At 42.2% G+C, this 288,358-nt stretch overlaps 80 non-coding genes and 2 pseudogenes across 80 annotated transcripts; all 82 read right to left on the minus strand.

Moving 5' to 3' along the window:
* Nucleotides 1-11,280: 11,280 nt before the first annotated feature.
* LOC148348094 (U2 spliceosomal RNA) lies at nt 11,281-11,366 on the minus strand (annotated as a pseudogene).
* Nucleotides 11,367-13,188: 1,822 nt separating this feature from the next.
* Nucleotides 13,189-15,175, minus strand: LOC148348095 (insulin-like growth factor 1 receptor pseudogene; annotated as a pseudogene).
* A 36,225-nt stretch (nt 15,176-51,400) lies between these two features.
* trnad-guc (transfer RNA aspartic acid (anticodon GUC)) lies at nt 51,401-51,473 on the minus strand. Its single transcript has one exon. It is a non-coding gene; the product is annotated as a tRNA-Asp (tRNA).
* Nucleotides 51,474-54,608: 3,135 nt separating this feature from the next.
* On the minus strand, nt 54,609-54,681 carry trnad-guc (transfer RNA aspartic acid (anticodon GUC)). Its single transcript has one exon. It is a non-coding gene; the product is annotated as a tRNA-Asp (tRNA).
* Nucleotides 54,682-57,283: 2,602 nt separating this feature from the next.
* trnad-guc (transfer RNA aspartic acid (anticodon GUC)) lies at nt 57,284-57,356 on the minus strand. Its single transcript has one exon. It is a non-coding gene; the product is annotated as a tRNA-Asp (tRNA).
* A 5,445-nt stretch (nt 57,357-62,801) lies between these two features.
* On the minus strand, nt 62,802-62,874 carry trnad-guc (transfer RNA aspartic acid (anticodon GUC)). The gene has a single exon. It is a non-coding gene; the product is annotated as a tRNA-Asp (tRNA).
* Nucleotides 62,875-64,030: 1,156 nt separating this feature from the next.
* Nucleotides 64,031-64,103, minus strand: trnad-guc (transfer RNA aspartic acid (anticodon GUC)). The gene has a single exon. It is a non-coding gene; the product is annotated as a tRNA-Asp (tRNA).
* Nucleotides 64,104-68,464: 4,361 nt separating this feature from the next.
* trnad-guc (transfer RNA aspartic acid (anticodon GUC)) lies at nt 68,465-68,537 on the minus strand. The gene has a single exon. It is a non-coding gene; the product is annotated as a tRNA-Asp (tRNA).
* A 462-nt stretch (nt 68,538-68,999) lies between these two features.
* On the minus strand, nt 69,000-69,072 carry trnad-guc (transfer RNA aspartic acid (anticodon GUC)). The gene has a single exon. It is a non-coding gene; the product is annotated as a tRNA-Asp (tRNA).
* An 878-nt stretch (nt 69,073-69,950) lies between these two features.
* On the minus strand, nt 69,951-70,023 carry trnad-guc (transfer RNA aspartic acid (anticodon GUC)). Its single transcript has one exon. It is a non-coding gene; the product is annotated as a tRNA-Asp (tRNA).
* Nucleotides 70,024-77,043: 7,020 nt separating this feature from the next.
* Nucleotides 77,044-77,116, minus strand: trnad-guc (transfer RNA aspartic acid (anticodon GUC)). The gene has a single exon. It is a non-coding gene; the product is annotated as a tRNA-Asp (tRNA).
* A 462-nt stretch (nt 77,117-77,578) lies between these two features.
* Nucleotides 77,579-77,651, minus strand: trnad-guc (transfer RNA aspartic acid (anticodon GUC)). Its single transcript has one exon. It is a non-coding gene; the product is annotated as a tRNA-Asp (tRNA).
* Nucleotides 77,652-85,893: 8,242 nt separating this feature from the next.
* trnad-guc (transfer RNA aspartic acid (anticodon GUC)) lies at nt 85,894-85,966 on the minus strand. Its single transcript has one exon. It is a non-coding gene; the product is annotated as a tRNA-Asp (tRNA).
* A 462-nt stretch (nt 85,967-86,428) lies between these two features.
* trnad-guc (transfer RNA aspartic acid (anticodon GUC)) lies at nt 86,429-86,501 on the minus strand. Its single transcript has one exon. It is a non-coding gene; the product is annotated as a tRNA-Asp (tRNA).
* A 2,053-nt stretch (nt 86,502-88,554) lies between these two features.
* On the minus strand, nt 88,555-88,627 carry trnad-guc (transfer RNA aspartic acid (anticodon GUC)). The gene has a single exon. It is a non-coding gene; the product is annotated as a tRNA-Asp (tRNA).
* Nucleotides 88,628-89,624: 997 nt separating this feature from the next.
* Nucleotides 89,625-89,697, minus strand: trnad-guc (transfer RNA aspartic acid (anticodon GUC)). Its single transcript has one exon. It is a non-coding gene; the product is annotated as a tRNA-Asp (tRNA).
* Nucleotides 89,698-90,159: 462 nt separating this feature from the next.
* trnad-guc (transfer RNA aspartic acid (anticodon GUC)) lies at nt 90,160-90,232 on the minus strand. The gene has a single exon. It is a non-coding gene; the product is annotated as a tRNA-Asp (tRNA).
* Nucleotides 90,233-92,297: 2,065 nt separating this feature from the next.
* On the minus strand, nt 92,298-92,370 carry trnad-guc (transfer RNA aspartic acid (anticodon GUC)). Its single transcript has one exon. It is a non-coding gene; the product is annotated as a tRNA-Asp (tRNA).
* A 2,228-nt stretch (nt 92,371-94,598) lies between these two features.
* Nucleotides 94,599-94,671, minus strand: trnad-guc (transfer RNA aspartic acid (anticodon GUC)). Its single transcript has one exon. It is a non-coding gene; the product is annotated as a tRNA-Asp (tRNA).
* Nucleotides 94,672-95,132: 461 nt separating this feature from the next.
* trnad-guc (transfer RNA aspartic acid (anticodon GUC)) lies at nt 95,133-95,205 on the minus strand. The gene has a single exon. It is a non-coding gene; the product is annotated as a tRNA-Asp (tRNA).
* A 3,833-nt stretch (nt 95,206-99,038) lies between these two features.
* trnad-guc (transfer RNA aspartic acid (anticodon GUC)) lies at nt 99,039-99,111 on the minus strand. The gene has a single exon. It is a non-coding gene; the product is annotated as a tRNA-Asp (tRNA).
* A 3,294-nt stretch (nt 99,112-102,405) lies between these two features.
* On the minus strand, nt 102,406-102,478 carry trnad-guc (transfer RNA aspartic acid (anticodon GUC)). Its single transcript has one exon. It is a non-coding gene; the product is annotated as a tRNA-Asp (tRNA).
* A 9,333-nt stretch (nt 102,479-111,811) lies between these two features.
* On the minus strand, nt 111,812-111,884 carry trnad-guc (transfer RNA aspartic acid (anticodon GUC)). The gene has a single exon. It is a non-coding gene; the product is annotated as a tRNA-Asp (tRNA).
* Nucleotides 111,885-112,881: 997 nt separating this feature from the next.
* Nucleotides 112,882-112,954, minus strand: trnad-guc (transfer RNA aspartic acid (anticodon GUC)). The gene has a single exon. It is a non-coding gene; the product is annotated as a tRNA-Asp (tRNA).
* Nucleotides 112,955-113,416: 462 nt separating this feature from the next.
* Nucleotides 113,417-113,489, minus strand: trnad-guc (transfer RNA aspartic acid (anticodon GUC)). The gene has a single exon. It is a non-coding gene; the product is annotated as a tRNA-Asp (tRNA).
* A 996-nt stretch (nt 113,490-114,485) lies between these two features.
* trnad-guc (transfer RNA aspartic acid (anticodon GUC)) lies at nt 114,486-114,558 on the minus strand. Its single transcript has one exon. It is a non-coding gene; the product is annotated as a tRNA-Asp (tRNA).
* Nucleotides 114,559-116,089: 1,531 nt separating this feature from the next.
* Nucleotides 116,090-116,162, minus strand: trnad-guc (transfer RNA aspartic acid (anticodon GUC)). The gene has a single exon. It is a non-coding gene; the product is annotated as a tRNA-Asp (tRNA).
* A 461-nt stretch (nt 116,163-116,623) lies between these two features.
* Nucleotides 116,624-116,696, minus strand: trnad-guc (transfer RNA aspartic acid (anticodon GUC)). The gene has a single exon. It is a non-coding gene; the product is annotated as a tRNA-Asp (tRNA).
* A 1,156-nt stretch (nt 116,697-117,852) lies between these two features.
* trnad-guc (transfer RNA aspartic acid (anticodon GUC)) lies at nt 117,853-117,925 on the minus strand. Its single transcript has one exon. It is a non-coding gene; the product is annotated as a tRNA-Asp (tRNA).
* Nucleotides 117,926-127,644: 9,719 nt separating this feature from the next.
* On the minus strand, nt 127,645-127,717 carry trnad-guc (transfer RNA aspartic acid (anticodon GUC)). The gene has a single exon. It is a non-coding gene; the product is annotated as a tRNA-Asp (tRNA).
* Nucleotides 127,718-129,567: 1,850 nt separating this feature from the next.
* On the minus strand, nt 129,568-129,640 carry trnad-guc (transfer RNA aspartic acid (anticodon GUC)). Its single transcript has one exon. It is a non-coding gene; the product is annotated as a tRNA-Asp (tRNA).
* A 2,053-nt stretch (nt 129,641-131,693) lies between these two features.
* trnad-guc (transfer RNA aspartic acid (anticodon GUC)) lies at nt 131,694-131,766 on the minus strand. Its single transcript has one exon. It is a non-coding gene; the product is annotated as a tRNA-Asp (tRNA).
* A 997-nt stretch (nt 131,767-132,763) lies between these two features.
* On the minus strand, nt 132,764-132,836 carry trnad-guc (transfer RNA aspartic acid (anticodon GUC)). Its single transcript has one exon. It is a non-coding gene; the product is annotated as a tRNA-Asp (tRNA).
* A 2,602-nt stretch (nt 132,837-135,438) lies between these two features.
* Nucleotides 135,439-135,511, minus strand: trnad-guc (transfer RNA aspartic acid (anticodon GUC)). The gene has a single exon. It is a non-coding gene; the product is annotated as a tRNA-Asp (tRNA).
* Nucleotides 135,512-138,272: 2,761 nt separating this feature from the next.
* On the minus strand, nt 138,273-138,345 carry trnad-guc (transfer RNA aspartic acid (anticodon GUC)). Its single transcript has one exon. It is a non-coding gene; the product is annotated as a tRNA-Asp (tRNA).
* A 3,294-nt stretch (nt 138,346-141,639) lies between these two features.
* trnad-guc (transfer RNA aspartic acid (anticodon GUC)) lies at nt 141,640-141,712 on the minus strand. Its single transcript has one exon. It is a non-coding gene; the product is annotated as a tRNA-Asp (tRNA).
* A 3,295-nt stretch (nt 141,713-145,007) lies between these two features.
* Nucleotides 145,008-145,080, minus strand: trnad-guc (transfer RNA aspartic acid (anticodon GUC)). The gene has a single exon. It is a non-coding gene; the product is annotated as a tRNA-Asp (tRNA).
* Nucleotides 145,081-146,077: 997 nt separating this feature from the next.
* On the minus strand, nt 146,078-146,150 carry trnad-guc (transfer RNA aspartic acid (anticodon GUC)). The gene has a single exon. It is a non-coding gene; the product is annotated as a tRNA-Asp (tRNA).
* Nucleotides 146,151-148,751: 2,601 nt separating this feature from the next.
* Nucleotides 148,752-148,824, minus strand: trnad-guc (transfer RNA aspartic acid (anticodon GUC)). The gene has a single exon. It is a non-coding gene; the product is annotated as a tRNA-Asp (tRNA).
* Nucleotides 148,825-149,285: 461 nt separating this feature from the next.
* On the minus strand, nt 149,286-149,358 carry trnad-guc (transfer RNA aspartic acid (anticodon GUC)). Its single transcript has one exon. It is a non-coding gene; the product is annotated as a tRNA-Asp (tRNA).
* A 2,760-nt stretch (nt 149,359-152,118) lies between these two features.
* trnad-guc (transfer RNA aspartic acid (anticodon GUC)) lies at nt 152,119-152,191 on the minus strand. Its single transcript has one exon. It is a non-coding gene; the product is annotated as a tRNA-Asp (tRNA).
* A 2,222-nt stretch (nt 152,192-154,413) lies between these two features.
* On the minus strand, nt 154,414-154,486 carry trnad-guc (transfer RNA aspartic acid (anticodon GUC)). Its single transcript has one exon. It is a non-coding gene; the product is annotated as a tRNA-Asp (tRNA).
* Nucleotides 154,487-156,017: 1,531 nt separating this feature from the next.
* Nucleotides 156,018-156,090, minus strand: trnad-guc (transfer RNA aspartic acid (anticodon GUC)). The gene has a single exon. It is a non-coding gene; the product is annotated as a tRNA-Asp (tRNA).
* Nucleotides 156,091-158,691: 2,601 nt separating this feature from the next.
* On the minus strand, nt 158,692-158,764 carry trnad-guc (transfer RNA aspartic acid (anticodon GUC)). The gene has a single exon. It is a non-coding gene; the product is annotated as a tRNA-Asp (tRNA).
* A 461-nt stretch (nt 158,765-159,225) lies between these two features.
* trnad-guc (transfer RNA aspartic acid (anticodon GUC)) lies at nt 159,226-159,298 on the minus strand. The gene has a single exon. It is a non-coding gene; the product is annotated as a tRNA-Asp (tRNA).
* Nucleotides 159,299-162,058: 2,760 nt separating this feature from the next.
* Nucleotides 162,059-162,131, minus strand: trnad-guc (transfer RNA aspartic acid (anticodon GUC)). The gene has a single exon. It is a non-coding gene; the product is annotated as a tRNA-Asp (tRNA).
* Nucleotides 162,132-164,353: 2,222 nt separating this feature from the next.
* On the minus strand, nt 164,354-164,426 carry trnad-guc (transfer RNA aspartic acid (anticodon GUC)). The gene has a single exon. It is a non-coding gene; the product is annotated as a tRNA-Asp (tRNA).
* A 2,067-nt stretch (nt 164,427-166,493) lies between these two features.
* trnad-guc (transfer RNA aspartic acid (anticodon GUC)) lies at nt 166,494-166,566 on the minus strand. The gene has a single exon. It is a non-coding gene; the product is annotated as a tRNA-Asp (tRNA).
* Nucleotides 166,567-169,328: 2,762 nt separating this feature from the next.
* trnad-guc (transfer RNA aspartic acid (anticodon GUC)) lies at nt 169,329-169,401 on the minus strand. Its single transcript has one exon. It is a non-coding gene; the product is annotated as a tRNA-Asp (tRNA).
* Nucleotides 169,402-172,318: 2,917 nt separating this feature from the next.
* Nucleotides 172,319-172,391, minus strand: trnad-guc (transfer RNA aspartic acid (anticodon GUC)). The gene has a single exon. It is a non-coding gene; the product is annotated as a tRNA-Asp (tRNA).
* Nucleotides 172,392-173,922: 1,531 nt separating this feature from the next.
* On the minus strand, nt 173,923-173,995 carry trnad-guc (transfer RNA aspartic acid (anticodon GUC)). Its single transcript has one exon. It is a non-coding gene; the product is annotated as a tRNA-Asp (tRNA).
* Nucleotides 173,996-176,596: 2,601 nt separating this feature from the next.
* On the minus strand, nt 176,597-176,669 carry trnad-guc (transfer RNA aspartic acid (anticodon GUC)). Its single transcript has one exon. It is a non-coding gene; the product is annotated as a tRNA-Asp (tRNA).
* Nucleotides 176,670-177,130: 461 nt separating this feature from the next.
* On the minus strand, nt 177,131-177,203 carry trnad-guc (transfer RNA aspartic acid (anticodon GUC)). The gene has a single exon. It is a non-coding gene; the product is annotated as a tRNA-Asp (tRNA).
* Nucleotides 177,204-179,963: 2,760 nt separating this feature from the next.
* On the minus strand, nt 179,964-180,036 carry trnad-guc (transfer RNA aspartic acid (anticodon GUC)). The gene has a single exon. It is a non-coding gene; the product is annotated as a tRNA-Asp (tRNA).
* A 2,222-nt stretch (nt 180,037-182,258) lies between these two features.
* On the minus strand, nt 182,259-182,331 carry trnad-guc (transfer RNA aspartic acid (anticodon GUC)). Its single transcript has one exon. It is a non-coding gene; the product is annotated as a tRNA-Asp (tRNA).
* Nucleotides 182,332-189,347: 7,016 nt separating this feature from the next.
* On the minus strand, nt 189,348-189,420 carry trnad-guc (transfer RNA aspartic acid (anticodon GUC)). Its single transcript has one exon. It is a non-coding gene; the product is annotated as a tRNA-Asp (tRNA).
* Nucleotides 189,421-189,882: 462 nt separating this feature from the next.
* Nucleotides 189,883-189,955, minus strand: trnad-guc (transfer RNA aspartic acid (anticodon GUC)). The gene has a single exon. It is a non-coding gene; the product is annotated as a tRNA-Asp (tRNA).
* A 2,053-nt stretch (nt 189,956-192,008) lies between these two features.
* Nucleotides 192,009-192,081, minus strand: trnad-guc (transfer RNA aspartic acid (anticodon GUC)). Its single transcript has one exon. It is a non-coding gene; the product is annotated as a tRNA-Asp (tRNA).
* A 997-nt stretch (nt 192,082-193,078) lies between these two features.
* Nucleotides 193,079-193,151, minus strand: trnad-guc (transfer RNA aspartic acid (anticodon GUC)). Its single transcript has one exon. It is a non-coding gene; the product is annotated as a tRNA-Asp (tRNA).
* A 1,530-nt stretch (nt 193,152-194,681) lies between these two features.
* On the minus strand, nt 194,682-194,754 carry trnad-guc (transfer RNA aspartic acid (anticodon GUC)). Its single transcript has one exon. It is a non-coding gene; the product is annotated as a tRNA-Asp (tRNA).
* Nucleotides 194,755-195,215: 461 nt separating this feature from the next.
* trnad-guc (transfer RNA aspartic acid (anticodon GUC)) lies at nt 195,216-195,288 on the minus strand. Its single transcript has one exon. It is a non-coding gene; the product is annotated as a tRNA-Asp (tRNA).
* Nucleotides 195,289-198,050: 2,762 nt separating this feature from the next.
* Nucleotides 198,051-198,123, minus strand: trnad-guc (transfer RNA aspartic acid (anticodon GUC)). Its single transcript has one exon. It is a non-coding gene; the product is annotated as a tRNA-Asp (tRNA).
* A 1,693-nt stretch (nt 198,124-199,816) lies between these two features.
* Nucleotides 199,817-199,889, minus strand: trnad-guc (transfer RNA aspartic acid (anticodon GUC)). Its single transcript has one exon. It is a non-coding gene; the product is annotated as a tRNA-Asp (tRNA).
* A 2,053-nt stretch (nt 199,890-201,942) lies between these two features.
* trnad-guc (transfer RNA aspartic acid (anticodon GUC)) lies at nt 201,943-202,015 on the minus strand. Its single transcript has one exon. It is a non-coding gene; the product is annotated as a tRNA-Asp (tRNA).
* Nucleotides 202,016-203,547: 1,532 nt separating this feature from the next.
* Nucleotides 203,548-203,620, minus strand: trnad-guc (transfer RNA aspartic acid (anticodon GUC)). Its single transcript has one exon. It is a non-coding gene; the product is annotated as a tRNA-Asp (tRNA).
* A 2,066-nt stretch (nt 203,621-205,686) lies between these two features.
* Nucleotides 205,687-205,759, minus strand: trnad-guc (transfer RNA aspartic acid (anticodon GUC)). Its single transcript has one exon. It is a non-coding gene; the product is annotated as a tRNA-Asp (tRNA).
* Nucleotides 205,760-206,220: 461 nt separating this feature from the next.
* On the minus strand, nt 206,221-206,293 carry trnad-guc (transfer RNA aspartic acid (anticodon GUC)). The gene has a single exon. It is a non-coding gene; the product is annotated as a tRNA-Asp (tRNA).
* Nucleotides 206,294-208,521: 2,228 nt separating this feature from the next.
* On the minus strand, nt 208,522-208,594 carry trnad-guc (transfer RNA aspartic acid (anticodon GUC)). The gene has a single exon. It is a non-coding gene; the product is annotated as a tRNA-Asp (tRNA).
* A 461-nt stretch (nt 208,595-209,055) lies between these two features.
* Nucleotides 209,056-209,128, minus strand: trnad-guc (transfer RNA aspartic acid (anticodon GUC)). Its single transcript has one exon. It is a non-coding gene; the product is annotated as a tRNA-Asp (tRNA).
* Nucleotides 209,129-217,548: 8,420 nt separating this feature from the next.
* On the minus strand, nt 217,549-217,621 carry trnad-guc (transfer RNA aspartic acid (anticodon GUC)). The gene has a single exon. It is a non-coding gene; the product is annotated as a tRNA-Asp (tRNA).
* A 2,760-nt stretch (nt 217,622-220,381) lies between these two features.
* trnad-guc (transfer RNA aspartic acid (anticodon GUC)) lies at nt 220,382-220,454 on the minus strand. The gene has a single exon. It is a non-coding gene; the product is annotated as a tRNA-Asp (tRNA).
* A 4,521-nt stretch (nt 220,455-224,975) lies between these two features.
* trnad-guc (transfer RNA aspartic acid (anticodon GUC)) lies at nt 224,976-225,048 on the minus strand. The gene has a single exon. It is a non-coding gene; the product is annotated as a tRNA-Asp (tRNA).
* A 4,523-nt stretch (nt 225,049-229,571) lies between these two features.
* Nucleotides 229,572-229,644, minus strand: trnad-guc (transfer RNA aspartic acid (anticodon GUC)). Its single transcript has one exon. It is a non-coding gene; the product is annotated as a tRNA-Asp (tRNA).
* Nucleotides 229,645-234,166: 4,522 nt separating this feature from the next.
* On the minus strand, nt 234,167-234,239 carry trnad-guc (transfer RNA aspartic acid (anticodon GUC)). The gene has a single exon. It is a non-coding gene; the product is annotated as a tRNA-Asp (tRNA).
* Nucleotides 234,240-238,762: 4,523 nt separating this feature from the next.
* trnad-guc (transfer RNA aspartic acid (anticodon GUC)) lies at nt 238,763-238,835 on the minus strand. Its single transcript has one exon. It is a non-coding gene; the product is annotated as a tRNA-Asp (tRNA).
* Nucleotides 238,836-242,664: 3,829 nt separating this feature from the next.
* trnad-guc (transfer RNA aspartic acid (anticodon GUC)) lies at nt 242,665-242,737 on the minus strand. The gene has a single exon. It is a non-coding gene; the product is annotated as a tRNA-Asp (tRNA).
* Nucleotides 242,738-243,198: 461 nt separating this feature from the next.
* On the minus strand, nt 243,199-243,271 carry trnad-guc (transfer RNA aspartic acid (anticodon GUC)). The gene has a single exon. It is a non-coding gene; the product is annotated as a tRNA-Asp (tRNA).
* A 2,759-nt stretch (nt 243,272-246,030) lies between these two features.
* On the minus strand, nt 246,031-246,103 carry trnad-guc (transfer RNA aspartic acid (anticodon GUC)). Its single transcript has one exon. It is a non-coding gene; the product is annotated as a tRNA-Asp (tRNA).
* A 4,365-nt stretch (nt 246,104-250,468) lies between these two features.
* trnad-guc (transfer RNA aspartic acid (anticodon GUC)) lies at nt 250,469-250,541 on the minus strand. The gene has a single exon. It is a non-coding gene; the product is annotated as a tRNA-Asp (tRNA).
* A 996-nt stretch (nt 250,542-251,537) lies between these two features.
* On the minus strand, nt 251,538-251,610 carry trnad-guc (transfer RNA aspartic acid (anticodon GUC)). Its single transcript has one exon. It is a non-coding gene; the product is annotated as a tRNA-Asp (tRNA).
* Nucleotides 251,611-253,837: 2,227 nt separating this feature from the next.
* On the minus strand, nt 253,838-253,910 carry trnad-guc (transfer RNA aspartic acid (anticodon GUC)). The gene has a single exon. It is a non-coding gene; the product is annotated as a tRNA-Asp (tRNA).
* A 462-nt stretch (nt 253,911-254,372) lies between these two features.
* Nucleotides 254,373-254,445, minus strand: trnad-guc (transfer RNA aspartic acid (anticodon GUC)). Its single transcript has one exon. It is a non-coding gene; the product is annotated as a tRNA-Asp (tRNA).
* Between the last annotated feature and the right edge of the window lie 33,913 nt (nt 254,446-288,358).

Here is a 288,358-nt window from a genome sequence, read left to right on the forward strand (position 1 = left end):
TACGGCTCGCCTCTTCTTTACACTTTACACCAACCATATTGAATGGATGCACAAGATATTAAACAATAACAATGTCAAAGTTCTTAGAGCACTGGAGATACAGTACAGTACGTTTACAGACAAACTGTGACTGTGACAAGAAGAGGAAGCTGGTGGATGCTGGGTGAGCTCTCACAGCGCCATATGCTGGCAGCTGCGAAAGAAGCACTACAGTACTTGTCATGCACTCTGGGAAAAGGTGACCAATACAAAATCAGCAATGTCTGGATATTTTTCAACATTCCGAGAAAAATGTTCTTATGTACTGTTGTTCTTAACTTGAATGTTCATAAGTTGGGGAGTGTCTGTAGTTTTTCGAATCCTCAAAGTAAAAATTACATTAAAAATTGGATTTTCATGTTTTATTTATTTTATTTTATCAAAGCATTGAAAATTACTTTAATCAATTAATTTTTTTCTTGAAGTTAAACTTGAGGTGACATCCTACAACAGAGTATTCACCGGGAACATCATTCTCCACTGGATCCACCTCATCCAACTTAGTCATATTAATAATGATATCATATAGCTAACATAGCGAATAAAGATACATACATGTTGTATTCGTTATAAGGCATATATTAAAAATTCCTTAACTGTCCAGTTCTTTTTCGATCTTCCTCATCTACCCCCTAGGACTTTGCCCTAGAGAATTATCTTGGCTGTCCCGCTGATCTTGTGACATGATGGAAGATGAAAGTATTGCGTATTGCGATTGCATGAGTCTGGTATTTGATTTTACTGCTTTGTTATTGTCCCTTCAGATGGGTTTAAGTCTGGCAAGAGCAGCTATGGTCTGATCTATACTGGCCATGATTTCTGGTTCTGTCCCTAATTTTGATATGACAGCTCCAAGATATTTAAATATGGTGACAGGTTCAAGCTCTTAGTGGTTGAATGTGATGTTTGTGGTGATACTTTAGGAGTTGTTGGTCGTTAATTTTGTTTTTCTTTGTGCTGATTTCCATCCGATACTGGGTTAATGCTTTGTCAGGGCCAGATCTCTGAGTTTGTGTTATTAATCATCAGCAAAACGGAGGTAAGTGTCATTGTTTTTCCCAAATGTTAACTGTACCTTCGTGTTGGTCTAGACTCTAGAGCGATGTTCATGAATCTCTCGAGGAAGATATTGACTAAAATTGGAGAAACTATATACCAATGGTGCCATAAATCAGTGATGCTCTGATGGCAGTGGCATAAAGCATTTCAATGGTATGTACTGGTTTCTTGCCCGTGTTGTACTTTTGCATGGTGGTGCGTAAGGCGGCTTGCAAACGCCTTCTTAAAATCAAAAAATATGTTGTTGAACCTTCTCGCATATAATGTGTGTGTAAAAATCTCTTCTTTGGTGCTCCTTCACTCTCTGAAACCAGCCTATTCTTCAGCTAGGATGGTTTCAGCCTGCGGTTTCAGTCTGTTCAGTAGGACCTTTAGCATAACTTTACCTGCATAGCTAGTAAGTCTGGTTTTGTAGTTGAAGCATAGTTAGAGGTTTCCTTTCTTTGGTAGTATATAAATGATTTTGTCCATGCAGATGGCCACTGTCCTGTTTGCCAGATCTTTTTGCAAATGGAACAAATAAGGAATTTAGTTTTTTTGCGTCTCCAGACAATTTTTGGGGTTTCTTTTTTGGTCCAATATGCTCTTTCAACATTGTAGGTTGCCGCCCCCGTTGGTGGGGGAGGGGCACAAAATTTGTGACTCAGTTGTTTAGGCGCAAGGTGGCTTTATTTAGAGAAGACAGAGCCATCTGTTCTAGGTGAATCTTTTGTCACGATGTCACAAATGCGCCGATGAATTGTACACTCATTACGCAACTAATGAGGCTAGCATATGTAGCATATGTAGCATATGTCGGCGTAGTGTTGTGAGCGCCTCACCGGCAGCTGGCAAAGGAAAACCTTCCCCCATCACCTTGACACTTTGCCGCCCAGTGCAGGGTTGATTTTGATGTTTGTTATTATTGACAATGTAAACTTTGTACACAATACTAACATAAATGTACAGTATATTTCTTTAATGTTCTTCAACGTCTGATTTATCATCAGATGCACCAAAATGTGTTTCCCTCGTCATGCATTTCTTTTTGCTCCATTCTATAACATTCGCCAATGGTACTGTGAATGAAAATAGTGTGATCATGGAAAAAAATCGCACCTAGACTTTGAGTTATTTTTTAGGTGATAAAAATGCGCTTTACTCACAAATATGGTAAACGTTAATCAAGATAGTAATTTGATCTTCTAATATATAACATTAACACTATTTTATGACCCCCAACTACACACTTCTCCACGGACTTTTTAAAATCTCAATACTATCAATGGCTTCCAGTCTGTGCGTGTTGAGTCCGGAAAGCTTTTGTTTTTGTGGCTCCGTCCCCAGTTGCTTCACCAATCAGAAGGCAGGGGGTGGGTAGAGAGAAGGAGAGGAGGCGAGGAGCGAGTGAGCGCTGCCTGATAATTCGGCTTCAAAGCAAAGCTTTCGCCAGTTGCCTTACCCAGATTTATATATAAACCGGCCGATTTAATTAATAAAAAAGCCGATACCGATATCTGGCAAATTTCCAAATCTCGGTATATGTGTATGTATGTATGTATATTATATATATATATATATATATATATATATATATATATATATATATATATATATATATATATATATATATATATATATATATATATATATATATATATATATATATATATATATATATATATATATATATCATCTCATTAGCTGTACCGCTTATCCTTATTAGGGTCGCGGGGGGGGCTGGAGCCCATCCCAGCGATCTCCGGGCAGTGGGCAGGGGACACCCTGAACTGGTTGCCAGTCAATCGCAGGGCACACGGGGACAGACAACTCACTCGCTCAGTCACACCTAGGGACAATTTGGACCGGCCAATTCACCTGAAATGCATGTCTTTGGAATGTGGGAGGAAACCGGAGTGCCCAGAGGAAACCCACGCAAGCACGGAGAAAATATACAAACTCCGCACAGTAAGGCCGGTAGCTGGATTTGAACCCACGCAGGAGGTTCCCACTGCGCTGCCATATATATATATATATATATATATATGTATATATATATATATATATATATATACACACACACATATATATATATATATATATATATATATATATATATATATATATATATATATATATATATATATATATATATATATATATATATATCGTGTTTAAGGGGTGTACCTGTCCCACCAAAGATCCACATTCACGCCGGACTAGATGATGACGTTTTTATTACAGTTGCTGCAAATGAATGAGTCACAACACGTGGTAAGCTTCTTTGCTGGGTTTGATCTCTATAAGGGGAATTAACATTTTAGCACAATATGCAACGTCCGGCAAAACTAACATAAAAGGCGACAGAAACAAAACAAAAATAAATCCAAACAGCTTGACAACATCAATCACATTACTGTGCATGTTGAGAGATTTGTCAGCTGTGGTTTTAATGATTTAAAATTAACTTTTTTTGAAACACCAAGAAATCGTGTCTTACCGTTGACAGCTCGCTGTTAGACTGCCAACAAACCCCACCTTCTGGTCACATGTCAAAAGCCAAAACAAACCTTACCCCATACCAGCAGGTGGCACTGTTGGACTCATCATTGCAGGACACTCACACAAAAACTATACAACATATTTCAGCAGGTACATATATATATATATATATAATAATTGGTATATATATATATATACACAGTGGAACCTCGGTTTTCGAACGCCTCTCAGTTCAAACAAATTTCCGGAAATTCTTGCTTCGCTGTTCGGTCAAATAATCGGAGTTCGAACGCCGGTACGCTAGGGTGCGATGCTGAGTGGCGTACGGGTGTAGATCGTGTAGATTGCCCCCACCCCTCGTGAAGAAGTGTTATCATGTGCGGACGTGTTTCGTTTTGCTTTTAATATAGGTGTACCAAGTGTTTTAGCCCATAATTATGCCTCTGAAGAAGGTCGGTGCAAGCAGCAAAGTTCTATTCATAAGTCTTTTCTTTACCCTTTGTTTATTTTTACACGTTCATGTTAGCGTAATTTTTCGTGCGGAAGATTACGATAACGCGAACGTACGATTAGCCTGGGTTAGCTTTGTTTAGGTAAAACATTCAGGGTGTTGTAACGGAGCCCCATTTCCAATGAAGCGCTAGCCACTTGTTTTGGAGACCCGGGTGCTAAATGACGTGTAAACAACCAGATTTTTTATTTTTACACGTTCATGTTAGCGTAATCTTTCGTACGGAAGATTACGCTAACGCACGTACGATTAGCCTGGGTTAGCTTCATGTTTACGTTCATAGTAAACATTCAGGGTGTGGGAACAGATCAAAAATTATTTACATTACTTTTAATGGGAAAAACGATTTCGGTGATTGAACAAATCGGTTTTTGAACAGGGTTCTGGAACTGATTATGGTCGAGAACCGAGGTTCCACTCTATATATAAAGAGGGAGAGAGGGAGGGAAAGAAACAGAGAGAGAGTTAATATGGTTAGGACATGGTGCTCTCATTGCCGCAACACAGATTAAATTCCCTTTGCATCCAAATTTTTGTGTTCATAGTCTGTGATATTTTTGATTGATCAATCATTACACAGATTGGGTCACATACTACCATAAAACTTTGTGTGTAACGTGCAGCCAGTATTTTAGTTTCTTTAGGTTAAAAAAATATTGTGTTGTACATTGATAAATACAGTATTTAATCAATTAAAGTGTGAAATAAATCTCTTGTTAATTCATTTTGGTCAATCAAAAGCTCTAAGGGAGGGAAAGTAATCTGGATCGAAACAAGACAGTAAAAAAACAAACAAACAGTAAATCACGACATTCCTCTGTTCTCTTAAAGGGACGGTCTTGTCCCAGATAAGCAATCCCCTCCAAAAGGATTTTTAACAAGTGACATGTGTAAACAGAAAGATCCTTTTTAAGCACTGCCCCTTAAACACGGCTACATAAATGAGAACTTACCCGTCTTGAAGAAGACTTAATTGCGTATCAGAGATAAGTGGCGAAGGATTACAGTGCTGACAGTCCCGACAAGCCGTCAGCGCCATCAAAGGTCATCTTTTCGGCAGATTAGCGTTAGCATTAGCGGCAGAACATTTTATTGCCACGCAAATGCCGTCGTCTTTCTGTTGACGCCAAGCCTACGATAACGTCCAATGAGAAATTTCCGGTAAACCCGTGGCTGGAAAGTACGTTTAGTAGACCCCCAAAATATGAGATGACTGAAATTGCTATATAGAAAGGATCAAAACATATGTTAATCAGCTAATGTGTTCCAAACCCCTGTTCCCTAGATAAAAACATTCAAACATATCTACATTATATACAAATAGTATATAGTGACTGTAATACACGTGTATAGGATGGGAAAACATTTTAAACGAATAGATATGTAAAGGAAAATTGACCTTTTTTTTTTACTTTTGATGTGACGTGACATGAGCCAGTATAGTGGAGTACCGGGTGGATGCAGGTGGGGAGATGGCAGAATAAAAATGAGAACTAATTTTAAAACTTTAAAATGTAAGGATTGGCATGCCTATAAGACTTAATTGCTTGATTTGCTTCTTTTTTGTCTTGATCATTGATTTATTGGTGAGGGTAACAATGCCTATACCTTTTTTGTATTTGTTGAAAATCAGAATTCATTTCCAGTTATTTTGTTATTACTTCTTCCTTTAGCATTACTGCAAGCCATAGAAGAGTAAAAAACTGTGCAAAAAAAAAAACAGTATAGTTTCGCCAACTGGCATAGTCTATACAAAAGACACATGATTGTGAACTGAATGAAGTGAAAAACATTACGGGAGTTTGCTCAACCAATAGTATATCGGCATTTTCATGACTTCGCAAACACAGCATACCACAATCTTATATGACATCGACCTATAGCAGACAGCCATCTTAGATATGTAATTTGTTAAACTTTTGGACAAATGAAATTATTTGTAGTTGGTGTGGTACAGTGGGGGAAATGCTGTAAAGAGGGGAGAGAAAAACGTATAATTCCATACCGTAAAGTGAAAATGTTATAAGTCGGGGTGGCTTTATTAGTGGTTTTATTCTATTTTTTGAAAAAGCATAAGTTATGTTCCAAACAGAAATGTCGTTAAGTGAAAACGTTGTAGTAAAGCAGGGCTCGCTGTGTCTACTGTAATTATTAAAAAGTAAGCTACAGTATTCACAATTTCTTTGGTTTCAGTGATTTGGATTTAAGCTAATAGTGCGGTGAGTTATTTATGCTAGAATTATTTGAATAACTCTTAATATGTCACGTTGTTACTGACGTATATTAACACGTATGTTAGTGTACCATACGAAGTTATTCAGCCCATTGTTTTCTTTTATTTTGAATTTCCTTTCAAGATGACAACTGTAAAGTTTTTCGTGTTTGATTTTATCAAATACATTTCCCACAAAAATGCAACTTATACTCCGAGCGCGACTTATACATGATCTTTCCTTCGTATTTGTGCATTTTTATTGGCTGGTGCAGCTCGTAGCCCGGAAAATACGATACTTGGATGTTAGTCACTGCATAATCACTCATCACAGTGACATACAGCCACTTTGCGCTTTTATATTAGCCGAAGATGCTCGACTTTGCCCGCGACCTTCGTATTTACGGCCGGTATCTTCCGAATGGAAGCCGTTAAGGCTTTATTTTTTTCACCGATAGTGCATTTCAGTCCGGAGCACAAATAGAGGTCAGCCACATCCCAAAGAAGGAGCGCCGGCAGATAAATTTAAGGCCACTTTGTAGCCATATCGATTATTTATTCTCATTCCAGCTCGGAAACAAATAAGAGCAGTTTCATCTTTTGTTCCGGTAATCGGCGGCACAAATTGATGTTTTTGCTCTTCTTCCATCGTCGCCTCGCTAATGGCTTATCGGCGGGGATACGATGACTTAAATGTGGTCGATAAATCATTTTCTTGAGTCCTGCTGTCGCAAATTTATTTTTGAGAAAATGTACTCAGTGTGTCACATTGAAAATTTGAAGACTTAATAACATTTTTTTTTGGTTTGGGGGTGGGGAGTGTCTTGTTTAAGTGAAATTGTGATAGTATAACAAACTAACGGCACAACAACTGTTATGTTTTGGGACCCAAGCGCAGATACATGAGTTTAGTGACAAGAGTTTATTTTGGGATTAGGTGTTTAACAAAAAGGGTTTTACATATGGAAGGAAGACAGATAACAGGAAACGAATTCAGATGAATCTAAAACACATTCCGGGAAAACAGTTAGTCCGTAGGCAATCAAAGAGAGAGATCAAGCATCATGTACAATCAGGAGCATCAAATTAGTAACCCAACAATCTGACAGTCCTTAATTATCCCTTTCTTGACTGGATAATGATCAACAGGTTTGGGGTCCTTCAAACCTGTTGATCATGCTTTTTGGCATCCTCTGGAGGACGGTGGCGTCCTGGATCCTAACATCAACAAATTGTTTAATTCACAGGTAATGAAATCAGTCCCCTTATTTTTTTTATTCGTTTTGACCTTTTTACAGAAGAAATCCATTAAATCCCTTAAAGTCCTATTAATTAATTAATATACATTAATTCATATTGTCGACCATGTTAGAAAACCAATTATCTTTATGATGGATCAACATTTTGCAATTGGAGGCATAATAACCTCCATCCATCAATATTTTTGGGTGTTTTTTTCAAAATCATCGAATATTGGGTAAAAATCCTCACTCTTTTAAATAATATCTGAACTATAATGACGCAGTCAAGTACTTAAATTGTAATCTTTTTTTCACACCTTTTTTAAAATGTAATAACCTAATTTAACAAATTGTCAAAATAACAGGATCAGTATGAAAGCCTCAATAGAATCACAGATAGAGTTCCTGAATCCATGTTTCCTATTCTAGTTTGAGAGTCAATTCTTTTCAAAAACTGGACTTACTTCTGATCCTCATTTTGTTCCGATTACTGTATTTATTCAAGTATAACGCGGACTAGTGTATAACACGTACTACAATTTTTTTTATTCAAAATTGGTATAAAATTCTGTTTCAACTTTCAAACTATACATTGTAAGTTACAAACATTGTTGAATACATGCAGCCATGGTTGAAATGCTGGAATTTGAAAAACTATGAACTATGAACACAATGCCAACATACAATTTGCAATGTATTTAAAGTTCGTTTCATCATCAGATACACCAAAGAGTTGTTTCCCTTGTCTTGCTTTTTTAGGTTTATTTATATCTTTCAGGATGACTTTCTGTTTTCTCCATTCTCTAACATTCTTCTCTGGTTCCATAAGTAAAAACAGTGTTATAATGAGATGAAATCCTGCCTTCTACGTCACTAGTGGCCCAATGCTGTGTTTTTTAACCACTGTATCGCCCGCACTCGATTTAATTATTGCACTCTGCTGTAGGAAATTATCCAATTGTGTGCTTGTGCGGACAAGCAAAAGCTATCTTTAATTTGGATTTACTTTTACCGGAATTCGTAAGTCCAGGTGTTTCCAAAAGTGGTCATTTGGAGACGACCAATTCACAGCCCAAAGAACTTTGCATTCCTGTATCTTACTTTGGCCAATTTTTAGACATTGTGAAAGAGTTGTAAAAGTTTGTCTTCTCTTTCCAGGAGTAAATCAATGATTGTTCACACTTGCACCTAATAATGGTGCATTAAAATTAATCACGATTGGCTTTTCGCACGTTTACATTTAGCTCTGATTTGAATACACACAGTAAATATGTACACATTTACGTTGGAAATTTCATTGGCTAACCAATGTGTCAATCCACATTTGAATCTGTCACTATCGGTTAAATATTTTTGAAGCCAAATTGGTAATTGTTTTAATAAAGGCCCTCATACATTGTCACAGGCTAAGGGCCATGAAAAAAAGCTTGTAATCGGCCAAGAGTGGGTTCAATCAAAAGGTCAGAGGCCAACAGAAGTGTTGAAAATAATCTGACAAGTCTGTTTATTTTTTAAAGGGGGCTAATGGAGCCAAACATACAGATACAACAATTTTCGTCAAACAATGCAGGAAGGCATTAAGGCGGAGGTTTTAATCTATCTGAATTATCGTGTGTTTTGGAGTAAATATTTTACGAGGTTGGATTTACTGGACTCTCGTGAATGTAATATATCATCCTGAGGTCCCAGTGCTTTAGGGTAAGCTATCCGATTTTTATAATTTTGGGATATTTGATTTCAGACTGATTGTCATGTTTCTGTGATACGTATTTTTTGAAATGGTCACGACAATATGGCATGAAGTATTTCAGTGACTGGTGACATTGTACAGACACATATTCATTGATAAATGTTCCCCCGACCAGCCGTCCAAACGTTGAGGGGATAAAGGCTGTTGATGTCAGTCACCGGAGTGGATTCCTATGAACGGCTGTCCAATTGGTGTATCAAGTGTTAATAGGCGCAATTCCATTTGGGCACTCAATGAGATAAATTCTCTTGCATGAATAATGTCACATATGTAAATCAATAATCTTTTTATTGCTAATGGGTTTTAAATAGTTATTATACAGCTGGAGTGTCTGGTCACTTGAATGAATTGCAGGTCTTATGTTGTGTTGGCAGAGTCAGTGGTTGGAAAAGGTTAGGGGGAAATGCTTTGGTAGCAGGGCAGGACTTTACAGTGCTTTGGCTCAAAAAAGGTTGAAAAAACACTGGTCTAATCGTTAGGATTCAGCGCTCTCACCCCCGCGACCCGGGTTTCATTCCTACTGCATCCAATGTTTTGTGATAGTTGTCAGCAATATTATCGTCTGATTAATTATTGCTCAACTACGGTAATTCACTATGGTAAACCTCGTGTATGATGTGCACCCAAACTTTGAGTTCTTTTTTTAAGCTATAAAAAAATCTGCACTATACACGAATAAATACGGTACATTTTTTTGTTTGTTTTCATTTTCTATACTCGAGATGGAACTGGTGAATTTGATAGTGTTGAGATGAATTTTAATCTTACTGCCCAAATTGAGCTTATTTTCCTTGAGATTTTTGGAGCAAATCTTCCCTCGACAATCATAGAATCGTCATTCTTGGTCGGAACTTTCAAGCTTCCTTTTTGATTCTCTGCGGCTAATCCCCAGAGTGTTGTCAGAGGAGGGGATCCAAGGACCCCCACTGTCAGTTCTGCAACGTTTTATCTCCCCTCCTCCCTCTCGTCTGAATTCCCAGAGGAGCTTGACTTCAGCACGGCATCGGCTTGTCGAGATCTCTGTTCCCGTTTCTGCGGCCATCGTGTATTTATTTATTTATCCCTCATATCAAATCCTCTTTTCATCCCTCGCCACTTCTTCTTTTTCTGACTCGTTTTGCTTTATTCATGTGTCACCTGCGCACGGGAATGTATTCCCACTGAGACGATTCCTTGTAAATGCCAATCTTAGTCGCATTAATAAATGATTAAATAAATAAATAACCGATTTTCTTTTGGCTTATCGTTCTTCAGAACGATATGCCATTTTTTTTGTCTCATCCAGACATGCAGTGCCTGGCGAAAGTATTAAGAACTTTTTGTCGAATCGCCAATATTTCAGCCTTCAGATTTATTGATAAAAAAGTTGAAATCTTTTCTAACAATCAACAACTTGTGAGACTGGAAAGAAGATACATTTATTAAAGTTTTTATATTGTGCTAACATATAAAATATTGATAATTAGGCATTGCAAAAATATTGGCCCTTTTTGATCTAATACTTTGCACAACCTCCTTTTGCTGTGATCACAAATCATTTTGATTATATCTTCATAGGATTTGCACATTTTGAAATGGAAATATTTGCCCATTCTTACCTACAAAACAGCTTCCTTACGGTGTTATGGTGATCATTTGTGCACAGCAGTTTTTCAGATCTTTCTATAAAAGCTCTATAGGTCTGGACTTTGGCTTGGCCACCTTTATATTAAGGACTATATAAAGACTGGATTCTCTAAGATTTGGCATATGTTTTCTATTACGTTCCAATACTGAGGAAAATGCCCTCGATGGCGATAGATGTAAGAAAGAAGTTCGGGGTTGGGGTTTTTAAGGGTTATTGTTCTATCTTCTTTGTTCATTATCCATTATCCGTTATCGGTCAGTTCATAATACGCTACAAAGCCTAGGGGTCGGGACACTTACTCTCAGCCAAAAGGCCAAGCTAAGGTCCTAGCCCTAAAGCCTTGCTGCGATCATTGCGAATGCACCGTTCCCGGAGGTACTGCAATACCGGGCCGATGCGTGGAGTGGACAGAGCAAGCTCTTATTCCATCTCCGGATTGCAAAAATCGAGGCTGAACTTGGGGTTTTGATACATTTAGGGGGTTTTGGGGTTTTAAAGGGTTATTGTTCTATTTTCGTTATTCATTATCCATTATCCGTTATCGGTCAGTTCATAATACGCTACAAAGCCTAAGAGCCGGGACACTTACTCTTCTCATGATCAGTTTACCGCAATTTTCGCATTTACAGAGGGCCTTTTTACATTGCGAGCGTGATCCTACTAGCGTGTTGGTACCTTTCAAAGGCACGGTTTTGAATGAAAGTTGTATTATTATTATTAAAGCTTTGAAAACTCGGTGTATCGTCTTTCTTCGTAAATATGTGTAACCATGTATAATATGTATTTGCAACTGTATATTTTTGTAATGTATTTATTTTAGAGATTTATTCTGTTATGTGTTCTACGGACGAATCAAAAATAAGGGGCGGAGAAAACACGGCCTGATGGGAAATGTGGTAAAGCTGAGTTACCGGTAGATCTGTCTGTTGTCGCAGCAGACAATAGTGGATATATATTTTTCCAACCCTTAACTTTGGAAATATACATTTTGTTTCCTTGGATTACTTTCAACAGGACCCCGACTTTAGAAGTCTGCATCATACGTTAATTACAGGTATCATTTGCTATCAGTGATATCAACTGTGGTTCTGAATTTAAATACTATCTATGAAGTTACAGTGTTCCGGCTCCTAGGCGTATTATGAACTGACCGATAATGGATAATGAATAACGAAGATAGAACAATAACCCTTAAAAACCCCAAAACCCCTACAATTGTCTTATTGTCAGATATAACGAAATTGTGAATATGTTTAATTGCTGCTAAAATTATCGCGAAAAATTGTTCAAACCTCACATTGTTTATTTGCTGTTAATAGTGTCAATAAAATTGTTCAAACCAAAAAAAAAACAATTGTGGAACTTACAGTGTGGGCCGGGTTAAACTTGTGACTCTGGGTGTGGCTTGTTGTCATATCACTCAAAAAGTGGTGGGTGTGGCTTACAGACAGATGCGCTCTATAGTCTGGACTTTACGGTATTTATTTCAAACCATTCTGTTGTAGATATTACTTTATGTTTAGGGTTTTGTTGGAAGGTATTCATGCACTCCTTTTCTCAAGCTTATTGTAGACTCCAACAGATTTCCTGGCAGAATTGCATTGTATTTGGTGGTATCCATCTTCCCATCAACTCCAACACCTTCCCAGTCACTGCTGAACAAAAGCAATCCCAAAGCATGATGCTGCCACCACCATCTTTGACAGTGGCGGTGGTGTTTTCAGGCTGATAGGCAGTGTTACTGTCAGGTTTAACCCAACAGATGTACAAAACCTATATACAAAAAAGACAGAGAGAACGTGATATTTGATTTACTTGCAAGGAGTAATATCCATAGTCTACCCTTCGGCAGTCTGCTGGATACTCTGAAATATTCTTATGCTCCTTGTCTATTTATTGTGTTCGGAAGGCCCTAATTTACATAAGGTCTCCTCTGCTAAGGGGAGTAACAAAACAAACAGTTGAGACCTGTTTATACGATAACATGTTATCCATAGCAAACAAAAACTAGGTGTGCCTGCGGTCAGAGAGATCCCTTATCTGGCCGCAAATAAGGTGTTATCCTGTTTCCTCCTTCTTCAAACACAAGCAAGAAAGGCGCATTGTATGCAAAGAAGCTTGTGCAATAGTAGAATAACATCTTTAGAGTTTAAATCCATCATTTCCCTCCTGTTTATTCACTTTGCACTATTTCTCTTTGTCATCCAATAACTTCTCTCGATTTTCAGTTACAGAATCATGTTATAGTACTCATGTTACACTTAGAGGTTAAACTTTGTCGTCTGATTCACCGTAGTCAAAAACTTCTGAAAAAAGATCTGGAAAATGTAAGGAAGTGGCATTTGCCAGGCCAAAAAGGTCCCGGCGACGAAGATCTTGAGGTCTTTGCAAAAAAAAAATGGCGTTGTGGAGGAAGTTCTCAAAGAGCTTGAGAAAGACGCGGTCATCCTTCTCCCGGTCCTTCTCCTCTGGGGTCTTTGGGCAAACGTAGCAAGGACCCTTCTTGGCCCCGGACAATTCTGACTTGGTGGGCTTGCTGATCTCCTCCATGTCGCTAAATCCCGTGGCAGGGATCCGGATCGGGATCTTCAGCTCTTTGGAGTAGTAATTGTGCAGGTATAGCTCTCGGTCTTCTGGCTGCCGCTGCCATCTGACGAGGTAGTAAGTTAGGTTGCCGTTGGGAAAAAAAGGCGGCGACCATTTGACCAGCAGCTTCGTGGATGAATTTGCGTAGGCACGGGGTTCTTTGGGCACGGTCGGCAATGACAGACGAGTTCGAATTCAAATAATGTCACTCTTTGCACCAGGAATGTGCTTGTCCTCCACCCGCAGGGTAATGGCCTTGACAAAAATGGCATACTGGGTCCAGGGTTTGAGGTGGTGAATGGCGACTTTGGGGTCCGTATTATTATCCTTCGGAAGATCCACGTCCACCATGTGCCAGCTGTTGGAACCGCAGCCGTCCTGGTCGTCGAATTCGGTGATGTTCTTGAGAAGGGGCCTCCTTGTAGTAGACCATAAAGCTGATAAGGCCTTTGTAATCCCGTGGATGGTAGCGCTCCCACATCAGGCGGATGGCATAGCTGGACGTGCTGTTGGACAAAATCCTGAGGACGTGGCTCACACAACTGGCTCTTTCGCCGTTATTGCGAAAGTCGCCTTCCTGGGGCTTTTCCGTGACGCTGGTTTTTTCCCACATGGTGTGGATCTCAGACATGCAGAGTTTGATATTGAGGCGGAAGAAGAGGCGTCCCGCACGGATGGTTAGGTTGTGCTGAGTCCAGTCCCAGAGGTTGTGAAGGTGCTGGATGTTGATGTCCAGATTGCCGGCGATGACGGTGCAGTCCTTGAGGGACTGAGCGGCGTTCACCGAGTCGATGACGGAGGTGGAGCAGATTTTGTCGCATAGGCCGTTGCAGGCGCTGCACAGCATCCGATTACTCTCGTTGGTGCGGACCCGGAGGGGCAGTCGGGCATGCACTCGCCCTCGTGGATGACGAAGTGAACGTCGCTGGGCAGGTGAACTTGTGAGCAAAGGTCCATGGTGATGCAGCGCCAGCCCTCGAACTTGAAAGTGCCGGGCGGGCAGTCGGGCACGCAGCGGCCTTCGTGGTAATAATGCAGGCAGGCGGCGCATGCCGTGTCGCTGTTTGCGTGCGTGCAGCTGCCCAGACATTGGCGGTGGCAGCATTCGCCTTTTTCGGTGCAGGCGTGCTTGCAACGGCTGGGACACATTAATCGTTGTCCATTCGCAGCAGCTCCACCAGGATGGAAAGTTCTTTTTCCTACCACACTGCAGCACGGTTGTATGCCGCAAACTTCCAGTGAGAGGTTTTGAAGTGACCCTGCAGCGCCCTCCAGAGTTGCAGGGTTGGAGCTCTCAGCAAGGAGTGTCAAATATGGCTTCACCACTGCCGGGTGGAAAAGCATCTCAGCGCCCGTGGGGTTCTTGGAGAAACCTGGGGAACGCCATCCCAGTTGTCTTCCTGAGAGTTCTTTTACTTTTTCTTCTTCTCTTTTGCACATTAAGGTTTTCTTCAAATAACAATAAAAACGTTGCTATAATTGCTACTATCAATTCGCCTACCGCTACCATTCTACCTGTTAGCATTCTACCTGCAGATCTGCAATTCCTCCTAACACTTCCAGAGTTGTGGACAATCTTCACTGGTTTGAGACGACTGCAAACTATAATTGCAGCCCCCTTTGTAGCCAGACTTCCTCTGAAAGTTTTGTTGAGGAATAACAGCTCTCCATTAGGTACCACAGTGCTATTACAATGACGCCTAAGAACAATCAAAGTGTATGCTAAAATAGAAACATCGAAACAGTTGTTTTACTCATGCTTAATTACTTTCTTACAGTGTGTCAAATGAGCTCATGTGTTTTTCTGCAATCTTTACTGCTTTTTATCAGAACCCAATCACCTGGTTCAACTAATTGGCTTTCCTGTGGAGACATAGAAAGTGTATCATCGTTCTCATTAGGATCTGCTAGTTGCTTCTGGTGCTGCAACATTTTTCTCATGTAATCAACCAGAGTACTTTCATCATCAGTTTCCCACATATTTTTAAAGAATGGTAATTCACCAAATATTACTTCATATGGTGTTAGCACATTTGTACTGATGATGTTAATATACAGTTTTACTAATTCTAGACATTTAGTCCATGGTCTTTTGGTTTCTTCCATACACTTCCTAAGTCTGTTTTTTTATAGTTCCATTCTTTTATTTCCACTAACCCTGCACTTTATGGGTGATAAGCACAGTGATCTTTTAGGTCTATATGAAATGCCTATTTTAGTTAATTTTTTTGATTTACAAAATGTGAACCATTATCACTATAGATCTTTTCTGGAATCCCATAACATGGAATTATGTCTTGGCATAATGTTTTAGCTACTGTTAGCGCATCTGGGTGTTTTGTAGGAAAAAGCTCTATCGATTTTGAGAATGAACCTATTATCAATAAACATAACTTTTTCCCTTCACTATTGTTAAGTTCTATAAAGTCCATAAAAGGTGATTAATTACAGTTCTCTATCTTTGGAAACTGTCCTCTCTTTGGTCTTAGATTACCCTGAGCATTGTGCTTTGCACATATCAAACATGTTCTACAATTTTTTATTTTATTATTATTATTATTTTTTTTAATAGGAGTTAAAACCATAGGTTATCAATATCTGGTTTATCAATCCTACTATCCCTCCTGTTGAGACATGTCTTCCCTTGTCTCAATATTTCAGCCCATTTGTATAGATTTTTTGGTAGGATTGGTTTATCTTCTTGTCATTTACAGATTCCATCTTTTAGGTGTGCTCCTTTTCTTTTCCAGAGTTCTTGCTCTGGTTTAGGCGATTGTTGTTGCATTTCTTGTAGTATTTTGTTTTTTTTAAAGGCATTTTCTGTTAGACTTAGAACTGTTATTTCTCGTTGTGCAGCTTGTTTTGCTATTTTATCTGCAAATGCATTGCCCTTTGAAACTGGGTTTGTTTCTGGTGTGTGGGCCACACATTTACATATAGCTAACTGTTTTGGCAGCTACACTGCTTGTAATAGTTCTGTTAGCAGTTTTGCATGTGTCACTGGTTTTCCTGTTGATGTTATCATACCTCTATTTTTCCAGTGTTGTGCAAACATGTGAGTTGTTGCATAGGCATACTGGCTATCTGTGTATATTGTTCCTATCTTATCTTTCATAAGTTTGCAGGATTCTGAAAGGATCACTAATTCTGCAGCTTGAGCTGAACAATGTTGAGTTAATGCTTCTGCCTTTAATACTTTATCATGTGTTACTATAGCATAGCCTGTCCTCCTTTTTCCTGTTTCATCTTTCTTTCCTACGAAACAATACTTTGTCTGTTATTTTAGCCTCTTTTTCTTTTTGTTCACGTTTTGTTTTCTTTTTTCTTTTAGTTAAATGACCATGTAAACATTATTTTTTATCCATGCAGATATATTTTTAAATTCTCATGATCTGTCTCAAGATAATTAATCTGCTATTTTTAAATTCCTATGATCCTACCTACTCAGGCTCAATCAGTTTCTCGTTATCTTCTGAAAACACTCCTTCCATAGAAATTGTTTCTTTTTAACTATAAGTCAGCATTTGTTACGTATTTATTAATCATTTGTTAATTGTAACATGCTTATACTTAAAAATTAAGCGTGGCTTATTTCACCTTCTCTTGAAGGACTTTTTATCAGTTGTCCTCCTAGGGGATCTTGTCCTTGGCGCTAAACTTATCAAAATTCCAAACCATCACACTGTCTAAACATCAAAAATCTCAAAAATGCCAAATGGAACTCAACGTCAAATCTTTTTTAATTGTCATTTCCTCTCTCTTCAATCATAATCAACTATCTTTTCTCATTGATTCAATATAAAACAACATATACTTGTCACTAATAAATTGCCTTATCAACTCGCATTGTATTATATTATATTATTATCATAATCTTCGGTTTGCAATAGTCTTTTCTCTTTGCAGCCCCTTAATATCCTTAGAGATTAAGAGCTATACAAATAAACATGACCTTATCTGAATTAATACTTAATACTGTGTGTATTTTTTTTCCCTTTTTAAAAACAAAGCACATCTCATTTAGAGATTAAAACAGAAAATTTAATTTCCAATCTCACGATTTCTTTTTCTGTGTTAATAAGTCGTTATTTTCAAACTCATTTCAAAATTTTGATTATTTGAAATGACTCAGATTTCCTGCTCTTTAGTATGCAATATTATTTTTCTTTCCCTGGTTCTACTAATATATCATCTACATAAGTTAATAGTTCGCTCTTATTTAGAGGCTCGAAACTTACTTGAGAGTAAATTCTTGGACTTTCACAATACCCTTGAGGTAATCTGGTGTAGGTATATATTTTCCCTTTAAACGTAAATGCAAACCAAAATTGATTGTCTTTATGCACTGGTACTGAGAAGAATGCGTTGCTTATATCTACCACTGTAAAATATTTGGCCTTTGGGTTCAGAGAGTTCAATAGCGTGTGTGGATCTGCCACACACTGGGACCTCTGGATCACTGCGTTATTTACCGCTATCAAATCCTGAACCATTCTCCACCCTGAAGATGGGGGTGCCTTCTTTACAGGAAATATCGGTGTGTTTACGGGTGACTCAGCGTATTCTACTAGTACTCCCGCCTTCTTTAGATCTTCTATTACTGGTTCTATTCCTTCCATTGCATCTGGTTTTAAAGGATATTGTTTTATTCTGGGCCGATGTTCTGTTTTGGGTCTTATTATTATAGGTTGTGCTCCTTTTACTAGTCCTACATCTGTGGGTCCCTGGGACCATAGTTTATTAGGAATTTGTTTTAATAGCTCCTGCTGTTCCTTAGTAAAGTAAATGTGTCATTCCTTCTTTTTTTTTTCAGATGTACTCCTGAGTTTACTATTATAGTCCAGAATAATGACTTTCTGGATAGTCCAGTAGAATCGCTGAACCATGTGTTAACGCCTGTTGCTACCCAATACCGTACATTTTCTCCTCTGTAATATTATTTGTGTATAAATATTGTGGTATTTCTTTCTTCTTCTTCTAAAGCAAAACAACATATTATGTCCATACTTATTAGCATTTAATTAGATATTCATCCCCTAGCAATAATTTTCTTTTATATTTGTAGCTTTTCTATAAAAGTAATGTTATAAATGGTAAATGGTCTGCATTTATACAGCGCTTTTCAAGTCAACGAAGACCTCCAAAAGCACTCTATAATGTGCTTTTAGTCATCTAGACTTAACACAATTCAATGTTGAAAAAGTAAAGTTATTTGTCCCAATCTATGGTATTACGGTTAGTCTCACTTAATTTTCAACCAATTATCTTTTTTGATATTTAATTAACTTTCCCCTTTATGTTTCTCTTTTTTTTTTTTTGTATGCTCCTTTTCTTAATATTTATTTTTTTTTCCCTTTATACCTTCTTTTACTTACTCTTATCTTTCTGTATTTGTAACTTCCCTACCTGTTCTGCCAACAATCCATTCTCAACATAACATTCCTTCCTTACACGCTCTCTCACAATAGCTTTTTAGCTCTCTAGTTTAATGCGAAAATGACGTTTAATCATCTCACTTAATTTAAATTTTTTCCTTCAAACCAATTAAATCTACTATTTTAGCTTCACTTATTTAATGTGAAAATCACATATATTGATGTGCAACAAGTTATATTACTCATTTGTATTCCACTCAATACATTTTTCCTCCATATTCATTGAAAATAAATTATTTATTAACGCTTTTTCAATACTTTTTGTATAAAAATGCCTTTATCTCAAATTAATTTATTCCAATTCACTCAAATAGATTTTTTCCTAGTCTTCCCAGTCCTTATTTTACCAATTTTTGTACTGAAAACAGGAATATCTTATCTTTTTCTGTATTATTCTGTCATTATCTTGAATTAACGCATCTAAAATAACTCACTCATTTTTTTTTCCTAAATTTCTCAGTTTTTAATTTATCGATTTTCAACTAAAAAATTCGGACCGCAAGAAAAAAAATCTCCAGAACCATCTGTGGCCCCCGGTGCCTGTGTTAAACACCCTTATGGTGAACACCTATTCCTCAAAAAATCTACTTTTTCCAACTCCTTTAATCTGTTCTATCAATTCTTCTTAAATATCACTCTTTAAACAATCTCAGCTCTTTTGAAAACGTACTTTTTTTAGCGTTTAGCTTTCTTTTTGACAAGTAAGACAGACAAACATATAACATAAGACATACACAGGGCCCAAACAATCAAACTTCTAATAAATTTAACAAAATTTGGTGATTTAGGTTTCTTATTTTCTCTTTATAGAGTATGTTTTCTAAGTTTAAAACCTCTTCTTCAAATCTCTCATGGCGAGTTTTGAAAAGATATTCTTCCTCTTCCTCATTTTTATCCTTTAGCTTTATCTCTATCTCAAATTTCATTTCAGGCTTTGGTCCTGGTTCCGGGCCTAGTCATGCACTCTGATGGTCTTGTGGGGAAGGGTTGCTTCTGCAATTTATAGCAATATGCCCTTCCTTCCCACAAGACCAACAGGTTCTAGGTTTATTGCTTGCACGTGATCCAAAACCTCTGCCTCTACCTCTAGATTGTTGAAAGAACACTGTGGTTCCTTCATCTTCTTGGTAGAAAATTGTTGATGGCTTCTTCTCCCCTTTCTTACTTTTGATCACTTTCTCAGCATGGAGGGCATGATTTATGTATTCTGCAAGTGTTCCTCCATTCATGCTTCTATAGTGGCGATTTACCCATCCACTAATCTCTGGTAAGGAGCCTGAGTGCAATGCATTTTTTAATTGTTGTTTGTAGGGGCCCTCGTCAGCTCCATCACCAGGTTCTAACCCACTATGTGCCCTAAACACCTTTTCCATTCTTACTCTGTATTCATCAAATGGCTCATCTGGTTTTTGTTTACATCTCCCTATTTCAGTGTAATTTGCTCTTTTCCTGTATTTAGTTCTGATTCTTTCTAGGAGAGGGGTCACCTGTTGTGTCAATCGTTCAGATTCGGGTGCAAGTATCACGGGAGGGTTAGCGTCATTAGTTGGAGAGTATGCTACTTTTACGTGGAACCAATCTGGCCCTAATTGTGTCATCCAAACTTGCTGTACTTCCATTCCGTTTAGATGATAAGATCGCCTTAGATTTTCTATCTGCGTTATGCATTCCTCTACATCCTCTCTCTCCTGTCTTGCTATTTTTATCCAGACTTGTGTCTGTTCATAACCTTCTTTTCTCATCTTATTATTTTTCTGTTTGCATTTGTTTCTTATTTTTTGTTGCAGTTCTCTAATGCCTGCTGTGGACAACTTCCCATTAAAGTTATATTGTTTTATCCAGTAACATAGGGGTTCTATTGCTGAGGAATCTTCCTTTTCAATAACTTTCCAGTCTTTGCACGAAAAATCTTCTAAAAGCTTCTGTTTTGCTTTACTTTGCCCCTTTCCCATTTTTAGAACTAAATTTGGACTCAGTGGTTTTTAATACCTAGTGTATTCTAACACTGAGTTTCTCTTTCAACAGGATGGTGATAAATAACCTTTTGTGGTAAAACTCACTTCTACCTTTTTCCCAGGTGGAGTTTTCTTGCATACATGCATCCACAAAGGCTCACCATTTATTCCCTGTTGCTTTGGTATAAAATACAATTACCTAGTGGTAATAGTATTTTCTTTCACACTCACTTTCACTCTTTTTGAAGAACAAAGAACTTCCCTTGAGTTCTTTTTAAACAGAGAGGAACCCTTGCCCTTTTACTTAGAGGAACCCTTGCCCTCTTACTTAAAGAACTTCCCTTGAGTTCTTTTTGAAACGGAGAGGAACCCTTTCCCTCTTACTTAAGACTTCACTTATTGAAACATGAATATTTTGTTTGTTTGTTTGTTTGTAAATGATTCAAATTGAATCTTTTCTTCCGGCGCCGTCACGAATGGCAGCCACTCCAGCAGCTCCCGTGTTATTTTCGATTGTTCTCGATTGTTCTCAGCTCAGGGATGCTGCTGGAAATGTGAATTTCCCTTCGGGGATGAACAAAGTATCTATCTATCTATCTATCTATCTATCTATCTATCTATCTATCTATCTGTGTCTTAAGTCTTACTGGCCACGTTTCTCTTTTACCTAATAGTGCCTAGGATTGTTAGGATTTATTTTCTTAACTCTGTTTTGAATTCTTCACACTCATACCCTTTTACTTTAGTCACATGCATTCCTTTTTAAAATAAAAGTTTTACTCACAGTTCTCTGAGTCCTTGGACTTTCCGTCAACCTTCGGATCCCAACTTGTAAGGAAAAGGACCAGTCCCGAAAAGGGTCTTAATGCTGTGGCCACAGACTTGCCTGGATCTTTACTCACACGCTGGGATCGTCAGGTATCTTGGAATCCGGCTCTCGAAGGACCAAATAAATGTCAGGTTTAACCCAACAGATGTACAAAACCTATATACAAAAAAGACAGAGAGAACGTGATATTTGATTTACTTGCAAGGAGTAATATCCATAGTCTACCCTTCGGCAGTCTGCTGGATACTCTGAAATATTCTTATGCTCCTTGTCTATTTATTGTGTTCGGAAGGCCCTAATTTACATAAGGTCTCCTCTGCTAAGGGGAGTAACAAAACAAACAGTTGAGACCTGTTTATACGATAACATGTTATCCATAGCAAACAAAAACTAGGTGTGCCTGCGGTCAGAGAGATCCCTTATCTGGCCGCAAATAAGGTGTTATCCTGTTTCCTCCTTCTTCAAACACAAGCAAGAAAGGCGCATTGTATGCAAAGAAGCTTGTGCAATAGTAGAATAACATCTTTAGAGTTTAAATCCATCAGTTACACAAACCTTCAGGCTGTGGTTCCCAAAGTGGGCGGTGAAAAGATCTGGGGGGGGCAGTGAGGAAGAAGAGGGCAGTAGGAAAGCAGCAGTCCGAAGTCAGAAGTTTGAACGTTTGTTTGACGATTTGTACACAATACGTTAGGGCTGCACGATTAACCAAAATCGAACCGACATCGCGATGTGACGTAGCGCCGTTGTGAAACCGCAAAGCACTGCAGTTTTTCAAGGTTTTTTTGTGAGTGATGGAGTTTTGGCCAACCGCAATTGTTACTGTTCGAGTTTTAAAAGCGCCGACTAATTCAGAGGCAAATTTTAATAATAGCACAAGCCAATAAAGTGTCATGGCGGACTCCAAAAACATAGTCCCAGAGTCAATAAACGAGAAGGAAACGAAGCTTGCACCGAAGAAGGTCAGCACATCACTTGTTTGGACCTATTTTGGTTTTGACGAAGCGCACGCGGAATAGAAGAAAACGCCCGCAGAATTTGCTTTTGCGTAGTCGCTAGGTCCAGAGGAAACACGAGTAATTTGAACCAGCGCCTTAAAAATTATCACATATTCCAATGCACGGCATATCAAAAAGGATTACAAGTAAAAGACGAAGAAGGGTCATCTACAATTAGACTGAAAGGTAAACAAACCTCCATCAAAGCAGCATTTGCGCCCTTTCACACCTAGGAATTCACCAAAAGTATGGGAACCATTGCCTTAACGCTATTAATTCAACCAAAAAGTTACATTTTGGACTCATCTGACCAGAGCACCTTGTTCCACATGTTATTTGTAGCTTTTCTCAAACATCAAACGGGTCTTATTATGGTATTATTTTTAGAAAGCGCCTTTTGCTTTGCACTTTCCCATAAAGAGTAGATTGATGCGGAGTGCAACTAATAGTTGTCTTGTGCACAAATTGTTCCACCTCAGCTGTATATGGCTGCAGGTCATCCAATGTGATCATGGGACTCTTAATTGCTTCTTGTTTGGTCCAAATGTTTAGAGGAACTGCCCGGTGGTAGGTTTGCAGTGGTTTTATGCTATCTCCATTTTGATATTACTGCTCGCCCAGTGTTCTGGGAGATTTGTAAATGTTGTGAAATCATCTTATATCCCATTCCAGCTTTGAACTTTTCTTTAACTTTATCCCGGACTTGCCTAGTGTGTTCTTTGGTTTTCAAAATGTTGTTGTAATGCCTTAAATTGCTATACATTCCGGTGCAATTGAAATGAAACTCTATAAAATGTTTCACAATCAAATAGAAATGACAATAAAGACAATTCAGATTCAAATCCAACTTTTGTTATTGTTATTTATTTAGGTTTACTTTCAATTTGACAATTGTGTCTCACATGTTGTTGATTCTTAGAAAATATTTTAAGTTTTTTATCAGTAAGTTTGATGAAGCCTGAAATATGGTTATGTTTCAAAAGGTTCTTGGGGGGCAATGCTTTTTGAATGCACTGTAAATTCAAAATATAAAAAAGCCACCGAGGACAAAACAAGAGACGTGTTCATCACACGGCCCGGCCCAGATTGACTCGGGCAGAACGGCGCATAAGTGGGCGGGCTGTCGGCTCGCATCACAAGCGACGAGCGTCCCGGGCTGAGATCGCATGTGCTCGCTGCTGTCCCGGGGGGTGCTGCTAGGTTTACCATGACGAGTACCAAATCCAGGTCAAACCGAGATCCCAGAAAGGTCTCCAGGTCCACTGGATCCGGCTGACTCGTTAACCTTATCGAAAGTATTATATAATTTTGTTTTTGGAATATCTGATTTTTATGCTCATTCTGCCCAAAACCCATTTATTACAGAAGCAACCCGAAATTAAAATTGAATATTAGAAATTGATAAACTAGGAACTTAAAATTAAAACGTGGAATGATGACACTCCGAAAAATGAATCAGTTTATGGAATAACTTATGAAATCATTTTATGTTATTTCTAACTTTCAAACGTGTTATGTATTTTATTTAATGAAACTTAATAAAAGTAGTATCTAACCCCCCAAAAATGTTTCCAGTTAAAAATTTGAAACTCACAACTAATGAGGTATTTTATTGTTTTCGGAACAAAAGACCAACCTTACTAATTATTTTGCTAATTTTGACAATTTTATTTGATTTTAAAATTGATTTTCAGTTTCTATATATTTTGTTTCATTCATTCACTTCTTCCAGCTCATCCGACGGGATGCCCAGGCGTTCCCAGGCCAGCCTAGAGACATCTCTCCAGCGTGTCCTGGGTCGTCCCCAGGGTCTCATGCCGGTGGGACATTCCTGGAACACCTCCCGAGGGAGGCGTCCAGGTGGCATCCTTATTAGATGACCAAGCCACCTCAACTGGCTGCTCTCAATGCGTAGGAGCAGTAGCTCTAAACAAAGTCCCTCCCGGATGACTGAGCTTCTCACCTTATGTCTAAGAGAGAGGCCAGCCACCCAGCGGATGAAACTCATTTCAGCCACTTGTATCCGGAATCATGCTCTTTCGCCAATAACCCACAATTCATGACCATAGGTGAGGGTAGGAACGTAGATCAACCGGTAAAATTTGCCTTTCGGCTCAGCTCCCTCTTCACCATGACGGACCGCTACAGCAGGCGCTGCACCGATCCATCTATCGATCTCCATCCTATTCTCACTCGTGAAAAAGACCCCAAGATACTTGAACTCCTCCACTTGGGGCAAGATCTCATCCCCAACCCGGAAGGAGCATGCCACCCTTTTCAATTTGAGTACCATGGTCTCTGCCTTAGAGGTGCTGATCCTCATCCTGGCCGCTTTACACTCGGCTGCTAATCGCTATAGTGAGAGCTGAAGATTACGGGCCGAGGAAGCCAAAAGCACCACATCATTGGCAAAAAGCAGAGATGCAATGCTGAGGCCCCCAAATCGGACCCCTTCCCACCAAGGCTGCGCCTAAACATTCTGTCCATAAAAGTTATGAACAGAATCTGTGACAAAGGGCAGCCCTGGCAGGCTCCAACTCCCACTGGAAACAAATTCGGCTTACTACCCGCAATGCAGATCAGACCCTGGCACCGGCATACAGGGACGGCATGACTCTGCAATACCCCATTCTCCCGAAGCAACCCTCGAGGAACACGGTCACTTGCTTTCTCCAAGTCCACAAAACACATAGTCAAACTCCCATGCCCCCCCAAGAACTGACTCACTGTCCCCCGCCTCTCTCGAGACATGGGCAAAGCTCTGCCGGAGGTGTGAATTGAAACTCTCTGACAGGAGATTCTGCTTGCCATTCTCAACAGACTCTCACAACAAACTTGGGTCTGCTGGGTCGGACCGGCATCTTCTCCCACCATCGGAGCCAACTCACTACCAGGTGGTGATCACTTGAAAGCTCCACCCCTCTCTTCACCCGAGTGTCCAAAATATGCGGCCGCATATCCGATGAACTAAGGTGCCCTGGTGCCAAGTGCACATATGGACACCCTTATGCCTGAACATGGTGTTCGTTATGGACCAACAATGATGGGCAGAGAAGTCCAATAACGATACCCCATTCGGGCTTGGGTCAGGTCTCACTGTCATTGCCCACGTGAGCGTTAAAGTCTCCCAGTATTAGGGGGAGTCCCCAAGGGACCCACTCTCAAGCACACCTTCCAAGGATTCCAACAAGAGTGGCTACTCTAAACAGTCAGGACCCGTCCCTCCACCCGGAGAGAGGCTACCCTCTCGTCTATCGGGGTTAACCCCGATGTACAGGCGCTAAGCCGTGATGCAGCTAATAGTTGCATCACGACCAGACCCTGGCATATTAGCTGCAGTCCCCAAACGCAGACCCTGGCATATTAGCTGCAACATAGTGGAAGAGAGTTCAACCCTTTTCGGAAGGACTGGTACCAAAGCCCAAGCTGTGTGTGGAGGTGAGTCTGACTATATCTAGTCGGAACTTCTCAACGTCACACACCAACTTGGGTTCCTTCCCCGCCATGGAGGTTACTCTCCATGATCTGCTACCTTATCGTGGTGGAGGAGTTTGTGTGTCCCAATGATCCTAGGAGCTATGTTGTCGGGGGCTTTAAGCCCCTGGTAGGGTCACCCATGAAAAACAGGTTCTAGGTGAGGGGCCAGAAAACGCAGATCAAAAGACCCCTTATGACGACACAAAACTTTGGTCCACAATTTCCCTCCCCCAGACAGGGGTCCCCCTCTGGCTAATATTCATCCTCGACGGGACAACGTGGGTCCCTCTTTTCATGGGCTCACCACCTGTGGGAGGGGCCAAAGGAGTCGGGTGGTGAGAGAACTGGGTAGCAGCCAAAGGAAGGGTCCTTGGCGCATCGATCCCCGGCTACAGAAACTTTTTTAATAGAAATTTTGCATTTTAGAATTTTTCCATTTTTTGTTTCTTAATTATTTTCTTAGTTATTTTCAAACAGTAAAAGTAAAGATATTTTAAAATATTTGATCAAAATTTTATAATTAGATTTTCTATGGATTTTTATAATTAAATTTGTCTCCATTGTCCCAAAGGGGCATTTAACTTATTTGTGTTTTATTATATTCATTTTTATTTATTGGTTTTCAATATTTATTTATTTTCAATTATTACATTTTTAATAAAACTGTATAAAAATGTATTTTCCATTGATTTTGTTGGGTTTTTTTTTCAAATTTTTATTTTTTCATTTTTCAGTGTTATTTTTATATGTAATTCTTTTAATGTAATTATACTCATATTGTATTCTTATTTTTCCTTTTAGACTATTTTATTTTTAATTATATTTGTGTTATTTCTTTTCTTTTGAATTTTATTGTTTCAGATTTTTAATTCATTTTTATTCTTGTTATCATTTGTATCATTTTCAAATATTTTTGATTTTTAATATTTTTTATTTTTGTTATCTCTGAATATTTCTTATATATTTGTTTTAATTAATTTAGTATTTTCAATTTTTGTAATTGTTATTTCTTAATTTTTTATTTTAATAGTATTACATATTATTCATATAGTGTTTTTCAATTTTTCTGTTTCATCTTTTACTATTTTGTCTTTTATACTTTGTTTTGCTTAATTTAATTTAATAAGTTTTCTAGTATTTTATAACATTTCACACACATTCGTACCTTTCATATATGTTTCATTAAATAAAGTGCTAAATAATTATGGTTCTGTTCTCCATTATTTCAGTATTATAAGTTGAATTATTATTATTAAGTTTTATTAAAATGTGTTTCTAAAAGAACTGAGGTTATGGGATCAAATCCGGCTACCAGCCTTCTAGTGCGAAGTTTGCATTTTCTCTCCGTGCTTGCGCGTATTTCCTCCGGGCACTCCGGTTTCGTCCCACATTCCAAAAACATGCATGTCAGGTTAATTGGCCAGTCAAAATTGTCTCTAGGTGGGAATGAGCGAGTGAGTTGTCTTTATCTGTTTGCCCTGCGACTGGCTGGCAACCAGTTTAGGGTGTCCCCCGCTCACTGCCTGAAGATAGCTGGAATGGGCTCCAGTACCCCCACGACCCTACTGATGGATGGATGTTTCTAAAAGAAATGTGTTTTGACATTTAGCAAAGCAAAAAACGGATCAATACATTGACGCGTGCACACATGCCCCAATTTCCATTTATCGTTTCGTTGTCATCAGTTTGTTGTCTCAATAATGATAATTTGCATATTCAAATATGCTAATGAGGCTGGCTTCAGATTAGTGGCAACACTCGTTCAAGAAAGTCAACGACTAACATTTGCATCTGAATAAGGTTTCTATTTAGTAATTTTGGGAGAAATCGGAAAAAAATCAGCTTCCAGACATACTAAAGAGCTTATCTTATCTTGTTCCTGTCAGGCTTTTAAAATAATATTAATGCTAATTTTCTTTCTCCATTTACCAACACGCAATAATTGCATCCTACTTCAGACACAGATTTGTGTTGTGTGTCATCAAACCAAACAGTGGTTCCCATCCAAGAAAATCTGCCCTAGATTCCCAGTCCAGCCTACCAAAGGGTCCCACTTCTGTCACTGATTTGGAGTGAAAGGTTAGATCCTGGAATTTCCCAGGACAGTATTTTATGCAACTTCTGACACCAGTCAATATTGCTCTTCTTTATTGCGAGAAGACAACATACAGGAGTGAAGTAAGCAGGCTGGCTCAGTGGTATAAAGACAACAATCTCCACCTTAATTTGAAGAAGACAAAGGAGATTTTAGTCTACTTTAGAAGGGCGCACACCAAACATCTCACTCACGATCAATGCTGCTGCGGTGTATAAGGTGAGCAATACCAAGTTCCTGGATGTGCATATGAGCAAGGACCTGTCCTTGTGCAATAACATCACAACACTGGCCAAAAAAGCCCATAAACGCCTATGTTGTCTCTACAAACTCAGGAGAGCAAGTGTCCATCATGCTCTCATTCTAAAGGGGAAATGGTCATTGGTCTCCCCTTCACAACCCTACTGGTGATCTACAACTCCCGCATTACCCTGCAAAGCCACGAGGATTGCAGATGACAGCCACCCACCCATATCATAGCCTCTTCATCCTGCTGCTGTCATGGAAAAGACTGCAGTCTCTCAGAGCAAGAACCAGCAGGCTTAATGACAGCTTCTTCCATCAGGCAGACAGGACTTTGAACTCTATCTAACCCCTCTCACCTCTATGCTTTTTGACAAATGAATGCAAAACTATTCTAATTAGATTCCGGCTATATTTTGCACATTTGTTTTACTCGAAACTACCGTAAATTCCGGACTATAGAGCGCACCTGATTATAAGCACCCACCACATTTTAAGAAGAAAACCGATTTTGTACTTACACAAGCCGCACCTGTATATAAGCCGCATGCGCCCACATTAAATAATGTAACACCAACACAAAATTAACCCAAACCCGACTTTAAGTCCCGCGATTGAAACTGAATGTGGGGTTTGGGGTTTTTAAGGGTTATTGTTCTATCTTCGTTATTCATTATCCATTATCGGTCAGTTCATAATACGCTACAAAGCCTAGGAGCCGGGACACTTATTCTCAGCCAAAAGGCCAAGCTAAGGTCCTAGCCCTAAAGCCTTGCTGCGATCATTGCGAATGCACCGTTCCCGGAGGTACTGCAATACCGGGACGATGCGTGGAGTGGACAGAGCAAGCTGGCCAAGCTAAGGTCCTATGTGGGGGTTTTTAAGGGTTATTGTTCTATCTTCTTTATTCATTATCCGTTATCGGTCAGTTCATAATACGCTACAAAGCCTAGGGGTCAGGACCCTTACTCTCAGCCAAAAGGCCAAGCTAAGGTCCTAGCCCTAAAGCCTTGCTGCGATCATTGCGAATGCACCGTTCCCGGAGGTACTGCAATACCGGGCCGATGCGTGGAGGAGACAGAGCAAGCTCTTATTCTAAATGTCCTTCATAAAAGTTCACAGTCCAAAAATCACAGTCGGTCTGTCCTTCATTAAAGTACAGAGTCCAAAAATCACAGCCGGCAAAATGAACGGAAAAGGATACCGGTACTTAAGGTTTGATGCAGACCTGCAGAGTCCAGGTCTCGTTGAAAGTAATCCAAGGAAAAAAGTGTATATTTCCAAAAGGTAAGGGTGGGAAAAATATATATCCACTATTGTCTGCTGCGTCCACAAACACGTCTCACCTTTACTCCATTCCCGTCAGCCCCCGTTTGTTCCGCCCCTTCTTTTTGATTCGCCCGTGCAAAACATATCAGAATAAGTCTCTAAAATAAATACATTACAAAAATATACAGTTGCAGATACATGTTATACATGTTTACACATATTTACAAAGAAAGACGGTACACCGAGAGTTTTCAAAGCTTTAATAATAATAATATAACTTTCATCCCAAACGGTGCCTGTGACAGGGCAGTTAACACAGTAAACGGGTCTGTTAAAAAAACATACCGTACTTGTAAAAATCACGGTAAACCGTCCTCATCTTCCTCCTTAGAACTGAAGCCATCAAAGTCGTCCTCCTCAGTGTCGGAAAGAAACTTTGTCAGATAGACGTCGTCCCACGCTCCCGCAGCCGGACTCGCGCTGTCACTGTCGCTTGAACTCTAATCCACTCCTGATTCTGTGCCCTCCTCTCCGTCACGCAGCAGACCGGCTTTTCAGGACCCGTTGGTAATGGTGGATTTTTTTATGTGCCTTTCTTTTTGCATTTTGCATGATGAGGGTATGTTTACGCTAATTTAATTTGTGCACAAGCCAAGAAGTCTCAGTCTTCTTCGGCGCATATATTCCACCGGTCTAAATCTTACCTTTTGTACTCGAGCGCCGCTGGTGGCCGTTAGCAAAATTACACAAATTGGCCGCATCACCGAATAAGCCGCAGGGTTGAACGTTTGGGAAAAAAGTAGCGGCTTATAGTCCGGAATTCACGGTAATAAATTTTTAAATCACATAATTTTTTAAAAAAGCAAAGAAAACTGGCTGCTATTTGTTCCTAAATCTTGCTGCTGATTGTATGTGCTGCTATTGGTTATTTGTATTGTGCCTTATTTTTTGCATGTTTGCATGCGGAGAAGAGGGAGCAATTTCACATGTTCTGTTGAAGTTGAAGTTAAGTTGTTGCAGACCAGACCCTAGCACCGGCATACAGGGACCGCATGACTGTGCAATACCCCATTCTCTCGAAGCAACCCTCGAGGAACACGGTCACATGCCTTCTCCCACCTCTGAAACATTTTTGTCCGAATAGTGGCTGCCAGATAGGGAATTCCGTCCAAGACTCCGAATCCAGTCGACCAAGGGATCCCACTTCTGTCACCATTTTGAGGTAAATATCTTTGGTCATTAAATTAAAAATTCCCAATCCCATTCTCCTGCAATATCTGGTAACAGTTCACACTGCTATTCACTATGATTATTTTGTCACTAGAGATCCCACTTGAGACATGTTTTTTGTTGGAACAGTGATTCCAGATAAGGAATTCTGTCCGATCGGCCAAGAGCCCCACTTCTGCCACCATTTTGGTATGAAGGTCTTTGATTCTGTCTCACAAGCCAATATCCCTGACAGCTCTGACAGCTCTGGCTGTTCTTCCTGAGATCCTGGGTGAGTTGTTTAGTAATTTGGCATCCTACTTCTGACAGTCTGCCTGCCAGGGTTCTTGCAAATCCTTAAACAATCTTAAAACACATTGACTTTAAAATGTAGTATCATTTGTAGTATTTGTGGTATCATTTATCAATTGTCTTTTTTAATAAATCACCCACAAAATCTAATCTCCAATTCCTGCCATCAGCAATCAAAATTCAATTAAGTTCTTGAACAATAACTCCGAGGTAAGGAATTCTTCCCATGACTCCTAATCCATTACACCGAAGGATCTTACTTCTTTCAACATTTTTGGGAGATGATATTTGCAGACAATGTTTTCTCCCAAACCAGTCTCCCGCTTCTGGCATCAATACACAATATTTTTCTGGAGACACCAAAAGAGGCAGCGACTCAAGATTGCTTTCTTGTCTCATGAGATTCCACTTCTATCACCAATGTTGGAGCTGCACTTCATGTCCGTGGGGACGAAATTGAAGACAATGCAGACACAAAGTCTTGTGAAGTCGTCCTAATGAACGGATGCCGCTGGAGAATATTCGTCCCCGTCCATTGAGTTATCTTCGATGGTTTCTTATAGGCTCTTCGACCTTTTCGCCGGGACGAAGACAACGGCCCGAGAGAATAACTACCGGTAAGCGCCTTCTCGTAGCTTTAATTAAAAGAAACTGCCGGAGGACTCGCACTCACCCCTGAGAGTCTTGGGTGCCACTTCGCGCACCTATTTTTGAATGAGCCTTGATTGAGGCCGGCCACAGAGTGCAATGTAGACAATATTCAATTATTGCTGACAAAGACGCTCTTGGCTCATGCAAAAGAGAGCCATAGAGATGATCCTGATTCCCGAGTGGCAGGCTGAATCGTTCTTTTTCCATCCTGCATGTGGAACGCCACTTTGTACACCAATTTTTGCTGTTTGACAAAAAAGAGTTCCCATTGGAGGCAACCCAAGATCCTTACACCTACATTTTTTGGTCTTTAACGTTAATAATTTGTGTCCCACGTCTGTCACCAATGGTTAGGATTGTCCCGGATCCTCCATGTGAGCCTCTAACCTCATTATTGTACTTTAGTGTAATGGATCCTGCTTCTGACCCAATTCCTAGCATTCGAAAGCTTCAAGTAATTCTGTGACATTCCACTTCTGTTACAAACTCTTGCTGTTTAACAAAGAGTTCCCAGGAAAATTGGACTGATTTCTTTGACAGAAGTATTTGGAGTCCTACTTCTGTCACAAACATTTATCATTTGAAAGTTGGCCCATGATCTTGAATAGGAAGCTCATAATCATTGCAATACTGCGCAATGGAGTCTACTTCTGACACAATTCATACCCTTTTAAAGCGTCCATTTTTTTTCTTCTGCTCAACATGTGGTATCTCATGTCTGTCATCAATTCTAGTTGTTTAACACAAAGTTCTCTGCTGAAGCAACCCAAGATCCTCATACCTGCGTTATTTAGGTCTTTAAGTTCAATATTTGGTGTCCCACTTCTGTCATAAACCATTAACATGGTCCAGGAACATGCAAAAGAAGCTCAAAACTCGTTTTTCTAATACGTGGCAATGGATCCCACTTCTGACACAATTATTAGCATTCTAAAGCGTCCAGTTTCCCAGTCTTTTCACCCAACATCTGATACACCACTTTCTGACACAATCCCAAGAATTCCAAATGTAACCCACGGCGGGGTAGTCGGGTCAAGTCAAGTCAACATTTATTTGTATAGCCCTTAATCACAAAAATACTCAAAGGACTGCAGAGGATTACAATTACACCATCGCCTGATCTTAGACCAACATGCGGGCAAGGAAAAACTCAAAATCTCAGCGTGAGGAAAAAAGAAACCTTGAGAAGGGTCCTCACAAGTGGTAATCCTCCTTTCAGGATGACCAGGGTGGAATAGATTTAGCATTTGGTAATAGTACACAAACATATAAACATCAATAAAAGACAACAACAGGTAACATGTTGAACTTTGACCGGAAGGTGCATGCCAGCAACAAAGCCTCAAGCCTGTAACATGGTCCCAAAAGTACATAACAGCAACGACGCAGCTTCCTATCTCTGCCGGCTGGTCGATGCGGGCGTCGGCATGCTTCAGATCTCAAATCGTCTTTCTCCCTCGTATCACCACCAGCCAGGCAGTCGGAAAAACACAGGACAATACAAAATGTAAGGTGGGCATCAATCATAAGCTATTGACTCGAAGTGTGTCCTTAGTCTAGATTTAAAAACTTCCACTGAGGTTGCAGATTTTGTCTGCAGAGGCAGAGCATTGCACAGCACCGGGACCCGGATGGAGAACACTCTTGAGCCTGCAGACTTCTTCTTGGCTCTCGAAGTCACAAGTAGACTGGCATTTTCAGAGCGGAGGCTCCATGCAGGAACATGGGGGGAAACCAAATCTGAGAGATAAGAGGGCGCAAGTCCATGCAAACATTTGTATGTTAGTAAAAGAACCTTAAAGTCACATCTTTAGTGGACTGGGAGCCAGTCCAAGTTAGTCAATACATGAGTAATATGCTCAAACCTTACTTGTCTTAGTCAAGAGTCTTGCTGCCACATTCTGAACCAGCTACAAACTTTTGATGCTAGACATCGGGAGACCAGAAAGCAATACATTAAAGGAATCAAGCTGAGAAGTAATAAACGCATGAATAAGAGCCTCTACTATACACCTCTAGATTCTTCAAAGAGCTTGGAGAAACAAATAACCAAACTAAGAAATTAAATTATAAAACTTCAGTAAAAACCTTTGAACATTTACATCAACACACAAAATTTTTAAAGAATAATGTGTCAATTTAAACAAAGAAAATTGGGGGGGTTCCTTCCTGTATGTCACGAGACCGGACCAGAACGGAGGCAGGAGGCAGGAAGGATGAACTCATTCGCGTTAACGATCAGTTCTTTTATTTAGCAAAATAAAAGTCGTCCAACACTCAGGGACAAAACAAACAAAAACAGGCTTACAGGCAAACTGGAACTAAGACTAGGGATACTCACAAAACAGGCTTTAACTCAGAACGTGCAACGCAGGTTTCCTCCGAATCAAACAAAACAGGACAGAGCAATGCAGAACAGAAAATGCAAAACAGAAAACGCAATGAACCAGCAACCCGCAATACCCAAAACCCCCCTTGAGAAGCAAACACGCAAATTAGGCGATCTGCTTCAGCCGGTGCCCAGGGGGCGGGGCCAGCCGGTCGCCACGGCGACCATGCATGCCATGACACTGTAGAGTTTCTCTAAAAGGGAAACATTCAGTTGGAGTCGAGTCACAGTCAAAGTCAGAGTGAAGGGAATTCCAGAAAGGAAAAAAAGACTACCCCAAGATCACGGGTGGTGATAGGGTTCTATCCTCTAAGTTGGCAACTCGCCATCAATGCTGACTTCAAGGGTTCCAGGGAAGATGACTGGAGCTCCAAGGTCTACCTTGTAGAACTGGGGCTGCTCAGTTTTAGGGGGGTTCAAAAACCTGACAGGTATAAAGAACAGGCTTAAAATAATAAGACAAACCAAAAAAAACACAGTTCTAAGTTCAGGTATCATCCAATTAGCGTAATATTCAACAAAAGTATCTTTTGTTTCCAAAGTGTAAAATAAAATATGTTATAAAAATGAAGTTGTAATTTTCATTTACACACTCTGTCAAAATATAACAATGGCTATATTCAAGATGGCGGCGCGTGCAAACGCGCTTCACGGGCTCCAGTTCGTCTTTTGTTTTTCAGTGTCCCCTTATCCCTCATATTTTCCCTTCGCATATACAATAACATCCACAACATCCCGAGGGATAAACAGAGACCACCGGATCTCCCTGGGTGATCTGCCTGCTGACAACGATGGAGCAAAAGAAAAAGGCTGCCAGTCGGGTTTGGCTAAGAAGGCGACCACACAGACCAGCGCTCCCAAGCATGCTCCTAACCAACGCCAGATCCATCGTCCATAATGAGTGAATTTGAGCTGCAGATCGCCACCAACAACGTCCGGAATTGGGAGTATTTTTGTCATCACGGAGTCTTGGCTTTCCCAACGCCGCATTACAACTAGCAGGACGCACGCTTCACCAGCACAAACGAGACGGAGACTCCGGTAAAAACAGGGGTTGGAGACTACGCGCTACAATAACAGCCGAATCATTGACACACACTGCTCACTCGATATGGAGTTTCTAGCAGTATCGTCTATCTACCGGGAGAGCTAATTATGGTCATTGTGCTTGCTGTTTATGCTAACGTTAGCATAGCGCTAAATCTCCTGCCCGCTGCTATCAATAAACAGCAGCTTGCACACCCCAACGGAGTTTTTATCGTCGCCAGCAACTTTAATCAGGCATGTTTATGGACTGTACTCCCCAAATCCATTCAATACGTGGACTGAGCAATTCAGGAAAATACACTGGACTGTGTGTACTGTAAGATCAAACATCCAGTTCGATCCACCATTTCTGTTTGTCCCTCACACCCCTCATCACCCCCCCTCCGGAGGAAGCAGAGCTTATATACAACAAAGACAGTTAAAACATGTTCTTTGTTCCTTTATCTATTTGTTTCATTATCCTCACTGTAAAATGTGGAACTGGAGTCGTCCAATTTCGTTGTTACAATATATCCCATGTTGTAACAATGACAATAAAGGCATATTCTATTCTATTCTATCAACAAAACACACAACTTTTAAGGCAAATAATACAAGTTTTTTTTTTTTTTACACAATAAAAATGCTTTTTGAACAATAAAAATTTCAAGAATTCAAGTAAAAACGTAAACAATACTTATACAAGCCCACAAGCTTAGCTCTCATCATGAAAATAACTTTTTAGCCTACCTACGGGTCTTTCCTAATTGGAAAGTATGTCATATGACGAAGACATGGTTAATCTTATCTATCCCAGTTGACGTTCAAAGAAACTGTGCGGGTCAGATGTATCGACATTTCGTTCTGTATACACGTGTACACGAATGACAATAAAGTAAATCTGAATCTGAATCTGAATATGGCTTCCAGGGGTTTAGTAGACCTCTAAAAGGACATTTTGAGCATTTACATTCTTAAGACTGTGATATCTCCGTTAGTGTTGTCAAAAGCAAGTGAGTTATCGCAAGCACAATTTCCGATCTCCAAAACAAAACCCCCGTTTTCCAAAGCAAAAAAGAATTTCTTTAAAACGCGAAATACTAATAAAAAAAAAATACAATATGAATAAAATACTTTTGTTATCCCCCTTTTTCCAGGCTTAGAGGATCCCAGTCTTTTTGCCCAACATCTGGTATCTCATTTCTGTCACAGATTGCTGCTGTTTAATAAAGAGGTCCCAGTAAATGTGATCCAAAAACTTGTATCATTAACATATTGTTTTTTTAATCAAAACCTTTGGTGTCCCACTTCTGTCACCTACCCTTCTCAAAATTGTCGGGGATCCTGAATGGAAGGCTTCAACTGTCACGGTTGCCATGGCGCCCAAATGGTCCCAGCCATGTGGCATCAGGTTCTGCCACGATTGCCACGGCGCCCAATTGGCCCCGCCCACGGACACTAGCTGAAACACGTTGACGGATTGCTCCCTGACGACTTAAATGCTGTCTATGAGTCGCCTGGTGTCGGAGCGTCTGCTAAACTTTGTTGTGATACATCAAGCCCTGTGTATTCCCGTTTTGCCTGTTTTTTGCTCTTGCTTTGCCAAGCCCTGTGTATCCCCGTTTTGCCTGTGTTTTGCTCTTGTTTTGCCAAGCCCTGTGAATCTCCGTTTTTGCCTGTGTTTTGCTCCTCTTTTGTTCTCGCCCCGATCTGTTTGATTTTGACCACTTCCTCGTACCGAGCAATCTACTTTCGCGACCATCAATCCCCGGTTTGAGAGTGCGCTCATTTCTCTTCTCCCCAATAAACTGTGAGTAACGTTACGTGATTGGGTTCTGCTTAGACCTAAGATTTATGGCCCGAGCCCGAACCCGAACCCGAGGCAATTTCGGGCCGGGTCGGGCCTGAAATGTCAGTCATACGGTCGGGTCGGGTCGGGTTCGGTCCTGCTTTTTTTTTTTTTTTTAATTAATTAATAATTATAAATATATGTTCATTAAAAATATATACTTAAACTATGTATGGATACTAGACCAAAGAATATAGTAAATCAAATAAATATTATTTGTGTACAATTAGTTGTGATTGCGGAAATCATAGCGTACAGTGACGTTGGTGACTTTTCCATCCGCATTAACAAACGCATTTTGTAAAATACGATCGCGCTTTATTGTTTAAATAAACGCGTTATATAGACTAGAATCTCCCAATTATTATAATTAGCTCGCTTTATTTTGTTTTAAAGCGTATTATATAGAATACGATCGCTTTTGTCGGAAGCGTACATTGACGTTGGTGACATTTTCATCCGCGTTAAAAAACGCAATTTGTAGAATACGATCGCGCTTTATTGTTTAAATAAACCCGTTATATAGACTAGGATCTCCCAATTGTTATAATTAGCTCGCTTTATTGTTTTAATAAGCGTTTTATATAGAATACGATCGCTTTTGTCGGAAGCGTACATTGACGTTGGTGACATTTTCATCCGCGTTAAAAAACGCAATTTGCAGAATAAAATCACGCTTTATTGTTTAAATAAACGCGTTATATAGACTAGGATCTCCCAATTATTATAATTAGCTCGCTTTATTGTTTTAATAAGCGTTTTATATAGAATACGATCAGGGGGGGGGGGGGGGAATTTGCATAGGAGTCGGAAAAGGGCACAACACGTCAACACCCACTCAATGAAAGTGCTGCGCTAAAATCTTAAGGACGTACTACTACTGCTGCTGTGGATTATGGCCCAATGATCAAGTTGTCAAAATGACGGACGCCCTTAAATGTTTTCGCTACCTCAAAAAAAAACCCGTCAATGACAGATTGTCGCTTAATGTAACATCTGCAGTGCAGACACAGAAATATAAAAGATGTAAATGTTTATACAGTTTTATTTAACTTAGGCCTAGATGTTGTAACAAAAGGCAGAGTTTAATTTGTTATCATAAATCACCCCTCCTTATAAATAAAATATGTAATTTCGGGCCCCCTCGGGCCGGGCCAGCAAATCCAGTTAATTAGTCGGGCTCGGTCCGGGTCGGGTTTAATACCCCTCGGGCCTGCGTCGGGCTCGGGTGCTTTTTTTTTGGCCCGATCTTACCTCTAGTTCTGCTTCCTGTTTCCTGTTCTGGTTCGTGACATCAACCTTATCATTTGCGTCTCGTTTTTGCAATGAAACAAAATGGATCCCACTTCTGATACTATATCCTACCATTCCAAAATTTAAAAATGTGTAGTTTTTCCACCCAATATTGTCACAGTTGCCATGGCGCCCAATTGGCTGTGCCCGTGTGGCGCCAGCTGCAGCTTGTTGACAGATTGGCTTCCCCACTATTTAAACCCTGTCCTGTCAATCCCCTAGTGTCGGTCCGTCTGAGAACCTCTGTTTTTCAAGACAAACCTTTTTTCGTCCCCTGATTCCCGCCGGTCTCATTTTTGGTCCCATTTGTCTCCGGCTACGACCCGTTTTGATCCCGACCACGTCTACTCTACCGTTCTGGCTTACGACTTCTTTCCTACCCGACCACGTTTTTGCTTTCCAGTCCCGGCTACCGACCAGTTTTCCCGTCCTTGACACCGCCATCGCTCGCTACGGAAGATCCACTTCCGTGTTTGGATCACAAGCCAAGTACAAGAGCGACCTGCTTCTCGCGTCCAGCGAACATCGGTTCGTGGGCGCAGCCCTACCTCGTTTCTTCAATAAAACTTGCAGTAAACGTTAGTCAAGTGGGTCCTGTTTCTGTTATGGTCCTGACAAATATGTGAGATCCCACTTCTGTCACCAACGAGATGGTTCAAGATTCAAACCTTATAATTTGGGTCTCATTTTTGCAATATATAAAAATATATCCCACTTATGACTCAATTCCTACCTTTACAAAACATAAAAACTCCTTGTATTTCCAAAGAAAAAGAAAAATTTCCACCCAGCATGTGGCAGCCCTCTTCTGTCACCTATACCTGCTGTTTAACTTTAGAGTTACCAGTAAAAGTGATCAAAGATCCTGCATCTTTTACGTCTGGTTCTTTAATACACTCACTGGTGTCCCACTTCTGTCACCATCATCGATGGTCCAGGATTCTGAATGGGAGGCTCAAACCCTATCATATGCATCCCACTTCTCACACTTAGTTCAATGATTGCAAATATTTCAGAGTATAGAATCTGGATCACATGAATTTAAATGACTGCACAGTTCCTATCCTTTCCCACTTTTGTCACCGAGTCGTACCGCTGTCGTAATACATTTGGAGGTCAATCGGATTTCTCACTGTTGTCGGTCATGTTTACCTTTTGTGTACCGACCACAAGGACAATGTATTCAAAATATCCTTCAAGTGTGTATGCTAATTGAGATAAGCATCAAGCTAAAAACATAAAAGGAAACTCTGTTGTGCATGTTTTCCTTTTTGTCTGTGCATTTTTTTTAAGACACGCACGTGAGATCTTGTTTGAAGAGAGTTTATGTTTTATGTTTATATTTAGTCGCGTCAAAACGACGACAAGTCTGCTGTCAGGTTCCAAAGCGAGTCCGCATTTGTGTACTCGTAAGTTCCTTAAAGAGCACGTTGAAGCTGCATTCATCATGTTCATAGCTTTTTATCACATTCCCTTCCTATTTATTATGATGTATGTGCACTCAATACGTTTCTACAATTTTGAGTACATGAGAACCCGCTATAATCTATTTTGCATGTACAAATTATCTTTAAATCCTGTTTGGATCAGAACTACTGTAACTGCAATGCTAATTATGTTAGCCTGATCGACTCATGCTTTTGTTGGAAACAACTCACATTGTCCGCATGCACACATAGACTGACTTTAGAGTAAACAACTTCAATCAACAAAGCTACCGTATCCGTCAGCTCTCCCCTCGCTTGTGACATGTCTTTTCTTAAAGGGACCATGCATGAACACAACCAACGGCAAAAAAAGCAACCAACATTATATATGTTAGCATTAAGACTTGGGCGTAACCAGACTACAATACTAAATATTAAATTTAGTGCATGGAAACAAGGACCTCATATATTATTTTGCTTTCATTCTAAAAAGAAAATACAAAATAAATTCTACAAAAATACTACTTAAGTAATACTAAAATATAAAAATATGACAACAGAAATACTTAACTGGGCAGCAATGGCTCAGGAAGTAAAGTGCTCATCTTGGAATCAAGAGGTCACAGGTTTGATTGCCGGCTCATCCAAGTTATATGTCGAGGTGTCCTTGGGCAAGACACTAAATCCCTAATGCCCCCGATGAGTAAGTAGTTGCCTTGCATGGCTGACGCTCGGTGAGTTAGTATGTAAAACGATAAGTGTGAAGCACATTGTAAAGTGCTTTGGGAGGTCTAAATTGAATTGAAAAGTGCTATATAAATGCGGACCATTCACATTTAGTTCATGCCAGAAGACCCTTCAATAGGGCAGATTTGAAACATTTTGGCAAGGAAGAGTGGGTCAAAATTCCTCACAGCAAAGAGAAAGACTCATTACGAATTACCGTAAACATTTGATTTCTTTTATCACCGAAGTCGGCTCAACTCGCTTTTAGGTTCAGGGGCGATTAGTTTTTCAAATAGGGCCAGAAAGGTTTGGATTTTTTGCTGCCTTCATAAATGGAATCACCAATTCAAAAGTGGAATTTGCATTTTCCTGGGTTGTTCTGTGTGACATTAAAATGTGTTTGATAATGTAAAACCTTGGTAAATGATGAATACTGTATGCAAAAACACAGAAATCAAGAAGCAGGCAAATACTTTTTCATGGCACTGCACGTATGTTTTATTTTGAAACATTTTTTAACAATAGATTTTTCTCCACATTTTAAACTTGCAGGGAATGTTCAAAGTGAGCCAAAATAATTATTTGGTACATAAACACCAATTTTTTAAGACCTTTTTTTTTTGCTAGAATGAAGGGCGAAAACGGTTTCAGCTTTTGACGGACAGCCCGGCGCACTTAATTGCTTCGGGGCCTGCATTAACACCAAAAAACACTTTGATGGCAACCTGGAAATCATTTGATGACTTTCTTTGCCGCTCTGTGGCCCCCCACCTGACGGGGCTCCCCATCTGACGTTTTTTTTTCCTCTTTGATGTGCAGCTCAGGCCTGTTAATGGAACGGAGACTGTCGCTTTTTGCCTTGCGGTACTGATGCGAAAGTCACTGTCGCCATTAATGCCACTTATTTGATGCCCTAGCTGCAAAAAAAGAAAAAGGAAACTTAAAGGGATAGTGTTTATTATTTACTTCCTTCTAGTAGTTCAAAAAAAGTCCATTCATTAAAAAAAAAAACCCAACAATGATTTGATTACTTGGCAAAAACACAAACTGTCAAACCAATGTAACTTATTTTTATTCATAGGTGGAGAAATTTGTATTTCTTTTACATAGTGGAATCCATGCCTAGAAGTTACCGCAATGTTTGTCTGTTATTTTGCTGCTACGCTGTGCTCTTGGGAGTAGATTTCCTACGAATTAGACAATGCAGAGCCATTTAGTGGTAAAATATTACACACGATACATTTAATTCAAGAGTTGCATCAACTGTAAATTAGGGTTAACGCTACAGGGTATCAATAAAAACAGTGTTAATGCTAGAACACAAAATTTAAAACTGTTTTAACGTTAAAGTTGAATTGATGGTTTGAATTGGGCCATGACCTAAAGGTATGCAAAAAATTCTATCCAAGACATAGCTCAGCCATTTTATCTATAACCTAGTCATCAACTACTTTAACAAACACATACCACGAAGAATCACTTTTATGAAAACAGCAGCTGCTTGCATTCCATTGTCCAGGATTAACTATGAACCACATTCTGGACACAAAGAACTCCCAAAGTGACTGCGGTGACTGCTAATGGTGCTTAATATGAGGTGATATTTCAGAGGTTTAAACTCGAATCTTACAAGGAAGGGTTAACGAGGAAGAAAAACCCATTCTCCCAGTTGGGGAATCGAACACCAGTCTTACCCGTGACAAGTAGAGATACTGAGCCACTATACTAACAAGGCCAGATGATATTGCCTGACATACCAGAAAATAGATTAGCAATAACCGACCGCAGAAATCACACAATGGACGCGTAGAACAACACCATTATGGACCAGGAGGGACCAAAGTTTGGACGTGGTGTATCACTGGTGAAGTGAAAACTCTAGTCTAAATTTAGACATGACCTAAAGGTATGCTAAAATATTTTTTCCAAGATATAGGTCTACCAGGTAATGGATGTGGTGTGGCACAGGTATAGTGAAAACTCGTCTAAATTAAGGCATGACATAAAGGTATGGCCTAAACTCAAACATAGCTTGGTAATTTAATCACTCCCCTGGTAAACAACTGCTTTAATAAACACGTAACTGAAATAATCATTTTCTTGAAAGTTTTGAAACTGCAACTACTGGCATTAACCATGATCCACACTCAGGAACCAAAGAACTCCCACAGTACAATGTCTCTCGGCTATGACTGCTAATGGTGCTTAATATGAGGTGATATTTCATAGATTTGAACTCGAATCTGGAAAGGAATGGTTAACGAGGAAGAAAAAAACATTCACCCAATCTGGTGATATTTCAGGGATTTGAACTCGAATCTGGAAAGGAAGTGTTAACGAGGAAGAAAAAATCATTCACCCAATCTGGGAATCAAATCCCGGTCTTCCACGTTACAGGTACTGATCCGCTATACTAACAAGGACTAGAATCATTTATCCGACATACCACAAAATAGATTAGCAATAACCGACCACAGAAATGACACAATGGTGGCGTAGACCAACAGCACTATAGACTAGGAGGGACCAAGGTTTGGACGTGGTGTATCACTGGAAGTAAAAACTCCTATCTCAATTAGGACATGAATAAAAGGTATGCTAGATAAATCTATCCAAGACATAGCTCAGGCAGGTGATGGATGTGGTGTGGCACAGGTATAGTGAGAACTCATCTAAATTAAGACATGACCTAAAAGTATGACCTAAAATCAAACCAAGACATAGATTAGAGATACCTGGTAAACAACTGCTTTAAAAAACACGTACTGGAAAGAATCACTTTCTTGAAAGTTTTGCAACTCCAGCTTCTGGCATTAGTATCCAGGATTAACCATGTTCCACACTCTGGAACAAAATAACTCCCAAAGTACAATGTCTCTCTGCTGTGACTGCTAATGGTGCTTAATATGAGGTGATATTTCAGGAATTTGAACTCCAATCTGGAAAGGAAGTGTTAACGAGGAAGAAAAAAGCATTCTCCCTGTCAGGAAATCAAACCGCGGTCTTCCGCGTGACAGGCGGAGATACTGATCCACTATACTAACGAGGACTGATACATTTTGCTGGACATACCACAAAATAGATAAGCAATAACCAACCACAGAGATGACACGATGGACGCGTATACCAACAGCACTATGGACCAGGAGTGACCAAGGTTTGGACGTGGTGTATCACTGGTGAAGTGAAAATCATCTAAATTTGGACATGACCTAAAGGTATGACCAAAACTGAAACCAAGACATAGAATAGTCATTTAACCACTAACCTGGTAAACAACTGCTTTAAAAAACACGTACTGGAAAGAATCACTTCCTTGAAAGTTTTTCAACTGCAGCTACTGGCATTAGTATCCAGGATTAACCATGAACCACACTCTGGATCCAAAGAACTTCAACAGTACAATGTCTCTCAGCTGTGACTGCTAACGGTGCTTAATATGAGGTGATATTTCAGGGATTTTAACATGAATCTGGAAAGGAAGTGTTAACGAGGAAGAATAAAGCATTCTCCCCGTCGGGGAATCGAACCCCGGTCTTCCGCGTAACAGGCGGAGATACTGATCGACTATACTAACGAAGACTGATACACTTTGCTGTACATACCACAAAATAGATTAGCAATAACCAACCATAGAGATGACACGATGGACGCGTATACCAACAGCACTATGGACCAGGAGTGACCAAGGTTTGGACGTGGTGTATCACTGGTGAAGTGAAAACTCATCTAAATTTGGACATGACCCAAAGATATGCGAAATAAATCTATCCAAGACATAGCTCAGCCAGGTGATGGACGTGGTGTAGCACAGGTAGACCAGAAGAACTATGCACCAGGAGGGACCATGGTTTGGAGGTGGTGTATCACTGGTGAAGTGAAAACTCATCTTAATTAAGACATGACCCAAAGGTATGCGAAATAAATCTATCCAAGACATAGCTCAGCCAGGTGATGGACGTGGTGTAGCACAGGTAGACCAATAGCACTATGGACCAGGAGGGACCAAGGTTTCGACGTGGTGTATCACTGGTGAAGTGAAAACTCATCTAAATTAAGACGTGACCCAAAGATATGCGAAATAAATCTATCCAAGACAAAGCTCAGCCAGGTGATGGACGTGGTGTAGCACAGGTAGGCCAATAGCACTATGGACCAGGAGGGACCAAGGTTTGGATGTGGTGTATCACTGGTGAAGTGAAAACTCATCTAAATTTGGACATGACCTAAAGGTATGACCAAAAATCAAACCAAGACATAGATTAGTCATTTAACCACTATCCTGGTAAAACACTGCTTTAAAAACACGTACTGGAAAGAATCACTTCCTTGAAAGTTTTTCAACTGCAGCTTCTGGCATTAGTATCCAGGATTAACCATGAACCACACTCTGGAACCAAAGAACTTTAACAGTACAATGTCTCTCAGCTGTGACTGCTAATGGTGCTTAATATGAGGTGATATTTCAGGGATTTGAACTCAATTCTGGAAAGGAAGTGTTAACGAGGAAGAAAAAAGCAATCTCCCCGTCGGGGAATCAAAACCTCGGTCTTCCGCGTGACAGGCGGAGATACTGATCCACTATACTAACGAGGACTGATACATTTGACTCTACATACCACAAAATAGATTAGCAATAACCAACCACAGAGATGACACAATGGACGCGTATACCAACAGCACTATGGACCAGGAGTGACCAAGGTTTGGACGTGGTGTATCACTGGTGAAGTGAAAACTCATCTAAATTAAGACATGACCTAAAGGTTTGCGAAATAAATCAATCCGAGACCTAGCTCAGCCAGGTGATGGACGTGGTTTGGCACAGGTAGACCAATAGCACTATGGACCAGGAGGGACCAAGGTTTGGATGTGGTGTATCACTGGTGAAGTGAAAACTCATCTAAATTAGGACATGACCTAAAGGTATGACCAAAACTCAAACCAAGACATAGAATAGTCATTTAACCACTAACCTGGTAAACAACTGCTTTAAAAACACGTCCTGGAAAGAATCACTTTCTTGAAAGTTTTACAACTGCAGCTACTGGCATTAGTATCCAGGATTAACCTTGAACCACACTCTGGAACCAAAGAAATTCAACGATATAATGTCTATCAGCTGTGACTGCTAATAGTGCTTAATATGAGGTTTTATTTCAGGGATTTGAACTCAAATCTGGAAAGAAAGTGTTAACAAGGAAGAAAAAAAAGCAATCTCCCCGTCGGGGAATCGAACCCCGGTCTTCCGCGTGACAGGCGGAGATACTGATCCACTATACTATCGAGGACTGATACACTTAGCTGGACATACCACAAAATAGATTAGCAATCACCAACCACAGATATGGCACGATGGACGTGTATACCAATAGCACTAAGGACCAGTAGTGACCAAGGTTTGGACGTGGCGTATCACTGGTGAAGTGAAAACTCATGTAAATAAGGACATGACCTAAACGTATGACCAAAAATCAAACCAAGACATAGATTAGTCATTTAACCACTAACCTGGTAAACAACTTCTTTAAAAACACGTCCTGGAAAGAATCACTTTCTTGAAAGTTTTGCAACTGCAGTTACTGGCATTAGTATCCAGGATTAACCATGAACCACACTCTGGAACCAAAGAACTTCAACAATATAATGTCTCTCAGCTGTGACTGCTAATGGTGCTTAATATGAGGTGATATTTCAGGGATTTGAACTCAAATCTGGAAAGGAAGTGTTAACGAGGAAGAAAAAAAGCAAGCTCCCCGTCAGGGAATCGAACCCCGGTCTTCCGCAGGACAGGCGGAGATACTAATCCACTATACTAACGAGGACTGATACACTTTGCTGGACATACCACCAATTAGAATAGCAATCACCAACCACAGAGATGGCACGATGGGCGCGTATACCAATAGCACTTTGGACCAGGAGTGACCAAGGTATGGACGTGGCGTATCACTGGTGAAGTGAAAACTCATCTAAATTAGGACATGACCTAAAGGTATGACCAAAAATCAAACAAAGACATAGATTAGTCATTTAACCACTAACCTGGTAAACAACTGCTTTAAAAAACACGTACTGGAAAGAATCACTTCCTTGAAAGTTTTTCAACTGCAGCTACTGGCATCAGTATCCAGGATTAACCATGAACCACACTCTGGAACCAAAGAACTTAAACAGTACAATGTCTCTCAGCTGTGACTGCTAATGGTGCTTAGTATGAGGTGTTATTTCAGGGATTTGAACTCAAATCTGGAAAGAAAGTGTTAACGAGGAAGAAAAAAAGCAATCTCCCAGTCGGGGAATCGAACCCCGGTCTTCCGCGTGACAGGTGGAGATACTGATCCACTATAATAACGAGGACTAATACACATTGCTGGACATACCACCAAATAGATTAGCAATCACCAACCACAGAGATGGCACGATGGACGCGTATACCAATAGCACTATGGACCAGGAGTGACCAAGGTTTGGACGTGGCGTATCACTGGTGAAGTGAAAACTCATCTAAATTAGGACATGACCAGAAAGGTATGACCAAAACTCAAACCAAGACATAGAATAGTCATTTAACCACTAACCTGGTAAACAACTGCTTTAAAAACACGTCCTGGAAAGAATCACTTTCTTGAAAGTTTTGCAACTGCAGTTACTGGCATTAGTATCCAGGATTAACCATGAACCACACCCTGGAACCAAAGAACTTCAACAATATAATGTCTCTCAGCTGTGACTGCTAATGGTGCTTAATATGAGGTGATATTTCAAGGATTTGAACTCGAATCTGGAAAGGAAGTGTTAACAAGGAAGAAAAAAAACATTCTCCCTGTCAAGATCGAACCCCGGTCTCCCGCGTGACAGGCGGAGATACTGATCCACTATACTAACGAGGACTGATACACTTTCCTGGATATACCACAAATTATATAAGCAATCACCAACCACAGAGATGGCACGATGGACGTGTATACCAATAGCACTAAGGACCAGTAGTGACCAAGGTTTGGACGTGGCATATCACTGGTGAAGTGAAAACTCATCTAAATAAGGACATGACCTAAAGGTTTGCGAAATAAATCAATCCGAGACCTAGCTCAGCCAGGTGATGGACGTGGTTTGGCACAGGTAGACCAATAGCACTATGGACCAGGAGGGACCAAGGTTTGGATGTGGTGTATCACTGGTGAAGTGAAAACTCATCTAAATTAGGACATGACCTAAAGGTATGACCAAGACATAGAATAGTCATTTAACCACTAACCTGGTAAACAACTGCTTTAAAAACACGTCCTGGAAAGAATCACTTTCTTGAAAGTTTTACAACTGCAGCTACTGGCATTAGTATCCAGGATTAACCTTGAACCACACTCTGGAACCAAAGAACTTCAACGATATAATGTCTATCAGCTGTGACTGCTAATAGTGCTTAATATGAGGTTTTATTTCAGGGATTTGAACTCAAATCTGGAAAGAAAGTGTTAACGAGGAAGAAAAAAAGCAATCTCCCCGTCGGGGAATCGAACCCCAGTCTTCCGCGTGACAGGTGGAGATACTGATCCACTATACTAACGAGGACTAATACACATTGCTGGACATACCACCAAATAGATTAGCAATCACCAACCACAGAGATGGCACGATGGACGCGTATACCAATAGCACTATGGACCAGGAGTGACCAAGGTTTGGACGTGGCGTATCACTGGTGAAGTGAAAACTCATCTAAATTAGGACATGACCAGAAAGGTATGACCAAAACTCAAACCAAGACATAGAATAGTCATTTAACCACTAACCTGGTAAACAACTGCTTTAAAAACACGTCCTGGAAAGAATCACTTTCTTGAAAGTTTTGCAACTGCAGTTACTGGCATTAGTATCCAGGATTAACCATGAACCACACTCTGGAACCAAAGAACTTCAACAATATAATGTCTCTCAGCTGTGACTGCTAAAGGGGGTGAGTAAGAGGTGTTATTTCAGGGATTTGAACTCAAATCTGGAAAGGAAGTTTTAACGAGGAAGAAAAAAATCAATCTCCCCGTCAGGGAATCAAACCCCGGTCTTCCGCGTGACAGGCGGAGATACTGATCCACTATAATAACGAGGACTGATACACTTTGTTGGACATACCACCAATTAGAATAGCAATCACCAACCACAGAGATGGCACGATGGGCGCGTATACCATTAGCACTATGGACCGGGAGTGACCAAGGTTTGGACGTGGCGTATCACTGGTGAAGTGAAAACTCATCTAAATTAGGACATGACCTAAAGGTATGACCAAAAATCAAACCAAGACATAGATTAGTCATTTAACCACTAACCTGGTAAACAACTGCTTTAAAAAAACACGTACTGGAAAGAATCACTTCCTTGAAAGTTTTTCAACTGCAGCTATTGGCATTAGTATCCAGGATTAACCATGAACCACACTCTGGAACCAAAGAACTTCAACAGTACAATGTCTCTCAGCTATGACTGCTAATGGTGCTTAATATGAGGTGATATTTCAGGGATTTTAACTCAAATCTGGAAAGGAAGTGTTAACAAGGAAGAAAAAAATCAATCTCCCCGTCGGGGAATCAAACCCCGGTCTTCCGCGTGACAGGCAGGGATACTAATCCACTATACTAACGAGGACTGCTACACTTAGCTGGACATACCACCAAATAGATTAGCAATGACCAACCACAGAGATGGCACGATGGGCGCGTATACCAATAGCACTATGGACCAGGAGTGACCAAGGTTTGGACGTGGCGTATCACAGGTGAAGTGAAAACTCATCTAAATTAGGACATGACCAGAAAGGTATGACCAAAACTCAAACCAAGACATAGAATAGTCATTTAACCACTAACCTGGTAAACAACTGCTTTAAAAACACGTCCTGGAAAGAATCACTTTCTTGAAAGTTTTGCAACTGCAGTTACTGGTATTAGTATCCAGGATTAACCATGAACCACACTCTGGAACCAAAGAACTTCAACAATATAATGTCTCTCAGCTGTGACTGCTAATGGTGCTTAATATGAGGTGATATTTCAAGGATTTGAACTCAAATCTGGAAAGGAAGTGTTAACGAGGAAGAAAAAAAGCAATCTCCCCGTCGGGGAATCGAACCCCGGTCTTCCACGTGACAGGCGGAAAGATACTGATCCACTATACTAACGAGGACTGATACACTTTGCTGGACATACCACCAATTAGAATAGCAATCACCAACCACAGAGATGGCACGATGGGCGCGTATACCATTAGCACTATGGACCAGGAGTGACCAAGGTTTGGACGTGGCGTATCACTGGTGAAGTGAAAACTCATCTAAATAAGGACATGACCTAAACGTATGACCAAAAATCAAACCAAGACATAGATTAGTCATTTAACCACTAACCTGGTAAACAACTGCTTTAAAAACACGTCCTGGAAAGAATCACTTTCTTGAAAGTTTTGCAACTGCAGTTACTGGCATTAGTATCCAGGATTAACCATGAACCACACTCTGGAACAAAAGAACTTCAACAATATAATGTCTCTCAGCTGTGACTGCTAATGGTGCTTAATATGAGGTGATATTTCAGGGATTTGAACTAAAATCTGGAAAGGAAGTGTTAACGAGGAAGAAAAAAAGCAACCTCCCCGTCAGGGAATCAAACCCCGGTCTTCCACGTGACAGGCGGAGATACTGATCCACTATACTAACGAGGACTGATACACTTTGCTGGACATACCACCAATTAGAATAGCAATCACCAACCACAGAGATGGCACGATGGGCGCGTATACCATTAGCACTATGGACCAGGAGTGACCAAGGTTTGGACGTGGCGTATCACTGGTGAAGTGAAAACTCATCTAAATTAGGACATGACCTAAAGGTATGACCAAAAATCAAACCAAGACATAGATTAGTCATTTAACCACTAACCTGGTAAACAACTGCTTTAAAAAACACGTACTGGAAAGAATCACTTCCTTGAAAGTTTTTCAACTGCAGCTACTGGCATTAGTATCCAGGATTAACCATTAACCACACTCTGGAACCAAAGAACTTCAACAATATAATGTCTCTCAGCTGTGACTGCTAATGGTGCTTAATATGAGGTGATATTTCAAGGATTTGAACTCGAATCTGGAAAGGAAGTGTTAACAAGGAAGAAAAAAAACAATCTCCCTGTCGGGGAATTGAACCCCAGCCTCCCGCGTGACAGGCAGAGATACTGATCCACTATACTAACGAGGACTGATACACCTTGCTGGACATACCACAAATTAGATTAGCAATCACCAACCACAGAGATGGCACGATGGACGTGTATACCAATAGCACTAAGGACCAGTAGTGACCAAGGTTTGGACATGGCGTATCACTGGTGAAGTGAAAACTCATCTCAATTAGGACATGACCATAAAGGTATGACCAAAACTCAAACCAAGACATAGAATAGTCATTTAACTACTAACCTGGCAAACAACTGCTTTAAAAACACGTCCTGGAAAGAATCACTTTCTTGAAAGTTTTACAACTGCAGCTACTGGCATTAGTATCCAGGATTAACCTTGGACCACACTCTGGAACCAAAGAACTTAAACAATATAATGTCTCTCAGCTGTGACTGCTAATAGTGCTTAATATGAGGTGATATTTCAGGGATTGGAACTCAAATCTGGAAAGGAAGTGTTAACAAGGAAGAAAAAAAGCAATCTCCCCGTCGGGGAATCGAACCCCGGTCTCCCGCGTGACAGGCGGAGATACTGATCCACTATACTAACGAGGACTGATACACTTTACTGGACATACCACAAATTATATTAGCAATCACCAACCACAGAGATGGCACGATGGGCGCGTATACGTTTAGCACTATGGACCAGGAGTGACCAAGGTTTGGACGTGGCGTATCACTGGTGAAGTGAAAACTCATCTAAATTAGGACATGACCTAAAGGTATGACCAAAAATCAAACCAAGACATAGATTAGTCATTTAACAACTAACCTGGTAAACAACTGCTTTAAAAAACACGTACTGGAAAGAATCACTTCCTTGAAAGTTTTTCAACTGCAGCTACTGGCATTAGTATCCAGGATTAACCATGAACCACACTCTGGAACCAAAGAACTTCAACAGTACAATGTCTCTCAGCTGTGACTGCTAAAGGGGGTGAGTAAGAGGTGTTATTTCAGGGATTTGAACTCAAATCTGGAAAGGAAGTTTTAACGAGGAAGAAAAAAATCAATCTCCCCCTCAGGGAATCAAACCCCGGTCTTCCACGTGACAGTCGGGGATACTAATCCACTATACTAACGAGGACTGATACACTTTGCTGGACATACCACCAAATAGATTAGCAATGACCAACCACAGAGATGGCACGATGGGCGCGTATACCAATAGCACTATGGACCAGGAGTGACCAAGGTATGGACGTGGCGTATCACTGGTGAAGTGAAAACTCATCTAAATTAGGACATGACCTAAAGGTATGACCAAAAATCAAACAAAGACATAGATTAGTCATTTAACCACTAACCTGGTAAACAACTGCTTTAAAAAACACGTACTGGAAAGAATCACTTCCTTTAAAGTTTTTCAACTGCAGCTATTGGCATTAGTATCCAGGATTATTCATGAACCACACTCTGGAACCAAAGAACTTCAACAGTACAATGTCTCTCAGCTGTGACTGCTAATGGTACTCAGTATGAGGTGTTATTTCAGGGATTTGAACTCAAATCTGGAAAGGAATTGTTAACGAGGAAGAAAAAAAGCAATCTCCCCATAGGGGTATCGAACCCCGGTGTTCCGCGTGACAGGCGGAGATACTGATCCACTATACTAACGAGGACTGATACACTTTGCTGGACATACCACAAAATAGATTAGCAATCACCAACAACAGAGATGGCATGATGGACGTGTATACCAATAGCACTATGGACCAGTAGTGACCAAGGTTTGGACGTGGCGTATCACTGGTGAAGTGAAAACTCATCTAAATTAGGACATGACCATAAAGGTATGACCAAAACTCAAACCAAGACATAGATTAGTCATTTAACCATTAACCTGGTAAACAACTGCTTTAAAAAACACGTACTGGAAAGAATCACTTCCTTGAAAGTTTTTCAACTGCAGCTACTGGCATTAGTATCCAGGATTAACCATGAACCACACTCTGGAACCAAAGAACTTCAACAGTACAATTTCTCTCAGCTGTGACTGCTAATGGTGCTTAGTATGAGGTGTTATTTCAGGAATTTGAACTCAAATCTGGAAAGGAAGTGTTAACGAGGAAGAAAAAAAGCAACCTCCCCGTCGGAGAATCGAACCCCGGTCTTCCGCGTGACAGGGGGAGATAATGATCCACTATACTAACTAGGACAAATTCACATTGCTGGACATACCACAAAATAGATTAGCAATCACCAACCACAGAGATGGCACGATGGACGCGTATACCAATAGCACTATGGACCAGGAGTGACCAAGGTTTGGACGTGGCGTATCACTGGTGAAGTGAAAACTCATCTAAATTAGGACATGACCATAAAGGTATGACCAAAACTCAAACCAAGAGATAGAATAGTAATTTAACCACTAACCTGGTAAACAACTGCTTTAACAACACGTCCTGGAAAGAATCACTTTCTTGAAAGTTTTGCAACTGCAGTTACTGGCATTAGTATCCAGGATTAATCATGAAACACACTCTGGAACCAAAGAACTTCAACAGTACAATGTCTCTCAGCTATGACTGCTAATGGTGCTTAATATGAGGTGATATTTCAGGGATTTTAACTCAAATCTGGAAAGGAAGTGTTAACAAGGAAGAAAAAAATCAATCTCCCCGTCGGGGAATCAAACCCCGGTCTTCCGCGTGACAGGCGGGGATACTAAACCACTATACTAACGAGGACTGCTACACTTTGCTGGACATACCACCAAATAGATTAGCAATGACCAACCACAGAGATGGCACGATGGGCTCGTATACCAATAGCACTATGGACCAGGAGTGACCAAGGTATGGACGTGGCGTATCACTGGTGAAGTGAAAACTCATCTAAATTAGGACATGACCTAAAGGTATGACCAAAAATCAAACCAAGACATAGATTAGTCATTTAACCACTAACCTGGTAAACAACTGCTTTAAAAACACGTCCTGGAAAGAATCACTTCCTTGAAAGTTTTCAACTGCAGCTACTGGCATTAGTATCCAGGATTAACCATGAACCACACTCTGGAACCAAAGAACTTCAACAGTACAATGTCTCTCAGCTGTGACTGCTAATGGTGCTTAGTATGAGGTGTTATTTCAGGGATTTGAACTCAAATCTGGAAAGGAAGTGTTAACGAGGAAGAAAAAAACAATCTCCCCTTCAGGGAATCGAACCCCGGTCTTCCGCGTGACAGGCGGAGATACTGATCCACTATACTAACGAGGACTGATACACTTTGTTGGACATACCACCAATTAGAATAGCAATCACCAACCACAGAGATGGCACGATGGGCGCGTATACCATTAGCACTATGGACCAGGAGTGACCAAGGTTTGGACGTGGCGTATCACTGGTGAAGTGAAAACTCATCTAAATTAGGACATGACCTAAAAGTATGACCAAAAATCAAACCAAGACATAGATTAGTCATTTAACCACTAACCTGGTAAACAACTGCTTTAAAAAACACGTACTGGAAAGAATCACTTCTTTGAAAGTTTTTCAACTGCAGCTACTGGCATTAGTATACAGGATTAACCATGAACCACACTCTGGAACCAAAGAACTTCAACAATATAATGTCTCTCAGCTGTGACTGCTAATGGTGCTTAATATGAGGTGATAATTCAGGGATTTGAACTCAAATCTGGAAAGGAAGTGTTAACAAGGAAGAAAAAAAGCAATCTCCCCGTCGGGGAATCGAACCCCGGTCTTCCGCGTGACAGGCGGAGATACTTATCAACTATACTAACGAGGACTGATACACTTTGCTGGACATACCACCAATTAGAATAGCAATCACCAACCACAGAGATGGCACGATGGGCGCGTATACCAATAGCACTATGGACCAGGAGTGGCCAAGGTTTGGACGTGGCGTATCACTGGTGAAGTGAAAACTCATCTCAATTAGGACATGACCATAAAGGTATGACCAAAACTCAAACCAAGACATAGAATAGTCATTTAACTACTAACCTGGTAAACAACTGCTTTAAAAACACGTCCTGGAAAGAATCACTTTCTTGAAAGTTTTACAACTGCAGCTACTGGCATTAGTATCCAGGATTAACCTTGAACCACACTCTGGAACCAAAGAACTTCAACAATATAATGTCTCTCAGCTGTGACTGCTAATAGTGCTTAATATGAGGTGATATTTCAGGGATTTGAACTCAAATCTGGAAAGGAAGTGTTAACAAGGAAGAAAAAAAGCCATCTCCCCGTCAGGGAATCGAACCCCGGTCTCCCGCATGACAGGCGGAGATACTGATACACTATACTAACGAGGACTGATACACTTTCCTGGACATACCACAAATTATATAAGCAATCACCAACCACAGAGATGGCACGATGGACGTGTATACCAATAGCACTAAGGACCAGTAGTGACCAAGGTTTGGACGTGGCGTATCACTGGTGAAGTGAAAACTCATCTCAATTAGGACATGACCATAAAGGTATGACCAAAACTCAAACCAAGACATAGAATAGTCATTTAACTACTAACCTGGTAAACAACTGCTTTAAAAACACGTCCTGGAAAGAATCACTTCCTTGAAAATTTTGCAATTGCAGCTACTGGCATTAGTATCCAGGATTAACCATGAACCACACTCTGGAACCAAAGAACTTCAACAGTACAATGTCTCTCAGCTGTGACTGCTAATGGTGCTCAGTATGAGGTGTTATTTCAGGGATTTGAACTCAAATCTGGAAAGGAAGTGTTAACGAGGAAGAAAAAAAGCAATCTCCCCGCCGGGGAACCAAACCCCGGTCTTCCGCGTGACAGGCGGAGATACTGATCCACTATACTAACGAGGACTGATACACTTAACTGGACATACCACAAAATAGACTAGCAATCACCAACCACAGAGATGGCACGATGGACGCGTACACCAATAGCACTATGGACTAGGAGTGACCAAGGTTTGGACGTGGCGTATCACTGGTGAAGTGAAAACTCATCTCAATTAGGACATGACCATAAAGGTATGACCAAAACTCAAACCAAGACATAGAATAGTCATTTAACCACTAACCTGGTAAACAACTGCTTTAAAAAACACGTACTGGAAAGAATCACTTCTTTGAAAGTTTTTCAACTGCAGCTACTGGCATTAGTATCCAGGATTAACCATGAACCACACTCTGGAACCAAAGAACTTCAACAATATAATGTCTCTCAGCTGTGACTGCTAATGGTGCTTAATATGAGGTGATATTTCAGGGATTTGAACTCAAATCTGGAAAGGAAGTGTTAACTAGGAAGAAAAAAAGCAATCTCCCCGTCGGGGAATCGAACTCCGGTCTTTCGCGTGACAGGCGGAGATACTGATCAACTATACTAACGAGGACTGATACACTTTGCTGGACATACCACCAATTAGAATAGCAATCACCAACCACAGAGATGGCACAATGGGCGCGTAGACCATTAGCACTATGGACCAGGAGTGACCAAGGTTTGGACGTGGCGTATCACTGGTGAAGTGAAAACTCATCTAAATTAGGACATGACCTAAAGGTATGACCAAAAATCAAACCAAGACATAGATTAGTCATTTAACCACTAACCTGGTAAACAACTGCTTTAAAAAACACGTACTGGAAAGAATCACTTCCTTGAAAGTTTTTCAACTGCAGCTACTGGCATTAGTATCCAGGATTAACCATGAACCACACTCTGGAACCAAAGAACTTCAACAGTACAATGTCTCTCAGCTGTGACTGCTAATGGTGCTTAGTATGAGGTGTTATTTCAGGGATTTGAACTCAAATCTGGAAAGGAAGTGTTAACGAGGAAGAAAAAAAGCAATCACCCGTCGGGGAATCGAACCCCGGTCTTCCGCGTGACAGGCGGAGATACTGATCCACTATACTAACGAGGACTAATACACATTGCTGGACATACCACCAAATAGATTAGCAATCACCAACCATAGAGATGGCACGATGGACGCGTATACCAATAGCACTATGGACCAGGAGTGACCAAGGTTTGGACGTGGCGTATCACTGGTGAAGTGAAAACTCATCTAAATTAGGACATGACCATAAAGGTATGACCAAAACTCAAACCAAGACATAGAATAGTCATTTAACCACTAACCTGGTAAACAACTGCTTTAAAAACACGTCCTGGAAAGAATCACTTTCTTGAAAGTTTTGCAACTGCAGTTACTGGCATTAGTATCCAGGATTAACCAAGAACCACACTCTGGAACCAAAGAACTTCAACAATATAATGTCTCTCAGCTGTGACTGCTAATGGTGCTTAATATGAGGTGATAATTCAGGGATTTGAACTCAAATCTGGAAAGGAAGTGTTAACAAGGAAGAAAAAAAGCAACCTCCCCGTCGGGGAATCGAACCCCGGTCTTCCGCGTGACAGGCGGAGATACTGATCAACTATACTAACGAGGACTGATACACTTTGCTGGACATACCACCAATTAGAATAGCAATCACCAACCACAGAGATGGCACGATGGGCGCGTATACCAATAGCACTATGGACCAGGAGTGGCCAAGGTTTGGACGTGGCGTATCACTGGTGAAGTGAAAACTCATCTCAATTAGGACATGACCATAAAGGTATGACCAAAACTCAAACCAAGACATAGAATAGTCATTTAACTACTAACCTGGTAAACAACTGCTTTAAAAACACGTCCTGGAAAGAATCACTTTCTTGAAAGTTTTACAACTGCAGCTACTGGCATTAGTATCCAGGATTAACCATGAACCACACTCTGGAACCAAAGAACTTCAACAGTACAATGTCTCTCAGCTGTGACTGCTAATGGTGCTCAGTATGAGGTGTTATTTCAGGGATTTGAACTCAAATCTGGAAAGGAAGTGTTAACGAGGAAGAAAAAAAGCAATCTCCCCGCCGGGGAACCAAACCCCGGTCTTCCGCGTGACAGGCGGAGATACTGATCCACTATACTAACGAGGACTGATACACTTAACTGGACATACCACAAAATAGACTAGCAATCACCAACCACAGAGATGGCACGATGGACGCGTACACCAATAGCACTATGGACTAGGAGTGACCAAGGTTTGGACGTGGCGTATCACTGGTGAAGTGAAAACTCATCTCAATTAGGACATGACCATAAAGGTATGACCAAAACTCAAACCAAGACATAGAATAGTCATTTAACTACTAACCTGGTAAACAACTGCTTTAAAAACACGTCCTGGAAAGAATCACTTTCTTGAAAGTTTTACAACTGCAGCTACTGGCATTAGTATCCAGGATTAACCTTGAACCACACTCTGGAACCAAAGAACTTCAACAATATAATGTCTCTCAGCTGTGACTGCTAATAGTGCTTAATATGAGGTGATATTTCAGGGATTTGAACTCAAATCTGGAAAGGAAGTGTTAACAAGGAAGAAAAAAAGCCATCTCCCCGTCAGGGAATCGAACCCCGGTCTCCCGCATGACAGGCGGAGATACTGATACACTATACTAACGAGGACTGATACACTTTCCTGGACATACCACAAATTATATAAGCAATCACCAACCACAGAGATGGCACGATGGACGTGTATACCAATAGCACTAAGGACCAGTAGTGACCAAGGTTTGGACGTGGCGTATCACTGGTGAAGTGAAAACTCATCTCAATTAGGACATGACCATAAAGGTATGACCAAAACTCAAACCAAGACATAGAATAGTCATTTAACTACTAACCTGGTAAACAACTGCTTTAAAAACACGTCCTGGAAAGAATCACTTCCTTGAAAGTTTTTCAACTGCAGCTACTGGCATTAGTATCCAGGATTAACCATGAACCACACTCTGGAACCAAAGAACTTCAACAGTACAATGTCTCTCAGCTGTGACTGCTAATGGTGCTTAATATGAGGTGACATTTCAGGGATTTTAACTTGAATCTGGAAAGGAAGTGTTAACGAGGAAGAAAAAGCATTGGACATACCACAAAAAAGATTATAATAACCACCCACAGAGATGACACGATGGACGCGTATACCAACAGCACTATGGACCAGGAGTGACCAAGGTATGGACGTGGCATATCACGGGTGAAGTGAAAACTTATCTAAATTAAGACATGACCCAAAGGTATGGGAAAAAAATCTATCCAAGACATAGCTCAGCAAGGTGATGGATGTGGTGTAGCACAGGTAGACCAGCAGCACTATGCACAAGGAGGGACCAAGATTTGGACTTGGTGTATCACTGGTGAAGTGAAAACTCATTTAAATTAGGACATGACCACTAACCTGGTAAACAACTGCTTTAAAAAACACGTACTGGAAAGAATCAATTCCTTGAAAGTTTTGCAACTGCAGTTACTGGCATTAGTATCCAGGATTAACCATGAACCACACTCTGGAACCAAAGAACATCCCAAGTAGAATGTGATATTATAGGGATTTGAACTCGAATTTGGAAAGGAAGTGTTAATGAGGGAGAAAAAAGCATTTTCCCATTTAACCACTAACCTGGTAACCAAGACCTAGCTCAGCCAGGTGATGGACGTGGTTTGGCACAGGTAGACCAATAGCACTATGGACCAGGAGGGACCAAGGTTTGGATGTGGTGTATCACTGGTGAAGTGAAAACTCATCTAAAAAAAAAAAAAGCATTCTCGCCAGCAAGGAATGGAAGCCCGGTGTTCCGCATGACAGGCGGAGATACTGATCCACTATACTGACGAGGACTGATACATTGACCCGAAATACCACAAAATAGATTACCAATAACCAACCACAGAGATGACCCAATGGACGCGTATACCAACAGCACTATGGACCAGGAGTGAGCAAGGTTTGGACGTGGTGTATCACTGGTGAAGTGAAAACTCATCTAAATTAAGACATGACCCAAAGGTATGCGAAATAAATCCATCCAAGACAAAGATCAGCTAGGTGATGGACGTGGTGTAGCACAGGTAGGCCAATAGCACTATGGACCAGGAGGGACCAAGGTTTGGACGTCGTATATCACTGGTGAAGTGAAAACTCATCTAAATTAGGACATGACCTAAAGGTATGACCAAAACTCAAACCAAGATATAGATTAGTCATTTAACCACTAACCTGGTAAACAACTGCTTGAAAAAACGCGTACTGGAAAGAATCACTTCCTTGAAAGTTTTGCAACTGCAGCTACTGGCATTAGTATCCAGGATTAACCATGAACCACACTCTGGAACCAAAGAACATCCAAAGTAGAATGTCTCTCTGCTGTGACTGCTAATGGTGCTTAATATGAGGTGATATTATAGGGATTTGAACTCGAATTTGGAAAGGAAGTGTTAATGAGGGAGAAAAAAGCATTTTCCCATTTAACCACTTATCTGGTAACCAAGACCTAGGTCAGCCAGGTGATGGACGTGGTTTGGCACAGTTAGACCAATAGCACTATGGACCAGGAGGGACCAAGGTTTGGATGTGGTGTATCACTGGTGAAGTGAAAACTCATCTAAAAAAAAAAAAAAAGCATTCTCGCCGTCAAGGAATGGAAGCCCGGTGTTCCGCATGACAGGCGGAGATACTGATCCACTATACTGACGAGGACTGATACATTGACCCGACATACCACAAAATAGATTACCAATAACCAACCACAGAGATGACCCAATGGACGCGTATACCAACAGCACTATGGACCAGGAGTGAGCAAGGTTTGGACGTGGTGTATCACTGGTGAAGTGAAAACTCATCTAAATTAAGACATGACCCAAAGGTATGACCAAAACTCAAACCAAGACATAGATTGTTCATTTAACCACTAACCTGGTAAACAACTGTATTAAAAAACACGTACTGGAAAGAACTTCCTTGAATGTTTTGCAACTGCAGCTACTGGCATTAGTGTATAGGATTAACCATGAACCACACTCTGGAACCAAAGAACTTCAACAGTACAATGTCTCTCAGCTGTGACTGCTAATGGTGCTTAATATGAGGTGATATTTCAGGGGTTTGAACTCTAATCTGGAAAGGAAGTGTTAACGAGAAAGAAAAAAGCAATCTCCCCGTCGAGGAATCGAATCCTAGGCTTCCGTGTGACAGGCGGAGATACTGATCCACTACACTAAAGAGGACTGATACACTTTGCTGGACATACCACAAAATAGATAAGCAATAACCACCCACAGAGATGGCACGATGGACGCGTATACCAATAGCACTATGGACCAGGAGTGACCAAAGTTTGACGTGGCGTATCACTGGTGAAGTGAAAACTCATCTAAATTAAGACATGACCCAAAGGTATGCGGAATAAATCTATCCAAGACATAGCTCAGCCAGGTGATGGACGTGGTGTAGGACAGGTAGACCAGCAGCACTATGCACCAGGAGGGACCAAGGTTTGGACGTGGTGTATCACTGGTGAAGTGAAAAATCATCTAAATTAGGCCATGACCTAAAGGTATGACCAAAACTCAAACCAAGATATAGATTAGTCATTTAACCACTAACCTGGTAAACAACTGCTTGAAAATACGCGAACTGGAAAGAATCACTTCCTTGAAAGTTTTGCAACTGCAGCTACTGGCATTAGTATCCAGGATTAACCATGAACCACACTCTGGAACCAAAGAACATCCAAAGTAGAATGTCTCTCTGCTGTGACTGCTAATGGTGCTTAATATGAGGTGATATTTCAGGGATTTGAACTCGAATTTGGAAAGGAAGTGTTAATGAGGAAGAAGAAGCATTCTCCCATTTAACCACTAACCTGGTAACCAAGACCTAGCTCAGCCAGGTGATGGACGTGGTTCTGCACAGGTAGACCAATAGCACTATGGACCAGGAGGGACCAAGGTTTGGACGTGGTGTATCACTGGTGAAGTGAAAACTCATCTAAATTAAGACATGACCCAAAGGTATGCGAAATAAATCTGTCCAAGACATAGCTCAGCCAGGTGATGGACGTGGTGTAGGACAGGTAGACCAGCAGCACTATGCACCAGGAGGGACCAAGGTTTGGACGTGGTGTATCACTGGTGAAGTGAAAAATCATCTAAATTAGGACATGACCTAAAGGTATGACCAAAACTCAAACCGAGACATAGAATAGTCATTTAACCACTAACCTGGTAAACAACTGCTTTAAAAAACACGTACTGGAAAGAATCACTTCCTTGAAAGTTTTGCAACTGCAGCTACTGGCATTAGTATCCAGGATTAACCATGAACCACACTCTGGAACCAAAGAACTTCAACAGTACAATGTCTCTCAGCTGTGACTGCTAATGGTGCTTAATATGAGGTGATATTTCAGGGATTTGAACTCGAATCTGGGAAGGAAGTGTTAACGAGGAAGAAAAAAGCATTCTCCCCGTCGGGGAATCATACTCCGGTCTTCCGCGTGACAGGCGGAGATACTTATCCACTATACTAACGAGGACTGATACACTTTGCTGGACATACCACCAAAGAGACTAGCAATCACCAACCACAGAGATGGCACGATGGGCGCGTATACCAATAGCACTATGGACCAGGAGTGACCAAGGTTTGGATGTGGCGTATCACTGGTTAAGTGAAAACTCATCTAAATTTGGACATGACCTAAAGGTATGACCAAAACTCAAACCGAGACATAGAATAGTCATTTAACCACTAACCTGGTAAACAACTGCTTTAAAAACACGTCCTTGAAAGAATCACTTTCTTGAAAGTTTTACAACTGCAGCTACTGGCATTAGTATCCAGGATTAACCTTGAACCACACTCTGGAACCAAAGAACTTCAACAATATAATGTCTCTCAGCTGTGACTGCTAATAGTGCTTAATATGAGGTGATATTTCAGGGATTTGAACTCAAATCTGGAAAGAAAGTGTTAACAAGGAAGAAAAAAAGCATTCTCCCCGTCGGGGAATCGAACCCCGGTCTTCCACGTGACAGGCGGAGATACTGATCCACTATACTAACGAGGACTGATACATTTGACTCTACATACCACAAAAGACATTAGCAATAACCAACCACAGAGATGACACAATGGACGCGTATACCAACAGCACTATGGACCAGGAGTGACCAAGGTTTGGACGTGGTGTATCACTGGTGAAGTGAAAACTCATCTAAATTAAGACATGACCTAAAGGTTTGCGAAATAAATCAATCCGAGACCTAGCTCAGCCAGGTGATGGACGTGTTTTGGCACAGGTAGACCAATAGCACTATGGACCAGGAGGGACCAAGGTTTGGATGTGGTGTATCACTGGTGAAGTGAAAACTCATCTAAATTAGGACATGATCTAAAGGTATGACCAAAACTCAAACCAAGACATAGAATAGTCATTTAACCACTAACATGGTAAACAACTGCTTTAAAAACACGTCCTGGAAATAATCACTTCCTTGAAAGTTTTTCAACTGCAGCTACTGGCATTAGTATCCAGGATTAACCATGAACCACACTCTGGAACCAAAGAACTTCAACAGTACAATGTCTCTCAGCTGTGACTGCTAATGCTGCTTAGTATGAGGTGTTATTTCAGGGATTTTAACTCAAATCTGGAAAGGAAGTGTTAACGAGGAAGAAAAAAAGCAATCTCCCCGTCAGGGAATCGGACCCCGGTCTTCCGCGTGACAGGCGGAGATACTGATCCACTATACTAACGAGGACTGATACACTTTGCTGGACATACCACCAAATAGACTAGCAATCACCAACCACAGAGATGGCACGATGGGCGCGTATACCAATAGCACTATGGACCAGGAGTGACCAAGGTTTGGATGTGGCGTATCACTGGTGAAGTGAAAACTCATCTAAATTTGGACATGACCTAAAGGTATGACCAAAACTCAAACCAAGACATAGAATAGTCATATAACCACTAACCTGGTAAACAACTGCTTCAAAAACACGTCCTGGAAAGAATCACTTCCTTGAAAGTTTTTCAACTGCAGCTACTGGCATTAGTATCCAGGATTAACCATGAACCACACTCTGGAACCAAAGAACTTCAACAGTACAATGTCTCTCAGCTGTGACTGCTAATGGTGCTTAGTATGAGGTGTTATTTCAGGGATTTGAACTCAAATCTGGAAAGGAAGTGTTAACGAGGAAGAAAAAAAAGCAATCTCCCCCTCGGGGAATCGAACCCCGGTCTTCCGCGTGACAGGCGGAGATACTGATCCACTATACTAACGAGGACTGATACACTTTGCTGGACATACCACCAAAGAGACTAGCAATCACCAACCACAGAGATGGCACGATGGGCGCGTATACCAATAGCACTATGGACCAGGAGTGACCAAGGTTTGGATGTGGCGTATCACTGGTTAAGTGAAAACTCATCTAAATTACGACATGACCTAAAGGTATGACCAAAACTCAAACCGAGACATAGAATAGTCATTTAACCACTAACCTGGTAAACAACTCCTTTAAAAACACGTCCTGGAAAGAATCACTTTCTTGAAAGTTTTACAACTGCAGCTACTGGCATTAGTATCCAGGATTAACCTTGAACCACACTCTGGAATCAAAGAACTTCAACAATATAATGTCTCTCAGCTGTGACTGCTAATAGTGCTTAATATGAGGTGATATTTCAGGGATTTGAACTCAAATCTGGAAAGAAAGTGTTAACAAGGAAGAAAAAAAGCATTCTCCCCGTCGGGGAATCGAACCCCGGTCTTCCGCGTGACAGGGGGAGATACTGATCCACTATACTAACGAGGACTGATACATTTGACTCTACATACCACAAAAGAGATTAGCAATAACCAACCACAGAGATGACACAATGGACGCGTATACCAACAGCACTATGGACCAGGAATGACCAAGGTTTGGACGTGGTGTATCACTGGTGAAGTGAAAACTCATCTAAATTAAGACATGACCTAAAGGTTTGCGAAATAAATCAATCCGAGACCTAGCTCAGCCAGGTGATGGACGTGTTTTGGCACAGGTAGACCAATAGCACTATGGACCAGGAGGGACCAAGGTTTGGATGTGGTGTATCACTGGTGAAGTGAAAACTCATCTAAATTAGGACATGATCTAAAGGTATGACCAAAACTCAAACCAAGACATAGAATAGTCATTTAACCACTAACATGGTAAACAACTGCTTTAAAAACACGTCCTGGAAAGAATCACTTCCTTGAAAGTTTTTCAACTGCAGCTACTGGCATTAGTATCCAGGATTAACCATGAACCACACTCTGGAACCAAAGAACTTCAACAGTACAATGTCTCTCAGCTGTGACTGCTAATGCTGCTTAGTATGAGGTGTTATTTCAGGGATTTTAACTCAAATCTGGAAAGGAAGTGTTAACGAGGAAGAAAAAAAGCAATCTCCCGTCAGGGAATCGAACCCCGGTCTTCCGTGTGACATGCGGAGATACTGATCCACCATACTAACGAGGACTGATACACTTTGCTGGACATTCCACCAGATAGATTAGCAATCACCAATCACAGAGATGGCACGATGGGCGCGTATACCAATAGCACTATGGACCAGGAGTGACCAAGGTTTGGACGTGGCGTATCACTGGTGAAGTGAAAACTCATCTAAATTAGGACATGACCTAAAGGTATGACCAAAACACAAACCAAGACATAGATTAGTCATTTAACCACTAACCTGGTAAACAACTGCTTTAAAAAACACGTACTGGAAAGAATCACTTCCTTGAAAGTTTTTCAACTGCAGCTACTGGCATTAGTATCCAGGATTAACCATGAACCACACTCTGGAATCAAAGAACTTCAACAGTACAATGTCTCTCAGCTGTGTCTGCTAATGGTGATTAATTTGAGGTGACATTTCAGGGATTTGAACTCAAATCTGGAAAGGAAGAGTTAACGAGGAAGAAAAAAAGCAATCTCCCCGTCGGGGAATCGAACCCCGGTCTTCCGCGTGACAGGCAGAGATACTGATCCACTATACTAACGTGGACTGATACACTTTACCGGACATACCACAAAATAGACTAGCAATCACCAACCACAGAGATGGCACGATGGGCGCGTATACCATTAGCACTATGGACCAGGAGTGACCAAGGTTTGGACGTGGCGTATCACTGGTGAAGTGAAAACTCATCTAAATTAGGACATGACCTAAAGGTATGACCAAAAATCAAACCAAGGCATAGATTAGTCATTTAACCATTAACCTGGTAAACAACTGCTTTAAAAAACACGTACTGGAAAGAATCACTTCCTTGAAAGTTTTTCAACTGCAGCTATTGGCATTAGTATCCAGGATTATTCATGAACCACACTCTGGAACCAAAGAACTTCAACAGTACAATGTCTCTCAGCTGTGACTGCTAATGGTGCTTAATATGAGGTGATATTTCAGGGATTTGAACTCGAATCTGGAAAGGAAGTGTTAACGAGGAAGAAAAAAAGCAATCTCCCCATCAGGGAATCGAAACCCCGGGCTTCCACATGACAGGCGGAGATACTGATCCACTTGGTATCGAGGACTGATACACTTTGCTGGACATACCACCAAATAGACTAGCAATCACCAACCACAGAGATGGCACGATGGGCGCGTATACCAATAGCACTATGGACCAGGAGTGGCCAAGGTTTGGACGTGGCGTATCACTGGTGAAGTGAAAACTCATCTAAATTTGGACATGACCTAAAGGTATGACCAAAACTCAAACGAAGACATTGATTAGTCATTTAACCACTAACCTGGTAAACAACTGCTTTAAAAACACGTCCTGAAATGAATCACTTTCGTGAAAGTTTTACAACTGCAGCTACTGGCATTAGTATCCAGGATTAAGCTTGAACAACACTCTGGAACCAAAGAACTTCAAAAATATAATGTCTCTCAGCTGTGACTGCTAATAGTGCTTAATATGAGGTGATATTTCAGGGATTTGAAATCAAATCTTGAAAGGAAGTGTTAACAAGGAAGAAAAAAAACATTCTCCCTGTCAAGATCGAACCCCGGTCTCCCGCGTGACAGGCGGAGATACTGATCCACTATACTAACGAGGACTGATACACTTTCCTGGATATACCACAAATTATATAAGCAATCACCAACCACAGAGATGGCACGATGGACGTGTATACCAATAGCACTAAGGACCAGTAGTGACCAAGGTTTGGACGTGGCATATCACTGGTGAAGTGAAAACTCATCTAAATAAGGACATGATCTAAAGGTATGACCAAAAATCAAACCAAGACATAGATTAGTCATTTATCCACTAACCTGGTAAACAACTGCTTTAAAAAACACGTACTGGAAAGAATCACTTCCTTGAAAGTTTTTCAACTGCAGCTACTGGCATTAGTATCCAGGATTAACCATGAACCACACTCTGGAACCAAAGAACTTCAACAGTACAATGTCTCTCAGCTGTGACTGCTAATAGTGCTTAATATGAGGTGATATTTCAGGGATTTGAACTCAAATCTGGAAAGGAAGTGTTAACAAGGAAAAAAAAAAGCCATCTCCCCGTCAGGGAATCGAACCCCGGTCTCCCGCATGACAGGCGGAGATACTGATACACTATACTAACGAGGACTGATACACTTTCCTGGATATACCACAAATTATATAAGCAATCACCAACCACAGAGATGGCACGATGGACGTGTATACCAATAGCACTAAGGACCAGTAGTGACCAAGGTTTGGACGTGGCATATCACTGGTGAAGTGAAAACTCATCTAAATAAGGACATGATCTAAAGGTATGACCAAAAATCAAACCAAGACATAGATTAGTCATTTATCCACTAACCTGGTAAACAACTGCTTTAAAAAACACGTACTGGAAAGAATCACTTCCTTGAAAATTTTGCAATTGCAGCTACTGGCATTAGTATCCAGGATTAACCATGAACCACACTCTGGAACCAAAGAACTTCAACAGTACAATGTCTCTCAGCTGTGACTGCTAATAGTGCTTAATATGAGGTGTTATTTCAGGGATTTGAACTCAAATCGGGAAAGGAAGTGTTAACGAGGAAGAAAAAAAGCAATCTCCCCGTCGGGGAACCGAACCCCGGTCTTCCGCGTGACAGGCAGAGATACTGATCCACTATATTAACGAGGACTGATACACTCTACTGGACATACCACAAAATAGACTAGCAATCACCAACCACAGAGAGGGCACGATGGACGCGTACACCAATAGCACTATGGACCAGGAGTGACCAAGGTTTGGACGTGGCGTATCACTGGTGAAGTGAAAACTCATCTCAATTAGGACATGACCATAAAGGTATGACCAAAACTCAAACCAAGACATAGGATAGTCATTTAACTACTAACTTGGTAATCAACTGCTTTAAAAACACGTCCTGGAAAGAATCACTTTCTTGAAAGTTTTACAACTGCAGCTACTGGCATTAGTATCCAGGATTAACCTTGAACCACACTCTGGAACCAAAGAACTTCAACAATATAATGTCTCTCAGCTGTGACTGCTAATAGTGCTTAATATGAGGTGATATTTCAGGGATTTGAACTCAAATCTGGAAAGGAAGTGTTAACAAGGAAGAAAAAAAGCAATCTCCCCGTCGGGGAATCGAACCCCGGTCTTCCGCGTGACAGGCGGAGATACTGATCAACTATACTAACGAGGACTGATACACTTTGCTGGACATACCACCAATTAGAATAGCAATCACCAACCACAGAGATGGCACGATGGGCGCGTATACCATTAGCACTATGGACCAGGAGTGACCAAGGTTTGGACGTGGCGTATCACTGGTGAAGTGAAAACTCATCTAAATTAGGACATGACCTAAAGGTATGACCAAAAATCAAACCAAGACATAGATTAGTCATTTAACCACTAACCTGGTAAACAACTGTTTTAAAAAACACGTACTGGAAATAATCACTTCCTTGAAAGTTTTTCAACTGCAGCTATTGGCATTAGTATCCAGGATTAACCATGAACCACACTCTGGAATCAAAGAACTTCAACAGTACAATGTCTCTCAGCTGTGTCTGCTAATGGTGATTAATTTGAGGTGACATTTCAGGGATTTGAACTCAAATCTGGAAAGGAAGAGTTAACGAGGAAGAAAAAAAGCAATCTCCCCGTCGGGGAATCGAACCCCGGTCTTCCGCGTGACAGGCAGAGATACTGATCCACTATACTAACGAGGACTGATACACTTTACCGGACATACCACAAAATAGACTAGCAATCACCAACCACAGAGATGGCACGATGGGCGCGTATACCATTAGCACTATGGACCAGGAGTGACCAAGGTTTGGACGTGGCGTATCACTGGTGAAGTGAAAACTCATCTAAATTAGGACATGACCTAAAGGTATGACCATTAGTATCCAGGATTATTCATGAACCACACTCTGGAACCAAAGAACTTCAACAGTACAATGTCTCTCAGCTGTGACTGCTAATGGTGCTCAGTATGAGGTGTTATTTCAGGGATTTGAACTCGAATCTGGAAAGGAAGAGTTAACGAGGAAGAAAAAAAGCAATCTCCCCGTCGGGGAATCGAGCCCCGGTCTTCCACGTGACAGGCGGAGATACTGATCCACTATACTAACGAGGATTTATACACTTTACTGGACATACCACAAAATAGACTAGCAATCACCAACCACAGAGATGGCACGATGGACGCGTACACCAATAGCACTATGGACCAGGAGTGACCAAGGTTTGGACGTGGCGTATCACTGGTTAAGTGAAAACTCATCTAAATTAGGACATGACCTAAAGGTATGACCAAAACACAAACCAAGACATAGATTAGTCATTTAACCACTAACCTGGTAAACAACTGCTTTAAAAAACACGTACTGGAAAGAATCACTTCCTTGAAAGTTTTTCAACTGCAGCTACTGGCATTAGTATCCAGGATTAACCATGAACCACACTCTGGAACCAAAGAACTTCAACAGTACAATGTCTCTCAGCTGTGACTGCTAATGGTGATTAATTTGAGGTGACATTTCAGGGATTTGAACTCAAATCTGGAAAGGAAGAGTTAACGAGGAAGAAAAAAAGCAATCTCCCCGTCGGGGAATCGAACCCCGGTCTTCCGCGTGACAGGCGGAGATACTGATCCCCTATACTAACGAGGACTGATACACTTTGCTGGACATACCACAAAATAGATTAGCAATCACCAACCACAGAGATGGCACGATGGACGTGTATACCAATAGCACTAAGGACCAGTAGTGACCAAGGTTTGGACGTGGCGTATCACTGGTGAAGTGAAAACTCATCTAAATAAGGACATGACCTAAAGGTATGACCAAAAATCAAACCAAGACATAGATTAGTCACTTAACCACTAACCTGGTAAACAACTGCTTTTAAAAACACGTACTGGAAAGAATCACTTCCTTGAAAGTTTTGCAACTGCAGCTAGTGGCATTAGTATCCAGGATTAACCATGAACCACACTCTGGAACCAAAGAACTTCAACAGTACAATGTCTCTCAGCTGTGACTGCTAATGGTGCTTAATATGAGGTGATATTTCAGGGATTTGAACTCGAATCTGGAAAGGAAGTGTTAACGAGGAAGAAAAGAAGCATTCTCCCTGTTTTTTTTTTTTTTTTTTTTTTTTTTCTGGAGCATAATCAAATACAGATTTACACAAAATCCACAGAGCAACTGTTAAAAACAAAAGTCACATTTCTCTATCATTCTGTTTTCTAAAAAACAAACAGGCACATTGATTACATCACATCTGGTAAACTTATTCTTACACCCTCCCAAGTTATTTGCACAAAAGGATTAGTAAGAACAAATATTTTGTTAAAAACCTCTAAAATTCCGTTATTATTAAAATAGACATACAGTGCTTCCATTATTCTTTTCAATTTGCTTTCAAACAGTTTGCATATATCCAGTTTCCGTCCTTTATTCTTCAAAACCGTTCTTCTTACCCACACTGTATGCCTAGCCACTGACAAAACTATATTGAGTGCCTGGTTATTTTTTCCTTTTTTACCTTGTATCATCCCAAATAAAAACATCTTCTCCCAATTTTCATCAACATACTGCTCATTCTGTCCAAAACCTTTCGTCATTTCCTTAAGCACTGCGGTCAGTTTTTTCAGTTCTTCACAGTTAAAGAACATATGCTTTAAGCCCTCTTTCTCCTTCTTGCATATTTTGCATGTTTCATCCCTCGCAAGTCCCATCTTAAAAAGTCTCATTTCATTAAAAACACAGTTGTGGGCTAAAAGGAAATCAAAATTTTCTAACGAAGGGCATTTCAAACCGGTTCTGATGTTTCTCCACACATCTTTTGTGTTAAAATCTACAAACATCTTTTCCCAATAAGAATTTGCTCTCGGTTGTATAAAAGCCATTTCTCTAAAAACAGAATAGAAGTCTTTTAAAACAAGAGCACTAAAAGGTGTCCCTGTGTCCTTCATCTCTATTCTCATTGGACCTTCCTCTTGTTTCTTTTCATTTCTTTCTATAATTGTCCACCATTCTTTAGGAACTGCTTTTTTTATTGTCATGTACTCATTCCTGATTTTTTCTTCATTACATTCGTCTACTGTTGCACCAATCTCGTCAATGAAAGCCTGAAATGGCAAGAATCCCGGTCTGACCTCGTACAAAAGATCTCTGATTTTTCGGAATCCTGCGTCAAACCAGTGCTTGTAAAAGTTCCCTCCTCCAATTCGTAAATTCGGATTTAAGAACAAGGGTTGATTTAAAATTTCTTCCTTTCCCTCCGGTTTAAAAACTACATGTCCTATAAAATCACTCCAAGCCCTTAAAACTTCCCTATAAAAGTCTGGGATGCCGTTTGTCATATATTCTTTTGTTTTCATCCACAAGGCTGAAGGCCCCATTTTAAAAGTTTTGTCTAAAAAGTATTCCAGAATTCGTGTCGATTCTTTGTCTCCCTCCCTCATGAAATTTTTAACAGTTTTTATTCTTAAAGCCTTCAGTCTTATGGATGGATCGAGCAATCCCAGACCGCCCTCCTCCACCCTTCCAATCAGAGTCTCATAGGCTATTTTAGCTGGCTTACCATCCCAAATAAAATCAGTCACATACTGCTTCAGAGTTTTAACTGTGGGTAATGGCAAACACACTGATCCAAGGACACTCCATATTTTGGATAAAAACAGTGTATTAACAACTAAAATTTTTCCCTTCAGAGTAAGACTTCTCCTTTTCCAAAATGCCAATCTATTTCTTATTTTCCCGATTGTCTCCTCCCACATCAGTTTCGTAGTTTCTTTTTCATTTGGCCCTATTCTCACCCCCAGAATTTTAAGGTTATCTTTTACTTCTTTAAAAGGCAGTGTCCTTGACAAGGCGGTTTGCTTTCCTAATTTTAAAATCTCAGTTTTGCCAACATTCATCCGAGCTCCTGAACCCCGGTTGTATATTTCTATGGCATCCAACGCTTTAAAAATGCTGTGCTCATCTTTTAAAATTAGGGTTGTGTCATCTGCATATTGATAAATTTTGGTTTCTGTGTTAAAATTCTTAAAACCTTCAATCTTTACCCCTTTTATTCCATTGTCAGCATTGATCGCAAGTCCTAAAGGTTCTGCAACCAAAGAGTAAAGTATTGCTGACAGTGGACAGCCCTGTCTTATTGACCTGGTTAAAGGAATAAAATCTGTTAAAAAACCATTGCATTTGACACAACTCTTGGCATCAGCGTAGAGACATCTCAGACACCGGATTATGTTTTCCCCAAAATCAAATCTTTCTAAAACCGCAAATAGAAAATCGTGCTCTACCCTATCAAACGCTTTTTCTAAGTCTGCATTAATTAAAAAGCCACTGACTCCTGCCTTCTCCATGTACCAGACTTTGTCCCTCACACCATTAACTGTGTCTGAGATGTCTCTGCCTATTACCGCATAAGCCTGGTTAGTTTGGATGACTGTTGGTAAGACCCGCTTCAGTCTGTTTGCCATTATCTTCGCCAAAATCTTGTAGTCACAATTTAAAAGGCTTATGGGTCTAAAATTCTGCAGCTCTTCCCTGTCCCCTTTCTTTTTATATATAATTTTAATTAAACCTCTTGACATCCTTGAGCTGAGAGCCCCTCCCTTCCACACTTCTTCATACATTTGTCTTAAAACAGGAACAAGAGAACCTTTAAAAACCTTGTAAAATTCACATGGTAAGCCATCCAGACCAGGACTCCTGCCGTTTTTCATCTCATCTATGGCTCTCTCTATTTCTTCACTATTGATGTCTCTATTGCACATTGTTTTATCTTCCTTACTTACTTTACTCTTAATATTATTCAATAAAAAATCTTTTGCACCCTCTTCCACACCTTGTTTTGAAAATAAGTTGGTATAGAATCTTTTTATTTCCTTTAAAATATTGTCCTTATCTGTCAATCTCTTTCCTTCTCCATTTTTAATACATTTAATTTCTTCCGTTTTCTGTCTGTTTTTTTCTAGTTCAAAAAAGAACTTTGTGCATCGTTCGCCTTCAATCATATATTTCGCTCTACTTCTTATCATAGCTCCCTGGAATTTCTCTTCTTCTATTTTTTTAAGTTCATCTTCTATCTCCATAATTTTATTCGTGTTTTCATTTTTCCCATCACTTTGTTTTAGTTCCTCTTCTAGTTCTTTTCGTAACTTTTCTTCTCTCCCCCTTTCCTGTCTTCTCAGTTTTTTACAAAACAAAATCGAATGTCTTTTAATATCATACTTTAGATTGTCCCACCATATTCCCAAGTTACTTTCATACTTTGTCATGTTCTTTATGCTGTTCACAATTATATTTTCTATTTCCATTTGATAAAAATTGTCTTTTAAGACTTTTGTATTTAAAATCCATACCCCCGGCCCCTTCTCTATTTTATTCAGATCTATATTAAAAACAATAAAGTCATGATCACTAAAATTACATCTTCTGTAGTAAATACTTTTAAAATTCTCCATAAAACTACTTTTTGCCAAAACAATATCAATTCTGCTTTGCTTAATTTCATCTAAAACAATTTGTCTTCTGCTAAACTTTCTAACTCCTTTATTCCTTTCTCTCCATACATCTATTAAATCGAGTTCTTCCATTACCTGTATTAGTTCCTTTCTTCCCCTTTCTGCTCTAAAAACCATATTATCTGCCACATCTTCTTTCTGTAGTGCTATATTAAAATCCCCAGCAACCACAGTTTCCCCCCAAGCCTCGATTAGAACTTTTAATTTCTTAAAAAATTCAACTTTCTCTTTCTCTTCATTCGGTGCATGTATGTTACAAACATTCATTTTCTCATTACCTTCTCCAACACTTATAGTTAGTATTTTTCCTTTTTTATCATTATATATTTCTGTTACTTCCTCAACCATATTCCTTTTAATTAAAAAAGCCACTCCTCTACCTCTTCCCTCACAATTATTAAATAAAACCTCCCCATCCCATCGTTTTCTAAAATCCTCCGCTATCACACTTGTCCAGTTCGTTTCTTGCAATAAAATAATATCATTTTTCTCAGTCTCTCTGATTAACTTCTGTAATTTTTCGGGATTCGCCCCTCCCCTCATGTTTATTGAAATAAAATTCCACCCCATTAAAATAATAAATGGCAATAAATAATTCAAGCCAACAAAATATTTAAGAAACATAAAACCAACCATTACTATGTACCACCATCATCCTGTAAAACCTCAAATCTCCCTCCAGTTATTTCTATTTGTTTTGCCTTTCTTCTTCTCTCCTGTGCTTGTAATACCTTGTCTATGTTAATACTTGGTTTCAACCTTTTCCTTTTGGTCGTAAAATTGTCCCACTTGTTTGAAATGTCACGGTTAATTTTTCCTTTTCCAACTTCATCCAATGATTCTTCTTTATTTAGTTCCTTGTGTGTCTGGGTCTCCTCCTCCCTCTGCCCCTTCTCCCCCATTGTTCCAGCCCCAATTATTCCAGTTAAAATCCCAATGTCCATGCCTGAGTCCTCGCGCTCTGAGTCTTGTTGTCTGGGGGGCTGAGCACAGGGGGGATCCTCTTCAGGTGCCGGTTCCTGGGAGGGACCCTCATCCCCCGCCTCTGATGCCACCATGTTTATCTCCAACTTGCTTACTTCTCCCTCTCCCTCAGCAGAAGAAACGCATGTACAGTGTATGAATGCACGGCAGCAATCAGGGCATCTGAGAGCGACGCATTCCCGGGCATAGTGACCCTGCTGTAAGCACTCCCTGCACGTAAACTCCGGACACTCCCGCAGCACGTGACCAGGGTTCATGCACAACCGGCAGATCTTCACCTGCCGGTCGTGAATCACCCGGCAGTACCGGGGACCGTTCGGAGTTTCAAATCTAGTGGAATACGGCAGGGAGGCTACATCTTTCGGGAATTTTACTTTAATGAATCTTGTTCCATCTTCAACGGACGTGCCCGGGTAGAAGCGCCGCCTCAATGGGAGGACAGGGTCCACTCTCCACCTCTGTAGCTTTTCCAACACCTCTTCATCTGTTATGAATGGGGGCAGTTGTAGGAAGGAGACCATAACTTCGTTAACTTGTAGTCTTTTAGTCTGAATTAGAACCCCTTTGCATAAGAGACCCCCATCTAAAATTTCACATGCCTCCTCATTTTCCAACGTCGCTTCATATTGTTTATTTTGTGTAGACCGTAGTACCAGTAGCTTCCCCGTACCCACCATCTTCTCGATTTCTTTAATTAAGTCAATTGGTGTTATGTTTTCAATCTCCTCTGTTTCCAAAAGCATTGTCAGTTCTTCCAAGTATTTTCTTTGTCTTAGCCCTTTCACATTCTCCATATCTTTTTTTGTTTCTTGCTTATTTCTCTTTTCTCCATCACGCATGTTATATTCCTTCTTTCTCCTCATGTCCAATCCATTGTTCATTTTATCCGCATCATTATTCTGTCCTTGTACAATCATTTCAGTTGTTTTGTTAATTAATCCATTCATATTATTTCCATCCGCCTCACTTTCTTTCCCTCCATGCCGAGCTACCTTGTTGAAATCATTGTCTATACTCTTTTTCCTTGTATCCAGTCCGGTTTCATTCATAATTAGCAACTTTTTAAATACCTTGTTTGAATCACAGTCCATTGTCGTTGTCGGTTTTCCATTGTCCAGTTTCACTTCACTACATCCATCAGTTCCTGGGGGCAAATCCACAACACGCTTGCCCGCTTCCACTCCAAACTCGATGCCATGCGGTCTGTCCATTGTTTGTTCAAAAAAAGAGAGAACCAAAAAAAGGCTCCCCAGACAGAAACTAAGTCTGCTGGGGACGCAAAAACGAAAATAAATAAATAAATAAATAAATAAATAAATAAATAAAGCACTTAAACTTTTAAATAAACCTTCAAATAAATAAGAAAACCAACAAAGAATGGGGAGAGCCTTCCTCTCCCTACTGCAGCCATCAACTCACAAACACAAACCAGGAAGTGGGCGTGTTCAAGGTAGTATGGCCGTAAGCATTCTCCCTGTTCGGGTATCGAACGCCGGTCTTCCGCGTGTCAGGCGGAGATATTGATCCACTATACTGACGAGGACTGATACACTTTGCTGGACATACCACAAAAGAGATTAGCAATAACCACCCACAGAGCTGACACGATGGACGCGTATATCAACAGCACTATGGACAAGGAGTGACCAAGGTTTGGACGTGGTGTATCACTGGTGAAGTGAAAACTCATCTAAATTAAGACATGACCCAAAGGTATGCGAAATTATCCTATCCAAGACATAGCTCAGGCAGGTAATGGATGTGGTGTAGCACAGGTAGACCAATAGCACTATGGACCAGGAGTGACCAAGGTTTGGACGTGGCGTATCACTGGTGAAGTGAAAACTCATCTAAATTAGGACATGACCTAAAGGTATGACCAAAACTCAAACCAAGACATATATTAGTCATTTAACCACTAATCTGGTAAACAACTGCTTTATAAACACGTCCTGGAAAGAATCACTTTCTTGAAAGTTTTGCAACTGCAGCTACTGGCAATAGTATCCAGGATTAACCATGAACCACACTCTGGAACCAAAGAACTTCAACAGTACAATGTCTCTCAGCTGTGACTGCAAATGGTGCTCAGTATGAGGTGTTATTTCAGGGATTTGAACTCAAATCTGGAAAGGAAGAGTTAACGAGGAAGAAAAAAAGCAATCTCCCCGTCGGGGAATCGAACCCCGGTCTTCCGCGTGACAGGCGGAGATACTGATCCCCTATACTAACGAGGACTGATACACCTTGCTGGACATACCACAAAATAGATTAGCAATCACCAACCACAGAGATGGCACGATGGACGTGTATACCAATAGCACTAAGGACCAGTAGTGACCAAGGTTTGGACGTGGCGTATCACTGGTGAAGTGAAAACTCATCTAAATAAGGACATGACCTAAAGGTATGACCAAAAATCAAACCAAGACATAGATTAGTCACTTAACCACTAACCTGGTAAACAACTGCTTTTAAAAACACGTACTGGAAAGAATCACTTCCTTGAAAATTTTGCAATTGCAGCTACTGGCATTAGTATCCAGGATTAACCATGAACCACACTCTGGAACCAAAGAACTTCAACACTATAATGTCTCTCAGCTGTGACTGCTAATGGTGCTTAATATGAGGTGATATTTCAGGGATTTGAACTAAAATCTGGAAAGGAAGTGTTAACGAGGAAGAAAAAAAGCAATCTCCCCGTCGGGGAATCGAACCCCGGTCTTCCGCGTGACAGGCGGAGATACTGATCCACTATACTAACGAGGACTGATACATTTTACTGGACATACCACAAATTATATTAGCAATCACCAACCACAGAGATGGCATGACGGACGTGTATACCAATAGCACTATGGACCAGTAGTGACCAAGGTTTGGACGTGGCGCATCACTGGTGAAGTGAAAACTCATCTAAATAAGGACATGACCTAAAGGTATGACCAAAAATCAAACCAAGACATAGATTAGTCATTTAACCACTAACCTGGTAAACAACTGCTTTAAACACACGTCCTGGAAAGAATCACTTTCTTCAAAGTTTTACGACTGCAGCTACTGGCATTAGTATCCAGGATTAACCTTGAACCACACTCTGGAACCAAAGAACTTCAACAGTACAATGTCTCTCAGCTGTGATTCCTAATGGTGCTTAATATGAGGTGATATTTCAGGGATTTGAACTCAAATCTGGAAAGGAAGAGTTAACGAGGAAGAAAAAAAGCAATCTCCCCGTCGGGGAATCGAACCCCGGTCTTCCGCGTGACAGGCAGAGATACTGATCCACTATACTAACACACTTTACCGGACATACCACAAAATAGACTAGCAATCACCAACCACAGAGATGGCACGATGGGCGCGTATACCATTAGCACTATGGACCAGGAGTGACCAAGGTTTGGACGTGGCGTATCACTGGTTAAGTGAAAACTCATCTAAATTTGGACATGACCTAAAGGTATGACCAAAACTCAAACCGAGACATAGAATAGTCATTTAACCACTAACCTGGTAAACAACTGCTTTAAAAACACGTCCTGGAAAGAATCACTTTCTTGAAAGTTTTTCAACTGCAGCTACTGGCATTAGTATCCAGGATTAACCATGAACCACACTCTGGAACCAAAGAACTTCAACAGTACAATGTCTCTCAGCTGTGACTGCTAATGCTGCTTAGTATGAGGTGTTATTTCAGGGATTTTAACTCAAATCTGGAAAGGAAGTGTTAACGAGGAAGAAAAAAAAGCAATCTCCCCGTCAGGGAATCGAACCCCGGTCTTCCGCGTGACATGCGGAGATACTGATCCACCATACTAACGAGGACTGATACACTTTGCTGGACATTCCACCAAATAGATTAGCAATCACCAATCACAGAGATGGCACGATGTGCGCGTATACCAATAGCACTATGGACCAGGAGTGACAAAGGTTTGGACGTGGCGTATCACTGGTGAAGTGAAAACTCATCTAAATTAGGACATGACCTAAAGGTATGACCAAAACACAAACCAAGATATAGATTAGTCATTTAACCACTAACCTGGTAAACAACTGCTTTAAAAAACACATACTGGAAAGAATCACTTCCTTGAAAGTTTTTCAACTGCAGCTACTGGCATTAGTATCCAGGATTAACCATGAACCACACTCTGGAACCAAAGAACTTCAACAGTACAATGTCTCTCAGCTGTGACTGCTAATGGTGCTTAATATGAGGTGATATTTCAGGGATTTGAACTCGAATCTGGAAAAGAAGTGTTAACGAGGAGGAAAAGAAGCATTCTCCCTGTTTTTTTTTTTTTTTTTTTTTTTTGACTTTTATTGATAGAGCTTATCCAAAAACAATTTTACAATCCATAATTTACATCATTTTGCTCAGTACATCTTCATAGCTTTCAAAAACAACAAAACGTGGTCATCTAACACTCGTACAACAACATTCGTGCATTAATGTTAAAACAAATTATGTGTAAATTCAGAGCACACTGTGTCGCATAATTCATAAAGTACTTTTTGTGCAGTGACCATAAACAACTTGTAAAAAACATCTTCAAAGATTGTAATAGAGCTAAAACACAAACAGGCACGTCGATTACATCACATCTGGTAAACTTATTCTTACACCCTCCCAAGTTATTTGCACAAAAGGATTAGTAAGAACAAATATTTTGTTAAAAACCTCTAAAATTCCGTTATTATTAAAATAGACATACAGTGCTTCCATTATTCTTTTCAATTTGCTTTCAAACAGTTTGCATATATCCAGTTTCCGTCCTTTATTCTTCAAAACCGTTCTTCTTACCCACACTGTATGCCTAGCCACTGACAAAACTATATTGAGTGCCTGGTTATTTTTTCCTTTTTTACCTTGTATCATCCCAAATAAAAACATCTTCTCCCAATTTTCATCAACATACTGCTCATTCTGTCCAAAACCTTTCGTCATTTCCTTAAGCACTGCGGTCAGTTTTTTCAGTTCTTCACAGTTAAAGAACATATGCTTTAAGCCCTCTTTCTCCTTCTTGCATATTTTGCATGTTTCATCCCTCGCAAGTCCCATCTTAAAAAGTCTCATTTCATTAAAAACACAGTTGTGGGCTAAAAGGAAATCAAAATTTTCTAACGAAGGGCATTTCAAACCGGTTCTGATGTTTCTCCACACATCTTTTGTGTTAAAATCTACAAACATCTTTTCCCAATAAGAATTTGCTCTCGGTTGTATAAAAGCCATTTCTCTAAAAACAGAATAGAAGTCTTTTAAAACAAGAGCACTAAAAGGTGTCCCTGTGTCCTTCATCTCTATTCTCATTGGACCTTCCTCTTGTTTCTTTTCATTTCTTTCTATAATTGTCCACCATTCTTTAGGAACTGCTTTTTTTATTGTCATGTACTCATTCCTGATTTTTTCTTCATTACATTCGTCTACTGTTGCACCAATCTCGTCAATGAAAGCCTGAAATGGCAAGAATCCCGGTCTGACCTCGTACAAAAGATCTCTGATTTTTCGGAATCCTGCGTCAAACCAGTGCTTGTAAAAGTTCCCTCCTCCAATTCGTAAATTCGGATTTAAGAACAAGGGTTGATTTAAAATTTCTTCCTTTCCCTCCGGTTTAAAAACTACATGTCCTATAAAATCACTCCAAGCCCTTAAAACTTCCCTATAAAAGTCTGGGATGCCGTTTGTCATATATTCTTTTGTTTTCATCCACAAGGCTGAAGGCCCCATTTTAAAAGTTTTGTCTAAAAAGTATTCCAGAATTCGTGTCGATTCTTTGTCTCCCTCCCTCATGAAATTTTTAACAGTTTTTATTCTTAAAGCCTTCAGTCTTATGGATGGATCGAGCAATCCCAGACCGCCCTCCTCCACCCTTCCAATCAGAGTCTCATAGGCTATTTTAGCTGGCTTACCATCCCAAATAAAATCAGTCACATACTGCTTCAGAGTTTTAACTGTGGGTAATGGCAAACACACTGATCCAAGGACACTCCATATTTTGGATAAAAACAGTGTATTAACAACTAAAATTTTTCCCTTCAGAGTAAGACTTCTCCTTTTCCAAAATGCCAATCTATTTCTTATTTTCCCGATTGTCTCCTCCCACATCAGTTTCGTAGTTTCTTTTTCATTTGGCCCTATTCTCACCCCCAGAATTTTAAGGTTATCTTTTACTTCTTTAAAAGGCAGTGTCCTTGACAAGGCGGTTTGCTTTCCTAATTTTAAAATCTCAGTTTTGCCAACATTCATCCGAGCTCCTGAACCCCGGTTGTATATTTCTATGGCATCCAACGCTTTAAAAATGCTGTGCTCATCTTTTAAAATTAGGGTTGTGTCATCTGCATATTGATAAATTTTGGTTTCTGTGTTAAAATTCTTAAAACCTTCAATCTTTACCCCTTTTATTCCATTGTCAGCATTGATCGCAAGTCCTAAAGGTTCTGCAACCAAAGAGTAAAGTATTGCTGACAGTGGACAGCCCTGTCTTATTGACCTGGTTAAAGGAATAAAATCTGTTAAAAAACCATTGCATTTGACACAACTCTTGGCATCAGCGTAGAGACATCTCAGACACCGGATTATGTTTTCCCCAAAATCAAATCTTTCTAAAACCGCAAATAGAAAATCGTGCTCTACCCTATCAAACGCTTTTTCTAAGTCTGCATTAATTAAAAAGCCACTGACTCCTGCCTTCTCCATGTACCAGACTTTGTCCCTCACACCATTAACTGTGTCTGAGATGTCTCTGCCTATTACCGCATAAGCCTGGTTAGTTTGGATGACTGTTGGTAAGACCCGCTTCAGTCTGTTTGCCATTATCTTCGCCAAAATCTTGTAGTCACAATTTAAAAGGCTTATGGGTCTAAAATTCTGCAGCTCTTCCCTGTCCCCTTTCTTTTTATATATAATTTTAATTAAACCTCTTGACATCCTTGAGCTGAGAGCCCCTCCCTTCCACACTTCTTCATACATTTGTCTTAAAACAGGAACAAGAGAACCTTTAAAAACCTTGTAAAATTCACATGGTAAGCCATCCAGACCAGGACTCCTGCCGTTTTTCATCTCATCTATGGCTCTCTCTATTTCTTCACTATTGATGTCTCTATTGCACATTGTTTTATCTTCCTTACTTACTTTACTCTTAATATTATTCAATAAAAAATCTTTTGCACCCTCTTCCACACCTTGTTTTGAAAATAAGTTGGTATAGAATCTTTTTATTTCCTTTAAAATATTGTCCTTATCTGTCAATCTCTTTCCTTCTCCATTTTTAATACATTTAATTTCTTCCGTTTTCTGTCTGTTTCTTTCTAGTTCAAAAAAGAACTTTGTGCATCGTTCGCCTTCAATCATATATTTCGCTCTACTTCTTATCATAGCTCCCTGGAATTTCTCTTCTTCTATTTTTTTAAGTTCATCTTCTATCTCCATAATTTTATTCGTGTTTTCATTTTTCCCATCACTTTGTTTTAGTTCCTCTTCTAGTTCTTTTCGTAACTTTTCTTCTCTCCCCCTTTCCTGTCTTCTCAGTTTTTTACAAAACAAAATCGAATGTCTTTTAATATCATACTTTAGATTGTCCCACCATATTCCCAAGTTACTTTCATACTTTGTCATGTTCTTTATGCTGTTCACAATTATATTTTCTATTTCCATTTGATAAAAATTGTCTTTTAAGACTTTTGTATTTAAAATCCATACCCCCGGCCCCTTCTCTATTTTATTCAGATCTATATTAAAAACAATAAAGTCATGATCACTAAAATTACATCTTCTGTAGTAAATACTTTTAAAATTCTCCATAAAACTACTTTTTGCCAAAACAATATCAATTCTGCTTTGCTTAATTTCATCTAAAACAATTTGTCTTCTGCTAAACTTTCTAACTCCTTTATTCCTTTCTCTCCATACATCTATTAAATCGAGTTCTTCCATTACCTGTATTAGTTCCTTTCTTCCCCTTTCTGCTCTAAAAACCATATTATCTGCCACATCTTCTTTCTGTAGTGCTATATTAAAATCCCCAGCAACCACAGTTTCCCCCCAAGCCTCGATTAGAACTTTTAATTTCTTAAAAAATTCAACTTTCTCTTTCTCTTCATTCGGTGCATGTATGTTACAAACATTCATTTTCTCATTACCTTCTCCAACACTTATAGTTAGTATTTTTCCTTTTTTATCATTATATATTTCTGTTACTTCCTCAACCATATTCCTTTTAATTAAAAAAGCCACTCCTCTACCTCTTCCCTCACAATTATTAAATAAAACCTCCCCATCCCATCGTTTTCTAAAATCCTCCGCTATCACACTTGTCCAGTTCGTTTCTTGCAATAAAATAATATCATTTTTCTCAGTCTCTCTGATTAACTTCTGTAATTTTTCGGGATTCGCCCCTCCCCTCATGTTTATTGAAATAAAATTCCACCCCATTAAAATAATAAATGGCAATAAATAATTCAAGCCAACAAAATATTTAAGAAACATAAAACCAACCATTACTATGTACCACCATCATCCTGTAAAACCTCAAATCTCCCTCCAGTTATTTCTATTTGTTTTGCCTTTCTTCTTCTCTCCTGTGCTTGTAATACCTTGTCTATGTTAATACTTGGTTTCAACCTTTTCCTTTTGGTCGTAAAATTGTCCCACTTGTTTGAAATGTCACGGTTAATTTTTCCTTTTCCAACTTCATCCAATGATTCTTCTTTATTTAGTTCCTTGTGTGTCTGGGTCTCCTCCTCCCTCTGCCCCTTCTCCCCCATTGTTCCAGCCCCAATTATTCCAGTTAAAATCCCAATGTCCATGCCTGAGTCCTCGCGCTCTGAGTCTTGTTGTCTGGGGGGCTGAGCACAGGGGGGATCCTCTTCAGGTGCCGGTTCCTGGGAGGGACCCTCATCCCCCGCCTCTGATGCCACCATGTTTATCTCCAACTTGCTTACTTCTCCCTCTCCCTCAGCAGAAGAAACGCATGTACAGTGTATGAATGCACGGCAGCAATCAGGGCATCTGAGAGCGACGCATTCCCGGGCATAGTGACCCTGCTGTAAGCACTCCCTGCACGTAAACTCCGGACACTCCCGCAGCACGTGACCAGGGTTCATGCACAACCGGCAGATCTTCACCTGCCGGTCGTGAATCACCCGGCAGTACCGGGGACCGTTCGGAGTTTCAAATCTAGTGGAATACGGCAGGGAGGCTACATCTTTCGGGAATTTTACTTTAATGAATCTTGTTCCATCTTCAACGGACGTGCCCGGGTAGAAGCGCCGCCTCAATGGGAGGACAGGGTCCACTCTCCACCTCTGTAGCTTTTCCAACACCTCTTCATCTGTTATGAATGGGGGCAGTTGTAGGAAGGAGACCATAACTTCGTTAACTTGTAGTCTTTTAGTCTGAATTAGAACCCCTTTGCATAAGAGACCCCCATCTAAAATTTCACATGCCTCCTCATTTTCCAACGTCGCTTCATATTGTTTATTTTGTGTAGACCGTAGTACCAGTAGCTTCCCCGTACCCACCATCTTCTCGATTTCTTTAATTAAGTCAATTGGTGTTATGTTTTCAATCTCCTCTGTTTCCAAAAGCATTGTCAGTTCTTCCAAGTATTTTCTTTGTCTTAGCCCTTTCACATTCTCCATATCTTTTTTTGTTTCTTGCTTATTTCTCTTTTCTCCATCACGCATGTTATATTCCTTCTTTCTCCTCATGTCCAATCCATTGTTCATTTTATCCGCATCATTATTCTGTCCTTGTACAATCATTTCAGTTGTTTTGTTAATTAATCCATTCATATTATTTCCATCCGCCTCACTTTCTTTCCCTCCATGCCGAGCTACCTTGTTGAAATCATTGTCTATACTCTTTTTCCTTGTATCCAGTCCGGTTTCATTCATAATTAGCAACTTTTTAAATACCTTGTTTGAATCACAGTCCATTGTCGTTGTCGGTTTTCCATTGTCCAGTTTCACTTCACTACATCCATCAGTTCCTGGGGGCAAATCCACAACACGCTTGCCCGCTTCCACTCCAAACTCGATGCCATGCGGTCTGTCCATTGTTTGTTCAAAAAAAGAGAGAACCAAAAAAAGGCTCCCCAGACAGAAACTAAGTCTGCTGGGGACGCAAAAACGAAAATAAATAAATAAATAAATAAATAAATAAATAAAGCACTTAAACTTTTAAATAAACCTTCAAATAAATAAGAAAACCAACAAAGAATGGGGAGAGCCTTCCTCTCCCTACTGCAGCCATCAACTCACAAACACAAACCAGGAAGTGGGCGTGTTCAGGGTAGTATGGCCGTAAGCATTCTCCCTGTTCGGGTATCGAACGCCGGTCTTCCGCGTGTCAGGCGGAGATATTGATCCACTATACTGACGAGGACTGATACACTTTGCTGGACATACCACAAAAGAGATTAGCAATAACCACCCACAGAGCTGACACGATGGACGCGTATATCAACAGCACTATGGACAAGGAGTGACCAAGGTTTGGACGTGGTGTATCACTGGTGAAGTGAAAACTCATCTAAATTAAGACATGACCCAAAGGTATGCGAAATTATCCTATCCAAGACATAGCTCAGGCAGGTAATGGATGTGGTGTAGCACAGGTAGACCAATAGCACTATGGACCAGGAGTGACCAAGGTTTGGACGTGGCGTATCACTGGTGAAGTGAAAACTCATCTAAATTAGGACATGACCTAAAGGTATGACCAAAACTCAAACCAAGACATATATTAGTCATTTAACCACTAATCTGGTAAACAACTGCTTTATAAACACGTCCTGGAAAGAATCACTTTCTTGAAAGTTTTGCAACTGCAGCTACTGGCAATAGTATCCAGGATTAACCATGAACCACACTCTGGAACCAAAGAACTTCAACAGTACAATGTCTCTCAGCTGTGACTGCAAATGGTGCTCAGTATGAGGTGTTATTTCAGGGATTTGAACTCAAATCTGGAAAGGAAGAGTTAACGAGGAAGAAAAAAAGCAATCTCCCCGTCGGGGAATCGAACCCCGGTCTTCCGCGTGACAGGCGGAGATACTGATCCCCTATACTAACGAGGACTGATACACCTTGCTGGACATACCACAAAATAGATTAGCAATCACCAACCACAGAGATGGCACGATGGACGTGTATACCAATAGCACTAAGGACCAGTAGTGACCAAGGTTTGGACGTGGCGTATCACTGGTGAAGTGAAAACTCATCTAAATAAGGACATGACCTAAAGGTATGACCAAAAATCAAACCAAGACATAGATTAGTCACTTAACCACTAACCTGGTAAACAACTGCTTTTAAAAACACGTACTGGAAAGAATCACTTCCTTGAAAATTTTGCAATTGCAGCTACTGGCATTAGTATCCAGGATTAACCATGAACCACACTCTGGAACCAAAGAACTTCAACACTATAATGTCTCTCAGCTGTGACTGCTAATGGTGCTTAATATGAGGTGATATTTCAGGGATTTGAACTAAAATCTGGAAAGGAAGTGTTAACGAGGAAGAAAAAAAGCAATCTCCCCGTCGGGGAATCGAACCCCGGTCTTCCGCGTGACAGGCGGAGATACTGATCCACTATACTAACGAGGACTGATACATTTTACTGGACATACCACAAATTATATTAGCAATCACCAACCACAGAGATGGCATGACGGACGTGTATACCAATAGCACTATGGACCAGTAGTGACCAAGGTTTGGACGTGGCGCATCACTGGTGAAGTGAAAACTCATCTAAATAAGGACATGACCTAAAGGTATGACCAAAAATCAAACCAAGACATAGATTAGTCATTTAACCACTAACCTGGTAAACAACTGCTTTAAACACACGTCCTGGAAAGAATCACTTTCTTCAAAGTTTTACGACTGCAGCTACTGGCATTAGTATCCAGGATTAACCTTGAACCACACTCTGGAACCAAAGAACTTCAACAGTACAATGTCTCTCAGCTGTGATTCCTAATGGTGCTTAATATGAGGTGATATTTCAGGGATTTGAACTCAAATCTGGAAAGGAAGAGTTAACGAGGAAGAAAAAAAGCAATCTCCCCGTCGGGGAATCGAACCCCGGTCTTCCGCGTGACAGGCAGAGATACTGATCCACTATACTAACACACTTTACCGGACATACCACAAAATAGACTAGCAATCACCAACCACAGAGATGGCACGATGGGCGCGTATACCATTAGCACTATGGACCAGGAGTGACCAAGGTTTGGACGTGGCGTATCACTGGTTAAGTGAAAACTCATCTAAATTTGGACATGACCTAAAGGTATGACCAAAACTCAAACCGAGACATAGAATAGTCATTTAACCACTAACCTGGTAAACAACTGCTTTAAAAACACGTCCTGGAAAGAATCACTTTCTTGAAAGTTTTACAACTGCAGCTACTGGCATTAGTATCCAGGATTAACCTTGAACCACACTCTGGAACCAAAGAACTTCAACAGTACAATGTCTCTCAGCTGTGACTGCTAATGGTGCTTAATATGAGGTGATATTTCAGGAATTTGAACTCGAATCTGGAAAGGAAGTGTTAACGAGAAAGAAAAGAAGCATTCTCCCTGTTCGGGTATCGAACGCCGGTCTTCCGCGTGACAGGTGGAGATATTGATCCACTATACTGACGAGGACTGATACACTTTGCTGGACATACCACAAAAGAGATTAGCAATAACCACCCACAGAGCTGACACGATGGACGCGTATATCAACAGCACTATGGACAAGGAGTGACCAAGGTTTGGACGTGGTGTATCACTGGTGAAGTGAAAACTCATCTAAATTAGGACATGACCTAAAGGTATGACCAAAACTCAAACCAAGACATATATTAGTCATTTAACCACTAATCTGGTAAACAACTGCTTTAAAAACACGTCCTGGAAAGAATCACTTTCTTGAAAGTTTTGCAACTGCAGCTACTGGCAATAGTATCCAGGATTAACCATGAACCACACTCTGGAACCAAAGAACTTCAACAATATAATGTGTCTCAGCTGTGACTGCTAATGGTGCTTAATATGAGGTGATATTTCAGGGATTTGAACTCGATCTGGAAAGGAAGTGTTAACGAGGAAGAAAAAAAGCAATCTCCCCGCCGGGGAATCGAACCCCGGTCTTCCGCATGATAGACAAAGATACTGCTCCACTATACTAATGAGGACTGATACACTTTGCTGGACATACCACCAAATAGATTAGCAATCACCAACCACAGAGATGGCACGATGGACGTGTATACCAATAGCACTAGGGACCAGTAGTGACCAAGGTTTGGACGTGGCGTATCACTGGTGAAGTGAAAACTCATCTAAATAAGGACATGATCTAAAGGTATGACCAAAAATCAAACCAAGACATAGATTAGTCATTTATCCACTAACCTGGTAAACAACTGCTTTAAAAAACACTTAATGGAAAGAATCACTTCCTTGAAAATTTTGCAATTGCAGCTACTGGCATTAGTATCCAGGATTAACCATGAACCACACTCTGGAACCAAAGAACTTCAACAGTACAATGTCTCTCAGCTGTGACTGCTAATGGTGCTCAGTATGAGGTGTTATTTCAGGGATTTGAACTCAAATCTGGAAAGGAAGTGTTAACGAGGAAGAAAAAAAGCAATCTCCCCGTCGGGGAATCGAACCCCGGTCTTCCGCGTGACAGGCGGAGATACTGATCCACTATACTAACGAGGACTGATACACTTTACTGGACATACCACAAAATAGACTAGCAATCACCAACCACAGAGATGGCACGATGGACGCGTACACCAATAGCACTATGGACCAGCAGTGACCAAGGTTTGGACGTGGCGTATCACTGGTGAAGTGAAAACTCATCTCAATTAGGACATGACCATAAAGGTATGACCAAAACTCAAATCAAGACATAGAATAGTCATTTAACTACTAACCTGGTAAACAACTGCTTTAAAAACACATCCTGGAAAGAATCACTTTCTTGAAAGTTTTACAACTGCAGCTACTGGCATTAGTATCCAGGATTAACCTTGAACCACACTCTGGAACCAAAGAACTTCAACAATATAATGTCTCTCAGCTATGATTGCTAATAGTGCTTAATATGAGGTGATATTTCAGGGATTTGAACTCAAATCTGGAAAGGAAGTGTTAACAAGGAAGAAAAAAAAAAATCTCCCCGTCGGGGAATCGAACCCCGGTCTCCCGCATGACGGGCGGAGATAATAATCCACTATACTAACGAGGACTGAAACATTTTACTGGACATACCACAAATTAGATTAGCAATCACCAACCACAGAGATGGCACGATGGACGTGTATACCAATAGCACTAAGGACCAGTAGTGACCAAGGTTTGGACGTGGCGTATCACTGGTGAAGTGAAAACTCATCTAAATTAGGACATGACCTAAAGGTATGACCAAAAATCAAACCAAGACATAGATTAGTCATTTATCCACTAACCTGGTAAACAACTGCTTTAAAAAACACGTACTGGAAAGAATCACTTCCTTGAAAATTTTGCAATTGCAGCTACTGGCATTAGTATCCAGGATTAATCATGAACCACACTCTGGAACCAAAGAACTTCAACAGTACAATGTCTCTCAGCTGTGACTGCTAATGGTGCTCAGTATGAGGTGTTATTTCAGGGATTTGAACTCAAATCTGGAAAGGAAGTGTTAACGAGGAAGAAAAAAAGAAATCTCCCCGTCGGGGAGTCGAACCCCGGTCTTCCGCGCGACAGGCGGAGATACTGATCCACTATACTAACGAGGACTGATACACTTTACTGGACATACCACAAAATAGACTAGCAATCACCAACCACAGAGATGGCACGATGGGCGCGTATACCATTAGCACTATGGACCAGGAGTGACCAAGGTTTGGACGTGGCGTATCACTGGTGAAGTGAAAACTCATCTAAATTAGGACATGACCTAAAGGTATGACCAAAAATCAAACCAAGACATAGATTAGTCAATTAACCACTAACCTGGTAAACAACTGCTTTAAAAAACACGTACTGGAAAGAATCACTTCCTTGAAAGTTTTTCAACTGCAGCTACTGGCATTAGTATCCAGGATTATTCATGAACCACACTCTGGAACCAAAGAACTTCAACAGTACAATGTCTCTCAGCTGTGACTGCTAATGGTGCTCAGTATGAGGTGTTATTTCAGGGATTTGAACTCAAATCTAGAAAGGAAGTGTTAACGAGGAAGAAAAAAAGAAATCTCCCCGTCGGGGAGTCGAACCCCGGTCTTCCGCGTGACAGGCGGAGATACTGATCCACTATACTAACGAGGACTGATACACTTTACTGGACATACCACAAAATAGACTAGCAATCACCAACCACAGAGATGGCACAATGGACGTGTATACCAATAGCACTAAGGACCAGTAGTGACCAAGGTTTGGACGTGACGTATCACTGGTGAAGTGAAAACTCATCTAAATAAGGACATGATCTAAAGGTATGACCAAAAATCAAACCAAGACATAGATTAGTCATTTGTCCACTAACCTGGTAAACAACTGCTTTAAAAAACACGTACTGGAAAGAATCACTTCCTTGAAAATTTTGCAATTGCAGCTACTGGCATTAGTATCCAGGATTAACCATGAACCACACTCTAGAACCAAAGAACTTCAACAGTACAATGTCTCTCAGCTGTGACTGCTAATGGTGCTTAATATGAGGTCATATTTCAGGGATTTTAACTCAAATCTGGAAAGGAAGTGTTAACAAGGAAGAAAAAAATCAATCTCCCCGTCGGGGAATCGAACCCCGGTCTACCGCGTGACAGGGGGAGATACTAATCCACTACACTAACGAGGACTGATACACTTTGCCGGACATACCACAAATTAGATTAGCAGTCACCAACCACAGAGATGGCACGATGGACGCGTATACCAATAGCACTATGGACCAGGAGTGACCAAGGTTTGGACGTGGCGTATCACTGGTGAAGTGAAAACCCATCTAAATTAGGACATGACCATAAAGGTATGACCAAAACTCAAACCAAGACATAGAATAGTCATTTAACCACTAACCTGGTAAACAACTGCTTTAAAAACACGTCCTGGAAAGAATCACTTTCTTGAAAGTTTTGCAACTGCAGTTACTGGCATTAGTATCCAGGATTAACCATGAACCACACTCTGGAACCAAAGAACTTCAACACTATAATGTCTCTCAGCTGTGACTGCTAATGGTGCTTAATATGAGGTGATATTTCAGGGATTTGAACTAAAATCTGGAAAGGAAGTGTTAACGAGGAAGAAAAAAAGCAATCTCCCCGTCGGGGAATCGAACCCTGGACTTCCGCGTGACAGGCGGAGATACTGATCCACTATACTAACGAGGACTGATACACTTTACTGGACATACCACAAATTATATTAGCAATCACCAACCACAGAGAGTGCATGATGGACGTGTATACCAATAGCACTATGGACCAGTAGTGACCAAGGTTTGGACGTGGCGTATCACTGGTGAAGTGAAAACTCATCTAAATAAGGACATGACCTAAAGGTATGACCAAAAATCAAACCAAGACATAGATTAGTCATTTAACCACTAACCTGGTAAACAACTGCTTTAAAAACACGTCCTGGAAAGAATCACTTTCTTGAAAGTTTTGCAACTGCAGTTACTGGCATTAGTATCCAGGATTAACCTTGAACCACACTCTGGAACCAAAGAACTTCAACAGTACAATGTCTCTCAGCTGTGACTGCTAATAGTGCTTAATATGAGGTGATATTTCAGGGATTTTAACTCAAATCTGGAAAGGAAGTGTTAACGAGGAAGAAAAAAAGCAATCTCCCCGTCAGGGAATCGGACCCCAGTCTTCCGCGTGACAGGCGGAGGTACTGATCCACTATACTAACGAGGACTGATACACTTTGCTGGACATACCACCAAAGAGACTAGCAATCGCCAACCACAGAGATGGCACGATGGGCGCGTATACCAATAGCACTATGGACCAGGAGTGACCAAGGTTTGGATGTGGCGTATCACTGGTTAAGTGAAAACTCATCTAAATTTGGACATGACCTAAAGGTATGACCAAAACTCAAACCGAGACATAGAATAGTCATTTAACCACTAACCTGGTAAACAACTGCTTTAAAAACACGTCCTGGAAAGAATCACTTTCTTGAAAGTTTTACAACTGCAGCTACTGGCATTAGTATCCAGGATTAACCTTGAACCACACTCCGGAACCAAAGAACTTCAACAATATAATGTCTCTCAGCTGTGACTGCTAATAGTGCTTAATATGAGGTGATATTTCAGGGATTTGAACTCAAATCTGGAAAGAAAGTGTTAACAAGGAAGAAAAAAAGCATTCTCCCCGTCGGGGAATCGAACCCCGGTCTTCCGCGTGACAGGCGGAGATACTGATCCACTATACTAACGAGGACTGATACATTTGACTCTACATACCACAAAAGATATTAGCAATAACCAACCACAGAGATGACACAATGGACGCGTATACCAACAGCACTATGGACCAGGAGTGACCAAGGTTTGGACGTGGTGTATCACTGGTGAAGTGAAAACTCATCTAAATTAAGACATGACCTAAAGGTTTGCGAAATAAATCAATCCGAGACCTAGCTCAGCCAGGTGATGGACGTGTTTTGGCACAGGTAGACCAATAGCACTATGGACCAGGAGGGACCAAGGTTTGGATGTGGTGTATCACTGGTGAAGTGAAAACTCATCTAAATTAGGACATGATCTAAAGGTATGACCAAAACTCAAACCAAGACATAGAATAGTCATTTAACCACTAACATGGTAAACAACTGCTTTAAAAACACGTCCTGGAAAAAATCACTTCCTTGAAAGTTTTTCAACTGCAGCTACTGGCATTAGTATCCAGGATTAACCATGAACCACACTCTGGAACCAAAGAACTTCAACAGTACAATGTCTCTCAGCTGTGACTGCTAATGCTGCTTAGTATGAGGTGTTATTTCAGAAATTTTAACTCAAATCTGGAAAGGAAGTGTTAACGAGGAAGAAAAAAAGCAATCTCCCCGTCAGGGGATCGAACCCCGGTCTTCCGCGTGACATGCGGAGATACTGATCCACCATACTAACGAGGACTGATACACTTTGCTGGACATTCCACCAAATAGATTAGCAATCACCAATCACAGAGATGGCACGATGGGCGCGTATACCAATAGCACTATGGACCAGGAGTGACCAAGGTTTGGACGTGGCGTATCACTGGTGAAGTGAAAACTCATCTAAATTAGGACATGACCTAAAGGTATGACCAAAATACAAACCAAGACATAGATTTGTCATTTAACCACTAACCTGGTAAACAACTGCTTTAAAAAACACGTACTGGAAAGAATCACTTCCTTGAAAGTTTTTCAACTGCAGCTACTGGCATTAGTATCCAGGATTAACCATGAACCACACTCTGGAACCAAAGAACTTCAAAAGTACAATGCCTCTCAGCTGTGACTGCTAATGGTGATTAATTTGAGGTGACATTTCAGGGATTTGAACTCAAATCTGGAAAGGAAGAGTTAACGAGGAAGAAAAAAAGCAATCTCCCCGTCGGGGAATCGAACCCCGGTCTTCCACGTGACAGGCGGAAAGATACTGATCCACTATACTAACGAGAACTGATACACTTTGCTGGACATACCACCAATTAGAATAGCAATCACCAACCACAGAGATGGCACGATGGGCGCGTATACCATTAGCACTATGGACCAGGAGTGACCAAGGTTTGGACGTGGCGTATCACTGGTGAAGTGAAAACTCATCTAAATTAGGACATGACCTGAAGGTATGACCAAAAATCAAACCAAGACATAGATTAGTCATTCAACCACTAACCTGGTAAACAACTGCTTTAAAAACACGTCCTGGAATGAATCACTTTCGTGAAAGTTTTACAACTGCAGCTACTGGCATTAGTATCCAGGATTAACCTTGAACCACACTCTGGAACCAAAGAACTTCAAAAATATAATGTCTCTCAGCTGCGACTGCTAATAGTGCTTAATATGAGTTGATATTTCAGAGATTTTAACTCAAATCTGGAAAGGAAGTGTTAACAAGGAAGAAAAAAAAGCAATCTCCCCATCAGGGAATCGAACCCCAGTCTTCCGCGTGACAGGCGGAGATACTGATCCACTATACTAACGAGGACTGATACATTTGACTCTACATACCACAAAATAGATTAGCAATAACCAACCACAGAGATGACACAATGGACGCGTATACCAACAGCACTATGGACCAGTAGTGACCAAGGTTTGGACGTGGCGTATCACTGGTGAAGTGAAAACTCATCTAAATAAGGACATGACCTAAACGTTTGACCAAAAATCAAACCAAGACATAGATTAGTCATTTAACCACTAACCTGGTAAACAACTGCTTTAAAAACACGTCCTGGAAAGAATCACTTTCTTGAAAGTTTTGCAACTGCAGTTACTGGCATTAGTATCCAGGATTAACCATGAACCACACTCTGGAACCAAAGAACTTCAACAATATAATGTCTCTCAGCTGTGACTGCTAATGGTGCTTAATATGAGGTGATATTTCAGGGATTTGAACTCAAATCTGGAAAGGAAGTGTTAACGAGGAAGAAAAAAAAGCAATCTCCCCGTCGGGGAATCGAACCCCGGTCTTCCGCGTGACAGGCGGAGATACTGATCCACTATACTAACGAGGACTGATACACTTTGCTGGACATACCACCAAAGAGACTAGCAATCGCCAACCACAGAGATGGCACGATGGGCGCGTATACCAATAGCACTATGGACCAGGAGTGACCAAGGTTTGGATGTGGCGTATCACTGGTTAAGTGAAAACTCATCTAAATTTGGACATGACCTAAAGGTATGACCAAAACTCAAACCGAGACATAGAATAGTCATTTAACCACTAACCTGGTAAACAACTGCTTTAAAAACACGTCCTGGAAAGAATCACTTTCTTGAAAGTTTTACAACTGCAGCTACTGGCATTAGTATCCAGGATTAACCTTGAACCACACTCCGGAACCAAAGAACTTCAACAATATAATGTCTCTCAGCTGTGACTGCTAATAGTGCTTAATATGAGGTGATATTTCAGGGATTTGAACTCAAATCTGGAAAGAAAGTGTTAACAAGGAAGAAAAAAAGCATTCTCCCCGTCGGGGAATCGAACCCCGGTCTTCCGCGTGACAGGCGGAGATACTGATCCACTATACTAACGAGGACTGATACATTTGACTCTACATACCACAAAAGAGATTAGCAATAACCAACCACAGAGATGACACAATGGACGCGTATACCAACAGCACTATGGACCAGGAGTGACCAAGGTTTGGACGTGGTGTATCACTGGTGAAGTGAAAACTCATCTAAATTAAGACATGACCTAAAGGTTTGCGAAATAAATCAATCCGAGACCTAGCTCAGCCAGGTGATGGACGTGTTTTGGCACAGGTAGACCAATAGCACTATGGACCAGGAGGGACCAAGGTTTGGATGTGGTGTATCACTGGTGAAGTGAAAACTCATCTAAATTAGGACATGATCTAAAGGTATGACCAAAACTCAAACCAAGACATAGAATAGTCATTTAACCACTAACATGGTAAACAACTGCTTTAAAAACACGTCCTGGAAAAAATCACTTCCTTGAAAGTTTTTCAACTGCAGCTACTGGCATTAGTATCCAGGATTAACCATGAACCACACTCTGGAACCAAAGAACTTCAACAGTACAATGTCTCTCAGCTGTGACTGCTAATGCTGCTTAGTATGAGGTGTTATTTCAGAAATTTTAACTCAAATCTGGAAAGGAAGTGTTAACGAGGAAGAAAAAAAGCAATCTCCCCGTCAGGGGATCGAACCCCGGTCTTCCGCGTGACATGCGGAGATACTGATCCACCATACTAACGAGGACTGATACACTTTGCTGGACATTCCACCAAATAGATTAGCAATCACCAATCACAGAGATGGCACGATGGGCGCGTATACCAATAGCACTATGGACCAGGAGTGACCAAGGTTTGGACGTGGCGTATCACTGGTGAAGTGAAAACTCATCTAAATTAGGACATGACCTAAAGGTATGACCAAAATACAAACCAAGACATAGATTTGTCATTTAACCACTAACCTGGTAAACAACTGCTTTAAAAAACACGTACTGGAAAGAATCACTTCCTTGAAAGTTTTTCAACTGCAGCTACTGGCATTAGTATCCAGGATTAACCATGAACCACACTCTGGAACCAAAGAACTTCAAAAGTACAATGCCTCTCAGCTGTGACTGCTAATGGTGATTAATTTGAGGTGACATTTCAGGGATTTTAACTCAAATCTGGAAAGGAAGAGTTAACGAGGAAGAAAAAAAGCAATCTCCCCGTCGGGGAATCGAACCCCGGTCTTCCAGGTGACAGGCGGAAAGATACTGATCCACTATACTAACGAGAACTGATACACTTTGCTGGACATACCACCAATTAGAATAGCAATCACCAACCACAGAGATGGCACGATGGGCGCGTATACCATTAGCACTATGGACCAGGAGTGACCAAGGTTTGGACGTGGCGTATCACTGGTGAAGTGAAAACTCATCTAAATTAGGACATGACCTGAAGGTATGACCAAAAATCAAACCAAGACATAGATTAGTCATTCAACCACTAACCTGGTAAACAACTGCTTTAAAAACACGTCCTGGAATGAATCACTTTCGTGAAAGTTTTACAACTGCAGCTACTGGCATTAGTATCCAGGATTAACCTTGAACCACACTCTGGAACCAAAGAACTTCAACAATATAATGTCTCTCAGCTGCGACTGCTAATAGTGCTTAATATGAGTTGATATTTCAGGGATTTTAACTCAAATCTGGAAAGGAAGTGTTAACAAGGAAGAAAAAAAAGCAATCTCCCCATCAGGGAATCGAACCCCAGTCTTCCGCGTGACAGGCGGAGATACTGATCCACTATACTAACGAGGACTGATACATTTGACTCTACATACCACAAAATAGATTAGCAATAACCAACCACAGAGATGACACAATGGACGCGTATACCAACAGCACTATGGACCAGTAGTGACCAAGGTTTGGACGTGGCGTATCACTGGTGAAGTGAAAACTCATCTAAATAAGGACATGACCTAAACGTTTGACCAAAAATCAAACCAAGACATAGATTAGTCATTTAACCACTAATCTGGTAAACAACTGCTTTAAAAACACGTCCTGGAAAGAATCACTTTCTTGAAAGTTTTGCAACTGCAGCTACTGGCATTAGTATCCAGGATTAACCATGAACCACACTCTGGAACCAAAGAACTTCAACAGTACAATGTCTCTCAGCTGTGACTGCTAATGCTGCTTAGTATGAGGTGTTATTTCAGAAATTTTAACTCAAATCTGGAAAGGAAGTGTTAACGAGGAAGAAAAAAAGCAATCTCCCCGTCAGGGGATCGAACCCCGGTCTTCCGCGTGACATGCGGAGATACTGATCCACCATACTAACGAGGACTGATACACTTTGCTGGACATTCCACCAAATAGATTAGCAATCACCAATCACAGAGATGGCACGATGGGCGCGTATACCAATAGCACTATGGACCAGGAGTGACCAAGGTTTGGACGTGGCGTATCACTGGTGAAGTGAAAACTCATCTAAATTAGGACATGACCTAAAGGTATGACCAAAATACAAACCAAGACATAGATTTGTCATTTAACCACTAACCTGGTAAACAACTGCTTTAAAAAACACGTACTGGAAAGAATCACTTCCTTGAAAGTTTTTCAACTGCAGCTACTGGCATTAGTATCCAGGATTAACCATGAACCACACTCTGGAACCAAAGAACTTCAAAAGTACAATGCCTCTCAGCTGTGACTGCTAATGGTGATTAATTTGAGGTGACATTTCAGGGATTTGAACTCAAATCTGGAAAGGAAGAGTTAACGAGGAAGAAAAAAAGCAATCTCCCCGTCGGGGAATCGAACCCCGGTCTTCCACGTGACAGGCGGAAAGATACTGATCCACTATACTAACGAGAACTGATACACTTTGCTGGACATACCACCAATTAGAATAGCAATCACCAACCACAGAGATGGCACGATGGGCGCGTATACCATTAGCACTATGGACCAGGAGTGACCAAGGTTTGGACGTGGCGTATCACTGGTGAAGTGAAAACTCATCTAAATTAGGACATGACCTGAAGGTATGACCAAAAATCAAACCAAGACATAGATTAGTCATTCAACCACTAACCTGGTAAACAACTGCTTTAAAAACATGTCCTGGAATGAATCACTTTCGTGAAAGTTTTACAACTGCAGCTACTGGCATTAGTATCCAGGATTAACCTTGAACCACACTCTGGAACCAAAGAACTTCAACAATATAATGTCTCTCAGCTGCGACTGCTAATAGTGCTTAATATGAGTTGATATTTCAGGGATTTTAACTCAAATCTGGAAAGGAAGTGTTAACAAGGAAGAAAAAAAAGCAATCTCCCCATCAGGGAATCGAACCCCAGTCTTCCGCGTGACAGGCGGAGATACTGATCCACTATACTAACGAGGACTGATACATTTGACTCTACATACCACAAAATAGATTAGCAATAACCAACCACAGAGATGACACAATGGACGCGTATACCAACAGCACTATGGACCAGTAGTGACCAAGGTTTGGACGTGGCGTATCACTGGTGAAGTGAAAACTCATCTAAATAAGGACATGACCTAAACGTTTGACCAAAAATCAAACCAAGACATAGATTAGTCATTTAACCACTAACCTGGTAAACAACTGCTTTAAAAACACGTCCTGGAAAGAATCACTTTCTTGAAAGTTTTGCAACTGCAGTTACTGGCATTAGTATCCAGGATTAACCATGAACCACACTCTGGAACCAAAGAACTTCAACAATATAATGTCTCTCAGCTGTGACTGCTAATGGTGCTTAATATGAGGTGATATTTCAGGGATTTGAACTAAAATCTGGAAAGGAAGTGTTAACGAGGAAGAAAAAAAGCAACCTCCCCGTCAGGGAATCGAACCCCGGTCTTCCGCGTGACAGGCGGAGATACTGATCCACTATACTAACGAGGACTGATACACTTTGCTGGACATACCACCAATTAGAATAGCAATCACCAACCACAGAGATGGCACGATGGGCGCGTATACCATTAGCACGATGGACCAGGAGTGACCAAGGTTTGGACGTGGCGTATCACTGGTGAAGTGAAAACTCATCTAAATTAGGACATGACCTAAAGGTATGACCAAAAATCAAACCAAGACATAGATTAGTCATTTAACCACTAACCTGGTAAACAACTGCTTTAAAAAACACGTACTGGAAAGAATCACTTCCTTGAAAGTTTTTCAACTGCAGCTACTGGCATTAGTATCCAGTATTAACCATGAACCACACTCTGGAACCAAAGAACTTCAACAATATAATGTCTCTCAGCTGTGACTGCTAATGGTGCTTAATATGAGGTGATATTTCAAGGATTTGAACTCGAATCTGGAAAGGAAGTGTTAACAAGGAAGAAAAAAAAAAAACTCCCTGTCGGGGAATCGAACCCCGGTCTCCCGCGTGACAGGCAGAGATACTGATCCACTATACTAACGAGGACTGATACACCTTGCTGGACATACCACAAATTAGATTAGCAATCACCAACCACAGAGATGGCACGATGGACGTGTATACCAATAGCACTAAGGACCAGTAGTGACCAAGGTTTGGACATGGCGTATCACTGGTGAAGTGAAAACTCATCTAAATAAGGACATGATCTAAAGGTATGACCAAAAATCAAACCAAGACATAGATTAGTCATTTATCCACTAACCTGGTAAACAACTGCTTTAAAAAACACGTACTGGAAAGAATCACTTCCTTGAAAGTTTTTCAACTGCAGCTACTGGCATTAGTATCCAGGATTAACCATGAACCACGCTCTGGAACCAAAGAACTTCAACAGTACAATGTCTCTCAGCTGTGACTGGTAATGGTGCTTAATATGAGGTGATATTTCAGGGATTTGAACTCAAATCTGGAAAGGAAGTATTAACGAGGAAGAAAAAAAGCAATCTCCACGTCGGGGAATCAAAACCTCGGTCTTCCGCGTGACAGGCGGCGATACTGATCCACTATACTAACGAGGACTGATACATTTGACTCTACATACCACAAAATAGATTAGCAATAACCAACCACAGAGATGACACAATGGACGCGTATACCAACAGCACTATGGACCAGGAGTGACCAAGGTTTGGACGTGGTGTATCACTGGTGAAGTGAAAACTCATCTAAATTAAGACATGACCTAAAGGTTTGCGAAATAAATCAATCCGAGACCTAGCTCAGCCAGGTGATGGACGTGGTTTGGCACAGGTAGACCAATAGCACTATGGACCAGGAGGGACCAAGGTTTGGATGTGGTGTATCACTGGTGAAGTGAAAACTCATCTAAATTAGGACATGACCTAAAGGTATGACCAAAACTCAAACCAAGACATAGAATAGTCATTTAACCACTAACCTGGTAAACAACTGCTTTAAAAACACGTCCTGGAAAGAATCACTTTCTTGAAAGTTTTACAACTGCAGCTACTGGCATTAGTATCCAGGATTAACCTTGAACCACACTCTGGAACCAAAGAACTTCAACGATATAATGTCTATCAGCTGTGACTGCTAATAGTGCTTAATATGAGGTTTTATATCAGGGATTTGAACTCAAATCTGGAAAGAAAGTGTTAACAAGGAAGAAAAAAAAGCAATCTCCCCGTCGGGGAATCGAACCCCGGTCTTCCGCGTGACAGGCGGAGATACTGATCCACTATACTATCGAGGACTGATTCTTAGCTGGACATACCACAAAATAGATTAGCAATCACCAACCACAGATATGGCACGATGGACGTGTATACCAATAGCACGAAGGACCAGTAGTGACCAAGGTTTGTACGTGGCGTATCACTGGTGAAGTGAAAACTCATGTAAATAAGGACATGACCTAAACGTATGACCAAAAATCAAACCAAGACTTAGATTAGTCATTTAACCACTAACCTGGTAAACAACTTCTTTAAAAACACGTCCTGGAAAGAATCACTTTCTTGAAAGTTTTGCAACTGCAGTTACTGGCATTAGTATCCAGGATTAACCATGAACCACACTCTGGAACCAAAGAACTTCAACAACATAATGTCTCTCAGCTGTGACTGCTAATGGTGCTTAATATGAGGTGATATTTCAGGGATTTGAACTCAAATCTGGAAAGGAAGTGTTAACGAGGAAGAAAAAAAGCAATCTCCCCGTCAGGGAATCGACCCCCGGTCTTCCGCGTGACAGGCGGAGATACTGATCCACTATACTAACGAGGACTGATACACTTTGCTGGACATACCACAAAATAGATTAGCAATCACCAACCACAGATATGGCACGATGGACGTGTATACCAATAGCACTAAGGACCAGTAGTGACCAAGGTTTGGACGTGGCGTACCACTGGTGAAGTGAAAACTCATGTAAATAAGGACATGACCTAAACGTATGACCAAAAATCAAACCAAGACATAGATTAGTCATTTAACCACTAACCTGGTAAACAACTTCTTTAAAAACACGTCCTGGAAAGAATCACTTTCTTGAAAGTTTTGCAACTGCAGTTACTGGCATTAGTATCCAGGATTAACCATGAACCACACTCTGGAACCAAAGAACTTCAACAATATAATGTCTCTCAGCTGCGACTGCTAATAGTGCTTAATATGAGTTGATATTTCAGGGATTTTAACTCAAATCTGGAAAGGAAGTGTTAACAAGGAAGAAAAAAAAGCAATCTCCCCATCAGGGAATCGAACCCCAGTCTTCCGCGTGACAGGCGGAGATACTGATCCACTATACTAACGAGGACTGATACATTTGACTCTACATACCACAAAATAGATTAGCAATAACCAACCACAGAGATGACACAATGGACGCGTATACCAACAGCACTATGGACCAGTAGTGACCAAGGTTTGGACGTGGCGTATCACTGGTGAAGTGAAAACTCATGTAAATAAGGACATGACCTAAACGTTTGACCAAAAATCAAACCAAGACATAGATTAGTCATTTAACCACTAACCTGGTAAACAACTGCTTTAAAAACACGTCCTGGAAAGAATCACTTTCTTGAAAGTTTTGCAACTGCAGTTACTGGCATTAGTATCCAGGATTAACCATGAACCACACTCTGGAACCAAAGAACTTCAACAATATAATGTCTCTCAGCTGTGACTGCTAATGGTGCTTAATATGAGGTGATATTTCAGGGATTTGAACTAAAATCTGGAAAGGAAGTGTTAACGAGGAAGAAAAAAAGCAACCTCCCCGTCAGGGAATCGAACCCCGGTCTTCCGCGTGACAGGCGGAGATACTGATCCACTATACTAACGAGGACTGATACACTTTGCTGGACATACCACCAATTAGAATAGCAATCACCAACCACAGAGATGGCACGATGGGCGCGTATACCATTAGCACGATGGACCAGGAGTGACCAAGGTTTGGACGTGGCGTATCACTGGTGAAGTGAAAACTCATCTAAATTAGGACATGACCTAAAGGTATGACCAAAAATCAAACCAAGACATAGATTAGTCATTTAACCACTAACCTGGTAAACAACTGCTTTAAAAAACACGTACTGGAAAGAATCACTTCCTTGAAAGTTTTTCAACTGCAGCTACTGGCATTAGTATCCAGTATTAACCATGAACCACACTCTGGAACCAAAGAACTTCAACAATATAATGTCTCTCAGCTGTGACTGCTAATGGTGCTTAATATGAGGTGATATTTCAAGGATTTGAACTCGAATCTGGAAAGGAAGTGTTAACAAGGAAGAAAAAAAACAATCTCCCTGTCGGGGAATCGAACCCCGGTCTCCCGCGTGACAGGCAGAGATACTGATCCACTATACTAACGAGGACTGATACATCTTGCTGGACATACCACAAATTAGATTAGCAATCACCAACCACAGAGATGGCACGATGGACGTGTATACCAATAGCACTAAGGACCAGTAGTGACCAAGGTTTGGACATGGCGTATCACTGGTGAAGTGAAAACTCATCTAAATAAGGACATGATCTAAAGGTATGACCAAAAATCAAACCAAGACATAGATTAGTCATTTATCCACTAACCTGGTAAACAACTGCTTTAAAAAACACGTACTGGAAAGAATCACTTCCTTGAAAGTTTTTCAACTGCAGCTACTGGCATTAGTATCCAGGATTAACCATGAACCACGCTCTGGAACCAAAGAACTTCAACAGTACAATGTCTCTCAGCTGTGACTGCTAATGGTGCTTAATATGAGGTGATATTTCAGGGATTTGAACTCAAATCTGGAAAGGAAGTATTAACGAGGAAGAAAAAAAGCAATCTCCACGTCGGGGAATCAAAAACTCGGTCTTCCGCGTGACAGGCGGCGATACTGATCCACTATACTAACGAGGACTGATACATTTGACTCTACATACCACAAAATAGATTAGCAATAACCAACCACAGAGATGACACAATGGACGCGTATACCAACAGCACTATGGACCAGGAGTGACCAAGGTTTGGACGTGGTGTATCACTGGTGAAGTGAAAACTCATCTAAATTAAGACATGACCTAAAGGTTTGCGAAATAAATCAATCCGAGACCTAGCTCAGCCAGGTGATGGACGTGGTTTGGCACAGGTAGACCAATAGCACTATGGACCAGGAGGGACCAAGGTTTGGATGTGGTGTATCACTGGTGAAGTGAAAACTCATCTAAATTAGGACATGACCTAAAGGTATGACCAAAACTCAAACCAAGACATAGAATAGTCATTTAACCACTAACCTGGTAAACAACTGCTTTAAAAACACGTCCTGGAAAGAATCACTTTCTTGAAAGTTTTACAACTGCAGCTACTGGCATTAGTATCCAGGATTAACCTTGAACCACACTCTGGAACCAAAGAACTTCAACGATATAATGTCTATCAGCTGTGACTGCTAATAGTGCTTAATATGAGGTTTTATTTCAGGGATTTGAACTCAAATCTGGAAAGAAAGTGTTAACAAGGAAGAAAAAAAAGCAATCTCCCCGTCGGGGAATCGAACCCCGGTCTTCCGCGTGACAGGCGGAGATACTGATCCACTATACTATCGAGGACTGATTCTTAGCTGGACATACCACAAAATAGATTAGCAATCACCAACCACAGATATGGCACGATGGACGTGTATACCAATAGCACGAAGGACCAGTAGTGACCAAGGTTTGTACGTGGCGTATCACTGGTGAAGTGAAAACTCATGTAAATAAGGACATGACCTAAACGTATGACCAAAAATCAAACCAAGACATAGATTAGTCATTTAACCACTAACCTGGTAAACAACTTCTTTAAAAACACGTCCTGGAAAGAATCACTTTCTTGAAAGTTTTGCAACTGCAGTTACTGGCATTAGTATCCAGGATTAACCATGAACCACACTCTGGAACCAAAGAACTTCAACAACATAATGTCTCTCAGCTGTGACTGCTAATGGTGCTTAATATGAGGTGATATTTCAGGGATTTGAACTCAAATCTGGAAAGGAAGTGTTAACGAGGAAGAAAAAAAGCAATCTCCCCGTCAGGGAATCGACCCCCGGTCTTCCGCGTGACAGGCGGAGATACTGATCCACTATACTAACGAGGACTGATACACTTTGCTGGACATACCACAAAATAGATTAGCAATCACCAACCACAGAGATGGCACGATGGGCGCGTATACCATTAGCACGATGGACCAGGAGTGACCAAGGTTTGGACGTGGCGTATCACTGGTGAAGTGAAAACTCATCTAAATTAGGACATGACCTAAAGGTATGACCAAAAATCAAACCAAGACATAGATTAGTCATTTAACCACTAACCTGGTAAACAACTGCTTTAAAAAACACGTACTGGAAAGAATCACTTCCTTGAAAGTTTTTCAACTGCAGCTACTGGCATTAGTATCCAGTATTAACCATGAACCACACTCTGGAACCAAAGAACTTCAACAATATAATGTCTCTCAGCTGTGACTGCTAATGGTGCTTAATATGAGGTGATATTTCAAGTATTTGAACTCGAATCTGGAAAGGAAGTGTTAACAAGGAAGAAAAAAAACAATCTCCCTGTCGGGGAATCGAACCCCGGTCTCCCGCGTGACAGGCAGAGATACTGATCCACTATACTAACGAGGACTGATACATCTTGCTGGACATACCACAAATTAGATTAGCAATCACCAACCACAGAGATGGCACGATGGACGTGTATACCAATAGCACTAAGGACCAGTAGTGACCAAGGTTTGGACATGGCGTATCACTGGTGAAGTGAAAACTCATCTAAATAAGGACATGATCTAAAGGTATGACCAAAAATCAAACCAAGACATAGATTAGTCATTTATCCACTAACCTGGTAAACAACTGCTTTAAAAAACACGTACTGGAAAGAATCACTTCCTTGAAAGTTTTTCAACTGCAGCTACTGGCATTAGTATCCAGGATTAACCATGAACCACGCTCTGGAACCAAAGAACTTCAACAGTACAATGTCTCTCAGCTGTGACTGCTAATGGTGCTTAATATGAGGTGATATTTCAGGGATTTGAACTCAAATCTGGAAAGGAAGTATTAACGAGGAAGAAAAAAAGCAATCTCCACGTCGGGGAATCAAAAACTCGGTCTTCCGCGTGACAGGCGGCGATACTGATCCACTATACTAACGAGGACTGATACATTTGACTCTACATACCACAAAATAGATTAGCAATAACCAACCACAGAGATGACACAATGGACGCGTATACCAACAGCACTATGGACCAGGAGTGACCAAGGTTTGGACGTGGTGTATCACTGGTGAAGTGAAAACTCATCTAAATTAAGACATGACCTAAAGGTTTGCGAAATAAATCAATCCGAGACCTAGCTCAGCCAGGTGATGGACGTGGTTTGGCACAGGTAGACCAATAGCACTATGGACCAGGAGGGACCAAGGTTTGGATGTGGTGTATCACTGGTGAAGTGAAAACTCATCTAAATTAGGACATGACCTAAAGGTATGACCAAAACTCAAACCAAGACATAGAATAGTCATTTAACCACTAACCTGGTAAACAACTGCTTTAAAAACACGTCCTGGAAAGAATCACTTTCTTGAAAGTTTTACAACTGCAGCTACTGGCATTAGTATCCAGGATTAACCTTGAACCACACTCTGGAACCAAAGAACTTCAACGATATAATGTCTATCAGCTGTGACTGCTAATAGTGCTTAATATGAGGTTTTATTTCAGGGATTTGAACTCAAATCTGGAAAGAAAGTGTTAACAAGGAAGAAAAAAAAGCAATCTCCCCGTCGGGGAATCGAACCCCGGTCTTCCGCGTGACAGGCGGAGATACTGATCCACTATACTATCGAGGACTGATTCTTAGCTGGACATACCACAAAATAGATTAGCAATCACCAACCACAGATATGGCACGATGGACGTGTATACCAATAGCACGAAGGACCAGTAGTGACCAAGGTTTGTACGTGGCGTATCACTGGTGAAGTGAAAACTCATGTAAATAAGGACATGACCTAAACGTATGACCAAAAATCAAACCAAGACATAGATTAGTCATTTAACCACTAACCTGGTAAACAACTTCTTTAAAAACACGTCCTGGAAAGAATCACTTTCTTGAAAGTTTTGCAACTGCAGTTACTGGCATTAGTATCCAGGATTAACCATGAACCACACTCTGGAACCAAAGAACTTCAACAACATAATGTCTCTCAGCTGTGACTGCTAATGGTGCTTAATATGAGGTGATATTTCAGGGATTTGAACTCAAATCTGGAAAGGAAGTGTTAACGAGGAAGAAAAAAAGCAATCTCCCCGTCAGGGAATCGACCCCCGGTCTTCCGCGTGACAGGCGGAGAAACTGATCCACTATACTAACGAGGACTGATACACTTTGCTGGACATACCACAAAATAGATTAGCAATCACCAACCACAGATATGGCACGATGGACGTGTATACCAATAGCACTAAGGACCAGTAGTGACCAAGGTTTGGACGTGGCGTACCACTGTTGAAGTGAAAACTCATGTAAATAAGGACATGACCTAAACGTATGACCAAAAATCAAACCAAGACATAGATTAGTCATTTAACCACTAACCTGGTAAACAACTTCTTTAAAAACACGTCCTGGAAAGAATCACTTTCTTGAAAGTTTTGCAACTGCAGTTACTGGCATTAGTATCCAGGATTAACCATGAACCACACTCTGGAACCAAAGAACTTCAACAATATAATGTCTCTCAGCTGCGACTGCTAATAGTGCTTAATATGAGTTGATATTTCAGGGATTTTAACTCAAATCTGGAAAGGAAGTGTTAACAAGGAAGAAAAAAAAGCAATCTCCCCATCAGGGAATCGAACCCCAGTCTTCCGCGTGACAGGCGGAGATACTGATCCACTATACTAACGAGGACTGATACATTTGACTCTACATACCACAAAATAGATTAGCAATAACCAACCACAGAGATGACACAATGGACGCGTATACCAACAGCACTATGGACCAGTAGTGACCAAGGTTTGGACGTGGCGTATCACTGGTGAAGTGAAAACTCATCTAAATAAGGACATGACCTAAACGTTTGACCAAAAATCAAACCAAGACATAGATTAGTCATTTAACCACTAACCTGGTAAACAACTGCTTTAAAAACACGTCCTGGAAAGAATCACTTCCTTGAAAGTTTTTCAACTGCAGCTACTGGCATTAGTATCCAGGATTATTCATGAACCACACTCTGGAACCAAAGAACTTCAACAGTACAATGTCTCTCAGCTGTGACTGCTAATGGTGCTCAGTATGAGGTGTTATTTCAGGGATTTGAACTCAAATCTGGAAAGGAAGTGTTAACGAGGAAGAAAAAAAGAAATCTCCCCGTCGGGGAGTCGAACCCCGGTCTTCCGCGTGACAGGCGGAGATACTGATCCACTATACTAACTAGGACTGATACACTTTACTGGACATACCACAAAATAGACTAGCAATCACCAACCACAGAGATGGCACAATGGACGTGTATACCAATAGCACTAAGAACCAGTAGTGACCAAGGTTTGGACGTGACGTATCACTGGTGAAGTGAAAACTCATCTAAATAAGGACATGATCTAAAGGTATGACCAAAAATCAAACCAAGACATAGATTAGTCATTTGTCCACTAACCTGGTAAACAACTGATTTAAAAAACACGTACTGGAAAGAATCACTTCCTTGAAAATTTTGCAATTGCAGCTACTGGCATTAGTATCCAGGATTAACCATGAACCACACTCTGGAACCAAAGAACTTCAACAGTACAATGTCTCTCAGCTGTGACTGCTAATGGTGCTTAATATGAGGTGATATTTCAGGGATTTTAACTCAAATCTGGAAAGAAGGTGTTAACAAGAAAGAAAAAAATCAATCTCCCCGTCGGGGAATCGAACCCCAGTATTCCGCGTGACAGGGGGAGATACTAATCGACTACACTAACGAGGACTGATACACTTTGCTGGACATACCACAAATTAGATTAGCAATCACCAACCACAGAGATGGCACGATGGACGCGTATACCAATAGCACTATGGACCAGGAGTGACCAAGGTTTGGACGTGGCGTATCACTGGTGAAGTGAAAACCCATCTAAATTAGGACATGACCATAAAGGTATGACCAAAACTCAAACCAAGACATAGAATAGTCATTTAACCACTAACCTGGTAAACAACTGCTTTAAAAACACGTCCTGGAAAGAATCACTTTCTTGAAAGTTTTGCAACTGCAGTTACTGGCATTAGTATCCAGGATTAACCATGAACCACACTCTGGAACCAAAGAACTTCAACACTATAATGTCTCTCAGCTGTGACTGCTAATGGTGCTTAATATGAGGTGATATTTCAGGGATTTGAACTAAAATCAGGAAAGGAAGTGTTAACGAGGAAGAAAAAAAGCAATCTCCCCGTCGGGGAATCGAACCTGGTCTTCCGCGTGACAGGCGGAGATACTGATCCACTATACTAACGAGGACTGATACACTTTACTGGACATACCACAAATTATATCAGCAATCACCAACCACAGAGATGGCATGACGGACGTGTATACCAATAGCACTATGGACCAGTAGTGACCAAGGTTTGGACGTGGCGCATCACTGGTGAAGTGAAAACTCATCTAAATAAGGACATGACCTAAAGGTATGACCAAAAATCAAACCAATACATAGATTAGTCATTTAACCACTAACCTGGTAAACAACTGCTTTAAAAACACGTCCTGGAAAGAATCACTTTCTTCAAAGTTTTACGACTGCAGCTACTGGCATTAGTATCCAGGATTAACCTTGAACCACACTCTGGAACCAAAGAACTTCAACAGTACAATGTCTCTCAGCTGTGATTCCTAATGGTGCTTAATATGAGGTGATATTTCAGGGATTTTAACTCAAATCTGGAAAGGAAGTGTTAACGAGGAAGAAAAAAAGCAATCTCCCCGTCAGGGAATCGGACCCCAGTCTTCCGCGTGACAGGCGGAAAGATACTGATCCACTATTTTAACGAGGACTGATACACTTTCCTGGACATACCACAAATTATATAAGCAATCACCAACCACAGAGATGGCACGATGGACGTGTATACCAATAGCACTAAGGACCAGTAGTGACCAAGGTTTGGACGTGGCGTATCACTGGTGAAGTGAAAACTCATCTAAATAAGGACATGATCTAAAGGTATGACCAAAAATCAAACCAAGACATAGATTAGTCATTTATCCACTAACCTGGTAAACAACTGCTTTAAAAAACACGTACTGGAAAGAATCACTTCCTTGAAAATTTTGCAATTGCAGCTACTGGCATTAGTATCCAGGATTAACCATGAACCACACTCTGGAACCAAAGAACTTCAACAGTACAATGTCTCTCAGCTGTGACTGCTAATGGTGCTCAGTATGAGGTGTTATTTCAGGGATTTGAACTCAAATCTGGAAAGGAAGTGTTAACGAGGAAGAAAAAAAGCAATCGCCCGGTCGGGGAATCGAACCCCGGTCTTCCGTGTGACAGGCGGAGATACTGATCCACTATACCAATGTGGACTGATACACTTAGCTGGACATACCACAAAATAGATTAGCAATCACCAACCACAGAGATGGCACGATGGACGCGTATACCAATAGCACTATGGACCAGGAGTGACCAAGGTTTGGACGTGGCGTATCACTGGTGAAGTGAAAACTCATCTAAATTAGGACATGACCATAAAGGTATGACCAAAACTCAAACCAAGACATAGAATAGTCATTTAACTTCTAACCTGGTAAACAACTGCTTTAAAAACACGTCCTGATAAGAATCACTTTCTTGAAAGTTTTGCAACTGCAGTTACTGGCATTAGTATCCAGGATTAACCATGAACCACACTCTGGAACCAAAGAACTTCAACAATATAATGTCTCTCAGCTGTTACTGCTAATGGTGCTTAATATGAGGTGATATTTCAGGGATTTGAACCCGAATCTGGAAAGGAAGTGTTAACGAGGAAGAAAAAAAGCAATCTCCCCATCAGGGAATCGAAACCCCGGGCTTCCACATGACAGGCGGAGATACTGATCCACTTGGTATCGAGGACTGATACACTTTGCTGGACATACCACCAAATAGACTAGCAATCACCAACCACAGAGATGGCACGATGGGCGCGTATACCAATAGCACTATGGACCAGGAGTGGCCAAGGTTTGGACGTGGCGTATCACTGGTGAAGTGAAAACTCATCTAAATTTGGACATGACCTAAAGGTATGACCAAAACTCAAACGAAGACATTGATTAGTCATTTAACCACTAACCTGGTAAACAACTGCTTTAAAAACACGTCCTGAAATGAATCACTTTCGTGAAAGTTTTACAACTGCAGCTACTGGCATTAGTATCCAGGATTAAGCTTGAACAACACTCTGGAACCAAAGAACTTCAAAAATATAATGTCTCTCAGCTGTGACTGCTAATAGTGCTTAATATGAGGTGATATTTCAGGGATTTGAAATCAAATCTTGAAAGGAAGTGTTAACAAGGAAGAAAAAAAACATTCTCCCTGTCAAGATCGAACCCCGGTCTCCCGCGTGACAGGCGGAGATACTGATCCACTATACTAACGAGGACTGATACACTTTGCTGGACATACCACCAATTAGAATAGCAATCACCAACCACAGAGATGGCACGATGGGCGCGTATACCATTAGCACTATGGACCAGGAGTGACCAAGGTTTGGACGTGGCGTATCACTGGTGAAGTGAAAACTCATCTAAATTAGGACATGACCTAAAGGTATGACCAAAAATCAAACCAAGACATAGATTAGTCATTTAACCACTAACCTGGTAAACAACTGTTTTAAAAAACACGTACTGGAAATAATCACTTCCTTGAAAGTTTTTCAACTGCAGCTATTGGCATTAGTATCCAGGATTATTCATGAACCACACTCTGGAACCAAAGAACTTCAACAGTACAATGTCTCTCAGCTGTGACTGCTAATGGTGCTTAATATGAGGTGATATTTCAGGGATTTTAACTCAAATCTGAAAAGGAAATGTTAACAAGGAAGAAAAAAATCAACTCCCCGTCGGGGAATCGAACCCCGGTCTTCCGCATGACAGGCGAAGATACTGATCAACTATACTAACGAGGACTGATACACTTTGCTGGACATACCACCAATTAGAATAGCAATCACCAACCACAGAGGTGGCACGATGGGCGCGTATACCATTAGCACTATGGACCAGGAGTGACCAAGGTTTGGACGTGGCGTATCACTGGTGAAGTGAAAACTCATCTAAATTAGGACATGACCTAAAGGTATGACCAAAAATCAAACAAAGACATAGATTAGTCATTTAACCACTAACCTGGTAAACAACTGCTTTAAAAAACACGTACTGGAAAGAATCACTTCCTTGAAAGTTTTTCAACTGCAGCTATTGGCATTAGTATCCAGGATTATTCATGAACCACACTCTGGAACCAAAGAACTTCAACAGTACAATGTCTCTCAGCTGTGACTGCTAATGGTGCTCAGTATGAGGTGTTATTTCAGGGATTTGAACTCGAATCTGGAAAGGAAGAGTTAACGAGGAAGAAAAAAAGCAATCTCCCCGTCGGGGAATCGAGCCCCGGTCTTCCACGTGACAGGCGGAGATACTGATCCACTATACTAACGAGGATTTATACACTTTACTGGACATACCACAAAATAGACTAGCAATCACCAACCACAGAGATGGCACGATGGACGCGTACACCAATAGCACTATGGACCAGGAGTGACCAAGGTTTGGACGTGGCGTATCACTGGTTAAGTGAAAACTCATCTAAATTAGGACATGACCTAAAGGTATGACCAAAACACAAACCAAGACATAGATTAGTCATTTAACCACTAACCTGGTAAACAACTGCTTTAAAAAACACGTACTGGAAAGAATCACTTCCTTGAAAGTTTTTCAACTGCAGCTACTGGCATTAGTATCCAGGATTAACCATGAACCACACTCTGGAACCAAAGAACTTCAACAGTACAATGTCTCTCAGCTGTGACTGCTAATGGTGATTAATTTGAGGTGACATTTCAGGGATTTGAACTCAAATCTGGAAAGGAAGAGTTAACGAGGAAGAAAAAAAGCAATCTCCCCGTCGGGGAATCGAACCCCGGTCTTCCGCGTGACAGGCGGAGATACTGATCCCCTATACTAACGAGGACTGATACACTTTGCTGGACATACCACAAAATAGATTAGCAATCACCAACCACAGAGATGGCACGATGGGCGCGTATACCATTAGCACTATGGACCAGGAGTGACCAAGGTTTGGACGTGGCGTATCACTGGTGAAGTGAAAACTCATCTAAATTAGGACATGACCTAAAGGTATGACCAAAAATCAAACCAAGACATAGATTAGTCATTTAACCACTAACCTGGTAAACAACTGCTTTAAAAAACACGTACTGGAAAGAATCACTTCCTTGAAAGTTTTTCAACTGCAGCTACTGGCATTAGTATCCAGGATTATTCATGAACCACACTCTGGAACCAAAGAACTTCAACAGTACAATGTCTCTCAGCTGTGACTGCAAATGGTGCTCAGTATGAGGTGTTATTTCAGGGATTTGAACTCGAATCTGGAAAGGAAGAGTTAACGAGGAAGAAAAAAAGCAATCTCCCCGTCGGGGAATCGAACCCCGGTCTTCCGCGTGACAGGCGGAGATACTGATCCCCTATACTAACGAGGACTGATACACCTTGCTGGACATACCACAAAATAGATTATTAATCACCAACCACAGAGATGGCACGATGGACGTGTATACCAATAGCACTAAGGACCAGTAGTGACCAAGGTTTGGACGTGGCGTATCACTGGTGAAGTGAAAACTCATCTAAATAAGGACATGACCTAAAGGTATGACCAAAAATCAAACCAAGACATAGATTAGTCACTTAACCACTAACCTGGTAAACAACTGCTTTTAAAAACACGTACTGGAAAGAATCACTTCCTTGAAAATTTTGCAATTGCAGCTACTGGCATTAGTATCCAGGATTAACCATGAACCACACTCTGGAACCAAAGAAATTTAACAGTACAATGTCTCTCAGCTGTGACTGCTAATGGTGCTTAATATGAGGTGATATTTCAGGAATTTTAACTCAAATCTGGAAAGGAAGTGTTAACAAGGAAGAAAAAAATCAATCTCCCCGTCGGGGAATCGAACCCCAGTCTTCCGCGTGACAGGGGGAGATACTAATCCACTACACTAACGAGGACTGATACACTTTGCTGGACATACCACAAATTAGATTAGCAATCACCAACCACAGAGATGGCACAATGGACGCGTATACCAATTGCACTATGGACCATGAGTGACCAAGGTTTGGACGTGGCGTATCACTGGTGAAGTGAAAACCCATCTAAATTAGGACATGACCATAAAGGTATGACCAAAACTCAAACCAAGACATAGAATAGTCATTTAACCACTAACCTGGTAAACAACTGCTTTAAAAACACGTCCTGGAAAGAATCACTTTCTTGAAAGTTTTGCAACTGCAGTTACTGGCATAGTATCCAGGATTAACCATGAACCACACTCTGGAACCAAAGAACTTCAACACTATAATGTCTCTCAGCTGTGACTGCTAATGGTGCTTAATATGAGGTGATATTTCAGGGATTTGAACTAAAATCTGGAAAGGAAGTGTTAACGAGGAAGAAAAAAAGCAATCTCCCCGTCGGGGAATCGAACCCCGGTCTTCCGCGTGACAGGCGGAGATACTGATCCACTATACTAACGAGGACTGATACATTTTACTGGACATACCACAAATTATATTAGCAATCACCAACCACAGAGATGGCATGACGGACGTGTATCCCAATAGCACTATGGACCAGTAGTGACCAAGGTTTGGACGTGGCGCATCACTGGTGAAGTGAAAACTCATCTAAATAAGGACATGACCTAAAGGTATGACCAAAAATCAAACCAAGACATAGATTAGTCATTTAACCACTAACCTGGTAAACAACTGCTTTAAACACACGTCCTGGAAAGAATCACTTTCTTCAAAGTTTTACGACTGCAGCTACTGGCATTAGTATCCAGGATTAACCTTGAACCACACTCTGGAACCAAAGAACTTCAACAGTACAATGTCTTTCAGCTGTGATTCCTAATGGTGCTTAATATGAGGTGATATTTCAGGGATTTTAACTCAAATCTGGAAAGGAAGTGTTAACGAGGAAGAAAAAAAGCAATCTCCCCGTCAGGGAATCGGACCCCAGTCTTCCGCGTGACAGGCGGAGATACTGATCCACTATACTAACGAGGACTGAGACACTTTACTGGACATACCACCAAATAGACTAGCAATCACCAACCACAGAGATAGCACGATGGACGTGTATACCAATAGCACTATGGACCAGGAGTGACCAAGGTTTTGGCCGTGGCGTATCACTGGTGAAGTGAATACTCATCTCAATTTGGACATGACCTAAAGGTATGACCAAAACTCAAACCAAGACATAGATTAGTCATTTAACCACTAACCTGGTAAACAACTGCTTTAAAAACACGTCCTGGAAAGAATCACTTTCTTGAAAGTTTTACAACTGTGGCTACTGGCATTAGTATCCAGGATTAACCTTGAACCACACTCTGGAACCAAAGAACTTCAACAATATAATGTCTCTCAGCTGTGACTGCTAATGGTGCTTAATATGAGGTGATATTTCAGGGATTTGAACTCAAATCTGGAAAGGAAGTGTTAACGAGGAAGAAAAAAAGCAATCTCCCCGTCAGGGAATCGGACCCCGGTCTTCCGCGTGACAGGCGGAGATACTGATCCACTATACTAACGAGGACTGATACACTTAGCTGGACATACCACCAAATAGACTAGCAATCACCAACCACAGAGATGGCACGATGGGCGCATATACCAATAGCACTATGGACCAGGAGTGACCAAGGTTTGGATGTGGCGTATCACTGGTGAAGTGAAAACTCATCTAAATTTGGACATGACCTAAAGGTATGACCAAAACTCAAACCAAGACATAGAATAGTCATATAACCACTAACCTGGTAAACAACTGCTTCAAAAACACGTCCTGGAAAGAATCACTTCCTTGAAAGTTTTTCAACTGCAGCTACTGGCATTAGTATCCAGGATTAACCATGAACCACACTCTGGAACCAAAGAACTTCAACAGTACAATGTCTCTCAGCTGTGACTGCTAATGGTGCTTAGTATGAGGTGTTATTTCAGGGATTTGAACTCAAATCTGGAAAGGAAGTGTTAACGAGGAAGAAAAAAAAGCAATCTCCCCGTCGGGGAATCGAACCCCGGTCTTCCGCGTGACAGGCGGAGATACTGATCCACTATACTAACGAGGACTGATACACTTTGCTGGACATACCACCAAAGAGACTAGCAATCACCAACCACAGAGATGGCACGATGGGCGCGTATACCAATAGCACTATGGACCAGGAGTGACCAAGGTTTGGATGTGGCGTATCACTGGTTAAGTGAAAACTCATCTCAATTTGGACATGACCTAAAGGTATGACCAAAACTCAAACCGAGACATAGAATAGTCATTTAACCACTAACCTGGTAAACAACTGCTTTAAAAACACGTCTTTGAAAGAATCACTTTCTTGAAAGTTTTACAACTGCAGCTACTGGCATTAGTATCCAGGATTAACCTTGAACCACACTCTGGAACCAAAGAACTTCAACAATATAATGTCTCTCAGCTGTGACTGCTAATAGTGCTTAATATGAGGTGATATTTCAGGGATTTGAACTCAAATCTGGAAAGAAAGTGTTAACAAGGAAGAAAAAAAGCATTCTCCCCGTCGGGGAATCGAACCCCGGTCTTCCGCGTGACAGGCGGAGATACTGATCCACTATACTAACAAGGACTGATACATTTGCCTCTACATACCACAAAAGAGATTAGCAATAACCAACCACAGAGATGACACAATGGACGCGTATACCAACAGCACTATGGACCAGGAGTGACCAAGGTTTGGACGTGGTGTATCACTGGTGAAGTGAAAACTCATCTAAATTAAGACATGACCTAAAGGTTTGCGAAATAAATCAATCCGAGACCTAGCTCAGCCAGGTGATGGACGTGTTTTGGCACAGGTAGACCAATAGCACTATGGACCAGGAGGGACCAAGGTTTGGATGTGGTGTATCACTGGTGAAGTGAAAACTCATCTAAATTAGGACATGATCTAAAGGTATGACCAAAACTCAAACCAAGACATAGAATAGTCATTTAACCACTAACATGGTAAACAACTGCTTTAAAAACACGTCCTGGAAAGAATAACTTCCTTGAAAGTTTTTCAACTGCAGCTACTGGCATTAGTATCCAGGATTAACCATGAACCACACTCTGGAACCAAAGAACTTCAACAGTACAATGTCTCTCAGCTGTGACTGCTAATGCTGCTTAGTACGAGGTGTTATTTCAGGGATTTTAACTCAAATCTGGAAAGGAAGTGTTAACGAGGAAGAAAAAAAGCAATCTCCCCGTCAGGGAATCGAACCCCGGTCTTCCGCGTGACTTGCGGAGATACTGATCCACCATACTAACGAGGACTGATACACTTTGCTGGACATTCCACCAAATAGATTAGCAATCACCAATCACAGAGATTGCACGATGTGCGCGTATACCAATAGCACTATGGACCAGGAGTGACCAAGGTTTGGACGTGGCGTATCACTGGTGAAGTGAAAACTCATCTAAATTAGGACATGACCTAAAGGTATGACCAAAACACAAACCAAGACATAGATTAGTCATTTAACCACTAACCTGGTAAACAACTGCTTTAAAAAACACGTACTGGAAAGAATCACTTCCTTGAAAGTTTTTCAACTGCAGCTACTGGCATTAGTATCCAGGATTAACCATGAACCACACTCTGGAACCAAAGAACTTCAACAGTACAATGTCTCTCAGCTGTGACTGCTAATGGTGATTAATTTGAGGTGACATTTCAGGGATTTGAACTCAAATCTGGAAAGGAAGAGTTAACGAGGAAGAAAAAAAGCAATCTCCCCGTCGGGGAATCGAACCCCGGTCTTCCGCGTGACAGGCGGAGATACTGATCCCCTATACTAACGAGGACTGATACACTTTGCTGGACATACCACAAAATAGATTAACAATCACCAACCACAGAGATGGCACGATGGACGTGTATACCAATAGCACTATGGACCAGTAGTGACCAAGGTTTGGACGTGGCGTATCACTGGTGAAGTGAAAACTCATCTAAATAAGGACATGACCTAAAGGTATGACCAAAAATCAAACCAAGACATAGATTAGTCACTTAACCACTAACCTGGTAAACAACTGCTTTTAAAAACACGTACTGGAAAGAATCACTTCCTTGAAAGTTTTGCAACTGCAGCTAGTGGCATTAGTATCCAGGATTAACCATGAACCACACTCTGGAACCAAAGAACATCCAAAGTAGAATGTCTCTCTGCTGTGACTGCTAATGGTGCTTAATATGAGGTGATATTTCAGGGATTTGAACTCGAATTTGGAAAGGAAGTGTTAATGAGGAAGAAAAAGCATTCTCCCATTTAACCACTAACCTGGTAACCAAGACCTAGCTCAGCCAGGTGATGGACGTGGTTCTGCACAGGTAGACCAATAGCACTATGGACCAGGAGGGACCAAGGTTTGGACGTGGTGTATCACTGGTGAAGTGAAAACTCATCTAAATTAAGACATGACCCAAAGGTATGCGAAATAAATCTATCCAAGACATAGCTCAGCCAGGTGATGGACGTGGTGTAGGACAGGTAGACCAGCAGCACTATGCACCAGGAGGGACCAAGGTTTGGACGTGGTGTATCACTGGTGAAGTGAAAAATCATCTAAATTAGGACATGACCTAAAGGTATGACCAAAACTCAAACCAAGACATAAATTAGTCATTTAACCACTAACCTGGTAAACAACTGCTTTAAAAAACACGTACTGGAAAGAATCACTTCCTTGAAAGTTTTGCAACTGCAGCTACTGGCATTAGTATCCAGGATTAACCATGAACCACACTCTGGAACCAAAGAACTTTAACAGTACAATGTCTCTCAGCTGTGACTGCTAATGGTGCTTAAAATGAGGTGATATTTCAGGGATTTGAACTCGAATCTGGGAAGGAAGTGTTAACGAGGAAGAAAAAAGCATTCTCCCCGTCGGGGAATCATACTCCGGGCTTCCGCGTGAAAGGCGGAGATACTGATCCACTATACTAAAGAGGACTGATACACTTTGCTGGATATACCACAAAATAGATTAGCAATAACCACCCACAGAGATGAGACGATGGACGCGTATACCAACAGAACTATGGACCAGGAGTGACCAAGGTTTGGACGTGGTGTATCACTGGTGAAGTGTAAACTCATCTAAATTAAGACATGACCCAAAGGTATGCGAAATAAATCTATCCATGACAAAGCACAGCCAGGTGATGGACGTGGTGTAGCACAGGTCGACCAATAGCACTATGGACCAGGAGGGACCAAGGTTCTGACGTGGTGTATCACTGGTGAAGTGAAAACTCATCTAAATTAGGACATGACCTAAAGGTATGACCAAAACTCAAGCCAAGACATAGATTAGTCATTTAACCACTAACCTGGTAAACAACTGCTTTAAAAACACGTCCTGGAAAGAATCACTTTCTTGAAAGTTTTGCAACTGCAGCTACTGGCATTAGTATCCAGGATTAACCATGAACCACACTCTGGAATCAAAGAACTTCAACAATATAATGTCTCTCAGCTGTTACTGCTAATGGTGCTTAATATGAGGTGATATTTCAGGGATTTTAACTCAAATCTGGAAAGGAAGTGTTAACGAGGAAGAAAAAAATCAATCTCCCCGTCGGGAAATCGAACCCTGGTCTTCCGAGTGAGAGGCGGAGATACTGATCCACTATACTAACGAGGACTGATACATTTTGCTGGACATACCACCAAATACCCCCTCGGATGGGTCTGGCCTTGATGCGGCGAGGGGGCTTGCGCGTTCCAGTGACCCTGAAGAGCGATACCGTCGGGAGCTTGATCCTGGTAGGGTCACCCATGGCGGGCCGGTCTCCGGGGTAGGTTACAGACAAACAAAGACCCCAGCGTGTCGGTACGCTGTGAGGTGGCAGCCCCACCAACCGACTGTCCTGCGGCGGGCTAACAACTCACTCAGGAGAAAACCCCCTTTGTTACGAAACTGACCAGAGAAAGAAGCCGGACTGACCAACACGGTAACGGACCCCAGCCTGCCCCCGACCAACGAGTACGGATCGACCTTCGTCGTAAGACCCGTGTCGCCACCTGGAATGTCCAAACACTCCTTCGCCCCGGAGCTGCCACCCTGCTGTCCCGAGAGCTCTGTTGCTATAACATCACCCTGGCTGGGCTCTGTGAAGAACGATGGCAAGGCAATGGTGAAACAACAGCTGGCACCCATTGCTACATCTGGAGTGGCCCCGAGAGTCAGACCGGCCTTTACGGTGTGGCTCTCGCCATTCCAAAAGCCCTCCGGAGGTCCCTCATCAGCTGGACACCAATAAGCGACAGACTACTGTCTGCTCGCTTCCTCCACCATCACGGCAAGATGACAGTGATCGTTGCCTACGCCCCCACGGATGTCGCTGATGAGGATGCGAAGGACGCGTTCTTTGACCAACTCCACCAGGCTGTCAACCAAGCCCCACCACACGACGTCACCATCATCCTCACTGATGCCAACGCCACTCTATCCAGCAATGATCGGTCCCCCGGCTCACCTGTCGGCACCACCTTCGTTGACAGCACAACAAACGACAATGGCAACCGCCTCCTCCTCCTCTGCCACCAAAACAACCTTTGTGTTGCTGACACCTGGTTTCCCCGGAAATGCATCCATCACTGGACGTGGTACAGCCCAGATGGCAGAACCAGGAAGGCATCAACCAGCTCAGTAGCCTAGATGGTAAGGCGCCCGCTTTGAGACTGGGAGGTCGGTGGTTCGCGCCCCGGCCGAGTCATTCCTAAGACTTAAAAAGTGGTCGGCGGCGCCCTCTGTTGGCTGCGGCTGCATCGGCTCGCTACAACGGGTCAGGTGCAATCGACATTTCGTTCTGTGTACATTGTTACACAGAATGACAATACAAGGAAATTATAATTAAATTATTGGACCACATCCTGATATCACGACGCTGGAAGTCGTTTGTAACCAACTGCCAGGTGTTCAGAAGAGCACAGCTTGGCAACACAGACCATCGTCTGCTGTTGGCCCAGCTAAAGCTAAAGCTCCGAGCCAACCAGCACAAGACTCTGCATCGCCCCGACTGCTCCCGACTCAGCGACCCCAACATCGCCAGAGACTTTAGTTGCTCCATCCGCCGCACTCTCGATGCCCTGGCTCCTGACAAGCTGACAGACTGGGCGGCCTTCAAGGAAAGTGTCCTCCAGTCTGCTCACAATGTCCTCGGACGCCCGCGATCCTCCCCGAGAAAGCCCTGGATATCAGAGAGGACACTAAACATCATAGACCAGCGGCGTGAGGCCCGGCTCCGAGGCGACCTCACGGAGTATCGGAGACTGAACCGCCTGCGCCTTGTGGCCATTGCTGAAGATAGGGAGAGGTTTTCGCAGGCAGAAGCCCAACAGCTTGAGTCCGCGGCCAACAACAACAACATGAGCCATGTATTCAGTCTACTACGCCAAGCCCGTAGCGGCCCACACATAGAGACAGCCCTGGTAAAAGACTCAGACGGAAACCTCATCATGACAGAAGCCAACGGTCTCGCACGCTGGAAGGAGCACTTTAGCCTCCTCTTGCAGCACAGCACCATCCCGGCTGATCCCACCCTCCTAGTGGCTGCAAACACAGCACCTCCTAGCGACGCCTGCTGCACAGACCCTGTTACACCCGAGGAAGTGAGAGCTGCTCTGAAGAAGCTGAACACCAAGAAAGCCCCCGGCATCTGTGCCATTACCGGCGAGATTCTCAAGGCCGGCGGTGATGGCATGGTGGAGTGGCTAACCGGCCTATTCAACCAGGTGTGGGAATCGGAGCAGCTGCCTACCGACTGGACCAGAGGAGTCATCATGCCCTTCTGGAAATGCAAGGGTGACAGGCTTGTCTGTGGAAATCACAGAGGTATAACCTTACTCTCCATCCCGGGCAAGGTCTTTACCAGGATCTTGCTCAGCCGTGCCCTTCCAGCAATCAGAAGCTGCCGCCGTCCCCAGCAGGCTGTCTTTATGCCCAACTGCTCCACAACGGACCACATCTCTGCCGTCCGTTTGCTGATAGAGAAGACCCGTTAATTCCGTAAAGATCGCCATTTATATATCGGATTCATTGATCTGAAGGCCGCCTTTGACACCGTCTGCCACTCTTTACTGTGGAACATCCTCCAAGCTCTCGGAGCACCACCCAAGATCATAGCCCTGTTCAAGCTGCTCTACAGCAACGCAGAGAGCTGTGTCCGTATCAACGGCATTGACTCCGACTGGTTCTCCAGCGGCGTTTGTCAAGGCTGCGTTGCTGCTCCCGATCTTTTTAATTGCATCATCGACCACCTGACGTTCAGGGTTAGTGAGCGCATCCCCGGAGTGTCTTTCGGCAACTACCACCTGACTGACCTGGAGTATGCTGACGACACCATCATGCTCAGCACTTCCTACAGCCAGCTGAGAGACGCTCTGGGCATTTACAGCGAAGAGGCAGCGCGGCTTGGCCTCCAAGTGAGTTGGACGAAAACCAAGTTCATGTATGTCGGTGATGGACCAAATCCACCTCCCATCCAAATTGGTAGCGACATCGTAGAGCCTGTCAAGAGCTTTGTGTATCTGGGGTCCATGGTGACACACAATGGGGACCTAAAACCAGAGATTCTCCGCAGAAGAGCCCTAGCAGCATATGCTCTGCAGTCTCTCTGGAAACCACTCTGGCGGCAACAGACCATCGCACGCAAGACGAAGCTCCGCATTTACAACCTCGCCGTACTCTCTATCCTGCTTTATGGCTCAGAAACATGGCCCCTGAACGACACCCTGGCCACAAGAATCGACGGTTTTGATAGCAGGGCTCTCAGAACCATCGAGAACATCAGGTGGCCCCAGCGAGTCTCCAATAAAGAGCTCAGAGCCCGCACGTGCCAGCCCCGAGCATCTTCCTTGGTCGCACAACGCCGCACCCGCTGGTTTGGCCATGTCCTTCGTCTACCACCAGACCATCCGACACGAGCCATTCTCCAGTTTGACCCAAAGGCAGCAGGCTGGAGACGACCACGAAGGAAACCCCGCACTCGATGGCTCGACGTTGTTGCGGGCGACCTCCAACAACACGGAGTTGCTGTAGAGGATGCAGAACAGCTGGCACAAGACCGCCAGCATTGGAAAAACCTGGTTCATCTGGTCGGCTCAACGCACAGGGACGGGACCCCTGACCTTCGCTGGAGCAATAATCAATCAAATCAGTCACCACCAAATAGATTAGCAATCACCAACCACAGAGATGGCACGATGGGCGCGTATACCAATAGCACTATGGACCAGGAGTGACCAAGGTTTGGACGTGGCGTATCACTGGTGAAGTGAAAACTTATCTAAATTAGGACATGACCTAAAGGTATGACCAAAAATCAAACCAAGACATAGATTAGTCATTTAACCACTAACCTGGTAAACAACTGCTTTAAATAACACGTACTGGAAAGAATCACTTCCTTGAAAGTTTTTCAACTGCAGCTACTGGCATTAGTATCCAGGATTAACCATGAACCACACTCTGGAACCAAAGAACTTCAACAGTACAATGTCTCTCAGCTGTGACTGCTAATGGTGCTTAATATGAGGTGACATTTCAGGGATTTTAACTTGAATCTGGAAAGGAAGTGTTAACGAAGAAGAAAAAGCATTGGACATACCACAAAAAAGATTATAATAACCACCCACAGAGATGACACGATGGACGCGTATACCAACAGCACTATGGACCAGGAGTGACCAAGGTATGGACGTGGCATATCACTGGTGAAGTGAAAACTTATCTAAATTAAGACATGACCCAAAGGTATGGGAAAAAAATCTATCCAAGACATAGCTCAGCAAGGTGATGGATGTGGTGTAGCACAGGTAGACCAGCAGCACTATGCACCAGGAGGGACCAAGATTTGGACTTGGTGTATCACTGGTGAAGTGAAAACTCATTTAAATTAGGACATGACCACTAACCTGGTAAACAACTGCTTTAAAAAACACGTACTGGAAAGAATCAATTCCTTGAAAGTTTTGCAACTGCAGTTACTGGCATTAGTATCCAGGATTAACCATGAACCACACTCTGGAACCAAAGAACATCCCAAGTAGAATGTGATATTATAGGGATTTGAACTCGAATTTGGAAAGGAAGTGTTAATGAGGGAGAAAAAAGCATTTTCCCATTTAACCACTAACCTGGTAACCAAGACCTAGCTCAGCCAGGTGATGGACGTGGTTTGGCACAGGTAGACCAATAGCACTATGGACCAGGAGGGACCAAGGTTTGGATGTGGTGTATCACTGGTGAAGTGAAAACTCATCTAAAAAAAAAAAAAGCATTCTCGCCAGCAAGGAATGGAAGCCCGGTGTTCCGCATGACAGGCGGAGATACTGATCCACTATACTGACGAGGACTGATACATTGACCCGAAATACCACAAAATAGATTACCAATAACCAACCACAGAGATGACCCAATGGACGCGTATACCAACAGCACTATGGACCAGGAGTGAGCAAGGTTTGGACGTGGTGTATCACTGGTGAAGTGAAAACTCATCTAAATTAAGACATGACCCAAAGGTATGCGAAATAAATCCATCCAAGACAAAGATCAGCTAGGTGATGGACGTGGTGTAGCACAGGTAGGCCAATAGCACTATGGACCAGGAGGGACCAAGGTTTGGACGTCGTATATCACTGGTGAAGTGAAAACTCATCTAAATTAGGACATGACCTAAAGGTATGACCAAAACTCAAACCAAGATATAGATTAGTCATTTAACCACTAACCTGGTAAACAACTGCTTGAAAAAACGCGTACTGGAAAGAATCACTTCCTTGAAAGTTTTGCAACTGCAGCTACTGGCATTAGTATCCAGGATTAACCATGAACCACACTCTGGAACCAAAGAACATCCAAAGTAGAATGTCTCTCTGCTGTGACTGCTAATGGTGCTTAATATGAGGTGATATTATAGGGATTTGAACTCGAATTTGGAAAGGAAGTGTTAATGAGGGAGAAAAAAGCATTTTCCCATTTAACCACTTATCTGGTAACCAAGACCTAGGTCAGCCAGGTGATGGACGTGGTTTGGCACAGTTAGACCAATAGCACTATGGACCAGGAGGGACCAAGGTTTGGATGTGGTGTATCACTGGTGAAGTGAAAACTCATCTAAAAAAAAAAAAAAAGCATTCTCGCCGTCAAGGAATGGAAGCCCGGTGTTCCGCATGACAGGCGGAGATACTGATCCACTATACTGACGAGGACTGATACATTGACCCGACATACCACAAAATAGATTACCAATAACCAACCACAGAGATGACCCAATGGACGCGTATACCAACAGCACTATGGACCAGGAGTGAGCAAGGTTTGGACGTGGTGTATCACTGGTGAAGTGAAAACTCATCTAAATTAAGACATGACCCAAAGGTATGACCAAAACTCAAACCAAGACATAGATTGTTCATTTAACCACTAACCTGGTAAACAACTGTATTAAAAAACACGTACTGGAAAGAACTTCCTTGAATGTTTTGCAACTGCAGCTACTGGCATTAGTGTATAGGATTAACCATGAACCACACTCTGGAACCAAAGAACTTCAACAGTACAATGTCTCTCAGCTGTGACTGCTAATGGTGCTTAATATGAGGTGATATTTCAGGGGTTTGAACTCTAATCTGGAAAGGAAGTGTTAACGAGAAAGAAAAAAGCAATCTCCCCGTCGAGGAATCGAATCCTAGGCTTCCGTGTGACAGGCGGAGATACTGATCCACTACACTAAAGAGGACTGATACACTTTGCTGGACATACCACAAAATAGATAAGCAATAACCACCCACAGAGATGGCACGATGGACGCGTATACCAATAGCACTATGGACCAGGAGTGACCAAAGTTTGACGTGGCGTATCACTGGTGAAGTGAAAACTCATCTAAATTAAGACATGACCCAAAGGTATGCGGAATAAATCTATCCAAGACATAGCTCAGCCAGGTGATGGACGTGGTGTAGGACAGGTAGACCAGCAGCACTATGCACCAGGAGGGACCAAGGTTTGGACGTGGTGTATCACTGGTGAAGTGAAAAATCATCTAAATTAGGCCATGACCTAAAGGTATGACCAAAACTCAAACCAAGATATAGATTAGTCATTTAACCACTAACCTGGTAAACAACTGCTTGAAAATACGCGTACTGGAAAGAATCACTTCCTTGAAAGTTTTGCAACTGCAGCTACTGGCATTAGTATCCAGGATTAACCATGAACCACACTCTGGAACCAAAGAACATCCAAAGTAGAATGTCTCTCTGCTGTGACTGCTAATGGTGCTTAATATGAGGTGATATTTCAGGGATTTGAACTCGAATTTGGAAAGGAAGTGTTAATGAGGAAGAAGAAGCATTCTCCCATTTAACCACTAACCTGGTAACCAAGACCTAGCTCAGCCAGGTGATGGACGTGGTTCTGCACAGGTAGACCAATAGCACTATGGACCAGGAGGGACCAAGGTTTGGACGTGGTGTATCACTGGTGAAGTGAAAACTCATCTAAATTAAGACATGACCCAAAGGTATGCGAAATAAATCTGTCCAAGACATAGCTCAGCCAGGTGATGGACGTGGTGTAGGACAGGTAGACCAGCAGCACTATGCACCAGGAGGGACCAAGGTTTGGACGTGGTGTATCACTGGTGAAGTGAAAAATCATCTAAATTAGGACATGACCTAAAGGTATGACCAAAACTCAAACCAAGACATAAATTAGTCATTTAACCACTAACCTGGTAAACAACTGCTTTAAAAAACACGTACTGGAAAGAATCACTTCCTTGAAAGTTTTGCAACTGCAGCTACTGGCATTAGTATCCAGGATTAACCATGAACCACACTCTGGAACCAAAGAACTTCAACAGTACAATGTCTCTCAGCTGTGACTGCTAATGGTGCTTAATATGAGGTGATATTTCAGGGATTTGAACTCGAATCTGGGAAGGAAGTGTTAACGAGGAAGAAAAAAGCATTCTCCCCGTCGGGGAATCATACTCCGGTCTTCCGCGTGACAGGCGGAGATACTTATCCACTATACTAACGAGGACTGATACACTTTGCTGGACATACCACCAAAGAGACTAGCAATCACCAACCACAGAGATGGCACGATGGGCGCGTATACCAATAGCACTATGGACCAGGAGTGACCAAGGTTTGGATGTGGCGTATCACTGGTTAAGTGAAAACTCATCTAAATTTGGACATGACCTAAAGGTATGACCAAAACTCAAACCGAGACATAGAATAGTCATTTAACCACTAACCTGGTAAACAACTGCTTTAAAAACACGTCCTTGAAAGAATCACTTTCTTGAAAGTTTTACAACTGCAGCTACTGGCATTAGTATCCAGGATTAACCTTGAACCACACTCTGGAACCAAAGAACTTCAACAATATAATGTCTCTCAGCTGTGACTGCTAATAGTGCTTAATATGAGGTGATATTTCAGGGATTTGAACTCAAATCTGGAAAGAAAGTGTTAACAAGGAAGAAAAAAAGCATTCTCCCCGTCGGGGAATCGAACCCCGGTCTTCCACGTGACAGGCGGAGATACTGATCCACTATACTAACGAGGACTGATACATTTGACTCTACATACCACAAAAGACATTAGCAATAACCAACCACAGAGATGACACAATGGACGCGTATACCAACAGCACTATGGACCAGGAGTGACCAAGGTTTGGACGTGGTGTATCACTGGTGAAGTGAAAACTCATCTAAATTAAGACATGACCTAAAGGTTTGCGAAATAAATCAATCCGAGACCTAGCTCAGCCAGGTGATGGACGTGTTTTGGCACAGGTAGACCAATAGCACTATGGACCAGGAGGGACCAAGGTTTGGATGTGGTGTATCACTGGTGAAGTGAAAACTCATCTAAATTAGGACATGATCTAAAGGTATGACCAAAACTCAAACCAAGACATAGAATAGTCATTTAACCACTAACATGGTAAACAACTGCTTTAAAAACACGTCCTGGAAATAATCACTTCCTTGAAAGTTTTTCAACTGCAGCTACTGGCATTAGTATCCAGGATTAACCATGAACCACACTCTGGAACCAAAGAACTTCAACAGTACAATGTCTCTCAGCTGTGACTGCTAATGCTGCTTAGTATGAGGTGTTATTTCAGGGATTTTAACTCAAATCTGGAAAGGAAGTGTTAACGAGGAAGAAAAAAAGCAATCTCCCCGTCAGGGAATCGGACCCCGGTCTTCCGCGTGACAGGCGGAGATACTGATCCACTATACTAACGAGGACTGATACACTTTGCTGGACATACCACCAAATAGACTAGCAATCACCAACCACAGAGATGGCACGATGGACGCGTATATCAACAGCACTATGGACAAGGAGTGACCAAGGTTTGGACGTGGTGTATCACTGGTGAAGTGAAAACTCATCTAAATTAAGACATGACCCAAAGGTATGCGAAATTATCCTATCCAAGACATAGCTCAGGCAGGTAATGGATGTGGTGTAGCACAGGTAGACCAATAGCACTATGGACCAGGAGTGACCAAGGTTTGGACGTGGCGTATCACTGGTGAAGTGAAAACTCATCTAAATTAGGACATGACCTAAAGGTATGACCAAAACTCAAACCAAGACATATATTAGTCATTTAACCACTAATCTGGTAAACAACTGCTTTATAAACACGTCCTGGAAAGAATCACTTTCTTGAAAGTTTTGCAACTGCAGCTACTGGCAATAGTATCCAGGATTAACCATGAACCACACTCTGGAACCAAAGAACTTCAACAGTACAATGTCTCTCAGCTGTGACTGCAAATGGTGCTCAGTATGAGGTGTTATTTCAGGGATTTGAACTCAAATCTGGAAAGGAAGAGTTAACGAGGAAGAAAAAAAGCAATCTCCCCGTCGGGGAATCGAACCCCGGTCTTCCGCGTGACAGGCGGAGATACTGATCCCCTATACTGACGAGGACTGATACACCTTGCTGGACATACCACAAAATAGATTAGCAATCACCAACCACAGAGATGGCACGATGGACGTGTATACCAATAGCACTAAGGACCAGTAGTGACCAAGGTTTGGACGTGGCGTATCACTGGTGAAGTGAAAACTCATCTAAATAAGGACATGACCTAAAGGTATGACCAAAAATCAAACCAAGACATAGATTAGTCACTTAACCACTAACCTGGTAAACAACTGCTTTTAAAAACACGTACTGGAAAGAATCACTTCCTTGAAAATTTTGCAATTGCAGCTACTGGCATTAGTATCCAGGATTAACCATGAACCACACTCTGGAACCAAAGAACTTCAACACTATAATGTCTCTCAGCTGTGACTGCTAATGGTGCTTAATATGAGGTGATATTTCAGGGATTTGAACTAAAATCTGGAAAGGAAGTGTTAACGAGGAAGAAAAAAAGCAATCTCCCCGTCGGGGAATCGAACCCCGGTCTTCCGCGTGACAGGCGGAGATACTGATCCACTATACTAACGAGGACTGATACATTTTACTGGACATACCACAAATTATATTAGCAATCACCAACCACAGAGATGGCATGACGGACGTGTATACCAATAGCACTATGGACCAGTAGTGACCAAGGTTTGGACGTGGCGCATCACTGGTGAAGTGAAAACTCATCTAAATAAGGACATGACCTAAAGGTATGACCAAAAATCAAACCAAGACATAGATTAGTCATTTAACCACTAACCTGGTAAACAACTGCTTTAAACACACGTCCTGGAAAGAATCACTTTCTTCAAAGTTTTACGACTGCAGCTACTGGCATTAGTATCCAGGATTAACCTTGAACCACACTCTGGAACCAAAGAACTTCAACAGTACAATGTCTCTCAGCTGTGATTCCTAATGGTGCTTAATATGAGGTGATATTTCAGGGATTTGAACTCAAATCTGGAAAGGAAGAGTTAACGAGGAAGAAAAAAAGCAATCTCCCCGTCGGGGAATCGAACCCCGGTCTTCCGCGTGACAGGCAGAGATACTGATCCACTATACTAACACACTTTACCGGACATACCACAAAATAGACTAGCAATCACCAACCACAGAGATGGCACGATGGGCGCGTATACCATTAGCACTATGGACCAGGAGTGACCAAGGTTTGGACGTGGCGTATCACTGGTTAAGTGAAAACTCATCTAAATTTGGACATGACCTAAAGGTATGACCAAAACTCAAACCGAGACATAGAATAGTCATTTAACCACTAACCTGGTAAACAACTGCTTTAAAAACACGTCCTGGAAAGAATCACTTTCTTGAAAGTTTTACAACTGCAGCTACTGGCATTAGTATCCAGGATTAACCTTGAAGCACACTCTGGAACCAAAGAACTTCAACAGTACAATGTCTCTCAGCTGTGACTGCTAATGGTGCTTAATATGAGGTGATATTTCAGGAATTTGAACTCGAATCTGGAAAGGAAGTGTTAACGAGAAAGAAAAGAAGCATTCTCCCTGTTCGGGTATCGAACGCCGGTCTTCCGCGTGACAGGTGGAGATATTGATCCACTATACTGAAGAGGACTGATACACTTTGCTGGACATACCACAAAAGAGATTAGCAATAACCACCCACAGAGCTGACACGATGGACGCGTATATCAACAGCACTATGGACAAGGAGTGACCAAGGTTTGGATGTGGTGTATCACTGGTGAAGTGAAAACTCATCTAAATTAGGACATGACCTAAAGGTATGACCAAAACTCAAACCAAGACATATATTAGTCATTTAACCACTAATCTGGTAAACAACTGCTTTAAAAACACGTCCTGGAAAGAATCACTTTCTTGAAAGTTTTGCAACTGCAGCTACTGGCAATAGTATCCAGGATTAACCATGAACCACACTCTGGAACCAAAGAACTTCAACAATATAATGTGTCTCAGCTGTGACTGCTAATGGTGCTTAATATGAGGTGATATTTCAGGGATTTGAACTCGATCTGGAAAGGAAGTGTTAACGAGGAAGAAAAAAAGCAATCTCCCCGCCGGGGAATCGAACCCCGGTCTTCCGCATGACAGACAAAGATACTGCTCCACTATACTAATGAGGACTGATACACTTTGCTGGACATACCACCAAATAGATTAGCAATCACCAACCACAGAGATGGCACGATGGACGTGTATACCAATAGCACTAGGGACCAGTAGTGACCAAGGTTTGGACGTGGCGTATCACTGGTGAAGTGAAAACTCATCTAAATAAGGACATGATCTAAAGGTATGACCAAAAATCAAACCAAGACATAGATTAGTCATTTATCCACTAACCTGGTAAACAACTGCTTTAAAAAACACTTAATGGAAAGAATCACTTCCTTGAAAATTTTGCAATTGCAGCTACTGGCATTAGTATCCAGGATTAACCATGAACCACACTCTGGAACCAAAGAACTTCAACAGTACAATGTCTCTCAGCTGTGACTGCTAATGGTGCTCAGTATGAGGTGTTATTTCAGGGATTTGAACTCAAATCTGGAAAGGAAGTGTTAACGAGGAAGAAAAAAAGCAATCTCCCCGTCGGGGAATCGAACCCCGGTCTTCCGCGTGACAGGCGGAGATACTGATCCACTATACTAACGAGGACTGATACACTTTACTGGACATACCACAAAATAGACTAGCAATCACCAACCACAGAGATGGCACGATGGACGCGTACACCAATAGCACTATGGACCAGCAGTGACCAAGGTTTGGACGTGGCGTATCACTGGTGAAGTGAAAACTCATCTCAATTAGGACATGACCATAAAGGTATGACCAAAACTCAAATCAAGACATAGAATAGTCATTTAACTACTAACCTGGTAAACAACTGCTTTAAAAACACATCCTGGAAAGAATCACTTTCTTGAAAGTTTTACAACTGCAGCTACTGGCATTAGTATCCAGGATTAACCTTGAACCACACTCTGGAACCAAAGAACTTCAACAATATAATGTCTCTCAGCTATGATTGCTAATAGTGCTTAATATGAGGTGATATTTCAGGGATTTGAACTCAAATCTGGAAAGGAAGTGTTAACAAGGAAGAAAAAAAAAAATCTCCCCGTCGGGGAATCGAACCCCGGTCTCCCGCATGACGGGCGGAGATAATAATCCACTATACTAACGAGGACTGAAACATTTTACTGGACATACCACACATTAGATTAGCAATCACCAACCACAGAGATGGCACGATGGACGTGTATACCAATAGCACTAAGGACCAGTAGTGACCAAGGTTTGGACGTGGCGTATCACTGGTGAAGTGAAAACTCATCTAAATTAGGACATGACCTAAAGGTATGACCAAAAATCAAACCAAGACATAGATTAGTCATTTATCCACTAACCTGGTAAACAACTGCTTTAAAAAACACGTACTGGAAAGAATCACTTCCTTGAAAATTTTGCAATTGCAGCTACTGGCATTAGTATCCAGGATTAATCATGAACCACACTCTGGAACCAAAGAACTTCAACAGTACAATGTCTCTCAGCTGTGACTGCTAATGGTGCTCAGTATGAGGTGTTATTTCAGGGATTTGAACTCAAATCTGGAAAGGAAGTGTTAACGAGGAAGAAAAAAAGAAACCTCCCCGTCGGGGAGTCGAACCCCGGTCTTCCGCGCGACAGGCGGAGATACTGATCCACTATACTAACGAGGACTGATACACTTTACTGGACATACCACAAAATAGACTAGCAATCACCAACCACAGAGATGGCACGATGGGCGCGTATACCATTAGCACTATGGACCAGGAGTGACCAAGGTTTGGACGTGGCGTATCACTGGTGAAGTGAAAACTCATCTAAATTAGGACATGACCTAAAGGTATGACCAAAAATCAAACCAAGACATAGATTAGTCAATTAACCACTAACCTGGTAAACAACTGCTTTAAAAAACACGTACTGGAAAGAATCACTTCCTTGAAAGTTTTTCAACTGCAGCTACTGGCATTAGTATCCAGGATTATTCATGAACCACACTCTGGAACCAAAGAACTTCAACAGTACAATGTCTCTCAGCTGTGACTGCTAATGGTGCTCAGTATGAGGTGTTATTTCAGGGATTTGAACTCAAATCTAGAAAGGAAGTGTTAACGAGGAAGAAAAAAAGAAATCTCCCAGTCGGGGAGTCGAACCCCGGTCTTCCGCGTGACAGGCGGAGATACTGATCCACTATACTAACGAGGACTGATACACTTTACTGGACATACCACAAAATAGACTAGCAATCACCAACCACAGAGATGGCACAATGGACGTGTATACCAATAGCACTAAGGACCAGTAGTGACCAAGGTTTGGACGTGACGTATCACTGGTGAAGTGAAAACTCATCTAAATAAGGACATGATCTAAAGGTATGACCAAAAATCAAACCAAGACATAGATTAGTCATTTGTCCACTAACCTGGTAAACAACTGCTTTAAAAAACACGTACTGGAAAGAATCACTTCCTTGAAAATTTTGCAATTGCAGCTACTGGCATTAGTATCCAGGATTAACCATGAACCACACTCTAGAACCAAAGAACTTCAACAGTACAATGTCTCTCAGCTGTGACTGCTAATGGTGCTTAATATGAGGTCATATTTCAGGGATTTTAACTCAAATCTGGAAAGGAAGTGTTAACAAGGAAGAAAAAAATCAATCTCCCCGTCGGGGAATCGAACCCCGGTCTACCGCGTGACAGGGGGAGATACTAATCCACTACACTAACGAGGACTGATACACTTTGCTGGACATACCACAAATTAGATTAGCAGTCACCAACCACAGAGATGGCACGATGGACGCGTATACCAATAGCACTATGGACCAGGAGTGACCAAGGTTTGGACGTGGCGTATCACTGGTGAAGTGAAAACCCATCTAAATTAGGACATGACCATAAAGGTATGACCAAAACTCAAACCAAGACATAGAATAGTCATTTAACCACTAACCTGGTAAACAACTGCTTTAAAAACACGTCCTGGAAAGAATCACTTTCTTGAAAGTTTTGCAACTGCAGTTACTGGCATTAGTATCCAGGATTAACCATGAACCACACTCTGGAACCAAAGAACTTCAACACTATAATGTCTCTCAGCTGTGACTGCTAATGGTGCTTAATATGAGGTGATATTTCAGGGATTTGAACTAAAATCTGGAAAGGAAGTGTTAACGAGGAAGAAAAAAAGCAATCTCCCCGTCGGGGAATCGAACCCTGGACTTCCGCGTGACAGGCGGAGATACTGATCCACTATACTAACGAGGACTGATACACTTTACTGGACATACCACAAATTATATTAGCAATCACCAACCACAGAGAGTGCATGATGGACGTGTATACCAATAGCACTATGGACCAGTAGTGACCAAGGTTTGGACGTGGCGTATCACTGGTGAAGTGAAAACTCATGTAAATAAGGACATGACCTAAAGGTATGACCAAAAATCAAACCAAGACATAGATTAGTCATTTAACCACTAACCTGGTAAACAACTGCTTTAAAAACACGTCCTGGAAAGAATCACTTTCTTGAAAGTTTTGCAACTGCAGTTACTGGCATTAGTATCCAGGATTAACCTTGAACCACACTCTGGAACCAAAGAACTTCAACAGTACAATGTCTCTCAGCTGTGACTGCTAATAGTGCTTAATATGAGGTGATATTTCAGGGATTTTAACTCAAATCTGGAAAGGAAGTGTTAACGAGGAAGAAAAAAAGCAATCTCCCCGTCAGGGAATCGGACCCCAGTCTTCCGCGTGACAGGCGAAGGTACTGATCCACTATACTAACGAGGACTGATACACTTTAATGGACATACCACCAAATAGACTAGCAATCACCAACCACAGAGATGGCACGATGGGCGCGTATACCAATAGCACTATGGACCAGGAGTGACCAAGGTTTGGACGTGGCGTATCACTGGTGAAGTGAATACTCATCTAAATTTGGACATGACCTAAAGGTATGACCAAAACTCAAACCAAGACATAGATTAGTCATTTAACCACTAACCTGGTAAACAACTGCTTTAAAAACACGTCCTGGAAAGAATCACTTTCTTGAAAGTTTTACAACTGTGGCTACTGGCATTAGTATCCAGGATTAACCTTGAACCACACTCTGGAACCAAAGAACTTCAACAGTACAATGTCTCTCAGCTGTGACTGCTAATGGTTCTTAGTATGAGGTGTTATTTCAGGGATTTGAACTCAAATCTGGAAAGGAAGTGTTAACGAGGAAGAAAAAAAAAGCAATCTCCCCGTCGGGGAATCGAACCCCGGTCTTCCGCGTGACAGGCGGAGATACTGATCCACTATACTAACGAGGACTGATACACTTTGCTGGACATACCACCAAAGAGACTAGCAATCGCCAACCACAGAGATGGCACGATGGGCGCGTATACCAATAGCACTATGGACCAGGAGTGACCAAGGTTTGGATGTGGCGTATCACTGGTTAAGTGAAAACTCATCTAAATTTGGACATGACCCAAAGGTATGACCAAAACTCAAACCGAGACATAGAATAGTCATTTAACCACTAACCTGGTAAACAACTGCTTTAAAAACACGTCCTGGAAAGAATCACTTTCTTGAAAGTTTTACAACTGCAGCTACTGGCATTAGTATCCAGGATTAACCTTGAACCACACTCCGGAACCAAAGAACTTCAACAATATAATGTCTCTCAGCTGTGACTGCTAATAGTGCTTAATATGAGGTGATATTTCAGGGATTTGAACTCAAATCTGGAAAGAAAGTGTTAACAAGGAAGAAAAAAAGCATTCTACCCGTCGGGGAATCGAACCCCGGTCTTCCGCGTGACAGGCGGAGATACTGATCCACTATACTAACGAGGACTGATACATTTGACTCTACATACCACAAAAGAGAATAGCAATAACCAACCACAGAGATGACACAATGGACGCGTATACCAACAGCACTATGGACCAGGAGTGACCAAGGTTTGGACGTGGTGTATCACTGGTGAAGTGAAAACTCATCTAAATTAAGACATGACCTAAAGGTTTGCGAAATAAATCAATCCGAGACCTAGCTCAGCCAGGTGATGGACGTGTTTTGGCACAGGTAGACCAATAGCACTATGGACCAGGAGGGACCAAGGTTTGGATGTGGTGTATCACTGGTGAAGTGAAAACTCATCTAAATTAGGACATGATCTAAAGGTATGACCAAAACTCAAACCAAGACATAGAATAGTCATTTAACCACTAACATGGTAAACAACTGCTTTAAAAACACGTCCTGGAAAAAATCACTTCCTTGAAAGTTTTTCAACTGCAGCTACTGGCATTAGTATCCAGGATTAACCATGAACCACACTCTGGAACCAAAGAACTTCAACAGTACAATGTCTCTCAGCTGTGACTGCTAATGCTGCTTAGTATGAGGTGTTATTTCAGAAATTTTAACTCAAATCTGGAAAGGAAGTGTTAACGAGGAAGAAAAAAAGCAATCTCCCCGTCAGGGGATCGAACCCCGGTCTTCCGCGTGACATGCGGAGATACTGATCCACCATACTAACGAGGACTGATACACTTTGCTGGACATTCCACCAGATAGATTAGCAATCACCAATCACAGAGATGGCACGATGGGCGCGTATACCAATAGCACTATGGACCAGGAGTGACCAAGGTTTGGACGTGGCGTATCACTGGTGAAGTGAAAACTCATCTAAATTAGGACATGACCTAAAGGTATGACCAAAATACAAACCAAGACATAGATTTGTCATTTAACCACTAACCTGGTAAACAACTGCTTTAAAAAACACGTACTGGAAAGAATCACTTCCTTGAAAGTTTTTCAACTGCAGCTACTGGCATTAGTATCCAGGATTAACCATGAACCACACTCTGGAACCAAAGAACTTCAAAAGTACAATGCCTCTCAGCTGTGACTGCTAATGGTGATTAATTTGAGGTGACATTTCAGGGATTTGAACTCAAATCTGGAAAGGAAGAGTTAACGAGGAAGAAAAAAAGCAATCTCCCCGTCGGGGAATCGAACCCCGGTCTTCCACGTGACAGGCGGAAAGATACTGATCCACTATACTAACGAGAACTGATACACTTTGCTGGACATACCACCAATTAGAATAGCAATCACCAACCACAGAGATGGCACGATGGGCGCGTATACCATTAGCACTATGGACCAGGAGTGACCAAGGTTTGGACGTGGCGTATCACTGGTGAAGTGAAAACTCATCTAAATTAGGACATGACCTGAAGGTATGACCAAAAATCAAACCAAGACATAGATTAGTCATTCAACCACTAACCTGGTAAACAACTGCTTTAAAAACACGTCCTGGAATGAATCACTTTCGTGAAAGTTTTACAACTGCAGCTACTGGCATTAGTATCCAGGATTAACCTTGAACCACACTCTGGAACCAAAGAACTTCAACAATATAATGTCTCTCAGCTGCGACTGCTAATAGTGCTTAATATGAGTTGATATTTCAGGGATTTTAACTCAAATCTGGAAAGGAAGTGTTAACAAGGAAGAAAAAAAAGCAATCTCCCCATCAGGGAATCGAACCCCAGTCTTCCGCGTGACAGGCGGAGATACTGATCCACTATACTAACGAGGACTGATACATTTGACTCTACATACCACAAAATAGATTAGCAATAACCAACCACAGAGATGACACAATGGACGCGTATACCAACAGCACTATGGACCAGTAGTGACCAAGGTTTGGACGTGGCGTATCACTGGTGAAGTGAAAACTCATCTAAATAAGGACATGACCTAAACGTTTGACCAAAAATCAAACCAAGACATAGATTAGTCATTTAACCACTAACCTGGTAAACAACTGCTTTAAAAACACGTCCTGGAAAGAATCACTTTCTTGAAAGTTTTGCAACTGCAGTTACTGGCATTAGTATCCAGGATTAACCTTGAACCACACTCTGGAACCAAAGAACTTCAACAATATAATGTCTCTCAGCTGTGACTGCTAATGGTGCTTAATATGAGGTGATATTTCAGGGATTTGAACTAAAATCTGGAAAGGAAGTGTTAACGAGGAAGAAAAAAAGCAACCTCCCCGTCAGGGAATCGAACCCCGGTCTTCCGCGTGACAGGCGGAGATACTGATCCACTATACTAACGAGGACTGATACACTTTGCTGGACATACCACCAATTAGAATAGCAATCACCAACCACAGAGATGGCACGATGGGCGCGTATACCATTAGCACGATGGACCAGGAGTGACCAAGGTTTGGACGTGGCGTATCACTGGTGAAGTGAAAACTCATCTAAATTAGGACATGACCTAAAGGTATGACCAAAAATCAAACCAAGACATAGATTAGTCATTTAACCACTAACCTGGTAAACAACTGCTTTAAAAAACACGTACTGGAAAGAATCACTTCCTTGAAAGTTTTTCAACTGCAGCTACTGGCATTAGTATCCAGTATTAACCATGAACCACACTCTGGAACCAAAGAACTTCAACAATATAATGTCTCTCAGCTGTGACTGCTAATGGTGCTTAATATGAGGTGATATTTCAAGGATTTGAACTCGAATCTGGAAAGGAAGTGTTAACAAGGAAGAAAAAAAACAATCTCCCTGTCGGGGAATCGAACCCCGGTCTCCCGCGTGACAGGCAGAGATACTGATCCACTATACTAACGAGGACTGATACACCTTGCTGGACATACCACAAATTAGATTAGCAATCACCAACCACAGAGATGGCACGATGGACGTGCATACCAATAGCACTAAGGACCAGTAGTGACCAAGGTTTGGACATGGCGTATCACTGGTGAAGTGAAAACTCATCTAAATAAGGACATGATCTAAAGGTATGACCAAAAATCAAACCAAGACATAGATTAGTCATTTATCCACTAACCTGGTAAACAACTGCTTTAAAAAACACGTACTGGAAAGAATCACTTCCTTGAAAGTTTTTTAACTGCAGCTACTGGCATTAGTATCCAGGATTAACCATGAACCACGCTCTGGAACCAAAGAACTTCAACAGTACAATGTCTCTCAGCTGTGACTGGTAATGGTGCTTAATATGAGGTGATATTTCAGGGATTTGAACTCAAATCTGGAAAGGAAGTATTAACGAGGAAGAAAAAAAGCAATCTCCACGTCGGGGAATCAAAACCTCGGTCTTCCGCGTGACAGGCGGCGATACTGATCCACTATACTAACGAGGACTGATACATTTGACTCTACATACCACAAAATAGATTAGCAATAACCAACCACAGAGATGACACAATGGACGCGTATACCAACAGCACTATGGACCAGGAGTGACCAAGGTTTGGACGTGGTGTATCACTGGTGAAGTGAAAACTCATCTAAATTAAGACATGACCTAAAGGTTTGCGAAATAAATCAATCCGAGACCTAGCTCAGCCAGGTGATGGACGTGGTTTGGCACAGGTAGACCAATAGCACTATGGACCAGGAGGGACCAAGGTTTGGATGTGGTGTATCACTGGTGAAGTGAAAACTCATCTAAATTAGGACATGACCTAAAGGTATGACCAAAACTCAAACCAAGACATAGAATAGTCATTTAACCACTAACCTGGTAAACAACTGCTTTAAAAACACGTCCTGGAAAGAATCACTTTCTTGAAAGTTTTACAACTGCAGCTACTGGCATTAGTATCCAGGATTAACCTTGAACCACACTCTGGAACCAAAGAACTTCAACGATATAATGTCTATCAGCTGTGACTGCTAATAGTGCTTAATATGAGGTTTTATATCAGGGATTTGAACTCAAATCTGGAAAGAAAGTGTTAACAAGGAAGAAAAAAAAGCAATCTCCCCGTCGGGGAATCGAACCCCGGTCTTCCGCGTGACAGGCGGAGATACTGATCCACTATACTATCGAGGACTGATTCTTAGCTGGACATACCACAAAATAGATTAGCAATCACCAACCACAGATATGGCACGATGGACGTGTATACCAATAGCACGAAGGACCAGTAGTGACCAAGGTTTGTACGTGGCGTATCACTGGTGAAGTGAAAACTCATGTAAATAAGGACATGACCTAAACGTATGACCAAAAATCAAACCAAGACATAGATTAGTCATTTAACCACTAACCTGGTAAACAACTTCTTTAAAAACACGTCCTGGAAAGAATCACTTTCTTGAAAGTTTTGCAACTGCAGTTACTGGCATTAGTATCCAGGATTAACCATGAACCACACTCTGGAACCAAAGAACTTCAACAACATAATGTCTCTCAGCTGTGACTGCTAATGGTGCTTAATATGAGGTGATATTTCAGGGATTTGAACTCAAATCTGGAAAGGAAGTGTTAACGAGGAAGAAAAAAAGCAATCTCCCCGTCAGGGAATCGACCCCCGGTCTTCCGCGTGACAGGCGGAGATACTGATCCACTATACTAACGAGGACTGATACACTTTGCTGGACATACCACAAAATAGATTAGCAATCACCAACCACAGATATGGCACGATGGACGTGTATACCAATAGCACTAAGGACCAGTAGTGACCAAGGTTTGGACGTGGCGTACCACTGGTGAAGTGAAAACTCATGTAAATAAGGACATGACCTAAACGTATGACCAAAAATCAAACCAAGACATAGATTAGTCATTTAACCACTAACCTGGTAAACAACTTCTTTAAAAACACGTCCTGGAAAGAATCACTTTCTTGAAAGTTTTGCAACTGCAGTTACTGGCATTAGTATCCAGGATTAACCATGAACCACACTCTGGAACCAAAGAACTTCAACAATATAATGTCTCTCAGCTGCGACTGCTAATAGTGCTTAATATGAGTTGATATTTCAGGGATTTTAACTCAAATCTGGAAAGGAAGTGTTAACAAGGAAGAAAAAAAAGCAATCTCCCCATCAGGGAATCGAACCCCAGTCTTCCGCGTGACAGGCGGAGATACTGATCCACTATACTAACGAGGACTGATACATTTGACTCTACATACCACAAAATAGATTAGCAATAACCAACCACAGAGATGACACAATGGACGCGTATACCAACAGCACTATGGACCAGTAGTGACCAAGGTTTGGACGTGGCGTATCACTGGTGAAGTGAAAACTCATCTAAATAAGGACATGACCTAAACGTTTGACCAAAAATCAAACCAAGACATAGATTAGTCATTTAACCACTAACCTGGTAAACAACTGCTTTAAAAACACGTCCTGGAAAGAATCACTTTCTTGAAAGTTTTGCAACTGCAGTTACTGGCATTAGTATCCAGGATTAACCATGAACCACACTCTGGAACCAAAGAACTTCAACAATATAATGTCTCTCAGCTGTGACTGCTAATGGTGCTTAATATGAGGTGATATTTCAGGGATTTGAACTAAAATCTGGAAAGGAAGTGTTAACGAGGAAGAAAAAAAGCAACCTCCCCGTCAGGGAATCGAACCCCGGTCTTCCGCGTGACAGGCGGAGATACTGATCCACTATACTAACGAGGACTGATACACTTTGCTGGACATACCACCAATTAGAATAGCAATCACCAACCACAGAGATGGCACGATGGGCGCGTATACCATTAGCACGATGGACCAGGAGTGACCAAGGTTTGGACGTGGCGTATCACTGGTGAAGTGAAAACTCATCTAAATTAGGACATGACCTAAAGGTATGACCAAAAATCAAACCAAGACATAGATTAGTCATTTAACCACTAACCTGGTAAACAACTGCTTTAAAAAACACGTACTGGAAAGAATCACTTCCTTGAAAGTTTTTCAACTGCAGCTACTGGCATTAGTATCCAGTATTAACCATGAACCACACTCTGGAACCAAAGAACTTCAACAATATAATGTCTCTCAGCTGTGACTGCTAATGGTGCTTAATATGAGGTGATATTTCAAGGATTTGAACTCGAATCTGGAAAGGAAGTGTTAACAAGGAAGAAAAAAAACAATCTCCCTGTCGGGGAATCGAACCCCGGTCTCCCGCGTAACAGGCAGAGATACTGATCCACTATACTAACGAGGACTGATACATCTTGCTGGACATACCACAAATTAGATTAGCAATCACCAACCACAGAGATGGCACGATGAACGTGTATACCAATAGCACTAAGGACCAGTAGTGACCAAGGTTTGGACATGGCGTATCACTGGTGAAGTGAAAACTCATCTAAATAAGGACATGATCTAAAGGTATGACCAAAAATCAAACCAAGACATAGATTAGTCATTTATCCACTAACCTGGTAAACAACTGCTTTAAAAAACACGTACTGGAAAGAATCACTTCCTTGAAAGTTTTTCAACTGCAGCTACTGGCATTAGTATCCAGGATTAACCATGAACCACGCTCTGGAACCAAAGAACTTCAACAGTACAATGTCTCTCAGCTGTGACTGCTAATGGTGCTTAATATGAGGTGATATTTCAGGGATTTGAACTCAAATCTGGAAAGGAAGTATTAACGAGGAAGAAAAAAAGCAATCTCCACGTCGGGGAATCAAAAACTCGGTCTTCCGCGTGACAGGCGGCGATACTGATCCACTATACTAACGAGGACTGATACATTTGACTCTACATACCACAAAATAGATTAGCAATAACCAACCACAGAGATGACACAATGGACGCGTATACCAACAGCACTATGGACCAGGAGTGACCAAGGTTTGGACGTGGTGTATCACTGGTGAAGTGAAAACTCATCTAAATTAAGACATGACCTAAAGGTTTGCGAAATAAATCAATCCGAGACCTAGCTCAGCCAGGTGATGGACGTGGTTTGGCACAGGTAGACCAATAGCACTATGGACCAGGAGGGACCAAGGTTTGGATGTGGTGTATCACTGGTGAAGTGAAAACTCATCTAAATTAGGACATGACCTAAAGGTATGACCAAAACTCAAACCAAGACATAGAATAGTCATTTAACCACTAACCTGGTAAACAACTGCTTTAAAAACACGTCCTGGAAAGAATCACTTTCTTGAAAGTTTTACAACTGCAGCTACTGGCATTAGTATCCAGGATTAACCTTGAACCACACTCTGGAACCAAAGAACTTCAACGATATAATGTCTATCAGCTGTGACTGCTAATAGTGCTTAATATGAGGTTTTATTTCAGGGATTTGAACTCAAATCTGGAAAGAAAGTGTTAACAAGGAAGAAAAAAAAGCAATCTCCCCGTCGGGGAATCGAACCCCGGTCTTCCGCGTGACAGGCGGAGATACTGATCCACTATACTATCGAGGACTGATTCTTAGCTGGACATACCACAAAATAGATTAGCAATCACCAACCACAGATATGGCACGATGGACGTGTATACCAATAGCACGAAGGACCAGTAGTGACCAAGGTTTGTACGTGGCGTATCACTGGTGAAGTGAAAACTCATGTAAATAAGGACATGACCTAAACGTATGACCAAAAATCAAACCAAGACATAGATTAGTCATTTAACCACTAACCTGGTAAACAACTTCTTTAAAAACACGTCCTGGAAAGAATCACTTTCTTGAAAGTTTTGCAACTGCAGTTACTGGCATTAGTATCCAGGATTAACCATGAACCACACTCTGGAACCAAAGAACTTCAACAACATAATGTCTCTCAGCTGTGACTGCTAATGGTGCTTAATATGAGGTGATATTTCAGGGATTTGAACTCAAATCTGGAAAGGAAGTGTTAACGAGGAAGAAAAAAAGCAATCTCCCCGTCAGGGAATCGACCCCCGGTCTTCCGCGTGACAGGCGGAGATACTGATCCACTATACTAACGAGGACTGATACACTTTGCTGGACATACCACAAAATAGATTAGCAATCACCAACCACAGATATGGCACGATGGACGTGTATACCAATAGCACTAAGGACCAGTAGTGACCAAGGTTTGGACGTGGCGTACCACTGGTGAAGTGAAAACTCATGTAAATAAGGACATGACCTAAACGTATGACCAAATATCAAACCAAGACATAGATTAGTCATTTAACCACTAACCTGGTAAACAACTTCTTTAAAAACACGTCCTGGAAAGAATCACTTTCTTGAAAGTTTTGCAACTGCAGTTACTGGCATTAGTATCCAGGATTAACCATGAACCACACTCTGGAACCAAAGAACTTCAACAATATAATGTCTCTCAGCTGCGACTGCTAATAGTGCTTAATATGAGTTGATATTTCAGGGATTTTAACTCAAATCTGGAAAGGAAGTGTTAACAAGGAAGAAAAAAAAGCAATCTCCCCATCAGGGAATCGAACCCCAGTCTTCCGCATGACAGGCGGAGATACTGATCCACTATACTAACGAGGACTGATACACTTTACTGGACATACCACAAAATAGACTAGCAATCACCAACCACAGAGATGGCACGATAGACGCGTACACCAATAGCACTATGGACCAGCAGTGACCAAGGTTTGGACGTGGCGTATCACTGGTGAAGTGAAAACTCATCTCAATTAGGACATGACCATAAAGGTATGACCAAAACTCAAATCAAGACATAGAATAGTCATTTAACTACTAACCTGGTAAACAACTGCTTTAAAAACACATCCTGGAAAGAATCACTTTCTTGAAAGTTTTACAACTGCAGCTACTGGCATTAGTATCCAGGATTAACCTTGAACCACACTCTGGAACCAAAGAACTTCAACAATATAATGTCTCTCAGCTATGATTGCTAATAGTGCTTAATATGAGGTGATATTTCAGGGATTTGAACTCAAATCTGGAAAGGAAGTGTTAACAAGGAAGAAAAAAAAAAATCTCCCCGTCGGGGAATCGAACCCCGGTCTCCCGCGTGACGGGCGGACATAATAATCCACTATACTAACGAGGACTGAAACATTTTACTGGACATACCACAAATTAGATTAGCAATCACCAACCACAGAGATGGCACGATGGACGTGTATACCAATAGCACTAAGGACCAGTAGTGACCAAGGTTTGGACGTGGCGTATCACTGGTGAAGTGAAAACTCATCTAAATTAGGACATGACCTAAAGGTATGACCAAAAATCAAACCAAGACATAGATTAGTCATTTATCCACTAACCTGGTAAACAACTGCTTTAAAAAACACGTACTGGAAAGAATCACTTCCTTGAAAATTTTGCAATTGCAGCTACTGGCATTAGTATCCAGGATTAATCATGAACCACACTCTGGAACCAAAGAACTTCAACAGTACAATGTCTCTCAGCTGTGACTGCTAATGGTGCTCAGTATGAGGTGTTATTTCAGGGATTTGAACTCAAATCTGGAAAGGAAGTGTTAACGAGGAAGAAAAAAAGAAATCTCCCCGTCGGGGAGTCGGACCCCGGTCTTCCGCGCGACAGGCGGAGATACTGATCCACTATACTAACGAGGACTGATACACTTTACTGGACATACCACAAAATAGACTAGCAATCACCAACCACAGAGATGGCACGATGGGCGCGTATACCATTAGCACTATGGACCAGGAGTGACCAAGGTTTGGACGTGGCGTATCACTGGTGAAGTGAAAACTCATCTAAATTAGGACATGACCTAAAGGTATGACCAAAAATCAAACCAAGACATAGATTAGTCAATTAACCACTAACCTGGTAAACAACTGCTTTAAAAAACACGTACTGGAAAGAATCACTTCCTTGAAAGTTTTTCAACTGCAGCTACTGGCATTAGTATCCAGGATTATTCATGAACCACACTCTGGAACCAAAGAACTTCAACAGTACAATGTCTCTCAGCTGTGACTGCTAATGGTGCTCAGTATGAGGTGTTATTTCAGGGATTTGAACTCAAATCTAGAAAGGAAGTGTTAACGAGGAAGAAAAAAAGAAATCTCCCCGTCGGGGAGTCGAACCCCGGTCTTCCGCGTGACAGGCGGAGATACTGATCCACTATACTAACGAGGACTGATACACTTTACTGGACATACCACAAAATAGACTAGCAATCACCAACCACAGAGATGGCACAATGGACGTGTATACCAATAGCACTAAGGACCAGTAGTGACCAAGGTTTGGACGTGACGTATCACTGGTGAAGTGAAAACTCATCTAAATAAGGACATGATCTAAAGGTATGACCAAAAATCAAACCAAGACATAGATTAGTCATTTGTCCACTAACCTGGTAAACAACTGCTTTAAAAAACACGTACTGGAAAGAATCACTTCCTTGAAAATTTTGCAATTGCAGCTACTGGCATTAGTATCCAGGATTAACCATGAACCACACTCTAGAACCAAAGAACTTCAACAGTACAATGTCTCTCAGCTGTGACTGCTAATGGTGCTTAATATGAGGTCATATTTCAGGGATTTTAACTCAAATCTGGAAAGGAAGTGTTAACAAGGAAGAAAAAAATCAATCTCCCCGTCGGGGAATCGAACCCCGGTCTACCGCGTGACAGGGGGAGATACTAATCCACTACACTAACGAGGACTGATACACTTTGCTGGACATACCACAAATTAGATTAGCAATCACCAACCACAGAGATGGCACGATGGACGCGTATACCAATAGCACTATGGACCAGGAGTGACCAAGGTTTGGACGTGGCGTATCACTGGTGAAGTGAAAACCCATCTAAATTAGGACATGACCATAAAGGTATGACCAAAACTCAAACCAAGACATAGAATAGTCATTTAACCACTAACCTGGTAAACAACTGCTTTAAAAACACGTCCTGGAAAGAATCACTTTCTTGAAAGTTTTGCAACTGCAGTTACTGGCATTAGTATCCAGGATTAACCATGAACCACACTCTGGAACCAAAGAACTTCAACACTATAATGTCTCTCAGCTGTGACTGCTAATGGTGCTTAATATGAGGTCATATTTCAGGGATTTTAACTCAAATCTGGAAAGGAAGTGTTAACAAGGAAGAAAAAAATCAATCTCCCCATCGGGGAATCGAACCCCGGTCTACCGCGTGACAGGGGGAGATACTAATCCACTACACTAACGAGGACTGATACACTTTGCTGGACATACCACAAATTAGATTAGCAATCACCAACCACAGAGATGGCACGATGGACGCGTATACCAATAGCACTATGGACCAGGAGTGACCAAGGTTTGGACGTGGCGTATCACTGGTGAAGTGAAAACCCATCTAAATTAGGACATGACCATAAAGGTATGACCAAAACTCAAACCAAGACATAGAATAGTCATTTAACCACTAACCTGGTAAACAACTGCTTTAAAAACACGTCCTGGAAAGAATCACTTTCTTGAAAGTTTTGCAACTGCAGTTACTGGCATTAGTATCCAGGATTAACCATGAACCACACTCTGGAACCAAAGAACTTCAACACTATAATGTCTCTCAGCTGTGACTGCTAATGGTGCTTAATATGAGGTGATATTTCAGGGATTTGAACTAAAATCTGGAAAGGAAGTGTTAACGAGGAAGAAAAAAAGCAATCTCCCCGTCGGGGAATCGAACCCTGGACTTCCGCGTGACAGGCGGAGATACTGATCCACTATACTAACGAGGACTGATACACTTTACTGGACATACCACAAATTATATTAGCAATCACCAACCACAGAGAGTGCATGATGGACGTGTATACCAATAGCACTATGGACCAGTAGTGACCAAGGTTTGGACGTGGCGTATCACTGGTGAAGTGAAAACTCATCTAAATAAGGACATGACCTAAAGGTATGACCAAAAATCAAACCAAGACATAGATTAGTCATTTAACCACTAACCTGGTAAACAACTGCTTTAAAAACACGTCCTGGAAAGAATCACTTTCTTGAAAGTTTTGCAACTGCAGTTACTGGCATTAGTATCCAGGATTAACCTTGAACCACACTCTGGAACCAAAGAACTTCAACAGTACAATGTCTCTCAGCTGTGACTGCTAATAGTGCTTAATATGAGGTGATATTTCAGGGATTTTAACTCAAATCTGGAAAGGAAGTGTTAACGAGGAAGAAAAAAAGCAATCTCCCCGTCAGGGAATCGGACCCCAGTCTTCCGCGTGACAGGCGGAGGTACTGATCCACTATACTAACGAGGACTGATACACTTTAATGGACATACCACCAAATAGACTAGCAATCACCAACCACAGAGATGGCACGATGGGCGCGTATACCAATAGCACTATGGACCAGGAGTGACCAAGGTTTGGACGTGGCGTATCACTGGTGAAGTGAATACTCATCTAAATTTGGACATGACCTAAAGGTATGACCAAAACTCAAACCAAGACATAGATTAGTCATTTAACCACTAACCTGGTAAACAACTGCTTTAAAAACACGTCCTGGAAAGAATCACTTTCTTGAAAGTTTTACAACTGTGGCTACTGGCATTAGTATCCAGGATTAACCTTGAACCACACTCTGGAACCAAAGAACTTCAACAGTACAATGTCTCTCAGCTGTGACTGCTAATGGTTCTTAGTATGAGGTGTTATTTCAGGGATTTGAACTCAAATCTGGAAAGGAAGTGTTAACGAGGAAGAAAAAAAAGCAATCTCCCCGTCGGGGAATCGAACCCCGGTCTTCCGCGTGACAGGCGGAGATACTGATCCACTATACTAACGAGGACTGATACACTTTGCTGGACATACCACCAAAGAGACTAGCAATCGCCAACCACAGAGATGGCACGATGGGCGCGTATACCAATAGCACTATGGACCAGGAGTGACCAAGGTTTGGATGTGGCGTATCACTGGTTAAGTGAAAACTCATCTAAATTTGGACATGACCTAAAGGTATGACCAAAACTCAAACCGAGACATAGAATAGTCATTTAACCACTAACCTGGTAAACAACTGCTTTAAAAACACGTCCTGGAAAGAATCACTTTCTTGAAAGTTTTACAACTGCAGCTACTGGCATTAGTATCCAGGATTAACCTTGAACCACACTCCGGAACCAAAGAACTTCAACAATATAATGTCTCTCAGCTGTGACTGCTAATAGTGCTTAATATGAGGTGATATTTCAGGGATTTGAACTCAAATCTGGAAAGAAAGTGTTAACAAGGAAGAAAAAAAGCATTCTCCCCGTCGGGGAATCGAACCCCGGTCTTCCGCGTGACAGGCGGAGATACTGATCCACTATACTAACGAGGACTGATACATTTGACTCTACATACCACAAAAGAGATTAGCAATAACCAACCACAGAGATGACACAATGGACGCGTATACCAACAGCACTATGGACCAGGAGTGACCAAGGTTTGGACGTGGTGTATCACTGGTGAAGTGAAAACTCATCTAAATTAAGACATGACCTAAAGGTTTGCGAAATAAATCAATCCGAGACCTAGCTCAGCCAGGTGATGGACGTGTTTTGGCACAGGTAGACCAATAGCACTATGGACCAGGAGGGACCAAGGTTTGGATGTGGTGTATCACTGGTGAAGTGAAAACTCATCTAAATTAGGACATGATCTAAAGGTATGACCAAAACTCAAACCAAGACATAGAATAGTCATTTAACCACTAACATGGTAAACAACTGCTTTAAAAACACGTCCTGGAAAAAATCACTTCCTTGAAAGTTTTTCAACTGCAGCTACTGGCATTAGTATCCAGGATTAACCATGAACCACACTCTGGAACCAAAGAACTTCAACAGTACAATGTCTCTCAGCTGTGACTGCTAATGCTGCTTAGTATGAGGTGTTATTTCAGAAATTTTAACTCAAATCTGGAAAGGAAGTGTTAACGAGGAAGAAAAAAAGCAATCTCCCCGTCAGGGGATCGAACCCCGGTCTTCCGCGTGACATGCGGAGATACTGATCCACCATACTAACGAGGACTGATACACTTTGCTGGACATTCCACCAAATAGATTAGCAATCACCAATCACAGAGATGGCACGATGGGCGCGTATACCAATAGCACTATGGACCAGGAGTGACCAAGGTTTGGACGTGGCGTATCACTGGTGAAGTGAAAACTCATCTAAATTAGGACATGACCTAAAGGTATGACCAAAATACAAACCAAGACATAGATTTGTCATTTAACCACTAACCTGGTAAACAACTGCTTTAAAAAACACGTACTGGAAAGAATCACTTCCTTGAAAGTTTTTCAACTGCAGCTACTGGCATTAGTATCCAGGATTAACCATGAACCACACTCTGGAACCAAAGAACTTCAAAAGTACAATGCCTCTCAGCTGTGACTGCTAATGGTGATTAATTTGAGGTGACATTTCAGGGATTTGAACTCAAATCTGGAAAGGAAGAGTTAACAAGGAAGAAAAAAAAGCAATCTCCCCATCAGGGAATCGAACCCCAGTCTTCCACGTGACAGGCGGAGATACTGATCCACTATACTAACGAGGACTGATACATTTGACTCTACATACCACAAAATAGATTAGCAATAACCAACCACAGAGATGACACAATGGACGCGTATACCAACAGCACTATGGACCAGTAGTGACCAAGGTTTGGACGTGGCGTATCACTGGTGAAGTGAAAACTCATCTAAATAAGGACATGACCTAAACGTTTGACCAAAAATCAAACCAAGACATAGATTAGTCATTTAACCACTGACCTGGTAAACAACTGCTTTAAAAACACGCCCTGGAAAGAATCACTTTCTTGAAAGTTTTGCAACTGCAGTTACTGGCATTAGTATCCAGGATTAACCATGAACCACACTCTGGAACCAAAGAACTTCAACACTATAATGTCTCTCAGCTGTGACTGCTAATGGTGCTTAATATGAGGTGATATTTCAGGGATTTGAACTAAAATCTGGAAAGGAAGTGTTAACGAGGAAGAAAAAAAGCAATCTCCCCGTCGGGGAATCGAACCCTGGACTTCCGCGTGACAGGCGGAGATACTGATCCACTATACTAACGAGGACTGATACACTTTACTGGACATACCACAAATTATATTAGCAATCACCAACCACAGAGAGTGCATGATGGACGTGTATACCAATAGCACTATGGACCAGTAGTGACCAAGGTTTGGACGTGGCGTATCACTGGTGAAGTGAAAACTCATCTAAATAAGGACATGACCTAAAGGTATGACCAAAAATCAAACCAAGACATAGATTAGTCATTTAACCACTAACCTGGTAAACAACTGCTTTAAAAACACGTCCTGGAAAGAATCACTTTCTTGAAAGTTTTGCAACTGCAGTTACTGGCATTAGTATCCAGGATTAACCTTGAACCACACTCTGGAACCAAAGAACTTCAACAGTACAATGTCTCTCAGCTGTGACTGCTAATAGTGCTTAATATGAGGTGATATTTCAGGGATTTTAACTCAAATCTGGAAAGGAAGTGTTAACGAGGAAGAAAAAAAGCAATCTCCCCGTCAGGGAATCGGACCCCAGTCTTCCGCGTGACAGGCGGAGGTACTGATCCACTATACTAACGAGGACTGATACACTTTAATGGACATACCACCAAATAGACTAGCAATCACCAACCACAGAGATGGCACGATGGGCGCGTATACCAATAGCACTATGGACCAGGAGTGACCAAGGTTTGGACGTGGCGTATCACTGGTGAAGTGAATACTCATCTAAATTTGGACATGACCTAAAGGTATGACCAAAACTCAAACCAAGACATAGATTAGTCATTTAACCACTAACCTGGTAAACAACTGCTTTAAAAACACGTCCTGGAAAGAATCACTTTCTTGAAAGTTTTACAACTGTGGCTACTGGCATTAGTATCCAGGATTAACCTTGAACCACACTCTGGAACCAAAGAACTTCAACAGTACAATGTCTCTCAGCTGTGACTGCTAATGGTTCTTAGTATGAGGTGTTATTTCAGGGATTTGAACTCAAATCTGGAAAGGAAGTGTTAACGAGGAAGAAAAAAAAGCAATCTCCCCGTCGGGGAATCGAACCCCGGTCTTCCGCGTGACAGGCGGAGATACTGATCCACTATACTAACGAGGACTGATACACTTTGCTGGACATACCACCAAAGAGACTAGCAATCGCCAACCACAGAGATGGCACGATGGGCGCGTATACCAATAGCACTATGGACCAGGAGTGACCAAGGTTTGGATGTGGCGTATCACTGGTTAAGTGAAAACTCATGTAAATTTGGACATGACCTAAAGGTATGACCAAAACTCAAACCGAGACATAGAATAGTCATTTAACCACTAACCTGGTAAACAACTGCTTTAAAAACACGTCCTGGAAAGAATCACTTTCTTGAAAGTTTTACAACTGCAGCTACTGGCATTAGTATCCAGGATTAACCTTGAACCACACTCCGGAACCAAAGAACTTCAACAATATAATGTCTCTCAGCTGTGACTGCTAATAGTGCTTAATATGAGGTGATATTTCAGGGATTTGAACTCAAATCTGGAAAGAAAGTGTTAACAAGGAAGAAAAAAAGCATTCTCCCCGTCGGGGAATCGAACCCCAGTCTTCCGCGTGACAGGCGGAGATACTGATCCACTATACTAACGAGGACTGATACATTTGACTCTACATACCACAAAATAGATTAGCAATAACCAACCACAGAGATGACACAATGGACGCGTATACCAACAGCACTATGGACCAGGAGTGACCAAGGTTTGGACGTGGTGTATCACTGGTGAAGTGAAAACTCATCTAAATTAAGACATGACCTAAAGGTTTGCGAAATAAATCAATCAGAGACCTAGCTCAGCCAGGTGATGGACGTGGTTTGGCACAGGTAGACCAATAGCACTATGGACCAGGAGGGACCAAGGTTTGGATGTGGTGTATCACTGGTGAAGTGAAAACTCATCTAAATTAGGACATGACCTAAAGGTATGACCAAAACTCAAACCAAGACATAGAATAGTCATTTAACCACTAACCTGGTAAACAACTGCTTTAAAAACACGTCCTGGAAAGAATCACTTTCTTGAAAGTTTTACAACTGCAGCTACTGGCATTAGTATCCAGGATTAACCTTGAACCACACTCTGGAACCAAAGAACTTCAACGATATAATGTCTATCAGCTGTGACTGCTAATAGTGCTTAATATGAGGTTTTATTTCAGGGATTTGAACTCAAATCTGGAAAGAAAGTGTTAACAAGGAAGAAAAAAAAGCAATCTCCCCGTCGGGGAATCGAACCCCGGTCTTCCGCGTGACAGGCGGAGATACTGATCCACTATACTATCGAGGACTGATTCTTAGCTGGACATACCACAAAATAGATTAGCAATCACCAACCACAGATATGGCACGATGGACGTGTATACCAATAGCACGAAGGACCAGTAGTGACCAAGGTTTGTACGTGGCGTATCACTGGTGAAGTGAAAACTCATGTAAATAAGGACATGACCTAAACGTATGACCAAAAATCAAACCAAGACATAGATTAGTCATTTAACCACTAACCTGGTAAACAACTTCTTTAAAAACACGTCCTGGAAAGAATCACTTTCTTGAAAGTTTTGCAACTGCAGTTACTGGCATTAGTATCCAGGATTAACCATGAACCACACTCTGGAACCAAAGAACTTCAACAACATAATGTCTCTCAGCTGTGACTGCTAATGGTGCTTAATATGAGGTGATATTTCAGGGATTTGAACTCAAATCTGGAAAGGAAGTGTTAACGAGGAAGAAAAAAAGCAATCTCCCCGTCAGGGAATCGACCCCCGGTCTTCCGCGTGACAGGCGGAGATACTGATCCACTATACTAACGAGGACTGATACACTTTGCTGGACATACCACAAAATAGATTAGCAATCACCAACCACAGATATGGCACGATGGACGTGTATACCAATAGCACTAAGGACCAGTAGTGACCAAGGTTTGGACGTGGCGTACCACTGGTGAAGTGAAAACTCATGTAAATAAGGACATGACCTAAACGTATGACCAAAAATCAAACCAAGACATAGATTAGTCATTTAACCACTAACCTGGTAAACAACTTCTTTAAAAACACGTCCTGGAAAGAATCACTTTCTTGAAAGTTTTGCAACTGCAGTTACTGGCATTAGTATCCAGGATTAACCATGAACCACACTCTGGAACCAAAGAACTTCAACAATATAATGTCTCTCAGCTGTGACTGCTAATGGTGCTTAATATGAGGTGATATTTCAGGGATTTTAACTCAAATCTGGAAAGGAAGTGTTAACGAGGAAGAAAAAAAGCAACCTCCCCGTCAGGGAATCGAACCCCGGTCTTCCGCGTGACAGGCGGAGATACTGATCCACTATACTAACGAGGACTGATACACTTTGCTGGACATACCACCAATTAGAATAGCAATCACCAACCACAGAGATGGCACGATGGGCGCGTATACCAATAGCACTTTGGATCAGGAGTGACCAAGGTATGGACGTGGCGTATCACTGGTGAAGTGAAAACTCATCTAAATTAGGACATGACCTAAAGGTATGACCAAAACTCAAATCAAGACATAGAATAGTCATTTAACTACTAACCTGGTAAACAACTGCTTTAAAAACACATCCTGGAAAGAATCACTTTCTTGAAAGTTTTACAACTGCAGCTACTGGCATTAGTATCCAGGATTAACCTTGAACCACACTCTGGAACCAAAGAACTTCAACAATATAATGTCTCTCAGCTATGATTGCTAATAGTGCTTAATATGAGGTGATATTTCAGGGATTTGAACTCAAATCTGGAAAGGAAGTGTTAACAAGGAAGAAAAAAAAAAATCTCCCCGTCGGGGAATCGAACCCCGGTCTCCCGCGTGACGGGCGGAGATAATAATCCACTATACTAACGAGGACTGAAACATTTTACTGGACATACCACAAATTAGATTAGCAATCACCAACCACAGAGATGGCACGATGGACGTGTATACCAATAGCACTAAGGACCAGTAGTGACCAAGGTTTGGACGTGGCGTATCACTGGTGAAGTGAAAACTCATCTAAATTAGGACATGACCTAAAGGTATGACCAAAAATCAAACCAAGACATAGATTAGTCATTTATCCACTAACCTGGTAAACAACTGCTTTAAAAAACACGTACTGGAAAGAATCACTTCCTTGAAAATTTTGCAATTGCAGCTACTGGCATTAGTATCCAGGATTAATCATGAACCACACTCTGGAACCAAAGAACTTCAACAGTACAATGTCTCTCAGCTGTGACTGCTAATGGTGCTCAGTATGAGGTGTTATTTCAGGGATTTGAACTCAAATCTGGAAAGGAAGTGTTAACGAGGAAGAAAAAAAGAAATCTCCCCGTCGGGGAGTCGGACCCCGGTCTTCCGCGCGACAGGCGGAGATACTGATCCACTATACTAACGAGGACTGATACACTTTACTGGACATACCACAAAATAGACTAGCAATCACCAACCACAGAGATGGCACGATGGGCGCGTATACCATTAGCACTATGGACCAGGAGTGACCAAGGTTTGGACGTGGCGTATCACTGGTGAAGTGAAAACTCATCTAAATTAGGACATGACCTAAAGGTATGACCAAAAATCAAACCAAGACATAGATTAGTCAATTAACCACTAACCTGGTAAACAACTGCTTTAAAAAACACGTACTGGAAAGAATCACTTCCTTGAAAGTTTTTCAACTGCAGCTACTGGCATTAGTATCCAGGATTATTCATGAACCACACTCTGGAACCAAAGAACTTCAACAGTACAATGTCTCTCAGCTGTGACTGCTAATGGTGCTCAGTATGAGGTGTTATTTCAGGGATTTGAACTCAAATCTAGAAAGGAAGTGTTAACGAGGAAGAAAAAAAGAAATCTCCCCGTCGGGGAGTCGAACCCCGGTCTTCCGCGTGACAGGCGGAGATACTGATCCACTATACTAACGAGGACTGATACACTTTACTGGACATACCACAAAATAGACTAGCAATCACCAACCACAGAGATGGCACAATGGACGTGTATACCAATAGCACTAAGGACCAGTAGTGACCAAGGTTTGGACGTGACGTATCACTGGTGAAGTGAAAACTCATCTAAATAAGGACATGATCTAAAGGTATGACCAAAAATCAAACCAAGACATAGATTAGTCATTTGTCCACTAACCTGGTAAACAACTGCTTTAAAAAACACGTACTGGAAAGAATCACTTCCTTGAAAATTTTGCAATTGCAGCTACTGGCATTAGTATCCAGGATTAACCATGAACCACACTCTAGAACCAAAGAACTTCAACAGTACAATGTCTCTCAGCTGTGACTGCTAATGGTGCTTAATATGAGGTCATATTTCAGGGATTTTAACTCAAATCTGGAAAGGAAGTGTTAACAAGGAAGAAAAAAATCAATCTCCCCGTCGGGGAATCGAACCCCGGTCTACCGCGTGACAGGGGGAGATACTAATCCACTACACTAACGAGGACTGATACACTTTGCTGGACATACCACAAATTAGATTAGCAATCACCAACCACAGAGATGGCACGATGGACGCGTATACCAATAGCACTATGGACCAGGAGTGACCAAGGTTTGGACGTGGCGTATCACTGGTGAAGTGAAAACCCATCTAAATTAGGACATGACCATAAAGGTATGACCAAAACTCAAACCAAGACATAGAATAGTCATTTAACCACTAACCTGGTAAACAACTGCTTTAAAAACACGTCCTGGAAAGAATCACTTTCTTGAAAGTTTTGCAACTGCAGTTACTGGCATTAGTATCCAGGATTAACCATGAACCACACTCTGGAACCAAAGAACTTCAACACTATAATGTCTCTCAGCTGTGACTGCTAATGGTGCTTAATATGAGGTCATATTTCAGGGATTTTAACTCAAATCTGGAAAGGAAGTGTTAACAAGGAAGAAAAAAATCAATCTCCCCGTCGGGGAATCGAACCCCGGTCTACCGCGTGACAGGGGGAGATACTAATCCACTACACTAACGAGGACTGATACACTTTGCTGGACATACCACAAATTAGATTAGCAATCACCAACCACAGAGATGGCACGATGGACGCGTATACCAATAGCACTATGGACCAGGAGTGACCAAGGTTTGGACGTGGCGTATCACTGGTGAAGTGAAAACCCATCTAAATTAGGACATGACCATAAAGGTATGACCAAAACTCAAACCAAGACATAGAATAGTCATTTAACCACTAACCTGGTAAACAACTGCTTTAAAAACACGTCCTGGAAAGAATCACTTTCTTGAAAGTTTTGCAACTGCAGTTACTGGCATTAGTATCCAGGATTAACCATGAACCACACTCTGGAACCAAAGAACTTCAACACTATAATGTCTCTCAGCTGTGACTGCTAATGGTGCTTAATATGAGGTGATATTTCAGGGATTTGAACTAAAATCTGGAAAGGAAGTGTTAACGAGGAAGAAAAAAAGCAATCTCCCCGTCGGGGAATCGAACCCTGGACTTCCGCGTGACAGGCGGAGATACTGATCCACTATACTAACGAGGACTGATACACTTTACTGGACATACCACAAATTATATTAGCAATCACCAACCACAGAGAGTGCATGATGGACGTGTATACCAATAGCACTATGGACCAGTAGTGACCAAGGTTTGGACGTGGCGTATCACTGGTGAAGTGAAAACTCATCTAAATAAGGACATGACCTAAAGGTATGACCAAAAATCAAACCAAGACATAGATTAGTCATTTAACCACTAACCTGGTAAACAACTGCTTTAAAAACACGTCCTGGAAAGAATCACTTTCTTGAAAGTTTTGCAACTGCAGTTACTGGCATTAGTATCCAGGATTAACCTTGAACCACACTCTGGAACCAAAGAACTTCAACAGTACAATGTCTCTCAGCTGTGACTGCTAATAGTGCTTAATATGAGGTGATATTTCAGGGATTTTAACTCAAATCTGGAAAGGAAGTGTTAACGAGGAAGAAAAAAAGCAATCTCCCCGTCAGGGAATCGGACCCCAGTCTTCCGCGTGACAGGCGGAGGTACTGATCCACTATACTAACGAGGACTGATACACTTTAATGGACATACCACCAAATAGACTAGCAATCACCAACCACAGAGATGGCACGATGGGCGCGTATACCAATAGCACTATGGACCAGGAGTGACCAAGGTTTGGACGTGGCGTATCACTGGTGAAGTGAATACTCATCTAAATTTGGACATGACCTAAAGGTATGACCAAAACTCAAACCAAGACATAGATTAGTCATTTAACCACTAACCTGGTAAACAACTGCTTTAAAAACACGTCCTGGAAAGAATCACTTTCTTGAAAGTTTTACAACTGTGGCTACTGGCATTAGTATCCAGGATTAACCTTGAACCACACTCTGGAACCAAAGAACTTCAACAGTACAATGTCTCTCAGCTGTGACTGCTAATGGTTCTTAGTATGAGGTGTTATTTCAGGGATTTGAACTCAAATCTGGAAAGGAAGTGTTAACGAGGAAGAAAAAAAAGCAATCTCCCCGTCGGGGAATCGAACCCCGGTCTTCCGCGTGACAGGCGGAGATACTGATCCACTATACTAACGAGGACTGATACACTTTGCTGGACATACCACCAAAGAGACTAGCAATCGCCAACCACAGAGATGGCACGATGGGCGCGTATACCAATAGCACTATGGACCAGGAGTGACCAAGGTTTGGATGTGGCGTATCACTGGTTAAGTGAAAACTCATCTAAATTTGGACATGACCTAAAGGTATGACCAAAACTCAAACCGAGACATAGAATAGTCATTTAACCACTAACCTGGTAAACAACTGCTTTAAAAACACGTCCTGGAAAGAATCACTTTCTTGAAAGTTTTACAACTGCAGCTACTGGCATTAGTATCCAGGATTAACCTTGAACCACACTCCGGAACCAAAGAACTTCAACAATATAATGTCTCTCAGCTGTGACTGCTAATAGTGCTTAATATGAGGTGATATTTCAGGGATTTGAACTCAAATCTGGAAAGAAAGTGTTAACAAGGAAGAAAAAAAGCATTCTCCCCGTCGGGGAATCGAACCCCGGTCTTCCGCGTGACAGGCGGAGATACTGATCCACTATACTAACGAGGACTGATACATTTGACTCTACATACCACAAAAGAGATTAGCAATAACCAACCACAGAGATGACACAATGGACGCGTATACCAACAGCACTATGGACCAGGAGTGACCAAGGTTTGGACGTGGTGTATCACTGGTGAAGTGAAAACTCATCTAAATTAAGACATGACCTAAAGGTTTGCGAAATAAATCAATCCGAGACCTAGCTCAGCCAGGTGATGGACGTGTTTTGGCACAGGTAGACCAATAGCACTATGGACCAGGAGGGACCAAGGTTTGGATGTGGTGTATCACTGGTGAAGTGAAAACTCATCTAAATTAGGACATGATCTAAAGGTATGACCAAAACTCAAACCAAGACATAGAATAGTCATTTAACCACTAACATGGTAAACAACTGCTTTAAAAACACGTCCTGGAAAAAATCACTTCCTTGAAAGTTTTTCAACTGCAGCTACTGGCATTAGTATCCAGGATTAACCATGAACCACACTCTGGAACCAAAGAACTTCAACAGTACAATGTCTCTCAGCTGTGACTGCTAATGCTGCTTAGTATGAGGTGTTATTTCAGAAATTTTAACTCAAATCTGGAAAGGAAGTGTTAACGAGGAAGAAAAAAAGCAATCTCCCCGTCAGGGGATCGAACCCCGGTCTTCCGCGTGACATGCGGAGATACTGATCCACCATACTAACGAGGACTGATACACTTTGCTGGACATTCCACCAAATAGATTAGCAATCACCAATCACAGAGATGGCACGATGGGCGCGTATACCAATAGCACTATGGACCAGGAGTGACCAAGGTTTGGACGTGGCGTATCACTGGTGAAGTGAAAACTCATCTAAATTAGGACATGACCTAAAGGTATGACCAAAATACAAACCAAGACATAGATTTGTCATTTAACCACTAACCTGGTAAACAACTGCTTTAAAAAACACGTACTGGAAAGAATCACTTCCTTGAAAGTTTTTCAACTGCAGCTACTGGCATTAGTATCCAGGATTAACCATGAACCACACTCTGGAACCAAAGAACTTCAAAAGTACAATGCCTCTCAGCTGTGACTGCTAATGGTGATTAATTTGAGGTGACATTTCAGGGATTTGAACTCAAATCTGGAAAGGAAGAGTTAACAAGGAAGAAAAAAAAGCAATCTCCCCATCAGGGAATCGAACCCCAGTCTTCCACGTGACAGGCGGAGATACTGATCCACTATACTAACGAGGACTGATACATTTGACTCTACATACCACAAAATAGATTAGCAATAACCAACCACAGAGATGACACAATGGACGCGTATACCAACAGCACTATGGACCAGTAGTGACCAAGGTTTGGACGTGGCGTATCACTGGTGAAGTGAAAACTCATCTAAATAAGGACATGACCTAAACGTTTGACCAAAAATCAAACCAAGACATAGATTAGTCATTTAACCACTAACCTGGTAAACAACTGCTTTAAAAACACGCCCTGGAAAGAATCACTTTCTTGAAAGTTTTGCAACTGCAGTTACTGGCATTAGTATCCAGGATTAACCATGAACCACACTCTGGAACCAAAGAACTTCAACACTATAATGTCTCTCAGCTGTGACTGCTAATGGTGCTTAATATGAGGTGATATTTCAGGGATTTGAACTAAAATCTGGAAAGGAAGTGTTAACGAGGAAGAAAAAAAGCAATCTCCCCGTCGGGGAATCGAACCCTGGACTTCCGCGTGACAGGCGGAGATACTGATCCACTATACTAACGAGGACTGATACACTTTACTGGACATACCACAAATTATATTAGCAATCACCAACCACAGAGAGTGCATGATGGACGTGTATACCAATAGCACTATGGACCAGTAGTGACCAAGGTTTGGACGTGGCGTATCACTGGTGAAGTGAAAACTCATCTAAATAAGGACATGACCTAAAGGTATGACCAAAAATCAAACCAAGACATAGATTAGTCATTTAACCACTAACCTGGTAAACAACTGCTTTAAAAACACGTCCTGGAAAGAATCACTTTCTTGAAAGTTTTGCAACTGCAGTTACTGGCATTAGTATCCAGGATTAACCTTGAACCACACTCTGGAACCAAAGAACTTCAACAGTACAATGTCTCTCAGCTGTGACTGCTAATAGTGCTTAATATGAGGTGATATTTCAGGGATTTTAACTCAAATCTGGAAAGGAAGTGTTAACGAGGAAGAAAAAAAGCAATCTCCCCGTCAGGGAATCGGACCCCAGTCTTCCGCGTGACAGGCGGAGGTACTGATCCACTATACTAACGAGGACTGATACACTTTAATGGACATACCACCAAATAGACTAGCAATCACCAACCACAGAGATGGCACGATGGGCGCGTATACCAATAGCACTATGGACCAGGAGTGACCAAGGTTTGGACGTGGCGTATCACTGGTGAAGTGAATACTCATCTAAATTTGGACATGACCTAAAGGTATGACCAAAACTCAAACCAAGACATAGATTAGTCATTTAACCACTAACCTGGTAAACAACTGCTTTAAAAACACGTCCTGGAAAGAATCACTTTCTTGAAAGTTTTACAACTGTGGCTACTGGCATTAGTATCCAGGATTAACCTTGAACCACACTCTGGAACCAAAGAACTTCAACAGTACAATGTCTCTCAGCTGTGACTGCTAATGGTTCTTAGTATGAGGTGTTATTTCAGGGATTTGAACTCAAATCTGGAAAGGAAGTGTTAACGAGGAAGAAAAAAAAGCAATCTCCCCGTCGGGGAATCGAACCCCGGTCTTCCGCGTGACAGGCGGAGATACTGATCCACTATACTAACGAGGACTGATACACTTTGCTGGACATACCACCAAAGAGACTAGCAATCGCCAACCACAGAGATGGCACGATGGGCGCGTATACCAATAGCACTATGGACCAGGAGTGACCAAGGTTTGGATGTGGCGTATCACTGGTTAAGTGAAAACTCATGTAAATTTGGACATGACCTAAAGGTATGACCAAAACTCAAACCGAGACATAGAATAGTCATTTAACCACTAACCTGGTAAACAACTGCTTTAAAAACACGTCCTGGAAAGAATCACTTTCTTGAAAGTTTTACAACTGCAGCTACTGGCATTAGTATCCAGGATTAACCTTGAACCACACTCCGGAACCAAAGAACTTCAACAATATAATGTCTCTCAGCTGTGACTGCTAATAGTGCTTAATATGAGGTGATATTTCAGGGATTTGAACTCAAATCTGGAAAGAAAGTGTTAACAAGGAAGAAAAAAAGCATTCTCCCCGTCGGGGAATCGAACCCCAGTCTTCCGCGTGACAGGCGGAGATACTGATCCACTATACTAACGAGGACTGATACATTTGACTCTACATACCACAAAATAGATTAGCAATAACCAACCACAGAGATGACACAATGGACGCGTATACCAACAGCACTATGGACCAGGAGTGACCAAGGTTTGGACGTGGTGTATCACTGGTGAAGTGAAAACTCATCTAAATTAAGACATGACCTAAAGGTTTGCGAAATAAATCAATCAGAGACCTAGCTCAGCCAGGTGATGGACGTGGTTTGGCACAGGTAGACCAATAGCACTATGGACCAGGAGGGACCAAGGTTTGGATGTGGTGTATCACTGGTGAAGTGAAAACTCATCTAAATTAGGACATGACCTAAAGGTATGACCAAAACTCAAACCAAGACATAGAATAGTCATTTAACCACTAACCTGGTAAACAACTGCTTTAAAAACACGTCCTGGAAAGAATCACTTTCTTGAAAGTTTTACAACTGCAGCTACTGGCATTAGTATCCAGGATTAACCTTGAACCACACTCTGGAACCAAAGAACTTCAACGATATAATGTCTATCAGCTGTGACTGCTAATAGTGCTTAATATGAGGTTTTATTTCAGGGATTTGAACTCAAATCTGGAAAGAAAGTGTTAACAAGGAAGAAAAAAAAGCAATCTCCCCGTCGGGGAATCGAACCCCGGTCTTCCGCGTGACAGGCGGAGATACTGATCCACTATACTATCGAGGACTGATTCTTAGCTGGACATACCACAAAATAGATTAGCAATCACCAACCACAGATATGGCACGATGGACGTGTATACCAATAGCACGAAGGACCAGTAGTGACCAAGGTTTGTACGTGGCGTATCACTGGTGAAGTGAAAACTCATGTAAATAAGGACATGACCTAAACGTATGACCAAAAATCAAACCAAGACATAGATTAGTCATTTAACCACTAACCTGGTAAACAACTTCTTTAAAAACACGTCCTGGAAAGAATCACTTTCTTGAAAGTTTTGCAACTGCAGTTACTGGCATTAGTATCCAGGATTAACCATGAACCACACTCTGGAACCAAAGAACTTCAACAACATAATGTCTCTCAGCTGTGACTGCTAATGGTGCTTAATATGAGGTGATATTTCAGGGATTTGAACTCAAATCTGGAAAGGAAGTGTTAACGAGGAAGAAAAAAAGCAATCTCCCCGTCAGGGAATCGACCCCCGGTCTTCCGCGTGACAGGCGGAGATACTGATCCACTATACTAACGAGGACTGATACACTTTGCTGGACATACCACAAAATAGATTAGCAATCACCAACCACAGATATGGCACGATGGACGTGTATACCAATAGCACTAAGGACCAGTAGTGACCAAGGTTTGGACGTGGCGTACCACTGGTGAAGTGAAAACTCATGTAAATAAGGACATGACCTAAACGTATGACCAAAAATCAAACCAAGACATAGATTAGTCATTTAACCACTAACCTGGTAAACAACTTCTTTAAAAACACGTCCTGGAAAGAATCACTTTCTTGAAAGTTTTGCAACTGCAGTTACTGGCATTAGTATCCAGGATTAACCATGAACCACACTCTGGAACCAAAGAACTTCAACAATATAATGTCTCTCAGCTGTGACTGCTAATGGTGCTTAATATGAGGTGATATTTCAGGGATTTTAACTCAAATCTGGAAAGGAAGTGTTAACGAGGAAGAAAAAAAGCAACCTCCCCGTCAGGGAATCGAACCCCGGTCTTCCGCGTGACAGGCGGAGATACTGATCCACTATACTAACGAGGACTGATACACTTTGCTGGACATACCACCAATTAGAATAGCAATCACCAACCACAGAGATGGCACGATGGGCGCGTATACCAATAGCACTTTGGATCAGGAGTGACCAAGGTATGGACGTGGCGTATCACTGGTGAAGTGAAAACTCATCTAAATTAGGACATGACCTAAAGGTATGACCAAAAATCAAACAAAGACATAGATTAGTCATTTAACCACTAACCTGGTAAACAACTGCTTTAAAAAACACGTACTGGAAAGAATCACTTCCTTGAAAGTTTTTCAAATGCAGCTACTGGCATCAGTATCCAGGATTAACCATGAACCACACTCTGGAACCAAAGAACTTAAACAGTACAATGTCTCTCAGCTGTGACTGCTAATGGTGCTTAGTATGAGGTGTTATTTCAGGGATTTGAACTCAAATCTGGAAAGAAAGTGTTAACGAGGAAGAAAAAAAGCAATCTCCCCGTCGGGGAATCGAACCCCGGTCTTCCACGTGACAGGTGGAGATACTGATCCACTATACTAACGAGGACTAATACACATTGCTGGACATACCACCAAATAGATTAGCAATCACCAACCACAGAGATGGCACGATGGACGCGTATACCAATAGCACTATGGACCAGGAGTGACCAAGGTTTGGACGTGGCGTATCACTGGTGAAGTGAAAACTGATCTAAATTAGGACATGACCAGAAAGGTATGACCAAAACTCAAACCAAGACATAGAATAGTCATTTAACCACTAACCTGGTAAACAACTGCTTTAAAAACACGTCCTGGAAAGAATCACTTTCTTGAAAGTTTTGCAACTGCAGTTACTGGCATTAGTATCCAGGATTAACCATGAACCACACTCTGGAACCAAAGAACTTCAACAATATAATGTCTCTCAGCTGTGACTGCTAATGGTGCTTAATATGAGGTGATATTTCAAGGATTTGAACTCAAATCTGGAAAGGAAGTGTTAACGAGGAAGAAAAAAAGCAATCTCCCCATCGGGGAATCGAACCCCGGTCTTCCACGTGACAGGCGGAATGATACTGATCCACTATACTAACAAGGACTGATACACTTTACTGGACATACCACAAATTATATAAGCAATCACCAACCACAGAGATGGCACGATGGACGTGTATACCAATAGCACTAAGGACCAGTAGTGACCAAGGTTTGGACGTGGCGTATCACTGGTGAAGTGAAAACTCATCTAAATAAGGACATGATCTAAAGGTATGACCAAAAATCAAACCAAGACATAGATTAGTCATTTATCCACTAACCTGGTAAACAACTGCTTTAAAAAACACGTACTGGAAAAAATCACTTCCTTGAAAATTTTGCAATTGCAGCTACTGGCATTAGTATCCAGGATTAACCATGAACCACACTCTGGAACCAAAGAACTTCAACAGTACAATGTCTCTCAGCTGTGACTGCTAATGGTGCTCAGTATGAGGTGTTATTTCAGGGATTTGAACTCAAATCTGGAAAGGAAGTGTTAACGAGGAAGAAAAAAAGCAATTTCCCCGTCGGGGAATCGAACCCCGGTCTTCACCGTGACAGGCGGAGATACTGATCCACTATACTAACGAGGACTGATACACTTTACTGGACATACCACAAAATAGACTAGCAATCACCAACCACAGAGATGGCACGATGGACGCGTATACCAATAGCACTATGGACCAGGAGTGACCAAGGTTTGGACGTGGCGTATCACTGGTGAAGTGAAAACTCATCTAAATTAGGACATGACCAGAAAGGTATGACCAAAACTCAAACCAAGACAGAATAGTCATTTAACCACTAACCTGGTAAACAACTGCTTTAAAAACACGTCCTGGAAAGAATCACTTTCTTGAAAGTTTTGCAACTGCAGTTACTGGCATTAGTATCCAGGATTAACCATGAACCACACTCTGGAACCAAAGAACTTCAACAATATAATGTCTCTCAGCTGTGACTGCTAATGGTGCTTAATATGAGGTGATATTTCAGGGATTTGAACTAAAATCTGGAAAGGAAGTGTTAACGAGGAAGAAAAAAAGCAACCTCCCCGTCAGGGAATCGAACCCCGGTCTTCCGCGTGACAGGCGGAGATACTGATCCACTATACTAACGAGGACTGATACACTTTGCTGGACATACCACCAATTAGAATAGCAATCACCAACCACAGAGATGGCACGATGGGCGCGTATACCATTAGCACGATGGACCAGGAGTGACCAAGGTTTGGACGTGGCGTATCACTGGTGAAGTGAAAACTCATCTAAATTAGGACATGACCTAAAGGTATGACCAAAAATCAAACCAAGACATAGATTAGTCATTTAACCACTAACCTGGTAAACAACTGCTTTAAAAAACACGTACTGGAAAGAATCACTTCCTTGAAAGTTTTTCAACTGCAGCTACTGGCATTAGTATCCAGTATTAACCATGAACCACACTCTGGAACCAAAGAACTTCAACAATATAATGTCTCTCAGCTGTGACTGCTAATGGTGCTTAATATGAGGTGATATTTCAAGGATTTGAACTCGAATCTGGAAAGGAAGTGTTAACAAGGAAGAAAAAAAACAATCTCCCTGTCGGGGAATCGAACCCCGGTCTCCCGCGTGACAGGCAGAGATACTGATCCACTATACTAACGAGGACTGATACACCTTGTTGGACATACCACAAATTAGATTAGCAATCACCAACCACAGAGATGGCACGATGGACGTGTATACCAATAGCACTAAGGACCAGTAGTGACCAAGGTTTGGACATGGCGTATCACTGGTGAAGTGAAAACTCATCTAAATTAAGACATGACCTAAAGGTTTGCGAAATAAATCAATCCGAGACCTAGCTCAGCCAGGTGATGGACGTGGTTTGGCACAGGTAGACCAATAGCACTATGGACCAGGAGGGACCAAGGTTTGGATGTGGTGTATCACTGGTGAAGTGAAAACTCATCTCAATTAGGACATGACCATAAAGGTATGACCAAAACTCAAACCAAGACATAGAATAGTCATTTAACTACTAACCTGGTAAACAACTGCTTTAAAAACACGTCCTGGAAAGAATCACTTTCTTGAAAGTTTTACAACTGCAGCTACTGGCATTAGTATCCAGGATTAACCTTGAACCACACTCTGGAACGAAAGAACTTCAACAATATAATGTCTCTCAGCTATGATTGCTAATAGTGCTTAATATGAGGTGATATTTCAGGGATTTGAACTCAAATCTGGAAAGGAAGTGTTAACAAGAAAGAAAAAAAGCAATCGCCCCGTCGGGGAATCGAACCCCGGTCTTCCGCGTGACAGGCAGATATAATAATCCACTATACTAACGAGGACTGAAACACTTTACTGGACATACCACAAATTAGATTAGCAATCACCAACCACAGAGATGGCACGATGGACGTGTATACCAATAGCACTAAGGACCAGTAGTGACCAAGGTTTGGACGTGGCGTATCACTGGTGAAGTGAAAACTCATCTAAATTAGGACATGACCTAAAGGTATGACCAAAAATCAAACCAAGACATAGATTAGTCAATTAACCACTAACCTGGTAAACAACTGCTTTAAAAAACACGTACTGGAAAGAATCACTTCCTTGAAAGTTTTTCAACTGCAGCTACTGGCATTAGTATCCAGGATTATTCATGAACCACACTCTGGAACCAAAGAACTTCAACAGTACAATGTCTCTCAGCTGTGACTGCTAATGGTGCTCAGTATGAGGTGTTATTTCAGGGATTTGAACTCAAATCTGGAAAGGAAGTGTTAACGAGGAAGAAAAAAAGAAATCTCCCCGTCGGGGAGTCGAACCCCAGTCTTCCGCGTGACAGGCGGAGATACTGATCCACTATACTAACGAGGACTAATACACTTTACTGGACATACCACAAAATAGACTAGCAATCACCAACCACAGAGATGGCACAATGGACGTGTATACCAATAGCACTAAGGACCAGTAGTGACCAAGGTTTGGACGTGACGTATCACTGGTGAAGTGAAAACTCATCTAAATAAGGCGTGATCTAAAGGTATGACCAAAAATCAAACCAAGACATAGATTAGTCATTTGTCCACTAACCTGGTAAACAACTGCTTTAAAAAACACGTACTGGAAAGAATCACTTCCTTGAAAATTTTGCAATTGCAGCTACTGGCATTAGTATCCAGGATTAACCATGAACCACACTCTGGAACCAAAGAACTTCAACAGTACAATGTCTCTCAGCTGTGACTGCTAATGGTGCTTAATATGAGGTGATATTTCAGGGATTTTAACTCAAATCTGGAAAGGAAGTGTTAACAAGGAAGAAAAAAATCAATCTCCCCGTCGGGGAATCGAACCCCAGTCTTCCGCGTGACAGGGGGAGATACTAATCCACTACACTAACGAGGACTGATACACTTTGCTGGACATACCACAAATTAGATTAGCAATCACCAACCACAGAGATGGCACGATGGACGCGTATACCAATAGCACTATGGACCAGGAGTGACCAAGGTTTGGACGTGGCGTATCACTGGTGAAGTGAAAACTCATCTAAATTTGGACATGACCTAAAGGTATGACCAAAACTCAAACCAAGACATAGAATAGTCATATAACCACTAACCTGGTAAACAACTGCTTCAAAAACACGTCCTGGAAAGAATCACTTCCTTGAAAGTTTTTCAACTGCAGCTACTGGCATTAGTATCCAGGATTAACCATGAACCACACTCTGGAACCAAAGAACTTCAACAGTACAATGTCACTCAGCTGTGACTGCTAATGGTGCTTAGTATGAGGTGTTATTTCAGGGATTTGAACTCAAATCTGGAAAGGAAGTGTTAACGAGGAAGAAAAAAAAAGCAATCTCCCCGTCGGGGAATCGAACCCCGGTCTTCCGCGTGACAGGCAGAGATACTGATCCACTATACTAACGAGGACTGATACATTTGACTCTACATACCACAAAAGAGATTAGCAATAACCAACCACAGAGATGACACAATGGACGCGTATACCAACAGCACTATGGACCAGGAGTGACCAAGGTTTGGACGTGGTGTATCACTGGTGAAGTGAAAACTCATCTAAATTAAGACATGACCTAAAGGTTTGCGAAATAAATCAATCCGAGACCTAGCTCAGCCAGGTGATGGACGTGTTTTGGCACAGGTAGACCAATAGCACTATGGACCAGGAGGGACCAAGGTTTGGATGTGGTGTATCACTGGTGAAGTGAAAACTCATCTAAATTAGGACATGATCTAAAGGTATGACCAAAACTAAAACCAAGACATAGAATAGTCATTTAACCACTAACATGGTAAACAACTGCTTTAAAAACACGTCCTGGAAAGAATCACTTCCTTGAAAGTTTTTCAACTGCAGCTACTGGCATTAGTATCCAGGATTAACCATGAACCACACTCTGGAACCAAAGAACTTCAACAGTACAATGTCTCTCAGCTGTGACTGCTAATGCTGCTTAGTATGAGGTGTTATTTCAGGGATTTTAACTCAAATCTGGAAAGGAAGTGTTAACGAGGAAGAAAAAAAAGCAATCTCCCCGTCAGGGAATCGAACCCCGGTCTTCCGCGTGACATGCGGAGATACTGATCCACTATACTAACGAGGACTGATACACTTTGCTGGACATACCACCAAAGAGACTAGCAATCGCCAACCACAGAGATGGCACGATGGGCGCGTATACCAATAGCACTATGGACCAGGAGTGACCAAGGTTTGGATGTGGCGTATCACTGGTTAAGTGAAAACTCATGTAAATTTGGACATGACCTAAAGGTATGACCAAAACTCAAACCGAGACATAGAATAGTCATTTAACCACTAACCTGGTAAACAACTGCTTTAAAAACACGTCCTGGAAAGAATCACTTTCTTGAAAGTTTTACAACTGCAGCTACTGGCATTAGTATCCAGGATTAACCTTGAACCACACTCCGGAACCAAAGAACTTCAACAATATAATGTCTCTCAGCTGTGACTGCTAATAGTGCTTAATATGAGGTGATATTTCAGGGATTTGAACTCAAATCTGGAAAGAAAGTGTTAACAAGGAAGAAAAAAAGCATTCTCCCCGTCGGGGAATCGAACCCCAGTCTTCCGCGTGACAGGCGGAGATACTGATCCACTATACTAACGAGGACTGATACATTTGACTCTACATACCACAAAATAGATTAGCAATAACCAACCACAGAGATGACACAATGGACGCGTATACCAACAGCACTATGGACCAGGAGTGACCAAGGTTTGGACGTGGTGTATCACTGGTGAAGTGAAAACTCATCTAAATTAAGACATGACCTAAAGGTTTGCGAAATAAATCAATCAGAGACCTAGCTCAGCCAGGTGATGGACGTGGTTTGGCACAGGTAGACCAATAGCACTATGGACCAGGAGGGACCAAGGTTTGGATGTGGTGTATCACTGGTGAAGTGAAAACTCATCTAAATTAGGACATGACCTAAAGGTATGACCAAAACTCAAACCAAGACATAGAATAGTCATTTAACCACTAACCTGGTAAACAACTGCTTTAAAAACACGTCCTGGAAAGAATCACTTTCTTGAAAGTTTTACAACTGCAGCTACTGGCATTAGTATCCAGGATTAACCTTGAACCACACTCTGGAACCAAAGAACTTCAACGATATAATGTCTATCAGCTGTGACTGCTAATAGTGCTTAATATGAGGTTTTATTTCAGGGATTTGAACTCAAATCTGGAAAGAAAGTGTTAACAAGGAAGAAAAAAAAGCAATCTCCCCGTCGGGGAATCGAACCCCGGTCTTCCGCGTGACAGGCGGAGATACTGATCCACTATACTATCGAGGACTGATTCTTAGCTGGACATACCACAAAATAGATTAGCAATCACCAACCACAGATATGGCACGATGGACGTGTATACCAATAGCACGAAGGACCAGTAGTGACCAAGGTTTGTACGTGGCGTATCACTGGTGAAGTGAAAACTCATGTAAATAAGGACATGACCTAAACGTATGACCAAAAATCAAACCAAGACATAGATTAGTCATTTAACCACTAACCTGGTAAACAACTTCTTTAAAAACACGTCCTGGAAAGAATCACTTTCTTGAAAGTTTTGCAACTGCAGTTACTGGCATTAGTATCCAGGATTAACCATGAACCACACTCTGGAACCAAAGAACTTCAACAACATAATGTCTCTCAGCTGTGACTGCTAATGGTGCTTAATATGAGGTGATATTTCAGGGATTTGAACTCAAATCTGGAAAGGAAGTGTTAACGAGGAAGAAAAAAAGCAATCTCCCCGTCAGGGAATCGACCCCCGGTCTTCCGCGTGACAGGCGGAGATACTGATCCACTATACTAACGAGGACTGATACACTTTGCTGGACATACCACAAAATAGATTAGCAATCACCAACCACAGATATGGCACGATGGACGTGTATACCAATAGCACTAAGGACCAGTAGTGACCAAGGTTTGGACGTGGCGTACCACTGGTGAAGTGAAAACTCATGTAAATAAGGACATGACCTAAACGTATGACCAAAAATCAAACCAAGACATAGATTAGTCATTTAACCACTAACCTGGTAAACAACTTCTTTAAAAACACGTCCTGGAAAGAATCACTTTCTTGAAAGTTTTGCAACTGCAGTTACTGGCATTAGTATCCAGGATTAACCATGAACCACACTCTGGAACCAAAGAACTTCAACAATATAATGTCTCTCAGCTGTGACTGCTAATGGTGCTTAATATGAGGTGATATTTCAGGGATTTTAACTCAAATCTGGAAAGGAAGTGTTAACGAGGAAGAAAAAAAGCAACCTCCCCGTCAGGGAATCGAACCCCGGTCTTCCGCGTGACAGGCGGAGATACTGATCCACTATACTAACGAGGACTGATACACTTTGCTGGACATACCACCAATTAGAATAGCAATCACCAACCACAGAGATGGCACGATGGGCGCGTATACCAATAGCACTTTGGATCAGGAGTGACCAAGGTATGGACGTGGCGTATCACTGGTGAAGTGAAAACTCATCTAAATTAGGACATGACCTAAAGGTATGACCAAAACTCAAATCAAGACATAGAATAGTCATTTAACTACTAACCTGGTAAACAACTGCTTTAAAAACACATCCTGGAAAGAATCACTTTCTTGAAAGTTTTACAACTGCAGCTACTGGCATTAGTATCCAGGATTAACCTTGAACCACACTCTGGAACCAAAGAACTTCAACAATATAATGTCTCTCAGCTATGATTGCTAATAGTGCTTAATATGAGGTGATATTTCAGGGATTTGAACTCAAATCTGGAAAGGAAGTGTTAACAAGGAAGAAAAAAAAAAATCTCCCCGTCGGGGAATCGAACCCCGGTCTCCCGCGTGACGGGCGGAGATAATAATCCACTATACTAACGAGGACTGAAACATTTTACTGGACATACCACAAATTAGATTAGCAATCACCAACCACAGAGATGGCACGATGGACGTGTATACCAATAGCACTAAGGACCAGTAGTGACCAAGGTTTGGACGTGGCGTATCACTGGTGAAGTGAAAACTCATCTAAATTAGGACATGACCTAAAGGTATGACCAAAAATCAAACCAAGACATAGATTAGTCATTTATCCACTAACCTGGTAAACAACTGCTTTAAAAAACACGTACTGGAAAGAATCACTTCCTTGAAAATTTTGCAATTGCAGCTACTGGCATTAGTATCCAGGATTAATCATGAACCACACTCTGGAACCAAAGAACTTCAACAGTACAATGTCTCTCAGCTGTGACTGCTAATGGTGCTCAGTATGAGGTGTTATTTCAGGGATTTGAACTCAAATCTGGAAAGGAAGTGTTAACGAGGAAGAAAAAAAGAAATCTCCCCGTCGGGGAGTCGGACCCCGGTCTTCCGCGCGACAGGCGGAGATACTGATCCACTATACTAACGAGGACTGATACACTTTACTGGACATACCACAAAATAGACTAGCAATCACCAACCACAGAGATGGCACGATGGGCGCGTATACCATTAGCACTATGGACCAGGAGTGACCAAGGTTTGGACGTGGCGTATCACTGGTGAAGTGAAAACTCATCTAAATTAGGACATGACCTAAAGGTATGACCAAAAATCAAACCAAGACATAGATTAGTCAATTAACCACTAACCTGGTAAACAACTGCTTTAAAAAACACGTACTGGAAAGAATCACTTCCTTGAAAGTTTTTCAACTGCAGCTACTGGCATTAGTATCCAGGATTATTCATGAACCACACTCTGGAACCAAAGAACTTCAACAGTACAATGTCTCTCAGCTGTGACTGCTAATGGTGCTCAGTATGAGGTGTTATTTCAGGGATTTGAACTCAAATCTAGAAAGGAAGTGTTAACGAGGAAGAAAAAAAGAAATCTCCCCGTCGGGGAGTCGAACCCCGGTCTTCCGCGTGACAGGCGGAGATACTGATCCACTATACTAACGAGGACTGATACACTTTACTGGACATACCACAAAATAGACTAGCAATCACCAACCACAGAGATGGCACAATGGACGTGTATACCAATAGCACTAAGGACCAGTAGTGACCAAGGTTTGGACGTGACGTATCACTGGTGAAGTGAAAACTCATCTAAATAAGGACATGATCTAAAGGTATGACCAAAAATCAAACCAAGACATAGATTAGTCATTTGTCCACTAACCTGGTAAACAACTGCTTTAAAAAACACGTACTGGAAAGAATCACTTCCTTGAAAATTTTGCAATTGCAGCTACTGGCATTAGTATCCAGGATTAACCATGAACCACACTCTAGAACCAAAGAACTTCAACAGTACAATGTCTCTCAGCTGTGACTGCTAATGGTGCTTAATATGAGGTCATATTTCAGGGATTTTAACTCAAATCTGGAAAGGAAGTGTTAACAAGGAAGAAAAAAATCAATCTCCCCGTCGGGGAATCGAACCCCGGTCTACCGCGTGACAGGGGGAGATACTAATCCACTACACTAACGAGGACTGATACACTTTGCTGGACATACCACAAATTAGATTAGCAATCACCAACCACAGAGATGGCACGATGGACGCGTATACCAATAGCACTATGGACCAGGAGTGACCAAGGTTTGGACGTGGCGTATCACTGGTGAAGTGAAAACCCATCTAAATTAGGACATGACCATAAAGGTATGACCAAAACTCAAACCAAGACATAGAATAGTCATTTAACCACTAACCTGGTAAACAACTGCTTTAAAAACACGTCCTGGAAAGAATCACTTTCTTGAAAGTTTTGCAACTGCAGTTACTGGCATTAGTATCCAGGATTAACCATGAACCACACTCTGGAACCAAAGAACTTCAACACTATAATGTCTCTCAGCTGTGACTGCTAATGGTGCTTAATATGAGGTCATATTTCAGGGATTTTAACTCAAATCTGGAAAGGAAGTGTTAACAAGGAAGAAAAAAATCAATCTCCCCGTCGGGGAATCGAACCCCGGTCTACCGCGTGACAGGGGGAGATACTAATCCACTACACTAACGAGGACTGATACACTTTGCTGGACATACCACAAATTAGATTAGCAATCACCAACCACAGAGATGGCACGATGGACGCGTATACCAATAGCACTATGGACCAGGAGTGACCAAGGTTTGGACGTGGCGTATCACTGGTGAAGTGAAAACCCATCTAAATTAGGACATGACCATAAAGGTATGACCAAAACTCAAACCAAGACATAGAATAGTCATTTAACCACTAACCTGGTAAACAACTGCTTTAAAAACACGTCCTGGAAAGAATCACTTTCTTGAAAGTTTTGCAACTGCAGTTACTGGCATTAGTATCCAGGATTAACCATGAACCACACTCTGGAACCAAAGAACTCCAACACTATAATGTCTCTCAGCTGTGACTGCTAATGGTGCTTAATATGAGGTGATATTTCAGGGATTTGAACTAAAATCTGGAAAGGAAGTGTTAACGAGGAAGAAAAAAAGCAATCTCCCCGTCGGGGAATCGAACCCTGGACTTCCGCGTGACAGGCGGAGATACTGATCCACTATACTAACGAGGACTGATACACTTTACTGGACATACCACAAATTATATTAGCAATCACCAACCACAGAGAGTGCATGATGGACGTGTATACCAATAGCACTATGGACCAGTAGTGACCAAGGTTTGGACGTGGCGTATCACTGGTGAAGTGAAAACTCATCTAAATAAGGACATGACCTAAAGGTATGACCAAAAATCAAACCAAGACATAGATTAGTCATTTAACCACTAACCTGGTAAACAACTGCTTTAAAAACACGTCCTGGAAAGAATCACTTTCTTGAAAGTTTTGCAACTGCAGTTACTGGCATTAGTATCCAGGATTAACCTTGAACCACACTCTGGAACCAAAGAACTTCAACAGTACAATGTCTCTCAGCTGTGACTGCTAATAGTGCTTAATATGAGGTGATATTTCAGGGATTTTAACTCAAATCTGGAAAGGAAGTGTTAACGAGGAAGAAAAAAAGCAATCTCCCCGTCAGGGAATCGGACCCCAGTCTTCCGCGTGACAGGCGGAGGTACTGATCCACTATACTAACGAGGACTGATACACTTTAATGGACATACCACCAAATAGACTAGCAATCACCAACCACAGAGATGGCACGATGGGCGCGTATACCAATAGCACTATGGACCAGGAGTGACCAAGGTTTGGACGTGGCGTATCACTGGTGAAGTGAATACTCATCTAAATTTGGACATGACCTAAAGGTATGACCAAAACTCAAACCAAGACATAGATTAGTCATTTAACCACTAACCTGGTAAACAACTGCTTTAAAAACACGTCCTGGAAAGAATCACTTTCTTGAAAGTTTTACAACTGTGGCTACTGGCATTAGTATCCAGGATTAACCTTGAACCACACTCTGGAACCAAAGAACTTCAACAGTACAATGTCTCTCAGCTGTGACTGCTAATGGTTCTTAGTATGAGGTGTTATTTCAGGGATTTGAACTCAAATCTGGAAAGGAAGTGTTAACGAGGAAGAAAAAAAAGCAATCTCCCCGTCGGGGAATCGAACCCCGGTCTTCCGCGTGACAGGCGGAGATACTGATCCACTATACTAACGAGGACTGATACACTTTGCTGGACATACCACCAAAGAGACTAGCAATCGCCAACCACAGAGATGGCACGATGGGCGCGTATACCAATAGCACTATGGACCAGGAGTGACCAAGGTTTGGATGTGGCGTATCACTGGTTAAGTGAAAACTCATCTAAATTTGGACATGACCTAAAGGTATGACCAAAACTCAAACCGAGACATAGAATAGTCATTTAACCACTAACCTGGTAAACAACTGCTTTAAAAACACGTCCTGGAAAGAATCACTTTCTTGAAAGTTTTACAACTGCAGCTACTGGCATTAGTATCCAGGATTAACCTTGAACCACACTCCGGAACCAAAGAACTTCAACAATATAATGTCTCTCAGCTGTGACTGCTAATAGTGCTTAATATGAGGTGATATTTCAGGGATTTGAACTCAAATCTGGAAAGAAAGTGTTAACAAGGAAGAAAAAAAGCATTCTCCCCGTCGGGGAATCGAACCCCGGTCTTCCGCGTGACAGGCGGAGATACTGATCCACTATACTAACGAGGACTGATACATTTGACTCTACATACCACAAAAGAGATTAGCAATAACCAACCACAGAGATGACACAATGGACGCGTATACCAACAGCACTATGGACCAGGAGTGACCAAGGTTTGGACGTGGTGTATCACTGGTGAAGTGAAAACTCATCTAAATTAAGACATGACCTAAAGGTTTGCGAAATAAATCAATCCGAGACCTAGCTCAGCCAGGTGATGGACGTGTTTTGGCACAGGTAGACCAATAGCACTATGGACCAGGAGGGACCAAGGTTTGGATGTGGTGTATCACTGGTGAAGTGAAAACTCATCTAAATTAGGACATGATCTAAAGGTATGACCAAAACTCAAACCAAGACATAGAATAGTCATTTAACCACTAACATGGTAAACAACTGCTTTAAAAACACGTCCTGGAAAAAATCACTTCCTTGAAAGTTTTTCAACTGCAGCTACTGGCATTAGTATCCAGGATTAACCATGAACCACACTCTGGAACCAAAGAACTTCAACAGTACAATGTCTCTCAGCTGTGACTGCTAATGCTGCTTAGTATGAGGTGTTATTTCAGAAATTTTAACTCAAATCTGGAAAGGAAGTGTTAACGAGGAAGAAAAAAAGCAATCTCCCCGTCAGGGGATCGAACCCCGGTCTTCCGCGTGACATGCGGAGATACTGATCCACCATACTAACGAGGACTGATACACTTTGCTGGACATTCCACCAAATAGATTAGCAGTCACCAATCACAGAGATGGCACGATGGGCGCGTATACCAATAGCACTATGGACCAGGAGTGACCAAGGTTTGGACGTGGCGTATCACTGGTGAAGTGAAAACTCATCTAAATTAGGACATGACCTAAAGGTATGACCAAAATACAAACCAAGACATAGATTTGTCATTTAACCACTAACCTGGTAAACAACTGCTTTAAAAAACACGTACTGGAAAGAATCACTTCCTTGAAAGTTTTTCAACTGCAGCTACTGGCATTAGTATCCAGGATTAACCATGAACCACACTCTGGAACCAAAGAACTTCAAAAGTACAATGCCTCTCAGCTGTGACTGCTAATGGTGATTAATTTGAGGTGACATTTCAGGGATTTGAACTCAAATCTGGAAAGGAAGAGTTAACAAGGAAGAAAAAAAAGCAATCTCCCCATCAGGGAATCGAACCCCAGTCTTCCACGTGACAGGCGGAGATACTGATCCACTATACTAACGAGGACTGATACATTTGACTCTACATACCACAAAATAGATTAGCAATAACCAACCACAGAGATGACACAATGGACGCGTATACCAACAGCACTATGGACCAGTAGTGACCAAGGTTTGGACGTGGCGTATCACTGGTGAAGTGAAAACTCATCTAAATAAGGACATGACCTAAACGTTTGACCAAAAATCAAACCAAGACATAGATTAGTCATTTAACCACTAACCTGGTAAACAACTGCTTTAAAAACACGCCCTGGAAAGAATCACTTTCTTGAAAGTTTTGCAACTGCAGTTACTGGCATTAGTATCCAGGATTAACCATGAACCACACTCTGGAACCAAAGAACTTCAACACTATAATGTCTCTCAGCTGTGACTGCTAATGGTGCTTAATATGAGGTGATATTTCAGGGATTTGAACTAAAATCTGGAAAGGAAGTGTTAACGAGGAAGAAAAAAAGCAATCTCCCCGTCGGGGAATCGAACCCTGGACTTCCGCGTGACAGGCGGAGATACTGATCCACTATACTAACGAGGACTGATACACTTTACTGGACATACCACAAATTATATTAGCAATCACCAACCACAGAGAGTGCATGATGGACGTGTATACCAATAGCACTATGGACCAGTAGTGACCAAGGTTTGGACGTGGCGTATCACTGGTGAAGTGAAAACTCATCTAAATAAGGACATGACCTAAAGGTATGACCAAAAATCAAACCAAGACATAGATTAGTCATTTAACCACTAACCTGGTAAACAACTGCTTTAAAAACACGTCCTGGAAAGAATCACTTTCTTGAAAGTTTTGCAACTGCAGTTACTGGCATTAGTATCCAGGATTAACCTTGAACCACACTCTGGAACCAAAGAACTTCAACAGTACAATGTCTCTCAGCTGTGACTGCTAATAGTGCTTAATATGAGGTGATATTTCAGGGATTTTAACTCAAATCTGGAAAGGAAGTGTTAACGAGGAAGAAAAAAAGCAATCTCCCCGTCAGGGAATCGGACCCCAGTCTTCCGCGTGACAGGCGGAGGTACTGATCCACTATACTAACGAGGACTGATACACTTTAATGGACATACCACCAAATAGACTAGCAATCACCAACCACAGAGATGGCACGATGGGCGCGTATACCAATAGCACTATGGACCAGGAGTGACCAAGGTTTGGACGTGGCGTATCACTGGTGAAGTGAATACTCATCTAAATTTGGACATGACCTAAAGGTATGACCAAAACTCAAACCAAGACATAGATTAGTCATTTAACCACTAACCTGGTAAACAACTGCTTTAAAAACACGTCCTGGAAAGAATCACTTTCTTGAAAGTTTTACAACTGTGGCTACTGGCATTAGTATCCAGGATTAACCTTGAACCACACTCTGGAACCAAAGAACTTCAACAGTACAATGTCTCTCAGCTGTGACTGCTAATGGTTCTTAGTATGAGGTGTTATTTCAGGGATTTGAACTCAAATCTGGAAAGGAAGTGTTAACGAGGAAGAAAAAAAAGCAATCTCCCCGTCGGGGAATCGAACCCCGGTCTTCCGCGTGACAGGCGGAGATACTGATCCACTATACTAACGAGGACTGATACACTTTGCTGGACATACCACCAAAGAGACTAGCAATCGCCAACCACAGAGATGGCACGATGGGCGCGTATACCAATAGCACTATGGACCAGGAGTGACCAAGGTTTGGATGTGGCGTATCACTGGTTAAGTGAAAACTCATGTAAATTTGGACATGACCTAAAGGTATGACCAAAACTCAAACCGAGACATAGAATAGTCATTTAACCACTAACCTGGTAAACAACTGCTTTAAAAACACGTCCTGGAAAGAATCACTTTCTTGAAAGTTTTACAACTGCAGCTACTGGCATTAGTATCCAGGATTAACCTTGAACCACACTCCGGAACCAAAGAACTTCAACAATATAATGTCTCTCAGCTGTGACTGCTAATAGTGCTTAATATGAGGTGATATTTCAGGGATTTGAACTCAAATCTGGAAAGAAAGTGTTAACAAGGAAGAAAAAAAGCATTCTCCCCGTCGGGGAATCGAACCCCAGTCTTCCGCGTGACAGGCGGAGATACTGATCCACTATACTAACGAGGACTGATACATTTGACTCTACATACCACAAAATAGATTAGCAATAACCAACCACAGAGATGACACAATGGACGCGTATACCAACAGCACTATGGACCAGGAGTGACCAAGGTTTGGACGTGGTGTATCACTGGTGAAGTGAAAACTCATCTAAATTAAGACATGACCTAAAGGTTTGCGAAATAAATCAATCCGAGACCTAGCTCAGCCAGGTGATGGACGTGGTTTGGCACAGGTAGACCAATAGCACTATGGACCAGGAGGGACCAAGGTTTGGATGTGGTGTATCACTGGTGAAGTGAAAACTCATCTAAATTAGGACATGACCTAAAGGTATGACCAAAACTCAAACCAAGACATAGAATAGTCATTTAACCACTAACCTGGTAAACAACTGCTTTAAAAACACGTCCTGGAAAGAATCACTTTCTTGAAAGTTTTACAACTGCAGCTACTGGCATTAGTATCCAGGATTAACCTTGAACCACACTCTGGAACCAAAGAACTTCAACGATATAATGTCTATCAGCTGTGACTGCTAATAGTGCTTAATATGAGGTTTTATTTCAGGGATTTGAACTCAAATCTGGAAAGAAAGTGTTAACAAGGAAGAAAAAAAAGCAATCTCCCCGTCGGGGAATCGAACCCCGGTCTTCCGCGTGACAGGCGGAGATACTGATCCACTATACTATCGAGGACTGATTCTTAGCTGGACATACCACAAAATAGATTAGCAATCACCAACCACAGATATGGCACGATGGACGTGTATACCAATAGCACGAAGGACCAGTAGTGACCAAGGTTTGTACGTGGCGTATCACTGGTGAAGTGAAAACTCATGTAAATAAGGACATGACCTAAACGTATGACCAAAAATCAAACCAAGACATAGATTAGTCATTTAACCACTAACCTGGTAAACAACTTCTTTAAAAACACGTCCTGGAAAGAATCACTTTCTTGAAAGTTTTGCAACTGCAGTTACTGGCATTAGTATCCAGGATTAACCATGAACCACACTCTGGAACCAAAGAACTTCAACAACATAATGTCTCTCAGCTGTGACTGCTAATGGTGCTTAATATGAGGTGATATTTCAGGGATTTGAACTCAAATCTGGAAAGGAAGTGTTAACGAGGAAGAAAAAAAGCAATCTCCCCGTCAGGGAATCGACCCCCGGTCTTCCGCGTGACAGGCGGAGATACTGATCCACTATACTAACGAGGACTGATACACTTTGCTGGACATACCACAAAATAGATTAGCAATCACCAACCACAGATATGGCACGATGGACGTGTATACCAATAGCACTAAGGACCAGTAGTGACCAAGGTTTGGACGTGGCGTACCACTGGTGAAGTGAAAACTCATGTAAATAAGGACATGACCTAAACGTATGACCAAAAATCAAACCAAGACATAGATTAGTCATTTAACCACTAACCTGGTAAACAACTTCTTTAAAAACACGTCCTGGAAAGAATCACTTTCTTGAAAGTTTTGCAACTGCAGTTACTGGCATTAGTATCCAGGATTAACCATGAACCACACTCTGGAACCAAAGAACTTCAACAGTACAATGTCTCTCAGCTGTGACTGCTAATGGTGATTAATTTGAGGTGACATTTCAGGGATTTGAACTCAAATCTGGAAAGGAAGAGTTAACGAGGAAGAAAAAAAGCAATCTCCCCGTCGGGGAATCGAACCCCGGTCTTCCGCGTGACAGGCGGAGATACTGATCCCCTATACTAACGAGGACTGATACACTTTGCTGGACATACCACAAAATAGATTAGCAATCACCAACCACAGAGATGGCACGATGGACGTGTATACCAATAGCACTAAGGACCAGTAGTGACCAAGGTTTGGACGTGGCGTATCACTGGTGAAGTGAAAACTCATCTAAATAAGGACATGACCTAAAGGTATGACCAAAAATCAAACCAAGACATAGATTAGTCACTTAACCACTAACCTGGTAAACAACTGCTTTTAAAAACACGTACTGGAAAGAATCACTTCCTTGAAAGTTTTGCAACTGCAGCTAGTGGCATTAGTATCCAGGATTAACCATGAACCACACTCTGGAACCAAAGAACTTCAACAGTACAATGTCTCTCAGCTGTGACTGCTAATGGTGCTTAATATGAGGTGATATTTCAGGGATTTGAACTCGAATCTGGAAAGGAAGTGTTAACGAGGAAGAAAAGAAGCATTCTCCCTGTTTTTTTTTTTTTTTTTTTTTTTTTTCTGGAGCATAATCAAATACAGATTTACACAAAATCCACAGAGCAACTGTTAAAAACAAAAGTCACATTTCTCTATCATTCTGTTTTCTAAAAAACAAACAGGCACATTGATTACATCACATCTGGTAAACTTATTCTTACACCCTCCCAAGTTATTTGCACAAAAGGATTAGTAAGAACAAATATTTTGTTAAAAACCTCTAAAATTCCGTTATTATTAAAATAGACATACAGTGCTTCCATTATTCTTTTCAATTTGCTTTCAAACAGTTTGCATATATCCAGTTTCCGTCCTTTATTCTTCAAAACCGTTCTTCTTACCCACACTGTATGCCTAGCCACTGACAAAACTATATTGAGTGCCTGGTTATTTTTTCCTTTTTTACCTTGTATCATCCCAAATAAAAACATCTTCTCCCAATTTTCATCAACATACTGCTCATTCTGTCCAAAACCTTTCGTCATTTCCTTAAGCACTGCGGTCAGTTTTTTCAGTTCTTCACAGTTAAAGAACATATGCTTTAAGCCCTCTTTCTCCTTCTTGCATATTTTGCATGTTTCATCCCTCGCAAGTCCCATCTTAAAAAGTCTCATTTCATTAAAAACACAGTTGTGGGCTAAAAGGAAATCAAAATTTTCTAACGAAGGGCATTTCAAACCGGTTCTGATGTTTCTCCACACATCTTTTGTGTTAAAATCTACAAACATCTTTTCCCAATAAGAATTTGCTCTCGGTTGTATAAAAGCCATTTCTCTAAAAACAGAATAGAAGTCTTTTAAAACAAGAGCACTAAAAGGTGTCCCTGTGTCCTTCATCTCTATTCTCATTGGACCTTCCTCTTGTTTCTTTTCATTTCTTTCTATAATTGTCCACCATTCTTTAGGAACTGCTTTTTTTATTGTCATGTACTCATTCCTGATTTTTTCTTCATTACATTCGTCTACTGTTGCACCAATCTCGTCAATGAAAGCCTGAAATGGCAAGAATCCCGGTCTGACCTCGTACAAAAGATCTCTGATTTTTCGGAATCCTGCGTCAAACCAGTGCTTGTAAAAGTTCCCTCCTCCAATTCGTAAATTCGGATTTAAGAACAAGGGTTGATTTAAAATTTCTTCCTTTCCCTCCGGTTTAAAAACTACATGTCCTATAAAATCACTCCAAGCCCTTAAAACTTCCCTATAAAAGTCTGGGATGCCGTTTGTCATATATTCTTTTGTTTTCATCCACAAGGCTGAAGGCCCCATTTTAAAAGTTTTGTCTAAAAAGTATTCCAGAATTCGTGTCGATTCTTTGTCTCCCTCCCTCATGAAATTTTTAACAGTTTTTATTCTTAAAGCCTTCAGTCTTATGGATGGATCGAGCAATCCCAGACCGCCCTCCTCCACCCTTCCAATCAGAGTCTCATAGGCTATTTTAGCTGGCTTACCATCCCAAATAAAATCAGTCACATACTGCTTCAGAGTTTTAACTGTGGGTAATGGCAAACACACTGATCCAAGGACACTCCATATTTTGGATAAAAACAGTGTATTAACAACTAAAATTTTTCCCTTCAGAGTAAGACTTCTCCTTTTCCAAAATGCCAATCTATTTCTTATTTTCCCGATTGTCTCCTCCCACATCAGTTTCGTAGTTTCTTTTTCATTTGGCCCTATTCTCACCCCCAGAATTTTAAGGTTATCTTTTACTTCTTTAAAAGGCAGTGTCCTTGACAAGGCGGTTTGCTTTCCTAATTTTAAAATCTCAGTTTTGCCAACATTCATCCGAGCTCCTGAACCCCGGTTGTATATTTCTATGGCATCCAACGCTTTAAAAATGCTGTGCTCATCTTTTAAAATTAGGGTTGTGTCATCTGCATATTGATAAATTTTGGTTTCTGTGTTAAAATTCTTAAAACCTTCAATCTTTACCCCTTTTATTCCATTGTCAGCATTGATCGCAAGTCCTAAAGGTTCTGCAACCAAAGAGTAAAGTATTGCTGACAGTGGACAGCCCTGTCTTATTGACCTGGTTAAAGGAATAAAATCTGTTAAAAAACCATTGCATTTGACACAACTCTTGGCATCAGCGTAGAGACATCTCAGACACCGGATTATGTTTTCCCCAAAATCAAATCTTTCTAAAACCGCAAATAGAAAATCGTGCTCTACCCTATCAAACGCTTTTTCTAAGTCTGCATTAATTAAAAAGCCACTGACTCCTGCCTTCTCCATGTACCAGACTTTGTCCCTCACACCATTAACTGTGTCTGAGATGTCTCTGCCTATTACCGCATAAGCCTGGTTAGTTTGGATGACTGTTGGTAAGACCCGCTTCAGTCTGTTTGCCATTATCTTCGCCAAAATCTTGTAGTCACAATTTAAAAGGCTTATGGGTCTAAAATTCTGCAGCTCTTCCCTGTCCCCTTTCTTTTTATATATAATTTTAATTAAACCTCTTGACATCCTTGAGCTGAGAGCCCCTCCCTTCCACACTTCTTCATACATTTGTCTTAAAACAGGAACAAGAGAACCTTTAAAAACCTTGTAAAATTCACATGGTAAGCCATCCAGACCAGGACTCCTGCCGTTTTTCATCTCATCTATGGCTCTCTCTATTTCTTCACTATTGATGTCTCTATTGCACATTGTTTTATCTTCCTTACTTACTTTACTCTTAATATTATTCAATAAAAAATCTTTTGCACCCTCTTCCACACCTTGTTTTGAAAATAAGTTGGTATAGAATCTTTTTATTTCCTTTAAAATATTGTCCTTATCTGTCAATCTCTTTCCTTCTCCATTTTTAATACATTTAATTTCTTCCGTTTTCTGTCTGTTTTTTTCTAGTTCAAAAAAGAACTTTGTGCATCGTTCGCCTTCAATCATATATTTCGCTCTACTTCTTATCATAGCTCCCTGGAATTTCTCTTCTTCTATTTTTTTAAGTTCATCTTCTATCTCCATAATTTTATTCGTGTTTTCATTTTTCCCATCACTTTGTTTTAGTTCCTCTTCTAGTTCTTTTCGTAACTTTTCTTCTCTCCCCCTTTCCTGTCTTCTCAGTTTTTTACAAAACAAAATCGAATGTCTTTTAATATCATACTTTAGATTGTCCCACCATATTCCCAAGTTACTTTCATACTTTGTCATGTTCTTTATGCTGTTCACAATTATATTTTCTATTTCCATTTGATAAAAATTGTCTTTTAAGACTTTTGTATTTAAAATCCATACCCCCGGCCCCTTCTCTATTTTATTCAGATCTATATTAAAAACAATAAAGTCATGATCACTAAAATTACATCTTCTGTAGTAAATACTTTTAAAATTCTCCATAAAACTACTTTTTGCCAAAACAATATCAATTCTGCTTTGCTTAATTTCATCTAAAACAATTTGTCTTCTGCTAAACTTTCTAACTCCTTTATTCCTTTCTCTCCATACATCTATTAAATCGAGTTCTTCCATTACCTGTATTAGTTCCTTTCTTCCCCTTTCTGCTCTAAAAACCATATTATCTGCCACATCTTCTTTCTGTAGTGCTATATTAAAATCCCCAGCAACCACAGTTTCCCCCCAAGCCTCGATTAGAACTTTTAATTTCTTAAAAAATTCAACTTTCTCTTTCTCTTCATTCGGTGCATGTATGTTACAAACATTCATTTTCTCATTACCTTCTCCAACACTTATAGTTAGTATTTTTCCTTTTTTATCATTATATATTTCTGTTACTTCCTCAACCATATTCCTTTTAATTAAAAAAGCCACTCCTCTACCTCTTCCCTCACAATTATTAAATAAAACCTCCCCATCCCATCGTTTTCTAAAATCCTCCGCTATCACACTTGTCCAGTTCGTTTCTTGCAATAAAATAATATCATTTTTCTCAGTCTCTCTGATTAACTTCTGTAATTTTTCGGGATTCGCCCCTCCCCTCATGTTTATTGAAATAAAATTCCACCCCATTAAAATAATAAATGGCAATAAATAATTCAAGCCAACAAAATATTTAAGAAACATAAAACCAACCATTACTATGTACCACCATCATCCTGTAAAACCTCAAATCTCCCTCCAGTTATTTCTATTTGTTTTGCCTTTCTTCTTCTCTCCTGTGCTTGTAATACCTTGTCTATGTTAATACTTGGTTTCAACCTTTTCCTTTTGGTCGTAAAATTGTCCCACTTGTTTGAAATGTCACGGTTAATTTTTCCTTTTCCAACTTCATCCAATGATTCTTCTTTATTTAGTTCCTTGTGTGTCTGGGTCTCCTCCTCCCTCTGCCCCTTCTCCCCCATTGTTCCAGCCCCAATTATTCCAGTTAAAATCCCAATGTCCATGCCTGAGTCCTCGCGCTCTGAGTCTTGTTGTCTGGGGGGCTGAGCACAGGGGGGATCCTCTTCAGGTGCCGGTTCCTGGGAGGGACCCTCATCCCCCGCCTCTGATGCCACCATGTTTATCTCCAACTTGCTTACTTCTCCCTCTCCCTCAGCAGAAGAAACGCATGTACAGTGTATGAATGCACGGCAGCAATCAGGGCATCTGAGAGCGACGCATTCCCGGGCATAGTGACCCTGCTGTAAGCACTCCCTGCACGTAAACTCCGGACACTCCCGCAGCACGTGACCAGGGTTCATGCACAACCGGCAGATCTTCACCTGCCGGTCGTGAATCACCCGGCAGTACCGGGGACCGTTCGGAGTTTCAAATCTAGTGGAATACGGCAGGGAGGCTACATCTTTCGGGAATTTTACTTTAATGAATCTTGTTCCATCTTCAACGGACGTGCCCGGGTAGAAGCGCCGCCTCAATGGGAGGACAGGGTCCACTCTCCACCTCTGTAGCTTTTCCAACACCTCTTCATCTGTTATGAATGGGGGCAGTTGTAGGAAGGAGACCATAACTTCGTTAACTTGTAGTCTTTTAGTCTGAATTAGAACCCCTTTGCATAAGAGACCCCCATCTAAAATTTCACATGCCTCCTCATTTTCCAACGTCGCTTCATATTGTTTATTTTGTGTAGACCGTAGTACCAGTAGCTTCCCCGTACCCACCATCTTCTCGATTTCTTTAATTAAGTCAATTGGTGTTATGTTTTCAATCTCCTCTGTTTCCAAAAGCATTGTCAGTTCTTCCAAGTATTTTCTTTGTCTTAGCCCTTTCACATTCTCCATATCTTTTTTTGTTTCTTGCTTATTTCTCTTTTCTCCATCACGCATGTTATATTCCTTCTTTCTCCTCATGTCCAATCCATTGTTCATTTTATCCGCATCATTATTCTGTCCTTGTACAATCATTTCAGTTGTTTTGTTAATTAATCCATTCATATTATTTCCATCCGCCTCACTTTCTTTCCCTCCATGCCGAGCTACCTTGTTGAAATCATTGTCTATACTCTTTTTCCTTGTATCCAGTCCGGTTTCATTCATAATTAGCAACTTTTTAAATACCTTGTTTGAATCACAGTCCATTGTCGTTGTCGGTTTTCCATTGTCCAGTTTCACTTCACTACATCCATCAGTTCCTGGGGGCAAATCCACAACACGCTTGCCCGCTTCCACTCCAAACTCGATGCCATGCGGTCTGTCCATTGTTTGTTCAAAAAAAGAGAGAACCAAAAAAAGGCTCCCCAGACAGAAACTAAGTCTGCTGGGGACGCAAAAACGAAAATAAATAAATAAATAAATAAATAAATAAATAAAGCACTTAAACTTTTAAATAAACCTTCAAATAAATAAGAAAACCAACAAAGAATGGGGAGAGCCTTCCTCTCCCTACTGCAGCCATCAACTCACAAACACAAACCAGGAAGTGGGCGTGTTCAGGGTAGTATGGCCGTAAGCATTCTCCCTGTTCGGGTATCGAACGCCGGTCTTCCGCGTGTCAGGCGGAGATATTGATCCACTATACTGACGAGGACTGATACACTTTGCTGGACATACCACAAAAGAGATTAGCAATAACCACCCACAGAGCTGACACGATGGACGCGTATATCAACAGCACTATGGACAAGGAGTGACCAAGGTTTGGACGTGGTGTATCACTGGTGAAGTGAAAACTCATCTAAATTAAGACATGACCCAAAGGTATGCGAAATTATCCTATCCAAGACATAGCTCAGGCAGGTAATGGATGTGGTGTAGCACAGGTAGACCAATAGCACTATGGACCAGGAGTGACCAAGGTTTGGACGTGGCGTATCACTGGTGAAGTGAAAACTCATCTAAATTAGGACATGACCTAAAGGTATGACCAAAACTCAAACCAAGACATATATTAGTCATTTAACCACTAATCTGGTAAACAACTGCTTTATAAACACGTCCTGGAAAGAATCACTTTCTTGAAAGTTTTGCAACTGCAGCTACTGGCAATAGTATCCAGGATTAACCATGAACCACACTCTGGAACCAAAGAACTTCAACAGTACAATGTCTCTCAGCTGTGACTGCAAATGGTGCTCAGTATGAGGTGTTATTTCAGGGATTTGAACTCAAATCTGGAAAGGAAGAGTTAACGAGGAAGAAAAAAAGCAATCTCCCCGTCGGGGAATCGAACCCCGGTCTTCCGCGTGACAGGCGGAGATACTGATCCCCTATACTAACGAGGACTGATACACCTTGCTGGACATACCACAAAATAGATTAGCAATCACCAACCACAGAGATGGCACGATGGACGTGTATACCAATAGCACTAAGGACCAGTAGTGACCAAGGTTTGGACGTGGCGTATCACTGGTGAAGTGAAAACTCATCTAAATAAGGACATGACCTAAAGGTATGACCAAAAATCAAACCAAGACATAGATTAGTCACTTAACCACTAACCTGGTAAACAACTGCTTTTAAAAACACGTACTGGAAAGAATCACTTCCTTGAAAATTTTGCAATTGCAGCTACTGGCATTAGTATCCAGGATTAACCATGAACCACACTCTGGAACCAAAGAACTTCAACACTATAATGTCTCTCAGCTGTGACTGCTAATGGTGCTTAATATGAGGTGATATTTCAGGGATTTGAACTAAAATCTGGAAAGGAAGTGTTAACGAGGAAGAAAAAAAGCAATCTCCCCGTCGGGGAATCGAACCCCGGTCTTCCGCGTGACAGGCGGAGATACTGATCCACTATACTAACGAGGACTGATACATTTTACTGGACATACCACAAATTATATTAGCAATCACCAACCACAGAGATGGCATGACGGACGTGTATACCAATAGCACTATGGACCAGTAGTGACCAAGGTTTGGACGTGGCGCATCACTGGTGAAGTGAAAACTCATCTAAATAAGGACATGACCTAAAGGTATGACCAAAAATCAAACCAAGACATAGATTAGTCATTTAACCACTAACCTGGTAAACAACTGCTTTAAACACACGTCCTGGAAAGAATCACTTTCTTCAAAGTTTTACGACTGCAGCTACTGGCATTAGTATCCAGGATTAACCTTGAACCACACTCTGGAACCAAAGAACTTCAACAGTACAATGTCTCTCAGCTGTGATTCCTAATGGTGCTTAATATGAGGTGATATTTCAGGGATTTGAACTCAAATCTGGAAAGGAAGAGTTAACGAGGAAGAAAAAAAGCAATCTCCCCGTCGGGGAATCGAACCCCGGTCTTCCGCGTGACAGGCAGAGATACTGATCCACTATACTAACACACTTTACCGGACATACCACAAAATAGACTAGCAATCACCAACCACAGAGATGGCACGATGGGCGCGTATACCATTAGCACTATGGACCAGGAGTGACCAAGGTTTGGACGTGGCGTATCACTGGTTAAGTGAAAACTCATCTAAATTTGGACATGACCTAAAGTTATGACCAAAACTCAAACCGAGACATAGAATAGTCATTTAACCACTAACCTGGTAAACAACTGCTTTAAAAACACGTCCTGGAAAGAATCACTTTCTTGAAAGTTTTACAACTGCAGCTACTGGCATTAGTATCCAGGATTAACCTTGAACCACACTCTGGAACCAAAGAACTTCAACAGTACAATGTCTCTCAGCTGTGACTGCTAATGGTGCTTAATATGAGGTGATATTTCAGGAATTTGAACTCGAATCTGGAAAGGAAGTGTTAACGAGAAAGAAAAGAAGCATTCTCCCTGTTCGGGTATCGAACGCCGGTCTTCCGCGTGACAGGTGGAGATATTGATCCACTATACTGACGAGGACTGATACACTTTGCTGGACATACCACAAAAGAGATTAGCAATAACCACCCACAGAGCTGACACGATGGACGCGTATATCAACAGCACTATGGACAAGGAGTGACCAAGGTTTGGACGTGGTGTATCACTGGTGAAGTGAAAACTCATCTAAATTAGGACATGACCTAAAGGTATGACCAAAACTCAAACCAAGACATATATTAGTCATTTAACCACTAATCTGGTAAACAACTGCTTTAAAAACACGTCCTGGAAAGAATCACTTTCTTGAAAGTTTTGCAACTGCAGCTACTGGCAATAGTATCCAGGATTAACCATGAACCACACTCTGGAACCAAAGAACTTCAACAATATAATGTGTCTCAGCTGTGACTGCTAATGGTGCTTAATATGAGGTGATATTTCAGGGATTTGAACTCGATCTGGAAAGGAAGTGTTAACGAGGAAGAAAAAAAGCAATCTCCCCGCCGGGGAATCGAACCCCGGTCTTCCGCATGACAGACAAAGATACTGCTCCACTATACTAATGAGGACTGATACACTTTGCTGGACATACCACCAAATAGATTAGCAATCACCAACCACAGAGATGGCACGATGGACGTGTATACCAATAGCACTAGGGACCAGTAGTGACCAAGGTTTGGACGTGGCGTATCACTGGTGAAGTGAAAACTCATCTAAATAAGGACATGATCTAAAGGTATGACCAAAAATCAAACCAAGACATAGATTAGTCATTTATCCACTAACCTGGTAAACAACTGCTTTAAAAAACACTTAATGGAAAGAATCACTTCCTTGAAAATTTTGCAATTGCAGCTACTGGCATTAGTATCCAGGATTAACCATGAACCACACTCTGGAACCAAAGAACTTCAACAGTACAATGTCTCTCAGCTGTGACTGCTAATGGTGCTCAGTATGAGGTGTTATTTCAGGGATTTGAACTCAAATCTGGAAAGGAAGTGTTAACGAGGAAGAAAAAAAGCAATCTCCCCGTCGGGGAATCGAACCCCGGTCTTCCGCGCGACAGGCGGAGATACTGATCCACTATACTAACGAGGACTGATACACTTTACTGGACATACCACAAAATAGACTAGCAATCACCAACCACAGAGATGGCACGATGGACGCGTACACCAATAGCACTATGGACCAGCAGTGACCAAGGTTTGGACGTGGCGTATCACTGGTGAAGTGAAAACTCATCTCAATTAGGACATGACCATAAAGGTATGACCAAAACTCAAATCAAGACATAGAATAGTCATTTAACTACTAACCTGGTAAACAACTGCTTTAAAAACACATCCTGGAAAGAATCACTTTCTTGAAAGTTTTACAACTGCAGCTACTGGCATTAGTATCCAGGATTAACCTTGAACCACACTCTGGAACCAAAGAACTTCAACAATATAATGTCTCTCAGCTATGATTGCTAATAGTGCTTAATATGAGGTGATATTTCAGGGATTTGAACTCAAATCTGGAAAGGAAGTGTTAACAAGGAAGAAAAAAAAAAATCTCCCCGTCGGGGAATCGAACCCCGGTCTCCCGCATGACGGGCGGAGATAATAATCCACTATACTAACGAGGACTGAAACATTTTACTGGACATACCACAAATTAGATTAGCAATCACCAACCACAGAGATGGCACGATGGACGTGTATACCAATAGCACTAAGGACCAGGAGTGACCAAGGTTTGGACGTGGCGTATCACTGGTGAAGTGAAAACTCATCTAAATTAGGACATGACCTAAAGGTATGACCAAAAATCAAACCAAGACATAGATTAGTCAATTAACCACTAACCTGGTAAACAACTGCTTTAAAAAACACGTACTGGAAAGAATCACTTCCTTGAAAGTTTTTCAACTGCAGCTACTGGCATTAGTATCCAGGATTATTCATGAACCACACTCTGGAACCAAAGAACTTCAACAGTACAATGTCTCTCAGCTGTGACTGCTAATGGTGCTCAGTATGAGGTGTTATTTCAGGGATTTGAACTCAAATCTAGAAAGGAAGTGTTAACGAGGAAGAAAAAAAGAAATCTCCCCGTCGGGGAGTCGAACCCCGGTCTTCCGCGTGACAGGCGGAGATACTGATCCACTATACTAACGAGGACTGATACACTTTACTGGACATACCACAAAATAGACTAGCAATCACCAACCACAGAGATGGCACAATGGACGTGTATACCAATAGCACTAAGGACCAGTAGTGACCAAGGTTTGGACGTGACGTATCACTGGTGAAGTGAAAACTCATCTAAATAAGGACATGATCTAAAGGTATGACCAAAAATCAAACCAAGACATAGATTAGTCATTTGTCCACTAACCTGGTAAACAACTGCTTTAAAAACACGTCCTGGAAAGAATCACTTTCTTGAAAGTTTTGCAACTGCAGTTACTGGCATTAGTATCCAGGATTAACCATGAACCACACTCTGGAACCAAAGAACTTCAACACTATAATGTCTCTCAGCTGTGACTGCTAATGGTGCTTAATATGAGGTGATATTTCAGGGATTTGAACTAAAATCTGGAAAGGAAGTGTTAACGAGGAAGAAAAAAAGCAATCTCCCCGTCGGGGAATCGAACCCTGGACTTCCGCGTGACAGGCGGAGATACTGATCCACTATACTAACGAGGACTGATACACTTTACTGGACATACCACAAATTATATTAGCAATCACCAACCACAGAGAGTGCATGATGGACGTGTATACCAATAGCACTATGGACCAGTAGTGACCAAGGTTTGGACGTGGCGTATCACTGGTGAAGTGAAAACTCATCTAAATAAGGACATGACCTAAAGGTATGACCAAAAATCAAACCAAGACATAGATTAGTCATTTAACCACTAACCTGGTAAACAACTGCTTTAAAAACACGTCCTGGAAAGAATCACTTTCTTGAAAGTTTTGCAACTGCAGTTACTGGCATTAGTATCCAGGATTAACCTTGAACCACACTCTGGAACCAAAGAACTTCAACAGTACAATGTCTCTCAGCTGTGACTGCTAATAGTGCTTAATATGAGGTGATATTTCAGGGATTTTAACTCAAATCTGGAAAGGAAGTGTTAACGAGGAAGAAAAAAAGCAATCTCCCCGTCAGGGAATCGGACCCCAGTCTTCCGCGTGACAGGCGGAGGTACTGATCCACTATACTAACGAGGACTGATACACTTTAATGGACATACCACCAAATAGACTAGCAATCACCAACCACAGAGATGGCACGATGGGCGCGTATACCAATAGCACTATGGACCAGGAGTGACCAAGGTTTGGACGTGGCGTATCACTGGTGAAGTGAATACTCATCTAAATTTGGACATGACCTAAAGGTATGACCAAAACTCAAACCAAGACATAGATTAGTCATTTAACCACTAACCTGGTAAACAACTGCTTTAAAAACACGTCCTGGAAAGAATCACTTTCTTGAAAGTTTTACAACTGTGGCTACTGGCATTAGTATCCAGGATTAACCTTGAACCACACTCTGGAACCAAAGAACTTCAACAGTACAATGTCTCTCAGCTGTGACTGCTAATGGTTCTTAGTATGAGGTGTTATTTCAGGGATTTGAACTCAAATCTGGAAAGGAAGTGTTAACGAGGAAGAAAAAAAAGCAATCTCCCCGTCGGGGAATCGAACCCCGGTCTTCCGCGTGACAGGCGGAGATACTGATCCACTATACTAACGAGGACTGATACACTTTAATGGACATACCACCAAATAGACTAGCAATCACCAACCACAGAGATGGCACGATGGGCGCGTATACCAATAGCACTATGGACCAGGAGTGACCAAGGTTTGGACGTGGCGTATCACTGGTGAAGTGAATACTCATCTAAATTTGGACATGACCTAAAGGTATGACCAAAACTCAAACCAAGACATAGATTAGTCATTTAACCACTAACCTGGTAAACAACTGCTTTAAAAACACGTCCTGGAAAGAATCACTTTCTTGAAAGTTTTACAACTGTGGCTACTGGCATTAGTATCCAGGATTAACCTTGAACCACACTCCGGAACCAAAGAACTTCAACAATATAATGTCTCTCAGCTGTGACTGCTAATAGTGCTTAATATGAGGTGATATTTCAGGGATTTGAACTCAAATCTGGAAAGAAAGTGTTAACAAGGAAGAAAAAAAGCATTCTCCCCGTCGGGGAATCGAACCCCGGTCTTCCGCGTGACAGGCGGAGATACTGATCCACTATACTAACGAGGACTGATACATTTGACTCTACATACCACAAAAGAGATTAGCAATAACCAACCACAGAGATGACACAATGGACGCGTATACCAACAGCACTATGGACCAGGAGTGACCAAGGTTTGGACGTGGTGTATCACTGGTGAAGTGAAAACTCATCTAAATTAAGACATGACCTAAAGGTTTGCGAAATAAATCAATCCGAGACCTAGCTCAGCCAGGTGATGGACGTGTTTTGGCACAGGTAGACCAATAGCACTATGGACCAGGAGGGACCAAGGTTTGGATGTGGTGTATCACTGGTGAAGTGAAAACTCATCTAAATTAGGACATGATCTAAAGGTATGACCAAAACTCAAACCAAGACATAGAATAGTCATTTAACCACTAACATGGTAAACAACTGCTTTAAAAACACGTCCTGGAAAAAATCACTTCCTTGAAAGTTTTTCAACTGCAGCTACTGGCATTAGTATCCAGGATTAACCATGAACCACACTCTGGAACCAAAGAACTTCAACAGTACAATGTCTCTCAGCTGTGACTGCTAATGCTGCTTAGTATGAGGTGTTATTTCAGAAATTTTAACTCAAATCTGGAAAGGAAGTGTTAACGAGGAAGAAAAAAATCAATCTCCCCGTCAGGGGATCGAACCCCGGTCTTCCGCGTGACATGCGGAGATACTGATCCACCATACTAACGAGGACTGATACACTTTGCTGGACATTCCACCAAATAGATTAGCAATCACCAATCACAGAGATGGCACGATGGGCGCGTATACCAATAGCACTATGGACCAGGAGTGACCAAGGTTTGGACGTGGCGTATCACTGGTGAAGTGAAAACTCATCTAAATTAGGACATGACCTAAAGGTATGACCAAAATACAAACCAAGACATAGATTTGTCATTTAACCACTAACCTGGTAAACAACTGCTTTAAAAAACACGTACTGGAAAGAATCACTTCCTTGAAAGTTTTTCAACTGCAGCTACTGGCATTAGTATCCAGGATTAACCATGAACCACACTCTGGAACCAAAGAACTTCAAAAGTACAATGCCTCTCAGCTGTGACTGCTAATGGTGATTAATTTGAGGTGACATTTCAGGGATTTGAACTCAAATCTGGAAAGGAAGAGTTAACGAGGAAGAAAAAAAGCAATCTCCCCGTCGGGGAATCGAACCCCGGTCTTCCACGTGACAGGCGGAAAGATACTGATCCACTATACTAACGAGAACTGATACACTTTGCTGGACATACCACCAATTAGAATAGCAATCACCAACCACAGAGATGGCACGATGGGCGCGTATACCATTAGCACTATGGACCAGGAGTGACCAAGGTTTGGACGTGGCGTATCACTGGTGAAGTGAAAACTCATCTAAATTAGGACATGACCTGAAGGTATGACCAAAAATCAAACCAAGACATAGATTAGTCATTCAACCACTAACCTGGTAAACAACTGCTTTAAAAACACGTCCTGGAATGAATCACTTTCGTGAAAGTTTTACAACTGCAGCTACTGGCATTAGTATCCAGGATTAACCTTGAACCACACTCTGGAACCAAAGAACTTCAACAATATAATGTCTCTCAGCTGCGACTGCTAATAGTGCTTAATATGAGTTGATATTTCAGGGATTTTAACTCAAATCTGGAAAGGAAGTGTTAACAAGGAAGAAAAAAAAGCAATCTCCCCATCAGGGAATCGAACCCCAGTCTTCCGCGTGACAGGCGGAGATACTGATCCACTATACTAACGAGGACTGATACATTTGACTCTACATACCACAAAATAGATTAGCAATAACCAACCACAGAGATGACACAATGGACGCGTATACCAACAGCACTATGGACCAGTAGTGACCAAGGTTTGGACGTGGCGTATCACTGGTGAAGTGAAAACTCATCTAAATAAGGACATGACCTAAACGTTTGACCAAAAATCAAACCAAGACATAGATTAGTCATTTAACCACTAACCTGGTAAACAACTGCTTTAAAAACACGTCCTGGAAAGAATCACTTTCTTGAAAGTTTTGCAACTGCAGTTACTGGCATTAGTATCCAGGATTAACCATGAACCACACTCTGGAACCAAAGAACTTCAACAATATAATGTCTCTCAGCTGTGACTGCTAATGGTGCTTAATATGAGGTGATATTTCAGGGATTTGAACTCAAATCTGGAAAGGAAGTGTTAACGAGGAAGAAAAAAAAGCAATCTCCCCGTCGGGGAATCGAACCCCGGTCTTCCGTGTGACAGGCGGAGATACTGATCCACTATACTAACGAGGACTGATACACTTTGCTGGACATACCACCAAAGAGACTAGCAATCGCCAACCACAGAGATGGCACGATGGGCGCGTATACCAATAGCACTATGGACCAGGAGTGACCAAGGTTTGGATGTGGCGTATCACTGGTTAAGTGAAAACTCATCTAAATTTGGACATGACCTAAAGGTATGACCAAAACTCAAACCGAGACATAGAATAGTCATTTAACCACTAACCTGGTAAACAACTGCTTTAAAAACACGTCCTGGAAAGAATCACTTTCTTGAAAGTTTTACAACTGCAGCTACTGGCATTAGTATCCAGGATTAACCTTGAACCACACTCCGGAACCAAAGAACTTCAACAATATAATGTCTCTCAGCTGTGACTGCTAATAGTGCTTAATATGAGGTGATATTTCAGGGATTTGAACTCAAATCTGGAAAGAAAGTGTTAACAAGGAAGAAAAAAAGCATTCTCCCCGTCGGGGAATCGAACCCCGGTCTTCCGCGTGACAGGCGGAGATACTGATCCACTATACTAACGAGGACTGATACATTTGACTCTACATACCACAAAAGAGATTAGCAATAACCAACCACAGAGATGACACAATGGACGCGTATACCAACAGCACTATGGACCAGGAGTGACCAAGGTTTGGACGTGGTGTATCACTGGTGAAGTGAAAACTCATCTAAATTAAGACATGACCTAAAGGTTTGCGAAATAAATCAATCCGAGACCTAGCTCAGCCAGGTGATGGACGTGTTTTGGCACAGGTAGACCAATAGCACTATGGACCAGGAGGGACCAAGGTTTGGATGTGGTGTATCACTGGTGAAGTGAAAACTCATCTAAATTAGGACATGATCTAAAGGTATGACCAAAACTCAAACCAAGACATAGAATAGTCATTTAACCACTAACATGGTAAACAACTGCTTTAAAAACACGTCCTGGAAAAAATCACTTCCTTGAAAGTTTTTCAACTGCAGCTACTGGCATTAGTATCCAGGATTAACCATGAACCACACTCTGGAACCAAAGAACTTCAACAGTACAATGTCTCTCAGCTGTGACTGCTAATGCTGCTTAGTATGAGGTGTTATTTCAGAAATTTTAACTCAAATCTGGAAAGGAAGTGTTAACGAGGAAGAAAAAAAGCAATCTCCCCGTCAGGGGATCGAACCCCGGTCTTCCGCGTGACATGCGGAGATACTGATCCACCATACTAACGAGGACTGATACACTTTGCTGGACATTCCACCAAATAGATTAGCAATCACCAATCACAGAGATGGCACGATGGGCGCGTATACCAATAGCACTATGGACCAGGAGTGACCAAGGTTTGGACGTGGCGTATCACTGGTGAAGTGAAAACTCATCTAAATTAGGACATGACCTAAAGGTATGACCAAAATACAAACCAAGACATAGATTTGTCATTTAACCACTAACCTGGTAAACAACTGCTTTAAAAAACACGTACTGGAAAGAATCACTTCCTTGAAAGTTTTTCAACTGCAGCTACTGGCATTAGTATCCAGGATTAACCATGAACCACACTCTGGAACCAAAGAACTTCAAAAGTACAATGCCTCTCAGCTGTGACTGCTAATGGTGATTAATTTGAGGTGACATTTCAGGGATTTGAACTCAAATCTGGAAAGGAAGAGTTAACGAGGAAGAAAAAAAGCAATCTCCCCGTCGGGGAATCGAACCCCGGTCTTCCACGTGACAGGCGGAAATATACTGATCCACTATACTAACGAGAACTGATACACTTTGCTGGACATACCACAAAATAGATTAGCAATCACCAACCACAGAGATGGCACGATGGACGTGTATACCAATAGCACTAAGGACCAGTAGTGACCAAGGTTTGGACGTGGCGTATCACTGGTGAAGTGAAAACTCATCTAAATAAGGACATGACCTAAAGGTATGACCAAAAATCAAACCAAGACATAGATTAGTCACTTAACCACTAACCTGGTAAACAACTGCTTTTAAAAACACGTACTGGAAAGAATCACTTCCTTGAAAATTTTGCAATTGCAGCTACTGGCATTAGTATCCAGGATTAACCATGAACCACACTCTGGAACCAAAGAACTTCAACACTATAATGTCTCTCAGCTGTGACTGCTAATGGTGCTTAATATGAGGTGATATTTCAGGGATTTGAACTAAAATCTGGAAAGGAAGTGTTAACGAGGAAGAAAAAAAGCAATCTCCCCGTCGGGGAATCGAACCCCGGTCTTCCGCGTGACAGGCGGAGATACTGATCCATTATACTAACGAGGACTGATACATTTTACTGGACATACCACAAATTATATTAGCAATCACCAACCACAGAGATGGCATGACGGACGTGTATACCAATAGCACTATGGACCAGTAGTGACCAAGGTTTGGACGTGGCGCATCACTGGTGAAGTGAAAACTCATCTAAATAAGGACATGACCTAAAGGTATGACCAAAAATCAAACCAAGACATAGATTAGTCATTTAACCACTAACCTGGTAAACAACTGCTTTAAACACACGTCCTGGAAAGAATCACTTTCTTCAAAGTTTTACGACTGCAGCTACTGGCATTAGTATCCAGGATTAACCTTGAACCACACTCTGGAACCAAAGAACTTCAACAGTACAATGTCTCTCAGCTGTGATTCCTAATGGTGCTTAATATGAGGTGATATTTCAGGGATTTGAACTCAAATCTGGAAAGGAAGAGTTAACGAGGAAGAAAAAAAGCAATCTCCCCGTCGGGGAATCGAACCCCGGTCTTCCGCGTGACAGGCAGAGATACTGATCCACTATACTAACACACTTTACCGGACATACCACAAAATAGACTAGCAATCACCAACCACAGAGATGGCACGATGGGCGCGTATACCATTAGCACTATGGACCAGGAGTGACCAAGGTTTGGACGTGGCGTCTCACTGGTTAAGTGAAAACTCATCTAAATTTGGACATGACCTAAAGGTATGACCAAAACTCAAACCGAGACATAGAATAGTCATTTAACCACTAACCTGGTAAACAACTGCTTTAAAAACACGTCCTGGAAAGAATCACTTTCTTGAAAGTTTTACAACTGCAGCTACTGGCATTAGTATCCAGGATTAACCTTGAACCACACTCTGGAACCAAAGAACTTCAACAGTACAATGTCTCTCAGCTGTGACTGCTAATGGTGCTTAATATGAGGTGATATTTCAGGAATTTGAACTCGAATCTGGAAAGGAAGTGTTAACGAGAAAGAAAAGAAGCATTCTCCCTGTTCGGGTATCGAACGCCGGTCTTCCGCGTGACAGGTGGAGATATTGATCCACTATACTGACGAGGACTGATACACTTTGCTGGACATACCACAAAAGAGATTAGCAATAACCACCCACAGAGCTGACACGATGGACGCGTATATCAACAGCACTATGGACAAGGAGTGACCAAGGTTTGGACGTGGTGTATCACTGGTGAAGTGAAAACTCATCTAAATTAGGACATGACCTAAAGGTATGACCAAAACTCAAACCAAGACATATATTAGTCATTTAACCACTAATCTGGTAAACAACTGCTTTAAAAACACGTCCTGGAAAGAATCACTTTCTTGAAAGTTTTGCAACTGCAGCTACTGGCAATAGTATCCAGGATTAACCATGAACCACACTCTGGAACCAAAGAACTTCAACAATATAATGTGTCTCAGCTGTGACTGCTAATGGTGCTTAATATGAGGTGATATTTCAGGGATTTGAACTCGATCTGGAAAGGAAGTGTTAACGAGGAAGAAAAAAAGCAATCTCCCCGCCGGGGAATCGAACCCCGGTCTTCCGCATGACAGACAAAGATACTGCTCCACTATACTAATGAGGACTGATACACTTTGCTGGACATACCACCAAATAGATTAGCAATCACCAACCACAGAGATGGCACGATGGACGTGTATACCAATAGCACTAGGGACCAGTAGTGACCAAGGTTTGGACGTGGCGTATCACTGGTGAAGTGAAAACTCATCTAAATAAGGACATGATCTAAAGGTATGACCAAAAATCAAACCAAGACATAGATTAGTCATTTATCCACTAACCTGGTAAACAACTGCTTTAAAAAACACTTAATGGAAAGAATCACTTCCTTGAAAATTTTGCAATTGCAGCTACTGGCATTAGTATCCAGGATTAACCATGAACCACACTCTGGAACCAAAGAACTTCAACAGTACAATGTCTCTCAGCTGTGACTGCTAATGGTGCTCAGTATGAGGTGTTATTTCAGGGATTTGAACTCAAATCTGGAAAGGAAGTGTTAACGAGGAAGAAAAAAAGCAATCTCCCCGTCGGGGAATCGAACCCCGGTCTTCCGCGTGACAGGCGGAGATACTGATCCACTATACTAACGAGGACTGATACACTTTACTGGACATACCACAAAATAGACTAGCAATCACCAACCACAGAGATGGCACGATGGACGCGTACACCAATAGCACTATGGACCAGCAGTGACCAAGGTTTGGACGTGGCGTATCACTGGTGAAGTGAAAACTCATCTCAATTAGGACATGACCATAAAGGTATGACCAAAACTCAAATCAAGACATAGAATAGTCATTTAACTACTAACCTGGTAAACAACTGCTTTAAAAACACATCCTGGAAAGAATCACTTTCTTGAAAGTTTTACAACTGCAGCTACTGGCATTAGTATCCAGGATTAACCTTGAACCACACTCTGGAACCAAAGAACTTCAACAATATAATGTCTCTCAGCTATGATTGCTAATAGTGCTTAATATGAGGTGATATTTCAGGGATTTGAACTCAAATCTGGAAAGGAAGTGTTAACAAGGAAGAAAAAAAAAAATCTCCCCGTCGGGGAATCGAACCCCGGTCTCCCGCATGACGGGCGGAGATAATAATCCACTATACTAACGAGGACTGAAACATTTTACTGGACATACCACAAATTAGATTAGCAATCACCAACCACAGAGATGGCACGATGGACGTGTATACCAATAGCACTAAGGACCAGTAGTGACCAAGGTTTGGACGTGGCGTATCACTGGTGAAGTGAAAACTCATCTAAATTAGGACATGACCTAAAGGTATGACCAAAAATCAAACCAAGACATAGATTAGTCATTTATCCACTAACCTGGTAAACAACTGCTTTAAAAAACACGTACTGGAAAGAATCACTTCCTTGAAAATTTTGCAATTGCAGCTACTGGCATTAGTATCCAGGATTAATCATGAACCACACTCTGGAACCAAAGAACTTCAACAGTACAATGTCTCTCAGCTGTGACTGCTAATGGTGCTCAGTATGAGGTGTTATTTCAGGGATTTGAACTCAAATCTGGAAAGGAAGTGTTAACGAGGAAGAAAAAAAGAAATCTCCCCGTCGGGGAGTCGAACCCCAGTCTTCCGCGCGACAGGCGGAGATACTGATCCACTATACTAACGAGGACTGATACACTTTACTGGACATACCACAAAATAGACTAGCAATCACCAACCACAGAGATGGCACGATGGGCGCGTATACCATTAGCACTATGGACCAGGAGTGACCAAGGTTTGGACGTGGCGTATCACTGGTGAAGTGAAAACTCATCTAAATTAGGACATGACCTAAAGGTATGACCAAAAATCAAACCAAGACATAGATTAGTCAATTAACCACTAACCTGGTAAACAACTGCTTTAAAAAACACGTACTGGAAAGAATCACTTCCTTGAAAGTTTTTCAACTGCAGCTACTGGCATTAGTATCCAGGATTATTCATGAACCACACTCTGGAACCAAAGAACTTCAACAGTACAATGTCTCTCAGCTGTGACTGCTAATGGTGCTCAGTATGAGGTGTTATTTCAGGGATTTGAACTCAAATCTAGAAAGGAAGTGTTAACGAGGAAGAAAAAAAGAAATCTCCCCGTCGGGGAGTCGAACCCCGGTCTTCCGCGTGACAGGCGGAGATACTGATCCACTATACTAACGAGGACTGATACACTTTACTGGACATACCACAAAATAGACTAGCAATCACCAACCACAGAGATGGCACAATGGACGTGTATACCAATAGCACTAAGGACCAGTAGTGACCAAGGTTTGGACGTGACGTATCACTGGTGAAGTGAAAACTCATCTAAATAAGGACATGATCTAAAGGTATGACCAAAAATCAAACCAAGACATAGATTAGTCATTTGTCCACTAACCTGGTAAACAACTGCTTTAAAAAACACGTACTGGAAAGAATCACTTCCTTGAAAATTTTGCAATTGCAGCTACTGGCATTAGTATCCAGGATTAACCATGAACCACACTCTAGAACCAAAGAACTTCAACAGTACAATGTCTCTCAGCTGTGACTGCTAATGGTGCTTAATATGAGGTCATATTTCAGGGATTTTAACTCAAATCTGGAAAGGAAGTGTTAACAAGGAAGAAAAAAATCAATCTCCCCGTCGGGGAATCGAACCCCGGTCTACCGCGTGACAGGGGGAGATACTAATCCACTACACTAACGAGGACTGATACACTTTGCTGGACATACCACAAATTAGATTAGCAGTCACCAACCACAGAGATGGCACGATGGACGCGTATACCAATAGCACTATGGACCAGGAGTGACCAAGGTTTGGACGTGGCGTATCACTGGTGAAGTGAAAACCCATCTAAATTAGGACATGACCATAAAGGTATGACCAAAACTCAAACCAAGACATAGAATAGTCATTTAACCACTAACCTGGTAAACAACTGCTTTAAAAACACGTCCTGGAAAGAATCACTTTCTTGAAAGTTTTGCAACTGCAGTTACTGGCATTAGTATCCAGGATTAACCATGAACCACACTCTGGAACCAAAGAACTTCAACACTATAATGTCTCTCAGCTGTGACTGCTAATGGTGCTTAATATGAGGTGATATTTCAGGGATTTGAACTAAAATCTGGAAAGGAAGTGTTAACGAGGAAGAAAAAAAGCAATCTCCCCGTCGGGGAATCGAACCCTGGACTTCCGCGTGACAGGCGGAGATACTGATCCACTATACTAACGAGGACTGATACACTTTACTGGACATACCACAAATTATATTAGCAATCACCAACCACAGAGAGTGCATGATGGACGTGTATACCAATAGCACTATGGACCAGTAGTGACCAAGGTTTGGACGTGGCGTATCACTGGTGAAGTGAAAACTCATCTAAATAAGGACATGACCTAAAGGTATGACCAAAAATCAAACCAAGACATAGATTAGTCATTTAACCACTAACCTGGTAAACAACTGCTTTAAAAACACGTCCTGGAAAGAATCACTTTCTTGAAAGTTTTGCAACTGCAGTTACTGGCATTAGTATCCAGGATTAACCTTGAACCACACTCTGGAACCAAAGAACTTCAACAGTACAATGTCTCTCAGCTGTGACTGCTAATAGTGCTTAATATGAGGTGATATTTCAGGGATTTTAACTCAAATCTGGAAAGGAAGTGTTAACGAGGAAGAAAAAAAGCAATCTCCCCGTCAGGGAATCGGACCCCAGTCTTCCGCGTGACAGGCGGAGGTACTGATCCACTATACTAACGAGGACTGATACACTTTAGTGGACATACCACCAAATAGACTAGCAATCACCAACCACAGAGATGGCACGATGGGCGCGTATACCAATAGCACTATGGACCAGGAGTGACCAAGGTTTGGACGTGGCGTATCACTGGTGAAGTGAATACTCATCTAAATTTGGACATGACCTAAAGGTATGACCAAAACTCAAACCAAGACATAGATTAGTCATTTAACCACTAACCTGGTAAACAACTGCTTTAAAAACACGTCCTGGAAAGAATCACTTTCTTGAAAGTTTTACAACTGTGGCTACTGGCATTAGTATCCAGGATTAACCTTGAACCACACTCTGGAACCAAAGAACTTCAACAGTACAATGTCTCTCAGCTGTGACTGCTAATGGTTCTTAGTATGAGGTGTTATTTCAGGGATTTGAACTCAAATCTGGAAAGGAAGTGTTAACGAGGAAGAAAAAAAAGCAATCTCCCCGTCGGGGAATCGAACCCCGGTCTTCCGCGTGACAGGCGGAGATACTGATCCACTATACTAACGAGGACTGATACACTTTGCTGGACATACCACCAAAGAGACTAGCAATCGCCAACCACAGAGATGGCACGATGGGCGCGTATACCAATAGCACTATGGACCAGGAGTGACCAAGGTTTGGATGTGGCGTATCACTGGTTAAGTGAAAACTCATCTAAATTTGGACATGACCTAAAGGTATGACCAAAACTCAAACCGAGACATAGAATAGTCATTTAACCACTAACCTGGTAAACAACTGCTTTAAAAACACGTCCTGGAAAGAATCACTTTCTTGAAAGTTTTACAACTGCAGCTACTGGCATTAGTATCCAGGATTAACCTTGAACCACACTCCGGAACCAAAGAACTTCAACAATATAATGTCTCTCAGCTGTGACTGCTAATAGTGCTTAATATGAGGTGATATTTCAGGGATTTGAACTCAAATCTGGAAAGAAAGTGTTAACAAGGAAGAAAAAAAGCATTCTCCCCGTCAGGGAATCGAACCCCGGTCTTCCGCGTGACAGGCGGAGATACTGATCCACTATACTAACGAGGACTGATACATTTGACTCTACATACCACAAAAGAGATTAGCAATAACCAACCACAGAGATGACACAATGGACGCGTATACCAACAGCACTATGGACCAGGAGTGACCAAGGTTTGGACGTGGTGTATCACTGGTGAAGTGAAAACTCATCTAAATTAAGACATGACCTAAAGGTTTGCGAAATAAATCAATCCGAGACCTAGCTCAGCCAGGTGATGGACGTGTTTTGGCACAGGTAGACCAATAGCACTATGGACCAGGAGGGACCAAGGTTTGGATGTGGTGTATCACTGGTGAAGTGAAAACTCATCTAAATTAGGACATGATCTAAAGGTATGACCAAAACTCAAACCAAGACATAGAATAGTCATTTAACCACTAACATGGTAAACAACTGCTTTAAAAACACGTCCTGGAAAAAATCACTTCCTTGAAAGTTTTTCAACTGCAGCTACTGGCATTAGTATCCAGGATTAACCATGAACCACACTCTGGAACCAAAGAACTTCAACAGTACAATGTCTCTCAGCTGTGACTGCTAATGCTGCTTAGTATGAGGTGTTATTTCAGAAATTTTAACTCAAATCTGGAAAGGAAGTGTTAACGAGGAAGAAAAAAAGCAATCTCCCCGTCAGGGGATCGAACCCCGGTCTTCCGCGTGACATGCGGAGATACTGATCCACCATACTAACGAGGACTGATACACTTTGCTGGACATTCCACCAAATAGATTAGCAATCACCAATCACAGAGATGGCACGATGGGCGCGTATACCAATAGCACTATGGACCAGGAGTGACCAAGGTTTGGACGTGGCGTATCACTGGTGAAGTGAAAACTCATCTAAATTAGGACATGACCTAAAGGTATGACCAAAATACAAACCAAGACATAGATTTGTCATTTAACCACTAACCTGGTAAACAACTGCTTTAAAAAACACGTACTGGAAAGAATCACTTCCTTGAAAGTTTTTCAACTGCAGCTACTGGCATTAGTATCCAGGATTAACCATGAACCACACTCTGGAACCAAAGAACTTCAAAAGTACAATGCCTCTCAGCTGTGACTGCTAATGGTGATTAATTTGAGGTGACATTTCAGGGATTTGAACTCAAATCTGGAAAGGAAGAGTTAACGAGGAAGAAAAAAAGCAATCTCCCCGTCGGGGAATCGAACCCCGGTCTTCCACGTGACAGGCGGAAAGATACTGATCCACTATACTAACGAGAACTGATACACTTTGCTGGACATACCACCAATTAGAATAGCAATCACCAACCACAGAGATGGCACGATGGGCGCGTATACCATTAGCACTATGGACCAGGAGTGACCAAGGTTTGGACGTGGCGTATCACTGGTGAAGTGAAAACTCATCTAAATTAGGACATGACCTGAAGGTATGACCAAAAATCAAACCAAGACATAGATTAGTCATTCAACCACTAACCTGGTAAACAACTGCTTTAAAAACACGTCCTGGAATGAATCACTTTCGTGAAAGTTTTACAACTGCAGCTACTGGCATTAGTATCCAGGATTAACCTTGAACCACACTCTGGAACCAAAGAACTTCAACAATATAATGTCTCTCAGCTGCGACTGCTAATAGTGCTTAATATGAGTTGATATTTCAGGGATTTTAACTCAAATCTGGAAAGGAAGTGTTAACAAGGAAGAAAAAAAAGCAATCTCCCCATCAGGGAATCGAATCCCAGTCTTCCGCGTGACAGGCGGAGATACTGATCCACTATACTAACGAGGACTGATACATTTGACTCTACATACCACAAAATAGATTAGCAATAACCAACCACAGAGATGACACAATGGACGCGTATACCAACAGCACTATGGACCAGTAGTGACCAAGGTTTGGACGTGGCGTATCACTGGTGAAGTGAAAACTCATCTAAATAAGGACATGACCTAAACGTTTGACCAAAAATCAAACCAAGACATAGATTAGTCATTTAACCACTAACCTGGTAAACAACTGCTTTAAAAACACGTCCTGGAAAGAATCACTTTCTTGAAAGTTTTGCAACTGCAGTTACTGGCATTAGTATCCAGGATTAACCATGAACCACACTCTGGAACCAAAGAACTTCAACAATATAATGTCTCTCAGCTGTGACTGCTAATGGTGCTTAATATGAGGTGATATTTCAGGGATTTGAACTCAAATCTGGAAAGGAAGTGTTAACGAGGAAGAAAAAAAAGCAATCTCCCCGTCGGGGAATCGAACCCCGGTCTTCCGCGTGACAGGCAGAGATACTGATCCACTATACTAACGAGGACTGATACACTTTGCTGGACATACCACCAAAGAGACTAGCAATCGCCAACCACAGAGATGGCACGATGGGCGCGTATACCAATAGCACTATGGACCAGGAGTGACCAAGGTTTGGATGTGGCGTATCACTGGTTAAGTGAAAACTCATCTAAATTTGGACATGACCTAAAGGTATGACCAAAACTCAAACCGAGACATAGAATAGTCATTTAACCACTAACCTGGTAAACAACTGCTTTAAAAACACGTCCTGGAAAGAATCACTTTCTTGAAAGTTTTACAACTGCAGCTACTGGCATTAGTATCCAGGATTAACCTTGAACCACACTCCGGAACCAAAGAACTTCAACAATATAATGTCTCTCAGCTGTGACTGCTAATAGTGCTTAATATGAGGTGATATTTCAGGGATTTGAACTCAAATCTGGAAAGAAAGTGTTAACAAGGAAGAAAAAAAGCATTCTCCCCGTCGGGGAATCGAACCCCGGTCTTCCGCGTGACAGGCGGAGATACTGATCCACTATACTAACGAGGACTGATACATTTGACTCTACATACCACAAAAGAGATTAGCAATAACCAACCACAGAGATGACACAATGGTCGTGTATACCAACAGCACTATGGACCAGGAGTGACCAAGGTTTGGACGTGGTGTATCACTGGTGAAGTGAAAACTCATCTAAATTAAGACATGACCTAAAGGTTTGCGAAATAAATCAATCCGAGACCTAGCTCAGCCAGGTGATGGACGTGTTTTGGCACAGGTAGACCAATAGCACTATGGACCAGGAGGGACCAAGGTTTGGATGTGGTGTATCACTGGTGAAGTGAAAACTCATCTAAATTAGGACATGATCTAAAGGTATGACCAAAACTCAAACCAAGACATAGAATAGTCATTTAACCACTAACATGGTAAACAACTGCTTTAAAAACACGTCCTGGAAAAAATCACTTCCTTGAAAGTTTTTCAACTGCAGCTACTGGCATTAGTATCCAGGATTAACCATGAACCACACTCTGGAACCAAAGAACTTCAACAGTACAATGTCTCTCAGCTGTGACTGCTAATGGTGCTTAGTATGAGGTGTTATTTCAGAAATTTTAACTCAAATCTGGAAAGGAAGTGTTAACGAGGAAGAAAAAAAGCAATCTCCCCGTCAGGGGATCGAACCCCGGTCTTCCGCGTGACATGCGGAGATACTGATCCACCATACTAACGAGGACTGATACACTTTGCTGGACATTCCACCAAATAGATTAGCAATCACCAATCACAGAGATGGCACGATGGGCGCGTATACCAATAGCACTATAGACCAGGAGTGACCAAGGTTTGGACGTGGCGTATCACTGGTGAAGTGAAAACTCATCTAAATTAGGACATGACCTAAAGGTATGACCAAAATACAAACCAAGACATAGATTTGTCATTTAACCACTAACCTGGTAAACAACTGCTTTAAAAAACACGTACTGGAAAGAATCACTTCCTTGAAAGTTTTTCAACTGCAGCTACTGGCATTAGTATCCAGGATTAACCATGAACCACACTCTGGAACCAAAGAACTTCAAAAGTACAATGCCTCTCAGCTGTGACTGCTAATGGTGATTAATTTGAGGTGACATTTCAGGGATTTGAACTCAAATCTGGAAAGGAAGAGTTAACGAGGAAGAAAAAAAGCAATCTCCCCGTCGGGGAATCGAACCCCGGTCTTCCACGTGACAGGCGGAAAGATACTGATCCACTATACTAACGAGAACTGATACACTTTGCTGGACATACCACCAATTAGAATAGCAATCACCAACCACAGAGATGGCACGATGGGCGCGTATACCATTAGCACTATGGACCAGGAGTGACCAAGGTTTGGACGTGGCGTATCACTGGTGAAGTGAAAACTCATCTAAATTAGGACATGACCTGAAGGTATGACCAAAAATCAAACCAAGACATAGATTAGTCATTCAACCACTAACCTGGTAAACAACTGCTTTAAAAACACGTACTGGAAAGAATCACTTCCTTGAAAGTTTTTCAACTGCAGCTACTGGCATTAGTATCCAGGATTAACCATGAACCACGCTCTGGAACCAAAGAACTTCAACAGTACAATGTCTCTCAGCTGTGACTGCTAATGGTGCTTAATATGAGTTGATATTTCAGGGATTTTAACTCAAATCTGGAAAGGAAGTGTTAACAAGGAAGAAAAAAAAGCAATCTCCCCATCAGGGAATCGAACCCCAGTCTTCCGCGTGACAGGCGGAGATACTGATCCACTATACTAACGAGGACTGATACATTTGACTCTACATACCACAAAATAGATTAGCAATAACCAACCACAGAGATGACACAATGGACGCGTATACCAACAGCACTATGGACCAGTAGTGACCAAGGTTTGGACGTGGCGTATCACTGGTGAAGTGAAAACTCATCTAAATAAGGACATGACCTAAACGTTTGACCAAAAATCAAACCAAGACATAGATTAGTCATTTAACCACTAACCTGGTAAACAACTGCTTTAAAAACACGTCCTGGAAAGAATCACTTTCTTGAAAGTTTTGCAACTGCAGTTACTGGCATTAGTATCCAGGATTAACCATGAACCACACTCTGGAACCAAAGAACTTCAACAATATAATGTCTCTCAGCTGTGACTGCTAATGGTGCTTAATATGAGGTGATATTTCAAGGATTTGAACTCGAATCTGGAAAGGAAGTGTTAACAAGGAAGAAAAAAAACAATCTCCCTGTCGGGGAATCGAACCCCGGTCTCCCGCGTGACAGGCAGAGATACTGATCCACTATACTAACGAGGACTGATACATCTTGCTGGACATACCACAAATTAGATTAGCAATCACCAACCACAGAGATGGCACGATGGACGTGTATACCAATAGCACTAAGGACCAGTAGTGACCAAGGTTTGGACATGGCGTATCACTGGTGAAGTGAAAACTCATCTAAATAAGGACATGATCTAAAGGTATGACCAAAAATCAAACCAAGACATAGATTAGTCATTTATCCACTAACCTGGTAAACAACTGCTTTAAAAAACATGTACTGGAAAGAATCACTTCCTTGAAAGTTTTTCAACTGCAGCTACTGGCATTAGTATCCAGGATTAACCATGAACCACGCTCTGGAACCAAAGAACTTCAACAGTACAATGTCTCTCAGCTGTGACTGCTAATGGTGCTTAATATGAGGTGATATTTCAGGGATTTGAACTCAAATCTGGAAAGGAAGTATTAACGAGGAAGAAAAAAAGCAATCTCCACGTCGGGGAATCAAAAACTCGGTCTTCCGCGTGACAGGCGGCGATACTGATCCACTATACTAACGAGGACTGATACATTTGACTCTACATACCACAAAATAGATTAGCAATAACCAACCACAGAGATGACACAATGGACGCGTATACCAACAGCACTATGGACCAGGAGTGACCAAGGTTTGGACGTGGTGTATCACTGGTGAAGTGAAAACTCATCTAAATTAAGACATGACCTAAAGGTTTGCGAAATAAATCAATCCGAGACCTAGCTCAGCCAGGTGATGGATGTGGTTTGGCACAGGTAGACCAATAGCACTATGGACCAGGAGGGACCAAGGTTTGGATGTGGTGTATCACTGGTGAAGTGAAAACTCATCTAAATTAGGACATGACCTAAAGGTATGACCAAAACTCAAACCAAGACATAGAATAGTCATTTAACCACTAACCTGGTAAACAACTGCTTTAAAAACACGTCCTGGAAAGAATCACTTTCTTGAAAGTTTTACAACTGCAGCTACTGGCATTAGTATCCAGGATTAACCTTGAACCACACTCTGGAACCAAAGAACTTCAACGATATAATGTCTATCAGCTGTGACTGCTAATAGTGCTTAATATGAGGTTTTATTTCAGGGATTTGAACTCAAATCTGGAAAGAAAGTGTTAACAAGGAAGAAAAAAAAGCAATCTCCCCGTCGGGGAATCGAACCCCGGTCTTCCGCGTGACAGGCGGAGATACTGATCCACTATACTATCGAGGACTGATTCTTAGCTGGACATACCACAAAATAGATTAGCAATCACCAACCACAGATATGGCACGATGGACGTGTATACCAATAGCACGAAGGACCAGTAGTGACCAAGGTTTGTACGTGGCGTATCACTGGTGAAGTGAAAACTCATGTAAATAAGGACATGACCTAAACGTATGACCAAAAATCAAACCAAGACATAGATTAGTCATTTAACCACTAACCTGGTAAACAACTTCTTTAAAAACACGTCCTGGAAAGAATCACTTTCTTGAAAGTTTTGCAACTGCAGTTACTGGCATTAGTATCCAGGATTAACCATGAACCACACTCTGGAACCAAAGACTTCAACAACATAATGTCTCTCAGCTGTGACTGCTAATGGTGCTTAATATGAGGTGATATTTCAGGGATTTGAACTCAAATCTGGAAAGGAAGTGTTAACGAGGAAGAAAAAAAGCAATCTCCCCGTCAGGGAATCGACCCCCGGTCTTCCGCGTGACAGGCGGAGATACTGATCCACTATACTAACGAGGACTGATACACTTTGCTGGACATACCACAAAATAGATTAGCAAACACCAACCACAGATATGGCACGATGGACGTGTATACCAATAGCACTAAGGACCAGTAGTGACCAAGGTTTGGACGTGGTGTACCACTGGTGAAGTGAAAACTCATGTAAATAAGGACATGACCTAAACGTATGACCAAAAATCAAACCAAGACATAGATTAGTCATTTAACCACTAACCTGGTAAACAACTTCTTTAAAAACACGTCCTGGAAAGAATCACTTTCTTGAAAGTTTTGCAACTGCAGTTACTGGCATTAGTATCCAGGATTAACCATGAACCACACTCTGGAACCAAAGAACTTCAACAATATAATGTCTCTCAGCTGCGACTGCTAATAGTGCTTAATATGAGTTGATATTTCAGGGATTTTAACTCAAATCTGGAAAGGAAGTGTTAACAAGGAAGAAAAAAAAGCAATCTCCCCATCAGGGAATCGAACCCCAGTCTTCCGCGTGACAGGCGGAGATACTGATCCACTATACTAACGAGGACTGATACATTTGACTCTACATACCACAAAATAGATTAGCAATAACCAACCACAGAGATGACACAATGGACGCGTATACCAACAGCACTATGGACCAGTAGTGACCAAGGTTTGGACGTGGCGTATCACTGGTGAAGTGAAAACTCATCTAAATAAGGACATGACCTAAACGTTTGACCAAAAATCAAACCAAGACATAGATTAGTCATTTAACCACTAACCTGGTAAACAACTGCTTTAAAAACACGTCCTGGAAAGAATCACTTTCTTGAAAGTTTTGCAACTGCAGTTACTGGCATTAGTATCCAGGATTAACCATGAACCACACTCTGGAACCAAAGAACTTCAACACTATAATGTCTCTCAGCTGTGACTGCTAATGGTGCTTAATATGAGGTGATATTTCAGGGATTTGAACTAAAATCTGGAAAGGAAGTGTTAACGAGGAAGAAAAAAAGCAATCTCCCCGTCGGGGAATCGAACCCTGGACTTCCGCGTGACAGGCGGAGATACTGATCCACTATACTAACGAGGACTGATACACTTTACTGGACATACCACAAATTATATTAGCAATCACCAACCACAGAGAGTGCATGATGGACGTGTATACCAATAGCACTATGGACCAGTAGTGACCAAGGTTTGGACGTGGCGTATCACTGGTGAAGTGAAAACTCATCTAAATAAGGACATGACCTAAAGGTATGACCAAAAATCAAACCAAGACATAGATTAGTCATTTAACCACTAACCTGGTAAACAACTGCTTTAAAAACACGTCCTGGAAAGAATCACTTTCTTGAAAGTTTTGCAACTGCAGTTACTGGCATTAGTATCCAGGATTAACCTTGAACCACACTCTGGAACCAAAGAACTTCAACAGTACAATGTCTCTCAGCTGTGACTGCTAATAGTGCTTAATATGAGGTGATATTTCAGGGATTTTAACTCAAATCTGGAAAGGAAGTGTTAACGAGGAAGAAAAAAAGCAATCTCCCCGTCAGGGAATCGGACCCCAGTCTTCCGCGTGACAGGCGGAGGTACTGATCCACTATACTAACGAGGACTGATACACTTTAATGGACATACCACCAAATAGACTAGCAATCACCAACCACAGAGATGGCACGATGGGCGCGTATACCAATAGCACTATGGACCAGGAGTGACCAAGGTTTGGACGTGGCGTATCACTGGTGAAGTGAATACTCATCTAAATTTGGACATGACCTAAAGGTATGACCAAAACTCAAACCAAGACATAGATTAGTCATTTAACCACTAACCTGGTAAACAACTGCTTTAAAAACACGTCCTGGAAAGAATCACTTTCTTGAAAGTTTTACAACTGCAGCTACTGGCATTAGTATCCAGGATTAACCTTGAACCACACTCCGGAACCAAAGAACTTCAACAATATAATGTCTCTCAGCTGTGACTGCTAATAGTGCTTAATATGAGGTGATATTTCAGGGATTTGAACTCAAATCTGGAAAGAAAGTGTTAACAAGGAAGAAAAAAAGCATTCTCCCCGTCGGGGAATCGAACCCCAGTCTTCCGCGTGACAGGCGGAGATACTGATCCACTATACTAACGAGGACTGATACATTTGACTCTACATACCACAAAATAGATTAGCAATAACCAACCACAGAGATGACACAATGGACGCGTATACCAACAGCACTATGGACCAGGAGTGACCAAGGTTTGGACGTGGTGTATCACTGGTGAAGTGAAAACTCATCTAAATTAAGACATGACCTAAAGGTTTGCGAAATAAATCAATCCGAGACCTAGCTCAGCCAGGTGATGGACGTGGTTTGGCACAGGTAGACCAATAGCACTATGGACCAGGAGGGACCAAGGTTTGGATGTGGTGTATCACTGGTGAAGTGAAAACTCATCTAAATTAGGACATGACCTAAAGGTATGACCAAAACTCAAACCAAGACATAGAATAGTCATTTAACCACTAACCTGGTAAACAACTGCTTTAAAAACACGTCCTGGAAAGAATCACTTTCTTGAAAGTTTTACAACTGCAGCTACTGGCATTAGTATCCAGGATTAACCTTGAACCACACTCTGGAACCAAAGAACTTCAACGATATAATGTCTATCAGCTGTGACTGCTAATAGTGCTTAATATGAGGTTTTATTTCAGGGATTTGAACTCAAATCTGGAAAGAAAGTGTTAACAAGGAAGAAAAAAAAGCAATCTCCCCGTCGGGGAATCGAACCCCGGTCTTCCGCGTGACAGGCGGAGATACTGATCCACTATACTATCGAGGACTGATTCTTAGCTGGACATACCACGAAATAGATTAGCAATCACCAACCACAGATATGGCACGATGGACGTGTATACCAATAGCACGAAGGACCAGTAGTGACCAAGGTTTGTACGTGGCGTATCACTGGTGAAGTGAAAACTCATGTAAATAAGGACATGACCTAAACGTATGACCAAAAATCAAACCAAGACATAGATTAGTCATTTAACCACTAACCTGGTAAACAACTTCTTTAAAAACACGTCCTGGAAAGAATCACTTTCTTGAAAGTTTTGCAACTGCAGTTACTGGCATTAGTATCCAGGATTAACCATGAACCACACTCTGGAACCAAAGAACTTCAACAACATAATGTCTCTCAGCTGTGACTGCTAATGGTGCTTAATATGAGGTGATATTTCAGGGATTTGAACTCAAATCTGGAAAGGAAGTGTTAACGAGGAAGAAAAAAAGCAATCTCCCCGTCAGGGAATCGACCCCCGGTCTTCCGCGTGACAGGCGGAGATACTGATCCACTATACTAACGAGGACTGATACACTTTGCTGGACATACCACAAAATAGATTAGCAATCACCAACCACAGATATGGCACGATGGACGTGTATACCAATAGCACTAAGGACCAGTAGTGACCAAGGTTTGGACGTGGCGTACCACTGGTGAAGTGAAAACTCATGTAAATAAGGACATGACCTAAACGTATGACCAAAAATCAAACCAAGACATAGATTAGTCATTTAACCACTAACCTGGTAAACAACTTCTTTAAAAACACGTCCTGGAAAGAATCACTTTCTTGAAAGTTTTGCAACTGCAGTTACTGGCATTAGTATCCAGGATTAACCATGAACCACACTCTGGAACCAAAGAACTTCAACAATATAATGTCTCTCAGCTGCGACTGCTAATAGTGCTTAATATGAGTTTATATTTCAGGGATTTTAACTCAAATCTGGAAAGGAAGTGTTAACAAGGAAGAAAAAAAAGCAATCTCCCCATCAGGGAATCGAACCCCAGTCTTCCGCGTGACAGGCGGAGATACTGATCCACTATACTAACGAGGACTGATACACTTTGCTGGACATACCACCAAAGAGACTAGCAATCGCCAACCAGAGATGGCACGATGGGCGCGTATACCAACAGCACTATGGACCAGTAGTGACCAAGGTTTGGACGTGGCGTATCACTGGTGAAGTGAAAACTCATCTAAATAAGGACATGACCTAAACGTTTGACCAAAAATCAAACCAAGACATAGATTAGTCATTTAACCACTAACCTGGTAAACAACTGCTTTAAAAACACGTCCTGGAAAGAATCACTTTCTTGAAAGTTTTGCAACTGCAGTTACTGGCATTAGTATCCAGGATTAACCATGAACCACACTCTGGAACCAAAGAACTTCAACAATATAATGTCTCTCAGCTGTGACTGCTAATGGTGCTTAATATGAGGTGATATTTCAGGGATTTGAACTAAAATCTGGAAAGGAAGTGTTAACGAGGAAGAAAAAAAGCAACCTCCCCGTCAGGGAATCGAACCCCGGTCTTCCGCGTGACAGGCGGAGATACTGATCCACTATACTAACGAGGACTGATACACTTTGCTGGACATACCACCAATTAGAATAGCAATCACCAACCACAGAGATGGCACGATGGGCGCGTATACCATTAGCACGATGGACCAGGAGTGACCAAGGTTTGGACGTGGCGTATCACTGGTGAAGTGAAAACTCATCTAAATTAGGACATGACCTAAAGGTATGACCAAAAATCAAACCAAGACATAGATTAGTCATTTAACCACTAACCTGGTAAACAACTGCTTTAAAAAACACGTACTGGAAAGAATCACTTCCTTGAAAGTTTTTCAACTGCAGCTACTGGCATTAGTATCCAGTATTAACCATGAACCACACTCTGGAACCAAAGAACTTCAACAATATAATGTCTCTCAGCTGTGACTGCTAATGGTGCTTAATATGAGGTGATATTTCAAGGATTTGAACTCGAATCTGGAAAGGAAGTGTTAACAAGGAAGAAAAAAAACAATCTCCCTGTCGGGGAATCGAACCCCGGTCTCCCGCATGACAGGCAGAGATACTGATCCACTATACTAACGAGGACTGATACACCTTGCTGGACATACCACAAATTAGATTAGCAATCACCAACCACAGAGATGGCACGATGGACGTGTATACCAATAGCACTAAGGACCAGTAGTGACCAAGGTTTGGACATGGCGTATCACTGGTGAAGTGAAAACTCATCTAAATAAGGACATGATCTAAAGGTATGACCAAAAATCAAACCAAGACATAGATTAGTCATTTATCCACTAACCTGGTAAACAACTGCTTTAAAAAACACGTACTGGAAAGAATCAGTTCCTTGAAATTTTTTCAACTGCAGCTACTGGCATTAGTATCCAGGATTAACCATGAACCACGCTCTGGAACCAAAGAACTTCAACAGTACAATGTCTCTCAGCTGTGACTGGTAATGGTGCTTAATATGAGGTGATATTTCAGGGATTTGAACTCAAATCTGGAAAGGAAGTATTAACGAGGAAGAAAAAAAGCAATCTCCACGTCGGGGAATCAAAACCTCGGTCTTCCGCGTGACAGGCGGCGATACTGATCCACTATACTAACGAGGACTGATACATTTGACTCTACATACCACAAAATAGATTAGCAATAACCAACCACAGAGATGACACAATGGACGCGTATACCAACAGCACTATGGACCAGGAGTGACCAAGGTTTGGACGTGGTGTATCACTGGTGAAGTGAAAACTCATCTAAATTAAGACATGACCTAAAGGTTTGCGAAATAAATCAATCCGAGACCTAGCTCAGCCAGGTGATGGACGTGGTTTGGCACAGGTAGACCAATAGCACTATGGACCAGGAGGGACCAAGGTTTGGATGTGGTGTATCACTGGTGAAGTGAAAACTCATCTAAATTAGGACATGACCTAAAGGTATGACCAAAACTCAAACCAAGACATAGAATAGTCATTTAACCACTAACCTGGTAAACAACTGCTTTAAAAACACGTCCTGGAAAGAATCACTTTCTTGAAAGTTTTACAACTGCAGCTACTGGCATTAGTATCCAGGATTAACCTTGAACCACACTCTGGAACCAAAGAACTTCAACGATATAATGTCTATCAGCTGTGACTGCTAATAGTGCTTAATATGAGGTTTTATATCAGGGATTTGAACTCAAATCTGGAAAGAAAGTGTTAACAAGGAAGAAAAAAAAGCAATCTCCCCGTCGGGGAATCGAACCCCGGTCTTCCGCGTGACAGGCGGAGATACTGATCCACTATACTATCGAGGACTGATTCTTAGCTGGACATACCACAAAATAGATTAGCAATCACCAACCACAGATATGGCACGATGGACGTGTATACCAATAGCACGAAGGACCAGTAGTGACCAAGGTTTGTACGTGGCGTATCACTGGTGAAGTGAAAACTCATGTAAATAAGGACATGACCTAAACGTATGACCAAAAATCAAACCAAGACATAGATTAGTCATTTAACCACTAACCTGGTAAACAACTTCTTTAAAAACACGTCCTGGAAAGAATCACTTTCTTGAAAGTTTTGCAACTGCAGTTACTGGCATTAGTATCCAGGATTAACCATGAACCACACTCTGGAACCAAAGAACTTCAACAACATAATGTCTCTCAGCTGTGACTGCTAATAGTGCTTAATATGAGTTGATATTTCAGGGATTTTAACTCAAATCTGGAAAGGAAGTGTTAACAAGGAAGAAAAAAAAGCAATCTCCCCATCAGGGAATCGAACCCCAGTCTTCCGCGTGACAGGCGGAGATACTGATCCACTATACTAACGAGGACTGATACATTTGACTCTACATACCACAGAATAGATTAGCAATAACCAACCACAGAGATGACACAATGGACGCGTATACCAACAGCACTATGGACCAGTAGTGACCAAGGTTTGGACGTGGCGTATCACTGGTGAAGTGAAAACTCATCTAAATAAGGACATGACCTAAACGTTTGACCAAAAATCAAACCAAGACATAAATTAGTCATTTAACCACTAACCTGGTAAACAACTGCTTTAAAAACACGTCCTGGAAAGAATCACTTTCTTGAAAGTTTTGCAACTGCAGTTACTGGCATTAGTATCCAGGATTAACCATGAACCACACTCTGGAACCAAAGAACTTCAACAATATAATGTCTCTCAGCTGTGACTGCTAATGGTGCTTAATATGAGGTGATATTTCAGGGATTTGAACTAAAATCTGGAAAGGAAGTGTTAACGAGGAAGAAAAAAAGCAACCTCCCCGTCAGGGAATCGAACCCCGGTCTTCCGCGTGACAGGCGGAGATACTGATCCACTATACTAACGAGGACTGATACACTTTGCTGGACATACCACCAATTAGAATAGCAATCACCAACCACAGAGATGGCACGATGGGCGCGTATACCATTAGCACGATGGACCAGGAGTGACCAAGGTTTGGACGTGGCGTATCACTGGTGAAGTGAAAACTCATCTAAATTAGGACATGACCTAAAGGTATGACCAAAAATCAAACCAAGACATAGATTAGTCATTTAACCACTAACCTGGTAAACAACTGCTTTAAAAAACACGTACTGGAAAGAATCACTTCCTTGAAAGTTTTTCAACTGCAGCTACTGGCATTAGTATCCAGTATTAACCATGAACCACACTCTGGAACCAAAGAACTTCAACAATATAATGTCTCTCAGCTGTGACTGCTAATGGTGCTTAATATGAGGTGATATTTCAAGGATTTGAACTCGAATCTGGAAAGGAAGTGTTAACAAGGAAGAAAAAAAACAATCTCCCTGTCGGGGAATCGAACCCCGGTCTCCCGCGTGACAGGCAGAGATACTGATCCACTATACTAACGAGGACTGATACATCTTGCTGGACATACCACAAATTAGATTAGCAATCACCAACCACAGAGATGGCACGATGGACGTGTATACCAATAGCACTAAGGACCAGTAGTGACCAAGGTTTGGACATGGCGTATCACTGGTGAAGTGAAAACTCATCTAAATAAGGACATGATCTAAAGGTATGACCAAAAATCAAACCAAGACATAGATTAGTCATTTATCCACTAACCTGGTAAACAACTGCTTTAAAAAACACGTACTGGAAAGAATCACTTCCTTGAAAGTTTTTCAACTGCAGCTACTGGCATTAGTATCCAGGATTAACCATGAACCACGCTCTGGAACCAAAGAACTTCAACAGTACAATGTCTCTCAGCTGTGACTGCTAATGGTGCTTAATATGAGGTGATATTTCAGGGATTTGAACTCAAATCTGGAAAGGAAGTATTAACGAGGAAGAAAAAAAGCAATCTCCACGTCGAGGAATCAAAAACTCGGTCTTCCGCGTGACAGGCGGCGATACTGATCCACTATACTAACGAGGACTGATACATTTGACTCTACATACCACAAAATAGATTAGCAATAACCAACCACAGAGATGACACAATGGACGCGTATACCAACAGCACTATGGACCAGGAGTGACCAAGGTTTGGACGTGGTGTATCACTGGTGAAGTGAAAACTCATCTAAATTAAGACATGACCTAAAGGTTTGCGAAATAAATCAATCCGAGACCTAGCTCAGCCAGGTGATGGACGTGGTTTGGCACAGGTAGACCAATAGCACTATGGACCAGGAGGGACCAAGGTTTGGATGTGGTGTATCACTGGTGAAGTGAAAACTCATCTAAATTAGGACATGACCTAAAGGTATGACCAAAACTCAAACCAAGACATAGAATAGTCATTTAACCACTAACCTGGTAAACAACTGCTTTAAAAACACGTCCTGGAAAGAATCACTTTCTTGAAAGTTTTACAACTGCAGCTACTGGCATTAGTATCCAGGATTAACCTTGAACCACACTCTGGAACCAAAGAACTTCAACGATATAATGTCTATCAGCTGTGACTGCTAATAGTGCTTAATATGAGGTTTTATTTCAGGGATTTGAACTCAAATCTGGAAAGAAAGTGTTAACAAGGAAGAAAAAAAAGCAATCTCCCCGTCGGGGAATCGAACCCCGGTCTTCCGCGTGACAGGCGGAGATACTGATCCACTATACTATCGAGGACTGATTCTTAGCTGGACATACCACAAAATAGATTAGCAATCACCAACCACAGATATGGCACGATGGACGTGTATACCAATAGCACGAAGGACCAGTAGTGACCAAGGTTTGTACGTGGCGTATCACTGGTGAAGTGAAAACTCATGTAAATAAGGACATGACCTAAACGTATGACCAAAAATCAAACCAAGACATAGATTAGTCATTTAACCACTAACCTGGTAAACAACTTCTTTAAAAACACGTCCTGGAAAGAATCACTTTCTTGAAAGTTTTGCAACTGCAGTTACTGGCATTAGTATCCAGGATTAACCATGAACCACACTCTGGAACCAAAGAACTTCAACAACATAATGTCTCTCAGCTGTGACTGCTAATGGTGCTTAATATGAGGTGATATTTCAGGGATTTGAACTCGATCTGGAAAGGAAGTGTTAACGAGGAAGAAAAAAAGCAATCTCCCCGCCGGGGAATCGAACCCCGGTCTTCCGCATGACAGACAAAGATACTGCTCCACTATACTAATGAGGACTGATACACTTTGCTGGACATACCACCAAATAGATTAGCAATCACCAACCACAGAGATGGCACGATGGACGCGTATACCAACAGCACTATGGACCAGGAGTGACCAAGGTTTGGACGTGGTGTATCACTGGTGAAGTGAAAACTCATCTAAATTAAGACATGACCTAAAGGTTTGCGAAATAAATCAATCCGAGACCTAGCTCAGCCAGGTGATGGACGTGGTTTGGCACAGGTAGACCAATAGCACTATGGACCAGGAGTGACCAAGGTTTGGACGTGGCGTATCACTGGTTAAGTGAAAACTCATCTAAATTTGGACATGACCTAAAGGTATGACCAAAACTCAAACCGAGACATAGAATAGTCATTTAACCACTAACCTGGTAAACAACTGCTTTAAAAACACGTCCTGGAAAGAATCACTTTCTTGAAAGTTTTAAAACTGCAGCTACTGGCATTAGTATCCAGGATTAACCTTGAACCACACTCTGGAACCAAAGAACTTCAACAGTACAATGTCTCTCAGCTGTGACTGCTAATGGTGCTTAATATGAGGTGATATTTCAGGAATTTGAACTCGAATCTGGAAAGGAAGTGTTAACGAGAAAGAAAAGAAGCATTCTCCCTGTTCGGGTATCGAACGCCGGTCTTCCGCGTGACAGGTGGAGATATTGATCCACTATACTGACGAGGACTGATACACTTTGCTGGACATACCACAAAAGAGATTAGCAATAACCACCCACAGAGCTGACACGATGGACGCGTATATCAACAGCACTATGGACAAGGAGTGACCAAGGTTTGGACGTGGTGTATCACTGGTGAAGTGAAAACTCATCTAAATTAGGACATGACCTAAAGGTATGACCAAAACTCAAACCAAGACATATATTAGTCATTTAACCACTAATCTGGTAAACAACTGCTTTAAAAACACGTCCTGGAAAGAATCACTTTCTTGAAAGTTTTGCAACTGCAGCTACTGGCAATAGTATCCAGGATTAACCATGAACCACACTCTGGAACCAAAGAACTTCAACAATATAATGTGTCTCAGCTGTGACTGCTAATGGTGCTTAATATGAGGTGATATTTCAGGGATTTGAACTCGATCTGGAAAGGAAGTGTTAACGAGGAAGAAAAAAAGCAATCTCCCCGCCGGGGAAGCGAACCCCGGTCTTCCGCATGACAGACAAAGATACTGCTCCACTATACTAATGAGGACTGATACACTTTGCTGGACATACCACCAAATAGATTAGCAATCACCAACCACAGAGATGGCACGATGGACGTGTATACCAATAGCACTAGGGACCAGTAGTGACCAAGGTTTGGACGTGGCGTATCACTGGTGAAGTGAAAACTCATCTAAATAAGGACATGATCTAAAGGTATGACCAAAAATCAAACCAAGACATAGATTAGTCATTTATCCACTAACCTGGTAAACAACTGCTTTAAAAAACACTTAATGGAAAGAATCACTTCCTTGAAAATTTTGCAATTGCAGCTACTGGCATTAGTATCCAGGATTAACCATGAACCACACTCTGGAACCAAAGAACTTCAACAGTACAATGTCTCTCAGCTGTGACTGCTAATGGTGCTCAGTATGAGGTGTTATTTCAGGGATTTTAACTCAAATCTGGAAAGGAAGTGTTAACGAGGAAGAAAAAAAGCAATCTCCCCGTCAGGGAATCGGACCCCAGTCTTCCGCGTGACAGGCGGAGGTACTGATCCACTATACTAACGAGGACTGATACACTTTAATGGACATACCACCAAATAGACTAGCAATCACCAACCACAGAGATGGCACGATGGGCGCGTATACCAATAGCACTATGGACCAGGAGTGACCAAGGTTTGGACGTGGCGTATCACTGGTGAAGTGAATACTCATCTAAATTTGGACATGACCTAAAGGTATGACCAAAACTCAAACCAAGACATAGATTAGTCATTTAACCACTAACCTGGTAAACAACTGCTTTAAAAACACGTCCTGGAAAGAATCACTTTCTTGAAAGTTTTACAACTGTGGCTACTGGCATTAGTATCCAGGATTAACCTTGAACCACACTCTGGAACCAAAGAACTTCAACAGTACAATGTCTCTCAGCTGTGACTGCTAATGGTTCTTAGTATGAGGTGTTATTTCAGGGATTTGAACTCAAATCTGGAAAGGAAGTGTTAACGAGGAAGAAAAAAAAGCAATCTCCCCGTCGGGGAATCGAACCCCGGTCTTCCGCGTGACAGGCGGAGATACTGATCCACTATACTAACGAGGACTGATACACTTTGCTGGACATACCACCAAAGAGACTAGCAATCGCCAACCAAAGAGATGGCACGATGGGCGCGTATACCAATAGCACTATGGACCAGGAGTGACCAAGGTTTGGATGTGGCGTATCACTGGTTAAGTGAAAACTCATCTAAATTTGGACATGACCTAAAGGTATGACCAAAACTCAAACCGAGACATAGAATAGTCATTTAACCACTAACCTGGTAAACAACTGCTTTAAAAACACGTCCTGGAAAGAATCACTTTCTTGAAAGTTTTACAACTGCAGCTACTGGCATTAGTATCCAGGATTAACCTTGAACCACACTCCGGAACCAAAGAACTTCAACAATATAATGTCTCTCAGCTGTGACTGCTAATAGTGCTTAATATGAGGTGATATTTCAGGGATTTGAACTCAAATCTGGAAAGAAAGTGTTAACAAGGAAGAAAAAAAGCATTCTCCCCGTCGGGGAATCGAACCCCAGTCTTCCGCGTGACAGGCGGAGATACTGATCCACTATACTAACGAGGACTGATACATTTGACTCTACATACCACAAAAGAGATTAGCAATAACCAACCACAGAGATGACACAATGGACGCGTATACCAACAGCACTATGGACCAGGAGTGACCAAGGTTTGGACGTGGTGTATCACTGGTGAAGTGAAAACTCATCTAAATTAAGACATGACCTAAAGGTTTGCGAAATAAATCAATCCGAGACCTAGCTCAGCCAGGTGATGGACGTGTTTTGGCACAGGTAGACCAATAGCACTATGGACCAGGAGGGACCAAGGTTTGGATGTGGTGTATCACTGGTGAAGTGAAAACTCATCTAAATTAGGACATGATCTAAAGGTATGACCAAAACTCAAACCAAGACATAGAATAGTCATTTAACCACTAACATGGTAAACAACTGCTTTAAAAACACGTCCTGGAAAAAATCACTTCCTTGAAAGTTTTTCAACTGCAGCTACTGGCATTAGTATCCAGGATTAACCATGAACCACACTCTGGAACCAAAGAACTTCAACAGTACAATGTCTCTCAGCTGTGACTGCTAATGCTGCTTAGTATGAGGTGTTATTTCAGAAATTTTAACTCAAATCTGGAAAGGAAGTGTTAACGAGGAAGAAAAAAAGCAATCTCCCCGTCAGGGGATCGAACCCCGGTCTTCCGCGTGACATGCGGAGATACTGATCCACCATACTAACGAGGACTGATACACTTTGCTGGACATTCCACCAAATAGATTAGCAATCACCAATCACAGAGATGGCACGATGGGCGCGTATACCAATAGCACTATGGACCAGGAGTGACCAAGGTTTGGACGTGGCGTATCACTGGTGAAGTGAAAACTCATCTAAATTAGGACATGACCTAAAGGTATGACCAAAATACAAACCAAGACATAGATTTGTCATTTAACCACTAACCTGGTAAACAACTGCTTTAAAAAACACGTACTGGAAAGAATCACTTCCTTGAAAGTTTTTCAACTGCAGCTACTGGCATTAGTATCCAGGATTAACCATGAACCACACTCTGGAACCAAAGAACTTCAAAAGTACAATGCCTCTCAGCTGTGACTGCTAATGGTGATTAATTTGAGGTGACATTTCAGGGATTTGAACTCAAATCTGGAAAGGAAGAGTTAACGAGGAAGAAAAAAAGCAATCTCCCCGTCGGGGAATCGAACCCCGGTCTTCCACGTGACAGGCGGAAAGATACTGATCCACTATACTAACGAGAACTGATACACTTTGCTGGACATACCACCAATTAGAATAGCAATCACCAACCACAGAGATGGCACGATGGGCGCGTATACCATTAGCACTATGGACCAGGAGTGACCAAGGTTTGGACGTGGCGTATCACTGGTGAAGTGAAAACTCATCTAAATTAGGACATGACCTGAAGGTATGACCAAAAATCAAACCAAGACATAGATTAGTCATTCAACCACTAACCTGGTAAACAACTGCTTTAAAAACACGTCCTGGAATGAATCACTTTCGTGAAAGTTTTACAACTGCAGCTATTGGCATTAGTATCCAGGATTAACCTTGAACCACACTCTGGAACCAAAGAACTTCAACAATATAATGTCTCTCAGCTGCGACTGCTAATAGTGCTTAATATGAGTTGATATTTCAGGGATTTTAACTCAAATCTGGAAAGGAAGTGTTAACAAGGAAGAAAAAAAAGCAATCTCCCCATCAGGGAATCGAACCCCAGTCTTCCGCGTGACAGGCGGAGATACTGATCCACTATACTAACGAGGACTGATACATTTGACTCTACATACCACAAAATAGATTAGCAATAACCAACCACAGAGATGACACAATGGACGCGTATACCAACAGCACTATGGACCAGGAGTGACCAAGGTTTGGACGTGGTGTATCACTGGTGAAGTGAAAACTCATCTAAATTAAGACATGACCTAAAGGTTTGCGAAATAAATCAATCCGAGACCTAGCTCAGCCAGGTGATGGACGTGGTTTGGCACAGGTAGACCAATAGCACTATGGACCAGGAGGGACCAAGGTTTGGATGTGGTGTATCACTGGTGAAGTGAAAACTCATCTAAATTAGGACATGACCTAAAGGTATGACCAAAACTCAAACCAAGACATAGAATAGTCATTTAACCACTAACCTGGTAAACAACTGCTTTAAAAACACGTCCTGGAAAGAATCACTTTCTTGAAAGTTTTACAACTGCAGCTACTGGCATTAGTATCCAGGATTAACCTTGAACCACACTCTGGAACCAAAGAACTTCAACGATATAATGTCTATCAGCTGTGACTGCTAATAGTGCTTAATATGAGGTTTTATTTCAGGGATTTGAACTCAAATCTGGAAAGAAAGTGTTAACAAGGAAGAAAAAAAAGCAATCTCCCCGTCGGGGAATCGAACCCCGGTCTTCCGCGTGACAGGCGGAGATACTGATCCACTATACTATCGAGGACTGATTCTTAGCTGGACATACCACAAAATAGATTAGCAATCACCAACCACAGATATGGCACGATGGACGTGTATACCAATAGCACAAAGGACCAGTAGTGACCAAGGTTTGTACGTGGCGTATCACTGGTGAAGTGAAAACTCATGTAAATAAGGACATGACCTAAACGTATGACCAAAAATCAAACCAAGACATAGATTAGTCATTTAACCACTAACCTGGTAAACAACTTCTTTAAAAACACGTCCTGGAAAGAATCACTTTCTTGAAAGTTTTGCAACTGCAGTTACTGGCATTAGTATCCAGGATTAACCATGAACCACACTCTGGAACCAAAGAACTTCAACAACATAATGTCTCTCAGCTGTGACTGCTAATGGTGCTTAATATGAGGTGATATTTCAGGGATTTGAACTCAAATCTGGAAAGGAAGTGTTAACGAGGAAGAAAAAAAGCAATCTCCCCGTCAGGGAATCGACCCCCGGTCTTCCGCGTGACAGGCGAAGATACTGATCCACTATACTAACGAGGACTGATACACTTTGCTGGACATACCACAAAATAGATTAGCAATCACCAACCACAGATATGGCACGATGGACGTGTATACCAATAGCACTAAGGACCAGTAGTGACCAAGGTTTGGACGTGGCGTACCACTGGTGAAGTGAAAACTCATGTAAATAAGGACATGACCTAAACGTATGACCAAAAATCAAACCAAGACATAGATTAGTCATTTAACCACTAACCTGGTAAACAACTTCTTTAAAAACACGTCCTGGAAAGAATCACTTTCTTGAAAGTTTTGCAACTGCAGTTACTGGCATTAGTATCCAGGATTAACCATGAACCACACTCTGGAACCAAAGAACTTCAACAATATAATGTCTCTCAGCTGCGACTGCTAATAGTGCTTAATATGAGTTTATATTTCAGGGATTTTAACTCAAATCTGGAAAGGAAGTGTTAACAAGGAAGAAAAAAAAGCAATCTCCCCATCAGGGAATCGAACCCCAGTCTTCCGCGTGACAGGCGGAGATACTGATCCACTATACTAACGAGGACTGATACATTTGACTCTACATACCACAAAATAGATTAGCAATAACCAACCACAGAGATGACACAATGGACGCGTATACCAACAGCACTATGGACCAGTAGTGACCAAGGTTTGGACGTGGCGTATCACTGGTGAAGTGAAAACTCATCTAAATAAGGACATGACCTAAACGTTTGACCAAAAATCAAACCAAGACATAGATTAGTCATTTAACCACTAACCTGGTAAACAACTGCTTTAAAAACACGTCCTGGAAAGAATCACTTTCTTGAAAGTTTTGCAACTGCAGTTACTGGCATTAGTATCCAGGATTAACCATGAACCACACTCTGGAACCAAAGAACTTCAACAATATAATGTCTCTCAGCTGTGACTGCTAATGGTGCTTAATATGAGGTGATATTTCAGGGATTTGAACTAAAATCTGGAAAGGAAGTGTTAACGAGGAAGAAAAAAAGCAACCTCCCCGTCAGGGAATCGAACCCCGGTCTTCCGCGTGACAGGCGGAGATACTGATCCACTATACTAACGAGGACTGATACACTTTGCTGGACATACCACCAATTAGAATAGCAATCACCAACCACAGAGATGGCACGATGGGCGCGTATACCATTAGCTTGATGGACCAGGAGTGACCAAGGTTTGGACGTGGCGTATCACTGGTGAAGTGAAAACTCATCTAAATTAGGACATGACCTAAAGGTATGACCAAAAATCAAACCAAGACATAGATTAGTCATTTAACCACTAACCTGGTAAACAACTGCTTTAAAAAACACGTACTGGAAAGAATCACTTCCTTGAAAGTTTTTCAACTGCAGCTACTGGCATTAGTATCCAGTATTAACCATGAACCACACTCTGGAACCAAAGAACTTCAACAATATAATGTCTCTCAGCTGTGACTGCTAATGGTGCTTAATATGAGGTGATATTTCAAGGATTTGAACTCGAATCTGGAAAGGAAGTGTTAACAAGGAAGAAAAAAAACAATCTCCCTGTCGGGGAATCGAACCCCGGTCTCCCGCGTGACAGGCAGAGATACTGATCCACTATACTAACGAGGACTGATACACCTTGCTGGACATACCACAAATTAGATTAGCAATCACCAACCACAGAGATGGCACGATGGACGTGTATACCAATAGCACTAAGGACCAGTAGTGACCAAGGTTTGGACATGGCGTATCACTGGTGAAGTGAAAACTCATCTAAATAAGGACATGATCTAAAGGTATGACCAAAAATCAAACCAAGACATAGATTAGTCATTTATCCACTAACCTGGTAAACAACTGCTTTAAAAAACACGTACTGGAAAGAATCACTTCCTTGAAAGTTTTTCAACTGCAGCTACTGGCATTAGTATCCAGGATTAACCATGAACCACGCTCTGGAACCAAAGAACTTCAACAGTACAATGTCTCTCAGCTGTGACTGCTAATGGTGCTTAATATGAGGTGATATTTCAGGGATTTGAACTCAAATCTGGAAAGGAAGTATTAACGAGGAAGAAAAAAAGCAATCTCCACGTCGGGGAATCAAAAACTCGGTCTTCCGCGTGACAGGCGGCGATACTGATCCACTATACTAACGAGGACTGATACATTTGACTCTCCATACCACAAAATAGATTAGCAATAACCAACCACAGAGATGACACAATGGACGCGTATACCAACAGCACTATGGACCAGGAGTGACCAAGGTTTGGACGTGGTGTATCACTGGTGAAGTGAAAACTCATCTAAATTAAGACATGACCTAAAGGTTTGCGAAATAAATCAATCCGAGACCTAGCTCAGCCAGGTGATGGACGTGGTTTGGCACAGGTAGACCAATAGCACTATGGACCAGGAGGGACCAAGGTTTGGATGTGGTGTATCACTGGTGAAGTGAAAACTCATCTAAATTAGGACATGACCTAAAGGTATGACCAAAACTCAAACCAAGACATAGAATAGTCATTTAACCACTAACCTGGTAAACAACTGCTTTAAAAACACATCCTGGAAAGAATCACTTTCTTGAAAGTTTTACAACTGCAGCTACTGGCATTAGTATCCAGGATTAACCTTGAACCACACTCTGGAACCAAAGAACTTCAACGATATAATGTCTATCAGCTGTGACTGCTAATAGTGCTTAATATGAGGTTTTATTTCAGGGATTTGAACTCAAATCTGGAAAGAAAGTGTTAACAAGGAAGAAAAAAAAGCAATCTCCCCGTCGGGGAATCGAACCCCGGTCTTCCGCGTGACAGGCGGAGATACTGATCCACTATACTATCGAGGACTGATTCTTAGCTGGACATACCACAAAATAGATTAGCAATCACCAACCACAGATATGGCACGATGGACGTGTATACCAATAGCACGAAGGACCAGTAGTGACCAAGGTTTGTACGTGGCGTATCACTGGTGAAGTGAAAACTCATGTAAATAAGGACATGACCTAAACGTATGACCAAAAATCAAACCAAGACATAGATTAGTCATTTAACCACTAACCTGGTAAACAACTTCTTTAAAAACACGTCCTGGAAAGAATCACTTTCTTGAAAGTTTTGCAACTGCAGTTACTGGCATTAGTATCCAGGATTAACCATGAACCACACTCTGGAACCAAAGAACTTCAACAACATAATGTCTCTCAGCTGTGACTGCTAATGGTGCTTAATATGAGGTGATATTTCAGGGATTTGAACTCAAATCTGGAAAGGAAGTGTTAACGAGGAAGAAAAAAAGCAATCTCCCCGTCAGGGAATCGACCCCCGGTCTTCCGCGTGGCAGGCGGAGATACTGATCCACTATACTAACGAGGACTGATACACTTTGCTGGACATACCACAAAATAGATTAGCAATCACCAACCACAGAGATGGCACGATGGACGCGTATACCAACAGCACTATGGACCAGGAGTGACCAAGGTTTGGACGTGGTGTATCACTGGTGAAGTGAAAACTCATCTAAATTAAGACATGACCTAAAGGTTTGCGAAATAAATCAATCCGAGACCTAGCTCAGCCAGGTGATGGACGTGGTTTGGCACAGGTAGACCAATAGCACTATGGACCAGGAGTGACCAAGGTTTGGACGTGGCGTATCACTGGTTAAGTGAAAACTCATCTAAATTTGGACATGACCTAAAGGTATGACCAAAACTCAAACCGAGACATAGAATAGTCATTTAACCACTAACCTGGTAAACAACTGCTTTAAAAACACGTCCTGGAAAGAATCACTTTCTTGAAAGTTTTACAACTGCAGCTACTGGCATTAGTATCCAGGATTAACCTTGAACCACACTCTGGAACCAAAGAACTTCAACAGTACAATGTCTCTCAGCTGTGACTGCTAATGGTGCTTAATATGAGGTGATATTTCAGGAATTTGAACTCGAATCTGGAAAGGAAGTGTTAACGAGAAAGAAAAGAAGCATTCTCCCTGTTCGGGTATCGAACGCCGGTCTTCCGCGTGACAGGTGGAGATATTGATCCACTATACTGACGAGGACTGATACACTTTGCTGGACATACCACAAAAGAGATTAGCAATAACCACCCACAGAGCTGACACGATGGACGCGTATATCAACAGCACTATGGACAAGGAGTGACCAAGGTTTGGACGTGGTGTATCACTGGTGAAGTGAAAACTCATCTAAATTAGGACATGACCTAAAGGTATGACCAAAACTCAAACCAAGACATATATTAGTCATTTAACCACTAATCTGGTAAACAACTGCTTTAAAAACACGTCCTGGAAAGAATCACTTTCTTGAAAGTTTTGCAACTGCAGCTACTGGCAATAGTATCCAGGATTAACCATGAACCACACTCTGGAACCAAAGAACTTCAACAATATAATGTGTCTCAGCTGTGACTGCTAATGGTGCTTAATATGAGGTGATATTTCAGGGATTTGAACTCGATCTGGAAAGGAAGTGTTAACGAGGAAGAAAAAAAGCAATCTCCCCGCCGGGGAAGCGAACCCCGGTCTTCCGCATGACAGACAAAGATACTGCTCCACTATACTAATGAGGACTGATACACTTTGCTGGACATACCACCAAATAGATTAGCAATCACCAACCACAGAGATGGCACGATGGACGTGTATACCAATAGCACTAGGGACCAGTAGTGACCAAGGTTTGGACGTGGCGTATCACTGGTGAAGTGAAAACTCATCTAAATAAGGACATGATCTAAAGGTATGACCAAAAATCAAACCAAGACATAGATTAGTCATTTATCCACTAACCTGGTAAACAACTGCTTTAAAAAACACTTAATGGAAAGAATCACTTCCTTGAAAATTTTGCAATTGCAGCTACTGGCATTAGTATCCAGGATTAACCATGAACCACACTCTGGAACCAAAGAACTTCAACAGTACAATGTCTCTCAGCTGTGACTGCTAATGGTGCTCAGTATGAGGTGTTATTTCAGGGATTTTAACTCAAATCTGGAAAGGAAGTGTTAACGAGGAAGAAAAAAAGCAATCTCCCCGTCAGGGAATCGGACCCCAGTCTTCCGCGTGACAGGCGGAGGTACTGATCCACTATACTAACGAGGACTGATACACTTTAATGGACATACCACCAAATAGACTAGCAATCACCAACCACAGAGATGGCACGATGGGCGCGTATACCAATAGCACTATGGACCAGGAGTGACCAAGGTTTGGACGTGGCGTATCACTGGTGAAGTGAATACTCATCTAAATTTGGACATGACCTAAAGGTATGACCAAAACTCAAACCAAGACATAGATTAGTCATTTAACCACTAACCTGGTAAACAACTGCTTTAAAAACACGTCCTGGAAAGAATCACTTTCTTGAAAGTTTTACAACTGTGGCTACTGGCATTAGTATCCAGGATTAACCTTGAACCACACTCTGGAACCAAAGAACTTCAACAGTACAATGTCTCTCAGCTGTGACTGCTAATGGTTCTTAGTATGAGGTGTTATTTCAGGGATTTGAACTCAAATCTGGAAAGGAAGTGTTAACGAGGAAGAAAAAAAAGCAATCTCCCCGTCGGGGAATCGAACCCCGGTCTTCCGCGTGACAGGCGGAGATACTGATCCACTATACTAACGAGGACTGATACACTTTGCTGGACATACCACCAAAGAGACTAGCAATCGCCAACCACAGAGATGGCACGATGGGCGCGTATACCAATAGCACTATGGACCAGGAGTGACCAAGGTTTGGATGTGGCGTATCACTGGTTAAGTGAAAACTCATCTAAATTTGGACATGACCTAAAGGTATGACCAAAACTCAAACCGAGACATAGAATAGTCATTTAACCACTAACCTGGTAAACAACTGCTTTAAAAACACGTCCTGGAAAGAATCACTTTCTTGAAAGTTTTACAACTGCAGCTACTGGCATTAGTATCCAGGATTAACCTTGAACCACACTCCGGAACCAAAGAACTTCAACAATATAATGTCTCTCAGCTGTGACTGCTAATAGTGCTTAATATGAGGTGATATTTCAGGGATTTGAACTCAAATCTGGAAAGAAAGTGTTAACAAGGAAGAAAAAAAGCATTCTCCCCGTCGGGGAATCGAACCCCAGTCTTCCGCGTGACAGGCGGAGATACTGATCCACTATACTAACGAGGACTGATACATTTGACTCTACATACCACAAAAGAGATTAGCAATAACCAACCACAGAGATGACACAATGGACGCGTATACCAACAGCACTATGGACCAGGAGTGACCAAGGTTTGGACGTGGTGTATCACTGGTGAAGTGAAAACTCATCTAAATTAAGACATGACCTAAAGGTTTGCGAAATAAATCAATCCGAGACCTAGCTCAGCCAGGTGATGGACGTGTTTTGGCACAGGTAGACCAATAGCACTATGGACCAGGAGGGACCAAGGTTTGGATGTGGTGTATCACTGGTGAAGTGAAAACTCATCTAAATTAGGACATGATCTAAAGGTATGACCAAAACTCAAACCAAGACATAGAATAGTCATTTAACCACTAACATGGTAAACAACTGCTTTAAAAACACGTCCTGGAAAAAATCACTTCCTTGAAAGTTTTTCAACTGCAGCTACTGGCATTAGTATCCAGGATTAACCATGAACCACACTCTGGAACCAAAGAACTTCAACAGTACAATGTCTCTCAGCTGTGACTGCTAATGCTGCTTAGTATGAGGTGTTATTTCAGAAATTTTAACTCAAATCTGGAAAGGAAGTGTTAACGAGGAAGAAAAAAAGCAATCTCCCCGTCAGGGGATCGAACCCCGGTCTTCCGCGTGACATGCGGAGATACTGATCCACCATACTAACGAGGACTGATACACTTTGCTGGACATTCCACCAAATAGATTAGCAATCACCAATCACAGAGATGGCACGATGGGCGCGTATACCAATAGCACTATGGACCAGGAGTGACCAAGGTTTGGACGTGGCGTATCACTGGTGAAGTGAAAACTCATCTAAATTAGGACATGACCTAAAGGTATGACCAAAATACAAACCAAGACATAGATTTGTCATTTAACCACTAACCTGGTAAACAACTGCTTTAAAAAACACGTACTGGAAAGAATCACTTCCTTGAAAGTTTTTCAACTGCAGCTACTGGCATTAGTATCCAGGATTAACCATGAACCACACTCTGGAACCAAAGAACTTCAAAAGTACAATGCCTCTCAGCTGTGACTGCTAATGGTGATTAATTTGAGGTGACATTTCAGGGATTTGAACTCAAATCTGGAAAGGAAGAGTTAACGAGGAAGAAAAAAAGCAATCTCCCCGTCGGGGAATCGAACCCCGGTCTTCCACGTGACAGGCGGAAAGATACTGATCCACTATACTAACGAGAACTGATACACTTTGCTGGACATACCACCAATTAGAATAGCAATCACCAACCACAGAGATGGCACGATGGGCGCGTATACCATTAGCACTATGGACCAGGAGTGACCAAGGTTTGGACGTGGCGTATCACTGGTGAAGTGAAAACTCATCTAAATTAGGACATGACCTGAAGGTATGACCAAAAATCAAACCAAGACATAGATTAGTCATTCAACCACTAACCTGGTAAACAACTGCTTTAAAAACACGTCCTGGAATGAATCACTTTCGTGAAAGTTTTACAACTGCAGCTATTGGCATTAGTATCCAGGATTAACCTTGAACCACACTCTGGAACCAAAGAACTTCAACAATATAATGTCTCTCAGCTGCGACTGCTAATAGTGCTTAATATGAGTTGATATTTCAGGGATTTTAACTCAAATCTGGAAAGGAAGTGTTAACAAGGAAGAAAAAAAAGCAATCTCCCCATCAGGGAATCGAACCCCAGTCTTCCGCGTGACAGGCGGAGATACTGATCCACTATACTAACGAGGACTGATACATTTGACTCTACATACCACAAAATAGATTAGCAATAACCAACCACAGAGATGACACAATGGACGCGTATACCAACAGCACTATGGACCAGGAGTGACCAAGGTTTGGACGTGGTGTATCACTGGTGAAGTGAAAACTCATCTAAATTAAGACATGACCTAAAGGTTTGCGAAATAAATCAATCCGAGACCTAGCTCAGCCAGGTGATGGACGTGGTTTGGCACAGGTAGACCAATAGCACTATGGACCAGGAGGGACCAAGGTTTGGATGTGGTGTATCACTGGTGAAGTGAAAACTCATCTAAATTAGGACATGACCTAAAGGTATGACCAAAACTCAAACCAAGACATAGAATAGTCATTTAACCACTAACCTGGTAAACAACTGCTTTAAAAACACGTCCTGGAAAGAATCACTTTCTTGAAAGTTTTACAACTGCAGCTACTGGCATTAGTATCCAGGATTAACCTTGAACCACACTCTGGAACCAAAGAACTTCAACGATATAATGTCTATCAGCTGTGACTGCTAATAGTGCTTAATATGAGGTTTTATTTCAGGGATTTGAACTCAAATCTGGAAAGAAAGTGTTAACAAGGAAGAAAAAAAAGCAATCTCCCCGTCGGGGAATCGAACCCCGGTCTTCCGCGTGACAGGCGGAGATACTGATCCACTATACTATCGAGGACTGATTCTTAGCTGGACATACCACAAAATAGATTAGCAATCACCAACCACAGATATGGCACGATGGACGTGTATACCAATAGCACGAAGGACCAGTAGTGACCAAGGTTTGTACGTGGCGTATCACTGGTGAAGTGAAAACTCATGTAAATAAGGACATGACCTAAACGTATGACCAAAAATCAAACCAAGACATAGATTAGTCATTTAACCACTAACCTGGTAAACAACTTCTTTAAAAACACGTCCTGGAAAGAATCACTTTCTTGAAAGTTTTGCAACTGCAGTTACTGGCATTAGTATCCAGGATTAACCATGAACCACACTCTGGAACCAAAGAACTTCAACAACATAATGTCTCTCAGCTGTGACTGCTAATGGTGCTTAATATGAGGTGATATTTCAGGGATTTGAACTCAAATCTGGAAAGGAAGTGTTAACGAGGAAGAAAAAAAGCAATCTCCCCGTCAGGGAATCGACCCCCGGTCTTCCGCGTGACAGGCGGAGATACTGATCCACTATACTAACGAGGACTGATACACTTTGCTGGACATACCACAAAATAGATTAGCAATCACCAACCACAGATATGGCACGATGGACGTGTATACCAATAGCACTAAGGACCAGTAGTGACCAAGGTTTGGACGTGGCGTACCACTGGTGAAGTGAAAACTCATGTAAATAAGGACATGACCTAAACGTATGACCAAAAATCAAACCAAGACATAGATTAGTCATTTAACCACTAACCTGGTAAACAACTTCTTTAAAAACACGTCCTGGAAAGAATCACTTTCTTGAAAGTTTTGCAACTGCAGTTACTGGCATTAGTATCCAGGATTAACCATGAACCACACTCTGGAACCAAAGAACTTCAACAATATAATGTCTCTCAGCTGCGACTGCTAATAGTGCTTAATATGAGTTTATATTTCAGGGATTTTAACTCAAATCTGGAAAGGAAGTGTTAACAAGGAAGAAAAAAAAGCAATCTCCCCATCAGGGAATCGAACCCCAGTCTTCCGCGTGACAGGCGGAGATACTGATCCACTATACTAACGAGGACTGATACATTTGACTCTACATACCACAAAATAGATTAGCAATAACCAACCACAGAGATGACACAATGGACGCGTATACCAACAGCACTATGGACCAGTAGTGACCAAGGTTTGGACGTGGCGTATCACTGGTGAAGTGAAAACTCATCTAAATAAGGACATGACCTAAACGTTTGACCAAAAATCAAACCAAGACATAGATTAGTCATTTAACCACTAACCTGGTAAACAACTGCTTTAAAAACACGTCCTGGAAAGAATCACTTTCTTGAAAGTTTTGCAACTGCAGTTACTGGCATTAGTATCCAGGATTAACCATGAACCACACTCTGGAACCAAAGAACTTCAACAATATAATGTCTCTCAGCTGTGACTGCTAATGGTGCTTAATATGAGGTGATATTTCAGGGATTTGAACTAAAATCTGGAAAGGAAGTGTTAACGAGGAAGAAAAAAAGCAACCTCCCCGTCAGGGAATCGAACCCCGGTCTTCCGCGTGACAGGCGGAGATACTGATCCACTATACTAACGAGGACTGATACACTTTGCTGGACATACCACCAATTAGAATAGCAATCACCAACCACAGAGATGGCACGATGGGCGCGTATACCATTAGCACGATGGACCAGGAGTGACCAAGGTTTGGACGTGGCGTATCACTGGTGAAGTGAAAACTCATCTAAATTAGGACATGACCTAAAGGTATGACCAAAAATCAAACCAAGACATAGATTAGTCATTTAACCACTAACCTGGTAAACAACTGCTTTAAAAAACACGTACTGGAAAGAATCACTTCCTTGAAAGTTTTTCAACTGCAGCTACTGGCATTAGTATCCAGTATTAACCATGAACCACACTCTGGAACCAAAGAACTTCAACAATATAATGTCTCTCAGCTGTGACTGCTAATGGTGCTTAATATGAGGTGATATTTCAAGGATTTGAACTCGAATCTGGAAAGGAAGTGTTAACAAGGAAGAAAAAAAACAATCTCCCTGTCGGGGAATCGAACCCCGGTCTCCCGCGTGACAGGCAGAGATACTGATCCACTATACTAACGAGGACTGATACACCTTGCTGGACATACCACAAATTAGATTAGCAATCACCAACCACAGAGATGGCACGATGGACGTGTATACCAATAGCACTAAGGACCAGTAGTGACCAAGGTTTGGACATGGCGTATCACTGGTGAAGTGAAAACTCATCTAAATAAGGACATGATCTAAAGGTATGACCAAAAATCAAACCAAGACATAGATTAGTCATTTATCCACTAACCTGGTAAACAACTGCTTTAAAAAACACGTACTGGAAAGAATCACTTCCTTGAAAGTTTTTCAACTGCAGCTACTGGCATTAGTATCCAGGATTAACCATGAACCACGCTCTGGAACCAAAGAACTTCAACAGTACAATGTCTCTCAGCTGTGACTGCTAATGGTGCTTAATATGAGGTGATATTTCAGGGATTTGAACTCAAATCTGGAAAGGAAGTATTAACGAGGAAGAAAAAAAGCAATCTCCACGTCGGGGAATCAAAAACTCGGTCTTCCGCGTGACAGGCGGCGATACTGATCCACTATACTAACGAGGACTGATACATTTGACTCTACATACCACAAAATAGATTAGCAATAACCAACCACAGAGATGACACAATGGACGCGTATACCAACAGCACTATGGACCAGGAGTGACCAAGGTTTGGACGTGGTGTATCACTGGTGAAGTGAAAACTCATCTAAATTAAGACATGACCTAAAGGTTTGCGAAATAAATCAATCCGAGACCTAGCTCAGCCAGGTGATGGACGTGGTTTGGCACAGGTAGACCAATAGCACTATGGACCAGGAGGGACCAAGGTTTGGATGTGGTGTATCACTGGTGAAGTGAAAACTCATCTAAATTAGGACATGACCTAAAGGTATGACCAAAACTCAAACCAAGACATAGAATAGTCATTTAACCACTAACCTGGTAAACAACTGCTTTAAAAACACGTCCTGGAAAGAATCACTTTCTTGAAAGTTTTACAACTGCAGCTACTGGCATTAGTATCCAGGATTAACCTTGAACCACACTCTGGAACCAAAGAACTTCAACGATATAATGTCTATCAGCTGTGACTGCTAATAGTGCTTAATATGAGGTTTTATTTCAGGGATTTGAACTCAAATCTGGAAAGAAAGTGTTAACAAGGAAGAAAAAAAAGCAATCTCCCCGTCGGGGAATCGAACCCCGGTCTTCCGCGTGACAGGCGGAGATACTGATCCACTATACTATCGAGGACTGATTCTTAGCTGGACATACCACAAAATAGATTAGCAATCACCAACCACAGATATGGCACGATGGACGTGTATACCAATAGCACGAAGGACCAGTAGTGACCAAGGTTTGTACGTGGCGTATCACTGGTGAAGTGAAAACTCATGTAAATAAGGACATGACCTAAACGTATGACCAAAAATCAAACCAAGACATAGATTAGTCATTTAACCACTAACCTGGTAAACAACTTCTTTAAAAACACGTCCTGGAAAGAATCACTTTCTTGAAAGTTTTGCAACTGCAGTTACTGGCATTAGTATCCAGGATTAACCATGAACCACACTCTGGAACCAAAGAACTTCAACAACATAATGTCTCTCAGCTGTGACTGCTAATGGTGCTTAATATGAGTTGATATTTCAGGGATTTTAACTCAAATCTGGAAAGGAAGTGTTAACAAGGAAGAAAAAAAAGCAATCTCCCCATCAGGGAATCGAACCCCAGTCTTCCGCGTGACAGGCGGAGATACTGATCCACTATACTAACGAGGACTGATACATTTGACTCTACATACCACAAAATAGATTAGCAATAACCAACCACAGAGATGACACAATGGACGCGTATACCAACAGCACTATGGACCAGTAGTGACCAAGGTTTGGACGTGGCGTATCACTGGTGAAGTGAAAACTCATCTAAATAAGGACATGACCTAAACGTTTGACCAAAAATCAAACCAAGACATAGATTAGTCATTTAACCACTAACCTGGTAAACAACTGCTTTAAAAACACGTCCTGGAAAGAATCACTTTCTTGAAAGTTTTGCAACTGCAGTTACTGGCATTAGTATCCAGGATTAACCATGAACCACACTCTGGAACCAAAGAACTTCAACACTATAATGTCTCTCAGCTGTGACTGCTAATGGTGCTTAATATGAGGTGATATTTCAGGGATTTGAACTAAAATCTGGAAAGGAAGTGTTAACGAGGAAGAAAAAAAGCAATCTCCCCGTCGGGGAATCGAACCCTGGACTTCCGCGTGACAGGCGGAGATACTGATCCACTATACTAACGAGGACTGATACACTTTACTGGACATACCACAAATTATATTAGCAATCACCAACCACAGAGAGTGCATGATGGACGTGTATACCAATAGCACTATGGACCAGTAGTGACCAAGGTTTGGACGTGGCGTATCACTGGTGAAGTGAAAACTCATCTAAATAAGGACATGACCTAAAGGTATGACCAAAAATCAAACCAAGACATAGATTAGTCATTTAACCACTAACCTGGTAAACAACTGCTTTAAAAACACGTCCTGGAAAGAATCACTTTCTTGAAAGTTTTGCAACTGCAGTTACTGGCATTAGTATCCAGGATTAACCTTGAACCACACTCTGGAACCAAAGAACTTCAACAGTACAATGTCTCTCAGCTGTGACTGCTAATAGTGCTTAATATGAGGTGATATTTCAGGGATTTTAACTCAAATCTGGAAAGGAAGTGTTAACAAGGAAGAAAAAAAGCAATCTCCCCGTCAGGGAATCGGACCCCAGTCTTCCGCGTGACAGGCGGAGGTACTGATCCACTATACTAACGAGGACTGATACACTTTAATGGACATACCACCAAATAGACTAGCAATCACCAACCACAGAGATGGCACGATGGGCGCGTATACCAATAGCACTATGGACCAGGAGTGACCAAGGTTTGGACGTGGCGTATCACTGGTGAAGTGAATACTCATCTAAATTTGGACATGACCTAAAGGTATGACCAAAACTCAAACCAAGACATAGATTAGTCATTTAACCACTAACCTGGTAAACAACTGCTTTAAAAACACGTCCTGGAAAGAATCACTTTCTTGAAAGTTTTACAACTGTGGCTACTGGCATTAGTATCCAGGATTAACCTTGAACCACACTCTGGAACCAAAGAACTTCAACAGTACAATGTCTCTCAGCTGTGACTGCTAATGGTTCTTAGTATGAGGTGTTATTTCAGGGATTTGAACTCAAATCTGGAAAGGAAGTGTTAACGAGGAAGAAAAAAAAGCAATCTCCTCGTCGGGGAATCGAACCCCGGTCTTCCGCGTGACAGGCGGAGATACTGATCCACTATACTAACGAGGACTGATACACTTTGCTGGACATACCACCAAAGAGACTAGCAATCGCCAACCACAGAGATGGCACGATGGGCGCGTATACCAATAGCACTATGGACCAGGAGTGACCAAGGTTTGGATGTGGCGTATCACTGGTTAAGTGAAAACTCATCTAAATTTGGACATGACCTAAAGGTATGACCAAAACTCAAACCGAGACATAGAATAGTCATTTAACCACTAACCTGGTAAACAACTGCTTTAAAAACACGTCCTGGAAAGAATCACTTTCTTGAAAGTTTTACAACTGCAGCTACTGGCATTAGTATCCAGGATTAACCTTGAACCACACTCCGGAACCAAAGAACTTCAACAATATAATGTCTCTCAGCTGTGACTGCTAATAGTGCTTAATATGAGGTGATATTTCAGGGATTTGAACTCAAATCTGGAAAGAAAGTGTTAACAAGGAAGAAAAAAAGCATTCTCCCCGTCGGGGAATCGAACCCCGGTCTTCCGCGTGACAGGCGGAGATACTGATCCACTATACTAACGAGGACTGATACATTTGACTCTACATACCACAAAAGAGATTAGCAATAACCAACCACAGAGATGACACAATGGACGCGTATACCAACAGCACTATGGACCAGGAGTGACCAAGGTTTGGACGTGGTGTATCACTGGTGAAGTGAAAACTCATCTAAATTAAGACATGACCTAAAGGTTTGCGAAATAAATCAATCCGAGACCTAGCTCAGCCAGGTGATGGACGTGTTTTGGCACAGGTAGACCAATAGCACTATGGACCAGGAGGGACCAAGGTTTGGATGTGGTGTATCACTGGTGAAGTGAAAACTCATCTAAATTAGGACATGATCTAAAGGTATGACCAAACCTCAAACCAAGACATAGAATAGTCATTTAACCACTAACATGGTAAACAACTGCTTTAAAAACACGTCCTGGAAAAAATCACTTCCTTGAAAGTTTTTCAACTGCAGCTACTGGCATTAGTATCCAGGATTAACCATGAACCACACTCTGGAACCAAAGAACTTCAACAGTACAATGTCTCTCAGCTGTGACTGCTAATGCTGCTTAGTATGAGGTGTTATTTCAGAAATTTTAACTCAAATCTGGAAAGGAAGTGTTAACGAGGAAGAAAAAAAGCAATCTCCCCGTCAAGGGATCGAACCCCGGTCTTCCGCGTGACATGCGGAGATACTGATCCACCATACTAACGAGGACTGATACACTTTGCTGGACATTCCACCAAATAGATTAGCAATCACCAATCACAGAGATGGCACGATGGGCGCGTATACCAATAGCACTATGGACCAGGAGTGACCAAGGTTTGGACGTGGCGTATCACTGGTGAAGTGAAAACTCATCTAAATTAGGACATGACCTAAAGGTATGACCAAAATACAAACCAAGACATAGATTTGTCATTTAACCACTAACCTGGTAAACAACTGCTTTAAAAAACACGTACTGGAAAGAATCACTTCCTTGAAAGTTTTTCAACTGCAGCTACTGGCATTAGTATCCAGGATTAACCATGAACCACACTCTGGAACCAAAGAACTTCAAAAGTACAATGCCTCTCAGCTGTGACTGCTAATGGTGATTAATTTGAGGTGACATTTCAGGGATTTGAACTCAAATCTGAAAAGGAAGAGTTAACGAGGAAGAAAAAAAGCAATCTCCCCGTCGGGGAATCGAACCCCGGTCTTCCACGTGACAGACGGAAAGATACTGATCCACTATACTATCGAGGACTGATTCTTAGCTAGACATACCACAAAATAGATTAGCAATCACCAACCACAGAGATGGCACGATGGGCGCGTATACCAATAGCACGAAGGACCAGTAGTGACCAAGGTTTGTACGTGGCGTATCACTGGTGAAGTGAAAACTCATGTAAATAAGGACATGACCTAAACGTATGACCAAAAATCAAACCAAGACATAGATTAGTCATTTAACCACTAACCTGGTAAACAACTTCTTTAAAAACACGTCCTGGAAAGAATCACTTTCTTGAAAGTTTTGCAACTGCAGTTACTGGCATTAGTATCCAGGATTAACCATGAACCACACTCTGGAACCAAAGAACTTCAACAATATAATGTCTCTCAGCTGCGACTGCTAATAGTGCTTAATATGAGGTGATATTTCAGGGATTTGAACTCAAATCTGGAAAGGAAGTGTTAACGAGGAAGAAAAAAAGCAATCTCCCCGTCAGGGAATCGACCCCCGGTCTTCCGCGTGACAGGCAGAGATACTGATCCACTATACTAACGAGGACTGATACACTTTGCTGGACATACCACAAAATAGATTAGCAATCACCAACCACAGATATGGCACGATGGACGTGTATACCAATAGCACTAAGGACCAGTAGTGACCAAGGTTTGGACGTGGCGTACCACTGGTGAAGTGAAAACTCATGTAAATAAGGACATGACCTAAACGTATGACCAAAAATCAAACCAAGACATAGATTAGTCATTTAACCACTAACCTGGTAAACAACTTCTTTAAAAACACGTCCTGGAAAGAATCACTTTCTTGAAAGTTTTGCAACTGCAGTTACTGGCATTAGTATCCAGGATTAACCATGAACCACACTCTGGAACCAAAGAACTTCAACAATATAATGTCTCTCAGCTGCGACTGCTAATAGTGCTTAATATGAGTTTATATTTCAGGGATTTTAACTCAAATCTGGAAAGGAAGTGTTAACAAGGAAGAAAAAAAAGCAATCTCCCCATCAGGGAATCGAACCCCAGTCTTCCGCGTGACAGGCGGAGATACTGATCCACTATACTAACGAGGACTGATACATTTGACTCTACATACCACAAAATAGATTAGCAATAACCAACCACAGAGATGACACAATGGACGCGTATACCAACAGCACTATGGACCAGTAGTGACCAAGGTTTGGACGTGGCGTATCACTGGTGAAGTGAAAACTCATCTAAATAAGGACATGACCTAAACGTTTGACCAAAAATCAAACCAAGACATAGATTAGTCATTTAACCACTAACCTGGTAAACAACTGCTTTAAAAACACGTCCTGGAAAGAATCACTTTCTTGAAAGTTTTGCAACTGCAGTTACTGGCATTAGTATCCAGGATTAACCATGAACCACACTCTGGAACCAAAGAACTTCAACAATATAATGTCTCTCAGCTGTGACTGCTAATGGTGCTTAATATGAGGTGATATTTCAGGGATTTGAACTAAAATCTGGAAAGGAAGTGTTAACGAGGAAGAAAAAAAGCAACCTCCCCGTCAGGGAATCGAACCCCGGTCTTCCGCGTGACAGGCGGAGATACTGATCCACTATACTAACGAGGACTGATACACTTTGCTGGACATACCACCAATTAGAATAGCAATCACCAACCACAGAGATGGCACGATGGGCGCGTATACCATTAGCACGATGGACCAGGAGTGACCAAGGTTTGGACGTGGCGTATCACTGGTGAAGTGAAAACTCATCTAAATTAGGACATGACCTAAAGGTATGACCAAAAATCAAACCAAGACATAGATTAGTCATTTAACCACTAACCTGGTAAACAACTGCTTTAAAAAACACGTACTGGAAAGAATCACTTCCTTGAAAGTTTTTCAACTGCAGCTACTGGCATTAGTATCCAGTATTAACCATGAACCACACTCTGGAACCAAAGAACTTCAACAATATAATGTCTCTCAGCTGTGACTGCTAATGGTGCTTAATATGAGGTGATATTTCAAGGATTTGAACTCGAATCTGGAAAGGAAGTGTTAACAAGGAAGAAAAAAAACAATCTCCCTGTCGGGGAATCGAACCCCGGTCTCCCGCGTGACAGGCAGAGATACTGATCCACTATACTAACGAGGACTGATACACCTTGCTGGACATACCACAAATTAGATTAGCAATCACCAACCACAGAGATGGCACGATGGACGTGTATACCAATAGCACTAAGGACCAGTAGTGACCAAGGTTTGGACATGGCGTATCACTGGTGAAGTGAAAACTCATCTAAATAAGGACATGATCTAAAGGTATGACCAAAAATCAAACCAAGACATAGATTAGTCATTTATCCACTAACCTGGTAAACAACTGCTTTAAAAAACACGTACTGGAAAGAATCACTTCCTTGAAAGTTTTTCAACTGCAGCTACTGGCATTAGTATCCAGGATTAACCATGAACCACGCTCTGGAACCAAAGAACTTCAACAGTACAATGTCTCTCAGCTGTGACTGCTAATGGTGCTTAATATGAGGTGATATTTCAGGGATTTGAACTCAAATCTGGAAAGGAAGTATTAACGAGGAAGAAAAAAAGCAATCTCCACGTCGGGGAATCAAAACCTCGGTCTTCCGCGTGACAGGCGGCGATACTGATCCACTATACTAACGAGGACTGATACATTAGACTCTACATACCACAAAATAGATTAGCAATAACCAACCACAGAGATGACACAATGGACGCGTATACCAACAGCACTATGGACCAGGAGTGACCAAGGTTTGGACGTGGTGTATCACTGGTGAAGTGAAAACTCATCTAAATTAAGACATGACCTAAAGGTTTGCGAAATAAATCAATCCGAGACCTAGCTCAGCCAGGTGATGGACGTGGTTTGGCACAGGTAGACCAATAGCACTATGGACCAGGAGGGACCAAGGTTTGGATGTGGTGTATCACTGGTGAAGTGAAAACTCATCTAAATTAGGACATGACCTAAAGGTATGACCAAAACTCAAACCAAGACATAGAATAGTCATTTAACCACTAACCTGGTAAACAACTGCTTTAAAAACACGTCCTGGAAAGAATCACTTTCTTGAAAGTTTTACAACTGCAGCTACTGGCATTAGTATCCAGGATTAACCTTGAACCACACTCTGGAACCAAAGAACTTCAACGATATAATGTCTATCAGCTGTGACTGCTAATAGTGCTTAATATGAGGTTTTATTTCAGGGATTTGAACTCAAATCTGGAAAGAAAGTGTTAACAAGGAAGAAAAAAAAGCAATCTCCCCGTCGGGGAATCGAACCCCGGTCTTCCGCGTGACAGGCGGAGATACTGATCCACTATACTATCGAGGACTGATTCTTAGCTGGACATACCACAAAATAGATTAGCAATCACCAACCACAGATATGGCACAATGGACGTGTATACCAATAGCACGAAGGACCAGTAGTGACCAAGGTTTGTACGTGGCGTATCACTGGTGAAGTGAAAACTCATGTAAATAAGGACATGACCTAAACGTATGACCAAAAATCAAACCAAGACATAGATTAGTCATTTAACCACTAACCTGGTAAACAACTTCTTTAAAAACACGTCCTGGAAAGAATCACTTTCTTGAAAGTTTTGCAACTGCAGTTACTGGCATTAGTATCCAGGATTAACCATGAACCACACTCTGGAACCAAAGAACTTCAACAACATAATGTCTCTCAGCTGTGACTGCTAATGGTGCTTAATATGAGGTGATATTTCAGGGATTTGAACTCAAATCTGGAAAGGAAGTGTTAACGAGGAAGAAAAAAAGCAATCTCCCCGTCAGGGAATCGACCCCCGGTCTTCCGCGTGACAGGCGGAGATACTGATCCACTATACTAACGAGGACTGATACACTTTGCTGGACATACCACAAAATAGATTAGCAATCACCAACCACAGATATGGCACGATGGACGTGTATACCAATAGCACTAAGGACCAGTAGTGACCAAGGTTTGGACGTGGCGTACCACTGGTGAAGTGAAAACTCATGTAAATAAGGACATGACCTAAACGTATGACCAAAAATCAAACAAAGACATAGATTAGTCATTTAACCACTAACCTGGTAAACAACTGCTTTAAAAAACACGTACTGGAAAGAATCACTTCCTTGAAAGTTTTTCAAATGCAGCTACTGGCATCAGTATCCAGGATTAACCATGAACCACACTCTGGAACCAAAGAACTTAAACAGTACAATGTCTCTCAGCTGTGACTGCTAATGGTGCTTAGTATGAGGTGTTATTTCAGGGATTTGAACTCAAATCTGGAAAGAAAGTGTTAACGAGGAAGAAAAAAAGCAATCTCCCCGTCGGGGAATCGAACCCCGGTCTTCCACGTGACAGGTGGAGATACTGATCCACTATACTAACGAGGACTAATACACATTGCTGGACATACCACCAAATAGATTAGCAATCACCAACCACAGAGATGGCACGATGGACGCGTATACCAATAGCACTATGGACCAGGAGTGACCAAGGTTTGGACGTGGCGTATCACTGGTGAAGTGAAAACTGATCTAAATTAGGACATGACCAGAAAGGTATGACCAAAACTCAAACCAAGACATAGAATAGTCATTTAACCACTAACCTGGTAAACAACTGCTTTAAAAACACGTCCTGGAAAGAATCACTTTCTTGAAAGTTTTGCAACTGCAGTATCTGGCATTAGTATCCAGGATTAACCATGAACCACACTCTGGAACCAAAGAACTTCAACAATATAATGTCTCTCAGCTGTGACTGCTAATGGTGCTTAATATGAGGTGATATTTCAAGGATTTGAACTCAAATCTGGAAAGGAAGTGTTAACGAGGAAGAAAAAAAGCAATCTCCCCATCGGGGAATCGAACCCCGGTCTTCCACGTGACAGGCGGAAAGATACTGATCCACTATACTAACAAGGACTGATACACTTTACTGGACATACCACAAATTATATAAGCAATCACCAACCACAGAGATGGCACAATGGACGTGTATACCAATAGCACTAAGGACCAGTAGTGACCAAGGTTTGGACGTGGCGTATCACTGGTGAAGTGAAAACTCATCTAAATAAGGACATGATCTAAAGGTATGACCAAAAATCAAACCAAGACATAGATTAGTCATTTATCCACTAACCTGGTAAACAACTGCTTTAAAAAACACGTACTGGAAAAAATCACTTCCTTGAAAATTTTGCAATTGCAGCTACTGGCATTAGTATCCAGGATTAACCATGAACCACACTCTGGAACCAAAGAACTTCAACAGTACAATGTCTCTCAGCTGTGACTGCTAATGGTGCTCAGTATGAGGTGTTATTTCAGGGATTTGAACTCAAATCTGGAAAGGAAGTGTTAACGAGGAAGAAAAAAAGCAATTTCCCCGTCGGGGAATCGAACCCCGGTCTTCACCGTGACAGGCGGAGATACTGATCCACTATACTAACGAGGACTGATACACTTTACTGGACATACCACAAAATAGACTAGCAATCACCAACCACAGAGATGGCACGATGGACGCGTATACCAATAGCACTATGGACCAGGAGTGACCAAGGTTTGGACGTGGCGTATCACTGGTGAAGTGAAAACTCATCTAAATTAGGACATGACCAGAAAGGTATGACCAAAACTCAAACCAAGACAGAATAGTCATTTAACCACTAACCTGGTAAACAACTGCTTTAAAAACACGTCCTGGAAAGAATCACTTTCTTGAAAGTTTTGCAACTGCAGTTACTGGCATTAGTATCCAGGATTAACCATGAACCACACTCTGGAACCAAAGAACTTCAACAATATAATGTCTCTCAGCTGTGACTGCTAATGGTGCTTAATATGAGGTGATATTTCAGGGATTTGAACTAAAATCTGGAAAGGAAGTGTTAACGAGGAAGAAAAAAAGCAACCTCCCCGTCAGGGAATCGAACCCCGGTCTTCCGCGTGACAGGCGGAGATACTGATCCACTATACTAACGAGGACTGATACACTTTGCTGGACATACCACCAATTAGAATAGCAATCACCAACCACAGAGATGGCACGATGGGCGCGTATACCATTAGCACGATGGACCAGGAGTGACCAAGGTTTGGACGTGGCGTATCACTGGTGAAGTGAAAACTCATCTAAATTAGGACATGACCTAAAGGTATGACCAAAAATCAAACCAAGACATAGATTAGTCATTTAACCACTAACCTGGTAAACAACTGCTTTAAAAAACACGTACTGGAAAGAATCACTTCCTTGAAAGTTTTTCAACTGCAGCTACTGGCATTAGTATCCAGTATTAACCATGAACCACACTCTGGAACCAAAGAACTTCAACAATATAATGTCTCTCAGCTGTGACTGCTAATGGTGCTTAATATGAGGTGATATTTCAAGGATTTGAACTCGAATCTGGAAAGGAAGTGTTAACAAGGAAGAAAAAAAACAATCTCCCTGTCGGGGAATCGAACCCCGGTCTCCCGCGTGACAGGCAGAGATACTGATCCACTATACTAACGAGGACTGATACACCTTGTTGGACATACCACAAATTAGATTAGCAATCACCAACCACAGAGATGGCACGATGGACGTGTATACCAATAGCACTAAGGACCAGTAGTGACCAAGGTTTGGACATGGCGTATCACTGGTGAAGTGAAAACTCATCTAAATAAGGACATGATCTAAAGGTATGACCAAAAATCAAACCAAGACATAGATTAGTCATTTAACCACTAACCTGGTAAACAACTGCTTTAAAAAACACGTACTGGAAATAATCACTTCCTTGAAAGTTTTTCAACTGCAGCTATTGGCATTAGTATCCAGGATTATTCATGAACCACACTCTGGAACCAAAGAACTTCAACAGTACAATGTCTCTCAGCTGTGACTGCTAATGGTGCTTAATATGAGGTGATATTTCAGGGATTTTAACTCAAATCTGGAAAGGAAATGTTAACAAGGAAGAAAAAAATCAACTCCCCGTCGGGGAATCGAACCCCGGTCTTCCGCATGACAGGCGAAGATACTGATCAACTATACTAACGAGGACTGATACACTTTGCTGGACATACCACCAATTAGAATAGCAATCACCAACCACAGAGGTGGCACGATGGGCGCGTATACCATTAGCACTATGGACCAGGAGTGACCAAGGTTTGGACGTGGCGTATCACTGGTGAAGTGAAAACTCATCTAAATAAGAACATGACCTAAAGGTATGACCAAAAATCAAACAAAGACATAGATTAGTCATTTAACCACTAACCTGGTAAACAACTGCTTTAAAAAACACGTACTGGAAAGAATCACTTCCTTGAAAGTTTTTCAACTGCAGCTATTGGCATTAGTATCCAGGATTATTCATGAACCACACTCTGGAACCAAAGAACTTCAACAGTACAATGTCTCTCAGCTGTGACTGCTAATGGTGCTCAGTATGAGGTGTTATTTCAGGGATTTGAACTCGAATCTGGAAAGGAAGAGTTAACGAGGAAGAAAAAAAGCAATCTCTCCGTCGGGGAATCGAGCCCCGGTCTTCCACGTGACAGGCGGAGATACTGATCCACTATACTAACGAGGACTTATACACTTTACTGGACATACCACAAAATAGACTAGCAATCACCAACCACAGAGATGGCACGATGGACGCGTACACCAATAGCACTATGGACCAGGAGTGACCAAGGTTTGGACGTGGCGTATCACTGGTTAAGTGAAAACTCATCTAAATTAGGACATGACCTAAAGGTATGACCAAAACACAAACCAAGACATAGATTAGTCATTTAACCACTATCCTGGTAAACAACTGCTTTAAAAAACACGTACTGGAAAGAATCACTTCCTTGAAAGTTTTTCAACTGCAGCTACTGGCATTAGTATCCAGGATTAACCATGAACCACACTCTGGAACCAAAGAACTTCAACAGTACAATGTCTCTCAGCTGTGACTGCTAATGGTGATTAATTTGAGGTGACATTTCAGGGATTTGAACTCAAATCTGGAAAGGAAGAGTTAACGAGGAAGAAAAAAAGCAATCTCCCCGTCGGGGAATCGAACCCTGGTCTTACGCGTGACAGGTGGAGATACTGATCCCCTATACTAACGAGGACTGATACACTTTGCTGGACATACCACAAAATAGATTAGCAATCACCAACCACAGAGATGGCACGATGGACGTGTATACCAATAGCACTAAGGACCAGTAGTGACCAAGGTTTGGACGTGGCGTATCACTGGTGAAGTGAAAACTCATCTAAATAAGGACATGATCTAAAGGTATGACCAAAAATCAAACCAAGACATAGATTAGTCACTTAACCACTAACCTGGTAAACAACTGCTTTTAAAAACACGTACTGGAAAGAATCACTTCCTTGAAAGTTTTGCAACTGCAGCTAGTGGCATTAGTATCCAGGATTAACCATGAACCACACTCTGGAACCAAAGAACTTCAACAGTACAATGTCTCTCAGCTGTGACTGCTAATGGTGCTTAATATGAGGTGATATTTCAGGGATTTGAACTCGAATCTGGAAAGGAAGTGTTAACGAGGAAGAAAAGAAGCATTCTCCCTGTTCGGGTATCGAACGCCGGTCTTCCGCGTGACAGGCGGAGATATTGATCCACTATACTGACGAGGACTGATACACTTTGCTGGACATACCACAAAAGAGATTAGCAATAACCACCCACAGAGCTGACACGATGGACGCGTATATCAACAGCACTATGGACAAGGAGTGACCAAGGTTTGGACGTGGTGTATCACTGGTGAAGTGAAAACTCATCTAAATTAAGACATGACCCAAAGGTATGCGAAATTATCCTATCCAAGACATAGCTCAGGCAGGTAATGGATGTGGTGTAGCACAGGTAGACCAATAGCACTATGGACCAGGAGTGACCAAGGTTTGGACGTGGCGTATCACTGGTGAAGTGAAAACTCATCTAAATTAGGACATGACCTAAAGGTATGACCAAAACTCAAACCAAGACATATATTAGTCATTTAACCACTAATCTGGTAAACAACTGCTTTATAAACACGTCCTGGAAAGAATCACTTTCTTGAAAGTTTTGCAACTGCAGCTACTGGCATCAGTATCCAGGATTAACCATGAACCACACTCTGGAACCAAAGAACTTCAACAATATAATGTGTCTCAGCTGTGACTGCTAATGGTGCTTAGTATGAGGTGTTATTTCAGGGATTTGAACTCAAATCTGGAAAGGAATTGTTAACGAAGAAGAAAAAAAAGCAATCTCCCCGTCGGGGAATCGAACCCCGGTCTTCCGCGTGACAGGCGGAGATACTGATCCACTATACTAACGAGGACTGATACACTTTGCTGGACATACCACCAAAGAGACTAGCAATCACCAACCACAGAGATGGCACGATGGGCGCGTATACCAATAGCACTATGGACCAGGAGTGACCAAGGTTTGGATGTGGCGTATCACTGGTTAAGTGAAAACTCATCTAAATTTGGACATGACCTAAAGGTATGACCAAAACTCAAACCGAGACATAGAATAGTCATTTAACCACTAACCTGGTAAACAACTGCTTTAAAAACACGTCCTTGAAAGAATCACTTTCTTGAAAGTTTTACAACTGCAGCTACTGGCATTAGTATCCAGGATTAACCTTGAACCACACTCTGGAACCAAAGAACTTCAACAATATAATGTCTCTCAGCTGTGACTGCTAATAGTGCTTAATATGAGGTGATATTTCAGGGATTTGAACTCAAATCTGGAAAGAAAGTGTTAACAAGGAACAAAAAAAAGCATTCTCCCCGTCAGGGAATCGAACCCCGGTCTTCCGCGTGACAGGCGGAGATACTGACCCACTATACTAACGAGGACTGATACATTTGACTCTACATACCACAAAAGAGATTAGCAATAACCAACCACAGAGATGACACAATGGACGCGTATACCAACAGCACTATGGACCAGGAGTGACCAAGGTTTGGACGTGGTGTATCACTGGTGAAGTGAAAACTCATCTAAATTAAGACATGACCTAAAGGTTTGCGAAATAAATCAATCCGAGACCTAGCTCAGCCAGGTGATGGACGTGTTTTGGCACAGGTAGACCAATAGCACTATGGACCAGGAGGGACCAAGGTTTGGATGTGGTGTATCACTGGTGAAGTGAAAACTCATCTAAATTAGGACATGATCTAAAGGTATGACCAAAACTCAAACCAAGACATAGAATAGTCATTTAACCACTAACATGGTAAACAACTGCTTTAAAAACACGTCCTGGAAAGAATCACTTCCTTGAAAGTTTTTCAACTGCAGCTACTGGCATTAGTATCCAGGATTAACCATGAACCACACTCTGGAACCAAAGAACTTCAACAGTACAATGTCTCTCAGCTGTGACTGCTAATGCTGCTTAGTATGAGGTGTTATTTCAGGGATTTTAACTCAAATCTGGAAAGGAAGTGTTAACGAGGAAGAAAAAAAGCAATCTCCCCGTCAGGGAATCGAACCCCGGTCTTCCGCGTGACATGCGGAGATACTGATCCACCATACTAACGAGGACTGATACACTTTGCTGGACATTCCACCAAATAGATTAGCAATCACCAATCACAGAGATGGCACGATGGGCGCGTATACCAATAGCACTATGGACCAGGAGTGACCAAGGTTTGGACGTGGCGTATCACTGGTGAAGTGAAAACTCATCTAAATTAGGACATGACCTAAAGGTATGACCAAAACTCAAACCAAGACATAAATTAGTCATTTAACCACTAACCTGGTAAACAACTGCTTTAAAAAACACGTACTGGAAAGAATCACTTCCTTGAAAGTTTTGCAACTGCAGCTACTGGCATTAGTATCCAGGATTAACCATGAACCACACTCTGGAACCAAAGAACTTCAACAGTACAATGTCTCTCAGCTGTGACTGCTAATGGTGCTTTAAATGAGGTGATATTTCAGGGATTTGAACTCGAATCTGGGAAGGAAGTGTTAACGAGGAAGAAAAAAGCATTCTCCCCGTCGGGGAATCATACTCCGGGCTTCCGCGTGAAAGGCGGAGATACTGATCCACTATACTAAAGAGGACTGATACACTTTGCTGGATATACCACAAAATAGATTAGCAATAACCACCCACAGAGCTGAGACGATGGACGCGTATACCAACAGCACTATGGACCAGGAGTGACCAAGGTTTGGACGTGGTGTATCACTGGTGAAGTGTAAACTCATCTAAATTAAGACATGACCCAAAGGTATGCGAAATAAATCTATCCATGACAAAGCACAGCCAGGTGATGGATGTGGTGTAGCACAGGTCGACCAATAGCACTATGGACCAGGAGGGACCAAGGTTTGGACGTGGTGTATCACTGGTGAAGTGAAAACTCATCTAAATTAGGACATGACCTAAAGGTATGACCAAAACTCAAGCCAAGACATAGATTAGTCATTTAACCACTAACCTGGTAAACAACTGCTTTAAAAACACGTCCTGGAAAGAATCACTTTCTTGAAAGTTTTGCAACTGCAGCTACTGGCATTAGTATCCAGGATTAACCATGAACCACACTCTGGAATCAAAGAACTTCAACAATATAATGTCTCTCAGCTGTTACTGCTAATGGTGCTTAATATGAGGTGATATTTCAGGGATTTTAACTCAAATCTGGAAAGGAAGTGTTAACGAGGAAGAAAAAAATCAATCTCCCCGTCGGGAAATCGAACCCTGGTCTTCCGAGTGAGAGGCGGAGATACTGTTCCACTATACTAACGAGGACTGATACATTTTGCTGGACATACCACCAAATATCCCCTCGGATGGGTCTGGCCTTGATGCGGCGAGGGGGCTTGCGCGTTCCAGTGACCCTGAAGAGCGATACCGTCGGGAGCTTGATCCTGGTAGGGTCACCCATGGCGGGCCGGTCTCCGGGGTAGGTTACAGACAAACAAAGACCCCAGCGTGTCGGTACGCTGTGAGGTGGCAGCCCCACCAACCGACTGTCCTGCGGCGGGCTAACAACTCACCCAGGAGAAAACCCCCTTTGTTACGAAACTGACCAGAGAAAGAAGCCGGACTGACCAACACGGTAACGGACCCCAGCCTGCCCCCGACCAACGAGTACGGATCGACCTTCGTCGTAAGACCCGTGTCGCCACCTGGAATGTCCAAACACTCCTTCGCCCCGGAGCTGCCACCCTGCTGTCCCGAGAGCTCTGTTGCTATAACATCACCCTGGCTGGGCTCTGTGAAGTACGATGGCAAGGCAATGGTGAAACAACAGCTGGCACCCATTGCTACATCTGGAGTGGCCCCGAGAGTCAGACCGGCCTTTACGGTGTGGCTCTCGCCATTCCAAAAGCCCTCCGGAGGTCCCTCATCAGCTGGACACCAATAAGCGACAGACTACTGTCTGCTCGCTTCCTCCACCATCACGGCAAGATGACAGTGATCGTCGCCTACGCCCCCACGGATGTCGCTGATGAGGATGCGAAGGACGCGTTCTTTGACCAACTCCACCAGGCTGTCAACCAAGCCCCACCACACGACGTCACCATCATCCTCACTGATGCCAACGCCACTCTATCCAGCAATGATCGGTCCCCCGGCTCACCTGTCGGCACCACCTTCGTTGACAGCACAACAAACGACAATGGCAACCGCCTCCTCCTCCTCTGCCACCAAAACAACCTTTGTGTTGCTGACACCTGGTTTCCCCGGAAATGCATCCATCACTGGACGTGGTACAGCCCAGATGGCAGAACCAGGAAGGCATCAACCAGCTCAGTAGCCTAGATGGTAAGGCGCCCGCTTTGAGACTGGGAGGTCGGTGGTTCGCGCCCCGGCCGAGTCATTCCTAAGACTTAAAAAGTGGTCGGCGGCGCCCTCTGTTGGCTGCGGCTGCATCGGCTCGCTACAACGGGTCAGGTGCAATCGACATTTCGTTCTGTGTACATTGTTACACAGAATGACAATACAAGGAAATTATAATTAAATTATTGGACCACATCCTGATATCACGACGCTGGAAGTCGTTTGTAACCAACTGCCAGGTGTTCAGAAGAGCACAGCTTGGCAACACAGACCATCGTCTGCTGTTGGCCCAGCTAAAGCTAAAGCTCCGAGCCAACCAGCACAAGACTCTGCATCGCCCCGACTGCTCCCGACTCAGCGACCCCAACATCGCCAGAGACTTTAGTTGCTCCATCCGCCGCACTCTCGATGCCCTGGCTCCTGACAAGCTGACAGACTGGGCGGCCTTCAAGGAAAGTGTCCTCCAGTCTGCTCACAATGTCCTCGGACGCCCGCGATCCTCCCCGAGAAAGCCCTGGATATCAGAGAGGACACTAAACATCATAGACCAGCGGCGTGAGGCCCGGCTCCGAGGCGACCTCACGGAGTATCGGAGACTGAACCGCCTCCGCCTTGTGGCCATTGCTGAAGATAGGGAGAGGTTTTCGCAGGCAGAAGACCAACAGCTTGAGTCCGCGGCCAACAACAACAACATGAGCCACGTATTCAGTCTACTACGCCAAGCCCGTAGCGGCCCACACATAGAGACAGCCCTGGTAAAAGACTCAGACGGAAACCTCATCATGACAGAAGCCAACTGTCTCGCACGCTGGAAGGAGCACTTTAGCCTCCTCTTGCAGCACAGCACCATCCCGGCTGATCCCACCCTCCTAGTGGCTGCAAACACAGCACCTCCTAGCGACGCCTGCTGCACAGACCCTGTTACACCCGAGGAAGTGAGAGCTGCTCTGAAGAAGCTGAACACCAAGAAAGCCCCCGGCATCTGTGCCATTACCGGCGAGATTCTAAAAGCCGGCGGTGATGGCATGGTGGAGTGGCTAACCGGCCTATTCAACCAGGTGTGGGAATCGGAGCAGCTGCCTACCGACTGGACCAGAGGAGTCATCATGCCCTTCTGGAAATGCAAGGGTGACAGGCTTGTCTGTGGAAATCACAGAGGTATAACCTTACTCTCCATCCCGGGCAAGGTCTTTACCAGGATCTTGCTCAGCCGTGCCCTTCCAGCAATCAGAAGCTGCCGCCGTCCCCAGCAGGCTGTCTTTATTCCCAACTGCTCCACAACGGACCACATCTCTGCCGTCCGTTTGCTGATAGAGAGGACCCGTTAATTCCGTAAAGATCGCCATCTATATATCGGATTCATTGATCTGAAGGCCGCCTTTGACACCGTCTGCCACTCTTTACTGTGGAACATCCTCCAAGCTCTCGGAGCACCACCCAAGATCATAGCCCTGTTCAAGCTGCTCTACAGCAACGCAGAGAGCTGTGTCCGTATCAACGGCATTGACTCCGACTGGTTCTCCAGCGGTGTTTGTCAAGGCTGCGTGGCTGCTCCCGATCTTTTTAATTGCATCATCGACCACCTGATGTTCAGGGTTAGTGAGCGCATCCCCGGAGTGTCTTTCGGCAACTACCACCTGACTGACCTGGAGTATGCTGACGACACCATCATGCTCAGCACTTCCTACAGCCAGCTGAGAGACGCTCTGGGCATTTACAGCGAAGAGGCAGCGCGGCTTGGCCTCCAAGTGAGTTGGACGAAAACCAAGTTCATGTATGTCGGTGATGGACCAGATCCACCTCCCATCCAAATTGGTAGCGACATCGTAGAGCCTGTCAAGAGCTTTGTGTATCTGGGGTCCATGGTGACACACAATGGGGACCTAAAACCAGAGATTCTCCGCAGAAGAGCCCTAGCAGCATATGCTCTGCAGTCTCTCTGGAAACCACTCTGGCGGCACCAGACCATCGCACGCAAGACGAAGCTCCGCATTTACAACCTCGCCGTACTCTCTATCCTGCTTTATGGCTCAGAAACATGGCCCCTGAACGACACCCTGGCCACAAGAATCGACGGTTTTGATAGCAGGGCTCTCAGAACCATCGATAACATCAGGTGGCCCCAGCGAGTCTCCAATAAAGAGCTCAGAGCCCGCACGTGCCAGCCCCGAGCATCTTCCTTGGTCGCACAACGCCGCACCCGCTGGTTTGGCCATGTCCTTCGTCTACCACCAGACCATCCGACACGAGCCATTCTCCAGTTTGACCCAAAGGCAGCAGGCTGGAGACGACCACGAAGGAAACCCCGCACTCGATGGCTCGACGTTGTTGCGGGCGACCTCCAACAACACGGAGTTGCTGTAGAGGATGCAGAACAGCTGGCACAAGACCGCCAGCATTGGAAAAACCTGGTTCATCTGGTCGGCTCAACGCACAGGGACGGGACCCCTGACCTTCGCTGGAGCAATAATCAATCAAATCAATCACCACCAAATAGATTAGCAATCACCAACCACAGAGATGGCACGATGGGCGCGTATACCAATAGCACTATGGACCAGGAGTGACCAAGGTTTGGACGTGGCGTATCACTGGTGAAGTGAAAACTTATCTAAATTAGGACATGACCTAAAGGTATGACCAAAAATCAAACCAAGACATAGATTAGTCATTTAACCACTAACCTGGTAAACAACTGCTTTAAATAACACGTACTGGAAAGAATCACTTCCTTGAAAGTTTTTCAACTGTAGCTACTGGCATTAGTATCCAGGATTAACCATGAACCACACTCTGGAACCAAAGAACTTCAACAGTACAATGTCTCTCAGCTGTGACTGCTAATGGTGCTTAATATGAGGTGACATTTCAGGGATTTTAACTTGAATCTGGAAAGGAAGTGTTAACGAGGAAGAAAAAGCATTGGACATACCACAAAATAGATTATAATAACCACCCACAGAGATGACACGATGGACGCGTATACCAACAGCACTATGGACCAGGAGTGACCAAGGTATGGACGTGGCATATCACTGGTGAAGTGAAAACTTATCTAAATTAAGACATGACCCAAAGGTATGGGAAAAAAATCTATCCAAGACATAGCTCAGCAAGGTGATGGATGTGGTGTAGCACAGGTAGACCAGCAGCACTATGCACCAGGAGGGACCAAGATTTGGACTTGGTGTATCACTGGTGAAGTGAAAACTCATTTAAATTAGGACATGACCACTAACCTGGTAAACAACTGCTTTAAAAAACACGTACTGGAAAGAATCAATTCCTTGAAAGTTTTGCAACTGCAGTTACTGGCATTAGTATCCAGGATTAACCATGAACCACACTCTGGAACCAAAGAACATCCCAAGTAGAATGTGATATTATAGGGATTTGAACTCGAATTTGGAAAGGAAGTGTTAATGAGGGAGAAAAAAGCATTTTCCCATTTAACCACTAACCTGGTAACCAAGACCTAGCTCAGCCAGGTGATGGACGTGGTTTGGCACAGGTAGACCAATAGCACTATGGACCAGGAGGGACCAAGGTTTGGATGTGGTGTATCACTGGTGAAGTGAAAACTCATCTAAAAAAAAAAAAAGCATTCTCGCCAGCAAGGAATGGAAGCCCGGTGTTCCGCATGACAGGCGGAGATACTGATCCACTATACTGACGAGGACTGATACATTGACCCGAAATACCACAAAATAGATTACCAATAACCAACCACAGAGATGACCCAATGGACGCGTATACCAACAGCACTATGGACCAGGAGTGAGCAAGGTTTGGACGTGGTGTATCACTGGTGAAGTGAAAACTCATCTAAATTAAGACATGACCCAAAGGTATGCGAAATAAATCCATCCAAGACAAAGATCAGCTAGGTGATGGACGTGGTGTAGCACAGGTAGGCCAATAGCACTATGGACCAGGAGGGACCAAGGTTTGGACGTCGTATATCACTGGTGAAGTGAAAACTCATCTAAATTAGGACATGACCTAAAGGTATGACCAAAACTCAAACCAAGATATAGATTAGTCATTTAACCACTAACCTGGTAAACAACTGCTAGAAAAAACGCGTACTGGAAAGAATCACTTCCTTGAAAGTTTTGCAACTGCAGCTACTGGCATTAGTATCCAGGATTAACCATGAACCACACTCTGGAACCAAAGAACATCCAAAGTAGAATGTCTCTCTGCTGTGACTGCTAATGGTGCTTAATATGAGGTGATATTATAGGGATTTGAACTCGAATTTGGAAAGGAAGTGTTAATGAGGGAGAAAAAAGCATTTTCCCATTTAACCACTTATCTGGTAACCAAGACCTAGGTCAGCCAGGTGATGGACGTGGTTTGGCACAGTTAGACCAATAGCACTATGGACCAGGAGGGACCAAGGTTTGGATGTGGTGTATCACTGGTGAAGTGAAAACTCATCTAAAAAAAAAAAAAAGCATTCTCGCCGTCAAGGAATGGAAGCCCGGTGTTCCGCATGACAGGCGGAGATACTGATCCACTATACTGACGAGGACTGATACATTGACCCGACATACCACAAAATAGATTACCAATAACCAACCACAGAGATGACCCAATGGACGCGTATACCAACAGCACTATGGACCAGGAGTGAGCAAGGTTTGGACGTGGTGTATCACTGGTGAAGTGAAAACTCATCTAAATTAAGACATGACCCAAAGGTATGCGAAATAAATCTATCCAAGACAAAGATCAGCTAGGTGATGGACGTGGTGTAGCACAGGTAGGCCAATAGCACTATGGACCAGGAGGGACCAAGGTTTGGACGTCGTATATCACTGGTGAAGTGAAAACTCATCTAAATTAGGACATGACCTAAAGGTATGACCAAAACTCAAACCAAGACATAGATTGTTCATTTAACCACTAACCTGGTAAACAACTGTATTAAAAAACACGTACTGGAAAGAACTTCCTTGAATGTTTTGCAACTGCAGCTACTGGCATTAGTGTATAGGATTAACCATGAACCACACTCTGGAACCAAAGAACTTCAACAGTACAATGTCTCTCAGCTGTGACTGCTAATGGTGCTTAATATGAGGTGATATTTCAGGGGTTTGAACTCTAATCTGGAAAGGAAGTGTTAACGAGAAAGAAAAAAGCATTCTTCCCGTCGAGGAATCGAATCCTAGGCTTCCGTGTGACAGGCGGAGATACTGATCCACTACACTAAAGAGGACTGATACACTTTGCTGGACATACCACAAAATAGATAAGCAATAACCACCCACAGAGATGGCACGATGGACGCGTATACCAATAGCACTATGGACCAGGAGTGACCAAAGTTTGACGTGGCGTATCACTGGTGAAGTGAAAACTCATCTAAATTAAGACATGACCCAAAGGTATGCGGAATAAATCTATCCAAGACATAGCTCAGCCAGGTGATGGACGTGGTGTAGGACAGGTAGACCAGCAGCACTATGCACCAGGAGGGACCAAGGTTTGGACGTGGTGTATCACTGGTGAAGTGAAAAATCATCTAAATTAGGCCATGACCTAAAGGTATGACCAAAACTCAAACCAAGTTATAGATTAGTCATTTAACCACTAACCTGGTAAACAACTGCTTGAAAATACGCGTACTGGAAAGAATCACTTCCTTGAAAGTTTTGCAACTGCAGCTACTGGCATTAGTATCCAGGATTAACCATGAACCACACTCTGGAACCAAAGAACATCCAAAGTAGAATGTCTCTCTGCTGTGACTGCTAATGGTGCTTAATATGAGGTGATATTTCAGGGATTTGAACTCGAATTTGGAAAGGAAGTGTTAATGAGGAAGAAAAAGCATTCTCCCATTTAACCACTAACCTGGTAACCAAGACCTAGCTCAGCCAGGTGATGGACGTGGTTCTGCACAGGTAGACCAATAGCACTATGGACCAGGAGGGACCAAGGTTTGGACGTGGTGTATCACTGGTGAAGTGAAAACTCATCTAAATTAAGACATGACCCAAAGGTATGCGAAATAAATCTATCCAAGACATAGCTCAGCCAGGTGATGGACGTGGTGTAGGACAGGTAGACCAGCAGCACTATGCACCAGGAGGGACCAAGGTTTGGACGTGGTGTATCACTGGTGAAGTGAAAAATCATCTAAATTAGGACATGACCTAAAGGTATGACCAAAACTCAAACCAAGACATAAATTAGTCATTTAACCACTAACCTGGTAAACAACTGCTTTAAAAAACACGTACTGGAAAGAATCACTTCCTTGAAAGTTTTGCAACTGCAGCTACTGGCATTAGTATCCAGGATTAACCATGAACCACACTCTGGAACCAAAGAACTTCAACAGTACAATGTCTCTCAGCTGTGACTGCTAATGGTGCTTAATATGAGGTGATATTTCAGGGATTTGAACTCGAATCTGGGAAGGAAGTGTTAACGAGGAAGAAAAAAGCATTCTCCCCGTCGGGGAATCATACTCCGGGCTTCCGCGTGACAGGCGGAGATACTGATCCACTATACTAAAGAGGACTGATACACTTTGCTGGATATACCACAAAATAGATTAGCAATAACCACCCACAGAGATGAGATGATGGACGCGTATACCAACAGCACTATGGACCAGGAGTGACCAAGGTTTGGACGTGGTGTATCACTGGTGAAGTGTAAACTCATCTAAATTAAGACATGACCCAAAGGTATGCGAAATAAATCTATCCATGACAAAGCACAGCCAGGTGATGGACGTGGTGTAGCACAGGTCGACCAATAGCACTATGGACCAGGAGGGACCAAGGTTTGGACGTGGTGTATCACTGGTGAAGTGTAAACTCATCTAAATTAAGACATGACCCAAAGGTATGCGAAATAAATCTATCCATGACAAAGCACAGCCAGGTGATGGACGTGGTGTAGCACAGGTCGACCAATAGCACTATGGACCAGGAGGGACCAAGGTTTGGACGTGGTGTATCACTGGTGAAGTGAAAACTCATCTAAATTAGGACATGACCTAAAGGTATGACCAAAACTCAAGCCAAGACATAGATTAGTCATTTAACCACTAACCTGGTAAACAACTGCTTTAAAAACACGTCCTGGAAAGAATCACTTTCTTGAAAGTTTTGCAACTGCAGCTACTGGCATTAGTATCCAGGATTAACCATGAACCACACTCTGGAATCAAAGAACTTCAACAATATAATGTCTCTCAGCTGTTACTGCTAATGGTGCTTAATATGAGGTGATATTTCAGGGATTTGAACTTGAATCTGGAAAGGAAGTGTTAACAAGGAAGAAAAAAAGCAATCTCCCGTCAGGGAATCGAACCCCTATCTTCCGCGTGACAGGCGGAGATACTGATCCACTATACTAACGAGGACTGATACACTTCTCTGGACATACCACCAAATAGATTTACAATCACCAACCACAGATACGGCACGATGGACGCGTATACCAACAGCACTATGGACCAGGAGTGACCAAGGTTTGGACGTGGCGTATCACTGGTGAAGCTAAAACTCATCTAAATTAAGGCATGACCCAAAGGTTTGCAAAATAAATCAATCCAAGACCTAGCTCAGCCAGGTGATGGACGTGGTTTGGCACAGGTAGACCAATAGCACTATGGACCAGGAGGGACCAAGGTTTGGATGTGGTGTATCACTGGTGAAGTGAAAACTCATCTAAATTAGGACATGACCCAAAGGTATGACCAAAAATCAAACCTAGACATAGATTAGTCATTTACCAATAACCTGGTAAACAATTGCTTTAAAAAACACGTACTGGAAAGAATCACTTCCTTGAAAGTTTTGCAACTGCAGCTACTGGCATTAGTATCCAGGATTAACCATGAACCACACTCTGGAACAAAAGAACTTCAACAGTACAATGTCTCTCAGCTGTGACTGTTAATTGTGCTTAATATGAGGTGATAATTCAGGGATTTGAAAAGGAAGTGTTAACGAAGAAGAAAAAAGCATTCACCCCGCCGGGGAATCGAACCCCGGTCTTTTGCGTGACAGGCGGAGACAATGATACACTATACTAACAAGGACTGATACACTTTGTCGGACATACCACAATATGGATTAGCAATAACCAACCACAGAGATGACACGATGGACTCGTATACCAACAGCACTATGGACCAGGAGTGACCAAGGTTTGGACGTGGCGTTTCACTGGTGAAGTGAAAACTCATCTAAAATTAGACATGACCCAAAGGTATGCGAAATAAATCTATCCAAGACATAGCTCAGCCAGGTGATGGACGTGGTGTAGCACAGGTAGACCAATAGCACTATGGACCAGGAGGGACCAAGGTTTGGACGTGGTGTATCACTGGTGAAGTGAAAACTCATCTAAATTAGGACATGACTTAAAGGTATGACCAAAACTTAAACCAAGACATAGATTAGTCATTTAACCACTAACCTGGTAAACAACTGCTTTAAAAACACGTCCTGGAAAGAATCAGTTTCTTGAAAGTTTTGCAACTGCAGCTACTGGCATTAGTATCCAGGATTAACCATGAACCACACTCTGGAACCAAAGAACATCCAAAGTAGAATGTCTTTCTGCGGTGACTGCTAATGGTGCTTAATATGAGGTGATATTTCAGGGATTTGAACTCGAATTTGGAAAGGAAGTGTTAATGAGGAAGAAAATAGCATTCTCGCCGTCGGGGAATCGAGCACCGGTCTTCCGCGTGACAGATGGAGGTACTGATCCACAATACTACCGAGGACTGATACATTTGACCCGACATACCACAAAATAGTTTAGCAATAACCAACCACAGAGATGACACAAATGACGCGTATACCAACAGCACTATGGACCAGGAGTGACCAAAGTTTGGACGTGGTGTATCACTGGTGAAGTGAAAACTCATCTAAATTAAGACATGACCTAAAGGTTTGCGAAATAATTCAATCCAAGACATAGCTCAGCCAGGTGATGGACGTGGTTTGGCACAGGTAGACCAATAGCACTATGGACCAGGAGGGACCAAGGTTTGGATGTGGTGTATCACTGGTGAAGTGAAAACTCATCTAAATTAGGACATGACCTAAAGGTATGCTAAATAAATCTACCCAAGACATTGCTCAGCCAGGTGATGGATGGGGTGTGGCACAGGAATAGTGAAAACTCATCTAAATTAAGACATGACCTAAAGGTATTGACTGCTAATGGTGCTTAATATGAGGTGATATTTCAGGGATTAAAACTCAAATCTGGAAAGAAAGTGTTAATGAGGAAGAAAAAAAACATTCTCCCCGTAATGGAATCGAACTCGAGTCTTCCGCAAGACAGGTGGAGATACTGATTCACTACAGTAACAAGGACTGATGTCATTACTTGACATAACACAACATTGATTAGCAATAACCGACCACAGAGATGACACAGTTGACCCGTAGACCAACAGCACTATGGACCAGGAGGTACCAAGTTTTGGACGTGGATCTATTACTGGTGAGGTTAAAACTCTCATCGAAATTAAGACATGAGCTAAAGGAATGCTAAATAAATCTATCCAAGACATAGCTTGTTCCTGTGGTTAGGGGCCCTCTTTCCCTGACGGTGTGAGAATTCTCCCACCGTGGTCTGCTGCGTGTTGTAAGAGGCAACTAAAGTGGAGGGGGCGAGGGGCCTGGGGATCCTCTCCTCTTTATTTCTACTCCCTTTTTTTTTTTTTTTTTTTTTTTTGATTTATTTGATATGGCGCCTAGAAAGGCAGTTTCTAAACCATGTTTTTGCGGTGCCGTGGACCATGGAGCAATGATCCAGTGCAGTCACTGCAAACACTATATTCACTATGAGTGCTCTGGACTGTCAGTTCAGGACCTAAGCCTCTCGATACAGGATAAGCAAGCTACTTACATCTGCAAGTCCTGCGTTCCCGGCTTATCCGCTGATGATAAGGATTCTTACGCCTCTCTGATTAGTTCTGGAACGGTGTTCACCTACGTTGATAGCACTCCAGTGCCTCTATCCGGGTCGTCTGGGCCGTGCGGTGCCCTGAACTCTGCTGATTTGGTCTCCACTGTGAAACCGTGAAGGCCATGGTACCAACTTTGGTCCGAGAGATCATGACGCAGATGATGCCAGAAGTTGCCAGAATGTCGACTAGCCTAATGGAGGAAATGCTAGCAAAGGAGGCTAGGAAGCATAATCTCGTGGTGGTTGGAGCATAGACACATCGAGAAAATGGGGAAGCTGTCCAGGATACCCAGCTCTTTCAGGAAGTCGCCGAAGCAGTCCCGGGAGTAGAGAAACAGGACATTCTGGAAGTTTTTCGTGATGGAAGGCTGAGGAATGATGGTAAACCCAGGATTGTGAAGATCCGATTCCGGAATACAAGATCAAGGCTGGCGTTTCTCCGTGGATTCAATCGGGTGAAAAGTACCTTCCCGACGTTGTCTTCTGCATTTGTTCGTCCAGATATGACACCAAAAGAAAGGGAACGCGACAGGGAACTACAGGACGAACTTAAGCGCCGTCGGGACGAAGGTGAAGTAAACATTATTATACGGGACGGGAAAATTATTGTCAAGCCGGGAAATGCCTAAGGTCGCCTTCGCCTTTATTGAACAGCCCCTTGATTCATCTCATTAATGCCCAATGTTTGACTTCTAAGGCAGATGACTTGGTCTCGTCCATCAATTTCTACACCCCTGATATTTTGGCAATTACAGAAACTTGGTACTCCGCTGGTGACACAGGGCCAACTATAGAGAAATATCAGTCCATTAGAACTGACCGTAAAAATGCCCAACATGGAGGAGTTTTGCTCATGGTTTCTCATGGTATAACTGTGTTTTCTGTCGCTAATTATCAATTCGATAGAATTGAGTTATTGAGATGTGATATTCTTATTTCTGGGGTGAAGCTGAGAATAGTGCTTGTATATCGCTCTGGTCTGAGCTCTTTTCAGGCCAACGTCGCTATGTTCGAACATCTGAATTCTATTTTTGATACTAAATTGCAAATTCTACTTATGGGTGATTTTAACTTTCCTGACCTTCACCACAGTTTTCTTCAAAATTCTGATACTAATCTAACTTCAATGTTCAAAAACTTGGTTTCAAATGCAGGTTTCTTTCAGCATGTCAATAAACCAACCAGGGGGTCCAATGTATTAGACCTTGTGTTTTCCACTGACAGATATCTGATTAAAAACATTGACGTTGGGCCGAGTGCTCTACCAGTGATCACGATTCTGTTACTTTCCAACTTAACCTGGCTCTTAAAAAAGATACCGCTGCTCAGAACTACATAAATTTTAAAGACTGTGATCTACATGGCATGAGATACTTTCTGTCTAGTGTCAACTGGTACCTCTTATTTGATAATTGTGGGAATATTGAAGAAATGTGGGCAATATTTAAATCTGTTGTTTACACTTTGATATCTGTATACGTACCCTCAGTTGCTGTTACACCTCACGTCAACCGTGATATAGCTGAATTGCATAGGCGAAAGCAGTTTATTCACAAGCTTTATAAACGTGATCAGTTGGCATACTTGGAAAGTTATCAAGATGCTTCAAGGGAACTGCGGAGGGCCATCAGGCGGGAAAGGGTGGCTGAGGAAAATAAAGTTTTAGAGGCTAATAATACTCGTAAATTCTTTTCATACATCAACCGTAAACTAATTTCTAGGGCATCTATTCCCAACCTGAAGGCATCTGACGGTAGATAGATAGATAGATAGATAGATAGATAGATAGATAGATAGATAGATAGATAGATAGATAGATAGATAGATAGATAGATAGATAGATAGATAGATAGATAGATAGATAGATAGATACTTTATTCATCCCCGAAGGGAAATTCACATTTCCAGCAGCATCCCTGAGCTGAGAACAGTACAATAATAAAGCCAAAAGAATACAATATACAAATACCCAGTGTGACGTGCAAATGCCCACTGTAGCGTGTTATATAGAGTAACTAAATAGTGCTACACAGAATACATATTGCAGTATGATTCGGTGTCATGGAACAGAACAAGGACTCGGATCCAATAGCGTCAGTTAAAGGCTTTATTGTGACAAGATTCGGTGGAGCAGGCTTGGGACGTCGAGCCTTGGCAGTGGAAAGCCTCTTGGGACGATATGGCAACTCCGTGGTGAAAACGCGTGGCGAAACGTAGCAGGTAAGTCGGTGGCCGGGGCGGAAGAGTAGATCGTAAACTTTTAACAGACAAGGGTCAGGCAACGAGAATCAGACTTGGAATATACATGGGCTTGTGGTACCTTGAATGTTGGAGGTTCACTCAGGAAATGAGGAAGACACTCGAACGTCCATCTCTGGACGCTGACAGCTTATGTAGTAGACTTCCACCAATCAAGAGATCGCGTTCCAGCACACCAGCTGATTACCTCAGGTGACTCCGGTTAGGTAATCACGACAGAACCCCCCCCTCAAGGGACGGCTCCAGAAGTCCCCCAGGGAAAAATAAAAATAAATCCAAACACGTCACATGGCAACACCGGTAATCCAAGGGAAGAGAAAAAAAAAAAAAAAAAAAAAAAAAAATCACAGGCCAGCTACAAATAATCCCCCAAAACCCAAAATACATCACCAATAATCCAAAATTGGAGGGCCCAGAGGTCGTCCGATGAACCCTCAGAATTCTTCCGAGTGGATAGAGGCCCCTTCGTCCGCATCTGAAGGGGTGGTAGCGGGTGGGTCTGCCGGTGGAAGAGCAGCAGCGTCAGACCTACGACGACGACCACGGCGTGGTGCTGGTTGGTCAGGATGCAGTTGATGGAATTCTGCCACAAGAGATCGGTCCAGGATCTGCCTGCTGGGAATCCATGATCTCTCCTCCGGACCATATCCCTCCCAATCGACCAAGTACTGGAAGCCCCGACCCCTGCGTCGGGAGCGGAGCAGGCGGCGCACTGTATAGATAGGCTCCCCGTCCAAGGAGCGTGGAGCTGGGGGAGGAGGTGGAATGGGTGCCAACGGACTCTGGCTGACGGGCTTGATTCGGGAAACATGAAACGTGGGGTGCACTCTCATAGATCTTGGTAGACGGAGACGGACTGCTGAGGAGTTGATAATTTTTACTATAGGAAATGGGCCAAGATACCGAGGAGCCAGTTTCCTCGACTCAACCTTCAGTGGAAGATCAGCTGATGCTAGCCACACCTTCTGGCCCACCTGGTACTTCGGAGCAGGACTCCTCCGTCGATTAGCTCCAACGGCATGAGTCTTGCTAGCCCGAAGGAGTGTGGCCCGAGCACGAGCCCAAGTTCGCCGACAGCGACGTGCATTCGCCGTAGCTGACGGGCAGTTTAATTCCTCTTCTTGACTAGGGAACATAGGGGGTTGGTACCCATACACACACTGGAAGGGGGACATTCCAGTGGATGAGCTAACCAAGGAATTGTGAGCATATTCCACCCATGCCAATTGCCGAGCCCAGGACAACGGTTCGCTAGAGACCATGCAGCGAAGTGCCGTTTCCAAATCTTGGTTCACTCGTTCAGACTGCCCATTGGATTGAGGGTGGAACCCTGATGAGAGGCTGACAGAGGCACCCAACAGACAACAAAACTCCTTCCAAAACGCGGATGAGAACTGGGGACCACGGTCAGAAACAATGTCCAGAGGGATGCCATGGAGGCGGAACACATGCTGCTGGACTATCATTGCAGTTTCCTTGGCGGAGGGGAGCTTCGGTAGTGCCACGAAATGGACCATCTTACTGAATCGGTCCACGATAGTTAGTACAGTCGTCATCCCCTCGGATACTGGCAACCCCGTCACAAAGTCCAAGGAGATGTGGGACCATGGGCAGCGGGGAACCGGAAGTGGATGTAACAGACCGGCCGGACGTTGGTGGGATGTTTTGTTCTGGGCGCACACTTGACAGGCGGAGACATATTCCCTAACGTCCTTGGCCATGGTAGGCCACCAGAAGCGTCGGGACAAGAAACTGTGAGTCCGAGCCGACCCCGGATGGCAAGAAAAGTGAGAATTGTGCCCCCATTGGAGGACCTCGGACCGTAAGGGTTCGGAGACGAATAGTCGACCCTCGGGACAGGAGCTGGGGCCCGCCTGATCGGGTATCGCCTCTCTGACTCGGGACTCGATATCCCAGGAGACTGCTGCCACCATACAGGAAGCTGGAAGGACCGTTGCGGGACCCTGAGGTGTGTCATTGGAATTCTGGAATTGTCGGGAGAGCGCGTCGGGTTTCACATTTCGAGATCCGGGTCTGTAGGACAGAGTGAAGTTAAAGCGGGTGAAAAACAGGGCCCAACGTGACTGGCGAGGATTGAGCCGCTTGGCCGATCTAATATATTCTAAGTTCTTGTGGTCAGTCCAAACTATGAACGGCACCGTTACCCCCTCCAACCAATGCCGCCATTCCTCCAGGGCTAGCTTGACGGCCAACAACTCACGATCCCCCACGTCGTAGTTGCGTTCGGCCGGGGACAACCGCCGGGAAAAGAAGGCGCACGGGTGCATCTTCTGGTCCTTGTCCGACCGCTGGGACAGGACAGCACCCACTCCCACATCTGAGGCGTCCACCTCCACTACCAGTTGGCGTGCAGGGTCCGGTACCTGGAGTATGGGGGCCGTAGAGAAATGGGTTTTTAGACGGTTGAAAGCTGCATTAGCCTCGGAAGACCACCGAAATGGCTCTCTAGGACTGGTAAGAAGCGTGAGGGGAGCTGCCACCGAACTGTAGTTCCTGATGAACCTCCGGTAGAAATTGGCAAAACCAAGGAATTGTTGGAGCTTTTTCCGAGACTCAGGGACAGGCCAAGAGGTGACTGCTGATACCTTGGCAGGATCCATCTGAAGGGTCCCCTCCGCCACGATGTAGCCCAGGAACGAGACTGTCTTGGCGTGAAACTCGCACTTCTCTGCCTTAACAAATAAAGAGTTCTCTAGGAGACGACGGAGAACCAGCTGGACATGTTTTCGGTGTTCATCGAGGGACTTTGAGAAAATCAAGATATCGTCCAGATACACAAAAACAAAACGATTAAGCACATCTCGTAAAATGTCATTTACCAAAGATTGGAAAACAGCTGGAGCATTGGTTAATCCGAACGGCATTACCAGATACTCGTAGTGACCGTTGGGTGTGTTGAATGCCGTCTTCCACTCATCACCCTCCCGGATTCGGACTAAGTGGTAGGCGTTGCGCAGATCAAGTTTAGTGAAGACCGTGGCCCCCTGTAGAAGCTCAAAAGCAGAGGCAAGCAGCGGCAAGGGATAGCGATTTTTAACCGTGATTTCATTAAGGCCCCGATAATCTATACAGGGCCGGAGTGACCCGTCCTTTTTTCCCACAAAAAAGAACCCCGCCCCAGCAGGAGAAGAGGAGGGTCGAATGATACCAGCCGCCAAGGCATCGGAAATGTATTCCTCCATGGCCTTCCTCTCGGGAACGGACAAGGAGTAGAGGCGGCCCCGAGGAGGAGCAGACCCCGGCAGGAGATCAATTGCGCAGTCATAAGGCCTATGAGGGGGCAAGGAAGAGGCCTTAGCTTTACTGAAGACCTCCTGTAGGTGGTGGTAACAGGCTGGGACCTTGGACAGATTGGGTGGAGCCCTCGTGGAAACAGGATGATTTGGGTAAGGAGCGGCTTGCAGACAGGTTTGGTGACAGTCCATGCCCCATTCAAGTATCGACCCAGTGCGCCAGTCGAAATGGGGGTTGTGTTGCACCAACCAAGGATGACCCAGGACAAGGGGTTGGTTAGGGGAGTGAAGTAAGTGAAATCGGATCTTCTCTCTGTGATTTCCAGACAACTGTAGTTCAATGGGTTCCGTTATTTGAGATACGGTGCCTAATAGGCGGCCATCCAAAGCCCGAGCTGATACCGGGTTAGGAAGGGTTTCAACAGGTATCCCCATCTTGTGTGCGAGTGACAAATCCAGGATATTTGTTTCAGCACCAGAATCGATGAGGGCATGGAAGGGTTGAGATGTACCGGAAATAATGAGATTTGCCCGGAGAACAGGTCTATCAGTCTTGGGGGACGATACTAAAGCTGAGCTCAATCGGATGTCCCCTATATCCGACGAGCGTTGGCTTTTAACGGGCAATTGACCACCCTATGTCCCTGGCCGCCGCAGTAATAACATAGCCGTTCAGTACGCCTTCGCTGGCGTTCTTCGACGGAGAGAAAGGTGCGGTCCACCTCCATCATCTCATGAGGTGCGGTAGAATTGGTTGGGGGGTTCGGTATCTTACTAATGTCTTGACTTAGCCGGGTGATGGGTTGGCTGGGATCTTCTCTCTCTCTGCGTCTTGCCTGAACCCTACGGTCGATCCGGGCGGTCAGTTCGATAGCATTGTCAAGAGTTACCGGAGGAGCGTGGGAAACCAATTCGTCTTTGATATAACCGGACAAGCTATGGAGGTAGGCGTCGACCAGCGCCTCTTCGTTCCAGTGACTCTGGGCTGCTAGTGTGCGAAAGTCAATGGCATAGTCGGCAATGGAGCGTCTCCCCTGGCGAATGTTCAAGATTGAACGAGCAGCATCGACTGATGAGGCTCCAGAATCAAAAACTTTAATCATCTCCTGGCTTAGCAAATTAAAAGAGGTGCATGCTGTCGCCCCCCGTTCGTATTCTGCCGTTCCCCAAAGGCGGGCTCTGCCAGTCAGATGATTTATCACAAAAGCCACCTTCGCCTTTTCGTTCACAAAGGCTCGCGGTTGTAGATCAAAAATTAGTCGGCAATTTATAAGAAAGGGGCGGACCTGGGCGGGCTCTCCACTGAATCTCTCTGGCGAACCTACTCGTGGTTCAACACTGCCGACCTGATCAGAAAGGGGCGGAACTGGATCTTGTGCTCGTGTTGCCGGGGGAGCTTCGCACTGTTCAAAAAATTCTTGGTGACGTCGTACTTGCCGGACTAGTGTGGATACGTCGTGGACGATCTGTTGTATTGCGCCTTCGGTGTGTTGTAGGCGCTGTAGCGCGGATTCCTGTTCGGCATTTCCGCATCTCTCAGAGGTGGGACGAACTGTCGCTGGATCCATGCTTTGGTTCGAGTGTTCTGTCATGGAACAGAACAAGGACTCGGATCCAATAGCGTCAGTTAAAGGCTTTATTGTGACAAGATTCGGTGGAGCAGGCTTGGGACGTCGAGCCTTGGCAGTGGAAAGCCTCTTGGGACGATATGGCAACTCCGTGGTGAAAACGCGTGGCGAAACGTAGCAGGTAAGTCGGTGGCCGGGGCGGAAGAGTAGATCGTAAACTTTTAACAGACAAGGGTCAGGCAACGAGAATCAGACTTGGAATATACATGGGCTTGTGGTACCTTGAATGTTGGAGGTTCACTCAGGAAATGAGGAAGACACTCGAACGTCCATCTCTGGACGCTGACAGCTTATGTAGTAGACTTCCACCAATCAAGAGATCGCGTTCCAGCACACCAGCTGATTACCTCAGGTGACTCCGGTTAGGTAATCACGACATTCGGTAATATCCAATGTAGGTGGTGTGGTTTAATGTGGGCCTTTACTCTGCCGGTTGGAGTTAAAGAGCCTCATGGCATGAGGAAGAAAAGATCTCTTCAGTCTGTCCATTGCTACAGATAATGCTGACAATGTCCGTATATTAAATGATCAGTATGCCAGTGTTTTTGGTCGTGACAATGGGTTTTCACCCGACTTTCCCAGCAGAACTTCAGCTGTTCTAAATTCTGTGGAACTTTCAAAGTGTCACGAGGCGGAGTGGAGTGGAAGGAGTGATCGGACCAGAACGGAGGCAGGAGGCAGGAAGGGAGAACTCAATTGCGTGACGACCCATAAGTTTTATTTAACAAAATAAAAGTTGTCCAAAAGTCAGGGACAAGACAAACAAAAACATTCTTACAATCAGAACAGAACGGTACAGAGTTCCTCCAGCACGAACTCAACAGGACAGGGCATAACAGACGGAAAATGTTTTAAAAACTAAAACAGGACAAGGCATAGCAGACCGGGGAATGTGTAATGAGCCAGCGCCCGCCAAACCCACAACCCAGCCTTAAGTAGCAGACCAGCAATCAGCTGATCTGCTTCAGCTTGAGTTCGGGGGCGCGGCAGACTGGTCGCCATGGCGACCGTGACAGAGCCACCCCTTTAAGGGACAGCTCCTGAGGTCCCCAAAAAAATAATAAAAAAATACTACCTCACGCCCCGGAATGGTTCGACGCTTGGCAGGGTTGGGGGGTTCCGGCAGGCAAACTGGACCGGCGAACACGAGGACGGACGGAATCAGAACCGGCAAACACAGAGGACAGACGGAATCAGAACCGGCAAACACAGAGGACAGACGGAATCAGAACCGGCAAACACAGAGGACAGACGGAATCAGAACCGGCAAACACAAAGGACAGACGGAATCAGAACTGGCAAACACAGAGGACAGACGGAATCAGAACCGGCAAACACAGAGGACAGACGAAATCAGAACCGGCAAACACGGAGGACAGACGGAATCAGAACCGGCAAACACGGAGGACAGACAAAATCAGAAACGGCAAAACAGGCGAGTCAGAATCGGAACCGGCAAAACAGGAGCAGCAGAGTCGGACTGGCAGGCAGCTGAGTCGGAGTCGGACTGGCAGGCAGCTGAGTCGGAGTCGGACTGGCGGGCAGCAGAGTCGGACTGGCGGGCAGCAGAGTCGGACTGGCGGGCAGCAGAGTCGGACTGGCGGGCAGCGGAGTCGGACTGGCGGGCAGCAGAGTCGGACTGGCGGGCAGCGGAGTCGGACTGGCAGGCAGCGGAGTCGGACTGGCAGGCAGCAGAGTCGGAGTCGGACTGGCAGGCAGCAGAGTCGGACTGGCTGGCAGCAGAGTCGGAGTCGCACTGGCTGGCAGCAGAGTCGGACTGGCAGGCAGCAGAGTCAGACTGGCAGGCAGCAGAGTCGGACTGGCAGGCAGCAGAGTCGGAGTCGGCCCGGCAGGCAGCGGAGTCGGCCCGGCAGGCAGCGGAGTCGGAGTCGGCCCGGCAGGCAGCGGAGTCGGCCCGGCGGGCAGCGGAGTCGGCCCGACAGGCAGCGGAGTCGGAGTCGGCCCGACGGGCAGCGGAGTCGGAGTCGGCCCGACGGGCGTCGGAGTCGGCCCGACGGGCAGCGGAGTCGGAGTCGGCCCGACGGGCAGCGGAGTCGGACTGGCACGCAGGGGAGACGGAATAGCAGGCAATCGGCACGGGAGTCGGGCAGGCAGGCATGAGAGTCAAACAGGCAGGCGTCAATTCTTCCCGGGACCCCATTCGAGGCACAGCAATGGCCACGGCGGGCGTGGCCGTGGTTCAAACGGGCAGGGAAGGTTACCTCTGCTTGCCAAACGGAGTCCTCCAGCTCTCCCCAAATCGCGCAGGGATCGTTCGCTGAGTTCAAATGTTGGCTGGCTCATTCTGTCACGAGGCGGAGTGGAGTGGAAGGAGTGATCGGACCAGAACGGAGGCAGGAGGCAGGAAGGGAGAACTCAATTGCGTGACGATCCATAAGTTTTATTTAACAAAATAAAAGTTGTCCAAAAGTCAGGGACAAGACAAACAAAAACATTCTTACAATCAGAACAGAACGGTACAGAGTTCCTCCAGCACGAACTCAACAGGACAGGGCATAACAGACGGAAAATGTTTTAAAAACTAAAACAGGACAAGGCATAGCAGACCGGGGAATGTGTAATGAGCCAGCGCCCGCCAAACCCACAACCCAGCCTTAAGTAGCAGACCAGCAATCAGCTGATCTGCTTCAGCTTGAGTTCGGGGGCGCGGCAGACTGGTCGCCATGGCGACCGTGACACAAAGGAGTTAATTCAAAGATACTTGATAAAACTTCCCAGCAAATTTTCAGCCGGCCCTGACAAAATTCCCAATTTCTTGCTTAAAAAGCTAGCTGACTTTTTATGTGAACCATTATTTTACCTGTTCTCTAGATCTTTTGAGGATTCACAGCTGCCTGAGGACTGGCTTAGTGCTATTGTCAAACCGATTTTTAAAGGGGGGAGCACAACAAGTGCAGCCAACTATAGACCAGTTAGCTTGACTAGCTGCGTCTGTAAAGTGTTTGAGAAAATTATCTCAGATGCCATATGGAAATTTATACAGGAGCACAATCTTTTTACGTTTAAACAACATGGGTTTAGGTCCGGACATTCTACCATGACTAACTTAATAGCTCATTTGAATAATATTACCAGTATGTTTTTTGTTCACAATATGGCTGGTCATGTTGTTTACTTAGACTTTTGCAAGGCTTTTGATAAAGTGTCTCATAACAAGCTTTTACAAAAACTGAAATGCTATGGTATTAGGGGAAAACTGCTTGAATGGATAACAGCATATTTGTCAAATCGTAAACAATGCGTAAAAATTGATGATGTTCTTTCAGCGTGGTCGGAAGTTTGTAGTGGGGTACCGCAGGGCTCAGTACTAGGACCATTATTATTTCTGTTTTTTGTGAACGACCTACCTGAGGCCATTCAAAGTAGTGACATCTCAATTTTTGCCGATGATGCTAAACTGTCGGCTTTCTTACCAAAAACCCAGGTGACAGGAACAACTGATTCTCTCCAAAATGACATTAAATCTGTTTTTCTTTGGTCCGAAAAGTGGCAACTGCAATTGTCATCTCATAAATGCTTAGCACAGTCGTTTTTACATGGTTCTGTTCCGCTGTATAACATTAATGATCATGATTTGCATGTTGTTACTGAACATAAGGATCTGGGTGTCACTCTTACTTCAAACTTAAAGTTTATCACGCATATCGCCAAAATTACCAACAAAGCCAATAACATAGCATCAAACATTTACAGAAACTTTTACAACAAGAACCCAGCATTCTTAGTTCGAATGTTTTGCGTTTATGTTAGACCCGGGTTAGAAAATAACAGCGTTGTGTGGAACCCTTACTTACTCAAGGACATTAACCTACTGGAAGGAGTTCAACGACGGTATACGAAGCGGATACCTGGGATGCACAGCTTGTCATATCCGGAAAGACTACAAAGACTGAACTTGGACTTTTTGGAGCTCCGTAGAATTCGATTTGATTTAATTTTTGTGTTCAAAGTACTGCATGGAATGATCGATGTGCCTTTTGATCAATTTTTTGAGTTCTGTCGTGTTGATGGTTTACGTGGTCACAGATATAAGTTACGGGTGCCTAGACCTACCAGCAACTTGCATGGAAACTTTATTTCTTTCAGGATACCAAAAATTTGGAATTTTTTGCCTGACCGGGTTATTAGTGCAAATACGGTGCAAACCTTTAAGCAAAGGTTGGCAGAAACAGATCTGTCAAATTTCCTTAGGGGAGGGGGCGTAAGGTGACCATATTTGGCCATGCTCACTCTCAGCATTAGTTTTTCTTTTTGTGTCATGTTTTGATTAATGTATCCAACAATACCTTCAATAAACATTTCATTTCATAAGAGGCAGCATGACAAAGAAAGGGAAGCAGGAGACCGAAACGTCCCGCAAACCATAGTTTTCGGGTAATTAAATGTGAGAGGATGTGGAAGTAGAGCGACTGAGTGGAAGAATAAGGAGATTGGAAGGATGATGACTAGGAAGGTTGATATGTTAGCCCTGAGTGAAACAAAGATGAAAGGAAAGGGTGAATTACAGCTTGGTGGTATGTATGGTAGAAAGTCTGCAGTTATGGTTGGACATGCTAGAGAAAGAGGAGCTGTGCTTGTGAGTGAGAAAGCAAAGGAAAAACTGGTGGAGTGGAAAGATATATCTTCCAGATTGATGTGGGTGAGGTTAAAGTGGGGTGTTGAAGTATGGATGTGTATAAGCGCATATTTTATTAATTTTCAAGATGGCGGCGCGTCTACTAGACGCTGCGGCTCGAGCTCCAGTTCGTCTTTTGTTTTTCAGTGTCTCCTGATCCCTCTTATTTTCCCTTCGACTCCCTTCGCACTTACAATAATATCCACTACATCCCGAGGGATATACAGAGACCACCGGATCTCCCTGGAAGATTTGCCGCCTGCCGACAATGACAACGACGGAGCAAAGGCTGAGCTAAGCTAAGAAGGCGACCACACAGACCAGCGCTCCCAAGCATGTTCAACCAACGCCAGATCCATCCGTGATTAATTGATTATTGCTCCAGCGAAGGTCGGGGGGTCCCGTCCCTGTGCGTTGAGCCGACCAGATGAACCAGGTTTTTCCAATGCTGGCGGTCTTGTGCCAGCTGTTCTGCATCCTCTACAGCAACTCCGTGTTGTTGGAGGTCGCCCGCAACGACGTCGAGCCATCGAGTGCGGGGTTTCCCTCGTGGTCGTCTCCAGCCTGCTGCCTTTGGGTCAAACTGGAAAATGGCTCGTGTCGGATGGTCTGGTGGTAGACGAAGGACATGGCCAAACCAGCGGGTGCGGCGTTGTGCGACCAAGGAAGATGCTCGGGGCTGGCACGTGCGGGCTCTAAGCTCTTTATTGGAGACTCGTTGGGGCCACCTGATGTTCTCGATGGTTCTGAGAGCCCTGCTATCAAAACCGTCGATTCTTGTGGCCAGGGTGTCGTTCAGGGGCCATGTTTCTGAGCCATAAAGCAGGATAGAGAGTACGGCGAGGTTGTAAATGCGGAGCTTCGTCTTGCGTGCGATGGTCTGGTGCCGCCAGAGTGGTTTCCAGAGAGACTGCAGAGCAGATGCTGCCAGGGCTCTTCTGCGGAGAATCTCTGGTTTTAGGTCCCCATTGTGTGTCACCATGGACCCCAGATACACAAAGCTCTTGACAGGCTCTACGATGTCGCTACCAATTTGGATGGGAGGTGGATCTGGTCCATCACCAACATACATGAACTTGGTTTTCGTCCAACTCACTTGGAGGCCAAGCCGCGCTGCCTCTTCGCTGTAAATGCCCAGAGCGTCTTTCAGCTGGCTGTAGGAAGTGCTGAGCATGATGGTGTCGTCAGCATACTCCAGGTCAGTCAGGTGGTAGTTGCCGAAAGACACTCCGGGGATGCGCTCACTAACCCTGAACATCAGATGGTCGATGATGCAATTAAAAAGGTCGGGAGCAGCCACGCAGCCTTGACGAACGCCGCTGGAGATAGTAAACCAGTCGGAATCAATGCCGTTGATACGGACACAGCTCTCTGCGTTGCTGTAGAGTAGCTTGAACAGGGCTATGATCTTGGGTGGTGCTCCGAGAGCTTGGAGGATGTTCCACAGTGAAGAGTGGCAGACGGTGTCAAAGGCGGCCTTCAGATCAATGAATCCGATATATAGATGGCGATCTTTACGGAATTCACGGGTCTTCTCTATCAGCAAACGGACGGCAGAGATGTGGTCCGTTGTGGAGCGGTTGGGCTTAAAGCCAGCCTGCTGGGGACGGCGGCAGCTTCTGATTGCTGGAAGGGCACGGCTGAGCAAGAACCTGGTAAAGACCTTGCCCGGGATGGAGAGTAAGGTTATACCTATGTGATTTCCACAGACAAGCCTGTCACCCTTGCATTTCCAGAAGGGCATGATGACTCCTCTGGTCCAGTCGGTGGGCAGCTGCTCCAATTCCCACACCTGGTTGAATAGGCAGGTTAGACACTCCACCATGCCATCACCGCCGGCCTTGAGCATCTCGCCGGTAATGGCACAGATGCCGGGGGCTTTCTTTGTGTTCAGCTTCTTCAGAGCAGCTCTCACTTCCTCGGGTGTTACAGGGTCTGTGCAGCAGGCGTCGCTAGGAGGTGCTGTGTTTGCAGCCACTAGGAGGGTGGGATCAGCCGGGATGGTGCTGTGCTGCAAGAGGAGGCTAAAGTGCTCCTTCCAGCGCGCGAGACAGTTGGCTTCTGTCATGATGAGGTTGCCGTCTGAGTCTTTTACCAGGGCTGTCTTCATGTGTGGGCCGCTACGGGCTTGGCGTAGTAGACTGAATACGCGGCTCATGTTGTTGTTGTTGGCCGCGGACTCAAGCTGTTGGGCTTCTGCCTGCCAAAACCTCTCCCTATCTTCAGCAATGGCCACATTGCGCAGGCGGTTCAGTCTCCGATACTCCGTGAGGTCGCCTGGGAGCCGGGCCTCACGCCGCTGGTCTATGATGTTTAGTGTCCTCTCTGATATCCAGGGCTTTCTCGGGGAGGATCGCGGGCGTCCGAGGACATTGTGGGCAGACTGGAGGACACTTTCCTTGAAGGCCGCCCAGTCTGTCAGCTTGTCAGGAGCCAGGGCATCGAGAGTGCGGCGGATGGAGCAATTGAAGTCTCTGGCGATGTTGGGGTCGCTGAGTCGGGAGGAGTCGGGGCGAGGCAGAGTCTTGTGCTGGTTGGCTCGGAGCTTTAGCTTGAGCTGGGCCACCAGCAGACGATGGTCTGTGTTGCCAAGCTGTGCTCTTCTGAACACCCGGCAGTTGGTTACAAACGACTTCCAGCGTCGTGATATCAGGATGTGGTCCAATGCCTTCCTGGTTCTGCCATCTGGGCTGTACCACGTCCAGTGATGGATGCATTTCCGGGGAAACCAGGTGTCAGCAACACAAAGGTTGTTTTGGTGGCAGAGGAGGAGGAGGCGGTTGCCATTGTCGTTTGTTGTGCTGTCAACGAAGGTGGTGCCGACAGGTGAGCCGGGGGGCCGATCATTGCTGGATAGAGTGGCGTTGGCATCAGTGAGGATGATGGTGACGTCGTGTGGTGGGGCTTGGTTGACAGCCTGGTGGAGTTGGTCAAAGAACGCGTCCTTCGCATCCTCATCAGCGACATCAGTGGGGGCGTAGGCGACGATCACTGTCATCTTGCCGTGATGGTGGAGGAAGCGAGCAGACAGTAGTCTGTCGCTTATTGGTGTCCAGCTGATGAGGGACCTCCGGAGGGCTTTTGGAATGGCGAGAGCCACACCGTAAAGGCCGGTCCGACTCTCGGGGCCACTCCAGATGTAGCAATGGTTTCCAGCTGTTGTTTCACCATTGCCTTGCCATCGTACTTCACAGAGCCCTGCCAGGGTGATGTTATAGCGACAGAGCTCTCGGGACAGCAGGGTGGCAGCTCCGGGGCGAAGGAGTGTCTGGACATTCCAGGTGGCGACACGGGTCTTACGACGAAGGTCGATCCGTACTCGTTGGTCGGGGGCAGGCTGGGGTCCGTTACCGTGTTGGTCAGTCCGGCTTCTTTTTCTGGTCAGTTTCGTAACAAAGGGGGTTTTCTCCTGGGTGAGTTGTTAGCCCTCCGCAGGATAGTCGGTTGGTGGGGCTGCCACCTCACAGCGTACCGACACGCTGGGGTCTTTGTTTGTCTGGAACCTACCCCGGAGACCGGCCCGCCATGGGTGACCCTACCAGGAGCAAGCTCCCGACGGTATCGCTCTCCAGGGTCACTGGAACACGCAAGCCCCCTCGCCGCATCAAGGCCAGACCCATCCGTCCACAATGAGTGAATTGAGCTGCGGATCGCCACCAACAACGTCCGGAATTGGAGGACTTTTTTTTGCCATCACGGAGTCTTGGCTTTCCCGACGCCGCACTACATCACCGGCTCGAACGAGACGAGAACTCCGGTAAAAACAGGGGTTGGAGACTACGCGCTACAATAATAGTCGAACCATTGATACACAATGCTCACTCGATATGGAGTTTCTAGCTATGTACCGGGAGAGTTAACTGGTCTTTGTGTTTGCTGTATACTTTCCACCGCTAACAGTTTCACCAGATGCTAACGTTAGCATAGCGCTATATCTCCTGCCCGCTGCTAAACATCAGCTTGCACTACCCCAACGGAGCTTATCGTCGACGGCGACTTTAATCGGGCATGTTTATTGACTGTACTCCCAAATCCTTTCAATTGTGGACTCCCAAATCTACTAATTGTGGACTGAGCAATTCGGAAAAACGCTGGACTGAGCAATTCGGAAAAACGCTGGACTGTGTAATGTAAGATCAAACATTCGGGAACTCTGTTTGACCCTCACAACCCGCAAGAAGTGGGTTTTGACTCTGTCTGGTGTCCTGCCTGTGTTTCCTGTCCGGTATCGCTCCCGTCTATTTTTGTCCTATTTTTTATCGATTTCCAGTGTCTGGTAGCGTTCCTGTCTAGTTAGTTCTGTTTAATTTCGATCTCCAGTGCCTGGTATTGTTTCCGTCTATCTCGTCCTACTTGTTATCGGACTCCATTCTCCAGTGCCTGATATCAATCCTGTCTGTCCCGTCCTGTCCGGTATCGAGCCCATCTGTCCATTATCTGCTCGTGCAATTGGTATCAATCTCGTCTGCCTCTGGCTTCCTGTAATTCCACGCCAGAGTGCTGTCTTACGTCTTCCGCCCAATGATCGCCGAATCACTGGCGTTTTGGGTTAACGTGCATGCCCCATTTCCCGTAAAATAACGCTTGTGTGAGGAACGTCACGCATCTGGGTCCTCCTCCTGTCCCGGTTCTTGACAAATATCATAGAAATTCTACAAAAATACTACACCGTGGTTAGCAGCACAGGATCTCCGCAGGGGACCGTTCTCTCTCTCCGTTCCTATTCATTCTATATACATCGGACTTTAAGTACAACTCTGAGTCCTGCCATGTGCAAAAGTTTGCCGATGACACTGCGATCGTGGGATGTATCAGAAACGGGCAGGAGGAGGAGTACAGGAAATTGATTCAGGACTTTGTCCGATGGAGCGACGCAAACCACCTGCACCTAAACACCACCAAGACCAGAGAGATGGTGGTGGACTTCAGGAGAACCAGAACTCACCCGGTTCCTGTAACCATCAAGGGAGAATGTGTAGAATTTGTCCAGACCTACAAATACCTGGGTGTGCAGCTGGACAACAAACTGGACTGGACTGCCAACACAGAAGCTCTATGTAGGAAAGGGCAAAGCCGACTTTACTTCCTCAGAAGGCTGGCCTCCTTCAACATCTGCAAAAAGCTCCTGAAAATATTCTATGAGACAGTAGTGGCAAGCGCCCTCTTCTATGCGGCAGCGTGTTGGGGAGGCAGCGTCAAGAAGAAGGATGCCTCTCGTCTCAATAAACTGGCTAGGAAAGCGAGCTCTGTTGTGGGCAAAGAGCTGGACAGCCTAACAACAGCAGCTGAGAGACAGGCACTGAAAAAGCTGAGGTCAATCATGGACAATCCATCGCATCCGCTTCACAGCATTATCTCCGGACAGAAGAGCAGTTTCAGTGACAGACTGCTGTCACTGTCTTGTACTACGGACAGACTGAAGAGATCTTTTCTTCCTCATGCCATGAGGCTCTTTAACTCCACCCGGCAGAGTAAAGGCCCACATTAAACCACACCACCTACATTGGATCTTACTGCATTATGTGTTCTGTGTAGCACTATTTAGTTAATCTATACAACATGCTAAAGTGGGCATTTGCACGTCACACTGGGTATTTGAATATTGTTTTCTTTTGGCTTTATTATTGTATTGTTCTCAGCTCAGGGATGCTGCTGGAAATGTGAATTTCCCTTAGGGGATGAATAAAGTATCTATCTATCTATCTATCTATCTACTTAAGTAATACTATAATATAAAAATACAACAGAAATACTACAAAAATACTACAGAAAGTATACAAAACACTACTACAGATATACTTTTGCTGAAATACTATAAAAATATACCAACAAAAAAGATACAAAAATACGCCAGTAATATTACAAAAAATATTACATATATACTAGTCAAGTCACATTAATTTGTATAGCCCTTGATCACAAAATGTCTCACCTTCGTAGCAAGTAGGGGCACTAAAGCTGCAACAAAGGGGTGCCCATTTGACATTAGACAACATAAGTTATATGTTGTTAGATAATACAAAACGTTTTTTCGGAGCACATCTATTGTGATTTTTTATTTTTTAGGCAGATCTCATGCCACCCCCTGGTATCATTGGTAAAAATGCCGCCCGGGACGGCTGCCCGCCTCGCCGTGTCTAAAACTGCCATCGCCACAAAGCAGTACAAAGCCTTTGTACATAATTTGTGCTGTTTTGAAGTGAACCAGATGAGTGAATTTTAATATGTTGGATTTCAAGCGAAGTGCATTTCTGTGATCTTTCTAAACAGCATGATGGATTATCCTTATGGCTCTCTTTTGGGGTATTGATAAGGATTGTAGTATACATTTATAAGTGTCGCCCGAAACGTCTGGACAGTAAATTAAATATGGGAGAACCCATGTGTTGTAAAGAATGCAGAGTGACTTACAGTCCAGAATATGTTTTGCCTTGCTGAGTATTGAGATGCATCTTGACAGTTTGTTTCGTACATGTTTTGAGTGAGATTTCCAGTTTCATTTGGCATACATTATTACACTAAGGTACTTAATTTCATTTTCTCTTTTAATATCCATCCCTATTACTCGCACATGCACTAGAGTGTTCCTATTACAACTGCCAAATAACATGACTTTAGTTTTATCTAAATTTTACTTGTTCCTATCAAACCACCTGTTTAATTTCCATATTTCAGAGTTGAATGACTCCAGTAGTTTATTTTTGTGTGGAAATTATCCAGTTTGTAAAGACAAACTACAGAAATGTTAGCGGTTCAGAAATCGCACGTTTGACCTTTTTTAAACTTTCATAATTTCATTAGAATCACTTGATGTTTTAGAATTACACTTGTTTACCACATCAATGTTTCCTTTTTCTTTCACGGTTGCAAAGAACGTAGAGCTTGGATTCCTTTCTAGGTAGTTACCAAACCAATTATCATCAGAACCCTCAGTATTTGGGATTGTTTTTCTGCCAGGTTGGGTCCAACACTTACAAAATATATTAAAACCATTAGCCTCATCATACATGTCATCCTTTTAAATGGTATTATAAATGAAATATCCAGGGTAACTTTGCTGTCTCGAGCCGCATTAATAATACCATTCAGAGACATCCCATATTCATTTCCCTCAGTTTTGTTTTTGTGTCACGGTTGCCCATTGCCCTCAATTGGCCCCGCCCGTTTGGCTCCGGCTGCGGCTCGTTGACTGATTGGCTACCCTCCTATTTAAGCTCAGTGCTCTCACTCACCCTTGGTCAGTCTGTCAACGAACCTCTGCACCCGCAGGATCTGGGTTTTGACTCTGTCCGGTATCCTGCTTGTGAATCCTGTCCGGTCTCGATCCCGTCTGTCTCGTCCTGTCTGATATCTGACTTCAGTATCCGGTATCGATCCCGTCTGTCTCGTCCTGTCTGATGTCTGACTCCAGTCTCCAGTATCTTGTATCAATCCTGTCTGTCCTGTCCTGTCCGGAATCGACCACGTCTGTCCAGTATCTACTTGTGTATCTGGTATCGATCACGTCGGCCTCTGGCTTCCTGTTTTTCCATGCCAGTCTTCTGTCTTACTTCTTCTGCCCAGCGATCACCGAACCACTGGCGTTTGGGTTCACGCGCATCACTGCCCCATTCCCGTAAAATAAAGCTTGTGTGAAACCGTTACGCATCTGGGTCCTCTACCGGTTCAGGTTCTGACATTTTGTGTAATACTTTACCATACAATTATTTCTTACATGCCTTTAAAATATTGGTTGATTTATTTTCACATTGTTTTTATATCAATAATACTCAGTAGTTATTTGTCTTATACATTCTCTGTAGAGTACATTTTTCTTTGTACAGGCATTTTGTAGTCACTTTGTGATCAATGTTCGATCTGTGTATTTTTGTTTCTATAGTATTTTTTATCTGACAATTTTTATCATACAGTGATATGAAAATTATTTCAAATCTCTTATATGCGTCATCAACATCATGTGTTCTATAAACAATTTCTCAGTTCTGCGCTAGTAAGACTTCACTAAATGCACTTGTTTCCTTTATCCTCATTCGTTTGTATCGTATTTTTTAGGCCGATTTCTGATAGATTATTAAAATAAGTCACTGAGTATGTTGTCCATCAATTAAACATTATCTGCACCGCTTATCCCTGGGAGGGTCACGGGGGTGCTCGAGCCCATCTCAGCTGTCCTCGGGCAGTGGGCAGGGGACACCCTGAACTTGTTGCCAGCCAGTTGCAGGGCACACAGAGACCGACAATTCACTCGCTCATTTACACCGAAGGACAATTTGAACCGGGCAATCAACCTGAAATGCATGTTTTTAAAATGTGGGAGGAAACCCACGCAGGCACGGGGTGAACATGCAAACTCCACACAGGAAGGTTTTGATCTGGGTATGTTGACACTCTCGCATTACTATATTAGTTTAATAATTAATCATCACATCATTAATTCAATAATTAAACGATTCATAGTTGTTATTAATGCACATCTGTATTCTCATCTCCCAGAAAGCAAAACATTACAGTAATCAAGCCAAAATGTAATAAACGCATGAATTATAATCTCATATGATTAAAACAGCATTAGGCGAAACTTTGCAATATTACGGAAGTGGAAGAAACCTATTCTAGTAATATTTTTCAAATGTAACTGAAATGACAGTTTAAGATCGAATGTACTATGGGGGATATTACATTTGTCGAGGTTCAGAGCAGTGTTCAAGACCAATCACGACAGTGAGCTAGACCAACAATCAACATCTTGTTTTTTTCCGGATTAAGGCACCAAACATTTTATGACATCCATCTTTGCTCTCCAGGTGTACCAGCCGCCGGTCTTTGTCAGTGTTCAGGATAGGCAGAGCCCTCACCTCCTCCATGAAATGCTGAATGGCTTTCTGTTGGAGTTTGGCATCCACAATTTACGCCACTAAAAATGCCAGCGTCTTTTAATTTTATAACATTCTTCGGTTGTCAGTGCCTTTTTAGGACTCATACTTTTAAGCAGAAAAGAAAATTGTTAATTTATTTTTTTGATACACTACTTAAATGAGGGGAGTGCTAAGTGCTAATGCTAATAGCAGTGACGCCCCTTGCCAAAAGGCAAAATAAAGGTAAACAAATATTTAAACTATTGAAATTAAGAGCATTTTTTTCAAACAAAAACAGAGAAAAGTAATCAATAACTGTACAGGCAAGTTTATTACAACTGATTGCAAACATTAATTCATA

Source organism: Urocampus carinirostris, chromosome 18 (genome assembly GCF_059441175.1).
Source record: "Urocampus carinirostris isolate Australia breed hairy pipefish chromosome 18, RoL_Ucar_1.0, whole genome shotgun sequence".
In the NCBI taxonomy this organism is placed as follows: domain Eukaryota; kingdom Metazoa; phylum Chordata; class Actinopteri; order Syngnathiformes; family Syngnathidae; genus Urocampus; species Urocampus carinirostris.